Raw genomic sequence first — 262,820 nt, forward strand, 5'->3', positions numbered from 1 at the left:
CCAATTGCTGCCAGTTTAGAGGGCTAATCTCTTCCCACTTGGTCTCCTGGCAACCAACTCAGCCAAGGGACAGCCAGGGTTCAGTTAGGGGACAGTCAGATTTAGGCCTCACTTAGGCTTCTTCCACAGATTATCTAATCTGCACTGGATTATATGGCAGTGTAGACTCAAGGCCCTTCCACCATACTTCGCCACAGCAACGCGTGGCTGGGCACAGCTAGTTACCTACAAAATGCTAGGCTCCTTCAGACCTCAAAAGATAAATGTGAAGGAGAAGTTCTTTCAAAGCTGAAATCTGATATTGACAGTATGAGGGTTGCAATAACGTTTTTCCAAGTAATACTGCTACCCAATTCATTGGTGCCAGATAATATTGGTGGCATATTACTATCTAGGTACTTTATGTGGAAGAGAAAACAAACAAACAAACAGTGCCTAAAATATGTGCATAGGCTATTGGTGTTGAAACTGGAATGGAAAAGGAGGGTGCATAAGACATACTGTGTCTATTTTAGAGTGCAATATTGAGATTGTTTCCCACATGTACCTCAACTATTAAAATCCAGTTCCTACATAATGTAAAACCATGATATTTAATTTTGTGAGGAAACTACACTGAATTGCAGGCTTCAGAAACATCTACATACTTCCAAACCGAAGTTCAAGTTTGATCTTGGGAAACTAGGTTTAATGAGATGATCCTTGTTTGTTCTCAAGCCACAGTCTGGCCTGCATTGTGCATAGAATATACAGTATTGTAATGCAAAAGGAACTGTAGAAGGTGAGACACACAGCATTCTCGCTGGTAAGCGTCCTTAGAATTGCTTTTACACAGTCGCAATGATTTACTCAATATTTATTTGATAGAGGTGACCACTGGAAAGAGAAGCGTAGGGGCCTTGTAAGAATATGTATTAACCATTCTTTAAGATACGTATCAGATGTCTTCTTTGGGAGTGTCCTGACTATCAGAGGATTAGATGGATATTGGGGATTAACTAGATATTGACGAGAGATAAGACCTTATTGGTCATGGCTCCCCAGTCATGGCTCCCTAAGATTACATGTCTGGCATTTAATCTTTAGCCTTAGGCATCAGATAAGGGAATATATATTTGGAAATGTTAATGGATGCTTTCTGTATTTTAGTTATTTTGAAGTCACTGACTATTTTTGGTTGATTTCTTTCATTGCTGATTTTTACATTTTTATCTGTTAAAATATTATTAGTATGTATTTGAACTGAAAAGTAGAATAGCAATGTTAATTAAAAAATAATTAATAAAAATACAGAAACACAGAGGTGGAAGGTGCCTGTTACTTCCAAGCCCTACTCTCCTGCTCAGTGCAGAAATTCCAGCAAGAGCATCCCTAGCAGGCAGCAGACCAGCCTCTTTTCGTAGGCATCCAGAGGAAACCCACAAACTCCTCCTTATATAATTATATATTGCCAAACTTGTCTTACAATAAAAAAATTATTTCTAATATTAATTTGAAACCACCCTCCTGTAACGTAAAATCATTACATCTGGTCCTAGTCCTAGTCTTTGAGGGCAGTAAAAACAAATCTGTGACATCCCTGTAGATATTTAATGAATGTTATCATGTCATCCCTCTGGCATTTCTTCATGATGTTGTACATACAAACTCCCTCAACATTTCCTCATATATTTTGTTCTTCATACCTTTTTACCATCCATGTTGACATTATCTGTACATACATTACAGTGGCCTAAAGGTAAATTCATAGTGGAGGCATGGCACCTGCCCACTGGTCCAGAGGTTTTTAAAAAAATTTTGGAGCAAGTTTGAAGACTATACAAAATTGCCCCTTGTGTCTCTGTTGAGGTAAACAGTTTTCTCAGCTGACAGTTTTTTTGGATTCTGGAAAGCATTAAAAAGTAATCGTCTATTAAAATGTATTTTTAATTATTGCATGGAGCAGTTTGAAGAATCTTTAGATCAGTTCCATGTAGAAATCCTCAAACCACACACACACATATGCTATTGAGTCAGTACTATATTATTGGTACTGTATTGAGCCATTTGGAAATTACTTGAGCAGCTTCCTTGTGGAAGCATGTAAGGTCATTCCAGGATAACAGATAATTTACATTATATTTAGATCAATTACGTTGCATATGCACCCCAGAGGTTATTTTCAGATACTTCCTGTGGCTGAGTTCAACCACTTTTTTTAAAAGACTGATATCAAGATCATGGAAATATTTATTTGATTTATCACCAAATTCAGGAACACAGAAAAGTTAAATTTGCAACAAAAAAAGGGGGGGGGGATTAAAAGTCAAATGATTTTCTCCAGTGTGAACATTAGATGACTTAAATCTTGTGGTTTCACCTTTGGTCAATATTGTTTAGCTGTACAGCTATGCCCATCCCTTTTATGTTGTTAGTCAATACAGGAAACTCTTATCACTATGAGATTTTCTCTGACTTGGGAATGTAATTCTAAGAATTAAGATTACGATTAATTCCAAGATTAAGTCCAGCAGATACTTCTTCCTCTTCTCTCCCTGCAAGATCACAGCGGTGGCACCTAGAATGGAGGAAGGGCCTCTCATCAGCTACTAGGGTTTGCCTTGGAATAGACATACATAGGGCTGCACTATACCATCTTTTATTAATGGAAAGTGTTATATAGCTGAAGTAATGTTTGGAAGATGGCTTATACATCTGCATTTAAGTAACAAAAGCCATTGTGGTACAATGTGCCAGTGTTGGGAGAAACAGACACGTTGCTTGACCAATTTAGCCGTTTGCTCTTGTCATTTAGTCTATGTATACATAGTCAGGATCCTATATATTAAGGAAAGAATGAATACTCTCTTGCCTCCATTACCCGCATTGGACGTATGAGGGATTTTTCACCTTTAAATTAAATGGAAATGTCCGTTACGTTTCTGGAAGAAAAGGGGAAAGCATTGTGGCTCTTGTGCTTGACAGCTGACGCTAATGTTACATTGAGTGGAGATTTCCATACAATACAGATGTTATGTGTTGTTTTGTGCCTTTAAGCTGTTTCTTATTTATGACAACCCTAAGGTAAACCTATCACAAGGTTTGTCTCTTGTGTGTGATTTTCCCAAGGTCACCCAGTGGGCTTTCCATAACTGAGTGGGCATTCATTCGAACCCTGGTCTCCAGCTGTAATCCAATTCTTCATCAGATTGCCTCTCATGATCTCTTGATTCATTTTTAATGCCTTGTGAGTGACGAAATTGTGTAGAAACTTCCAGAAAAAGACGGGGGCAAACCAGCAGATATTAATTTGTTCTCCATAAATATTTATCTAGGTCAGTTTGGAAGTCAACAGGTTTCACTCTGATGGTTTATTGCCCTCACATTGGCTCTAATTTATGGTGACAATATGAATGAGAGACCTACAAGATGTCCTTCCATCACAAGCCTGCAGACTCAAGACCGTAGCTTGCTTGACTGAGACAATCCATCTGTAATGTGGTTTTACTTTTTTCCCATTGCCTTCTATTTTATCAAACATTATTGCGTTTTTTAGTGAGCCATGTCTTCTCGTGATTTGGCCTGTCTCAGTTTCATCATCATGGAAGAGTTCGGGCTTGCCTATAGCAGTAGGACCTATTTATTAGTCTTTTTCATAGTCCACCGCATCCGCATAACACTTCTCCAGCAACACATTTCAGATGACTTCATTTTCTATGAGCTTTCTTCACTTCACTGGCAAACCAAACCATCCCTGAAACTGTATGAAGCCACTGCATGAAAAGAAGAGGGCTTATATCCCCAAAACCTCATTCAAAAATAAAACTCAGTTAATCTTAAAGGTATTGCACCATCCCATCTCTGATGCCCTTTCACTCTTCTGCAATAGACTAACACACTGCCACTTTTTGGAAATTGCTTAATTTGTTGCTGCTGCTGATGTTAGGGCTGGGGCTTTTTAGGCAAGTTTATATGGTCTTCAACTGTTTTGTTCCGAAAACAAATTGCTGGTACATGTTATCCCTGATCTGGAATTCCAAAAAGTGAAATATTCCAAAATGGCATAGGTGGGTGTCTGATGGCGCATGTACATTGTAGAAAGAATGTGGTTTGAGCTGTCATGGCTCAATGCTATGGAATCCTGGGGAGCTATAGCCTTCTCTGCTAAAGGATGCTGAGGCCTCACCAAACTACAAATCCCCAAATTCTATATTATTGAGCCATGGCAGCTAAAGTGGACTGCATTAATTTTACAATGCAGAAGCACCCAAAGACAGTGTAATTTTCTGCTTTCCGGTGGTTCAATGGATGCAAACTGTCTCATGCACAATATGATCAGTAACTTTTCAATACTTAGCCCAAAGGAAGAGCACCCCTTGAGTGCATCTGCATTGTATAAACAATGCAGAGTGACATCACTTTAATTGTGTGGTCGAAGGCTTTCATGGCCGGAATCACTGGGTTGCTGTGGGTTTTACGGGCTATATGGCCATATTCCAGAAGCATTCTCTTCTAACGTTTCACCCACATTTATGGCAGGCATCCTCAAACATGAGGTTTGTTGGAAACTAGTCAAATTGGGTTTACCTGTCTGAACACTTCTCCCTCTATGAACCACCGCAGAGATTAAGATCTTCCAGGGAAGCTCTGCTCTTGATCCTGCCACTGTAACAGGTGCGATTGGCGGGGACGAAAGACAGGGCCTTCTCAGTGATTGTTCCCCCCCGGCTATGGAACTCCCTCCCTGGCGGGATTAGATCAGCCCCATCCCTCCTGTCCTTCAGACAGGTGGTAAAGACCTGGCTGTGGGACCAAGCCTTTGGGGCAGTGCAATAATGGCAGCAATAGGAAATTTCACCCTGCTGACGAGATCCGGTACGGCAGACTTGTGATGGTTTTAAATAATTGTTTTAATGTGAAGATAACTGGTTTTAGTGTTTATGTATATTTATAGTTTAGTTTATGTTCCAGTATTGAATGTTTGCCGTATATATGTTGTACTCTGCACTGAGGCCCCTCCGGGATGAGAAGGGCGAAATATAAATGTTTTAAATAAATATATATCTATGGAATGTTCAGGATTGGAGAAAGAACTCTTGTCTGCTTGAGGCAAGTGTGAATGTTGCAATTGGCTACCTTGATTAGCACTGAATAGCCTTGCAGCTTCAAAGCCTGGCTTCCAACAGATCTCACAACCTCTGAGGATGCCTGCCATAGATGTGTGGGTGAAACGTCAGGAGAGAATGCTTCTGGAACATGGCCATACAGCTCGGAAAACTCACAGCAATCCAATCAAAAATATGGTCTAAAATTTACCTTCCAGCTATGTGTGTACACGACGTTCGTGCTTAGACATGGGTCCCATCTCCAAGTTATCTAATTCTGTACGTATATGCAAGCACAGATATTACAAAAATCCCCCAAAACCCCGAAATGCCGAACAGCATTTGGGATAAGAGACGCTCAAGCTATCGCGATCACTGCGCAATGTCAAAGTAACCAGCCAATGGGGGCAGGTTCGGGAATATAGAGTGGAGGCCACGTGACCAGGGCCATTATAGAATGTTTGGGGAGGGGGAAGGGCGGGAAACACGAAGAAGCCTCGTAAGCCGCTCCATCAAGTCTAACGCTTGTCTGAAAGCCCCGCCTCTCCCATTGATTGACAAACAGCTCAGCGTATCAGTTTCGTCTTTGAAGCAGCCTCAGTGGTAAAGCGCGAGGAGGCGGGACGAGATTCAGCCAATGGCGACGGGCGAAAGAGTGGGGGGCGGGGCCTCCACTTGAATGACAGCTCAGGAGATAAACAAGCTCCAGCGCGAGGCTCTCCATCAATCCAGCTCGGCGGTTTTCCCCCCTTTCAAATTGTGGTGCCTCCCGCGGTTAAAATAATAATAATCATTAAAATTAAAACCCGACCGGGGTCTGGTTCCACGCTTCCCCTTCGACTCTTCTGTCGCTGCCCCGCAACGTGAAGAGTCAGCAACTTCCCAGCACCCGCTCAGGAATTACCGGAGAGCGCGCCGCAACACGCAGGCGCGGGGAAGCCACCGCGCTGCGGGCATCGCCGGGAATCGTAGTCCCCGCGTCCTCGACCTCCTTCGAGCGCCTGCCCGCTCTGTCCCCTTTCAGGACTACGAATCCCAGGACCCCTCGCGAACCTAACTCTTGGAAGCCCTGGTTGAAGCGGGCGGCGGAGCGAAGTATCCCCCTTCATAATACACGTACAAAAACAAAAAAATATCCAAAACAAGGAAATGGTGTCCTTAACGCTCGCCTAACCGCCTCCTTCCCTCCTCCTCCTCCTCCTCTTCATCCCCTCCCGCGCTTTCCTTCCATGGGTGAGAGACATGGACTACGAGTTCAAATCCAAGCTGGCGGCCGAGCGCGAGCGGGTGGAGGACCTCTTCGAGTACGAGGGGTGCAAAGTCGGGAGGGGCACCTACGGGCACGTCTACAAAGCCCGCCGCAAAGACGGGTAAGGAGCAAAGAGGGGGGAGAAGGGAAGGGGGAGGCGGGTGCATGTGTATATGTTTGTGTGTAGAAATGGGGGGGGGGGGGCGTCGAAAACGTCAGTTGAACTTTCAAATCCCCGTCAAGGTTCCTGTCACAGACAGAGACGGCGGGCTTTTATTTCCTGAGGAGGAGGAGGAGGAGGAGGAGGGCGGGAACAAACTCCTGGCTCAGCCTTCCTTCGCCTCCCGGCGAGTGTGGTCTTCTCTTTCTCCCCTCGGAGGGTGGCCCTTGCGCGGGGGTCGCCCTCCCCTTCCTTCTCTCCAGGTCTTCCCTCCTATTCCCTTCTACGGTAAGTTCCTGGGTTGCTGTAAGTTTTCCGGGCTATATGGCCATGTTCCAGAAGCATTCTCTCCTGATGTTTCGCCTGCATGCATGGCAGGCATCCTTAGAGATTGTGAGGTCTCTATGGCCATGTTCCAGAAGCATTCTCTCCTGACGTTTCACCGACATTTATGGCAGGCATCCTCAGAGGTTGTAAGGTTGGTTGGAAACTAGGCAAGTGGAGTTTATATATCTGTGGAAGGTCCAGGGTGGGTGAAAGAACTTTTGTCTGTTTGAGGCAGGTGTCGAAGTTGCAATTGGCCACCTTTCGGCTTCAAGATCATAGAATCATAGAATAGTAGAGTTGGAAGAGACCTCATGGGCCATCCAGTCCAATCCCCTGCCAAGAAGCAGGAAATCGCATTCAAAGCACCCCCGACAGATGGATGGCAAGATCTGACTGGCCCTACTGCAAGTCTAGCTGGCCTTATTGCAAGTCGCAAACACCTTAAATAAATAGTTTTCTAAGATCTACAGAGATACTCGCAGGAACACCTCAGCAAGTGAGAGTCCAAAAGTGGCAGGCAAAAACCTGGAACCTCTATCAGTGGCTGATACCAAATGAGAGACTCCCTCCTGGGCACACAGAAGACCGGGCGACTTGGAAGGTACTGAACAGACTGCGCTCTGGCACCACGAGATGCAGAGCCAACCTTAAGAAATGGGGCCACAAAGTGGAGTCCACAAGTGTGGAGAAGGGCAAACCACAGACCACCTATTACAAAGGAGTCTGAGACCTGCTATATGCACTATGGAGGATCTTTTTATAGCAACACCAGAGGCACTCCAAATGGCCAGCTACTGGTCAAAGGACATTTAGTATAATGCCAAGTTTTTAACTTTGTGTTTTTAAATGCATTACAACTGTACCCTCTGTTCACTTCTGATATGATAAATATAGCATTGAATGACCTTTCAGCTTCAAAGCCTGGCTGCTTCCTGCCTGGGGAAATCCTTTGTTGGAAGGTGTTAGCTGGCCCTGGTTGTTTCTGTCTGGATTTCCCCTGTTTTCTGAGTGTTGTTCTTTATGTACTGACCTGGTTTTAGAGCATCTTAATCCTGGTAGGCAGATTTTGTTCACTTTCATGGTTTCCTCCTTTCTGTTGAAATTGTCCGCATGCTTGTGTATTTCAGTGGCTTCTCTGTGTAGTCTGACATGGTGGTTGTTAGAGCAATTCTGTGTTCTCAAATAATATGCTGTGTCCAGGCTGGTTCCCCAAGTGCTCTGCTACGGCTGACTTCTCTGGTTGAGTGCGTCTGCAGTGCCTTTTATGTTCTTTGATTTGTGTTTGGGTGCTGCGTTTGGTGGCCCCTATTTAGACTTGTCCACAGCAGCATGGTATACGATAGACGCCTACAGAGGTGAGGGGATCCCTCTTGTCCTTAGCTGAACATAGCATTTATTGGATTTTCTTAGTGGGTCTGTAGATAGTTTGTAGGTTGTGTTTCTTCATCAGCTTCCCTGTGTAGTCAGTGGTTCCCTTGCTGTATGGTAAGAACACTTCTCCTCTGGGTGGACTACACAGAGAAGCCATTGAAACCCACGAGCATGTGGACAATTTCACCAGAAAGGAGGAAACAACGAAAATGAACAAAATCTGGCTACCAGTATTAAAAAGACCTCTAAAATCAAGATAGTGAATAAAGAACAATACTCTGAAAACAGGGGAATTCCAGACAGGAAACTATCAGGGCCAGCTAACACCTCCCAACAAAGAATGCCCCCAGGCAGGAAGCAGTCAGGCTTTGACCTGCTAGGCTTTTCAATGCTAGTGAAGCTTGCTAATTGCAACATTCACACTAGCCTCCAACAGACAAGAGTTCTTTCTCCCACCCTGGACCTTCCACAGATATAAAAACTCCACTTGCCTAGTTTCCAATAGACCTCACAATCTCTGAGGATGCCTGCTATAGATGTGGGCGAAATGTCAGGAGAGAATGCTTCTGGAACATGACCATAAAGCCCAGGGGACTCACAGTAACCAAGTGATTCCAGCCATGAAAGCCTTCAACAACACATTTTCTCACTATTCCTTGTTTTCACAACAAGCCATATTTTTCAAAATCCCATTCTCACAGCGACAGAAAGTGAGGCGAAATCTTCTGAACAGGGACAGAGACAGCAAAACAAACAGCACCAGGTTATTAACCCTTCCCTGTGCTATCCAATTTATTTGGCTGGAGTTAAACTTCAAAAATGTACCTGCTCCAACTGACATACAAAGTCAACTTAAAAACAGACTTACAGAACCTATCTTGTTTGTAACTTAGGGCCTGCCTGTCTATAGTTTGTATCTTTCCTTGCTACTAAAGACTTGTGAGTTAAAATGAAATTAGCTAAACTGGAATACAATGAATTAGAATTTCTAAATGGTTTTATTTAAACAAGAAATATGTTTAAGCTACTGGTTCCTGCCTGCAAAAGGTAAGCAGGATGGGGCCAGCCTTGTCTCTCTTGGGAGGGAGTTCCGCAGCCTAGGAGTAGCCACTGATAAGGCCCCATTCCTTGTTCCCACCAAACAGGTTTGAGCAGAAGGTGGGACAGAGAGAAGGCCCTCCGCTTGTGATTATAGATATCTGACACATTTGTAGAGAGAGAGAGAGAGAATTATCCTTCAGATAACCCGGACTTAACTAGCTTCCTCAAACTCATGCGAAAAAAAAAGCCCTTAATGTACATAAGTGCTCTGTGGTTGGTGTCATCATCTGGGCCTCCCAAGTGTTTCCAGAATTTCCTATGTAAGCAGTTAGCACACTTTCTTCAGTACTGATTTAAACTTGCATTCAGTGGTCAATGTAGATGAGGCCATAGTGGCTACAACAAGACCTCCATCCTGAGTTCTAACACCTCTCACAAACCATAATACTTCACATTTAAGGCTTTTGATATGGGAGCAGAAACCTGTCAGAAAGACATGTCTCCAGAGTTTAGGGAAAGCGAAAGGTTGCCCACTGCAAAGGGGACATTTACGTTATTTGATGATTAGGTCTAATTTGACACTTTCTAATGCAAGGCTTATTATGTTGAGAATTAGTCAAAGGCCCACATCTACATGGCAATTGAATGCAATTTGAAGCTAGCTTCCTCAAATTGCGGTGGGATAAAAATAAGTCAATAAATACACAGCTTCCTCACACACCTCTTCCTTGGTTACAACTTCTGCACTGTAGAATAACTGCAATTTGACACCACTTGAACTGCCATGTTTAAAACTGGCACGCCTACCCAGCCAGTTTTAAGCATGAATTTTAAACTTGTATCCTTTGTTCAATCTCTGTTTTGTGTTTTTAATATGTATTTTATACAAAATATAAATGTATTATATGTATCTTGTATAGAAATAATACATTTTAATATGTGTATTTGTGGTATTTTTACAATGTTTATATGTTTTAATTATTCTGTAACCCACCTTCAGCCACGAGGAGAGGCGGGTAAGAAAATTATTATTATTATTCATGCTGTGGAATTGTGGGAGTCATAGTTTTACAAGGTCTTTAGCCACCTCGGCCATAAAGTGGTATTGCCCCACCAAACTGTGGACCCATCTACTCTGACCATTTAATGGAGTTCAAAGCTAACTTCAAATTGTGGTAGCCAGACAACAAACTCCCACAAATGTACGTAAAAGAGAGCCCTTAATGTGCACCAATGCTCTGTGGTTTGTGTAGTGACCATCTGGGCCTCAAACTGGTTTCAGGATTTTCTATGTAAACACCTGCACAACAAAAATGCATTTTTCAATACCAGTTTGAAACTGCATTCAGTGGCCAGTGTAGATGAGATCTGAAGGCTGAAACAAGACCTTCATCCTGACCTCTTACACCATAAATGTTGGTCTCTTGATTTTAGAGCAGAAATCTATCTGTGGAGTTTAAGAATTTGAGGAAAAGCCTTGGGAAGAATGAAAGGTTGCCAACTGTGACAGAAACATTTATGTGATGGTCTTATTTGACATTTTCTAATGCAAGGTGTGTGTTGAGATTTAGTCAAATCTGCTGTTGATTTAGTTTTTTCAAAGTTTTGTCTGTTTCTCGAAGTCAGCTCAAAATACTTACTGGAGATTATTTACTTGTCTGACAGGTATTTCTGGTATGATACAGATATGATCAGTTTAGGTAATAACAGGCTTTTACTGTGTGGGTGAGAGTTTGGATAACACTATCCAAACCATGGGGAAGGTTTAACTCGATAGTGCTAATAATTGTACAGGATACAAAATGATTTGGCAATACTGTGCGTTTAAATGTTGAACCACAAGGTGCATCCACACTGCAGAATTAATGCAGCTTCGCACCACTTAAACTGCCATGGAACAGTGCTATGGAATCATGGGAGTTGTAATTTTATGATTTTAGCCTTTTGCTAAGGATTGCTGCTTCCTCATCTAATTACACATCCCATAGCAATGAGCTATGGCAAATAAAATGTCAAACTGTATTACTTCTACAGTGTAGACTAGAACCAGCTTAGGACTCCCTACTTGGTCATTAAATCCACCTGTTTTTATGAGAGAAATCTTGTATAGATTGGGTCACCGAAGGTTGGAATCAGCTTGAAGGCACACAACAATAACAACAATTCTGGATATATTTTTCAGATCGTTGTGTGTGCTATATCAATTAGTCTTTAAAATATGCTCTGAAATGAGACTCCTGATTGATATTTTTACAACTAGAAGCAATAGATGCACAGATTTACTTGCAAACTCATTGAATATTAAATATTATATTGACCTTGGAAATCTTGAAAGTTTCTTTTCACAATTGCATCCTCAGCTGTTCAACCATAAGAAATCATCAAAATTACTGCAATAGTATAAAATTAAAACAGTTGCTCTTGAGTGATTTTGTAGTTCTGTATATGCTTATTGGTGGTGCAGCGGATTAAACCGCTGAGCTGCTGAACTTGAGGACTGAAAAGTCAGCTGTTCAAATCCGGGGAACGGAGTGAGCGTCCAGTTTTAGCCCAGCTTCTGCCAACCTAGCAGTTCCAAAACATGCAAATGTGAATAGACCAATAGGTACCGCTCCAATGGGAAGGTAACTATGCTCCATGCAGTCATGCCGGCCACATGACCTAGGAGGTGTCTACGGACAACACCGGCTCTTCAGTTTAGAAATGGAGTCAGACACAACTAGACTTAATTTCAGGGGGAAACCTTTACCTTTACCTATATGCTTATTTATGTCTTCTGAACACAGTGGAATTGACTTCTTAGTAAATATACATAGAATTGGACCGCATATCTCACTGATTTTAGGAATAGTTTATTTCCAACACTTGGTAACTCCTATGTGGAGATATTTAATATAAATTCCAGGTTTACTATAATAAAAACACAGCAGATGACCTGTACTGTATGTATACTGTGGTAAAGTATCAAAACAGCTGTTGTAAAAGAAAACAACAGCTTTCTAGCCCAACTTTTTTTTTCAGCTATGTGGATAAATATAATCTTACAAATGATAATATTTTGATTTTGAATTATAGTACTGATTGTGCTAGTCAAGGATGTTCTGCAACTGAGTAGTGTGATGGGGGAAGCCTTTTTATTCAAGCAGCAGCCTATAGGGTTTACTGCCAACTTTTCCTACAGATAAAATACTGATGTCACAGACATCTGTTTATTCATTTGTAGTTTGGATCATTGACTCATCAAACTGTTGTTGCCACAGCATGCTCCGCTAAAATGAGTAAAAGTTGTGTTTCTTTTCAATATCATTGCATCAAAAATCAGAATAATGAAAATTATTCATTCATTGCTTTATTTTCTACACAGCCACACTTTATTTCAAAATAGGATTTTTTTAAATGAAGGAACTAGTAAGAAGGAAGTTGTGCAAGAACAATATAAAATAACCAAAGCTATCTAGGATGTGTGAGCATTTTTCAAAACTACTATACATATTAATATTGGCTAGAATGTATGGTAGGCCCACTTACTACACTAGTTTGTTGAATGTGGTTCCATTTATAGGTGAAGAGATTTGAATACCATATACGGTAATTGCTCTGGAGGAACAGATTCATCACAAAATAAATGTGTCTTCTGATCAAGATAAAAAAGGAATAATAAAGATATAATTAATAAGTAGCTTCAAGGGAGCAATTTTTCTATAGAAAATTGAACTTTTGCCGAAGGAGTACGAACATAAATAAGGGCTGGACCAAAAAAACAAAAACAAAAACAGCAAGCAAGAATGTTGCTCATAACATTAATATCAATTAAAATAACCTTAAAAGTAGAAAATAATGGTGTTGGAAAATTTTGTGCATCAATATGGCTCCTAGAGAGGTAAATCATATTTACATATGCTTGGAGCTCTTAGAAACAAGAACTTGGATAGAGATCATGCAATAGATGTAGTTTAATTGGGCTTGAAAGAGTCATTTGACAATGATTCTCACCAAAAACTTGGGAGCATAGTTAGCATTCATTGATTCAGAGGTTATGCCTTATTGATTGACAACAGTCTAAAACACAAGAAGCATAGGATAGGAACACATGGCCAATTCTTGCAATTGAAGGTTGGGATTCTACAAGGATTTATATCAGAAGGGACATTGGAGAGTTCCTTAAAAAACCTCTTTCAGTAATGGAATTTGCCATTCAAATGGAAGATATTGTTCGATGGAAAATTATGCACATTGAGGATAAGGAATCTTAACTATGCTCATGGAGTCTATGCTGTATTGGTTTTAATTTCTTGAAAAAATAATATCTAATACAATTTACAAAATAAGCAAGTTAATGTCTAATCTAACCAAATGCATTACTCTATATACAAACGTGTGATTGGAGATTGTCTTCTTGTGTCTCTTGATTGCTTAGTGTAACAAATGAAAGTGAACCAACAGGCCCGTAGCCAGGATTTTGATTCGGGGTGTGTGTGTGTATGTGTGCTCAGTCTGAGTAAGAGAGGATCTACCCTAGCAAACCTTTTGTATTGTTATCCCAATACCCCCATGCATATGGGATATATTGAGCATGGTGATCAGATCATGATATGAATAAACAGTTTAAATAATAAATGTAAGGCCTTCTCGCAGACCACCCTGAGAATTTCGGGGGGGGGGGGGGCTGAAGCCCCTCAAGCCCCCCCTCCCCATCTACATGGCTGTGAACCAAGTCTCGAGAAACTTTAGGGAATTTGAGAAAAGATGGTGGAGGCCAAAGTGATAGAAGTATATACATGTTTTCTTGTGAATAAAATGGATAGATTTCTCTCTCTCCCTATTTCATAATACTAGAACTCAGAACTGATTAAAGAACAGTTTGAGTTTCCCTTATTCAAAATGCTTGGGACCAGAAGTGTTTAGTTTTTGGATTTTGGAGTACCTGTATTTACATATAATTAGAATCATAAAGTTGGAAGAGACCACAAGGGAATATCCAGTCCAATCCCCTGTCATGCAGGAATACACAATCAAAGCACTCTTGATAGATGGCCATCCAACGTCTAGAGAAGGAGATTCCACCACACTCTGAGGCAGTGTATTCTACTGTCAAACATTACAGCTCACTGTAATTATTTCTTCTCGGGGGTTTAGGAAAAGTTTAGCAGAGAAACTAACAGTTAAGCCAAATTTCTTCTATTGGTTTTGTTTGTGCTTTTTGTTTGTTTTTTGAAGAGGAAAAATCAGCACTTTTCAAATTTCCAGAAAAATATTGAAATTTTAATCAGACTAAGAGTTTACTGAAAGCACTTTTTTACACCCTTGGCAATAATTACTACACAGGAAGTTGCAAAGGGATAGTCTTTTGTAAGTGCATTGTTTCATACAAAATAATTCAATTTTTTGTATCTCTATTTTAACAGCTTCTTGAATTATATTACCAGTCCTTTGGAGTTAAATGTAAATAGGAGCTTACCCTCATAGGGGAGCTACTGATCACATAGTAAGCACATGCCCCTTTACCACTGAAGTAGGGATGGAGTGCCACCTATGCACACTTAACACTTAAATGGGATTTAATCTCAAGTAAGTATACATTGGATTGAAGCTTAAAATTTTTCTGTAGGTAGTTGTATACTTTTGCAAAACGTAGTTGAGTAAGTATTGCTGTTAGACAGCAGTAGGTAAATTGCAGCCTGTAATCTGCATACTGATAACCAACTTATTTTGCAGCTTTCCCACCATACTCAAACTCTTGCACGCCTACCTTTTTTGTCCAGTGAAGCATCACCCAAAATCTGTCTAAACTCTCCCTGGCAGCCTTCAATAGTAGCAAATAACATTGGAATGTTTCCAGCCCACTAAAACCAGGGGAAATTAGTGGAGTATGGACTTACAGCTCATTTTTCAGCTGCTTGTCATTAATATTTAGAAATGCCAGAGAGGACATGGGGGAAAAATGGTCCTTTGACCTCCACAATGGTCTGTCCCTGATTTTGGTGGTTGTTAGTGAAATCTCAATTTAGATAGCATTGCTTTTGTGTTGAATATATAGGGACCTTTCATTGTACTTGAGATTATTATATGCCCTTTTTAGATGCTTTATTTAAATAATTTTAGAAAGAGAAATCTCTCCCCCTCCTCGACTCCATTTAAAGAATGTGGAAATGAGGGAAGAATATTATTTATACTAAATAGAAAAATCTGTGACAAAGTTTTTATTTTGGTGGGAATGTTTTCGTGAAAGGGGGGCTATAGCAGTATTGCCAGCTAAAACTCCATAGAAACCCAGCAGTGATGCATATTTATACTTTGCCAGTCACCATGGTATCAAGGCAGTGCTATAGCTAAAATCCCTGCTAACCATTCTGATAAAGTATTTCAATATCCTTCTTAATCTTCTGCAGACAAGACTTGCACTGAGTGGGAGGAGTGATTCTATCTGCTTTGTATCTTAAAAGGGTGAATGCACATAGTAAATTTTTGTAATTTAATACCTTTCATATTTTAAAGATAGAATACATAGTGAAACACAAATCATTTTGTATCAGGTTGTCACTTGTGAAACACTTTTTATGATTTAAACTGAAAAAGGGTTACTTTCTGAACAGTTGTATTTCTTTGGTAGTTAGACAACCAAACAGTTTTGATATAAATATAAGTAAAAAGTCATTTTCTCATTCCATTTAGTAGCTGGTCTTAGTGAAACTATACTCCAGTGAAACTGATCACACTGAAAGAATGTACAAGCTTTCCATGCTTATGGACTGCTTATGGCTTACATATTTATTTATTTATTTATTTCAGTATTTCTATCCCACCCTTCTCACCCAATAACAGTAACTCAGGGCAGCTTACAAATATAAAACACACATATAAACAATTACAGTAACATTCCAATTCAATTTAAAAATTACATTACATTAAAACTTCATAAAATACACATATAAATATAGATTTAGGCGCGTTTCAAGTCAGAACCGGGTCTGTCATTATATCCTGAAACGTATAGTTATAGTTGGTGCTGCTTCTATTGTTCAAAAGCCTGGTCCTACAGCCACATCTTAACTCTTTTACAGAAGGATAGGAGAGAGGGAGCCTGCCTGATTTCACTTGGGAGGGCGTTCCATAGGCAGGGGGCCACCACTGAAAAGGCCCTGTCCCGTCCCTGCCAGCTGCACTTGTGAGGCTTGCGGGACTGAAAGCAGGGCCTCCTCTGAAGATCTTAAATTACGTGGTGGGCCGTAGCGGGAGACATATTTGGACAAGTAAGCTGGGCCGGAACTGTTTATATATAACAAATAAACAGTATAATTCAAACAATTAAAACGGGAAAGTAAAAACATCATAAAAATACATCAATCAGCATCACAACCACTAACTGGAAAAGTGGGCATGTTCAGAGAGAAGGGCAAGGCTTGTGCAAAACGTAGATCACTTGGGCCGGGGCTGGAAATACAATGCTGGAAAAAACATTAAATTAGGGCTGGGCAGCCAGGATTGCGAACTAAATAGTTATTCAAATGCATGTTGGTGTTGTACACCAGGGCTAGCACACCTCTGACCTTAAATACCACACCAGCTTAGTAAAACCAGCAAGTAGTTTATTAAAGAATATATGTAGGCAAATCAGTAAAAATTCCAATACATAAAATACTCCATAAGCTTCAAGAGAAAACAAGATCCATACGTGCATAAAAATCCCTGAAACAAGGCAGCAGGAAAAATTCCATACATCAAACTGGAGCTTGACAACACTTGGTAAATGAAACTAAGAGAACTTGAAAGCAAGACCGTCATGAAATTCCAACGTTGACCCAACTGAGGCAACTCTCTTCCATGACTCAATATAAGGCCTTTCCAGATCCCAAAACTGAAAGGAAAGCATTTTTCTTAATCTTACAGTCAGGTAAAAGTTGTTTATTTCGCTTTTCCTATAAACGAACTGATCGTCTTTGTCTCTGAACACTCTCTCTCTGTTTACAAAAGTTTTGCTTTCTATCTATGCTCTTATTATCTTCCATACCTGACAAACCATCCTCAGACAGTTGTTCTGAGAAAAAAACCGTGAAAGGCCTCTCCCAAGACTGTGGCCTTGGGAATCTTCCTGAGCCAGCTCGGGCCTCTCATCTGAGCTTAACTCAGGCCCAGGCAAACCCTCATTCCCATTGCCAACAGACCCAGGCCTACCATCAGGAACATCATCCTCATTCCCATCATGAACATCAGACACAACCACAGGCTGACATACAACAGTTGGAATATCCAAGTTTTCAAGTCTTTACGGAAAGTGGACAGAGTGGGGGCTAATCTGATCTCCCCAGGGAGAGAGTTCCAGAGCCGGGGGGCCACCACTGAGAAGGCCCTCTTGTCCCCACCAACCGTGCTTGTGATGGGAATGGGAGCAAGTGAAGGGCCTCTCCGGCACATCTTAGAACTCATGCCAGTTCGTAGAGAGAGATAAGGTCACAAAGATAAGCAGAACCCAAAGCATTTAAGGCTTTATAGGTAATAACCTGCACTTTGAATTGGGACTGGAAACTTATCGGCAGTCAGTGGAGCTGCTTTAGTAGAGGCGTTATCCGCTCCCTGTAACTAGCTCCAGTTAACAGCCTGGCTGCCAACCTTTGTACCAGTTGCAGTTTCCAGGCCATCTTTAAAGGCAGCATCATGTAGAGTGCTTAGCAGTAATCCAATCTGGATGAAGCCATGACATGGACCACTATTAATTTCAGCCCCATTTTTTTAGTTTATCAAGGCCCTTCTAAATTGTCTTCCTACCTCCTAATATGTTGGTTACTGTTGGGCGAGTGGGCTTATTAACAAAATACCCTTCCCATAAATGTATAGCAGAGTAACTTATTAGCAGCAGCGTAACCCAGCACCAGTAGCCAAAAGTGTTAAAAAGAACAAAAACACACAAATCAAGGTGATCTCTTCCTTAGGAGACTTTTCTTTGTAACAAAATAATATGGTTGCACTATATACAAAAAACAAGGTTCTTTATACTTCCTTCTTTGCTTCAATGCTTGGCTTCTTTCTCATGCAGATAAACAGCTTCTAGCTTCGCTCTCACAGAGCTTCCTCTGACGCCGAACTTACACAGGAGCTTGCACACAGCAGCTTCTTACTGGATCTTCACACACGAAACCTTCAACCTGGGGCTTCTCTCAGCAAAGCTTCTCAGACCAGGCCTTCTCACACTAAGGCATTCTCGCACTTCTCAGGACGACACTAGCTTTGGCCCACTAACTCTTACAGGCTTTGGCTTACTCACTCTCTTCAGGGCAATACTAACTTATTTAACCTTTTCAGTGCTTGACTCATATTTTTTGTAATTTAAAATACCTAGTTAATTTTTAATATTTTTGACAGTTACCCCTTCCAGTTTTGTATCCTGTGCAAGTTTGATAAGGGGTTTCTCTACTCCATTATCTAAGCCATTGATAAAATGCTGAAGAGTTATGACTCCAGGACAGAACCCAGTAGAGCTTAAGACTTTGAAATGCACTCATTGATGACTGCTCTTTGAACATATTTCCAACCAATTATGAATCCAGCTGTTCCCAACTGTTCCACATGTAATTATTTTGCTAGTCAAAATATTATGCACAGACTTCCCACTGTATACTAAATTAGTGACCTGATTAAAAAAACATATAAGATTAGTTTGACAGGATTTGTTCTTCACAAACCCATGTTGGCTTCTACTAATCCCTTCATTTTCATCAAGATACTTGCGGTCATACTCCTGTATAATCCATTCTACTATTTTTCCTAATATTGAAGACAGGCTGGCTGTAGTTCTCCAGAACTTCTTTAATGCCCTTTTTAAAGATATATAATTAATGCTTTTTCTTTTCCCTGGTACTTCATCTCCATGGTCTCTCAGAAATGATGACCAATGGTTTAGATTTTAGAGAATACAGTGTTCCCTCACTTATTGTGGGGGTTACGTTCCAGGCCCGCTCACAAAAAGTAAAAAACCGCAGAGGCACTATTTTTTAAAATCTATTTTTACTTTATTTTAGCCGTACAGTGTTCCCTCACTACTTCGCAGTTCACTTTTCGCGGATTCGCTGTTTTTGCAGTTTTGAATAAACTCTAAAAGACTATTATAAATAATAAAAAATTACAATTTACAGCCTAAGGAAGGGAGGAAGGAGAAGTCAAAGGGAGAGAAAAGGAGCAGCAACGGGAGGAGAAGGAGGCGATTTGTCAACACACGATTGATTGATAAAGACTTAAAATAGTGTATAACTACTAAAATAATGTATAAATATTAAAATAAATATAGCGTCCCTACTTTGCAGATTTTCACTTATTGTGGGTGGTCCTGGAACCTAACCCCTGTGATAAGTGAGGGAACACTGTAACAATATACAGTATACCGGCAGAAAAGAAGAATGGAAGCAAAATAACCCATTTTTATTTCAAACTCTTCCCCCTCCCTTTCTTCCTCCCTCTCCCCCCTCCAAAACCAAAACTTGAAAAATCTTAATAAAAGATATTTCTAAAAAATTCAAAAAATATTTTTGAAAAAAATACAGTATACAGTACAGTACTATACACTATTTTAAGTCTTTGTAAACCCTCCCCAGGTTCTTCCGCTGAAGGCACTGGCGTCACAGACGTCTTTGTGCGAGTTATAAACATAGTTATGGGGAATTGCTGGCGCTGCTTTTTTGCCTGGGTTAGCAAAAACTCTTCCCTACCCTCCCCCCTCCCTTTCTTTCTCCCTCTCCCCCCTCTCCCCCTTCCACTTACTAAAAAAAATTTAAATAAATATTTAAACATTTTTTGAAAAAAAACCCAATACAGTACACAATACAGTACAGTAATGTACACTATTTTAAGTCTTTATACATTCTCCCCAGGTTCTTCCGATGAAAGCGTTGGCATCACAGACGTCTTCGTGCGAGTTATAAACATAGTTATGGGGAGTTGCTGGCGCTGCTTCTTTGCCTGTGTTAGCATGGTTTTGTACGCTGACATGCCATTGTCAACAGAATTCCTAAACTGCAACCAACGAACCATATTTGTATCCCATTCTTCAGCAAGTTGCTGAAGTTCTTGTGCCTTTTTCACCAAGGTTGCAAGACATTCAAGTGTTAAGCCAACCACTTTCTCATCCTTAGCCCGTTGTTCTTCCTCTTCCTCTTCTTTACTTGCTGACTTGACCAGCTCCTCCAGGTCTTCATCTGTCAATGGTTGACCGTGCACATCAAGCAGATCATTCACATCTTCAGCAGTCGTATCAATAAAACCCTCTCCACCTAGTATTTTTGCCAGCCTCACAGCTTTATTGACTTTAGAATGATGGATTTCATCTGGAGAGAGCCCCTTGTGATCGTGCACCACTTCCAGCCACAATTTTTTCCAGCACGCATTTCAAGTCTCAATTTTCATCTCAGTTATGTCCTTCTGAATATTTTTCAGGCACAATGTAGTCGTTTTTTAGTAAGAAGTCTTCCTCCACATCCATAACTTCAACGAGGCTTTGCAGGGAATTTCTTGTGTAAAGTGCCTTAAAAGCGCGAATAATGCCTTGATCCATTGGTTGAATGAGTGATGTGCTGTTTGGTGGCAAGAATTCTACCTGGACCCCATCATGTGTTATGTAGACAGCATGGCCTCCTGCATTGTCCATCAACAGAAGAACTTTGAACTCACAACTTTTCTGTGCCAAATAAACTTTAACCTTCGGGATAAAGCACTGATGAAACCAGTCCCTCGTAAGGATTTTCGTCACTCACGCTTTGGAGTTATGCATCCAATGCACAGGCAACACATTCTTATTTTTGTTCTTTAGGGCTCTTGGATTTTTGGACTTATAAATAAGCCCCGGCTTTATCATAAATCCTGCAGCATTTCCACGCATGATCAAAGTGACTTGATCTTTTTGAGCCTTAAAACCAGGGGCTTTGGATTCCTCCTTCATTATAAAAGTGCGAGATGGCATCCTCTTCCAAAATAACCCTGTTTCATCCATATTAAAAACTTGTTCTGGTAGATAGCCCCTTTATTTTATTATCTACTTGAATGTATTACTCACGTACTCCTCGGCAGCGGCTGTATCTGCAGAGGCAGCCTCTCCATGCAGAGAAACGCTCTTAAGTCCACAGTGCTTCTGAAATTTATGAAACCAGCCCTTGTTGGCAGAGAATCCTGATGTGGTGGGAAAACCAGTTGATGTGGATGGTCCTGCATCATCATCCCTGTCCTCCTCCTTTTCTTGGACCTCCGCGTGTCTGCCATGCAGTCGTAAAGTTGCTTTCCCTTAGTCCATATGGTGTTCATAGCCAAGGGAATATTTTTCTTACGACAGTCATTAATCCACAAGGCTAATGCAGATTCCATCTTTACAATCGACTTATTACAACGGGTAATCACCCTTTTCACCATCTTGTTGAAAGTCACTGTTGCCATAGACCAGATATTCTTCTCTTCCTTCTTAATATAACGAACTGTTGATTCATTAATCCCATAATGGCGGCCAACTGCAGCATACGATCTCTCTTTCTTGAGCATATTGAGAAGCTTGACTTTCTCTTTTATTGTAAGCATCCTTTGCCGGATGTTTGGGTGGCATCATAGGGCACACAATAGCACACACAACGCCGGAGACGGAAATGGAGGAGCGGAAATGGAAAAGTGGAGAGGGGTAGTTGCACACGCACACACCAACAAAATCCGCGAGATAGTGAAAATACCGCAATATTTGGTAACTGTATTTTTAATGAATATTTTTTGAAAAACCGCGAAACAGTGAATCTGCAATACACGAACTGCAATGTGGTAAGGGAACACTGTATATCAGCAAATTTCTTTATACTCTGAGATGTAGGTGATCAGGTTTTTCAGATTTGAACTCATTTAGGATAACTAAGTAACTCCTGACTGCCTCTGTATCATTCTTGTTTTGCAATGTGTAACTCACCAAGGTTTCTGCTGATGCATGGATGCCCACATCCTATTTTTTTATTGATGAAGATCTTGCTTGCACTCGATGCAAAGAACGTGTTCACATAGTCATGTATTATAATTTGCCTGTTAGATTTCTATCAGATTTTTCTGTTTTGTATAAGTCAATTCTGTGCTTTCCGTATCTATAACAACCTGAACCTGTTTCTTTAGCAAAAATGATAGAAAAGAAAATGGTAAAAATATCTTTCTTGCATTTTAACCATCTGTAAGTGATTATTCTTTAGTAAAGGCATTTTTACTGTCACGTATGAACATGTTTTAATATGTGTTCAGAAAAGTGAAATGTGCATATATTTTTAAAAATATTTGTAGAAACAATATTTGAAAAGAAATTAGTTGAATTATAAATTGATTGGGGATGGGGTAAGTAGCAGTGAAAATCGGAATGGATACAGCCTTTCCCATAGTAATGTAGATGCACAAAAAATATTCAAGATAAAAGTTTTATCGGGAGCAACTATTAATAATAGTTGTTTACTTAGTATTGAGAGGTATATTTTCTTTATTCATTTGTGTTTGAACCATGCCGTTGTATCATGCTTTTCTGCATGTAATTCAGGATACTAGTGCCTATAGATTATGGTTCAGTGGTGCTATTGCTTCTTCTCCAACAAGTACTATAGATTAAAGAAAACATATGTATGTAGCAGGGAATGAGTGCAAGTTCTTTCCATTTCTGAAAATTTTATTTTCTGGGACTTAGCTGACCACTTCCTCATAGCATTATTTTTCTTCTCCTTCAGAACCAGAATGCATACCTTTTATGTCTTTGTTTTCTCAGAAAGACAGCATCAATACAATGATGTAGTCACCTAATGGCAGGTAGCCAGAATAATGGTGAGCAGTTAAATATGTCTTATTTGATTTCGGGCATGTTGAAAGGCCAAGAAATTTTCATTTTCAATGGAATCATGGGCAATCTTGAACAAACAGAGTACTGCAAGTCTTTTCTGATTTTTTTAGAGGATAAAAGATGTAAAATTTGTTGTTAATTGGCTGATAACAGAAGACCAGTAAACGGTCATTTCTGACATAGAAGTGGACAGAGAGAAGGAGCTTGAGAACAGTAGAGAAACAGAGAGGAAAGGGTACAGTACTGTAAATAGCTTGCATCTGCTTCCCCTACTGCAGCTACATCTGTTTCTAACAGCTGCCTCCTGTGCTGTTCCTAAGATAAGTACTGAACCTGGCAGTATTAGTGACAGGCTATTAAGTATGTGCTTTTTTTGGCAAACTATAATGGATATTCCTGTTTAGAGATACTTGTAGAAACGTGAGTGGCAAAACGTATAGATCTATGGTTTCTCAACATGCCAGGGTAGCTAATGGGGCAGGTTAGTCTCCTTTCTCAAATTCTTCAATTTTCTTCTTCACATATGCTTACTAAATGATTATGGGGGCAGATGTTTACCTTGCCTGTTGTACATTCATACACACAGCTACTGTAGGTGATTACCTGCGGTAGAATCTCTATTCTTTCCCAACTCAAGCCTTACTGCATTGTTTATTGCAGGCATACTGCTGCAAATCAACATTGAACAGTTTTTCTCCAGCCCCCTTTAGAATTCTCTCAATGTAAAGATTGCAAAAGCAAACAAAAATAATTCCAGTTAGAGAGAGACTGAGAAAGGTGGAAGACTGGGTTCTACTGGGGTCCCATAAAAACATTGTCAAAAGGAATTTCTTCGTCAGATTCTGTCCTCAATAGTTGCCTCATTCTGTCGTCATAGTGTATAGGTTATGTATCAGGGCAATCAAATGTTTTAGCACACTTAATTATTTAAGAACTATCTATAGCTTTTCATGATAGGTCTATGCTTCATGAATCGCTTTTTAAAATTGTCCAGATTGGTATCCCTCATTGTATTTTGTGAAGCTATCCTATTCCACTCTTCAGTTATGCATTTTTATGTGCTGGAGAAATACGTTTAGATGTGCCAAATTGTCCACTTTTCAGAGTCACTCATAAAATATTAGTAATTTTATTTTTCAATCTGTTCCTAATGATTCACAATATTAGTTTTGCCTTTTGAACAGCATTACACTTTGGATCAATGTTTTCATTGGAGTTATACATGATCAGTCACCAGTAACACAATTGGGGGGGAGGGAGGACTTTGCACCAAAATAAAAAATTCTACAGATGTAGGTGTTTTGATCAGAAAATAAAATGCATGTTATGGAAATAACAGTACTATCTACCTATAAATAAATTATTTATATTTTTTCATTTGCTTATTATTAGATCCCCCAAATGATCCAAATGCATTGTACTGAATTTTGAAACTCACATGATTTTTGATCAGGCAAAGATGAGGTAGAACTTTCAGGTGAGAAAAAAAATGATTGGAGTCCACATTTGGTTTAGATTTGGTTGCTCTTGTTTCAAGGGTGTTCTCTTTCTCTCTTTCTCTTGCAGAGAAACTTGTGCCCCATTTAATGCTGCTTCTGGATGTTTATAGGATTGAGAAATCTTATTTTCATTTTATTTCTTAAAAAATTGCTATGGGAAGTCTGAAGAAAAACCATTGTAGTTGTGTTAATCCCTGGAGGCCAAACTTTAACCATCCTTGTTCAGAGATGCAAAGATTTACCACTTTTCCATCTTTGACAGGAAAGAGTGTCTCAACGTGTTGAGAAAACCTGTTGAAATGTGCAACACGTTGGCTCGTTCCATTACAAAACTTGTCAGTTAGCATGAGCTCTACATGTGCAAAAAGACCAGCACCTTTATTTTAGATATTTTCATGTTTTATGTCCAGAATGTAGCTTTTTGTAGACAAAGTCCAAAAATATGAAAATATATATGAAATTGTGGGAAAATCCATAACCTTATCCATCAAGGAGAAAAGTTGTAACTTTTAAAAATTGAGGCATGGAAGAACAAAATAAGCACAGGTTTAGATCCTATCCCTGACTTATAGTACAACTGAGATTGTACTAGAGAGTGCATCACTTCGATTTGTTTTCCCCAAAACCAATTTTTTATATTTATGTCCACCCCCCAGTTTGGTTCTCCCTTTAAAATTATATATTATTTGGCATTATGAACAAATATGTCCAGCTATCTGCTCATTCCTAACTCTCAATCATTTATGAGCAAGCTTAAAAATCGATTCCAGTGCAGATTCCTCAGAATGCCTCTATTTATCTCCTTCCATTGTCAGAACTGCTCATTGATTCCTAATCCCTGCTTCCTGTTCTTTCATCATCCATCAGTCCATATGATCACTTCCTTTTCCCTGTTAACATCCTAGTTTGCTGAATAGTCGTTGTTGAGAGGTTTTTATCAAAAGCTTTTTTAAAATGTAAGTATTGCATTAGATTACCTTATCCATATTCCTGGTGATGCTCTCAATGAATCCTGATTCAATAGTGAGACAGAACCTGCTTACTGGAACGGATGTTACACAAGCTATGTCCCGTTCCTCTGGCGTAAAAGCTGGGTTTATTAACGTGTTTCCTTTTTTGTTAAAACTAATCTATTTTACATTTGAATTATTTAGTGGGAAATGTAATTATTTCTTCCTTCCCTCAAATTTGCAAATATTGGTCGTCTCTTTTCACTGTCATTTGCTCAGCTGCTTAGATTCCATTCCTGAATACATGAGTTTCAGGAGTTCAGGCATTCTCAATAAAGTCAGATCCCAAAAAATTATTCAGCTACAACTTCTTTAAACAACACTCACTATGGTCAGTGATAAGAGATTATTGGCACTGTAATCCAGAAACATATTGCAGACACTAGTCCCCTCCCCCCCCCAGCTATAGTGAGCCAAAAAATCTTTGCTGCTTTTAATAAGCACATTATAGTCTATTCCCTGGCCTACTAGTCAAAAGGCTTCTTCCTCCCATGAAGGGTCTGGGTGTATTTTCAGTAGTCAACCAGCCCACATTGCTATGTGCTGGGTACTGGATCATCTGATTCTACTCCTCCCTCTTTGTGTATTATACTCTAAAAATCAAAGGTATTATAGAATAAATACCTTTAAATCCTTTTCTATGGGGTTCACCTGAAGATTTGAATAGGAGAGATATTGTTGACTGTATATTTAGAGTTTAAGAAGCTTGGCTGCTGTTTTTGTGTGTGTATGTATCCTTGCTAAAGAAAATACCATGAAATGCATGGAGTCAGCACAAGTCAGCTGATATGAAGGCATATAGCCAATATATATGCACACTCTGGAGGCATGTTCCATGTTTGACTCTTGCTGTGGGTGGGTAGCCTGTAAGATTTGTTGCTAGTCCAGTCCCAGATTGAGGAACCCAGATGTTATTTCCAACATGGTGGTATGTCTTTGCTGTTTTTATACCATTTTAGGAGCACCTGGTTGTGTGTTTTGCATCAGAGGCAGGCTGTTTTCCTTTCCTAGTGCTAAGATGTCCTTCCTTCTGTCTCCCATCATAAGTTGAGGAAGGGATTATGGAGTTCTTTAGCAATGTTCTGCTAAAGATGTGTTGGATACAGTTTCCATGATGGAATTTTAATGGAACATATGTGAGTGGTACAAACTGAGAAGGCAGAAGCAATATTAATACTTCCTAAGTTGGTAACTGCAGCCTGCTATATGAAACATCTTGTTCCTTTTAATAAATGTAAGCAGATTTCCTTTTTAATTACAGAAAAATATTTTAAAAATTACTTTGATTTTGTCAAAAGCTTGCCTTTGGGAATAATTATCATACTCTGTTTTGATGTAGTAGTTCAGAATTTTTAAAATGTAATTCCTCTCTAGGGAAGGGTTAGAAAAGTATTGTGAACTTTTTAATGATGGCATTGCATTGTAGTTAGGTGAGAGCTGAAGAAGTATTTTAGATTGCTAGATGGCAACCTCCCTTGTATTAACCACAAGGAATTTTGGCAGCATCTAGGGGATGCTGTTAAAGGTGGCATTCAAAAAGGGAGCAATTAAATTTTGTTATGTCTAGAAGGTTGTCTCATTGGATACTTATTCTTCATGACAATTTCTGAATTATTGATGTCCAAATGGCTTAATTTCTGCTTTTATTCTGAATCCCAATGAGATGGAGCAGACAGTGTCCACATAAATAATGGCTTTTATAGTATTCGTTAATCTTTAAGGTGTCACGGGACCCTACTTGTATTTGTTGTATAACAGCTGAACAAGACTAATATATAGAATGCCTGCAAATGTTAATATTGCTTCTTAGTTTTTACATTGATGCTTCATTCTTTGTTTCAAACCTCTAAATGTGTCTAAGAGGCAAATATTTTTCCATAATATTTTATTTTCTATCACTCTGTTGAGTGCCTTTGCTTAGATTGAGTGTATATGGTGTTCTCATAGGTGTTATGAAAGTCCATTAAGCAGTGCAAAGGAGTGTCTGAATTGCAACCCCTTTAGACAGATCTAGATCTGAAGGGCATTGATAATGTACATACATTCTTTGTGATAAGTCTTTTAAAAACAAAATTCAATTGAGGATGTATAGACTACTTTTCCTTTGTGAAGGGAATACTTTCTCATCTCAAGCAGGCAGGAAAGCAGTCATTTTACAAAGGAAAGTACTTTGCATGTTCTCTACAGTACTTTACATCTAGTCTGCTTCAAAAATCTTCCTTGGAAAGCCATTCACTTCAAGTCAAGGTGCCGAAGCCTGCTTGTTTTGTTTTACAAATGATAGACTGACCTATAATGGTTTGAAGTATTCAGGAGTTGGAACTATGGCACAGTCTGTTGCAATTATTATGAAAAGAGAGTCTTTTGTGTAATATAATAATTTTGTAGTCTAAAGATTCTGGGAAACCTGGACTCTAGAATAATTTTCAGTTAATTAACATAATTTGATCTGTACTTTTGTTCCTGTAAACTAAAACTGCTAGTTTTTTGCTGCTATTTTACAAGATTCAGTTGATGAATTGACAAAAGTTTTTATTGGCCGAATGTCAACTCTGTATGACAGCAAAGAGTGCTGTTGTAACTGGTCTATATGTAGTATCAGGATTAGAATTGCAGATGAGTCCATAATGTGTTTCAAGGTATTTCCTTGTAATTTGGTAGCTATTATGTCGTCGTCTTCATGTTCATTATGAAAGTACGTATAGGATTTGTGCACCAATCACAGTTGCACAAAGAACACAAAATAAAAAAAAACATGATGTCTAACAAACAAGGAAACACACATAATTTACAAGACAGTGCACTTACCCTGGAATTCTTCTCTTTTACCATGAGGATTAGAGAAGAAAAGCCACGCCCTGGATTCTGGAAGATCGGGGAGTAAGTAACCATGTATACAGTGAACATCTTCATTTCAACGTTTTCTATGGATATGTTGCTGCTTCTGTCATTTCCACCAAGCCCGTAAACAAACAGTAGTATAATAAAGAGTAATGGTTGTTGGCAGACTTGGCAGTGCTTGAATCAGGCTCTTTTAGACTTGTTTAAATAGAAAGCATTTATGTATTAGAAAAGCATTATGGAAGTCATTTCTATAAGCACATGGGTAGGTTTATGTCAATTCTTTGAATATAGACTAAATGGAATAAGCTTGTCTGGACTTTTCTGATTTTATTATTATCAGAATCAATAGGTTTATGCTTGATTTTTCATTATTCTCTTAGCTACATGTAGAAATCGTTTGAAAACGTATGTAAATTATTCTGCCTTATGAAATGTATCTCTTTGTCTGAATATCTAATTGGTTTGAAAATATCTTATAAACTTGTTGATTTGCCATTTGTTTTTGTTTTTTTTCCAGTTCTGCTCAGTGGCCTAAACCTTGCTGGTATCCCAATCTGGAATAGACTGAGTAAATTGATAGGATTTATGCAAGTGTTGATTCAGTGGGCATACTCTGGTTGAGACAAGCAGTTGGATTTAGGCTAGTCTTTTTTACCAAATGGGTTAACATTTTCCAAAACAAGACATATCTAGGAGGAAGGTGACGGCTTTAATTTTAGGAATTCTTTCTGCCAACTGGTTTCAGAGGTAACACTGTCAGTAGGAATCTATTTTAGGACTGTGATACGTAGCAGGTGGCTAAAAACTGTGTAAGCTGGGTATAAGTAGAGATACACCAATTCTTTGCCCCAAAGTAGGATCTTTCCCAATTAAGTCATTTTCCTATTCTGTCCTGCGTCATTTTAACTCACTTGATCCAGACTGCAATGTGCTTGTAGAGAATGTGAGGACAAGATAAGAAAAAAATAGTCTGCACTATGGAGTATATTCCTCCTAATTTCTAAAAAAGTAATCATTTGGACACTAGATAGTATCAAAATCTGGACTCCAATTAATTTGGGAATGTGACTGGAACTGCCATAATGTCAAGAGGGAGTGGAGACTCTGGCTGCAACAGCTGCAAAGTCTGAGTGCTCTATACTCATAATATTGCTCAAATGACACTGGACTGTAGCCACCTCCTATCCTTGGCCAAATGTTTGGAGTAGGAATGGGTTAACAAGCTTCATCTGCATTTCCTCATCACTGTACGACTGTTCTTCATATCTTAAACAGAGATACATCAAGTAAGATTGGGCTTTTTCATCAAGCATTAGATTTTACCAGCCAGCTGGATGAATTGTTCCACGATGACAACTGCTTTGTATACATTTATCAATATAAATGCTATCTGAGAAAGTTATTACCTCAGTTCTTGTGTAGATAGGTCTTTTAGGAATTGCAAGAAAAAAAGAGAGGCACATATTCAAGTGCTGCCAAGAGTGGATGGCTCTTTTTATTGTGGAAAAGGTCCAACGCTTTTTGGACTATATATATTTCAGTGGTCCTTTCAGAGGCTACATAAAAATGTAAATATACATTTTAATTTGTAATTAGTATTACAAAAGTAAAAAAAAAATGGAAAGAAAAAGTAGCGCCTCAACTACTATTTTTGCAACATAAATTTTAATAGGAAGGACTAGAACTTATATTTCAAGTATGCAGTAGTTTCTTCTAAATTAGATCACCGAAAATCCTAAATCTAATTGCTAATCCCACTAGAATAGATCCATTGAATCAATTGCTGAATAAGTGAATGCTTATTTAGATCCCAGTGGTTTAGTTGGCACATTTTGTGTAAAGCAAATGTTTCTATTAGATCAGCCCCCTCCTTCCTGTCAGGACCCAGGCTGCAGAGCACCAATAACCTTACACAGAGGCCAGTCTCTATCTAATATCTTTATTAAAGGAATATATAAAGTCAATAAAAACAAGTGAAGAATAAAGTTCAGAAATAGACCTTTCAGGAAAGGTCAAATATAGTCCAGGAAAATAATGTCCAATATGTGATATTAAGGTCCAAAGTTATAATCCAATAACCGAAACACACACTTTGCCGAGCAAAGTGTGGGGAAATGACAAGGTCTTTTAGTCCATTGGAGCTTGACAACAAGGCTGGAAAACAAACTAGATTCTTGGCAAACAAGACTGGATATGAGGCAACAAGAAGCAAGAACAAGGTCCGTGGCAAGGTCCGGGGAACAAGGCAGGCTTGGAACTTGGTCTTGGAAACAAGGAACTGGAGTTGCGTAGTCCACACACGATCTCACTCCTCAAGCTGACGAGTTGACTCCGCAAGGTTCCCCTTGCGGCAAAACACCTATATAGGATCTTGTTTTCCCGCCAAGGAACACTTTCCCTGGAGAACAAGAAGTGAAACCCAAACTGTGTCCAGATGCATGACTCCTTAGAATTTCCCAAGGGAAGCAGACCTAATCAGCTAATTGTTTGGCTGTGATTCTGGCGCTCCGGCGATTCGCCTCCCTAGTTCCTCTATCTCTATTATAATTGTCCCTTCGAGAAAACGGGGGAGAATTCTGCCCAAGGCTTGTTTGGCTGACTTCTTGAGGGCAAACATCCTCCAGGTGCAGGGGCTCCGATTCTGGCTGAACCGGTGGAAATCCCATGTTTTCCTTCTCATCTGCCACAATAGTACTAGGAACGGGACTACAAGGCCCATGAGACATCACACTTCCTGACCTTCAGAAAGGGAGTGGAAAACATGGCTTTGGGATCAAGCCTTCAGAGAATAATTACAGTGCAATATATGGATCTGGAATTATGTGCAATGATCTATGTCAGGGGTCCCAAAATTATGGCTCGGGGGCCACATGCAGCCCATCGAAGCCATTTATCCGGCCCCCGCAGCAGCGGCTCCCTCCTCTGTCGAGGAAGGTGCATGCTGTGCGAAGGCTTTCCTGCCTCCTCCCTTGCCTGGTGCATGCCTTCCAAAGCTTTGCTTGTTTATAATGGTATTTTAATTATTATTTAATTAATTATTAATTATTAAGGGGTGCTTTGCTAGTGCTTTTGGTGCACAAAGGCAGAAGGGGGTTGGACTAAATAGCACAAGGGGTCTTTTCCAACCCTCTTTGTTGTTGTTGTTATTATTATTATTATTATTATTATTGACACAAAGACACAGTATAACACAGCAAATATGCTGGATTTCGAATCGCAAATTCACAAGTTGAACACTTCCCAAGTGTTTAGGACTGTGTGATGTATTATTATTATTATTATTATTATTATTATTATTATTAGTATTATTATTATTAACAACATTGAGGCTGGGTGGCTATCTGTCAGGGTGCTTTGTTTGTGCTTTTGGTGTACAAATGCAGAAGGGGGTTGGACTAAATAGCACAAGGGGTCTCTTCTAACCCTTTTTATTTTTTTTATGATGATGATGACAATGATGATGATGGTGATTATTATTATTTTTAACATTGAGGCTGTATTTGTTCCCGTTTTGTTTTTTTACTTTAAAATAAGATACTTATTTATTTACAACATTTATACCCTGCCCTTCTCCCCCGAGGGGACTCAGGGTGAGAAGATATGTGAAGTGTGCATAGGAATTTGTTCATAGTTTTTTTAAAAATTATAGTCCAGCCCTCCAACAGTTTGAGGGACCGTGAACTGGCCCCCTGTTTAAAAAGTTTAGGGACCCCTGATCTATGTGGACATAATTGTGATACAATTTGATAAACCTTTTTTTTTAATTTGGTGGGTGTTTCTTTTTTACTTCTGTTGTCTTGCGTAGACACTTTAGGAAATTAAGAATATTGAGTTATGCAGAAAGCTTCATAGTAAAGAGTACTATTAGGAAATGCCGATGTATTTTGCTTCATTAGATTAAATTTTATTATATTATTTGCTCCATTTTTTCATATTTGTAATATGCACATTGTCATTTTCTACCATTTTATCAGTCTGGTTGTAGAGGAGTAAAATGGGATTGGCTGGAATTAAAAGAGTTTTTTGGAGGTATAGCCATTTTTAGTAGTGCAGGTTTACCTAAGAAAAAAAAATTAAATTGTGTCCAATCTTTAAACTTATTTTTAATCCATAAGAACAAATTGTTGTTGTTATGTCTTTATGATTTCATTGTAATGATCACCAATATATATTTAAAAGAAGAGGGATAAAGATGAGCTCTAGAATTGTTTGCCATTGCAATTAATTGTCTAGTGACAAGTTTAAACATAGCATTTTTTTAACCCAAATATGTGCCACAATATTGTAGAATTTTTTTTAAATTCTAAGAGTTCTATGTCAGGATGAGAGAGGAACAATAAATATCATCTGCATATAATATTATCATATTCCTACCAATATGCCAGAGATTAAGCTCTTATTTTAAATCAGATTAGGTAGATGTTTTAAAGACAGAGCAAACAGTAGAGAAGATAAGGGGAAGTCTTGTCACTTCCTTTTGATAAATTGGATTGAGATGAGAATCTATGGGATAATGTTGAGAAGTGCAGAGGGACTATAGTATTACTGGTTTAAAACAGATTAAACATATTCCAACATTAATTTTTTCTAAAAGTTAAAAGAGCATCAACTTTCATAGCATCAAGAGAGAGAAGAATTAATTTTGAGCTGGAATTGTTGGCATGATAAATTAAATTCAGAATCCATCTAATTTCATCAGCTAGGTATTGCTCATGCATAATTCCTATTTGATCAGTCGATTTCAGTGATGAAAAAGTTAACTTTCCTAGCAGATACAGGAGATGATATTTTGGATCTATATTTAGTAGAATGATTCAATAATTGGATGCAGTTGAAATTTTATTGGGTTCCGAACTAAATTTTCATTAAATGTAAGCATGATTGGAGAAAGATAATACTTTTTAGAATATTGCAGAATAACCATCTGTTTGGACTTTGTTTTTTATTTTAATACAAATTTGAGTTTATTTTTTGGAAATTAATTTTTAAGAGTTGATGATCCTATTTAATTGATTTGTTTATGATGTATGTTGTATGTTGTTTTTGTATTGTCTGTCTTTGATAAGGCCAACGGGCTAATCAATAAATTGTTGTTGTTGTTGTTGATTTGTTTATGAATTGATAATAGAATCAAGATATAAATGGGATGACAATTCTGACTTATACAATTGTGTATAAATAAGATGTAAATTCATGGTTAATACTGTATATAATCCACAAGTACTCATGGAACTGCCTTTTTTATGTGGAGGACTGAACTTTTTTCAGCTTTCCTCTTGATTGCATGAGCCAACATTTTTGAAGTTTTATTGCATGTTTCACAATATGCTTTTTAAAGCTATATTAAAGGTGGAGTGATTTTTTCATTTTCCAGTTACTCCAGTTGTTAATAATTCTTTACATGTTTTATTGCAAGCTGGTTTTTAAAAATATTTTTGCTCCTGGATCTTCAGTTTACTAAATAATGTATTCCTCAAATATATATATATTAAAATGTTAATATAACAAAAAGGGGAGGAGAGGAAGGGAAGAGAAAAGGAAAGGGAAGATGAAAGTAAATAATAAAAATGGTAATACGTAGTACTGAATGGAATGGAAAAGAAAAAAAGATCAAGAATTAGGATAAAAAGGGGTGGAATGAGGGAAAGGAAGTGGGAGACTTAGAAGATAGAGTAAGCTACTTCTATTATACAGCAACTGTAGGCTTCTTTTGGAGCCCAGTGGTACAACGGGTTAAACCTCTGACAAACAACAACAAAACTTTATTTATATACCGCTCTATCTCCCATAGGGACTCAGTTCAGTTTACACATGGTAAACATTCAATACCAATATACAGCATACAACAGTCCAATAATAAAACAACAGCTTAAGCATAATAAAAATTTTTAAACACTGTGTTCTTTATGTATAAAAACAGTTTCAGATTATCCATTGGGTGGCAGTTCAAATCCAGGGAGCGGGGTGAGCTCCCACTGTTAGTCCCAGCTTCTGCCAACCTAGCAGTTTGAAAACATGCAAATGTGAGTAGATCATTAGGTTCCTCTCCACATGACTATGGAGGTGTCCACGGATAATGCCGGCTCTTCAGCTTAAAAATTGAGATGAGCACCAACCCCCAGAGTCAGACACGACTAGACTTAATATCAGGTAAAAACTTTTACCTTTACCTAGGCTTCTTTTATTTTCTGAGCTCTAGCTTATCTGGCTCCTAATCATGGAAAGTAAGTCTAGAAAGTAAATCTGCTGCTGCTCTGCCAACCTCCACAGATTGTTTCATGCTATGCATGGAGATTTGTACTCCTGTTTGAGTAATGTTTCAGGCATTGTAGTTTCAGAACCATAAATATCTTCACTAATTATTTTTTATTCATTGCAACCATAGTTTTTCTATCTTTCTTGATGATCAGTATGAGAGGAAATCCCCATATATATCTAATTTCTTCTTGTTGTAAAACAGAAGATTTTTTTTTTTTATGGAGAGTAGACTGGGCTATGTAATGAATGATCATCAACTTCTGCCCATTATGTTCAAGCTAGGGGAGTTCACAAATTTTCTGAATTTTATTTCCGTCCCGCATTTCATCAGTTTTATGATACTTGGTGGAGAAAATATAGAAATGTGAAGTAAGTGAGGACCAAGAGTCAACTGATGTTGCTTTATGGAAAACTCTCGCTTTGTCCTTTTGAGAATAATAGGCTTGGCTGATTGCTGAAAAGCACTTTCATTTCTGGATTTTTTTTTTCAGCATTGTCCAAATAATGTCACTTATTTAGTAAGGCAGCGAAATCCTTGGAAAGTTGGCTTCTATCCAACCAGACTATTTGTCCCATGTAGTCTAATACTGTCTGCTTTGGCCGGCAGTGAGAAGCTAACACATGCTCCCACTGCCTACTCCTTCATTTACAGTTGTCTACATCTGGGTCTGGTTCTAATATTTTTGTAGTGGTGGAATTAACTTAAAATGGTTTTACTTTAGACACTAGTTCTAAATGATATTTTTCTTATTATTCTCTAAGAAATGTGAAGGTTTTGTTCAATTCTTCCCAGGTTTTAACTAATATATGAGAACGAAAAGAGGGAGGGAGTTATGATCTGATTTTTTTCTTTGTTTTATTTCCAGTGCCATTATATAATCCACCTGAGCATCTAAGAACCTATTTGTTCTTAAATTAGTAAGGTAGAGTTCTTCTGCTCCTGATAGATGTAAAAATGTAGGCCTCTTTTTCTGTGTTCTTCATTTTACCACTTGACTAAGCCTGTTGTTTGACCAAGACAGAGTGCTATAGCACAAAAATTGGGGAATACTTTTAGAAAACAAACACATTTAAAAATACCCCTTTTTTCTCTGTCTTAGTATTTCTGTCTGATTCCCAATAGATTTATCGTTTTCTTTTATTACCTTTTGAGATTGCCTGAGTCTTGGAGTCTGTCCTTATTTTAGAGCTTTGATTGGTTCAACCCTGTGTTTTTCTGAAGACAAAGCTTCACCACTACAATTTCCCAAACCTCTTTTCAGTCATATTGTGAAACCTTCCATTTCAAAATCACATATTCTCACTAGATTTCAGTTTGTCAGGTACTTTATTTTCTTGTAAAGTTAGAAAATTTATATCAAAAGTGAGAGTCACCGAAAGAGAAAGCATGGTGGACCATTATAAGTTCAAACATTGTTAATATCAGTGCTGTAACTTAGGGTGCATCAGCACTGTATAATTAATGCAGTTCGGCTTCACTTTAACTATCATTATTCAATGCTATGGAATACTGAGATCTGTAGTCTGGTGAGTCAGTAGCATTCATTAGCATAGAAGGCTAAAGACCATATAAAACTACAACCATGACAGTTAAAGTGATGTTAAAGTGGATTTATGTATTTATTTATTTATTTATTACATCATTTCTACCCCGCCCTTCTCACCCATCAGGGGACTCAGGGCGGCTTACAGTACAACCATATACATCAGAAAAACAGTTTACATCAAATTTAAAAATCTTTCAAATTTAAAAATTAAAATTAAAATATACATTAAAAAACAGCATAATTTTGCAGTGTAGATGAAAGTCACAGTTTCAGAGGGCAGAGATTGAATTAGTTATGCATTTCTGTATGTTGCAAATGTAAATAAGATGTGTAAAACTCATTGTTTTCTTCCTGCAGAAAAGATGAAAAGGAATATGCACTGAAGCAGATTGAAGGAACGGGGATATCTATGTCAGCATGTAGAGAAATAGCAGTAAGTGGACAATAGATACGAAAATGTTTTTTATAATTTATGGGCATGGCAAGAATCCAACTTGTTTCTTTCTGCTAACTGTATTTATTTACAGTATTTATATTCCGCCCTTCTCACCCCGAAGGGGACCCAGGGCGGATCACATTATATACATATAGGGCAAACATTCTTTGCCCATATATACATAGAACCGAGACAGAGACAGACGCAGAGGCAATTTAACCTTCTCCTGAGGGGATTTCGATTCTGGCCACAGGGGGGAGCAGCTGCTTCATCATCCACTGTGACAGCACTTCCTCATTCCAATGTCGTAAATTAGTTAAATTTGCCTCCCCACTTTATAAGTGGTACCTTATTTCCTGCTTGATAGATGCAACTATCTTTCGGGTTGCTAGGTCAGCAACGAGCAGGGGCTATTTTTTATTTTTTAATTGCCGGTGCTCACCCTGCCATGGGCTGGCCTCGAACTCATGACCTCATGGTCAGAGTGATTTATTGCAGCAGGCTGCTCACCAGCCTGCGCCACAGCCCGGCCTGTAGCTGTACATCAGTAGGAGAGATGTACTGTTTGTAGTGATACTCTCTCTCTTCTACCTGTTCTGGAGAGAGCTTCCGGTTGTGCAGTGGGTTAAACCCTTGTGCTGGCAGGTCTGCTGACTTGAATGCTGGGTTGCTGACCTAAAAGTTACCCGTTTAAACCCGAGGAAAGCACGGATGAACTCTCTCTGTCAGCTCCAGCTCCCAGCGTGGGGACATGAGAGAAGCCTCCCACAAGGATGGCAAAAATATCAAACTTCTGGGTGTCCCCTGGGCAACATCCTCACAGATGGCCAATTCTCTCACACCAGAAGCAACTTGCAATTTCTCAAGTTGCTCCTGACATGAAAAAAACCCTGTTCTACAATGATGAAAGAAAGGAGAGGTTCATGGAGGAAGGGGAGTCACTGGAAATTATAACTGTTTTCTCTCTTACTGTTAGAAGTCTTCTGTCAGCAAAGGGAAACTTGTTGGATTCCACCCTGTTAGTTGTTAATTTCTTTCCTATAGAAGTTCAAGTTTAATTATATCTTTCAGTTAAATCTTTGTTCAAATATGATATTGAATTATTTTTTAAAGTATTTGGTTAAATTTAACATTCTACAAATATACTTTCAAGTTTTCATCTCTTTTAATATATAAGTGTACAGTTTTTGATTACTAATGCAGTTTTGGATTACAGGTAGTCCCCAAGTTACAAACAAATGACTCATAGTTAAGGATGAGGGTGAGACAACAGGAAGTGAGAGAAATCTATCCCTAAGAAGGGGAATTCACTCCTAGAAGATCTATCATGGGAAAAGAGTGTCTCTACTGAAGCTTTCTCACCGATCCTTGTTTCAATAACAAGTCAAACTATTCAAAATCCAGTTCTCACAGGGACAGAAAGTGAGGTACAATCTTCTGAACAGGGGCACAAACAGCAAAACAAACACCTCAGCGGTGTTCACCCTTCCCTATCCAAAGAAAAAAATAAAAATAAAAAATTGGCTGGAGTTACATTTTAAAAATATAGCTGTTACGACTTACATGCAAAGTCAACTTAAGAACAAACCTACAAACAAACCTGTCTTATTTGTAACTTGGGGACTGCCTGTACTGGGAACTGAATATTTTAGCTGTTTCTGTTTGAATGCATTACATGTGAAGTGACATTTGATAATACTGTACTAGTTTTCCAATACCATTTTCCCTCCCTATTTTGCGGTTCACTTTTTGCTCCCTCACTGCTTTGCGTTTGCTTTGCTTTGCTTTGCGTTTTTTTGCGCATGTGCCCTCCTCTTGTTGGCATCCAGCTGGGCCACTCTGGATGCTGACGAGAGGGAGGCGCATGCACCAAAGGGAAACTGGCAGGTGCCGGAGAGGAAGAAGCTCAGGAAGTAGGCTTGCAAAGGGGAGAAAGGCCACCTAACTACTAATATAATGTGTAAATATTGAAATAAATATAGTGCCCCTACTTCGTGGAATTTCACTTATTGCGGGTGGTCCTGGAACGTAACCCCTGTGATAAGTGAGGGAACACTATATTATTCTTTCTAACAAAGTATCCTTATTACTATGTTGCAACATACACAAAAAGATTAATATAATCTTGGTTTTGAATGTATAGAATTGTGTAGTTTACTTTAGACAGAAATCATAATGCTGTATATTTTGTTCTGAATCCAACTGGTAATATCTAGAATAGTAGACCTCTTGGATCTGTTAGATTTATATAAGTATTAATTTAACATTTGGAGCTATTCTAGTTGGAGCAAACAATTGAATTTTAAGTTTTGATTGAAAAAATAGTTTTAAAACTAATTCCATGGAGAAAGTACTTTATAACTTTGAATTTTAAAGATAGTTTTCATTTGGGAATTTTTAAAATACTGTTTATATTTAATCCTGTTGTAATGTCTGTATATTTGTATATTTTAAATGGCTATGCTCATGCTTTTATGTTAAGCTGCTTTGAGTCCCCTTCGGGTGAGATAAAGCGGGGTATAAATAAACATAATAAACATAATAATAATAATAATAATAATAATAATAATAATAATAATTAAATAATAATAATTAAAGTTCAAGATTGAACTTCAAAGACTCTGGCAGAAACCAGTGCAGGTGGTCCCGGTGGTGATGGGCACATTGGGTGCTGTGCCAAAAGATCTCAGCCGGCATTTGGAAACAATAGACATTGACAAAATTACGATCTGCCAGCTGCAAAAGGCCACCCTGCTGGGATCTGCGCGCATCATCCGAAAATACATCACACAGTCCTAGACACTTAGGAAGTGTTCGACTTGTGATTTTGTGATATGAAATCCAGCATATCTATCTTGTTTGCTGTGTCATAAAATAATAATAATAATAATAATAATAATAATAATAATAATAATAATAATAATAATAATAATAATAAATATAAGAGGGTTCCTCGGTGCTCCCTCAAATGTCCTGTTCATTAGAAAACTTGCATGTTTTGATTAATAGACATGTTGAAATCTACCCTATTGGTTTTCAAAGTGGGACATACATATCTAATATTTCTTGCAAATGTTTTGTGGAAAATTCTTTGGATGTTTTGCTTTGTTGTGTATTCCAGAAAATGAATCCTATTTTCTAGATCCAGAAGTTTTTTCCATCTAGAGTAGGCCAATGTAATCAACTGGGACTTGGAAAGTCACCACTTATAATAAGCACAATTGATTCAGTGGATCCACTCTAGTTGGGCACTAAGCAGCTTTTATTTGAAACAAGTTCCAAATCAACTCTGTGGGGCCTTCTTTCGATGAATGTGCAGATGAACAGAGCTCAGTAAAGCATAATATAAAATTACTGTTGCAGAAGAGTTGGTAATATTCCAATGCGAATAGAAAACAATTTGTAGCTTGGAGCTTCTTGAGCATGTGCCATATTTGGAAGGAGTGTTTCTGAAATACATTCATGTAAAATTAGGAAATATTACACAATTTTGGATGCAGTCTACAAAGTGATGCCACTCCCTGGTTTGGTAGCTGGAGGTACTGAAATAAATATTTTTGAATTATTTAAGGTATTTTAGAAAAAGGTTTGGTGTTTGTTGGCTTTAGGGTGCATGTTAATTTTCTTCTTTCAAATAAAAGTAAACAACTAGGGAATTTAATGTATAAAGCAGAATAAATGACTACTTATGATGCATATGCAATTGAGAAAAAAAAAGAAATTCTACTTTATACTTGGGTATACCTTGCATATATTTTCTTAGGTATAGCTCCTTTGAACTTTTCAAAGAGGTATGTCCTTCTTCTACTCATCTTTGACTTTATACTTTATTGAATATACAATTGTTTTTTGGAAAATTTCTTAGGGTGACACAAGAAAAGATAGCTTCATAAATCTGAATCTTGTTTTTTGCATTTGAAAAAGGAGGTATGGCATTGGCTACTGTTTCTTGAACATGCACAAAGAGTCATTTCTAAAATGTGTATGTCTTAATATTTAAATCTTAAATAATATGAAATTATAAATTCATATTTCTATGTTTGAGGGATAAAGTACAATGAAATCCAAAATTGTGAAAATATTTATATAAGACATAGTATAGTACGAGGACTAGGGAGATTTGGATTGAAGTCCTGTTAACCAATGAGTTACATGTACTGTATCTGAACCTAATGTTCTGGGTTGTTGTAAGGAGAAAAATGTAGAGGAGAACCCAATAGGCGCCCTTAAGCTCTTTGTGAGAGGGACAAGATATAAATGTAACAAATAACTAAACTGGCATTTCACAGATTTTAGTTGAAGTGTGACTTCAGTTAAATTATGAGCACAGAATGTTCAGTTGTCTGTATTTTTAGTTGCCTATGCTAATTTAGCTGTGAGGGTCAGTAGTGTTTGCTAAGAAACTGCGATCCTTCTTAGAATTGGAGAATCTAAAGAAGGTAGTCCATGCACTGGTAACCTCAAGGTTGAACTTCTACAATGCTCTGTACATTGGGTTACCTTTGAAAACAACAATTAGTTCAAAATATGGCAGCCAGATTGTTTACAGGAACATCTAAGAGTGAGCATATTACACCCATATTACAGTCACTTTACTGACTACCATTTAATTTCCAGGCAAAGTACAAAGTGTTGGTTTTTACCTTTAAAGCCCTATATGGTTTGGGTCCAGGTTACCTACAGGATCTCCTTCTCCTGCACAATCTGCCCTTTAGGACAATGAGATCCTCTGGAGGGCAGCTACTCCAACTAGCCAGAACACGACTGGCGACTGTCACCTGGAAGACTTCTTCATTGGTTGCCCCACAACTGTGGAATGACCTGCTGGAAGAGATCTGAAAGCTAAATGAAGTGTCGGAATTTAAAATGCAGTTGAAGACCCATCTCTTCTAGCAGGCCTACCCAGTCAACTTCCAACCATGTGTTTTGATTTACATTCTATTGCCACTATATATCAATTTTGTATCTGTGTTTGATATAAGCTTTCTCATACACACACACACACACACACACACACACACATATATATATACACATATACATACATATACACACACACTGTATATATGTGTGTGTGTGTTTATGTAATTTATTGTATTTTTATGTTTATTATTGAATGTGTTGTACCCTGAGTTGAGCCATCAGAAGAGGTGGCTAATAAATAAAATGTATTATTATTATTATTATTATTATTATTAATTTTCATTTTTGAAACTGTATTTTCTATATAAAATTTCTAAAACAAAAAGTCACAGGTTGTAGCAGATCTTCACTGCCTAGATAATTTAGAACTACAGGGCTAACAGATTGTTAATATTTCAAACAAAGCTTGTGATAGCGGACTATATAGATTTAAATGCTAGAAAATTATCAGGTATGTTATTGAACAATTACTGTACTGAGATTTAGAGTTTCGCCTAACATGACCTGTACAAACAAACATTTTTGTGAATTTCTAAAATCTCAAGGAATTGAATTAAGGTGTTCATATATAAATGAATATAAAATTAACTTTATGAAGAAAAGAAAAGAAAAACTATATATTCCCAAACTAGTTGGATGTTGATGATACAGTAGAGTCTCACTTATCCAACACTCGCTTATCCAACATTCTGGATTATCCAACGCATTTTTGTAGTCAATGTTTTCAATACATCATGATATTTTGGTGCTAAATTCATAAATACAGTAATTACTACATAGCATTACTGTGTATTGAACTACTTTTTCTGTCAAATTTGTTGTATAACATGATGTTTTGGTGCTTAATTTGTAAAATCATAACCTAATCTGATGTTTAACAGGCTTTTCCTTAATCCCTCCTTATTATCCAACATATTCGCTTATCCAACATTCTGCCGGCCCTTTTATGTTGGATAGGTGAGACTCTACTGTACTTCAATTTTGAACCTTAAATTTGTTAGTGATTAAGGAACTGAGTTGAGAGATCTCTGTTCTCTTTCCTTTTGTATGTTACATGGTGCAATTGGAGATGAGCTTTAGATGTAACAAATCGATTTCTAAAATGTTAGAAAACTTTCATTATTTTATGATTTTCATTTTTCATAAACACTGTGAAGATAAATATTTGCAGAGAGACAGCCTTGTAGAATTGTGATATATGATATTACAGTATGTAATATGATATAGCATATAATGCATTGTTCATTATAATTGAAGTACAGTAAACTCTTATGCTAACTCTTTTCTTCAAACAATCTGAAATAATTCTCCATTTATTGTCTGAAAAACCTAGAATCATAGGAAGTTGCATTATTCTCTGTAAGATTATTTGCTCACTGAGTCTATTATTATCAGCTGTGACTCCCAGCAACAATGCAGGGTTTCAGGTAGAATTCTGTCCTGGCCATACTGGAAGATCCTTGACATTTCTACTTCTTGTCTTCCATCAAAGTGTTTACTAGACCTGACTTTCCTTGGTGTCTGAAATTGAACATGATCAATGTATTTAGGACAGTGGGGCAGTGTATGCTTCTGAAATTCCACTCTATACAAATGAGTTTATTAGGCTAGGAAAAATTAAATAAACACTGTAGCATTTGTAGTGTTTTTATGCTAGTTTCTACATGCACACAGCCTTCAGTCAAAAACAGACAGGATGTATATTATGCTAATAATAATTTCCTGTCAAACTACAGGAAAGGAGATTCCACCTGAACATCAGGAAGAACTTCCTCACTGTGAGGGCTGTTCGGCAGTGGAACTCTCTCCCCCGGACTGTGGTGGAGGCTCCTTCTTTGGAGGCTTTTAAACAGAGGCTGGATGGCCATCTGTCGGGGGTGCTTTGAATGCGATTTCCTGCTTCTTGGCAGGGGGTTGGACTAGATGGCCCATGAGGTCTCTTCCAACTCTACTATTCTATGATTCTATGATTCTATGATTCTATGGTCAGTTGTATATGGCTGTTACCACTTTCTTATCCTCTAGTCACATGATGCATATATCAATCTGAGCAAAGCAGTACCCTTTCCCAGCATTACTAACACTTTGATTTTTGCAGTAAAAGTGAAAATTATTGTTTAATTTGACTACTTTATTTTCTTGTTTATGTTTATGTATGTTACACCATGATGGGCCCGGGCTGTGCTGCAGGCTGGTTAGTAGCCAGCTGCAATAAATCACTATGACCAAGAGCTCATGAGTTCAAGGCCAGCCCGTGTCGGAGTGAGCACCCGACAATTAAAATAAGAAATAGCCCTGCTTGTTGTTGACCTAAGCAACCCGAAAGACAGTTGCATCTGTCAAATAGGAAAATTTAGCGACCGCTTATGCGGGGAGGCTAATTTAACTGATTTACAACACCATAAAAAACGTCCAGCAGCCTGCGTGCTGGATGAGGAAGTACACCATCAAAAGGACTCGTTGTCACAGTGGATGATGAAGCAGCAACTCCTCCTGTGACCGGAATTGAGCATACCCTCACAAAGCCAGAAGCTGGGAAGTTAAATAGCCTCTGTGTCTGTCTGTCTGTCTGTGTGTTGTTTGTTTAATGGCATTGAATGTTTGCCATATATATGTACATTGTGATCCGCCCTGAGTTCCCTTCAGGGTGAGAAGGGCGGAATATAAATACTGTAAATAAATAAATAAATAAATGTGAATATGTTCTGTTTTCCCCTCATACATGCTGTGATGACATGTTGGCAAGGAAATAAACTCGTGTAAATTCCTCTCTCCACCTTCAGTTGACTTCAGGCATTATAATTAGATGACTTCTGGTCCTTTTGCTGAAAGGGACTGCAGCTATCACTGCAGTGGATGTGTCTGTAGACTATAGTAAGTTATAGCAACAGCCTGTGTAAATGGCAGCACTGTGTGCAATACCAACTACTGCAGTAGATTCTTTGTCTTTGTAAAAGTGATGAGGTTCATTAATGCATTGTACAACTCTAAATAAATGAAGACCACATCCAATTTGTGCCACAAGTGCTAAATCTTCAAGGAGGCAGGATTGCACCTATTGTCCTCCCTGAAAATCATGTTCCATTATCTGCTTAGAAAGGAAAACTCATGTTCAGCCTTACCCCTGCAGAACAGCCAGCTGCCATTTGCAAGATGCAGTGAAAACATTATGGGATAAAAGAAATGCATAAAAAAAGAGTGGGATGTGGCAAGATAGGAGTATCCTACCCACTTTGATACCGTCTCCAGCTACTCCTGCAATGAAAGGAATCACAATCAGAGAGTAGGGAAAAAAACCAGACCAATTTGTTGTGCAAAAAGGGAATTCAGGTGTGGTTTATATGGATTTAAAAAGCATAAAGGAAAAATCTATGACAGGAGTATTTGGGAATATGCAAAGCATAGATCACTGCGTGAACTTGCCCTTCTTACAGATTTCTCTCTTATAAGCCTTTTAAAAGGGCTGTTTTTCTCTTGATTTGTTTGTTGTGTAGTGCGTGGAAAAGTATTTGCAGCCATGCAATCAACAGATGTCGAAGACTACTTATGGAATATCCAGTTAGGACACTTTTTTCATTTTATATTTTATTATCTGATGAAATATAAAACCAAATGTTTCTGTGTAAGTCATTATTATTGTGTATGGCATTTGTATCCAAATGCTTTAAAAAAAGATTAGGAGTCAGTATTTAGGATTTATGAGTCAGCAAGAGCTAGCTGTAGATGTCTGATGGGTGTGTATGTGTTTCTATAGTGTGGTCTTGACTGTTTGCATTGTTCGCATGAAAATATGTGAACTATTGATGTGATATTTAGCTGTGCTTCCCTTCTGTCTATCAGCAAAAGTGCCAGAGTTATTTGTATTCTTTCTGTGAAACTCATAGAATAAAAGCACAATGCTAATTGTCTCATTTCCTTTATTTGTATCCAAAGCATAATCCTTTTAAAGTCACTTGAAATGTTTTTGTTTAAGAAGAATACAGTTTAGTAATGCCAAACATTTGACATAAAATTATTTATAGAACAATTGCCTTTCAGTAGAGTGCTCGCAAATGAAGGGTGTTACAGGACTTCAGCAATTGTAGCAAAAAAAAAGAAAGGCAACAGCTAACAATAATGTATAGAAAAATAGTATCAAAATCCAAGCCTTAAAAGAGTATGTGGATATTTATTGTAAAAAAAAATCTAATAGCATGGAAGGGCAGTTTAGTTTCATGTCTCCAAGTCTTAAGAATAGTGAACAAATATTTTAATTGCTCTAGTGATTTGCCATTTAATTTTGCTATTCATTGAGATTCTGCATGCCAATAAGTTGGGTAAGCGCTAGGTAGCTCTCATCCAGTATATTAGAGAGAGGTGTATCATTTAGTGATGTTTTCACAATAATATTAAAATTCTTATAATCCTTGGAAATGTGTTCATTTTAATTTGGGGGGGGTGAGAGTGAGTAGTTGAATATAGTCAGTGTAGTGCAGTGGTTTGAATATTGAACTCTGGAAACCAGGATTCAAATTTCTCATTGGCCATGGCAACCCACCAGATGGACCTAGGCAAGTAATACTCTCTCAGCCTCAGAGAAAGGCAATGGCAAATTTCCGCTGAACGAATCTTCCCAATAAAACCCTTTGATAGGTTTTTCGCAGAATTTCCATAAGTCAGAAATGATTTTATGAATTGCAGCCACAGAACAAAAATGTTGTGCCATCAAAAATGAGTCTTGTAGCATCTTAGAATTAAAAATGGCCCCTTTCTCCTTTCTTTTAAAAAGCTTCCAAAAACACATCTATGCACTTTAGCCTATGGAGAGGAGGAATTATACTTTATATACACCCCTGCCTAGTTGTTGAACACTTAACATTCGTTAATCTGCAGTATACTATCTTAACTCCAATAATTTTAGTTGAATTTTAAGCATGTTAAAGAATGTAATATGTTGTAAATGTGTGGAATGTATTATGTCTTGTTTATTTAAGTTGTTTTTATATTTTTATTGAGTTTGTTTTTGACTTGTTATATGTTATCCTTGGCATTGAATGTTTGCCACTGTGTTTTATTTTGTTGTAAGCCACCCTGAGTCCCTTTGGGGAGATAAGGCAGGCAATAAATAATAATAATAATAATAATAATAATTATTATTATTATTATTATTATTACTACCTTACAGATTAACAACTTTTCTTTGATGTAAGCTATTGTAGACTTCTGCCTACTTCATCAGATACATGGAGTCTAGCCTTACTTGGATGTATTTTACTTATACTAAACTAAATATGTGGCAGTGTCAGAATCCTTGACCTCATATATTAAAAGAGCCTTAATCAATAGTCTGAGGTCAAGTCAATAGTCCAACAGGGGTGCAAAATCTTTCAGGATAACACAGATAGTGAAGCCAAATGTCCATTCCAGGGCTGTAGCTGATTACCAGAGTATCCAGAGCACAAGGCTGAATCAGAATCCATAAGCTGAGGATTGAGGTAAGTATAGGGTTCAGGAAACATGAGATCGTGAGAGTTCAAGGCCATAGCTTCTAGAACTGACATTGCAGTCAGCAACAAAGTGCCATCCCAAGCTCCTTAAGTCCTAAATTCAAGGTATTACCTGTTGCTGGCTCTCTTCTCAGCTAATCTCAAGGACCTGTGCAGCTGAGATCTCTCTTTTTGCAGTTCCACGAAAGCTGGAACAGTTAACCCTTCCTCAGTCTTGTCAGAGGAACTCACTTACACTTGATCTGCAGGCTCCTTCCATGGATGTTACTTCAGAGCTTGGCTGAGGAGCTGCTGAGCCTCCTGGTCTCCAGCTCAGCTGCTGAGTCTTTCACCAGCATCTCCTTATCTTTGCTTTCCAATCTATCCACGACAGGTAGGAATGGCCATGAAAAGTTACCAGAAAACTAATATCATTGCAGGAGTAATTAAAGTGATTAAGATAACTCCATATAGATGGGCAGATTAGCAGATGTATGGTGATCCAAGTCCTTTTCCAATCCAAGTGGAGATCAGCCTGTAGGTGAAGAGTGGATGATATAATTCATGGGGTGATATTGTGATTATGCTGTGTTATCAGAGGCACAGTTCACAAAGCAAACACCAGAAGATTGTGCAACAAAGCCATGGACAACGTTCTGAAGTCAAAGCATGAAATCCAAACAGTAACAGATAAGAATAGTCCAAAGCTGTAGTTTAAGTTCAATTATTGGAGTCAAAACTGGATAATTACAGGAATAAACAATAGGTAAAGTCTGAAAAGCTGAGTGTTCAAGAGTAGCAGAGTCTGGGTTCAGTCACAGAACAACGGCATTGACTGCCACAACAAGCCTTCAGACTGAGCCTCTTTATTTTAAGATCTCAGTTATTGCTTGTTGAGAGCTTGTTTCTCTGATAATCTTGTGGACCTGCAAGACTCTGCATTATCTCTCCTGCGTTCTACAGCTGAAAGTATGTTTAACTCCTTGCTGGCTGGTTCTGCTGTATTTGCCTCAGTTTGCTCTGACTACTAGGGAGTATCTGTCAATGCTGAAGGCTTATCCTCAGCAGTGACTGAACTAACCTGGGGAGACTGCCGGAAGCTGCTGACCTCCATCTCCCCTACTGGCCCTTTCAGCCACTCCTCATCCTTACTGTCAGAGTTGGCCATGATACCTAGAAGAAACGGAAATGCAAAAGCTGTACAGGCAGTGGCCATAAAACAAATTAAAAGTGGTGTTGATAGTACAGACCAACTTGGATATATAAGCTTTTTAACATGCAGTGAGATAAAGCTTCTTTTTGTGTACCTTGTTTGTTAGTACAAGTACTGAATCGTGGACTATTTCCACAATTGAAAGTCTCTCATTCATAAGGTAGCCATAAGCCGAAGCTGTTGTGATGGTAAATAACAACAACAAAAGTTCCTTACTTCTTCACTTCTCTCCCTACTTGCCCCCTTCTAATGGTAGTCCTCAGCATTAGAGGAGAGAGGAGTAGCAGTGCAGCATGTCTAGATACTTACGAGTTATCTCTGGCTGCTGTGGGAAACATGGCAGGGGCAGGGGGTGGCTTTTTACCTGACAACAGCTTGGCTGTTCTCCCTCTCCACTCTGCATCCCAACCTTTTCCAGGATATTTAGACTTTTGCTGGAGTAACAGGAGTGTTGCAGAAGAATGTCTTCTATGTGCAGGGAATACCTGTGTGTTCTGCTCTTCCTCTTTAAAATTGCTGTATGGGCAAACCTATGTGAATAGTAGATGCCTGCTCTCATTTGTATTTATTTGTGTGTGGCATTGCTTCCTGTAACTTAGGTATTACTAAATTGTATGATTGAAATTTTGGAAGGGAAGGGTAAATGTGTGTTTGCTAGTAGAAAAGGTAAGGGCTTAGTAAAAGATTAAATACATAAAGCACATGTCTTTATGGGGTGGTAGGAAAGAGAGATGGCAGTATTTTCTATTTGACAGCAATAGAGTTTTTCTTGCACTGTTGTAGAGCATGACAGCTTGGTTAGGGGCACATTGAGTTCACGTACTTGCAAAAAGATATTGTTGTATATGAGGTAGGTACTTACAAAAAGGTATTCTGCTAAAAAGAGGATGCTGGTTTTAATAAGCTAATTGACAAATGTCATGTTTTTTATCAACTGCTTACTTTTAATTTGACGAAAGTGTTTAAATATGTAGAAATTTTAATATTGCCCAAATATCGATATAGATGCCTTTGGAGAAAAGGGAAGAAGTTACAGGTGGATATGCCCTTGCTACATATGGATTGAAAGTTAAAATATTTTAAAGAACAAACCACGATGCTGCAAATGACACTACATTTCTTTTACTTGGAAGTATGAAATACTGAGCTTATCTCAAAATCAAGTGACCATATATGGAGTTTGCCTCCAAAAGGTACCAAATTCCCCAGAAAACTGAAAAATTATAGGTGGAAACACTATTGGCTTGAAGTAGAATATTATGTACAAAACTATCAAACTGTGGTGCAACGCTCACAAAATTGCATTTTATAGCAAAAGCATGCACTTTTGCTTCAACACTTTTTTGCAGTTCCTGTAAAATTTATTCAGATTGGTTTGGTACTCATTTGAAGCAAGCGATACAAATGTGTTCTACAACGCTGCCCTTTCTAAAGACCTTCATTTAAGAATATTGTTTCCACTTTATAAATGGTAGTTTAAGGAAAGGCATACATAATTTTACTTATCTCTCTTAATTTTAGTAAGTATGAAATAACTTTCCTGAACTTTGTTCTAAGTCCTATTTTGAGTTTGAAGTGCAAATGGATAGGCAATTTTGAATCTTCAATTCTTTACCAGATATTTTATAATGTTACTATAAAACATCACAATGAAGTTTTTGTTTAAATTAATAGTTTGGCATTCCATTTGTTGTTGTTTCATGACATACTTATTAATAGTGCAACCCCAAAGGTACTGGTATTTGTAATATACAGTAGAGTCTCACTTATCCAACATAAACAGGCCGGCAGAATGTTGGATAAACGAATATGTTGGATAATAAGGAGGGATTAAGGAAACGCCTATTAAACATCAAATTAGGTTATGATTTTACAAATTAAGCACCAAAACATCATGTTATACAACAAATTTGACAGAAAAAGTAGTTCAATATGCAGTAATGCTATGTAGTAATTACTGTATTTACGAATTTAGCACCAAAATATCACATGTATTGAAAACATTGACTACAAAAATGCGTTGGATAATCCAGAACGTTGGATAAGTGGGTGTTGGATAAGTGAGACTTTACTGTATTGCCACTGGCAAAATTTAGGTAAAGCAGTAACAACAAGAGAAAAAAGGGAGTGAAGTTTTAGTTTCAAGTACTTCATTCAAAACACGGTACACAGGTACCGTAGCAGATGTTTAAAAGCAGAGGAGGAATTGGTTAAAACATAAGATATGCACTCCCCACATGCCTTCAAAGTGAAAGTGCTGCAAAACACTGTACTGTCAAATTTGAGAGTAGGTCATGCAGAAAATAAGTACAGGTATGCATGTAGCCTGTGGCTTGTATGACATGTCTTATCACTGAATGTATTTTAACTATGCTTTTATTTTATCTTAACCTTTTGTTATTATGTTCAAGGCACTGTATCAGTTGCCATTTGTTAGCAGCCTTGAGTCCCCCTCAGGGCAGAGAAAGGTGGGATATAAATAAGATAAATAAATAAATACGATACCCATCCTTGATTTAAACTACTATTTTTTTCCGAATGTAGATGTAGTCATGTGATATTACCAGATGTACATGCAATGGGAGAGAATGAGTAAACTGAAAAGGACATTTTGTCTTGTTATTTAGATAATTTTCAAATGGACTCGATGATATAGGAGGCCATTGGGGTCCATTCTTAAAATCTTCCTCCCTACTGTTCTACAAACCATGTCCTTAATCCCTAAGGAATGTGGGAAGGATCTTGTCTCCATAATCTTTCATTGAAGAATGCTATTGGGATAATATGTCTACTGAGGAAATACGGCAGTAAAACATGTTGAAAGCACATGTGGACCTAGAGCAAATGCTGGTGAGCAGATGCTTATCTATGTGTATGTCCCATGGAGCCAAGTTGGCTGCTCCAGATTACATCAAGTCCCCTTGAACGTGCTCTCCGAGTTGCAAGCAGTGAGCATTCATTGCATTTTTTCTGATCTGGAACAATGACAATTTTTTTATTTCGTTATTTAACAAAAGCACGCGTGCTAAATGAGAGAGTTTTTTAAAAAAAAGATATTCTCTCCCACTATGAAAACAGGAAAGTGAGGCAATAGTTTCTGTCAATATAGTAGAGTCTCACTTATCCAACATAAACGGGCCGGCAGAATGTTGGATAAGCGAATATGTTGGATAATAAGGAGAGATTGAGGAAAAGCTTATTAAACATCAAATTAGGTTATGATTTTACAAATAAAGCACCAAAACATCATGTTATACAACTAATTTGACAGAAAAAGTAGTTCAAGACGCAGTAATGCTATGTAGTAATTACTGTATTTACGAATTTAGCACCAAAATATCACAATGTATTTTTCATATTGACTACAAAAATGCATTGGATAATCCAGAACGTTGGATAATCCAGTGTTGGATAAGTGAGACTCTACTGTATATAGATATATATATTCCTGAAGTTGTGTTGTCACCTGTGATACTGAGCTCAGCCATAATGACCTCTGTATTCTGCAAGTTGTATTTTTCTTGGAATCATCTTACTACCTTGTCTCATATATCTAGGGGATAATTTGTTCTGAAATGTGTTTGTTCTGAATGAGTCAGGGAACTATGACAAGTCATAATAAAAGGATCCTAATGGTAGTAATGCCAGCCTTTACATTTACTAGCCTTTGTTGTGGTGAAATCTGCAATTTCGTAATGCTGACTGTAGAATCCATTAAGGTTTGCTTTTGTTTCCGCATACTTATATATAAAACTGTTCAGAAACATGTAGAGTTTTTTGCTCCATCTCAGTCATCATTATACTGATTATAACTCCATTTTTCCTTATCATCTAATTCCAAGAAAGTTGGTTTAGTTCTCAAAAAGTGTTTAGTGTCAGCAACGGATTGGATGAAGATCAATGAACTGAAAGTTTATGCAGCTGTTACAGGTGTTTCTGGCCATTCACAAGGCAGATAAAGAAATAGTGGTTCAGCTTATACTGAATGGTTACATTCCCTCTTAAAACTCAGGTTCATGGTGGGTGTAATCTTGGATTCCTCTCCTGACCCTAGATGTCTAGATTTTGTTGGTGTGCCTAGATGTTATGTTTGGCAGTGGTAAAATATGCTTTAGAAACACAATTTTTGCATTACTGTAATGCAGGGGTCCCCAAACATTTTAAACAGGGGGCCAGTTCACAATCCTTCGGACCGTTGGAGGGCCGGACTATAGTTGGCCACCGAGCAATAAATAAATAAATAATAATAACAGCAATAATTTTAAAAAAAGGGTTGGAAGAGACCCTTTGGGCCATTGAGCCCAATCCTCTTCTGCCTCCCCTTGTGCACCAAAAGCACAAGCAAAGCACCCCTGACAGATGGCCATCCAGCCTCAATGTTAATAATAATAATAATAATAATAATAATAATAATAATAATAATAATAATACGGGTTGGAAAAGACCCCTTGGGCCATTGAGTCCAACCCCCTTATGTCCTTGTGCCATGGGAGCCAGATAAATGGCTTCGATGGGCCGCATCCGGCCCCCGGGCCTTAGTTTGGGGACCCCTGCTGTAATGCATTCTATGTGAAATTGCATTCACAGAGTGCTCAGTAATCTCAGCTGTTCCAGAATGCTCTATCCAGTTAGTGGTGCACGCAACTCCCTTTTTGGAACAGCTTGGGCACAGGTTAAGTAGTGGACCATATTTTCTTATCATAGCCTATTTGCTTTTTGAGATCCCTAAGAGGTCCTCCTCCAACCTCCATTCTCAAGGCATGTTTGGAAGGGGGTATGAAAATGGGTTTCCTCTATGATTGTTCCCAGACTGTGGAATTTTCTTCTAAGGGACGTTAAGGTGTCCTCTTTTCTTTGTCAGCAGACAGAGGCCCTTTTATTTAGCCAAGCTTTTTCAATTAACTATGTGCTTAGAACTGGGCACAGCATTCCAGGTGAGATCTGACCAAAGCAGAATAAAGCAGTACTGTTACTACCCTCAGCCTAGATACTATACTCTGGTTGATTCAGCCTATAGTTTCATTGCTTTTTTGTCTACTGCATCACACCATTGATGTTTGTTCCTCTTGTACTTGGGGGTGGGGTCTTTGATAAAGGCTTTGCTGGCAATCAGACTCTTAGCTGTCACCTGTACCAGCCACTTTGTAATGGGATCAAAGTCCACACATCAGGCTGGTCACACACTCAACTTAATCTTTGTTGCAGACAGTGGAGTGGTTGGAGTGGAAGCGGAAAGTATTCTTCCATTGTCATGGTCAGACCACCATCTGATCAGTTTAAGACTAACCATGACTTCTAACCTCCACAGGGGTGGTGGACCGATTAAGATGGTCCGCCCCAGGAGACTAATGGATCCGGATGGTTTCCTGAGGTCTCGTGGGGATCTTCCTGTCATGGAGGCTAACGATCCTGTCAACGTCCTGGTGGATCGCTATAATAGTGAGATAGCGGGGGCACTTCAGCTCGTTGGTTCTCTGAGGAGCTGGCAGTGATGAAGTGTACGAGAAGAGGATTGGAGTACCGCTGGAGGAAAACTCGTGACGTCTCTGACCAATTGCAATACAACTTGCAATTAAGGCCTATTCAGTGGCTTTGTGGGCAGCCAGGAAGGCTTTCAGGACTACCCGCATAGCTTCTGCAACTAATACATCATCAGAGTTGTTCCGGGTGGTCAGGTAGTTCCTTCACCCCCCTGGGGTGGAGGGGATCCCCGAGAACTCGGCAACTCAGTGCAGTGAGTTCATGCACCATTTTGCAGATAAAGTTGCTCAGATACACTCCGACTTGGACACCAGTTTAAGTGCAATGCCAGGTGCGGTAACTGAGGCACCTGTCTGTCAGAATTCGTGGGATTCATTCCAGCTTGTTCATCCTGAATGACGTGGATGGGATCCTTGGAGCTGTGAGGGCGACCACCTGCGCTCTGGAACTTTGCCCTTCCTGGCTAGTTAAATTGGCCAGTGGTGGGCTAGTTGATTGGTTTGCGACCACCATAAACACCTCGCTGGTCCAAGGGAAATTTTCAACATGCCTTAAGCAGGCCATAGTAAAACCTACATTGAAAAAGACCTCCCTTGATTCTTCTGTTTTAAACAACTACAGACCAATCTCTAACTTTCTGTTTATGGGCAAGGTGCTAGAACGGGTGGTCACCTCGCAGCTCCAGGGATTTGTCATGATCTCCAATCCTTGACATCTCTGGTTGGCTGACAAGGAACAGATGCCAGCCATAAAACAGGCTGGCCATAAAACATCAATTGCCCTCTGGTATGTGGGAGCCCCTATATATGTGGGGCAAAAGAAGGTTTTGGCATTCGGTACAATAAAAACCTGTTGGAATCTACCCGTGTGTGTCTTGGTGCTTTTCTTTGGAAGACGGACCCACAGCACAACTGGGAGAAGAGAACCCGACAATTTGTACCGAATCACCTACTCTCTCTAGCTCCTACCTACAGCAACATGGAAGGAGGAGAATATTCCTGGGGAGAAGAAGCAAGCGCTGACGGAGAAATGAGGGAGGAACCCCACAGCCTCTCGGAGGAAGCAAGCTCCGATAGAGGGGAGAGGGAAGAATCCCACACCCCCGTGGACGTAGCCACTTCCCCCCCAACCATGGCCACACAATGGAGGGTCACACCAGTGGGACGGAGGGGCCGCACAGAGCTGAGCCAGCCACTGCCTGGGAGCTTGGCAACCCCCACCCGACGGACAGTCAAGGAATGCAGGAGATGAGGCAAGAAATAGCACAACTGAGGGAGATGGTCCATTCCCTGATCCTGGCACAACAGGGCAGCCCCAGGGGGCAGAACGCCAGCTCCGGCCTCCCAGCGGCCACTCCTTCTCCTCAGGTAACCTCCCCGGGCCTTTCTGCAGCAGTGTTGTATCCCAGCCACAGGCTGGCCAGTTTCTGGATGAAGATGGAGGGGATTCTGGATTTGGGATTTAAGATCAGCAGTATGAGGCAGAGATTAGCTCAGACATGCAGTTGCAGGATGAGCTGCTGATTCCAGGAGAAACAGATAACGGTCAAGCTGACATGAGAAATATTGAGGGAGAGACTTCAGCCTTGGAAAATAATGAGGATGACGGTTTAGCTTCTGACCAGGTGCAAGATAACGAGGAGTTATCTAGAGAGGACCGTTTGTCTTGGATGGGTTCCCAGGTCCGTAGAAGTGAGCGTTTGGCGCGCAAACGTGAATCTAGCTGTGGGAAGAGGAATGCATTCCTAAGTTGTTATTAAAGCATGCTTTCACAGACTATTCTTTGTCAGTTCAATTTCATCGCTTCATCTGTGTGGAAGTTCTAACTAGCCAGCGTTCTAGGATCTTTGGGCCTTGTTCTTTGGACTCTTTGCCTTGTGGTTTATCGTGGATTCTTGGACCTTGTTCTTGGACTCTATGGACTAATTCTTTGCCTTATGGATTATTGTTCCTGCTATGCTCTTTGACTCTATGGACTTAGCCCTTTTGGATTAATAGACATTTATGAACTTTGTGAATCTCTTGGACCTATTGACTCTTTCACTACAATTTTGAATTACCTTTTGATTGCTTGCTTGATTTACATTCTGCTTTGCTTAATAAAAACTTCAAAAGACTATCTGTGTGTCTGATTGGGTATCTATAGCAAGGTGAACTTAGTCTGAGGTGCGACAGGCAGCCCCTTCCCCCTATAGACAAAGGACTGGTGGAGAGGTGGGCAGCGGGGCCGGCACTACAGAGAGGAGAGGAAGATGCAAGTCACCTTTGATGGGAACCCAGAGAAACTGTTTTTCTTTTTGACGAGAGTGGCTGCCTTCATGAGCAAGTGGGAAGGCTCTTTCCCAAACGAAATGGACAAGGTCCAACATGTGGCCGACCACCTCGAAGGAGCAGCCTCTGAATGGCTCCTGGCGCTTACGACGTGGGGGCACCGGAGCTCAACAACTTGGATGCCTTCATGGGGGCACTGAGATCCCGCTTTGAAGACTGCCTGCGCAAGCAAAAAGCCAGGGCAAAACTCAGGAGTCTGAAGCAAGGCGCCCGCTCCGTCCAGGACTTTGCTTTGGAATTCAGAAGGCTGGCCTTCCTGCTCCCTGAGTGGAACGAAGCCTATAGGATTGAAGTGTTCAAGGAGGGCTTGAGGCCAGACCTGGTGGAATGGGTGCTGGCCAGGGGAAACCCAGACACCCTGGACGGATGGGTGGACGCGGCTGGCAAGGGGGAGGTGCTGAAGGAGGAAATCAAAAGCTTCAGCCAAAAACAAACCCTCCAAGCCGGAAGCACAGCGGGTAGAAGCCATGCCCCTTCTAAGAACAGGGACAGGCTTGATCCGGCTGAAAAGGATCGGAGGTGGAAGCTGGGCCTGTGCCTACGATGTGGAGGTGAGGGCCATTTGGCCACCTCCTGCCCAGGAAGTGGGAAGAAACCTGCAGGACGCAGGACAGGAGAAGGCCAGCACGAGACCAACCTCAACCCAGGGAAGAAGACCAGCGCAACAGCACTGGCAGCGAAGATGACACCGATTTTCTAGACCAGTCGCAGTCTGGTTTCAGGCCTGGGCACAGTACCAAGACAGCTTTGGTCACCTTGGTGGATGACTTCCACAGGGAACTGGACAGGGGGAGTGTGATCCTACTGAGTCTCTTGGACATCTCAGTGGCTTTCGATACCATCGACCATGGTATCCTTCTGGGACGGCCCTCCGGGATGGGCCTTGGGGGCACTGCTTTGCAGTGGCTCCAGTCCTTCCTGGAGGGCCATTCCCAGTTGGTGAAGCTGGGGGACACCTGCTCGGACCCCTGGCCATTGACCTGTGAGGTCCCACAAGGTTCTATTCTGTCCCCCATGCTTTTTAATATCTACATGAAACCGCTGGGTAAGGCCATCCGGAGTTTTGGAGTTCGGTGCCATCTCTACGCAGATTACACTCTACTACTTTTTTCCAAGGAAGCCCCTCGAATTCTGGACCAGTGCTTGGCCACTGTGCTGTGCTGGATGAAGGCGAACAAGTTGAAGCTTAATCTTGATAAGACAGAGGTCCTCCAAGTCAGTCGCTTGGCTGATCGGGGCTTAGAGTGGCAACCTGTGCTCGATGGGGTCGCACTCCCCCTGAAGGCACAGGTCCGCAGTCTGGAGGTCCTCCTGGACTCAACGCTGACACTTGATGTTCAGGTGTCGGCAGTGGCCGGGAGGGCCTTTGCACAATTAAAACTTGTGCGCCAACTGCGACCATACCTCATGAAGTCTGACTTGGCCATGGTGGTCCACGCCTTAGTTACCTCCAGAATGGATTATTGCAATGCACTCTACGTGGGGCTGCCCTTGAAGACAGCCCGGAAATTACAACTAGTCCAACGATTGGAAGCCGGACTGCTAACTGGAGCAACCTACAGGGAGAGGTCTACCCCCTTGTTTAAGGAGCTCCATTGGCTGCCGATCATTTTCCGGTCCCAATTCAAGGTGCAGGTAATCATCTACAAAGCCCTGCATAGTTCGGGACCTGCCTACCTTTGTGAATGCCTTTCCCCCCATGAGTCCACACGATCTCTGCGATCTTCTGGGGAGGCTCTCCTCTCGTTCCCTCCAACATCACAGGATCAGTTGGTGGGGACGAGAGAGAGAGCCTTCTCTGTGGTGGCCCCTCGTCTCTGGAACTCCCTCCCCAGGGAGATTAGTCTGCCCCCAACCCTGTCTACTTTTATTAAACAACTTAAGACATGGTTCTTTCAATGCGCTTTTGATTAAACAAGACACTACAGACCCCTTGACAACCATGCTGCTATTCTGCACTTTATCTCTGGTCCCACCCCATCCTACCCCTAACATCATCTTAGGAAACTTTGGAACACTTGGCCAGGCACTTTATGGAATAACCTAGTTATTACACACTTTGCTTTGTCCCCATTTTTATCCTTTTGTCCTTTTGGCGGTGAAACTGATACTTTTTTAAAACTTTTATCTTGTTTTATGTATTTGTATAACAGTGCTTGAATTTGTATTTGATTTTATACTGCTTGTTATTTTATTGTTTTGTTTTATATTTTAACTTGTTTATACCTTGTTTTTTCTGGGCTTGACCCCATGTTAGCTGCCCCGAGTCCCTTCAGGGAGATGGTGGCGGGATACAAAAATAAAGTATTATTATTATTATTATTATTATTATTATTATTATTGACACAACAACATAGTATGACACAGCAAACAAGATAGATATGCTGGATTTCATATCACAAAATCACAAGTCGAACACTTCCCAAGCGTTTAGGACTGTGTGATGTATTTTCGGATGATGCCTGCAGATCCCAGTAAGGTGGCCTTTTGCAGTTGACAGATCGTAATTTTGTCAGTGTTTATTGTTTCCAAATGCCAGCTATTATTATTATTATTATTATTATTATTGTTGTTGTTGTTGTTGTTGTTGTTGTTATTATGTGTTGTGAATTCAAGTCTATTCAAGTGCCAAAATACTCTGCTTGATTTTAGTTTCAAAATGTATGTGATGTAATAAAAAGCAAAAAAGAAGAAAAAATACTTTGTTTTCCTTTTTGAAGTTAACTTATATATTATACTTTCTTCTTTTAGTTCTTCCCCTAGATCAGGGGTCCCCAAACTAAGGCCCGGGGGCCGAATGCGGCCCTCCAAGGTCATTTACCTGGCCCCCGCCCTCAGTTTTATAATATAATATTTTATATCATTTTAAATAATATAATATATTGTATATACATATAATATTAATAATCATATAATGTTATACAATATAATACTAATAATTCCATATAATGAGATTAATTATATGATATATATTACATATAATATTACAGTATAGTGGTATAGTTCAATATAGTAATATATAATGCTAATATTGTGCTATGCTAATAATATAATATATTGTATGTACATACAGCTGCTCTGAGTCCCCTTCAGGGTGAGAAGGGCAGGATATAAATGTAATAAATAAATGTAGTAAATGAATAAATAAATAATTTTAGACTTAGGCTCGCCCAAAGTCTGAAATAACTTGAAGGCACACAACAACAACAACAATCCTAATTAACTTGACTATCTCATTGGCCAGAAGCAGGCCCACACTTCCCATTGAAATCCTGATAGGTTAATGTTGGTTACAATTGTTTTCATTTTTAAATATTGTATTGTACTTTCATTGTTGTTGTTGTTTTGCACTACAAATAAGACATGTGCAGTGTGCATAGGAATTTGTTTGTATTTTTTTTCCAAATGATAATTCGGCCCCTCCACAGTCTGAAGGATTGTGGACCAGCCCTCTGCTTTAAAAGTTTGGGGACCCCTGCCCTAGATACTGTTGTAAAAAGGGGTGAATGACTGATGTTTCCCTAGATATTGGTGGACTGAAATTTCCATTAGCCCTAGGCAGCTTAGCCAAATTTATTTATTTATTTATTTACTAGCTGTGCCCGGCCACGTGTTGCTGTGGCGAAGAATGGTGGTATGGGAAATAAAGTATTGAGGAATTGGTGGTAGTTAAGGTAAAGGGTAAACGTTTTCCCCTGACGTTAAGTCCAGTCATGTCTGATTCTGGGGGTTGGCGCTCATCTCCATTTCTAAGCCGAAGAGCCGGCGTTGTTCGTAGACTCCTCCAAGTTCATGTGGGATGACTGCATGGAGCGGTGTTACCTTCCCGCCAGAGCAGTACCTATTGATGCACTCACATTTACATGTTTTCGAACTTCTGGGTTGGCAGAAGCTGGGGCTAACAGTGGGGGCTCTCTCCGCTCCCCCAATTCAAACCTGTGGCCTTTCGGTCCAGAAGTTCAGCAGCTCAGCGCTTTAACATGCTGTGCCATCAGGGGATATTATTTCCTAAAGGTTGTGAATATACAATATTTCTGATTGTTTTTTTTTTTTTTTGGTCTGTTGGAGGCAAGTATGAATGCTGCAATTAGGAAAAATGATTAGGATGTAATGGCCTTGCAGATTTAAAGCCTAGCTGTTTCCTCCCTGAGTGATTTTTTTGTTGGGAGGTGTTAGCTGGCCCTGATTCTTTCCTGTCTGGAATTGCCTTGTTTTCAGAGTGGTGTTGTTTGCGATATTTTATGTGCTTCTACTGTCTGTGGCCCTGAGAAAACAGAGGATTGGCCAGACTTTGATGATGGGAATACTTTGTTGGGAGGTGTTAGCTGGCCCTGATTCTTTCCTGTCTGGAATTCCCTTGTTTTCAGAGTGTTGTTCTTGATTTAGTGTTCTGATTTTAGAGTTTGTATTGTTCTGTTTTATTATACCACAGTAATTTTTATATATTCTGATTTTAGTGTTTTTGAATACTTGGAGCCAGATTGTATTCATTTTCACGGTTGACCACAACACAATAATAATAATAATAATAATAATAATAATAATAATAATAATAATAATAGTAATGATAGTAATGATAGTAATAATAATGACTTTGGTAATACATAGTGCTTCACTGCCTTCTCAGCTTCCTTTCTGGAAGAATCCTTTCTTGGGAGGTGTTAGTTGGCCCTGATTGTTTCCTTTGTGGAATTTCCAATTTCCTTGCTTTATTTACTTTCTTTATTTTTTTATTACTGTCCTGGTTTTAGAGATTATATTGTTCTGCATTATTCTATCCTAGAAATTATTTCATATCAAAGTAGAATCTCACTTATCCAACATTCGCTTATACAATGTTCTGGATTATCCAACGCAGTCTGCCTTTTCAGAATCAATGTTTTTGTAGTCAGTGTTTTAAATTCATTGTGATATTTTACTGGTAAATTTGTAAATACAGTACAGTAAAGTCTTACTTATCCAACATAAGTGGGCTGGCAAAATGTTGGATAAGCGAATATGTTGGATAATAAGGAGGCGTTAAGGAAAAGCCTATTAAATATCAAATTAGGTTATGATTTTACAAATGAAACACCAAAACATCATGTTAGACAACAAATTTGGCAGAAAAAGTAGTTCAATACGCAGTAATGCTATGTAGTAATTACTGTATTTATTAATTTAGCACCAAAATATCACGATATATTGAAAACATTGACTACAAAAATGCGTTGGATAATCCAGAACGTTGGATAAGCGAGTGTTGGATAAGTGAGACTCTACTGTAATTACTACATAGCATTACTGCGCATGGAACTACCTTTTCTGTCAAATTTGTTGTATAATATGATGTTTTGGTGCTTAATTTGTATAATGATTACCTAATTTGATGTTTAATCAGCTTTTCCTGAATCCCTTCTTATTATCCAATATATTTACTTATCCTGCTGGCCTGTTTATGTTGGATAAGTGAGAGTCTACTGTATATTGATAATCTTATATTATCTGCTTAGAACTGGATTATATGAGGCTCCTTCACAGCTGTATAAAATGCACACTGAAGTGGATTATATGGCAGTGTGGAGTCAAGATAATCCAGTGCAAAGCAGATAATATAAGATTATAAATGGGTTCTATAGCTGTGTGGAAGGGCCTTGAGTCTACACTGCCATATAATCCAGTGCAAATTAGATAATCTGTGGAAGAAGTCTAAGTGAGGCCTAAATTTGCCTGTCCCCTAACTGAAACCTGGCTGTCCCTTGGTTGCTAGGCAACGAAGTGGGCAGAGATTAGCCCTCTAAACTGGCAGCAATTGGATAAAAACAATTATTGCTCTCCCTCTAATTAGGACTTTATTTTTCTTTTCTTTTTGTTGTATCAACCCTGAGGCATGTGTGATGGGTTGTGTTGTCAAATTTCGAGGTTGGGGGGCCTGTAGTTTTGTTGCTTTGTCCGCTGCCCTGATGCCATCACTCTTTTATATATATAGATTTACAGCATTTATATTCCGCCCTTCTCACCCCGAAGGGGACTCAGGGCGGATCACATTACACATATAGGCAAACATTCAATGCCTTTTAACATAGAACAAAGACAGACAAACATAGGCTCCGAGTGGGCCTCGAACTCATGACCTCCTGGTCAGAGTGATTCATTGCAGTGATTCATTGTCCAATATCTGGAGAGCAGTAGCTGTCCACGCCTGTTATCAATCTATTCATGCTCCTCTTCACTGGCACCTGAACTTTTCCAGTTGTGCTTACTCTCCAGAAGACACCTGCCCTCTTCCCTACTTCCATTCCCATTTCTTATTTGCTGAACCATAATTCCAACATATTTTTTTTCTCTTTTTCTTTGCTTTTATTAGTGGGAAAATGCTACTGTTCCAGGATTAAAGATTGTTGTACTAAAATGTCATAGATTAAAACTTGCATTACTCATTCTTAATCCTTGTTTGTGAGTTCATTTATCAACTTTAGCACAGTACATAATCTGCCAAGTATGTGCCATGCCTCTGGAAAAAAATTCCAATATTTCCTAGTTTGTTGGATAGACATGAGAGTTTATATGCATGTCTGAGCAAGAGTACATAGCAACAATTAATATTTCTTATTTTTTTTTAACACTTCTGCTTCATGCTGTTCTCTCACACTTGTGCAGATAACCGTTTTCAGCTTTCTGCATTTGACTTATTGATACTGTTGTACAAACTAAGTGATTAGGGGCTGGTCCTAAGAATAATAACATAAAGGAAAATAGCTATCTGGACTGCTTATAGAGTTAAGCAGTGTTGCAATAGGGAACTTTTGTGGTAGTTATATTTTTTACTAATGTAAGAAATTGCACAAACAGAATATAATGTATAAATGTAGTCTTTTCTCATATAACACTCTGGTGCAAGGAGTGCAGTCATTCTGTGAGAACGGCAACTTTAGATGTAACTTATTGTTAAATGAATAGAGTTTATAATAAAAAGGTTTGTCTAACAGCAGCATTATTGTCTTCTTGACTGAACAATAGAGAAGCCAGTGATATGGAAAAGCATAGAGATTCCAAGAAAAAGTTTCCAGCTTTTGTGCAAAATGGGAAAATATTGCTGGTACAGATTTATAGCATTGAGTAGGTTTCAGAGAGATAAGCTAGATATTGTCTCATTGACTTACCAACACAAAAAATACTTAGTCGTATTAGAGAGGAATAAAGAACCTCCAACCTATGGGATAGATATAACCCACTGGGAGTCTGTAACCCTGCCCACAAGCCTCATTCCCTCTATTCAGACCAGGTTAGTATCATCCCCGTGACTGGAGATATTTCCCACTGCAAATTTTATTTGTGTGATTGAAAAAAAATAGATTTTATTCTTCTCCCCCCTCTGATCTGATTTTTAATAAGCCTCCGTTGGAGTGGGTTTTTTTGGGGTGGTGGTGGTGGTGTCTGTATCTCTATGTAAATGCTTCTGTGTGTGTTAGAAGGAGGAGGGGGGGAGAGAATATGAATGGCCCTTGTCCCATGTCTCCACCAGTTTTTGGATGTGCCCATGTTATTAGGATATGAACTATCAATGTGTGGTATCCAAAATGGTTTTGCCTGGAGAGAATATAGTCTTTTAAGTTGAGGAAATTTTTGCAAAAGCTAGGATTACTGTTTCCTTGAAGTTTCAAACTAAATAATTGAAACTCAGCTTTAATACCACCCTCTATTAAGCTTCCTAACTAAGGAACTGGAACCTAATTACAATTCTTTGTTGCTGCATGGATTCCTGTTTCCAGGCCAATTTGAGACAATATGTGTTTCATTCATCTGCTGCAATTCTCCTGACATGCATGGATAACATATATATGTTCTGGGAAATTAAATGAAAATGATCTATTTGTGAGGACAGAAATATTGATGATCTCTGTCTCTTCACTTGCAGCTTTTGCGAGAACTGAAGCATCCTAATGTGATTGCATTGCAGAAGGTTTTCCTTTCTCATAGTGACAGAAAGGTGTGGCTGCTGTTTGATTATGCTGAACATGATTTGTGGGTAAGTTTTTATTTTAGTAATAACAGTTTGGATTTCCTGGTTGTGGGGGGGGGCTCTAAAAGTGTGCATGGCTCTTGAAATCAGAATAAATTACAAAGTTTTGTCATTTTTATGTACTTTCTTCATTTTATAACTGGAAAATGGAGACTTACTTTCCTTCCCCATTTGTTCTTTTCCTCTTACCAAATAAGAATTGCATTTAAAATTAACTATTTCTTGGAAATTGAGACGTTCCTGTCCCTTCCCCAACTTAGTTTTTAATAGCCAATTTTGTGGTTGTTTATCGGACTCTTTCTTCTATATTCACAATACATTGGTTCAAAAAGAGGGAAGACTCGAGATATTTGGCTGTGTAACTGTCATCAGATTTTTAATTAATGGGTACAGATTATAGGTTTCGATTAGATTGAAAGTAGAAGAATCTGGGAAAGGGGGCCTCAGCAGCTGCTTTAAAGAAACAATGGAAACTTTGAAGATCGTATGACAGATTTTTGAAATGTATGTAGTTTGACGTTAAAAAGTGTTCTATACCTTCAGTTTGCAGTGCATTTTTCTGTGGCAGATGTATTTTTACGTCTTTTCAGATATTGTATTGAAGCTGGGATTTTATATGTACCATCATTGAATATTCCTGAATTCTTCTGTCAAAACATATGCTTTTAGCAGTTTTGTGATAAATTTCTGGCAGAAGTACTTTTAAAATCTCTGCCTGACAGATCATTTGAAATTATACTGAATTGGGATTATTCTAACATAAATGTTACATTTGCCTATGACAAATTTCTGTGTTGTTTACATGATAGCGGTGATCAAAATCCATTATGGAAATCATATGAAACAATTTACTGCCAGAGAAAATACATGCCCAACATGTTCAAAGTAAAAAATAAACTTGGATCAAAATGATGCAAAGTTGTGACATTTCATGCTACTGCATGTGCCTTATAATTTCATTTGGTAGACTTGTTCTTACAGATTTACTAATTTGCACCCACTTTTGAAGTTTTACTCATCACAATTAATGACATAAAGAATGAATGTATATCTCATAGCTAAAAAATGTCAGTTTCATTATGAATAACTTCTTTTTATATGTATATACCCTCTACATTGATTGAGTTTACTAGCTTTTTAAGCACAACCACAAAATAATGTTTTGCTGCTAATATCAACATGCTTAAAGAGCCAGTTTGCAGAGCTCACTCTTCTAATACTGCTGTAGTTATCCAACAACCAACCATTTTTTTGGTTTGCTTTCTGGCTGCCTATTATGTAGTCATAACACAAAGTGTGTTTCTTTCACTGTGTTTTGTCTAGCTTTTCGTGTCTCTTTCCATGCATCACACCATAACTGTATCACTCTTCTAGGCTGTCTCTTTACTAACAATTTTCATATAAACATTTTCAGTATTTGCATGCATTTGTCATTTGAACTGTTGTTGCTTCACTTCCAGATTTTCTCTCATTAGAGAGGTTAAAGTATTTTTACAGATGACACAGCCTACGGCCAACTTCATGCCAACTGCCATGATATAACCCCATGCTTTTTCACATAAGTTCATAACACATGGGACCAATGCAATGGTTTCTTCACATGAAAATATTTCCCCCATATAACAGGGTGAATTTGTTGTGAGGAAGCAACCACGTAATTGGACCTGTCTCCTTGGTCATTTATGTACACGGAGCTACTTTGGACTGCTCTGTGTAGAATAAACCTCATGAATTAATATAAATTGATCCAAAATTATATGCCGTATTTGTTGTTGACCATTGCCGTAAACCCTCAACTTTTATCAGGAAAATCATTTTTTAAAATATTATTTGTGTGATAACACTAAAGTTGAATGCCAGAATGTGGAAACTCCAAGGTCTTAAATCTAGTAACTTTGTTATCCCTCTAGTAGATTGCCTCTTTGTCTCCATCTCTATTCTTATTCTCACAGTCTCTATATACTACCCTGTTTCCCCGAAAATAAGACAGTGTCTTATATTAATTTTTGCTCCCAAAGATGCACTAGGTCTTATTTTCAGGGGATGTCTTAGTTTTCCACAAAGACAAATTCACATTTATGGTTGAATTTTTAAAAATGAAAATTTATTATCTACTGTACAGTAGTTGTCATCACAAAACAGCATAACCAAACTGTGAATCTTTTCAAGAATATATTTTATTGCTATACTGTTTTAAAATTACTGTTTTAAATTTCTTTTCGTATGTAAATTTATGTTGTTGTTGGGCTTGTCCCTGTGTAAGCTGCCCTGAGTCCCTTCTGGGAGATGCAGGTGGGATACAAGAATAAAGTTATTATTATTATTATTATTATTATTATTATTATTATTATTATTTCTTGTTACTACTTTTATTTCCATGTACAACAATCTATGGTATGTACATTTACTGATCCTGCATGCTTCCAAACAAAAACTTTGCTAGGTCTTACTTTCGGGGGAGGCCTTATATTTAGCAATTCAGCAAAACCTCTACTAGGTCTTATTTTCTGGGGATGTCTTATTTTCAGGGAAACAAGGTATATAAAATATTGAATGGTCTGTAGGGAAAAATGTATAATTGCACTTGTCCAGCCTTTAGGGATTAAGGCATTCTTGAAAGGAGAAGTTCCGAGTTATGGGGGGGAATTGGGACTAATGAAGATCTTTATCAATGAAATATTATGTGAGAAAATGTTGTTATAGACACAGCCATAAACTATTTTATACTATCTGTTTTTGAACCCAGAGAGATTTTTTGAGAAATATTTGTTTCATTTGGAGTGTCTGAAATTGGGTGATGGCCAAAATTTTGTCCCCTATCTTTTGAATAATGCCCCCTTTGTCATTTGTCCTAAAGTATCCATCCATATTTCCCCATTGTGTTTTTGCTCACTCCCAACTTTGTCTCTTTCCATGCTGCCTCTAATACTTGGAACAGCCTCCCAATTTACGTATGTAAAACTCCTTCACTCTCCTCCTTCAAAAATTAGCTTTAAAATCCACATGTTTAGAGACATATTTCATTCATGAAGATCATTTACATTCTTGGCATATTTCTATCTTGCATGAACTGTGCTAAAATTGATTTGTATCAGTTGATGCTTTTAGGATGGAGAATAGAATAGTCTGAACTGTATTTATAGTTCAAATTGAGAGCCAGCATGGTATAGTAATTTGGTGTGGGCCTAATGATATAGAAACCCAAGCATGAATTTTCAGTGGTTCATTTTGGGCTGGTCACTATTTCTCAACTAAACCTCAACCTCAGAGGATTGTTGTGAGGATAAAATGGGAGGAGGAGAACTATGTGTGCTGCCTTAAAGCGTGTTGGCAAAAAGGCAAGATGTAAGCGCAGTGTATATATTTGAAGAACCAATTGAAGCAGTCATGAATCAGGTGAGGTATAAAAAGTTCTTATCCAGTCTAAAGGTAAGATGATGTTGGGATCATATGTTTTACCAGAAGAAATTAAAAAATACATAAATATTTAAAGGTTGAATCCAGCAATAGAAAATTGGAATGTACCTTGTTTAATAGGTCTTTCCTGACGCCTTGCTTCACATAAACTCATTGTGTTTTCCTAAAAAACAGTTTTGAGGATCAGGAAACTTTCTGAAATGGCTTGATTGGGTGCAGTGGGATGGGGAAATCAGGAGAATGTTGCTAACTTAGACAGGCAGATAATCCCTTTTCACTACTGCAAAATATATCTAAGTGAATGGACCGCCTATGTTGAAGACGACGACGACGATGATACAGTTTGGAGAGATAATCCCTTCCTAGCATAGGCTCACATGGAAAGATGCGATCCTTTGGATAGTTTGGACCCAAGCATTACAAGTTATAAACCACACATTTAATTGTGCCCAGAAATTGACTGAGGGTGTTACAATAAAGGAGTCATACATTTCCTGTATAACTTGTGTTAGCAAACTGGCTGTATCTACACAGCTCCACATAAAGCACATTGCAGTAATTCATACAGGCTGTAAATAAGGCATATATCATTTGGCCAAATATCATAAGAAATGGATGCAGTTGGTGTACTAGTTTTAATTGTGTGAAAGCATTTCTGTCCACTTTTAAATTTGAACATCCAAGTTCAATTTAATTCAGGAGAACACTCAAAATGTGAATCTGGGTTTTCAGAGGGAATGTGTCAGTATTCAGCAGAAGCCTGCACATTTGATTTCTCAGTATACTACCTGTAATATTAATTCCCTCACATTTTCTTTCAGAAAATAATAATTTCTCCAGTTTCTAAATGGAAATACTTTTTCAAGAAACAAGTATAGGTAGTTTCTCACTGGGAGTTTTAAGGCATTATATACATTTATTGACTGTCTCTCTATCTTTATGATGATTGCATTCCAAAGGAAATGGAGAAAAACCTTAGGCATACTGCATTTTGAATTATCAGTACTGTGATCTCCATATTCTTAGTACTTAAAAGGTTTTTTTTAATCTGCTGAACAGTTATGTGAATATTAAGTTCTCAGGTCTTAATTTATATTCTAAACTAAGGCATTTTATGTGCTGGGCACTTACCAGGTTAAATCCTGAATTAATAAGTAATCCTATATCTGGAAGGCATCCATTGCATGAAAATTGTGACCAATTGTGTAGTTTCCCTCAGTTTGAGGTAGTAGTGCAGAATCATTGCATAATGCTGAGGCATTTCTTACCAAAATTCTTTTCCTTTGTAGATACGTTCCTATTATTGTTATTGTTATTATTATTATTATTAATTCATTTTTATCCCAATTTTCTCCCATGGGTGGGATTCAAAGCAGCATACAATGGTTTAAAAAGCACACAAATACATAAATACATATTCAACTAAAACATCATAAAACACTTTAAAGGAAAACCAAATTTGCCTGCACCATATACAACAAATTAATAACTTACAACAAATACAGTAGAGTCTCACTTATCCAACACTCGCTTATCCAACATTCTGGATTACCCAGCACATTTTTGTAGTCAATGTTTTCAATGCATCGTGATATTTTGGTGCTAAATTTGTAAATACAGTAATTGCTACATAGCATTACTGCATATTGCACTACTTTTTCTGTCAAATTTGTTGTATAACATGTTTTGGTGCTTAATTTGTAAAATCATAACCTAATTTGATGTTTAATAGGCTTTTCCTTAATCCCTCCTTATTATCCAACATATTCGCTTATCCAACGTTCTGCCGGCCCATTTATGTTGGATAAGTGAGACTCTACTGTACTATTAAAAATCCTATGAAAAGTGTATAATTCAGCTTCACTCTTTAATAGCTCTATCTGCTATTTAAATGTAAGGAATTCGTTAGGACCAGAGTTTGGAAAAATTACTGTATTGCATTACAATTCCCAGGTTCCCCCAGCTTTATGGTGCTCATACTGCTGCTGCTACAACAACAACAACAACAACAACAACAAAACTTTATTTATTTACCGCTCTATCTCCGATAAGGACTCAGAGCAGTTTACACATCATAAAAACATTCAATACATATACATAATACAAAACACAAGAACCGATATAATAGCAATTAACAAACATAAAATTCCAACATTTTAAAACAATATAACTCCTAGCAAGAGTAATTGCAGATCACTCCATTGAGTGGTTCTACAACGTATGGGTGTAATATATAAAATATATAAATCAGGCAAGATGGCAGTATGGCCGGAATAGGACTCATATGGTAAAAATGGCATAAAGCCAAGGCAAAATGTGACTGATAGCAAGGAACCTATGCCAAAATTCCACACTTCAGCCTACTGTATAGCTATCAGGTAGGACTAATAGAATAAACACCAAAACAAGATCAAAAGAGCGGGTAAAGTACAGAATAAATGTCATGTAATAATCAAGTGTGGTGTCTAGAATTGCAAAGTAAGCACTTCCAAAAAGCCAATTTCGATCCCAGTTTCCATTTAATGGCTAAAGTGGCGCCTAAGGCGTCAGGTTAATCATTTCCAAAAAACCTGTTGGAACCACCAAGTTTTCAAATCCCTACAAAAATATGTTAATGATGGGGCTAACCTTAGCTCTTTGGGTAGGACGTTCCAGAGGCGGGGGGCCACCACTGAAAATGCCCTCTCACTTGTCCCCACCAGCCGTACCTGAGATGGCAGCGGGATCGAGAGGAGCGCCTCACCAGAAGATCTAAGGGTCTGCGCTGGGGCATAGAGGGAAATGCGATCGCAAAGATAGGTGGGGCCTGAACCGTTTAGGGCTTTATAGGTCATGGCCTGCACCTTGAATTGGGCCCGGCAGCTGATTGGCAGCCAGTAGAGCTGTTTTAGTAAGGAAGTTGTTCGGTCCCTATAATTAGCTCCTGTCAGGAGTCTGGCTTTAAACTAGCTGAAGTTTCTGGAACGTCTTCAAGGGCAGCCCCACGTAGAGTGCATTACAGTAATCCAGTGTAGATATAACCAAGGCATGGACCACCATGGCCAAATCAGGCTTCTCGAGGCATGGTCGCAGCTGGCACACTAATTTTAACTGTGCAAAGGCCCTCCCGGCCATCTTCAACACCTGAGAGTCAAGCGACAGCGCTGAGTCCAGGAGGACCCCCAAGCTGCGGACCTGTGTTCTCAGGGGGAGCGTAACCCCATCGAGCACAGGTTGCCACCCAATACCCCGATCAACCCCCCCTTCTCACCCAAGGGGACTCAGGTTAGCTTCACCTTGCTATATACACCAAACTACACACAGGTTGAAGTCTTTTTGATTTATTAGAAAATAGAAGTTAAAAGGTTCTTTAAAAGCAAAAGTAAAGTTCCAAAAATGGTTACAAAATAAAGCCATAGAGCATAAATCCAGAAGTCACGAGGAATAAACAAGGTTCCAATAGAGCATGACAAAGTCCCAAGAACATGAACACAAAAGCTGCAAGGTAATCCAGGAAAACGAGAGCTTGCTTCTTGGTTGAACAAAAGTTGCTTTGACAAAGGTTTGTCTCCAAACACATTGCTTTAATACCCTTTGCAAAGCATGAAAGCATTTCTTTGGCCTCGAGCCTCCCTCTTGTTTGCAATTCTCACATTCCTCCGAACCCTGAATTCCAAACGGTCAGCTCGATCTAAGGAACCTGTTTTGTCAAGGTCAGCCTGCTCGTTAGTTTGCTGAGCCTCATTATCAGACTGAGAACTGTCCTCCTTTTCCAAGTCCATTTGCACTTGGCTAGTTTCAGTATCAACAACATCATTCCTTGCTGTGGGAAAATGAACTAGCACTCCCTGTTCCTCATCTTCTACAACAGGGACATTTTGAACCTGACTGTGAACCTGAATCCATCATCCTCATCAGAGTCAATCTGAGGTTCCAGCTGAGTCACAACATCAGGAAGGAGCGGAGCCATTGCAAAGCAATGCCCCCAATACCTATTCCAGAGAGCCGTCCCAGAAGGATACCATGGTCGATGGTAGCGAAAGCCGCTCAGATATCCAGGAGAACCAACAGGGACACACTCCTCCTGTCTAGTTCTCTTCGGAGGTCATCCACCAAGGCGACCAAGAGATTCTGAGTGACATAGACCAAAGAGTTTTGGTTTCTCTTCCCTTTGAGATCTTATTCTTAATCCTAATTGTACAGAAATCTGAGCAAGCTTGGTTAAGTAGTGTGAATATAATGCTGACTCCCTGCAAATAACTTTCTGCAAGTCAGACTTAAATCAACACTTTCTTTCCTGTTTCTCATCCTTTCTTTGCCATTAATTTTGCCCTGTCTTTTCTTGTTGGGCTTAATATGTCTTTTAAAACTGGTTATGGGTGGTCACCAGGGTAATAATTTAACCAAGTTAAATAGATCTGAAGAAAGTCTGCAAACCTTGGTTAAGAGGGAAGGCTGGACTTAGCATACATATAATTCTGACCATGAGTGAAAACTGACAAAGGAAGAGTGGATTTCTGTGGCAGATGGGGGAAAGTCTGGTTCCTGGTGTGAAGCTTCAGTTTACCCTGAGCTCCCCAGTGTATATGGACTTGAGCTAGTAGAGAAAGACCACTTTAGTATGACTAGTCCTTCTGCGCTTTAAAATTCCATATGTCACCAAATTGGAAAGTGGAGTTGAGGCTAATCCATGACAAGCTATGCTTCAGATTCAACCCTTTTTTTCTGTTGAAGTTGGTTGGTTTAACAAAGTATTTTCTGTCCTAGATCTTCAGAAATATCTGCTTTAGTATCTCTCATCCTAGGCTGTTCTTTCTTTTTTTGCCTGGTAGATATTCAAACCGAGAATTCCAAATCTTTTTTTTCTTACACTAAGTATATTCAGGGGTATTGACCTGTGTTGTGTTGACCATACAGTAAAATAAAACAAAGCCCCCAGAAGAAGGGTGCAATTGTTGGACAAATGCCCAAGACATTTCATATAAGCTTTCAATACTCTACCAGCTTTTCATCAGGAGACAGCTGTTAAAAATCATACAGGAAAAGGGACTTCCGGTTGGAGCTGAGGAGAGAAAGCCGCATGGAGCCTCAGCTCCGTGCATCGGAGATAGACGGTGAGGGGAAAGGTTATCTTCACCCCTCAAATTCCTCATCTTTGGGCGAGACAAAGAGAGGAGAGTGTCTGCCGGCAAAGAGCATCTCGAATGGAAAGCTCGAAGGCACAGAGAAATCCTCCCGTCTCCACGATCTCTCCGCATAAGGCTCCAACTCTTCTTCTCTTAAGTAAGCACATGATTTACGTTTATTTGATTTAGCACTGAGCACTGAAGCTATAAATAAGTTCCTTTGACAATTAAAAGCTTGGACTTTTCCTGCTGGAGATAAGATAATTTGCTAAGCTAACTCCTTGAGAGACAAGAGCCTAAAAGTATTGTATTCCAAAGTTTAAAAGCTGCACTGTAATACTGTGCTGAAAGAGGCAGGTCGTAACAAAAGACTATGAATATGCATGCTACTGACCATGCCTGATAGGAGGCTTGATCCAGATGTCTCCAATCCAGAAGATGTATAGTTGCAAGGACTTTAATTGAACTAAGATTCAGAAGAATAATAATTGGATTAAAAGACACTGTTTTCCTCTTATGTTTGAGGTTTAACTATACCTATCCCCACCACCACCCATCTTGGCAGATTCCTATAAGCAGCACTCTCCGGAATAGTTGTTTTGTCTACAGAACTGAACGGCCTTGAACGGCCTTGAGCAAGAAGGAGGAGAGAGAAGGAGAGGAAAAGGAAAAAAAAGTCAAGATCTAGATACAAAAAGGAGTGGGGAAAAAAATGGATAAACGCTCCCCCAAAGTGACGGGGCCGGGGATGAAAGGCCTGATATCATCTTATGCCACAGTCCCTGCAGCATCTGAAAAAATAAAAAAACAAGTCTCCACAGCAGCAGCAGCAGCAGCACCAGACCAAACCCTCCTGGAGATTAGATCAATGTTTGAAAATCTGACACAAGCAATAGGAGCAGTGCAGCAGGACTTACAAAAAATTGCTAATAGGCAAGACCAAATGGACAATAAACTTGCAAAACTGGACAAAGACCAAAAATCTGTTAAAAAAAGAGTGGAAAGACTGGAAGAGCAGAGTCAAACCTATGAAGACCACCATGAACAGGTCTTAGATGCCATAGCGATGCAAGAATTGAAAGCCTGTGAGTGCTCTTTGAGGATACGAGGTCTTAAGGAGGGCCTGGAAAGAGAAAGTCTCATCTCTTTCATTGCTAATATGTTGGCAGGGCTGCTGAAAGAGCAAGATCTGGACATTATTCATGCTTCAATTTCGTCTTGTTTCAGAATCAACTCAGCCTTCGCAAGACAAAAAAAGTACCTAGGGACTGTATAGTACAATTTGTTGCCAAAACATTTAAGGAGATAGTGCTGAAAAAACAATATGAAACCCCAATTGTGATTGAGGGAAAGAAAATATTAATGATGAAGGAGATCCCGGGAAGGCTTCTTAGAAAAAGGAAAGAATTCAATGCACTGGTGGTTAAACTGAAGAACAAAGGCACCCCCTTTCGTTGGCTCTTCCCAAAGGGTGTCTCCTTCTACCATAAGTCAAAGAGACACTATATTACAGATGCAGGGAAGGTTGAACAGTTCCTAAGGAAATATGCCCAGGACTTTCCGGGGGGAGAACAACAGCTTGCGGGCGATGAGAGCCAGGGGCACAGAAGGGGTAAAGGGGTGCCACAGGAAAGGAAAGAGCGAAAGCAGAAGGAGCAGGAGGAAAATGAGAAGGAGGGCACCCAGACAGATGAAGAAAAAGAAGAGGAAGATGAAGTTGAAGAAGTGGAAGAAGATGAAAAAAGTGGGGGAACAGACTAACAAATAAAGGGACATTAAGAGTAATGAACTGATTATTGGGAAATACAATATGTTTCTTTTGCTGACTGGGATGGGGAATAGGTGGGGGGATGGGATTGAGTAGATTCAAATGTCTGTACAAAATTTAAAAATCATGTCTTGTAACATTAACGGTTTGAATAATGGCTATAAACGTAAGAAAGTGGTTCATTTCTTGCAGAAAATCAAATCAGACATAGTGTGTTTGGTTGAGACACATCTGATATACAAGGATAGCCATCTGTTAAAAAGAGAAAGGCTGGGCCATTTATTCACAGCATGTAACAGTAAAAAGACCAATGGAGTACTCTTCTATATAAAAAAAGATCTGGCACCAGAGAAAATATTCTGTGATGAGGATGGCAGAATATTAATAATTAAAGTATATATACAAAAAGCCCCGGTACTATTAGTTGGAGTCTACGCACAAACAACAAACAAAAACTGTTCTATAAAAAATTGACACGTATATTAGCAGAATATGGGGAAAAGGAAATGTTATGGATGGGGGATTTTAATGGAGTCATGGTGCCCAAAGAGGACAGAGATAGTAAAGTTAAAAAGGACAGGAAGGAAGGCCGACTCCCAGGATCCTTCCTAAGGGAAATTCAGTATTGGGAACTTTATGATATCTGGAGAGTCCACAATCCAACAAGGAAAGAGTATTCATACTATTCACATAGACATGGCACATCCTCAAGAATTGATCTGATATTTGGCACTAAGGAACTAGTGGGTAAAACAGAGAAGATTGAATTATTACCAAGAGTATTAGCCGACCATAATCCGATATTAATGAAATTAAGAGTGGGATATAAAAGAAACAGAGCCTGGAGAATGAATGATTATATTTTGAAAATCAAGTCACATAGGGAAAAAATTAGAATGGGGATTAATAATTACTTTAAGGACAATGCTAAAGAAGAAATGAAGGAGGGAATAGTCTGGGACGCTGGTAAAGCAGTAATTAGAGGGTTATTGATACAACAAAACTCGATCTGGTACAAAGGAAAAAATAAGGCCCAACTGGAGTTGTTATCAAAAATCAGGACAAAGGAATTAGAAATAGAAAAAGAAAAAGGTACAAAGACAAGACTACAAGGTGAACTAAAAAAATTGCACCAACAATACGAACAGCTAATTGCTAGTGAAATAGAAAGGAAAGTTATGTATAATAGATACAACTTTTTTGAAAATGCAAACAAACCAGGGAAATTATTAGCTTGGCAAATAAAAGATGCAAAGAAAAAACCATTGATAATGAGGATAAAAAATAAAGGAGAAACTGTCACCGATTCACAACAGATACAAAAACTATTCGAAGAATATTATGCCAACTTATACAAAAAAACTCAGGGGGAGATTAAGACAATCTCCCAGTATGTGGAGGAGACAAACTTAGAACAAATTTCAGAAGCAATGAAAGCTGACTTAGACAAACAAATTACACCAGAGGAAGTAATCAGGACAATAAATATGGCCAAAGTAAATAAGTCCCCTGGGGCAGATGGACTTTCGACCCTATACTATAAAACGTTTAAGGAAGAGCTAGTACCACAGTTGGTGTCAGTGATGAATGTGGTCTTGAAAAAGGGGGAACTTCCAGAATCTTGGAAGGAATCCATAATTGTTTTAGTCCCTAAACAGGATAAAGATTTAGACTTAATTAAAAATTATAGACCAATATCATTGCTGAACTGCGATTACAAAATATTTGCCACTATATTGGCAAATAGAATTAAGCAAGCTCTAGCACAGATCATTCATAAAGACCAGGTGGGGTTTCTCCCAGGAAGACAAGTAAATCAAAACATCAGACTGATATTGAACACCCTGGAAGTAGCAGAAAAAGACCCAAATAGAGATTTGGCATTGTTCTTTATTGATGCAGAAAAAGCCTTTGACCATGTTAGATGGGATTATTTGGAAAAAGTGTTAGAAAAATTTGAAGTTGGCCACCAATTCAAAAGGGCAGTAGGGGCTATATACACTAATCAAAGAGCAAGGTTAAACATCAATGGTCAACTATCAGATTACATCGACATACAAAAAGGGACCAGACAAGGTTGCCCGCTGTCCCCACTATTATTTATTATGGGTCTGGAAATCTTAAATGTCAGAATAAGAGAAGAGAAGGAAATTACGGGTTTAAAGATCAGTGACCAAGAACTAAAAATTAGGGCTTATGCAGACGATATAGTCTGTATTCTAACTAACCCACTACAAAGTATTAAAAAAGTATTGGACATTATTCAAAGACATGGTGACATATCAGGATTTATTATAAACAAGGAAAAATCTAAGTTTTTAGTAAAAAATATAGATGCTAAAAGCTGTAAGAAACTGGAGGCCGCAGCAGACTGCGAGGTGATCCCAAAAGTAAAATATTTAGGTATATGGGTCACAAACAAAAATATCAATTTATTCCAGGATAATTACGTCAAAGTATGGGAAGACATTAAAAAAGATCTTACTAGATGGCAAACAATCCCACTAACATGGATGGGCAGAATTGCAGTAATAAAGATGATGGTACTCCCCAAAATGCTATTCCTGTTTCAAAATATACCCATTATCAAAGGAATAAATTTTTTTGAGAAATTGAAAAGAAAGATTACAGATTTTATTTGGGCTGGAAAAAGAGCGAGGATAGCATACCGGAATTTAATTGATGATAAAGGAAGAGGGGGGCTAAGCTTACCCGATCTAAGGACCTATTACGAGGCTGCAGCTCTGTCCTGGATGAAGGAATGGATAAAATTAGAAAATAAGACCCTATTAAATTTGGAAGGATATGAATTAAGATTCGGCTGGCATGCATATGTATGGTACGATGGAGACAAATTAAATAAAGACTTTAATAAACATATAATTAGAGGGGGACTATTAGACATTTGGAAAAAATATAGAAAAGGTATGGAACCGAAAACACCCCTTTGGTTGAGGCCATTAGAAGCAGTTATAAGACCAGCCTTAAGTGTAGAAACAAGAACATATAAAGAATACCTTATTAGAGAAAATGAAGAATGGAAATTAAAAGGGCGGGAAGAATTGGAGATTAATGATTGGTTTCGATATCACCAATTGCATGAAAGATATAAAAAAGATATGAGGGTTGGTTTCGCAACTAAAAAATCAGAACTGGAAAGAATATGGGAAAAGGGAAATAAAGGGTTAATATCCAGATTATACAAATACATATTAAGTTATAATATGGAGGATAATACAGTCAAGACAGTAATGATATCCTGGGCCAAGGACCTAGGTAGGCCAATAGAATTGGATAACTGGGAGTACCTATGGAACAAAGAATTCAAATTCACAATATCTGGATCAATTAGGGAGAATCAATATAAAATGTTTTATAGATGCTATATCACGCCAGCAACATTGGCAAAAATAGATAAATCACAACAAGGTATTTGCTGGAGGTGTAGGAAACAGAAAGGGACATTCATCCACATGTGGTGGACGTGTATGACCATACAGGCATTTTGGGACAAGGTAATTAAAGAGACTAATAAAATGCTACATAATAAGATTAAAAAAAGCCCAGGATTGTGTCTATTAGGTCTACATAGAGAAAACAATAACCAAAAGGACCAAGAAATATACCAATATAGCTTTGCGGCAGCAAGATTGACCATAGCCAAAGACTGGAAAGGGGAAAAAGGTTTAACTAAAAAGGATTGGAGAGAAAGAATGCGGGAATATATGCTAATGGCCAAACTTACCAACAATAGGAAGAACAAAAGTAATGAGGACTTTTTAGAAACATGGAAGCTGGCCATAGCATATCTGAATAAGGAGTCAGTAACATAGAGGAGTTCCATTAGGAATTTAGGGTTACTATTAACAAGGATATATAAATTGGCTTAAAGGCTTCATAGTGCTTCAGGGTTGGAAGTCATGGTGAAGGGTGCACGGGTGTGGGGAAGGGGTTTTATTTTATGTGGGATAGGGGTTTTGGGTGCGTGCAGGGTTTGTTGTGTGTAATACGTTGTATGTTTTTGTTTTGTTTGAATATTAGGGTAAACTCTTATATTTAATTTCTAAAAAAAAATGAATAGAAACCTGGATTGAGAGTGGTGGATGACATGTGGAAAGAGCAGTTCTATATGTTTTGAGTAACAGATAATAATATGTACTGTGTTAGAATTGGCAGGCTGGTTGACTAATGTAGATATGCATGTACATTTCAAAATGATTGTTATCTGACTATATTTGCGATAATTTGCTGTTTTGTTATGTAACGTTTCATTAATAAACTGTTTACCCACAAAAAAAAAAATCATTCAGGAAAAGAAAAGCAACAATGTTGGAGCCATAAGCCTACATACGGTATTGTATCAAATGTTATTTCTGTTGATATTCAGTTGGACTGGGAGAATCCCAATACATGTGAAGACTGAGGCAAAGGACAGTAAAATTTAAATTCTATTTACAGCAGTAAAGTCATTTCTCAATAAGTCTGCACTGTTACTTTTAGGTGTGATATCAGTAAAATTCAGCCAAGTATAGTCCTAAAGAATTATTTATTTATTTATTTACAGTATTTATATTCCACTCTTACGCCGAAGGGTACTCAACATATACATGGCAAACATTCAATGTAATTAGACATATGACATACAGACACAGACATAGACTGTGGCGCAGGCTGTTGAGCAACCAGCTGCAGCCAGCTGCAACAAATCACTCTGATCAAGAGGTCATGAGTTCGAGGCCAGCTTGGAGCCCCGCGTTTGTCTTGTCTTTGTTCTATGTTAAGGCATTGAATGTTTGCCTTATATGTGTAATGTGATCCGCCCTGCGTCCCCTTCGGGGTGAGAAGGGCGGAATATAAATACTGCAAATAAATAAATAAATAATAGACAAACACACAGAGGCAATTTTTAACGTTTTTCAGCTTCCGGCGTCATGAAGGTATGCTCGATTCCAGCCACAGGAGGAGCTGCTGCTTTATCATCCACTGTGACTGTCAGAACCCTGGCAGCAGGGCACCAATAACCTTACACAGAGGCCAGTCTCTATCTAATATCTTTATTAAAGAAATATATAACATCAATAAAAACAAGTGAAGAATATAGTTCAGAAGCAGACCTTTCAAATGAGGTCAAATATAGTCCAAAAATGTATTGTCCAATAAATGATATTAGAGTTCAAAGTTTTAATCCACTTGACCGAAACACACACTTTGCCAAGCAATAGTGTGGGGAAATAGCAGAGTCCTAGAGTCCAATGAAGCTTGACAACAAGGCTGGAAATAAACTTGATTCTTGACTAGATCCGTGACTGGAGACAAGGCAAAACATGAAGCATGAAGCAGGGTTCGTGGTAAAACTGCGAGGCAGGGCAAGGCTTGAAGCTTGATCCGGGAAGCAAGGAACTGGGATTACGAAGTCCACACACGATCTCTCTCCTGAAGCTGATCAATTGACTCCGCAAAGAATCCCTCGCGCCAAACACCTATATTGGGTCTTGTTTTCCCGCCAACAGAACTCTTTCCCTAGAGAACGAGAAGCGAAACCCAATTCTGTCCAGATGTGTGACTCCTTAGAATTTCCCAAGGGAAGCAGGCCTAATCAGCCATTTGTTTGGCAGCGATGCGTAAACTCCTCCGTTGAGCTTCTCTGACTCCCCTTTCTCTGGAATAAGATTCTTTTCTGGGAAACGGAGGGGAGTTCTGCCCAAGGCCTGTTTGGCTGAATTCTTGAGGGCAAACATCAACATCCTGCAGGTGAAGGGACTCCGGCTCTTGCTGAACCGGCGAAAACCCCATTTTTTCCTCTTCGTCTGCCACAATAGTACTAGGAACAGGACTACAAGGCCCATGAGTCCTCACAGTGACACCAAGTCCTTCCTCATTCTTCCGCACGCTGCTGGACCATTTTATGGTGTTGTAAATTAGTTAAATTAGCCTCTCCGCATAAAGTGGTACCTAAATTTCCTACTTGATAGATGCAACTATCTTTCAGGTTGCTTAGGTCAACAATGAGCTAGGCTATTTAATGGTTGGGTTTAATTCAACCTGGACTGGCTTGAACTCATGACCTCTCAGTCAGTAGTGATTTGTTGCAGTTGGCTACTAACCAGCTGCGCCACAGTCTGTCCCTCAGTATGTAATATAAGCAAAGCAAAATATTTGTCAAGTTTGCATATTAAGTTTTGGAATTCTTAAGCACATATCTAAAATCTCCATGAAGAAAGAAAGAGAGAGAGAGAGAGAGAGATCTAATGCCTAATCATTATGGAATTTATTTAAAGCTCTGAGGCAATTGCATTGAAATTGGAAAACAGTCAGTAAAAAGCAAATCCTAACATAAAATCCACTACAGTCGAAGCAACTTCACAGCCATGTTGTTTGAAAGCTCAGTCTCTTTTGTTTATTTTCAGAAAGATTACTTATAAAAGCATTTTTTAAAAAGATACTTGTCTGCCATTTTAGATTCCAAAGCTAAAATGCTTTTAATTTCTACAGTGCTATTGTACGAGAAATTTATTCTTACAAGCTACTTTCATTTTTGTCTTCTTTGTATTTCCAGCATATTATCAAGTTCCACCGTGCCTCTAAAGCAAACAAAAAACCCATGCAGTTGCCAAGATCCATGGTCAAATCACTACTTTATCAGATTCTTGATGGAATCCATTATCTCCATGCAAACTGGGTGCTTCACAGAGACTTAGTAAGTGCTTTGATTTTTAGTTGTTCAAGAATAATTTGGATTATGTTCTGTATTTGTAGAGAAGTTGAATAAAAGTACAAATATTTATCTTATGAATTGCATTCCTCTTCCCTGTTGTTAAATACTCTTATGAATTTAAAGGAGAAAGTCAATTATATGTTGCCATTTTTTCAACTTCAGCATAGAACAGAAATTAGTGATGCTCCAGCCTGTAAACAAATTGAGATATTTGTTACCACATGTATAATTGCAGGTTGTCTTGATCTCCCTACTCAAGTTTGTTCTCTAACACTATCACATGGCTCGTCATATTCTGGATTTTTAAGGAACAAAAATAATCCCTATTACTTTTGCATTTCAAGAATGTAGATAATTGTTCCTAACACATTGCAATTTAAATTCTTTTTGTGCTTTTGAACTACAACTGTCATTATTTACTTTAAAAGTAACACTTCAATGTCTGAAAAAGTTAGTAGAATTTCTTCTTCTTCGCATTAGTTGTAAAGAGATACATTCCCTGATTTTCTAATTTTGATTCTGCTTTTTTTCTTCTTTAATTTCATTCAAAAATTTTAATTTATTTTGCTGAAGCAGCTGCTGAGTCCCTAGGAATTTCATGCGGCACCCTTGGGGCTCCATGGAGCACAGGTTGGGAACCACTGCTCTAAAGGTAGCAGGTCTCATCTGATCTTGGGAGCTAAGACGGGTTACTATGATTACTCCTTAGTTGGTAGATTGCTGTGGAATACCAGGTACTGTAGGCTGTATTTCAGACCTGGTAAAACCACTTTTGGGTATTCCTTGCCTAAGAAAACCTAAGATGGGATTGCTGTCATAAATCAACTGATGACTTGAAGGCAGATACACATAGTCACATTCATATGGATCTAGTTCCTGTTTTCAATCAGTTAATTTTTTTTCATATTACAGAAGTCCTTCTAATATGATATAGTTTAGAAGGTGAACTACCGTGTTTCCCCGAAAATAAGACCTCCCCAAAGAATAAGACCTAGTAGGGGTTTGGGGGGATTGCCAAATATAAGGCCTCCCCTGAAAGTAAGACCTAGCAACTAAGGCTGCAGCAGAGTTCCATTGGGAAGCATGGCTGCAGGGCTAAAGCAGCACTCATACACACACCGGAGGGAGGGAGAGAAAGTGCTTGCTTTCTGTGCCTCCCTCCCTGCCTTGCCTTGCCTTGCCTTGCCTGTCCCCCAGCTGCGGCTTGAAAAACCTTCCATGGCTGCTGCTGTGCTGCCGTTTCTTCCTTCGGAGACAAGGCCATGCTGGCCATGCTGCCTTCTTCCCAGAGGCTTCTGATTGGCTCCTGGAGCCCGGGCAAGGGAGGGTGGGAGGGAAGGAAGAGGGCTTTTCACTCGTCCCCAAGGCTTCTGCTCCTTAAAGGTACAGGACGCATTGGGATTCTCCTCTCATCCTTATTCCTATCCTATGCCATGAAACTGATTATTTTATACTATTATTCTATTACCATATTATTATCATCATATTCTGTTACTATTATTATATCCCATTATTATATTATCCTATTAATATATTTTAAATCATTATATTATATTTTTCTATTATTATATCATTATATTATTATTCTATTATTCTATTATATTTTCATATTATTATATTATTATTCTGTTATTATTAAATTCCATTTTATATTACCCTATTAATATATTTTATATCATTATATTCTATACTGTTATTCTATTATATTATCATATTATTATTTTATTATTATTAGCATATTCTGTTATTATTATATTCCATTTTATATTATCCTATTAATATATTTTATATCATTCTATTCCATTCTATTATTCTATTATATTATCCTATTATTATTATATTATTATGCTATTCTGTTATTATATCCCATTATTATATTATCCTATTAATACCATATTATCACATTATGTTATTATTATATCCTATATTATATTATCTCATTAATATATTGTATATCATTATATTATTATTATATTATCATATTATTATTATAGTATATTATATTATTCATCATTCATGACTGCATTGAAACTAGAATAGAGAGAAATCAGCGTGGAAACCTTGTGAAACCTAAATTGCAAGAGGTACCATAGATTGTTGTACATGTAAATAATGGTAGTAACAAGAAATTCTTGATAGGATTCATAGTTTGTCTGGTTATGCTGGTTTGTGATGACAACTACTTTACAGTATATAATAAATGTTCATTTTGTTGTTCAACATTAAATGTGAGCTCTTCTTCATGGAAAAATAAGACATCCCCTGAAAATAAGACCTAGTGCATCTTTGGGAGCAAAAATTAATATAAGACCCTGTCTTATTTTCGGGGAAACAGGGTATGTGAGGACAGCCTGTAGGAACTTGGGATTTTGAGAGAAAAGAAGATTGATGCAGGAGAATATGCTGGCAGTTTTATGTTTTTAAAAGAGTAACAGCAATGAGAAGGGCTATTTATCTTGTCCCCTGAAAATAGGGCACCATGCAATGATTAAGTGTGCCTTTCTGGCTGTGAGTACTAAGACTTATATTAGAAAACCTATGAAGTGGCCTTGGCTATGAAGCAAAGTACTGTATCATTAAAGACTTTTATTGTAGGACAAAATTGAAAGGAGTAGCAAGTTGTAAGCCAAAGCTGTTGTATCCTGTTGTATGTGTTTCAAAACTGATGTAGTAGTTTTAAGCTACTGGCTTCACTTTACAGTGTGGTAAATGTTGGGGAGGAATTGTAGCTTAGTTATAGAATGTTTCTACTTAAAAAGAATTTGAGCATCCATAGTTAGAGAGACCTTTTTCAGAGGCCCTATCAACATGCTATTGATCGGATTCATGGAAATTGCCAGACTAGGAAAATGAATTTTTCCTTTTTTATTGCAACTCCTAGAATTTCAGCTGGAAACATTGTGGAGTTGTGGTCCAAAAAAGTAATCTTTCCAAGTTTTGGCATCTTCACATATGTTGTGGTATAGTTAGAGAGGACTAGTAGTTGTTATATTAGATCTATTTAACAATATATCCAACAAACATTTGAGAGAAACAGCCACAGCATATCCAATTTCAGATTGGGCTCTGGTCTATTTTCTTGATCTTGAAGAGAGGGAGAAGGCAGTCTGGTGATGCAGGAAGTTATTTGTTAGACTTAGGCTTTGTGTCAAGACTGAACAACCTCAGTTGCCATTTTATCGTTAGGCATTTTTCTTGATAAGCAATAAAGAAATACAGTTGTGTTATCATCTAATGCAGCTATCTCAAGAGGGAAGTATTCCGTAGCTGCACTGCCACCACTGAGAAGGGTTTCTCTTTTGATAACATATAGTTTATTTGAAATGATTGAACAAAAGCCTATCCTGATAACCTTACAGGCATAATGATGAAAGGAGAGACTCCTATAGATGTTTAAGAATAGAAACGTAAGTGAACACAAACATTCTGGTTTGGAATGGTTATTGAAGTATTAGACTAGGATTTGACTGCACTGGGCCATGGAATTATTGGGGTTATTTTCAGTTCATAACTTTCCTTTAGGTAAATCAATCACAGTCTTTCATAAAGTTTTGTGAAGATACAGAATGGAGGGGCAGAGTCACAAATTTTGACCTCATTGGAAGAATTGTGGGTTGTTGTTGTTGTTCTTCTTCTTCTTATTATTATTATTATTGGTTTGAGGCAGGGTACTACATGGTTAAAACAGAAAGATATGCTGTTTTCATAACACAATGGAAATAAAAAATGCCTTTTGGAAAGGGTGGTGAATAGTTCAAATGTACTCTAAACCTGCAGAGTGTCCATGGCCCACAAGTTAAGAACACCCATCTAAATGAAAGCTAATGCAGTAAAGTAACACTTTTATTTGGATTTGTATGTGCCATTAGGTCTTGGTCATGTTATTGTTTTAGCCTTCCCCAACCTGGAGTCTGTCATAATTTCATAGACAGCAAGGTAGGGAAGGCTATATAATCTATATAAACACCCCCCAACCTAGCAATTTAACCACACAATACAACATCCACGCCTTAAGGTTGAAACAACAAAAGATCACGTCACGCACCTCCACACGGACAGAAAATCACACAAACCCACAACGCACCATCTACGCTTGCGCAAAGATGCCCTCCTCGCGCTTCCCGCCATGGTACCCCATTCACTCACCCAACCCCTCTTGCGCACACACCTCCCTCTCATCTCCCCTCCCAGCCTCCCACCCTACAGGTCTCACCTACGGCAGAACCTCTGGCCTCCTCCATGACCAGCATGTCAACCGCACTCTCCCTGCTCCTCCTGTTCCTCCTGACCACGAGAGCAACAATGGCGGCACCCACTTTCCCTCACTAAAAGGAGAGAACCACGGACGAGGGGAGCCATGCCGGGGGGGGGGGGAGGAGAAGCCTCATGGCCAGACCAGAACAAACCAGCTCGCTGGCTAGAGGAAAGGCAGGCAATGGGGAAAGGTTTTCCCCTGGGTCCTAGCGCCCGCCCATCATCCGGATTATTCACTCTCACAACAGAAAGAAAGAGAAGCAAACCCGGCCACCAGTCATTCTACACTACTCCACAAAGACACACAGAAGCACTACTCCACAAAGACACACAGAAGCTCTACAAGATATACAATTATATACTATATATAATTATATATATACACACTTTATTTATTTATATTATTTTTCTCCACTACCCTCTCCCTTATCCAACCCATTTTAATACTCAATATTTTAAATATATGCTATGAACCATGACAATCAACACAATCTCACTCCTAATATTTTAACAAGCTTAAAATCACAACACCAAATGAAAAACAACACTCTTAAAATAGAGGAATTCCAGACACTAAACAATCAGGGCCAGGGACTTCCGGGTATGGCAGCATGGTGGCTGGAAGAGTGATCGAGGATCTCTCGGTCACCAACTCTTCCTGGACTGGGTTAGGGCAGATTTTTCGCCCCCCCTCTCAGCGGATTGAGTTCTGAGAGGCAGCGAACCCACCGAGACCCCATCAGTGGATCTTGAAACTCCTCTGGTGAGTAGAGAGACGGAAGAACGGAGACGGGCAGTGGCAGCGGGTCGGGAGAGATTGAGGGACAAGATTGTCCGAACAGACGCCTTGCTATGCTCCCAAGAATGACGAAAGAGTATTTCAAAATATAAAGTAGTAAGATTGAAGAAAGGATCGAGACAGTTATAGCAATCTGGTGCCGGCGACACACTGAATAAGAGAATAAAAGAAAAGAGGAGGAAGAAGGAACGAAGAGAGAATAGTGAACAAGGTAACCCCTCTTAAAATCCCGGTGGGATACAGACTGTAAGACGGAAAGACTGGGGAAAAAAAACCTAACCTTCATTTTATTCGGAATTGCTGGAACATACTCATGCTTTATTGCTTTATTGGTGGGGACTTGGATGGATGCCAAGCCTGGAAGGTTGAAAAGGGAACGTTGCCGAGGAATTGAGGGAGATAAGCATCGTCCTTGAAAAAACCCTGGTAAGCCCTTGTTTAGTCTACAGCCTGACGTCACAGGAGGCTCTGGAGACCCGGATGGGAGAAACGGAAGTGTGGAAACGGAAGGAGAAACAGAGAAACCAAGAAGGCATCCTGGCAGCTTTCCCGGCAGGGGAGTGGAAGACTAGAGGAGAAATAAATAAATAAAAGTGCCCCTCGAAAGCGAAAGGAGGAGCGAGGGAGCGGTCTGAGTGCTAGATGATCAGAGTGGGCTGGCTGGAGGAGACAAATCAACAGATAGAAGATAACAGTGAGAGCGGCGAGACGAGGACGAGAAGCAGACGGTAAGAGGGAGAAGAATCAGGAGGCGTGAGGCGTCGCGTGGGGGTGTAAGGACGAGGACGAGAAGCAGACGAGGAGAACAGGGTGACAACGGGCGTGACGAGGATTAAACGAGGACGAGAAGCAGACGGGTTGAGAGGTGACAGAAGGGTTAGAGGATAGACAGACAAATAAGAAGAAGAAAAAAGAGGAGAGTAGAGAAGGAAAGGGAAGAGGAAGAGGAAGAGGAGAGAGGAAGAAAGAGGAGATTAAGTCCATTTAATTCCATTTAATTCCATTTAATTAATTAAGTTGAGTTAACTATTAACGAGCGGGACCCCCCCCCCCCCACAAATAGGGGAGGAGGAAAAGAGTCTATAAAATTGGGGGGAAAAATTAAAAAAAAACTCCTTTATACATAAATCACAAAGAGGAAAATAAATATTGATAACAATCTACTTTAATCCTATAATAATTACATTAATTACTAGTTAGATAAAATTCATTTTTTTCTTTCTTATTACACCAACTGATATGTATAATAAATTGATTATATATAGATAACATTACCCTGAATAAGGTTGACCCTTTCAAATCAATTTAAGGTGATAACATTCAGCAAGTACATAAAAACCAAAAAGGACGGTGAATTGAGACTGTGCATAGACCGGGGGAAAGAACTGATAAGCCTTTGAATTATATTGAACTCTCATTGCAGCACAACTCAAAGAAGATGTCAACACAAAAACTTAAGATGGATGAAAAAAAAGCCATGGGAAGAAAAGGATCATTGTCGGACGATATAAATCTGAGACGTGATGAAGGAACTTCAAAAAATAACAGAGAACCAAAAGATGCTTCAGGAACAAATGTTAGATATGAGAAAAGAATTATCAGATGAATTCACAGAAGTGAAGAGAGAAATAAAAGATTTACAAAAAGAAGTGAAAGAAGTGAAAGAAGACAAGCAAAAAATGGAGAAAAAACAAGAAATATTCCAAACCAGATTGGAAAAGTTAGAAGTTAAGAACAAGAGATTGGAAGATAGACAAGAAAAACTGGAGAGGAAAGAATTAGAATGTCAGATAAGAATAAGAAACATTATAGAAGAATCCAAAGAAAATTTAAAACAAATTACGACCCAAATCCTGGCAGATCTCCTACAAGTACAGGACGAAGAGATGGATGATTACATAGAGAAAACTTACCAAGTAACCACTAACTTCTCCAAAAAAAATAAAGTTGCAAGAGATGTGGTGGTGCAGTTTGAAAAAAGGAAAATAAGAGAAGAGGTGTTGAGAACAAGCAACAAAAACAGCATACGTTATAAAGGACAGAAAGTGACAATACTAAAAGAGCACCCGGCAAGCACGATGCAAAAATGAAAAAAATACCTGTTTCTTACAGAAGAATTAAAAAGGAGGCATATTAGATTCCGATGGGAAAGGAGAGAAGGTATTATGGCTACATACAATCAAGAAAAAGTATGGATAACGTCGGAAGAAAAAGCAAAGAACTTTTGCAAGAACTTAATGAAGAAAGAAAATGGACCAACCCCGTCGGACTCGATATCGGAAAGAGAGAGAAAGAGAGCCAGAACTATATCCCCCGAAAAAAGCGACATAGCAGCTGCTTCACAAACCCCAAATTTGATAAACCTAGAAGAAGAAGAAGAAGAAGAAGAAGAAGAAATCACCCAACATTAAAATTATGCAAATAAAGTGCCACTCTAATAATGTTAACGGTTTGAATGCACCTAATAAAAGGAAAAATTTATTTAAACAATTGCAAAAACAGAATTTTGATTTAATAGCTCTTCAGGAAACCCATATATGCCATCGGCACATAACACACTTAATTCAGGACAAATTAGGGAAAGAATTTATATCTTCCGCTGCAGAAAAAAAGGGGGTAGTTTTATATGTAAATCCAAAATTTAAGCCAGAATTAGCATTTAAAGACGACGAAGGCAGGATGGTAGGAGCAAAAATAAAAGTGGATAATCAGGAAATATTAATCTGCAACATCTACGCCCCAAACGGGTCAAAAACATCCTTTTTACAAAAATTAAAAAGTAAAATTGAAGACCAAGATTTTGATGACCTGATGATAATGGGTGACTTCAACGGAGTTCTAGACCCGGAATGGGACAAGACAGGGATTAGACATGGGGGAAAAAAGACTCTAAACACAGGCAAATTACCAACAAATTTTATTAAAACCTTACATGACTGGGAACTCAGAGATGCCTGGAGAACACATCATGAAGGAGAAAAAGATTACACTTTCTTTTCAAACAGGCATAGTTCGTGGCCAAGGATTGACATGGCCTGGATGACCCCCCCATTAATTCTTAAAGTGACTAAAATAAAAATCACCCCAAGATACATATCGGATCATTGTCCGATAGAATTCATGATTAATAAAGTACAGAGAAATCCAATCTGGAGGCTAAACGGGAATTTAATAAAATCTGAAGAGGACATCCAAAAAAATAAAAAACTTTTGAAGGAATACTTTGAAATGAACGATGTGGAGGAAACCCCAATTCAAGTAATATGGGATGCTAGTAAGGCGGTTATGCGTGGTCATTTCATTCAGCAAAACGCCCAAAAAAATAAATTGAAAAATAGAATTATAAATAAAATAAAGGACGAAATTAAAATAAATGAAAAAAAATTAAAATTAGACCCAAACAATAAAAATGTGAAACAAGAATTGGAGAGTTTGAAAGAACAAAAAAAATCATGTGGAATTGGAAGAAACAGTGAAAAAATTAAAATTTATAAAGCAACAACAATTCCAAAATGCCAACAAACCAGGCAAATGGTTAGCCTGGAAAATAAGGAAGAAAAGACAAGCCCATACCATCATGGAAATCTCCTCAGAAGGAGTAAATTACATGACAGAACAAGGAATAATGACACAATTTATAAAATATTACAGTAAATTATACTCAAAAGATCAGATTGGAAATGACAAAGTGACCCAATTTATTAGCAATCAAAAACTAGCTAAAATATCAGAAAAACAGAGAGAGATGTTAAATAAGGACATAACAGAGAAGGAAATCAAAGCAGCTATAAATAAGATGGATGGGAACAAAGCCCCGGTGATGATCTGCTGATGATCTGATTTGTGTGATCGTTGACCCAATAAACACAATACATTACTGGCTTGCCAAAATAAGAGACTTTGGGGAAACTTCAGGATTGAGGCTAAACATGGATAAGACTATGTTATTACCTAAAAACATGACAAAAAAAGACAAGAAGAACTAACAAAAGTCTCAGGGATCCAGGTGAAGAAGAAAATAAAATACCTAGGTATATCAATAACAGCGAATAACACACAATTACTAGAAAATAACTATGACCCTATTTGGAAAGAAATAAAGAAACACTTAGAGAGATGGAAATACGCTAAACTATCACTACTAGGAAGAATCTCGGCAATAAAAATGACAGTCTTGCCCAAGTTTTTATTTTTATTTCAAAATATCCCGATTATTAGAAATGTACAAAAATTCAAAACTTGGAACAAAGAACTAAGTAAGTTTATCTGGATGGGAAAAAAGCCGAGAATCAAAAGAATCTATCTTATAGATGAGAAGAAAAGTGGAGGACTGGATCTTCCAGACCTCCAAACCTACCCTTGCTTGGGTGAAAGATTGGTCCACATTGGGGAATGCCAAAATCTTAGCACTGGAAGGAATAGATTTAAGGGCAGGATGGCATGCATACCTGTGGTATGACCAAAAATTAAAAGAAAAAAAAATTGGCAACCACTTTGTGCGATCTTCACTACTAAAAATTTGGGATAAGTATAAAAAGAAATTATATTTGAAAACCCCAGGATGGATTTCCCCTTTGGAAGCATGTCAGAGGAGAGAAACAGGAGGAGAAATTTGGCCGAGATATAAGGATATTTTAACTAAAGAAAATGGGACTTACATTATGAAAAGCCAGGAAGAGATTAATCACAAATTCCACAATGTGGGATGGTACCAATACATACAACTAAAAGAGTATTATAATAAAGACAAAAAATTGGGATTCGAGGAGAAATAAAAATTCTGGGATAAGGTGATGAAAGCAGAAAGAAAACATATATTCATAATATATAAAAAATTAATTGAATGGGAGACTGAAACTGTACCAATAAAGGATAGTATGATAAAATGGGCCAAAAACCTGGGTAAAAAAATCTACTTAGAGGAATGGGAAAGGGCCTGGAACTCCAGATTGAAAATCACATATGCAATAGAATTGAAAGAAAATTGGATTAAGATGTTCTATCGCTGGTATTTGCCCCCTCAAAAATTAGCAAATTATTATAAAAACATTTCAAATAAATGTTGGAAATGTGAGGATCAAGTTTTACCACTGCTGGTGGACTTGTAAAAAAGCTAAAAATTATTGGAAGGAGATCCACCAGGCAATACAAAAGATGTTGCAGATTAAAATAAAACTAGATCCAAAATATTTTCTCCTGGGGATGCTTAATATTCAAAACGATAAAAATAAAGAGATTCTTTTTAATTACCTCACTATGGCGGCAAGAATAATATATGCTAAATATTGGAAAAAGAAGGAAATCCCCGAATTAAGTTGTTGGCTAACAAAGATTTTGGATATAATGAATATGGACAAATTGACATACCTACTAAAAAATAACTATGGAATTCCAAGAAAGCAAACAAATTGGGATCCGGTAAAAAACTATTTGATAGAAATACAAACGAAGGTACTAATCTAATCTATATAGAAGGTTTGTAGATACAAAGTGAAGGTAAAGAAGACGCCGTCACCTAGTTGAGGGAAGAAGTAAAAATGACCAAGAAGAAGAATAACAAACTCTACTAAATAACTGTGTATGAGATGGAAGTCTTTATTATATATATATTTTCTTTTTTCTTTTTTAATATAATTTTTATTTTTATTTTTCACTTATTACTATTATTATTGTTGTTGTTGTTGTTGTTGTTATTATTATTATTATTATTATTATTATTTTGATTCCTGAAGTCTATTTTCTTTCTTTCACCTCTTTCCTTGGAAACTATTGTTCTCACACTTTCACTGTAAGCTCTTTAATTGAAAATCTAATAAAAATTTATTTAAAAAAAACAATCAGGGCCAGCTAACACCTCCCACAATCTGCCATGCAGGACACAATCCAAGCACTCCCAACAGATGGCCACCCAACTTCTCAATAATAATAATAATAATAACAACAACAACAACAACAACAACATACAATCCTAAGGTTTGCAGAGAGCCCTAAGGATCATCAAGTACAACTTCCTTCTACCATACAGGAGGACACAATCCAAACACTCCTGACAGATGGCCATCCAATATCTCCACAATCTCCACAATAAAAATAATAATAGAATCCTACAGTCACAGAGATAGGAGAGACCCCTAAAGGCCATCCAGTCCAACCCCTTCCTGCCATGGAGAACACAATCCAAACATTCCCAACAGATGGCCATACAGCCTCTTGATAATACTAATAATAATAATAACAACAACAACAACAACAACAACATCATCACGGAATCCTAAGGTTTGCAGAGACCCCTAAGGATCATCCAGTACAACCTCCTTCTACCATGCAAGACGACACAATCCAACCACTCCTGAAAGATCGCCATCCACCCACTATATAATAATAATGATGATAATGAAGATGATGATGATGATGATGATGATAATAATAATAATAATAATAATAGAAGTATAGAATCCAATAATTCGGAGACACCCCTAAGGGCCATCCACCCTAACCCTTTCTACTATGCACCAGGACACAATCTAAGCATTCACAATACTTGGACAACGTATAAATACTATACAATACTACACATGGACAAAGACCCCCTCGACTCTCACCACTTTCACAATACACAAACAACCAAATACATACTAAACATAAAGACAACCATACAACAGACATTCAATACCACCACTAACTCAAATTTCTCACCAAAACCACCAGACAACACCACAGCAATGCGTGGCCGGGCACAGCTAGTGTTTCATATAAGAACTTTGTAGCCGTGTTACTGCAAGTGGATAGGGAATTGCAACTGTACTGCAATTGTAGCTAAAATGTTAATAGAATACTATCATTTTATAAAAAATCATATCATCTAAGTTTTAGTTGGGTTGCTGTGAGTCTTTCGGGCTGTATGGCCATGTTCCAGAAGCATAACTAAGAAGAATAACTGTCTTAGTTATTGTACTCCATGGAAAATAGTAATAATTTCTCATCATGTTAATGTTTTATAAACAGGCAGTTGTTGGATCATGTGTAAGTAAATTCACATGTGTAACTAACATAGCAAGAGATAAATGAACCAGACCTTTAACCATTTATCTTTATCCATTTATCTGATCTTTCTGTTGATAGTTCAGGGGGATGCTTGATTTTTGCCTGTCAGCTTCAGAATTGGTAACTGAATGCTTTTCCTGTTTATAAAGTTTTTTCAAGCAGAAGTATAATTCATGTACAATTATAGTGTTTGCCGCTTCAAGAGAATTGCGATAATTTTAATAATTTGTATTCTTCACTAAGAAAGAAGATATTCATTCCCTGTAAGGCCAAAATAAAAGCATTTGTGTTTGCAATTAAAGTGTTCTTGGTGCTTGTGGTTTCTGCTGTTTAATTTCCTACAAGTTATTTTAACTTGGAAAGCTGTTTTTATTCCGTAAATGGAATGAGAAAAGGAATTCTCTGCCTTCCATACGACTGCCATAAACAGCTATATGAAAGAGCATAGTGATGGAATTATTATCACCCTCAGTTGAACAGAACCACAAATATGCATAAATGAAAGTGTTTTAGCACACTTCTTTTGACGTAAAAAAGAATAGACACACTTTCTATGAGCATACTTCAGAATATTTTCTTGTGGCTTTCTTAATGGCATCCATAACACTAACACAATTTTTGTTCCTGGGTTATAAATGTCATTTCCTTATTGGTTCTATCATAAAATCATGGACAAGGTTTATTAAACTGCAAAAACTTTGTTTTTGCGGGACATCATGCAACATATGTTGCTATAGTTTTTCAATGAATATCTCATCAGGTCTCAACCAATTCAAAATAGTTTGTGGCAGCCACAAAAATGAAGTTTCTGGGATATAACAACCATTTTCAAAGTAAGTAGTACACAATTAAACAGGAATAACACTTTCAAATCAGGAACAGATTTTTTTTCCAAATTTTGTTACCTTGTGTAATTTATATAGCACCAGTATTTGAATGGAACCTATCTTGGAATTAAAATTATATATTACAAATTATTTTGAAAGAAGACATATGCACTGTACTTCCAAGAATATTGACAACATTTGTGCCTGCATTGGCTTCAGTTTTTATTGTTCCTAAAGCCTATTGCCATGCATCTTTCCCCAGCCTGTATATACATGGAAACAGATGACAGTTCTCTGAATGCCTGTTGATTTATTTACCGTATTTATATCCTGCCCTTCTCACCCTGAAGGTATGAGAAAAAGGCAACAATTCGATACCAAATAAAACAGAACATATAATAAAACAAACATATACAATAAAACATTAAATTAAAAAGCATAAAAACATTAAAACCAATTATGAAAAACCACTTAATCAAGAATCACAGTTTAAGGCTGTTCCAGCCGTGATTGCACATATTCCATCTTCACTTAATTGCACTGCATTATTGTCCAAACATGGTTGGTCAACAACCATGTTTTGATTTCTTTCTGAGGGTCAGGAAGGAGAAAACTGATCTGATTTCGCTGGGGAGGGAGTTCTATAGTGAGGGGCCACCACTGAGAAGGCCCTGTCTCTTGTCCCCACCAACCGCATCTGCAAAGGAGGTGGGACTGAGAGCAGGGCCTCCCCAGATGATCTTAACCTCCAATGTGGTTCATAGAGGGAGATACGATTTGACAGGTAAGCTGGGTTCCCAAATTTTTTAGCAATGGTTCCCAACTTTTTTTGGCCATGCCCCCCTAAGTATCTCTAAAATCCTGATTCACCCGCCTCCCTTGACATATAATTCTTATTATTCAAAAAGTGAACTCCTGTTCATGTGGAGGAAACCAAAAAGGCTTCATTTTAATGAACATTAAATTTTAAATTTTAATGGACATTACTGTTGTATCCCAGCCACAGGCTGGCCAGATTCAGGATGAAGATGAAGGGGATTCTGGTTTTGGGATTCAAAAGCAGCAGTCTGAGGCTGAAGCCAGCTCAGAGATGCAGTTTCAGTTTGAGCAGGATGAACTGCTGATTCCAGGAGAAACAGATAACGGTCAGGCTGACATTCTTCCCTTGAGAAATGAAGAGGGAGAAACTTCAGCTTTGGAAAATAATGAGGGAGCCGGTTTAGCTCCAGGCCAGGTGCAAGATAACAGTAGCACAAGCAATGAGTTATCCAGAGAGGACCGTTTGTCTTGGATGGGTTCCCAGTTTCACAGAAGTGAGCGTTTAGCGCGCAAACGAGAGTCTAGCTGTGGGAAAAGGAACGCCTTCCTGAGTTGTTATTAAAGTGTGCTTTTGCAGATCACGCTTTGTCAGAGCAATTCATCGCTTCATCTATGTGGATGTGTTTCCTTGCCAATGTTCTTGGATTCTTGGGCCTTGTTCTTTGGACTCTATGGACTAATATCTTGCCTTGTGGATTATCTTGGATTCTTGGACCTTGTTCTTTGGACTCTATGGATTAATACCTTGCCTTATGGATTATTGCTCTTGTCATGCTCTTTGAACTGATGGACCTTGCATTTTGGATTATTGGACATTTATTTACCTTGTGATCTTATTGGACATATTGACTCTCTCACTACAACTTTGAATTACCTTTTGATTGCTTGCTTGATTTATATTCTGCTTTGCTTAATAAAAAAACCTCAAAAGACTACCTGTGTGTCTGACTGGGTATCTATAGCAAGGTGAACTTAGCCTGAGGTGCAACAATTACACATAAGAGTCTTCATATAATGACAGGCTCTTGGACTATGAGTCAATCTGTGTGCTGCACTCTTAAATAGTAGGCAGCTTCACAGGCTTCCCGGCTAGCTACCTTACCTGTTTTCTTTGGAAGATGCTCTTCTGCTTTTACTTAAGATTTAGAAGCAGAGGTTTATTAAACCATTTATCCTTACAAAAGACCTAACTCGGGCATCGCTGGGTACTTAAGCTAGTTTCTAATATTTTACAGTTTGTAGAACTTTATGAGAGCATCGATGTTTCCATTGTTAACTGCTGTTTATAGATTTGCAAGCATAACTGTTACAGTAGCATATATCCCACACAAGAAGCAAGTATTATTAGGATATTTGCCTTGCCTGAGGGAACCATAACATTAATTTTATTACCATGGCAAAAGGAACAGTATTTACAGGGCTGTTGATCACAGGAGATTAAAACTGGTTAATATCAAACCTGAAAATCTGATTTTGAATATTTCCAGTAGGCTGCATTATGTGATTTTTTTATAGTGAGAGCAAGAACTATGAATAACTAAAGTGCGTGTTTCTTAATTGCATTTGCATCTTTGTCCTTTAATAGCAACAATTTCTCCTACTTCCATTCCAAATCTGGCTTCTGTACATACTTCTTTCCTGGGGCAAATGATTTCCAGAGGCAGTAAGTAGAGATTTTTCTCAGGACCACAGAGGAGGGAAAGAGCTAAACCCCATTTTCTCCTGTGGTGCCATCTTAATCTGATATTTAAATAGTATGTACATTGAAATGTGATTGTGCATTTAAAATAGTATGTAGCTTTGGCCCTTATAGAGACTATTTCAGAGAATGAAAATCTTTGTGCAGGTGGATATTATACTAGAGAAATGGGAAATGATTGCTTCGAAGGGGCCCACATCAGTAGGTGCACATGTACCCTCTCATGCTAAGTAGATATTTATGCGAGTGTGTATGATTAGGAAAGATTCAATTATGAAAGATTTAGTCATTGGGAACATAAGAGAAATTAGTTATTGTAGGCAAGTTGATATTACAATGCTGGTATGAAGTCTGTAGATAGCACATGCTATAGTTCTTTTCTTTTCTTTACATTCCACCTTGCTCCCAAGATAAGACTGAGAGCAGTTCACAATATAGAATACAGTTAAAGCAAAGCATAATGCATTTTTAAAAGTAAATAAGCATATTAGAAACATTGATTTACGACAATGTAAAAGCTGTTCAAACATATTTGTAAGCTATCCCGGGAACATTTTTGACAAAGGGGCAAATTATAAATGCTCTAATAAATAAAAAACACAGTATCCCACTTAATGTTTGAGAGATATAAAAAAAGTCTTTTCCTGCCAGCAGAAAAAGAGCAGAAGAGCCAAACTATTTCACAGCTACCAAGAAGGCTCTGTCATTAGACATGTCTGTGATGGTGATAGGTCTAAGAGAAAGCCAATTCCCCAAGAATCTTAACACTGAGGCAGGTTCATAAAGGGAAAAACAGATCTTCAGATTGCTTGGTCCCAAGCCATACAGGGTTTTATATGTACCCAGGAATGAACTTGCAATTGTTTCAACAGAAGAGTTGTATGTTCCTGTAACTAGGCTTGCCATTTGTCTGGCCACAGTATTCAGGCTCTGCTGCAGTTTCTGAACAGTTTCCAAAGAAAGTGCTGCATACTGTGTTATAGTAATCTAGACAGGATGTAATTGTGACATGTGCCACTGGCACATGTTATATATAATTTATATAACTGGTGTACTAGCTTAAATTGTGGAAGTACAGCTAGGTGGATAGTGTGATGATATAGTCTGCAACTGTAGTATATGGTGATTCTAATAGTATTTTTAGGCCCTGGAATCATTCAAGTCATTGAGGTTTATGCTTAGGCCCTTCTGGGAGGGTCTTGAGGGTTTTGTGTTCTAGGTGAGCCTTGCCTAAGCCATATCATCTTATTGAACTCTGATGTGTTCTTTTTCATGTCTCTCTGTTCCTGACCTCTGGGTTTTGACTGTGTCCTCTGTTTTGCACACTTGCCTTAACTTGCTATTCAAGGCTCCCTTCTGCCTCATTTTTCATCTCCCATTCCTGGTAGAGTTGCTGATGCATAATATTGCAAAAAAAAAAAAAAAAAGGAAAAAAAACTGAGGCAAGTCAGAAACGAAAGGAGCCTGAAGTTATTGTATAAAGTCTTGACACCGTGTTTCCTTAAAAATGTGGCTGACAACTACAAAGCTATAACTCAAAAATTTTATTAGAGTTCAAAGATAGCCCATGATACTTTTTCTTAAAGCTCTGCAGAGTCACGTATTATACGAAATGTTCATTTAAAATAAATTCTTTATTGTTGAAACTTATTTGAACTTGGATTTGCTTGTTTGAATTTTCTGTCTTACGTTCACATCACCAAGCTGATACTGTTTTTGCCTTTTCTACGCAATCCTGTGAGACAATGAAAACTATGTTAATCTCTTGTCTTTGTCCTTGGTGCCATGTTGAGATTTAGTTTGTATTCATTTTATAGACATTGTTTATATCTTCAAGATACAGTAAGTCCTTACAGAAGTCTTCTAATATGCATATTTAGCATTCTGCTATTACATAGTGTCTCTGATTATGTCTTTTAACACTGTTCTTTTCAGGACAGCATGTGCAGATGGTGAATAAATATCACTGTTATTAGCAGAGCATAGTGGTACTATTGTGCACCTTTTAAATAAAAACCTTAAAATTTGCAATTAAAATTTGAAATGCTGAATTCCCAGTGAATTAAAAAAAAATGGCTTTTCATTTTTTAGTTAAACACTTAGTATATAGTATGGGTTAGAGAAACATACATTGCTTTTTTGTTGCTTTCTTTACTTTACAAAACACTTTTCCTTTGAGGCATTCCCATAATCCACCCAAGCAAAGACTAAAAAGAAAGATTTCTGCAAACCGAAAACTTCTTCTATAAGTAGCTGGGTCACATTCCTGGCCTTTCTTCTTCTCCTTCAACCCATTCTACTTCATTTGAAGTTTGAACATACTTCAGTGAGCCTAAAGCCACCAAGTTCAGTCAAATGTGCAATAAAATATTCTATTTTAACCATTGCCTTTCAGGTTATCTTATACTGGGAAATATTTCCATGCCTTCTCAAAATTTTAATGGCATGTTGCGTAGGGAAAATAACTTCCCTGTGTTACTAAGCCTCACCAACATTCCTAAATGCATTGTCACATATGAATGTATAGTTTTGGGTTTCTTCACATGTAAGGAATACACTTAAAATTTATGAGTAGTAGACCTACGTCTTTTTGCATTTCTTTTAAAAAGAACTCCACTGCCCTAACTTTAATATTTTCCCCATGTGGGTTTTTCTGATGTAAGAACTATTCCCATCCTGCTGCTAACAACTTAGGATTTATTGAATCGTCAATTCTCAAGTGAAGGACAAACTATACATATTCTAGAATCAGTTATCATATTTTTCCCCACTTTAAAAATGTAATTTAAAAACTCTCCAAGAAGCAGAAGAGCCCATAACTTCAAGAGCATCAAACTCTAAAAGTTTTCTTACAGGATTCAAGATGCTCATGCGCTATGCACTGTCAACATAACATAATTGTTGATGCTCATACTCACCATCAGAAGGGCACCAAAAGGACCTTACAGGACCCTGATTTTGATCATATTTTAAGTGATCAGCTATTGTTGGAACATTGCACTCCTGGATCTCTTTCCTGCTGATCCCTATATGTAAGTGTGTTAACTTTAAGAAAGGGTTCTAGGTGTCTTGTAAATCTTGTTCAGCAACGATGAGGGGAAAGAACAAATTACTTTCATTCTTTCCTTTCCTAAATAGCTGATTAATAGGATTTATGAATCTACACAGAAAACCTTCCTCAAATGAGAGATGGGAAAGCAACATTGTCTTCTGGTTATTCAGGTAGCTGCTGGAAGTCTTCATCTGAACATTCAGCGGCTTTATAGAGAATCCATGGGATTCATAGTAAGTTAACCAAATTCTGGCTATCTTGTATCAAGTACATCCTTCAAGATGCCTCTTCCATATGTAGTTTGCCATTTTTGAACCTGGATGTTGGTTCTGGTAACATTCATTATGCTTCCCTGTGAATTTCTGGAAGGTGCTGATATTAATTTTACATTTTCCCAGTAATAAAGGGAGATAAGTACCTTCCCTATGCAGTACAGTATCTTAAATTTCAAGATCAGTATTGCCTTTAATAAATTAAAAGAGCTTGTTTTGCTCTAAACACTCCCCCCCCCCCCCAAGAATACACTAGAACACAAGAGGATTTGAAAGGTCTATCTCAGAAGAATCAAAATGCTTAGAAATCCAAAATATTCATTGTATTGTCCTCTGTGGATATTTCAATAGCAGTAAATTGGGGTTATGTCTACCTTCATGAAATGTTACAAAATATATACCTTTGCCTTGATAGTTGACACATTTAGAAAGTATGTACAAGAAACTGGATATAAATTTGCAGAGTCTGGCCATTCCCTTATCACCCTGTATTGCAGTGGATCCCTTTCCTGTCACAAGTCCTACTATCGTATTAATCAAGAAAATGGATTCTTTTTACGTAGTGGCTGGGAAGTCAGGAAAGCCACACTGATGATGAATTTTGTAAGGTGAAATTTGCATAGTGCCACATTAATACTTTCTTTGTTCCTTATTTGTTTTTCATTACGTCGTGCTGCTTTATTTGTGATTGCTTCTTTTAAAGTTACTGCATTTTTTATTTAAAGCCTGAGGCATTATCTCAGTGTTGGAAAGGTTCTGAACTCTGTTGGCTTGTCTTCTGAAATGAAGGATGAATTAATCTTTTTCTGCTCACCAAAGAGAAAGAGAAGCATCTTATCTTTGCTGATTTCATTCTGTTGCTGCACTCCATGCTATATCCTATACTGTTGCAGAGGCTGAAGCAGCCTTTCAGGGGACTGCAATGGATTGGTCCAGTGAGAATCAGTTGCCCTCCTTTATAGCAGTTTTTTCCCAGTAGCACAAAGCCATAATTGGATACAACTACATATCAGAGTAGACCCTCAACATGATCTAAACATGTATTGTTCATGTTGTCATCATTCACTAGGTATTGCTGACCTTGTTCAGTCTACGTATGTTCACACCATCTATGCTAACCTCTGTGATCCTATACTTTGATAGGGTGGTAAGGGAATGTGAGCAATTTCCAGCATTTAAACACTTAGCATTTAATAATGACTTCTTGGGGGCAAATGATACATTGTGCTGTCTGCCTTCGATTAAAATCTGAGATCTGTGCCTATGGATCATGATGTGTTAGAAATTTACTTTTCTCAGTATTACCCACTGATCTCCATTTTCCAAGAAAGCAGCCATCTATTTTCATTTCTCTCTCTCACTGCTACAACAGTTTTAGCATATTGGCTTGGCATGCAATACCATTTATTAGCTTCCCAAACATATGCAGCTTAGCAGAGCAAAGTCAGCAGAAGTAATTTTCACTACTAAGTATTACTTTAACCAGATAGTTCCTGCATAGGCTACAATGGTAATTGTATAAATTTATTTGTTTATGGATCAGAAACAGAAGTTGTGCTCCAGCTGAAATTTTAGTTATGTGAAGTTAATAAATACTGTCAGTCATTGACAACAGGAAAGAGGAAAATGTTAATGCTGCAGATTTGAGTCTTGGCCTTTGACTGTGTGACTAACCTTCAGCGCTCAATTATTTTTCACTTGTTTAAAATCTTGTTTATTCCTATCTCAGTTTTCCTTTATTTGGACAAAAACCCATCAAAGTAGCTAAGTATCAATGAAAGTAAAATCATGGAACACGCATTAAAAAGCAACAATCCCAAAATAAATGCAATTTTAAATTTGCATTTGGTGGGAGTGGGTGAGTGTATTGTATTTCAGTGCAAAATAGTTGGCACTGTGTAATAAGTCGCACCTCCATTTTGTGGGTCCCAAAATCAATATTTTTCCTTTCATTGCATAATAGTTACAGCTCTGATTAACTGCCTCAATGTACTGCCCAATTTGCTTGATCTCCCACCCATCCACCCCCCCCCCTTTCAGGCGTGGTACTTCTTTCACTCACTTGCTTGCTCATGGGCCTGTTTGTTTGCCTGTCTGCCCGCTCGCTCATCTGCCTTTCAGGTAGATTGCTTCATGCAACTGAGTACAAAAGCTTGGAACCAGCTCTGGGAAACCCCCTTCCTGAAAGGCGGGCAAATGGGCTGGCATGTGAGTGGGTGGGTGAGTGATTGAGTGAGCGAGTGAAAGAAGCCCCATGCCTGAAAAGGACAGGCAGGCAAGCAAAGCTATTGTTTACTGTAGCCCCCCCTTTTTTGGGTAATAGTTGCACCCCCTTTCTTCTGTCAAAGGGGATAAAAGTGTGGTTATTACACGACCAAATATGATATCTACAATGACAATCTCACATTTCAGTTAAAAATATCAGTTTGTGCTGCAATTAAAAAAAGCAAACAAATTAAAACTAGCCAATACATTTTTATGCCTCTGTTTATATTTAAGTATAACTTTCATTTTGCTCAGTTCTTTTGATTTCAAAAGAGTAATGAATCTACTATAACTGGAGTTATATGATAACAGTCAGTAAATATTACCAGATCATTGTAATACTATTATAATATACATTTGTACACACAAACATAAATGTGTGTATATATGTAACTATTACTACATGTCCAATCCGTATAGTGATAATATGTTGACATTCTCTGTATCAAATTCATACATTCTCAAATATATTAAAGATGATGAAAGTAGGAAGATCCATTTGATATATTGTGAAAAGAAAAGTGAATTTGCATAAGTCAATATCACATTATTCGAGCCAAGACTTGGAAGGATTCCTTTTATGCTTAGTAATGACTTTCTTTCTTGTCAGATCCATCTACACTATAGAATCATGACTCAACACTATGGAATCTTGAATGTTATAGTCTGATGAGGCACCAGCATTCTTTTGCAAAGAAGACTAAAAGACGTTGTTTCCATAGCATTGAGCTATGACTGTGGCGTCAAACTCCATTAATTCTACAATGTAGATGCACCCCTAGAGTAGCTTTTAAAAGTATCATTGTTATGGCCTTGTCCTATGGCACTCTTATGGTTACTAACTCTCATCTAGTTCTGTGATAACAGAAAGAGGTAGCTCTGACCACTAGGTGCCTAAAATGTCTCATTTCACGTTTTCCCCATAGTAATTACAGTTAGAGTATTTAGGATTATTCGTGTCGCCCCCAAAAGAAGGTTTTTATCTGCACAGACTGAAAGCAGTAATATTATCTAGATTTAATGAGCTTATAACCCAAGTATTTTAAGTATCATAAAGTCATTTTCCCACTGATTGTTTTGATAGAGTAACAAATGGTTAAGTTGCTTTTGTTTGACAATGAATGACAGCCCACACACCCAAAAAGGTAAATACAAAGCAGCACTCCCCTGAGGAGATTGTTTTTTTCTCATGGGAATGTTGTATCTCTAAAGAACTACATCCTAGATAAGCAGGAACAACAAGGACTACTAAATACTAGCATTTTGTTGTCCATTGTTCCTCTTATCAGCTGTGTTCCTCTCATTCAAAACTGCAGACAGTTTTATATAAGTTTGTTTTTGCTGGCTCCTTTCTGACCACCTCTGGGCATAAAAGTTGATTCGAGCCACATTAACGCAAGCAAAAATGGTGTTTCTGCAGTTTGGTTTCTGATTGATGTCAAATGGGGTTTTTAGTCTTCAAGAACATGGTATAATTGCTCTATCAGTCTCTCTCCCTTACCTTCTCTTCTTATACCCTCAAGCCTGGGGAAAGAAAACTCAATCACTTGCATGTTTACTACTCTAAGGAATTGGTTTTAGCTTTCAACATATATATTCTTTTTCTGCACCAGATGGTTCCAGTTAATTATTGTTGACCTTGTTCATTCTACATTTACACCTTTACTGCACAATCGGGCTGCACAGTTCACTCTCAGCAGGGATCTGTTTGTTCAGTTTTTTATTGCTGATAATTTAAACATGAGATTCTAAATCTAACCTTTTTGTTTCTATAGCAACTAAAGATGTGCTGACCCAGGACTGTTATTTTCTTTAACAGCTGGTATATTCTGTTCATAATAATTTCAGTTTTAAAAGGAATCTTCCCAATCTGATATTCATGTTAGATTGCCCTACAATTTCCAAGATAACAGCCAGCATGGCTTTGTGATGGGAGTTGTTATCCACAATATAGGGAGGGCTCTAAGTTGTTTAAACTGAAGTTATTATTGAACAACTAAATGTTGTTTTAGGTACAGAATGTTTTTTGTTTGTTCCTACAAACAACAGCTATATCATTTCTAATTTCAGTTCTCATTTTGTCTGCACATGCTTTTAAGCCTCTTGTTTCCAGAAGAACACTTATTTATTTATTTGCCTTATTTTAATTTTTATCCTGCCTTTCTCCTGATATGGGGACTCAAGTAGCTGTTATTTATTTATTTATGAAATGTATAACTCACTTTTTTATTTAGCTGGCTCTCAAGGCATCTAACAACAAAAGAAAAGTTAATAAATATTGATTTTAAAAACATGAAGTAAAAACACAATTAAAATATAACAATAAAACACATGGCCAGTACCTCCCAATAAATCCCCAGGAACACAAACCAACCTATTTAATTAAATCTGAATAAAATATATTTTTCTGTTAGTGGAATGATAGAGCCAACAAAACCAACAGCAGTTTGGGGGCTTTGCCAAAGCAGTGTGCTTGATATATATCATGAGTTGACTTCATAATTAAGTCAAGGGCAGATTTTCCAGCCATGGTTATGGGTTTGACATTACCCGAGCATAACAGAGTGTTAGTCAATGGAAAGGGAAAGCAGAAGTGCTACCTTAAGGAGGCCAGCTTCTCCAGCCACTGCCACCACCAATTTCCTATCCAGGCAATCCAAATTGTTTATCAGTGGCTTCATGCTAGGGGAGTGCGGATAGCACTGGATAGCACCATTAGAGGAAGCACACCCAAATAACTGCCAGTGCTGCAACCTCCATGAGACACATAATGTTGCCCTAATAATAATAATAATAATAATAATAATAATAATAATAATAATAATAATAGTGTCCTAGACACTTGGGAAGTGTTCGACTTGTGATTTTGTGATACGAAATCCAGCCTATCTATCTTGTTTGCTGCGTCATATAATAATAATAATAATAATAATAATAATAATAATAATAATAATAATAATTGCTGTGTCATAATAAAATAATAATAATAATTTTATTTCTTACCTGTCTCTCCTTGCTGTTCGAGGCGGGTAAAATCATTGCTAAAACACACAATCAAAACACATAATCATTTAAAAACACTCTGTAAAATACACATATTAAAACATATTTCCATACAATGCATATTAAAATACACAAAACAAAAAATAGACATTGAATTGAAGTTTAAAATTTGTCATTAAAACTGCCTGGGTAGGCCTGTCAGAAAAGACAGGTCTTCACTTGTGTCTTAAATTTCGACCTCTGCCCTCATGTGGTAGAACCTTCTTCTTTGCCACAGTGCCTGCACTTCACCTTCCCTTCTGGGTCACTCAGAGTGGGGAGAAGCAGTTTAGTCATGAATAAGCAAATGGAATCTTACTGTCTTTCCTCATCTTTGCCAAAACTGTCTTATGTCCCAACAAATTCTTGCTACTGCTGAAACTTCCTCCACTGTCCTATCTTCAGCTAACAGTGTTCTGCGCTCATGCTTCTGTTTCAGATTTTTTCTTGACTGGTGGCAGCGGTGGTGCACACATTACCTCTGGCTCCTGGGCAGCAGCACAGCCATGGTGGGCCCAAGGGCAGGCAACTATGGTTGTGTCCCATTATGGTAATGGTGACTCTGGAGCAGCCTTTTAATGTCACTGGCAACCAGAGAGCCAAAGAAGAAAAGTGTGCTGTTGTTAGGGCGGGAGAAACAGCTGGAACAGGAGTGAGAGATTGAGTCTTTGCTGGCCGAAAGAGGGAGGAGCAGCTGCAGCAGCTGCAGTTGAGATGGGTGGCCCTGAACAATGGGCAAAGGGGTGATATTCTATTCTTACAAGTACACTGCCCTCCCCTCTCTTTGAGCAGTCGAAAAGGGAAGGTGCACCACAGGAATTGCGGTACCGGAGGAGTTACATAGGGTGACATTATCCCTAGTAACACAACTGCCTTTTGCCACACTACTCATGGAAGAAAGTGATTTATTTTTTAGTTAAGTACCTTAACATTTATCAAAAAAGAAAACATCCTGTTCCCTGAGTACAATGGTAAAAGGTGAAAGCTTAAGTGAGTCCCAATAGAGACATACCGTAGCCTGGGGGACCTAGCAAATTCCTAGAAAGGAATATTTTGTCAGATGCAGGTAGGTGAAATTGCAGCTATCAGTCCCATAGGTACAGGGTCCGCACTGTTACTTACGGTGATCCAGGGATATGTCAATCCAGACTTTTTAGATCTGTAAGCTCTAAACGGTTCCGGCCCAGCTTACTTGTCCGAACTTGTCTCCCGCTATGACCTACCACGTAATTTAAGATCTTCAGGGGAGGCCCTGCTCTCGGTCCCGCCCGCCTCACAGGTGCGCCTGGTGGGGATGAGAGACAGGGCCTTCTCAGTGGTGGCTCCTCGGCTGTGGAACTCCCTCCCTAATGACATCCGGCAGGCTCCATCCCTTTTGAGTTTTAGAAAGAAAGTGAAGACCTGGCTATGTGAATTTTGTTTTGTTGGCTTCGACTCGGTCTGGACTAAGGTTTATGTACAAGGTTTTTGTGGATGAATGGCTCAACAAGTATTTTGTATTGTTTTAAATCTGTATTTAACTGCTTATGTTTTTATTCTTTTGTTTTGTTGTGTATTGGCATCGAATTCTACCAGTTTTGTAAGCTGCCCTGAGTCCCTTCGGGTGAGAAGGGCGGGATAGAAAGGATGGAAATAAATAAATAAATAAATATTGTGTGTGTGTATCTTTTTACTAATACACAAATGTATATAGTATATACATAATAGGTAAAATCTGTGATTATCCTAGTTCTGGTCAACAAGCCTGCAGTTTCCAGTACACACAGAATTTCCAAGAAAGTAAAATAGTTGTAGCCAGTGGGCACAAATGTGATACTGGTTCTTGGCATATTAGGTGGAAAACTGCTAGCCCCACACATCAGATAGCACAAGATGCATTGTTGTAGCCGAAATGACAGTTGTGGCTAACAAAGTGAAATGGAAAACCATAAACTATTTTGCAAATGTAATGAAAAAGTCAGAAGAGTACCAGCTGGTACATTTTTTTGCTACTTTGCACCCTGTCCTACACTGCCCTGTTGACCTGAAGTACTAACTGGGTATGGAAGAAACTTCAATCTCATAAAAACCGAAGGTAAACATTAATGAACTAGAGTGAACACTTGCAATGGCCAGGTAGTAGCATCTGTACAGTGTACGTTGTTGTTCTTGTTGTTTGTTTATTCCGCTTTTCTCCCATGGGTGGGATTCTAAGTGGGGTATTATTCTTAATACCTTGCTTTATCTCTCCTAAAGGAGACTCATAGTAGCTTGACATAAAAGCATTAGCATGCAATTTAAATGCTTAAAGAAGCAGCGCTTACTGCTTTTTCATTATAAAGTTACGCTGCCAAATATATTTGTTGTGTGTCAGAACCCTGCTACTAGAGCCTGGATGTGGCTCTGAGTTTCAGGGTCACTGACATTGATAAGACACCTGCGTCCCAGGACTCGGAGGAGAAACGGCTGATGGACTTGGCGGGGAATTTGCGCGGGGTTTTACTGAGCGGGAAGAGACTGTTCAAATGAGGGGGAGGGTATATAAAGGAGGGTTGGCCGGAGCCTCCCATTCTTGGCTTTTCTGATGTTCATGTTTCCTACAGTAAAAGTTCCTGGTGATACCACAGAGAGTCTCGTGTGTTCATTCAGGAGCGGCTGTGGTGAGCTGACACTAAGCCAAGAATACGGACACCATCCCGCTGTAGCGGTGAGGTGTAACATGCAAGTGGAGGATGAAGAGCTCTTGGGCGCCGGAGGAGGAAGGTCGGAAAGGGCAACTCCCGAGACGGACGCTGAGTTCCACCAGCTGGCGGCCCTGGCGTCATCCACCGCTTATGCCCAGCCAAATGGGGTAACCCAGAGGCGCGGAGTGGTGCGGGGAGATAGCACCGGAGGAGAGGAAGGTTCACCTTCCCCAGGCCCGCAAAAGATGGTGTTTCTGGAGGAGAGGATGTCGGCGATGGAGACCACCCTGGCAGTGATGTCGAGGGCGATGGAGCGCCTGGCGGTTTTGGCGGAGCCGGAGCGAGGAAGGGAACTCCGGGCTAGCTCAATGTGGGACGTGAGCATGGGAAGCAGCCAGGGCTTTGCAGACCTCCCAGCACCGAAGGGAAGGGAAATGCGAAAGGAGCCCGGTGCCCGGCCCAAGATCCAAACGAGCCTGACGCGGGTGGAGGAGAGTGACGACGAAGGGGAAAAGCCTCCGAGAATCCCGGCTACGCTCCCAACTGAGACCCTGGTGCCCCTGGCGAATGCCGGGCGTGGCACAGGACAAAGGGAAGCAGCAGCGGGGCCCACTGGCCCGCAAGGGGGCTTGCGACGGGCGGAGAATTGGGGATTGCCACCACAGGGACCCCTACCGAGACGAGAGGAACTAAGGATCGAGTTTGGGGGAGAGTCCTCTGAACTGGATTTTTTCCTGACCACGGTGAGGGGCTATATGGAGGACAATGCCCACACTTTTAGAACGGAATCCAGCCGGGTACGGGCCATTGGTGCAGTGTTGAAGAGGGGAGCGGCCAGCTGGTACGTTCAACTACACGCGCGGCGCGACCCATGTCTGGGGTCACTCCGACGCTTTATGGGGGCCCTGGAGACCCGTTTCCGAGATCCACTGGAGCAGATCCGGGCGAGGGAGGAGTTGAAGACCGTCTCCCAGGGGCAGAGGTCGGTATCTGAGTATGCGGAGGAGTTCCAATGCCTCGCTGAAAAGGTGCCGGAATGGTCTGCAGTGACAAAGATAGAACTCTTCAAAGAGGGGCTCAGGCGGGAGATCCTCTCCTGGGCGGTGCATCGTGATGAGCCTGACACACTGCGCGGATGGATTCAGCTGGCGGGGCGCATCGAGACATCGCTGGCCCAGGCGAGGAGGCACCGAGGAGGGCTACAGCAGCGGCCGCAGATGAAAGAGGGGAGCCGGAAGGAGGGATCAACCCCAGCCGGGAGGAGAACGGAGCCGACAGGGAACGTGAGCACCAGCAGGAGGGGCTGCTTCGTGTGCGGCCGTTTGGGCCACAGGGCTGCCGAGTGCTGGCAGAGAAAAGGGGAAGGCGGAGGCCCGCCCAAACCAAGAGCCGTGGCAGGGAAACGCGCCGAGGAAGAACCACCGATGAGGCACCACTCGGGGGGGTTGGTAAGTCAGGACAAAGCCATGATAGTGGTCCCCATTCAGCTGGAAAGTGGCAGCAAACAAGCAACCTGCAAAGCATTTGTGGATTGTGGATGTTCCAGGAACATCATCTCCCCTGAATTAGCCGAGGGATTGGGATGCGAAAGAACGAACCTAGAATCCCCAATAGCTTTTTCGCAGTTGGACGGATCCACAGCATCGGGATCATTAGCTAAGTACAGTGCCGAAGATGTAAAGTGTAAGATAGGGAGTTGGGAAGGAAAGGTGTCATTTGTGATATCACAAATAGCCAGCTATAATGTTATACTAGGCATGCCATGGCTGGGGCAGGCCAACCCGCAAATCAACTGGGAGGATAAGAGCATGATCTTCAGGATGAAGTTGGAAGGAGGGAGCCAGGAAGTGGAGAGGGAGCCGGGGAAAAGGGGGGAGGAAGACTCTATCAGGATAGCAGAACTGGCAGATAAATTACCCCCAGAGTATCGGGATTTTGTGGACGTATTTGATGAGAAGGAAGCAGACAGTTTCCCACCGAAGCGGAGAGTTGAAGTGAAGATAGAGCTAGTCCCAGGAGCAGAGCTTCCTAAGGCAAAAATATACCCAATGTCGGCTAGGGAAAAGGAGGAACTGAGAAAATACATTGATAAAAACCTAGCGAGGGGTTTCATAGAGCCTTCAAATTCCCCTCTAGGGGCGCCTGTGTTGTTCAGGCGCAAAAAGGACCAAACGCTGAGGCTCTGCATTGACTACAGGGGCCTGAATGCAATCAGTTCTGTAAATAAATACCCCCTACCTTTAGTGAAGGACTTGATCGCCCAGTTATCGGAGGGACAGATATTCACTAAATTGGACTTAATTGAAGCGTACCATAAATTGCAGATTAAACCAGAGGACAGGTGGAAGACGGCCTTCTCCTGTGCATTCGGATTATTCAATTATCGTGTGCTCCCTTTCGGTTTGTGCGGCGGAGGCGCCGCGTTCATGCAATTAATCAACGAAGTGTTGCATCCATTGTTGTACAAGGGAGTCTTTGTTTTTTTAGATGACATATTGTTAGTATCTCGGACTAAGGAGCAACACATAGAACTAGTCAGGGAAGTCCTGCAAAAGTTGAGAGAAGCAAAACTGTATGCGAAGCTTGCCAAGTGCGAGTTCAATAAAGACCAGATAGACTTTCTGGGGTATAGGATTTCCTCCCAGGGAGTGGCGATGGACCCTGCGAAGGTAGAAGACGTGAGGGGGTGGGAAGCCCCCAAAACACGGAAGCAGCTGCAATCCTTCCTAGGGTTCGCAAACTTCTATAGAACATTTATCAAGGACTTTGCGCGCCTCACTTTGCCATTAACGGATTTGTTAAAGACTAAAGGTAGGGGAGAAACAGCCAAAGTGAAGGCCCCAGGGGCCAAACTGACCTGGACAATAGAATGCCAGGAAGCTTTCGAAGCCCTTAAAAAGCGTTTTACTGAGGAGCCTGTCCTACAGCACCCTGATATGTCTAAGGCCTTTGTACTACATTGCGATGCGTCAGACCGGGCATATGGGGCAGTTCTGCTACAGAAAGACGAGGGGGGGAACCTGAAGCCATGTGGCTATCTGTCAAAAAAGTTTAGCGATACAGAAAAAAACTGGCCGATTTGGGAGAGAGAAGCCTTAGCGATTCTAAAAGCACTAGAGTGCTGGAGACACTTTCTGGAAGGAAGTGGAACACCGTTTGAGGTGTGGACTGACCATAGAAATTTACAGTATCTAAGATCCCCTCGTAAACTATCAGCGAAGCAAATTAGATGGGCCCAATATTTCAGCCGTTTTGATTTCAGACTCAGATTCTTCCAGGGGAAACATAATATACTCGCTGACGCTCTCTCTCGGATGCCTCAGCACGGGGGAGGAATTCAGGAATCTGAAGGGAGTATTTTTCTTGATAAGCAATGGGGCCTGGCAGTACTAACTCGAGCACAAGCGGCCAAAGAAAACAAACGTACTGCCATTTCCACGGGGGGAGGAGAAATATGGGAGGAAGAGTTGAAGCGAGCGTATGGAATGGACAAATGGTTACAAACAAACAAAGAAAAGGGAGAATTGTGTGGGGATTTGGTGTTTGTAAATAAGAAATTGTATATTCCTGAATGTTTAAGACGAGAAATGTTAAGGAAGTACCATGATAACAAGGGTGCGGGTCATCTAGGCCCCACCAGGACTATTAAACTGTTGGCCAAACAATGCTGGTGGCCCGGAATGAGGAAAGACGCCAGGGGGTACGTCACGCAGTGTGAATTATGTGCAGAGGGAAAAACACCACCGGGGAAGCCCCAGGGGCTATTGCAGAAGGTGGTGGAGCCCATGAGGCCATGGGAATGCGTAGCCATGGATTTTGTAGGCGAACTACCCCCCAGCAGAGGCCACAGATACATTTGGACAATATTGGACCTATTCTCAAAACAGGCACACTTTGTGGCTCTGCCAAAACTCCCTTCAGCTGAAAAACTTGCTGATTTGTATGTGAAGCATGTATATCGCCTACATGGGTGTCCCGACAAGATAATTAGTGACCGGGGAGTCCAATTTACTGCAAAATTTTGGGGAAAATTCTTACAGCTGTTAGGAGCAGAAAGGAACCTGAGCTCGGCCTTTCATCCCGCGACCAACGGGGGGGTCGAACGTACCCAACAGACACTGTGCCAATTCTTAAGGATGTACACCAATTATAGACAGGATGATTGGGCGGACCTTCTTCCGTTTGCTGAGATGGCTTTTAACGGGGCCGTACATTCGGCCACAGGTCGTGCCCCATTCGAAATAGTATACGGACAGGAGGTGGCACCTTTCCCCAGGCTACCCGAGTGGAAGGAAGGGGAGGGCCAGACCGACGAGGAATGGCCGGCCAAAATCAAGCAAGGGTGGCAAACCGTGGTAGAGGCATTGCGGGAAACACAAAAGAAGTACAAGCTCTTTGCGGATCGTAGGCGCCGAGAGGGGGACAAATTGGGCGAAGGAGATCTGGTTTGGCTGAGCACAAAAAACCTGAAATTGGGGTTCCCATCCAAGAAATTGGCTCCACGCTATATAGGACCATTCAGGGTAGCAAAAAGAATAAACGAAGTGACCTATGAGCTGAGGCTACCAAAGGACCTAGGAAAGGTACACCCGGTATTCCATTGCAGCCTGTTAAAAAAGTATAAAGGAACTCTGGACAGCGGAGAACAATAGTTGTGTTTAATCTTTTCCTTCCAGGACGAAGGGGAGGAGGACGCCATGTCAGAACCCTGCTACTAGAGCCTGGATGTGGCTCTGAGTTTCAGGGTCACTGACATTGATAAGACACCTGCGTCCCAGGACTCGGAGGAGAAACGGCTGATGGACTTGGCGGGGAATTTGCGCGGGGTTTTACTGAGCGGGAAGAGACTGTTCAAATGAGGGGGAGGGTATATAAAGGAGGGTTGGCCGGAGCCTCCCATTCTTGGCTTTTCTGATGTTCATGTTTCCTACAGTAAAAGTTCCTGGTGATACCACAGAGAGTCTCGTGTGTTCATTCAGGAGCGGCTGTGGTGAGCTGACATTGTGCTCTTGTAAGTCATTTTCAAATCATGGTGACCCTAGTGTGCCCCTATCATGATTTTTTTTTTGGACAAGATTTATTCAGAGGGGGTTACCTTTGTCTTCCTCTGAGACTGAGGGAGTGTAATTTGCTGAAGGTCATCCAGTGGCAGGCCTGTAGGGGTGGGTGGGTTGGGGGTTCAACCCCCCCCCCCTAAATTTTTCAGATTTAAAAAAAAACCTGGTTTACTCATGAATTTTAACTGGTTAACTAAATCCCCATGCTAAGTCTATGAGATGCAAAAAATTAAGAGTCCCTCCAGGCACTATCTCAAGCAGATATTGACAGGCCTGTAGCGGGAGTGGGGTGGGGGTGGGGTGGGTGGGTTTAGGGGTTCAACCCCCCCCCCCCCCGAAATTTTCAAAACCCCTCCCGAATTTTTTTTCTGGCTACAGCCCTGCCCAGTGGATTTCATACTCTGGTCTCCAGGGATGTAGTACAACACTCAAACTGCTATAAGTACTGTTCCTGTTTTGGATGAGTTTCAGTTTTAATTGCATCAGTATAATACATAGTATATAGGGAATTTCCTTTGAACAAACAGGTTAGCTGTATACATATGGACATAAGTTTTCAATAAGGAAAGAAGGGCTAGATTTTCATCGTAGCTTCTTTTAAGGTCTGTTACTTAGCCTCCGGTGGCTCAGTGTGTTAAAGCACTAAGCTGCTGAACTTGCGGACCAAAAGGTCGTAGGTTCAAATCCAGGGAGCGGAATGAGTACCCGCTGTTAGCCCCAGCTCCTGCCAACCTAGCAGTTCAAAAACATGCAAATGTGAGTAAATCAATAGGTACCGCTCCAGCGGGATGGCGTTCCATGCAGTCATGCCGGCCACATGACCTTGGAGGTGTCTACGGACAACGCCGGCTCTTCGGCACCAACCCCCAGAGTCAGATATGACTGGACTTAACGTCAGGGGAAACCTTTACCTTTTTACTTATCCAAAGTGGAAATGTATGCTGCCATAGTTGTTCTAATCAAATTAAACAAACATATGATTAAGTTAAATTACATAAACTATGTATCTGTGTGTAATAAGATTGTAGATAGAGTTGTAAATATTTCCTTTAAGATTTGAATCTGTTAATGTATTAATAATGTAATTATTCTCATAAGCCATTTCTACTTTATTGGAATTACAGTAGAGTCTCACTTATCCAACACTCGCTTATCCAACCTTCTGGATTATCCAACGCATTTTTGTAGTCAATGTTTTCAATTCATTGTGATATTTTGGTGCTAAATTCGTAAATACAGTAATTACTACATAGCATTACTAGGTATTGAACTACGTTTTCTGTCAAATTTGTTGTGTAACATGATTTTTTTGTGCTTAATTTGTAAAATCATAACTTAATTTAATGTTTAATAGGTTTTTCCTTAATCCCTCATTATTATCCAACATATTCGCTTATCCAACATTCTGCCGGCCCGTTTATGTTGGATAAGTGAGACTCTACTGTACTGAGAGATTGTGTTTGCTTAAATCTTATTTTACAAATAATCTTATTTTGATAAGTAGGATAAAACCACAATAGATCTAATTCTGCAGATAATTAGTACAACTTAGAAACAGCTTTCTTTGGTAAAGAATGCAAGTAAAGATATTTGAATGCAATACACTGAGTGCTGCCAGTTTAGGATTTTCACAGGCCACGTGACAACCTGAAGCCTAAGGATGTCTCCTGGTGATATCATTGAATGTTATGCATTAAGTAGCAACTACAGTTGCTCCCTGCTTGTTATTGAAATACTCATACAGCATATTTTCCTGATTGGAAACCAAGATAAAAATTTGTGCTAAAGGGGCTGCTCCCAAATAAAGGTGAAGTGACGCGATCATTCCTTAGACAAAGGAGAAAAGGAATATTTCAACTAACTTAATGCAGACTAGAGAGAAAGGTAACTTCCTGGAGGGAAGGAGGAGGAGGCCCACTTAAGACCACAGGACACACACCTCTCCAGTTTTTACAATTCACATCAACAAATTAAATAATCCTTGCAAATTGTTGCAAGCTGCTTCTCTGTTAGCCAAGCTACAGATTTGCACACATCCCTTTCCTCTGGCCCGAAACAGAGCCCATTAAAACTGGAGAATTTGATACTTCCTCTCCCACCTGTAGACAGTACATAAAAACTGGAATTTTGGGGTCAAGTCTGAGTTCTGACAACACTAAAACATAGCAGCATATCAGAGTTGAAGAAATGGGAAAACAGTAGCATTACTAAATTAATTTACTTATGCATTAAGTATTAAAGTATAAGAATTAAAGCCTGAATCCAATGGCTAGTCCAACTAGAGCAGACTTGTTGAATTCACATTCAATTTATGTACTTAAGTTGTGATTTCTAATTTGATTTAGGCCCAAACATTGTAGTTTTGTGGTATTTTTAAGTTATAGTTTAATTGAAATTCCAAGGGCAGTATTAAAATGTTTTAAATAAGTAAATAAAATATTTGCTAGCTGCATTTCTATCGTACAAAGCATATAGTAACATTCAACAATCAAATATTTTTTCAGATTCTTCTTTAAAACATTGCTGATATTTTGAAAAATTGTATGTGTTGTGATGGAGCCTTCAAGTAGAGATACTACTAGTTATGTTAGAAGAGGCAGGAAGACTGCTCATGAGCAAGACTCCGATGAGGAGCAACAAAGAGAATCTGGGAAATACTTATGGAACCCACTGATGATGAATCTTTTGAGGGTTTTGAAGGGGATTATGGGGCTGGGAGTCAGGAGGATGGGATATCGGACTCTGGGAGTGAAGTGATGGATTGGACTAGGGTTTAAGAGATCCGGGATATTTTTGAGGAACCCACAAGCAGTGGTACATTTGAGGGATGGCACAGCGAAGATACAGCTGGATCTCAGGGAGTTATGGGTTTGGATAGAATTTGGACTGGCTGGAGAGATCGTAGAAGGGCAGCAGCTGGAGGAGGGATTGGTGAGGCGTTGGCCGACTCCAGCTCCGATGAGGATTTACAGCAACAAGGATCAGCTGTAGCTAGGGCGTTAGCTGGCTCAAGCTCAGAGGAGGACTTGTAAATAAAAGTAAGTTTGTTGCTAATGTAACCTTGCAATCAGGAAGGTGTTTGTTGGGCACTCTTGGGATCTCTGTTTCAGAAGACGTGTTTGGAAGACTGCTTTGGGATGTAAGTGTTAACCTGGGTTTTTTAGTGGCAAAGGGGGCTGGCATTGTGTGGGTTTGCGCTGGATTGTCTTGTGTTGGTTTTATGCATTAGCTGCCGGCTTGCCTCCGTCGCTTTGGCTCTTTGTGATTGACCTTGGACTGGAATTCGGTGATTGGGACTTCTCCTTAATGACGCGAACTGGAACTCGATGCCTGTGACTTCTCCCTAACAACGCGGACCGGATGTGGCGGCTGTGACTTATGGTGCGGATTGGCTTCAAGGACGTTTTGGGGCATGGTGTGGCCGCTGGTCGCTGCGGGTTGTTGCTGGTTGCTTTCCTGTGTTTGCTAAGCTCCAATGACTAGGTGGAGCGAGTTTCCAGCCGTTTCGACGTAGTTTGTTTTAATCCGGATTATTTTCTAGGATATATATAGGATTATATCTCAAGTTGAGGTTTTTTGAGTTCTTTTTGGACATTGTTATGACACTGAAGAGAAAGTGTTTTGAGCCCTTTTTTGTTACTTTCTAGGCTCTTTTGTGTTGTTTTTTATATTGGCTGGCATCTGACTCGTAACAGTATGTGTGTATCATATTTTGATACTACCACACATTCCAGTGATGATTCTAGCTTCAGGTTTTACCTCTATTCCCTTTCCAAAGTACTACTGTAGGAAAATTGTACTCCTTCAAGTAGAATACTAATTCTCCCAGTTATCTTGATTTGTAAAATGATTTGTTCTTCCTGTTAGTGGAACCCTGCAAATTGCCCAGACAGTTTATCCCTATTTTGCTTGGCCTTTTAATTGCTATTGCAAGCAAAAGTTCCTCACTGTCTGTGTCTGAGAGAAGCAGAAGTTGAGAGGGATATATTGTACTGATATGCCATCTAGAGATCATAGCAACCTTCGTAGGAGAGCTGTAATTTTAGGTAAAATGCCAGGATAATGCAGAGGTGTATAGCAGAGGTGAGGAAAGTGTAACCTTTGGGCAGAATGCAATTCCCCCAACCCCTTTGAGCCCACTTTTTCTCACATATTTTGCAGCCCAAAAGCCCAGGTGGAAAAAAACCTGTTAACATGATGGCTTCATGTCTTTAATTTCCAACTCTCTCAATACTTTTTGCAAACAGAAAACTGGCCCCAAATACTGCCTGTGGGGAGATACTGTAGATAAAAATTTGCCCCTGCTCTTGTACAGTTGCTCACCTCTGCTATCGGGAAAAAAGGAAATAGAACTAAATATAGCCAGAGTTTCAAGAGTTGTTTTTTTTAATAAAAGCATATCTGTTGTGGATAACTGCAGGAGAGAATCTCTAATCTGAATTCTCCCAGCAGAATCGACTCAATAGACCAACAAGGAGTGCTAATTCAGTCTAATACTAAACTCTGTTACTCTCAAAGTGCCTTTCGTATAGGGTATATGAGTGCATGCAAACACAATCAGGACTTCCAGAGGCAGATTGTGTACAGCAGTTGCCTGCGTCAGCAGTCATCTTGGCCAGGCTTTTCCCTGGAAAAAATGGGTAGAGCTACAACCATTATGGAGGTCATCAGGGATTTTCCCAAATGAGAAACAAACAAGCAAAGAACATATACTGTATACACAGATAAAGTGAAGCATATCAGGTTCAGGTTTTAACAATGACAAATAAAATCAGGATTGAACAAAACAGTAAAGATTGTGGTTTTCTAAACAGAAGGGGAACTTGATGCTGATGTATGTTTTATTGTTATTTGAAGACTATCTTAATAGGATTCTCAATGGTGAATCAATGAGTGTTAAGATAATGTCCTGCCCGCATCAGGATGAAGAGGAATCATAGAATAGTAGAGTTGGAAGAGACCACATGGGCCATCTAGTCCAACCCCTGTGAATCAAGGAACAAAAGGGGTTATGATTTAAAGACTGTAAACTTCCACTGTAAACAAGAAACTTGATATACGTAATATTACTTCACATGTTAGTGTGTTAAGTTTTTTACTTTGTTTTCCAGAAACCAGCAAATATTCTGGTCATGGGAGAAGGTCCAGAAAGAGGAAGAGTAAAAATAGGTGAGCATTTTGACATCTTATGTGTTTAGAAATGTAACTCTAATATGGTAATAAGAAAAGATTGGTTCATTGGTGAATCAAATTCCCTTCTTTTTAGCCCCCAGCATCCTAATATAGCTCATTCAGAAAGTTCCCACAAGCCTTGGGGTGACCTTGAGGGGCTGCCAAGTGGAGGAGGCTATGTAGATCTTCCTTCCTACATTTTTGGGATAAATCTCAGGTGTAAAAGACATAAAACTGCTTTGATGCTTGTAAAATTAATAGGTACATCCTAAACATTATTGCAAAATGGTATAAGTACAACACAGGGAAAAGGAAATCATGTGTCCAGAATTAGCATAAACGTGTATTCTGATTTCACTATCCCAAAATGGTGTTATTAAAATAATAATAATAAAAATAATATTGCATTACATCAGTGTAAAGGGTGCCTCTGGTGGCACAGTGTGTTAAAGCGCTGAGCTGCTGAACTTGCGGACCAAAAGGTGCCAGGTTCAAATCCCGGCAGCGGAATGAGCACCCGCTGTTAGCCCCAGCTCCTGCCAACCTAGCAGTTCGAAAACATGCAAATGTGAGTAGATCAATAGGTACAGCTCCGGCAGGAAGGTAATGGCGCTCCATGCAGTCATGCCAGCCACATGACCTTGGAGGTGTCTACGGACAACACCGGCTTTTCGGCTTAGAAATGGAGATGCGCACCAATCCCCAGAGTCGGTCACGACTGGACTTGACGTCAGGGGAAACCTTTACCTTTACCTTACTTTACATCAGTGTAACATTGTGCTCATAATGCAGACTGGAACGCTAACCAGTGCCAATAGAGCAGAAAGAATTAATACATTCTAAATAAATGAGCGAGGAATGATATTCCTTCGGACAATTATGATTTATAATAAAGACCTCTCCAATGCTCTGATTTCTATTTCTGGTCTTCATTATAAAATAATTAAGTTAAACCAGATACATTTATCTTCTCTTTCATGCCACACAATGACATCACTTTATCACTTTTATACACAAGAAAAAATTGAGCATGAAACCAAGTTTGTGTAGCTGTCAGTTTTTCGAGCTGTATGGCCATGTTCCAGTTGTATTCTCTCCTGATGTTTTGTCTGCATCTGTGGCTGGCATCTTCAGAGGTTCTGTTAGCAGTGAAGCATGTGGAGTATATAAGTATCTGTGGAATGTCCAAGGTGGAAGAACCCTTATATGTTTAAGGTGAGTGTGAATGGTGCAATTAGAAAGCTTGAATAGCATTAAGTAGCCATAAAGCTGCAAAATCCATCAGTGTGGTTATCTGCATAGAGGCAGCCTGGAGGCATTCTCTGTTTTGAAGGTGTTATCTGGCACTTGAGTGCTTGTTGTTCGGAGGTTTCATGTTTCTAATTGGCGTTCTTTGTTTACTGTCTTGATTCTAGTGTTTTTTTTAATATTGGTAACCAGATTTTGTTCATTTTCATAGTTTCCTTTTTACTGTGTGTTGTTGAAGGCTTTCATGGCCAGAATCACTGGGTTGTTGTGCATTTTCCAGGATGTATGCACAACATGTTTCAGAAGCATTCTCTCCTGACGTTTCTCCCACATCTATGGCAGGCATCCTCAGAGGTTGTGAGGTATATTGGAAACTAGGCTAGTGAGGTTTATATATCTGTGAAAGGTCCAGGGTGGGAGAAAGAAGCCCTGTCTGTTGGAGGCCAGTGTGAATCACCTTGATTAGCATTAATGATCTTGCAAGCTTCATTCCTGCCTGGGGGAATTTCTTGTTCTGAGGTGTTAGCTTCCCCTGATTGATTCATGTCTGTAATTCCTCTGTTTTCAGAGTGTTGTTCTTTATTTACTGTTCTGATGTTAGAGTTTTTTTTAATACTGGTAGCCAGATTTTGTTCGTTTTCATGGTTTCGTTGTTTCTGTTGAAATTGTCCATGTTTGTGGATTTCAGTGGCTTCTCTATATAAACTGACATGGTGGTTGTGAGAGTGGTCCAGCATTTCTGTGTTCTCAAATAATATTCTGTGTCTAGGTTGGTTTGTCAAGTGTTCTGCTATAGGTGACTTCTCTGGTTGCATTAATCTGCAGTGCCTTTCATGTTTTTTTTATTCATGTCTGGGCGCTGTGTTTGGGGGTCCCTATGTAGACTTGTCCACAGCTGTACAGTATACGGTAGACTAGTGCAGTGGTTAGATGATTCCTCTTATCCTTTGCTGAACATAGCATTTGTTGAATTTTCTTTAGCAGGAATGGTGATGCACAACTGCTAAACATATAAATTCAACATAGTCAGAATACCATAAAAGATTATACAGTCTTGCATGTTTTCCAGAACTCTGTGTAATAATCCATATTAAGTTCAGGAGATTAACTGTTTCAGTCTGTAACAAAAATGACTGAAAGCCCTCTGGGAGCAGTGGGAGTATGCCACACCTAAATCTGATTTTGATTTAATTGATTTGGCATATAGCCCTGATTGTGTTCTGCCTTCATTGTTCATGGAATTTCGATCCTACACTCCACTCCAATAAGAAGTGTTCAAAACAGAAAACTGTAATTGTTTGCATTTTCTTGTTTTATTTATGTCTGTACTCATGCTACATCATGTTTATGGTACAGGTTACTGCTTGTCTGTAAAATTATTGAGCTGCTCTAAATATCTTTGATTTTAAGATCAGATTCTTATAAGTATTAGAAATACAACTATCCATATCTAATACAGTGATCTCATTGGTGTCAGGAGGCCCTTTTCAGGTGCATCACTCTCTTTAAGGAACCCCTTTCCCTGACACTCCCTTTGTTTTATTTTGTTTTGTGCTGATGCCAAGTGCTGATTTGCCTAAATGTTCTGATGCCAAGCCTGTTTTAGAGTTCTTAAAACCTGCATATTGTAGATGCAGTGTTGATACTATAGTGATTATTTGCTTTCCTCTATTAACCTCTGTCTGCTTAAAGCAAAGTAGATTTATCTTTAATAATAATCAATTACATACCCTGTTTCTCCGAAAATAAGACATTCCCTGAAAATAAGACCTAGTAGCGGTTTTGCTGAATTGCTAAATATAAGGCCTCCCCCAAAAGTAAGACCTAGCAAGGTTTTTGTTTGGAACCATGCCCGCCAAACAACACCAGAGCATGCTTAAATGTACATACCATAGATTGTTGTGCGTGGAAATAAAGATAATAACAAGAAATTCTTGATAGGATTCACAGTTTGGTTATGATGGTTGTGATGACAACTATTGTACAGTATATAATAAATGATCTCTTTTTTTTTTGTTCAACAATAAATGTGATTTCTTCTTTGTGGAAAAATAAGACATCCCTTGAAAATAAGACCTAGCACATCTTTGGGAGCAAAAATTAATATAAGACACTGTCTTATTTTCGGGGAAACAGGGTATGTGTTCAGGTATCATATCAATTGGGTTTTGTAATAATAGTTTCCAGTGTTGAGTATATTTGGTGCCTTTCGTGGCTTTTCAAAATATGTCAGATGATGATATTATTCTAGCTGATCTATATTCAGAGTGTAAATAAAGACGCCAGATCTTGTCCAATCTTGGAAGCTAAGCAGAGTCAGTCCTGATTAGTACTTGGATGAAAGACTACCAATGAATATGAGTGCTGCAGGCTGTTTTTCAGAGGAAGAAACTGGCAAAATGACCCCTGGGTATTCCTTGCCTTAAAAACCCTATGAAATTCAAGTACAGACAGTCCCCAAGTTACAAATATTTGACTTACAAACAACTGAACAGGGGTGAGAAAATAGGAAGTGAGGGAAATCTACCCTCGGAAGGGAAATTCACTCATGAAATAGTTAACATGGGGAAAAGGTGTCTTAACTGAAGCCTTATCTCCAAACCTTGTTTCCACAACAAGTCATATTTTTTTCAAAATCCAGGTGTTACAGAAACAAAGTGAGGCTAAATCTTCTGAACAGGGGCACAGACAGCAAAATCAGCACCACAGGGGTATTAACCTTTCCTTATGCTATCCAAAGTGAATATATATGAGTGGCATACCTCTGAATAGCCATCAGTTTGTCCAGATTTTTTCTTTCTAACATCTACCGCAAGGGCATCAAACTCATTTTTATTGAAACCTGTATCAGCCCTATAGTTGTCTTCAAAGGGCCATTGAATTCATGAACAAATAATCTGTAGATACAGAGGGCCAACTATATGTTTTTTTGCAGACTGGTCAGTGCTCTTTCGTTTTCACCTACTTGGGTCCCCAGATATTACTGAAAGACAACCCCCATCATGTTGTCAATGGCTTTCATGGCCAGGATCACAGGGTTGTTGTATGTTTTCCGGGCTGTATGGCCATGTTCCAGAAGCATTCTCTCCTGACGTTTCACAACCTCACAACCTACCTCACAACCTCTGAGGATGCCTGCCATAGATGTGGATTAAACATCAGGAGAGAATGCTTCTGGAACATGGCCATACAGCCCGGAAAACATACAACAACCAAGCCCCCATCATTTTTATTATATCCACCATGAGTACTGGGGATAATGGGAATTGCAGCCCAACAGCACTTGATATTGGGGAAAGTTTAAAGGACATTTTAAAGCCTTGTATCTAAATTCAAATCCCACAATCCTGACTGAGCAGAACAAACTGTAGCCTTCCCGATGTTAATGTATCACACCTCCCATCAACTGTAATAATGCTGTGTAATTATGAGGAATACAGGAATTGTAGTCCAGCATCCGGAGGGCCACATAAAATGACATGGTGGGTCTGATCTAGGCTGCGGGCCTTGTGACACATGTGATCTAGTGAGAACAATTCAGAGGGGAGGTACCCACAGCGGCTTAGGATTCAAAAGCCATGGCAGTAAGACCACAAAAAGTTGCCTTGGACTAAAAAGTTTTTTTAATTAAAAAGAATGAGAAAATGAAAGCAGTAGACTTATCAGCATTGTTTCCCCAGAAGGAAAAAGGGAGATAGATCAATTTAAGCTCAGTTGTGCCTTCTGGTCACCGTATTGAATTTGATGATTCTAGGCAGAAGCGAGAGGCAGAAACTAAATCAGAATGCAGGCAGTGAAATGTCAGCAAATGGCAGAGCAAAAAAAATGTTATTTTTAAACTTGAGCCATGCAGCTGAGACTGAGGAAGAATTTTTGACTTGGCTGTGATGGTCTCTCAGACTTGGGCATAGGAATCCAATTCAGATAATGCCTTGTCAATCAATTTAATGATGCAGATCAGCAACAACTTTATTCCCTGTTTCCCCTACAATAAGACATCCCCAGAAAATAAGACCTAGTAGAGGTTTTGCTGAATTGCTAAATATAAGGCCTCTCCCAAAAGTAAGACCTAGCAAAGTTTTTGTTTGGAAGCATGCCCACTGAACAGAACACTAGAGCATGCAGGATTGGTAAATGTAGGTACCATAGAGTGTTGTACATGGAAATAATGGAAGTAACAAGAAATTCTTGATAGGATTCAGAGTTTGTCTGGTTATGTTGGTTTGTGATGACAACTACTGTATAGTATATAATAAATGTTCCTTTTTTGTTCAACAATAAATGTGAATTCTTCTTTGTGGAAAAATAAGACATCCCCTGAAAATAAGACCTAGCACATCTTTGGGAGCAAAAATTAATATAAGACACTGTCTTATTTTCGGGGAAACATGGTACTTCTACAGTAAAAGCACAATTGAGGAATCAATTAATGCAAAAATGGAAAAAAGAATTCAAAGTATCTTTGATGATTCAAATGTATCAATTGCAATGAATCTGAATAACATGTTTAATTTAATGAAATCGATTTCCCAATCTAATTTAACTACAATGAATTTTAGAAATTATGAGATTGCCTACATAATGAATTTAGAATGTCTGTGGTGAGCAGGTGATCGGCAGGAAATGTCTTGGGAGAAATAATTAATAAAACACACTCAGGAACCTATTCTAAGTGTGCATAGAAACTAAAAAAATACACACGTCTACCTTAAGGATATCTAAAATGCAAATAACATTTTAGACAAAGATATTGCCATGTTAGATTAAGCACTGGAAATGAAAGATTTGAGAATGCAGGAGGTAGAGTAAAGAAATGGAGACAGAGATTTGGATGAGATTTTTATAAGGGAAATATTTGGTGTATCAAAACAAAAGTATGCTATTTGATCGTGAAAACATGAAAGGATTGCTTAGAAAAGTATTCCTTTAGGCTTGGAAGATCCAGACCAAGATGAGATTTCAGGAAAGCAATGGAAATTTCTTCCACTTCCAATAATATAGACACTTCTCAAGAAAATCAGTGTAGAGAAACAAAAATTACAAGGAGGACATGAAATATATTTCCTTTCCCTCCTTCCCTCCCTTTTGACTGAAAAAGAAAACACACAAAGCAGAGGGAGCCTTTTTCAGCTCAAACCTTGTAGCTCCATAGACTTTGGTATCATCTGTCAATAAATATATTAGTGGAAAAACCGTATCTAGATGGCATTCAATGCAGAGGACATATTAAACCACATTAAGGACTTTCCAAAAGATGCAACATTCAGGCTTAATGGAAGATTACAGACAGGTGATATCTAGTCTTTTTAAAAAAGTGAAATAAGCAAGATGTTGCTGTTGTGTCTGTCTATGCTGATAACAAATGGCAAGCCTTTATTTACCCATTCTTTACAAGCCTAACCAGCTTTTCATAGATTCCCTACCAGGGATTTGAATTTGATATTGAGTATCTTGACAAAATCTCCTTTTGAACCACTTCATAGGGTATCCTTCTCATTCATTATTTCCAAGGTATAATTTCTTGTAGCAATTACATTTGCAAAAAAGGTATCAAAAATCACATTTCTGTTAGTAAACCCAATGTGTGCAGATTTGAAAAAGACAATTTATTTTTGACAATTGAACCCTCATTTCTAGCAAAGTCTTATGTTGCAAAAAAGATATGAGTCAGACATTAGAGCTATCAACATTTTGCTTGAATCAATAGATCATCTAGAGAGGTGATGGCATTCACTGGATGTTAGGAGTGCAGTAAATGTTTATATAAATGTGTGTATATGCATGTCTGACTGCAGTAATAACTCTTAGGGATAAAAATATGCAAGGCTGTATAATAAAACTGAAGTGGGGAGATAGAAGTAGACAGTGGTTTAAATGGATTTGTCATATTGGTCAGCTGGCACAAGGCAATATCTCAGTGGTTGTGGAATGCTCCTTCAGCCTTCTTAGAATAATCATTCATGGTAGGGATCGGCATCTCATTTTGTGTCACCAGCAATATTGATAACGCTAGTCTGACATATACATGCTGTCTTGTTAGGGATGGCTTTTAAATTCTCACACAAAATACAAGCCCCGGTTTAGACAAAGAGAAGTTCAAAGGAGGATATGTGAGGAGATTATAGAATAAGAAGTAAGGCTGTTTGCAGTGGTCTGTGGCAGACCTTTGAACCCACTGAAGTGACTAGGGCAATGGATATGGAGAATGGTAATATGCTATAGTTTGCTCTGGAAACATTTGCATTTGGTGTAATAAAATATTTTATTTTTCAGCTGATATGGGTTTTGCAAGGTTATTCAATTCTCCACTCAAGCCACTGGCAGATCTGGATCCAGTTGTGGTGACGTTTTGGTACAGAGCCCCAGAATTGTTACTTGGTGCGAGGCACTATACAAAGGCCATTGGTAAGTTTTTTGGTTATGAGAATTAAACATTCTGTGTCTGAGGTCATCTCTGTCATAATTAAGGTGATAATGATGGAATAGTCTCCTTCAATCATGGTTTGTGCTAATCATTTGAAATTTTAAGAATGGTACCTCCAGCAGTTTAACAGTTAAAGAACTTTGGATCAGCACTAATGCAAAATTAGAAAGTGGGGAACCTTTAATGGCCACTTCATAACATTCTTGTGTTGTTAATAAATCTTACCCCATTGACTAAGCTGCCAGACATTCCTCCAGAATCATTACCTGAATTAATTACATCACTGGCACACACCTTTCCCTTTTAGCCGTCATGTTTTTGCTCCATGCAGGGCAGCCTTTAATATGCTAGATGCTCAGTCTTCAAAGGTCATGTCCTTCTCTGATTTTACACTCAAATGCTGTTATCAACAAATGTGAAGATACAAGGGGAGAGAAAGAAAACATGTATGAGAGCACTGGAATTGTTTTCAAACACAGCCCAACAGATGTGAAAATATTTAAAATGTAGGGAAATAGGGAAATCCATTTTCAAATTTCATAAAGATGAGTAAAGCTGGTAGTGGTATTATAAATACATTCAGTCCTCATTTTTTCCTCTAGAAACAAAAACTTAGAAAGTGCCTCCTTTTGAAACTGACTTCCTGTTTTTGAAAAAAAAAAGGCCTCTGCTTACACTGAAATGACTTATGAACATCTAAAAGCATGGCAGAAATACTTCCATGCTCCCAAGAAAGCATTTAGAAGCATTTTTTGTAGTGGGTTTGCGTTTTCCAAAATATCCTGGAGGGCCAATATGTCCGCATTCTACCGGTTCCCATCCTTAATACGCAATCTTTTTTTTTAAAATGTGGCACCAAGAGCTATATGCAATGTTCAAATATTGGATTTGTAGTTATATTATGACATTGACATTTTAGCCTCTAATGTAAGGTTTACACCTTTCTAACAACAACCACACACTGGGTTAACTTTTCATTGAATTGTGTACCATGGTCCCAGGATCTCTTTCCTGGTCAATAGTGCCTACTCAGATCTCATGAATGGGATGAGGTTGTGTATAGATGATTAGGTTTCACAGAGCACTGCCATTAAAAAAAATCTAGACTTTCCTATATGCCAGCTTTCAGCTTCTTTATGTTATAACAGATTATTTCAAGGGAATATTAAAATGGTAACCTGGAAACTCATGATTGTTCAGTGTTCCATTGTTAATATTTTCCTCTAATGTAGGGGAAGCAAAATTAAATTTTATATGATACAAAAAAGGTAAATGGATCAAGAATGCAGTTACCCACTGAAACACTTTATTTTAGCTAATTTAATTTAGTTAAATGCCATAGTGTAGAGTGCCCAGTCTACTTTGCCATTTGCAAAAGACCCACAATTCTTTTTTGCCTGTGTTGTTTTAAATTGAAAAGATAACTTTGTAGTTCTAAATAAGCTTATTTTCTTGTTGTTTTATTATACATTTACTGATGGCTTGTGAGTGTGTTTAACTGAATGTATAGAACGTTGTTAATTCTACACATGTACATCTGTTGTTCTCTGTATGAAGTGATCATTGTTACAAAATAGTTTGTCTTCACCATTGTAATATGAAACACAATAAATTGGCTGTTTTGTTTGGGATTTAACAGATGTGGTAGTGTATGCCAATCTTTTTGTCTTTCAAATGTAATACCATGTGGTAGCTGCTGTATTGTATGTGAAAGATATATACTCTGTGTAATGCACTCTTGAGAAAGAACTAGAAAAATAATATTTGATGGTGAACACACACACACACACCGTCTCTGAAGTACATCCATATGATGGTACTGCTAAAGTGGTTGGTTACAGTATTACAAGTAGGATTGAATTTGTATGATGATGCTTGACCATAGGAATTATCAAATTGTAAAGCACTTGCAGATTTTTTAAAGTACTTCAGCATATAGAGAGAAATAGTTGGACAGGAAGAAAGACTGCATTGGTGTTCTCCACCATTGGCAGTAGCGGAATAAGAATCAAAGATGTAGTTATAAGGGTGCAGTATTTGGGAGATTTATCATAGGCCCCTGCGTGCTAATTAGTTCTTTACTGAATAGTATATTTATAAAAAAAATCATATTCAGGTGTGCATAATCAATGAAAAATGAAACAACAGTAAATTCTGTAAAATAAACTAAAAATGCAATATGGCCGTAGGCAGTAGGTGTTATCTTGGGTAAGCGTTTCTTGTGTATGTGAGGGAATAGAGAAGGTGTGGTAGAAGTGTTCAGAGGTGCCTCAAAAGCCATGACTAGATATGACCAGACAGATGCACATAATAATAATAAAATAATAAACTTTATTTTTATATCCTGCCCCATCTCCCCGAAGGGACTCGGGGCGGCTCACAACAGGGACAAGCCCGAACAACGACACAACATATTTGATAAAACTTAAAACATTTCAACTATACACAAAATAATATAATGGACAATACATTAAAATCCAAGCAGATAAAATCAAAGTAATTAAAAGTGAACCAACGGGGACAGGTTTCATAAAGTGCTATATCATGGAAATGAGTAACAGTGATAAAGTGCCGTATGGTTTTATAAACATAAAGAAGTATTCTGATGACAACTCTACTGGGCCTATTCATTCAAATGCGCTCCGGAACAACCATGTTAACGCAGTCACATCAAAATCCCTGTCAAGGCGGATGCAATATGTAGCCATAATAACTATAATGTTTATGTGCCTCCTGAGTCCAGACTTGTGTCTTACAAACAAAATAATTAATGAGTTAATCACAGAGCAAAGAATCATCTTTGTAGCTATAGAGTACCACATTCCTTCTATAGTATGATGTAACTCTCAAGCTACAGACTGAAATCTTATAATAAATACAGCATAACTTAAGTTGAAAGTGTTTAACACTTCTCACAATAAAAGATGAAAGAAACATTTAAAAGTTTGAATGAATAAAAATGACTGAGTCCGAACCCCCAAGAGCCAAAGTATCTAGAACAGGGGTCCCCAAACTAAGGCCCTCCAAGGTCATTTACCTGGCCCCAGCCCTCATTTATAATATAATATTTTTATATCAGTTTTAATAGTATAATATATTGTATATACATATGATATTGATAATAATATTATCATTTTATACAATACTAATTTTAATACCATATAATAATATGAATTACATGTTGTATATTACATATAATATCACAGTATAGTGGTATAGTTCAATATAGTAATATATAATGCTAATATTGTGCTATGCTAATAATATAATATATTGTATGTACATACAGCTGCTCTGAGTCCCCTTCGGGGTGAGAAGGGTGGGATATAAATGTAGTAAATAAATGCAGTAAATAAATAAATAATTTTGGACTTAGGCTCGCCCAAAGTCTGACATGACTTGAAGGCACACAACAACAACAATCCTAAATAACTTGGCCAGTAGCAGGCCCACACTTTCCATTGAAATCCTAATAGGTTTATGTTGGTTAAAATTGTTTTCATTTTTAGATATTGTATTGTTCTTTCATTGTTGTTGTTGTTGTTGCACTACAAATAAGACATGTGCGGTATGCATAGGAATTTGTTTGTATTTTTTTTATATATGATAATTTGGCCCCTCCACAGTCTGAAGGATTGTGGACCGGCCCTCTGCTTAAAAAGTTTGGGGACCCCTGATCTAGAAGGATCATATGAAAAGTTATGTGCTGCAGGCATTTAGAAAAGTCATGATTCCTGAGCTTTCTCTAGACATAGGTTATCCAACAGAGTGACTAAAGTGACTTTCCCCCCCAAATAAGGCCTGAAACCAGATTGCAGCATGTCCCAAGAGCACTAAGCTTTGCACAGTCTCCTCACTCCCCCAACACTTGCACAAGATACCTGCTCTTAAACTCCTTAATATCAACAACATGTAATTCAAAGAATCACAGCGCATTTTTGTATATTGGTAATACAATTTAACATAAGTTACTCACTGAGCTTAGAAATCAAACTGTAAGGTATCTCCAGTATCTTGTAGGCAACAAATTTTGTTTTCTTCAGAAATCAATCTCAGCACTTTGTTTAATTTAAAGCCACCTTATCTGGGGACCATCATCAGTTCTTATGGCAGCTGATAGTATAAATTCATTATATGTTGTGTACAGAAGTGCTTTTCTTTTTTCTGCCCTTAATCTTCCGTCAGTTTTGTTGGAAGAGCATTAGTATTATACAAGAGAGAGAGAAAATACTTTCTCCATCCAGTACCTAATTTTATAGTCTATCACTTCCGTACTTGAGTCACTTTTTTTTAGTTTAAATCTCCCAAGTCTTTCCTTATAAAATAGTAGATCTACCCATTAAATCTGCACTTACTTAGGACCTCTTCACATGGGGCAAAAATGCCCTATTTCACTGCTTTATTTAGCAGCTTTGACGGGCCTGCCGTGCGCCATCACATGACACATGGCAGGCCTCAACCATTTTCCTCCCATGGGGGACCTTGTCAAAGGCCTTACTGAAATCCAGATACGCTGCATCCATGGCATTCCCCGTATCTACCCAGCTTCTAACTCTATTGAAAAAAGAGATCAGATTAGTCTGGCATGATTTGTTTTTGATAAATGCGTGTTGACTATTAGCAATGACCGCATTTGTTTCTAAGTGTTTGCAGACCACTTCTTTAACAATCTTTTCCAGAATCTTGCCTGGTATCGACATGAGGCTGACCAGATGGTAATTGTTTGGGTCGTCCTGTTTTCCTTTCTTGAAGATAGGGACCACATTTGCCCTCCTCCAATCTGCTGGGACTTCTCCCTTTCTCCAAGAACTCTCAAAAATGATTGCCAGTGGTTCCGAAATAACTTCTGCTAGTTCCTTCAATACTCTTGGATGTAGTTGATCCAGCCCTGGAGACTTTAATTCGTTTAGAGCAGCCAGGTATTCTTGGACGACTTGTTTCCCTATTTAGGGTTGGATTTCCCCCAATCCTTTGTCCACTTCATGTTGCTGAGGTTGAGGATGGCTTTCTTTTTGTGAGAAGACTGAGGCAAAGAAGGCATTAAATTGTTCTGCCTTTTCCCTATCCCCTGTCAGAATTACCCCATCTTCTCCTTGCAGAGGCCCTATCGCTTCCTTGTTCTTACTTTTCCTACCGGCGTAAGAAAATAGCCCTTTTTATTGTTTTTAATGTCTCTGGCAAATCTGAGCACATTTTCCGCTTTGACCTTGCGAACCTTTTCCCTACAGGAGTTGGCTATTCATTTGAATTCTTCTTTGGTGATTTCTCCCTTTCCCCACTTCTTGTGCATGTCTCTTTTGAGTCTTAACCCAGTTAGACGTTCTTTAGACATCCATTCTGGCTTCTTTGCACTTGTCTTATTTTTATTCTTTGTTGGCACTGTTTGCATTTGCACCTTGAGTATTTCACTTTTGAAAAACTTCCATCCATCCTGAACTCCCTTGTCTTTTAGTATTAGTGTCCACTGAATGCCGCTCAGTATTTCCTTCATTTTTTTGAAGTTAGCTTTCCTAAAGTCCAGAATGTGGGTTTGACTTGTCTTAGTTTCAGTCTTCCTTTGTATCGCAAACTGCAGGAGCACATGGTCGCTTGCCCCTAAGGATCTGACCACTTCAACTGCATTGATCAGGTACTCTGCGTTTGTTAGGATGAGATTGAGAGTAGCCGATTCCCTTGTTGCCTCTTCTACCTTCTGGACCATAAAATTGTCTGCAAGGCAAGCAAGGAATTTGTTGGACTTTGTACTCTTGGCAGAGTTTGTTTTCCAGCAGATATCAGGATAGTTGAAATCTTCCATGACTACTATATATCTTCTTTGTGCCTGTTTGGTCAACTGCTGACAGAAGGCTTCATCGAGTTCTTCATCCTGACTCGGAGGTCTGTAGTAGACACCCACTACGAGATCTTTTTGAGACCTGTTTCCTTTGATTCTTATCCAGATGCTTTCAAGTTGATTCCCCGGATTGCACTCTTGCATCTCTTCTGCAAGGTAAATGTTTTTGACATATATGGCTACTCCCCCTCCTATCCTTTTGTTCTGTTTCTGTGAAAGAGGTTATAGCCCTCAATGGCTACATTCCAGTGATCGGAGTCATCCCACCAGGTTTCAGTGATGCTTATGACATCGTAAGTGTGGCATTGTGCTAAAAGTTGGAGTTTGTCTTGTTTATTTCCCATGCTTTGTGGATTAGTGTAAAGACATGTAAGCCCCTGGGACCTTCGCCTGGGTTGTTTGTACCCTGTATATGTAAAGTGAAGATTTTTGCTCTGTTGTATTTTATTTTACACTTACATAAAACTGTATTTCCATTTTATAAAGCCCCTTTGTAGTTCCTTGTAGTGTTTTTTCTATTCTAAATAATTTGATGTTTCAGAACATGTAGTCACCTCATTCTTCTTCCAGACTTCTACTTTCAGACCATTTATGAACCAATTAGAAAGAACTTGTCGCAATATACAACATTGGGAGACATTCCTGACTGTTTACATCTCTCCTTTGTAAGAAGTGTTCATTAATTCCCACTCTATCTTCTGTCTTTAAACCAATCACATATCCATAAAAGGACCTGGTGGCTTGTTCTATGACAGCTAAGTTTACTCAGAAGTGTTTGGTGAGTGATTTTATCAAAGCGTAAATAGATAATTCTGCCACATCATTCCTACGCACATGCTTCTTAACACTTTCAAAATCCTAACTGACTAGCCAAGCAGGATTTGACCTTTGCAGAAGCCATGTTGATTTTTGGTCAGCTGTTCTTTTATACCAGGTTGGGGAAGTACAGCCTGCAGACCACATATGGCTCATGGAATTACTCTGTGATTCTCAGGGGTCCCTTAGTCTTTTTCCTTTTGCCTTCTAGTGCCTTCAGACATTTTCTAAATAATGTAAGGAGAACTTTCTCCATATTTTCCCCCTTGGGACCATTTTACATTTTCTAGAGATCTTTTTGCCAAAAGGAAGTAATCCAAAAAATTGACTTCCAGGTCACTTCCTGTTGGAAAAATGCCTCTTTTGACCAACATGACCCAGAGAGGGCCAAAAACATAGAGACATTCCCCCCATGAATATTTGTGGAGAATGTTTTCAATAATAAAAATAGGAGGATATGGTCCTCCAAGATCCCATGGGGAGCTAATGAGGACCCCTGACCTTTTATTGTAGGCTAGATAATAACATTTTATTACCACTAGTTTATTCAGAACATAAGTTAAGCTAACTGGCCTGTTATTCTTTGTAATGCTTTTTTAAACAGTTAGAATTACTGCAATACATATAATGGTTATCATTTCTGAGAATATGACCTTGAAAGTCCTGAATTTCAAGATCCTACTTAGCAATCTAACTTTTGATTCTAGGAAACACTGTTGTGTTTCCTGTAATCACTGTTGCTCATGTGGAATATGAGTGTTGATGTGTCCCCTCACTTTTTGCCAGTTTATCTAGATGACTTGTGATGCTTTCAGTCTTCTCAGCAGTCAGATGTCCATGTAGTAAACAGTAAACACACCTATCATAATTTCATCTTTCTATTTTAAAATGATTAATCATTGCTGTATGACTCAATTCCTCTGACCTCATTGTTGACCAATTCAGTACCTAGAGAATGGCTCCCTTTTAATGGCAACACCTTTATAATGCTAGAAACCTGGCATCCTATGATCAGAATACCTCTGTCACATTCCTGGTGGCCTTATCTACATACCTTTCTGAGTCTTTCTCAGTGGCACTATGTTGGCTTTCATGTTCTCAGAATGGGGGAATGTTGTCATAAAACCTAGGAACTCCTTCTGCCAAGGACACAGCCACAACCTCTGTCCCATATGGAAATAGAGGAAGAATAAAAAGAAGTCTGAATACCCTGAGAAATGTTTGCTTTCAGGGAGCTCAGTGTTGGAGCTCCTTCCGACACCTGCTTTCAGACTGCTTCCCTCTTCATTTTCTCCCACACCCACAGATTCTGAGGACCACACTGATATCATGCAAACAGAAAGATCGGACATACATTAGATAAAGAAATAAACAGCAAATAGAAAAAAAAATGAAAATGCTTCATGATACAACACAAATTGATAGGGTTTGCTGTCAACCGATGACTGTTAAATCTGGCCACTGGCAAACAGTTTCATTATTTCCATGTTTATTCAGAGAAGAACCCCTGTGATCCACAGCACTGAAAAGTCTGCTTAGAATTACAGCATGAGTTAGGTTTAAAAGTGGAATGAGATAGTAGCCATTGCGCACAGCCATGAGCCATGATAGCTAAATTTTATCTCCATGTTCTAATACAGCATGTTGATAAATGACTGGCTTTGCCCGGCCACGCATTGCTGTGGCTTCTGGGAATCATTTGTTGGCCAGGTGGAATAGCAGTGAATAGCCTTGCAGCCTCAAAGCCTGGCCGTTTTCTTTTTATGGGAATGCTTGTTTGGTGTGCTGGAATGCAACGGAATAGGCTTGCTGCTAGGAAGCCTTGGTACTTGCGTTGTAGGGGAATACTTTTTTGGGCTGCTAGAATTGCAATGAATAGCCTCGCTGCTTCAAAGCCTGGCTGCTTGCTACCTAGGGGAATCTTTGGTTAGTCAGCTTCAGTAGTACAGAGTAGTATCGCTGCTTCAAAGACTGGCCTTGATTGTTTCCTGTCTGGAATTCTCCTGTTTTCAGAGTATTGTTCTTTATTTACTGTCCAGGTTGTAGAGTTTTGTAGTGGTGGGTTTTGTACATTTTCATGGTTCACAGCACCCTAATAATAATAATAATAATAATAATAATAATAATAATAATAATAATAATAATAATAATAATAATGCAGATAAAGAGAGCAATTAGCATTGAATGGCCTTGTAGTTTGAAAGCCTTGCTGATTCCTTCCTGGGGGAATTTTTTGTTGGGAGGTGTTAGCTGGCCTTGTTTTTTTCCTGTCTGGAATTCTCCTGTTTTCAGAGTATTCTTTATTTACTGTCCTGGTTGTAGAGTTTTGTAATGCTGGGTGTGAACTCATCTCCCACCTCCCTTCCAAATCCAGTGTGATCTAGACTGCTTGGGGGTGTAGTGGAGTTTCTCTCTCTGTAAGTTTTTAAGCAGAGGCCGGATAGCCATCTGTCGGGAAGGCTTGGATGGTAGAAAGAAAAGGGTTGGTCTAAATGGCCTTTGGGAACTTTTCCAACTCCATTTAAAAACTGGAGCACCTAGCAATTCCTAGAGAGGTGCTAGTCTTCCGAAAAAGCAAAACGCTAGTGCTTTTCCCACTTTTATGGGTGTCCTATGCCATTACTGTGTGGATTCACCACCCTTTGTGTTATGGGAGTCCCCAGCCACCACTTGAGTTTAATCCCATAATTTCACAATAACATTCTTACAAGGAAAGAGAGACTGGGCTGAGGAAGCTGACCCTTGCCAGCCACAAGCCCCGCCCATCATCTTTTGTTGCCAAATTTGGTGTTATTTGCTCTAGTACTTTTGTTGTTTAAGGGGGAAACGGTCAGAACATTTTTATATATATAGATAGTTGCAGTAGAACAATGAGAATGGTTTGTTCCTTTCCTGGACACTGGGCAATGACAGTAGCCTCCAGTTCTACACTTCTGCTGCCCTTTCAGATGACCGTCTAAGTCACATTGCAGACATAAGTTGTTTGATCTTCTCTCCTCTACCCCCTTCCTGTCATAAGCCATCTCTAAACTGTCCTACTAACCCAAAAACTCTATTCTATCTGCCTTCTGTATGTGACTATTGTGATTGAGAAAACCTTTGGATTCATGTAAATCCTTTTTGACTATACCATTATATGCATCCTTCATACTTTCTCCCCATCTTCCCACCCAGCTTATTTTTAGGTAGTCACTGGAATGGACAAAATAATTTATGCTGGCAGTCATAATTTTGTGAAGGAGTTTGAAAGATTCCCTGAAATTATCACAGGACCAATATGCTGCAGTGATTTCAGTGTGGGCTAGGTTTCTGGAAGAAGACCAACCTTGAATTCCCATTTTGCCATGGAAACCTTTTGGCTGACCTTGGACAAGCCACACAAGCCACACACTCTTAGTCTCTGGGATAGGCAATGGCAGGCGCCATCTGAGCAAATCTTGCTAAGAAAATCCTGTAAGCCAACACAGCCTTAGGGTAACCATAAATCAGAAAGGGCTTGAAGGCACACATATAGTATTATACTATAGTTGAATAAAATGGAATTACTGCTCCTTTTTAAAAGGAAGCTACATTATGTGCATAGTTATGATTTTGATTTAAGAAGTCCAAAATAGAAAAAAATCTGTCCTCTTCAGTTCAATAAACGTCTTTGTTAAACTGACAGGGAAGTAACTTTTGTCATTAAGAGTGTTTGCAACTTTAGCCTTTCTTTTAGTACATATAGTTCACAGTAAAGCGTTTAAAATTAAAATGTAACGTGAGTGAATCTAAAACTAAAATGTCTATATCTTTGAATATTTTCTGTAACTTAGAATATTTGTTTACTGAAAAACTAAAAATTATTTTTGTTTACTTATGTGCTAATCCTGCCAATAATGTTGAACACAGTATTTGTATGCTTCCTTCCATCCGTGCTTCTATTAATATTTAATATTTCTTCACACTACTAATCCAGATTTTTACCTTTTACTTTATTTTATCTCATGTGATGCTTCAAGGCTTTGATTTTTTCCCCATGGATTTCTGAGATCATGCATGGTTTCGAACCTGGTTCATGTTTTGAGAGAGATGAGGGTGGGATTTTTACATACCTAGCAGTGTGAAGGTACCTAGCTGTAAAATGTGTAAAAACTATCATAAATAGTTAATCCTTTGGGTAATAATACATCTCTGTGAGCCAGAGATGGCCCTTTTTAATATCAATGATTTTTAATTCTGTTTTTAATCTCAGGAGATTTAAAATTGTATTGAAATGCTTTTAATGTAAGCTGCTTTGAGTCTCATTGTGAAGATAGCGTCTAGATCCAGGGAAGTTATGCTACCCCTCTATTCTGCTTTGGTCAGACCACACCTGGAATACTGTGTCCGATTCTGGGCACCGCAGTTGAAGGGAGATGTTGACAAATTGGAATGTGTCCAGAGGAGGGAAACTAAAATGATCAAGGGTCTGGAGAATAAGCCCTATGAGGAGCGGCTTAAAGAGCTGGGCGTGTTTAGCCTGCAGAAGAGAAGACTGGGATGAGACATGATACCCATGTATAAATATGTGAGGGGAAGTCATAGGGAGGAGGGAGCAGGCTTGTTTTCTGCTGCCCTGGAGACTAAGACGCGGAACAATGGCTTCAAACTACAGGAAAGGAGATTCCACCTGAACATCAGGAAGAACTTCCTCACTGTGAGAGCTGTTCAGCAGTGGAACTCTCTCTCTGCCCCGGACTGTGGTGGAAGCTCCTTTGGAGGCTTTTAAGCAGAGGCTGGATGGCCATCTGTTGGGGGTGCCTTGAATGCGATTTCCTGCTTCTTGGCAGGGGGTTGGACTGGATGGCCCATGAGGTCTCTTCCAACTCTATTATTCTATGATTCTATGATTCTTTGATCAGTTAAACTTTATATCGTCAACAGTGATTGAGGATGTTCTGCTTTTAAACAATTCTATAAAATATCTAACTACAAAATAGTGCCTTCAAGTAAAATTTACAAGCCAGTTTGTTTTTATAGCATAGCAGAACTATCCAATTTTTACAATATTCTGTATATTTTACTGTATTGTTTTATGGTAACCATTAAATGTCATACTTTATTGGTGACAAAATGAAGGCATTTAACATTTCTTCTGATCATATTTCCTAGATATATGGGCCATTGGCTGTATATTTGCTGAACTATTGACTTCAGAACCGATCTTTCACTGTCGTCAGGAAGACATTAAAACAAGCAATCCTTTTCATCATGATCAACTTGATCGCATATTCAGTGTAATGGGATTTCCTGCAGGTAATGTAATGTCACTAAAAAAGATACATAATGTATCTTCCTGCAAAAATCTTTGATTTGGACTTTCTCAATTAGTTACTAATATGCACATGGCACTGGAGGGCAAGCAAGTATTTTTTTTTTAAATACAGCATCTTATCCTATATTTTTAAAAATTGCCAATAATTTCTTTTCCACAAAGATAAAGACTGGGAAGACATTAGGAAGATGCCAGAATATCCTACTCTTCAAAAAGACTTTAGGAGAACAACGTAAGTGATATGTACCCTACAGTACTTTCAAAAACATGGTTACTGGGATCCGGTTTTTAGCAACCTCTTTCAGGAATAATGCCTGTTTTGTTGGTGTGAAAAGCTACCATGCACATTCTTCCCCCTTTTCCTATTTTCTCACGCAAGGATGGAAGTGTAAAGATTGTGGTCATGATGTGTAACAAAGACCTCTTGCCTGTTTTGCCAGGATGTAGGGAACTGATTTGTACTAATCATAGACAGTTAAGATTAGGAATCATAGGAAATCAGAAAGGAGGCGATTTCTAACCGCAGAAGGCACTTTCAGAATTCTTCTTTTCACATGCCTTAGGCTCAGTGCAGGGAGTCTTTAGTGCAGAACTTTGGCTTAACCTTACATCTGAATGTAGCTGTCTTCTTGTTTTTTCTTCCTATTTTAAAATACAAAGGCTTTCTGTATCCAAATTTAGTTAACTTTAATGTGTAAAATGTTTTGTTGCCCTTGAAAATTATCTGAATGATTCATCTGGTTCAGAACATGGCAGCCAAGCTATTCATAAAGACAATCTGCTATGAGTGTATTGTGCTAGTTTTAAAAGCACTGTTAAACCTCTGGTCATTTTAAATAGCTCTCATAATCCGTGACCTCTGACCATGCTATCTGGACTGATGAGATCCACAAATTCCCAATTCCTGGACTAAGGAATGTTTAGAACTACTGTTATCTGCCTTTATCGGGCTAGCAATTAAAATCTTAACCTTAATTTTAAAAATCCTGGCATTATAAGTAACCAAGAATAACTATCTTTTCATATTTTAAAAATATATCTCATAGTAGAACGTATTTCAGAATTAATTTCTTATTAATTTTAAGTAAAGATGACTAATAGTCACATGTTCTACAAAAAGCCTCAGCCTCTACAGATATATAGAGAGCATCCTTTTAATCAGTAAAACAATTGCACAATGTTACCAGAAAGAAAAATATTGTGTTTATTTTATTTGTATTTGTGATAATACTATTTTGAAACATACCTTCTTTCTATTTGATTTTCCAGTTATGCCAATAGTAGCCTCATAAAATATATGGAAAAACACAAAGTCAAGCCTGACAGTAAAGTATTCCTTTTGGTGAGTTATGTTTTTGTTTATTTGGCCAGTCCCATAGCACTGTTGACAATAAGGATAGTATTGTAGTACTATTGACACATTTTATTATGTGGCATCAACAGTTTAGTCCTCGTATGTCTATTAAGAGGCAGTCCTTATTAAATTCAGCTGAATTTACTCCTAGGAATATTTGTTAAGCATATCAGCTTCACCTTACCTTGGTAAAAACAAGACTAAACATGCACCAATTTAAAATGGTCATGCATTGAAAACTCTCCAATCATTCGCTGTTCTATACTATTTTGTGTGTCTTTAATCTTTAATTATTTCACTGAGGCTGATTAATGAATTGTCGATTAACCCAAGCCTTCTGGGACTTATTAATGATTGACAGGTCACTAGGTGGCATACACCCAAGAGTTTATACAGAACTCAAATCTAACATTGCTAATTCTTGCATCAAATACTATTTGCAGATGGGTGGGGATGGATAACTATGGGAGAATGTTGTTGTTGTCTTCTTCATTCCCTTGTGAGATTCCTGATTGGAAACTAATATGATATTATATGTCCAGAGAGTTTTATTTCTTCCTAAAATGCCCTTTTAAATCTAAACAAGTTCACATTTTGTTATATAGTATTGTATTCTCTTGGTATACTTCTCACATGATAATCGTTGCAAATGGTTACATCTTCTCTGTGTAGTAAATCCTATGTAGAAAATGTTGAATCTATTCAGATTTCATATTGCCATGTGTGCCAATAAGTTCTAAATATTCATATATTTCACTACATAGCTACAAAAACTTCTCACGATGGATCCTACAAAAAGAATTACCTCAGAGCAAGCTTTGCAGGATGCTTACTTCCAGGAAGACCCACTGCCTACATCAGAGTATGTGTATTTCCTGTTCTTTACAGCTATCCTTCCCTCCAGATTATAAATGTGTGTTCTCTGAGGCTTAAATATACTAATGGACTCTATTGATGGAGTGAGACCTTATTTTCCTCAGTGGTCTGCCTTACAGTGCTGCCTGGAAGTGTAAGTAAGTGAAAAGTGCTGCCTGGATGCCAGCACTTGATGGTGTCTCAACCTTCTAGATACGATTTTGAGAGTGTTCTGTGAACTGTAATAGGAATCACCTCTATCACTTCCACTCATTGAAGCTATTCCATGAACCGGAGTGTTAACCCTTCCCTGTGCTATCCAGAGGTTGTATGTGTGTATACATATATATGTACTAGCTGTTCCCAGCCACTTATTGCTGTGGCAAAGTGTGGTGGTATGGGAAATAAAGTATTGAGGAATTGGTAGTAGTTAGTATATGTTATTTCCTAAAGCTTGTGGATATACAATATTTCTGGTGGTTCCTTTTTTTGTCTATTGGAGGCAAGTATGAATGCTGCAGTTAACCAGAATGATTAGCATGTAATGGCCTTTCAGCTTCAAAGCCTGGCTGCTTCCTCCCTGGGGGAATCTTTTGTTGGGAGTTGTTAGATGGCCCTGATTGTTTCAATCTTTCCTGACGAATCACCCACATCTATGGCAGACATCCTCAGAGATGCAAGGCCTGTTGGAAACGAGGCATGGGAAATGGGAAAAACACACATTACATTTATATATATATATAGATGTGTGTGTGTGTAGTTACACTTAAAATGTATCTGTTCCGGCAAACAAATTCAACTTAAGAACAAACCTACAGAACCTGTTTTGTTCGTAATTTAGGGACTGTCTGTATATCTAAATCCAGTTCTATGCAATCTTTCAAATATGCAAAAATAATTCCCTTAGCATTTTTTTAAATTTTTATTTATAGTTTTTAAAATACAGTGCACACTTTTAAAAACGGGGATACAAGTGAGAGACATAAGGATCACAATATAAGGAAAGAAAATAAGAACCTAAGAACCAAGGGCGGGGGAAGTGAAGGAGGAAAGCTAAAAAAGGAACCCACCCACCCCCCCCCCCCCAAAAAAAAAGGAGGGGTGGTGAGGTTGTTACATCAAGGATAGTAACAAATTTCAGGGAACGTTAACAACAAGGGAAGTAATCTTCCATATTTTTTTTTTGCCTTCTAGTCATTTTGACACTGTCAATGTTAATGTTTTTCTCTTCTGTTCCAGTGTTTTTGCTGGCTGCCAGATTCCTTACCCAAAACGAGAATTTCTCAATGAGGATGAGCCTGAAGAAAAAGGGGATAAGGTAGAGTCCAAATATCACTTTATCAGTAAAAAGGAATCATGATTCTTCAGAAAGAAAGCTGTCAGGACACGGCTTGCATTGAATACACAGGCATTACTGGTGAAGACCATCACAGAAGAAGGTCATGGGACACTGTTGAGAAGTATATAATTTTCATGCATGAAAACTTTTAAGCAATTGGATTACTTTGTATTCAGTTTTGTTTGGTATATTTAGACACTGTTAATAACACGTGGCTGAAGGAGGAAAGAGAAAAGGCCTTAAGCTGTAATCATCTGTTAACTGATGATGTCTTAAAAGAGCCTGCAGTTGATGAGAAATGTCCCTCCAGCTTTTTGTGCCCTATATTCTTTGTAGCACTGGAGCTTGATTTGTTTTTGGAAGTAGCTAAGCCTTCTTTTCTGTAGTTGCCTCACATATATATATAGATCTGACTTCAGGATATTGATTTTGAAATAATGTGCGTCTTATAGCTCTGTTTTATGTTTTGGAATGCAGATTCTCAGTCTTCCTGACAAGGGTGTCTCAGTTGCTGAAACCTCGTCCCTTAGAGGAAAACCAGATATGAACATGTGTTTATAATTTAAACTGTTTTCCTTAGCAATCTGCTGTTTTTATGAATTGGTTTGAGCTCCACTTTTATCTGTTCTTGTTTGGTTTGCATCCTGCTATCTTCCCAATGTGATTGATGTCTTATTAATATTAGCTTCATTGGGGCACCATGAGCAATTTTTAAATAGGCTGTACTAGGGCAATTGTTTTCCTTTTTTTCAGAAATAGAGGATAGTAATGGGTCCTCTCCTTCTTTCTCCCTTGCTTGTGCAACCTTTCAGTATTTTGTCTTGTTTTTCTCTCACTCCTCTTTGGTGTATATGAGCATCACTATATAAGATCCTCTGGGATGTAGGTGTTCATTTGAATTCGGCATTTTCAACATTTTGACCCCCAGCCTTTCACTTCAATTTAGCCTAGGATTTCCTACAGTGATTGGTACTTAGCTAGGGACAGACAAGGAGTGGCACTATCAGGAGTAAAATCTGAAGTAAGTATGCTCTGTTTCAGATTGCCTTGAAGATCTAAAGTGTTGTCATGTGGTAACATCTAATGATCTCTTTGATGTGGCAATATCCATGTTTCGCAGAAAGCATACAGCTTGATCTTATGTGTTAGGGTGTTTTATATTCATTGCTTGCCTGATTTCAAAGATCAGTGTTGGTAGCAATGAAATAAGTCCAAAGAAATGCTCTGTAATGAAATAATACAGTAATATGACGAGTTTGGCAATAGTGTGTGGAGGTAAATATCCAGTTGTGGCAGTAAATGAAGAGATAGCAAGCGTCCATACCTGCACCACATAAGGATGGATTTTGAAGCACCATTTCAGAGAAGGAGAAGTACAGTTGATCATCCTTTAACTGGATTTCCGAGATAAATTTACTCCAAAATCCAAATTCGTCCATGTGAAGAATTAAATAGCAACACCTTTGCTTTCTGATGGCTCAATGTACATAAACTTTGTTTCATGCACAAAAATATGTAAAAATAATGTGTATTAAATTATCTTCAGGTTATGTGTATATGAAACATAAATAGATTACATACATATATAAAATACAGGTGTTCTAAAATCTGGGTTAAAAATCCCAAACTCTTCTGGTCCCAAGCATTTTGGATAAGGGATATTCAGTCTGCAGTGTATTGCCAGTGATACAGATCTTGAAAATGTGGGTGAAGATGGCAGAAAGGATGAGAATAATGAGGGAGAATATGTCAAAGGGATCATGCTCTGTTCAGGTGTTTCCCATTTTCACTGTGACTGTCAATGGCTTGGTCTGTGTCTGATCTGCTATAAAATAGTCTTTAAAGAAGCTTGAGGCAATGGTGTTCAGTGAGATGAATATGGAGTGAATTTGTATAGTTAGCACATTCCATCTCCCTACATATATATATATATATACACATACACACACACACACACACACACAATCCTAAATCATTTCAGATGAATTTGTCAATTCCCAGACTTATCAAACCTATTATTTGTTGCAAATATATATTTTTCTGAAATAGACTTTTCAGGTTTTAACAAGGTACCTGAACAAAAGTTTTCCTCTATTTCATTTGGCTACACTTCAATCAGTTGCATTTCAGTCAGCTACTTTGCACTATGATCTGTGACAGCAGCACATTGCTTTGAGACAGAAAGCTAATGCACAATTGCATATTATAGCCCTGGCTGGCTTGTTACATTGAACTGTGTCATTCCTGAATGTCATGTCATCTTTTGCAATAAAAGTGAAAGCGTGGCTTTAATTGAAGCTCTTGGCAATGGTACCAGAATTTTCATCATTAGTGGTGGAAATCCTTTTGCTTTGCATTGCTGGTATGCCGTTTACAATGAAGCCCTTTTGTTGCATTCAGAGACATAGAAAAGGAATGCTGACACCTAATCCATCAATTTAAAAGTTTATTTTAGTTTTTACCTGACTTCATTGTTAAACACATATTATGACAAGTAATGCTTCCTGTGAATCAGGTGTTACAAAATACAAGGAAGAGTTAAATAGCTGGTTATTATGCTGCTCCCCCCTACCCCCAGCAGTACGACATATGGGTCAGACTCTTCTGTGTAGCATTTCCTCTTCACAGCTCCTTCCAAGGGGATTTTTAAAATTATTCTTTGGAAAGTTTTGGAAAATGTATGTCGTAAATAGGCTTCATTTTCTGTGCCATGCTTTTTTTTGTAAGATGCATTCATTTGGTATTGAACCATGGATTTGGATAGATATTAATGGCACTGATGATGATTCACCAATAGCTAGATGGTGCAGAAGATGAAGAACTTGACCACTTTGCCCACAGCTGGAGATGGGAGCCTTTCTTAATGCCTGCAACTGAATGTGGGGCATTTGCACAGCAAGCATGAACTCTACAATTGAGCATCAGCACTTTCCTCTGTAAAATAGTCAACACACCGAGAGAAAGTAATTTTCTTGAGAAGGGAGGCACATTGGATACATAAGACCAAAAATGGCAGAGGAACAAGCCTCCAGGAAAATTATGGAAATGTATCTTCAGATTGAATTATAGTTCTGAAAGAGTACTCAGAGGATTACAGTATTATTGCCCATTGTTGGAATGTGTTGAACTTTTTAAGATATGTTTAATTCATATATAAATATTTAATTGGAGGTGAATGTAGAACATAGGGATTTCAAGAAGGTATGTGTATAAACTGCATAATCTCCAGAACTCTCACTCATATTTGATTACAGAAAAAATAGGATGGATTTCAGTCCACAGATATTATTTGCACTTTGACTTCTCTAAAAAGAGCAGAAAACAGTTTTAACTCATTTCTTTTGACAATGAAAAATTGCAACTACAATATAATATGGCCAGATTTTGACGTTTGTGTGCAAACGTCATCCATGCCACGGTCACGTCTAGGCTGGACTATTGCAATGCCCTGTATGTTGGCCTTCCGATGTCCACGACCCGAAAGCTCCGTATTGTTCAGAATGCGGCAGCCAGGCTACTCACAAGAACACCCATGAAATGCCACATAACACCAGTGCTGCAGCATCTGCATTGGCTTCCAACTGATTACCATGGTCTATATAAGATGCTAGTTCTGACCTTTAAAATTCTTTACGGCCAGGGCCCATCGTACCTTAGGGACCGTCTCTCCTTCTCCCATCATCGGAGGTCACAACAACCATCCCAACGAGACTTACTTTATGTACCGGGTCCTAGAGAAGTGCACTTGGAAAGGACCAGACGCAGAGCTTTTTCTATTTCTGCCTCTGCCTTATGGAATGCCTTGCTGCCCTATATGAGAGCCATGCGTGAGTTAGGGCCTTTTACCCTAGCACTCAAGACCTGGCTCTTTACTAGAGCTTTTAATCTATGTTAATTTTATCAATATTTGTATGTATGTATTTTTATCTTTTACAATTTTATCTTGTAAATCGCCTAGAGCATCGTGGATGGAGGGCGATTAATAAGTAATTAAATGATGATGATGATGATGATGGTTTACCACAGAGTAGAATTTCAGAAGCATCATAGGGCTGAAAGAGATAAATAAGGCAAGTAAACTGATCCAAAATCTGGGGAAAATATTTTAGAAGAGATTCAAGAGAATATTACAAAACCTTATTAGTTGTAGTTAGAAAATACTATCTGAATTTGTTTTTTTCCATCTTCTCGATTTCTAGAACTCACGGAAAATACAAAGAGTTGTTTGGCTGTAGGTTCAGGATGTATTTATATTGTGCACTGTTATTTTCCACAAGACATGGTAACAGCTTTTAGCTTAGATGGCTTTTTAAAAAATGAGTTAGACAAATTCATGGACGAAAGCTCTACCAATGACCAACACCCAGGCTAGTTAACTGAAACCTCCCCATTCAGTGGCAAGACATCTCTGAGTCCCAGATTCTGGGAACAAGCAAGGGAAGACTGTCATATCTTTACTCTGCTTGTAAACTTCCAAGAAGCCAGGTGCTTCTGGAAAAGCAATATTTCACTTATTAAATTTTGTCTAAATCAGCAAAGCAGTTTTATTTTATAGTTGCACTTCCACTAAGATGAGACTAATAAATGAATAACACAATCTAGGGGCCTTTCCAGACAGGCTTGAGATCCCAGGATCTGATCCCAGGTTTTCTGCTTTAAAATGGATTATATGAGTCCTCATAGATAATTTGGGACAAACAGAAAACCTGGGATCAGATCCTGGGATATAGGGCCTGTCTGGAAGGGCCCTAGGTTGAACCAATTAGCTTTGTAAAACATGATTTTGGCCAGTATTATGTCTCTTCATAATAATCTCACACTTTGCCTCAAAATCTAGCCATTTCTTATTTAAAAACTAGGCATACCAGTTATTTTAAAACTCTGGCATTTCCAATGCAGCCTACAGATTAACTTGGATATACAGAGAGTACTGTATATCAGTACATATACCTTCTCCGCTGTGGCCCCCCGCCTCTGGAACTCACTCCCGAGGGAGATTAGACAGGCCCCCACCCTCCTTGCCTTTCGAAAAAGCCTTAAAACCTGGCTTTTCCAGAGGGCCTTCGACGACTAATTTTTGGGGGTTGATTTGTCTGCCCATTTAATTTAATTAGAGAGTGTTCTGCCATGATTATTGATACCTTGCTGAATACTTCTGCCACGAAGCTACATAAGCCCTCTATTTCGGCCTAGAACTGTTTTATCTCCTTGTTTTTAACATGTGATGTATGTATTGATTGTATGACTGCTTTTCATGTTTGATTTTACAATGTGTAATTTGTCACTGTTTTTATTATTGTTGTGAGCCGCACCGAGTCCCCTCGGGGAGATGGGGCGGGATATAAGAATAAATTTATTATTATTATTATTATTATTATTACTATTATTATTATTATTATTATTATCATCAAGGACAGACGACATGCTTCATACACAAAGATATCAGACCCAGTCTCAGACATCTACTCATAGGAGAAAAAAAAACCTGTGTAAATGTTGGAGACATCAGCAGCAATATAATCTCAAGTCTTGTATCTTTTGAAGACAGGGAGGATTTCTTTGTTTTGATTTATTAAAAGAACATTTCTCTGAATTGGAATGCAATTTAGATTAAGGTTCAGATTCCCTGAGCAAATACCCTCTGACCGCAGATCATTCTATCTGTAAAATGTCATGACCTCTTAAAGCTAGAATGCAAGTAAACCTATGTAAACCTATCCTGAAATATCACTCAATATTTCAAAAAAGCCTGAACTCTGGAATCTTATCCACAGTTTTATTATTGATTTTCTATCTCTGTGTGTGTATTTTGGTGAAACTTTCAACAGAAGCTCCAGATTTGTAGAACTCTGACTATAGACTTCATCACATTTAAGCAGGGAAGTGTTTGGTAGTGTATGGTTATAGTAGTGCTCAGTCATACTCCTTTTAGAAATGAAATGGATGAGTTTCCCACCTTCATCACACTGTTAAATCTATCTGTGTGACTCAGTTGTATTCAGGATTCTTCAGCTGATTTTCCATCACACTGTAATCTCTAGGTACCGCCCACCATCCCTCCTGTTCTTTGTGTGGGGAAAAACCTCCTCCCTAAAATGTCTGCTGTTACGTATCTTCAGTTCCCTGAGCTTTCAGTCTAACCTCTCTCTCTCTCGGTGGCCATCTTTCTCTCTCTCTCTCTCAGCAAGAAGGGAGGGAGGGAAAGTGGAGATGCAGCCATCCCCCCCTCTCCCACTCGGCTGCCCCCCCCCCCCAATAGGAAGGAAGGAAGGCAGGAGGGAAAGCCTCGGTCGGCATCCTTCTTTCCCCCTCTCTCTCAGCTTTCCCATGCAACACAAAGCACAGACATACACCGGAGGGGAGGGAAGAGGGGGGAAGGGAAGGATCCAGAAAGGCTATTTTTAAAAAGGGTTTTTTTTTTTGGTAAAGTAAAAGCTTGGTGAACAAAAGGTAATGGCGGAACTTTCCCTAACAAAGGTACGTTTGGCTCCTCCCACAATTTTCCCTCCCACAAATTGGGAAACGTTTCATTCTAAAGCTGAGAACAATGAGCGCCATCACATTACGGAATGGCCATTTTGCCCATCTATATCTGGATCAAGCAGCTCCTGAAATGTATGAATAGAAAGCTGTTCCCAACGCTTTAGTCATGTTAAAGAATGCTCTACCCTACACTTGAACTCAGTCTAATGTGATGAACACAGTGGGTTCCCACATCTGAAGTGCTTGACGCAATGGATTTTAATCAATGTGATGAAGTGGTATATAGTCTCTGGAGTTCCTTTAGTGCTAGCTGATATTTTTACTGCTCAAGTCATTTTGAAAACCTCCTGTATTATACTGCCTATTTTCCAAATGAAGCACAAGTATCATATGGCCTTCTATTGAAATTGTGAAGGCTTCTTGCATGAATAGTCATGAAACTGCTTTGAATTTCAGTGACTCTTTCTGAATACTACTATGTTTACTGCTGCTCTTCATTGAAACTGCCAGTTTTGTTCTCTGGTGTGTGCAGAGGAGCAATCTATGGGTTACATCTCCACCCGCCAAATTCTGATGTTTTTTGTTGCAATCCAATATTTTCCCCAAGTTCTTCCTACCTCTAAAAACCCTAGTGCAGGTTGAGTGTTTGGCCCAAGCTCACCCAAGGAGCACCATGAGTGAATAGGAATTTGAACCTGGCCTTCCCAGTCATAGTCTGACTCTTCTAACAAGCATGCCTATTGACTCTCTAAACAGTATTTAATAGCCAATACAGTCTTCAATATATTTCTAAGGATTGTTTAAAAAAAACAACTGTAGAAATGGGTTTCCAAACTCTGGGTATCCAAACTCCCTCTTTCAATCTTCTAGAATCAACAGCAGCAGAACCAACATCAGCAACAAACAGCACCTCAGCAGCAAGCAGCACCTCAGCAGCAACAGCAACAGCAGCAACAAAATAGTACCCAGACAAATGGAACTGCAGGGGGTGGTGGAGCAGGAGGCGGTGGCACTGGGGCAGGTCTCCAGCATAGCCAGGACTCCAGCCTCAACCAAGTACCTCCGAATAAGAAGCCACGCATTGGGCCTTCAGGCGCAAATTCAGGTGGGCCTGTCATGCCTTCGGATTATCAGGTACGATGATTGTTGTTTTTATACCAATATTCTTTGCTTCTTTCCAAGGGGTCAAGGGAATGTCAGTTAAATATTCCCTTACTGGTGTAAAATTAATTGTCAGTCCCAACTAAAGTAGACCTACTGACTTAATGGAACCTACATAACTATTCCAAGTGTTCTTTGAATCACTGGATCTAGTCGGGACTAACAGGTGAATGTAGGTCACTTTATTATGATGTAAAATTTCTTCCAAATGTATCAGTTTGCATTTCGTAAATACAGCAACACTGACATGGACTGGTGGTAGTTTTATTTTATTTTTATAAATGCTCATAATTCCAAAGCCAAATAGGTCAGCCATATGTTTCTCTCCGTATGCTTCTAAACCCCATATCCACATTCTCAGACTTCACATTGATCAGCAAAACCTCTGATACTAGTGAACCCTATTAAAACGCAGGATTTCTGGTCAAAAATGTCATAGTGTCATGCTAGTGGGTTTAGCAAATGACTAGAGAGGGCATATTTTGTAAGATGTTGATACATGAAGCTGTTAATAGGAGAACATGCTTATAAAACATGTATAGAGTTAAAACTGGAACCTTTGTGCCATTCCAAAAAAAAAAAATCCAATGTTTATCCCATTTAATATGGACATACACAAATTAAAAGAAGTAAAGCTTATTGCATGCTTGGCAATTTTTAGTGTGTATCTGTTAGGGCATAAAAGAGGTACTAGCAACCCACAAATTAGACTGTAAAGCTGAGTGCAAGGTTTGATTCAGTTCAACCCAGGCAGAGAGTGGTGATCACTAGTTTGGGTACATGCCATAACCTTCTCATATGACCCAATGTGTGGCATATTCACATAGGGTTATGTGAATCATTTCTGGAAACAGCAGATCCACATGACTTTATTTGGTCCTACTAATTGCAGCAGCAATCATATGATGGCTTCATTTTATAAAACTGGTAGGATATATTATCTAGCACAGATAATAGCCTTTTCATTAAAAGAACGCAATACCTTTTGAAGTCTTTGAACTTGCTAAGCACAGCAAGCCTTGGAATCAGGCTGCAAGGCATTAAAACTATGTTTGCTTACAATGTTGTTCTTGTGTGCCTTCAGTGATTTCCAACCTATGGCAACCCTAAGACAAACATATCACGAGGTTTTCTTGGCAAAATTTGTTCAGAAAAGATTTCTCTTCGCCTTCTTCTGAGTCTGAGAAAGTGACTTGCCCCAGGTCTCCTGGGGAGGGGGCGTGTTCATGGCTGAGCAGAGATTTGAAGTCTAGTCTCTAGTCACAATCCAGTGCTCAAACCACTACACCACATTAGCAATACTGCCTGAAATAATGTTTTAGTACCCAACACAAATCTTCATTCTCCTTTTTAAAATTATGTAGATTAATATTAAACTGGAAGCTTGTACCAATGTATATTATAGGCACGAATCCTTCTAGAGCCTCGGCAATAATTTTTAAAACACAATATTTCATCTGAAAGTTGTATAAAACTTGTATAAAAGCTTGTGTTTATCCTGTCATAGCTAATATTTATAATGTTTATGCTAAGTAAATGGGGGGGGGGGGATTTGTTAAAATACAGATCTACTTTCTTCAAGCTCAGAATAACATGTTACCAATGCAACTTTGCCTTTGATAAATTAGAATATAAATTCAATATGGGAAAATGTATTATATTTATTATAATGTTACTGTAGTATCTCATCTTACTGAGTTTTGTTAAAGTTATGCCCTGCCATATCAGTTGGAGCTCACTGTTTTTATAGAGCCATGGAAAATTGTTTTTTTCCATGGAAAATTGGAAAATATTTCTAACAATCTCAGTGGTACAATATTTTTTGTGATACAGTAGAGTTTCACTTATCCCTACATAAACGAGCCAGCAGGACGTTGGATAAGCGAAAATGTTGGATAAGCATCTGCTTGTCCGATTTTGTGGGATTCTTTTAGGCTTGTTCTTCCTGAGACCGTGGTGGAGGTCCTTGGGGCTGTGAGGGCAACCACGTCGGCTCTGGACCCTTGCCCGTCTTGGTTAATTAAATCGGCCAGGGAGGGGCTGGTTGATTGGTTTGTGTTGATCATTAATGCATCGTTAGAGCAGGGGTTTTTTCCATCTTACCTGAAACAAGCTGTGGTTCATCCACTCCTTAAAAAGGTTTCCCTTGACTCCACGGTGTTGAACAATTTCAGACCAATCTCCAACCTCCCTTTCTTGGGTAAGGTGCTGGAGCGGGTGGTTGCCTCCCAGCTCCAGGGCTTTCTAGATGACATCAACTACCTAGATCAGTCACAGTCTGGTTTCAGGCCTGGTCATGGCACCGAGACAGCCTTGGTCGCCTTGGTGGATGACCTCCGTAGAGAGCTGGACAGGGGGAGTGTGACCCTGCTGGTTCTCTTGGACATCTCAGCGGCTTTCGATACCATCGATCATGGTATCCTTCTGGGACGACTCTCTGAGATGGGTCTCGGGGGCACGGTTTTGTCGTGGCTCCGATCCTTCCTGGAGGGTCGATCCCAGATGGTGAAGCTGGGGGACACCTGCTCGGACCCCTGGCCTTTGAGCTGTGGGGTCCCGCAACGCTCTATTCTGTCTCCCATGCTCTTTAACATCTACATGAAACCGCTGGGAGAGGTCATCCTGAAAGGGGTGATTTGGGAGTACCCCAATCACATGAAACAAACCCCAGGCTTGCCGAGCCGCTATGAGCACCACTCGGAGTCCAAATGGTTGAGGACAAACACCTTTATTAGGTAGCTACCGACAGACAATAGCAACACGGCAGTGAAGCTGGCAAAAATTGTCTGCCCTGAGCAAATCTGCCCAGGGCAATATATACCCTTCTTGTTTATCACATTTCAGTTTCTTAGAAAAACCACCAGCACCGTTTGTGGTGAGCAGGCACATCCTGACTTGTAAACAACTCCAGGATGTAGCCCACCACAAACCGTCACAGTTGAAGCAAAAGTACATGTGTTGCATACATTTCTCAGAATCGGCTGACCACTAGCTTAACCACAACTGATTCTTGCTTAACATACAGGACACATGCTATCTTGTCACAAGATAGCAAGTTGCAAATTTTATCTTTATTTCTAGAAGAGAGACTGATCTCTGGTTTCAAGCAGACAGGCATTCCAAAATGGAGTCACTCTGGTTCAGTGACCCCTTCATTCCCTCCTTTTTTCATGTGACCAAGAAAATCAGTTCTTGGTTACACAACCCACTCCATGTATCCAATTACAGTGGGGTGGTTTCTTTTTCCAGGGTGTTCAGTTGCATGTACATGACATGTTGAACTTCCCTGTGCTGAGTGAAAGTGGCAGTGATCAGTCTCGCAACCATAGTTCTCAAGCAAGACATAATACATGTCAAGAGAAGCAAAGCAAGAATTACGATTAGCAAGATTACAAACAATACTTTGATGAGGTCCCTCAGCCACCCAAGATTTGGCAACCAATCCACAAGCCAATCATACCAACCGGTTCCCTTTGGGGTGTAGGTAGCCCCTATGGCAGAGACAACATTGTTAATTTTGGCTATATTGGACTCAATGACTCCAGACTTATTGACATAATGGCAGCAGGTTACATTTAACCATACGCACAAGCCGCCTTCTGCAGACAAGAGGTAATCAAGAGCCATCTTATGTTGTATTAGAACTCCTGCCAACGAGTCAATTTCGGACTGGAGTGCTTTGATACCAATGACGGTCTGATTAGCCAATGTTTCCAACTGTGCGGAAAGCCTCCGTATCTGTCTCACATTAAGGCCAACCCCCGCCCAAGGGAACAGGATTGCTCCAAATCTTTCTCCCTCGGTAAGATATGTATTATCAGGATCATAGCCACGTTTTTCATCATAAGCTCTTTTAGGCCTGTTCCACCGGTCTGTTGCTTCCATTGCCTGCAGGGGCTGCTCTCGCGGGTGTATTTCAATGCTAGTGGGGGCTAAGGTACCAATGGTGCAAGTACCTATCCACAAGGGGGCAAGACTTTACCTCCCCACTTCCCACATATCCAGAAATACCCCGGAGGCAATCCTCCCATGGCATGGTTGTCAAGCAAAATACCGGGCCTGGGCCTTCCTGGAATTTGATATTCCATTGGGAAGTTTCCTCGTGTCCGGACCAGATCTTGTCGTGGTGGAAACGCAGCTCCCGCCGCAGGTGGTTGAGTTGCTGCTCGAGGCAGTTCCGACCCGGGCTTAACCACATCTTAGGGGGCGTATTTGCTTTCCCATTACGTGCCGGACGAGGGGGTGGTTTCTTAAAATCACCCTCTGGCGAGGAAACTTGTCTTCTCAATCTATCAGAGTGATCATCCCTTTGTTGTGGCTGTTCAACTGACATGCGTATATTATCATAGTATACAGGGAGGGAGAGATTACAATGTGGGTAATCTCCTACCTCTATGAGGGTGGCTTGGGGAAAATTCTTATGATCTATTTCTGAAATTCCATCTCTGGATCGTGTCAGACAAGCTGATGCGGTTGGTGCAGAATCATCATGGGCCAACATAAATTGAGCCGAATCAGTCAACCCCTCTTGGTCAGCATATGTCCAAGGGGTGAACAGTTTCCATCCACTCAGGTCCAGCAGTGGTCCTGCTTTCATGACCCAGCCCTCATATTGAGAACGAGGGCCATGGGCACAAACCCAGCAGTCATTTACTCCTGCTCCCTTCACTATATCTTTAATTAGTTGGTGGAACGTGTTCCTGTCCCAACCCATCTGGGCCTGCACCAACGGCATCATGATCAATATTAAAAAGTATAATTGTGTCTTCATTTTCACACCTGTGTTTGTCCTCAATAGCACAATATTTTAGCCAACACAGAAACTAAATACAACCCACACAGAAACACACAATTCCCCACGCCCAAAACCCAGTGTCCATTCGGTCTTTTGGGTCACTCTAGGTAGTGTACCCTCCTTCCTTCTTCAAGGCGGTTCTGGGTAACCTGACCTCTGGGGCTAGCTCTTGGTAGCTTCGGACCCCTCCTCTTCAGGGCAGCTCTCGGTAGCTTGACCCTTAGGGCGTGTGAGTGTGAACTTGAGTGGATTGTCCTTATGTAGGTTTACCTTCCAGAAGTCAGGGTCTTTGGTGGTGTAGTCCCTTTTGATGCAAGTGTAATGTACCCCCGGCTTTACATCTCTTAACTTCACAGCAGTAGGAGTCATTAGGAACACCTCCAGTGGTCGAACACCTCCAGTGGTCCCTTCCACCTTGGGCCAAGGGGATCACACTTCCAATCTTTCAGCCAACCCTGGTCTCCTGGTGAGAAAAACATGTAGCGCAGTAACGGGGAAAGGAATAACGCAGCATTCCAGTATATTTATACAGTTTGTTTAACACCGTACCCAAAGCTTGGACCTCTTTTATCAATTCTTGTTTTCCCAATTCATGTATGTCTCCTTGCAGAGGTCTAATTTTCAGAGGGGGTCTTCCATACTACAATTCATAAGGTGACAAACCCAAATTCATAAGGTGATTTCCAGCAATGCCACTAGTGGCACCTGAACCCATTCCGGTCTCCCGGCACATCTTTGACATAGTTTCAAAGTCCTGTAGGCACAATACAACTTCCAAGCGGTTCCTAACGACTGAGCTAGGCACCCAAGGACCTGGTGAACAAAGGCCGGGCCTTTGCCACCTGGTGAACGAATGGCCGGGCCATTCTCACCCCAATGTGTAGAGCATCCCGTACCTAGGGATTACATCCCTTAACAAGGCACGCCTGACCTCTACAGCCCTTTCAGAGGTGGTAGGATATGCTTCCACCCACCCTGAATATGTGCATACCATCACCGACATGTAGCCTCGGCATCCCGGGGACCCTTGGCATTTCAGCAAAATCAACTACTAAGGACTCAAAGGGTGTCGTCCCTAAGTACTGAACTCCAGGCGGGGGCACGGTCCCATCCTGGGATTATTCTTAGCACAATTTTCACACCTTGAGGCAGCAGCTCTGGCCAAGGCATGCAAGCCATCCACCCAGAGCTGCCTCTCCATGAGTGAAGCTATTCCAGTTGCACCTAAATGGGTTTGTCTATGAACTTCTCTCACCAATTCCCATCCCAAAGCTTTTGGGACGTATCTTCTCCATTTCGCCCCTTCTGCTGTGGCCCACTCCTTCTCTGGTGCAGAGTAGGTCATGAATTCTAGTACGGGTGTAACATCCAACTGCAACACAACCTGAGTTCCTTTCAATCATTCTCCTCTACTATCTGTCAGCAGCAAAGCTTCCAATAAGCTATAGTGTCATGTAGACAATGCACTTAAAGCATTGTACTTTATGCTATTCTCACACACAGAAATAAAAGCTGTACATATTTTCATACAATCATGCATTCCCATTCTTAGCACAAAGAAGCCAGCCTGCACACATCCAGGGCCGAATCAGCCAATCCAGCTGCCACCGGACCCCAACTGGGCTGGTCTCCCTGAAACACAGTAGCCAGAACCTTGGCTCTACGAGACACCCTCGCCTCTTCCTTTTTCACTTGCATAGCCTCCCGAGACAAATATACTTGATTTGCTATTTCCATTCTTATAGGGCACAATGCCTCAGCTCCCTTTCTGTTCTTAAAACCTCCTGTTCCTTTTTCTTGATAACTCCAAGGTCCTCCCTCGGGGGTGGGTTTGGTCCAAAACTGGAGTCCAACCTGGGCTCCTGCAAAGGCAGGGACATAGTGGCGGCTCCAACCACACCCAAACCCAGTGGAGGTGACAATGGGGGATAAAATGAAAGAACAAACAAAATGACATACAAAATAACACACAACCGTACCAGCTGGAGCTTATTCTTTTAATTCTTTCCCACCTAATATTTTCTCCGTCCTCCCACTGCCCTCAGCACTGCGAAGGACTAATTCTTAAATTGCTCAAAATTATTCAACATACATCGGAGGGGGGTCCCTGACCCTCCCGCTCCTTTTGATTCTTTCCCACCCATTGTGGTATGTGAAAGACCAATTTTCTAGTGGAGTATGTCCCCGGACCGTGGTCGGATCACTCTTGCACGTCCTGTTACTAGGGCCTGCCTCCAGACCTGGTCGGATCACCCTTGCAGGTCTTCCCAGAGCTCTCTTCCCTTTGGGTTTCTCTCGTTTTCCCAAGGGATTCCTACGGGACCCAGAACTACTTCTACAATTTAGAACTTCCCTCCCCGCAAGGCCTATTCTTTCCCACCCCTTGTGGTATGTGGATTCGACCCTGGCCTGTACAGCCGGACTCTCAACGGTCTGTAACAGGGAACGCAAGGCTTCCTCCGCCCTCCCACTGGATGTGAAAGATCAATTTAACAGCAAGCGGTTTGAGAGGTATACTTGCCTAAATTTCGTCCCGTCCCGCGGCGGCCGCCTTTCCACGAGCGATGGTTGTCTCACAACTTCTGTTTTGGAGGAGAGCACGCCTTCCCTTGCCTCGGGTGATGCGAAGGGAACCACCGGTCTTTACCTCTATTTAGAGGCCGTGCGCACTTCTCGGCGTGGACCGTACGCAGCACCCCGGAAGGGGAAGCGAACACACCTTGCTCCCAAGAGCAGCTCCGAGTGGGCTACAACGGAACCTTGGCAATACTTACTACAAATCCCAAAATTCCGGAAAATCCCGGACGAGCCCCCAGAAATGAAAGGGGTGATTTGGGAGTACCGCAATCACATGAAACAAACCCCAGGCTTGCCGAGCCGCTATGAGCACCACTCGGAGTCCAAATGGTTGAGGACAAACACCTTTATTAGGTAGCTACCGACAGACAATAGCAACACGGCAGTGAAGCTGGCAAAAATTGTCTGCCCCGAGCAAATCTGCCCAGGGCAATATATACCCTTCTTGTTTATCACATTTCAGTTTCTTAGAAAAACCACCAGCACCATTTGTGGTGAGCAGGCACATCCTGACTTGTAAACAACTCCAGGATGTAGCCCACCACAAACCGTCACAGTTGAAGCAAAAGTACATGTGTTGCATACATTTCTCAGAATCGGCTGACCACTAGCTTAACCACAACTGATTCTTGCTTAACATACAGGACACATGCTATCTTGTCACAAGACAGCAAGTTGCAAATTTTATCTTTATTTCTAGAAGAGAGACTGATCTCTGGTTTTAAGCAGACAGGCATTCCAAAATGGAGTCACTCTGGTTCAGTGACCCCTTCATCCGGAGTTTTGGAGTTGGGTGTCACCTCTATGCAGATGACGCACAACTCTACTACTCTTTTCCACCTAATTCCAAGGAGGCCTCTCGGGTGCTGGACGAGTGCCTGGCCGCTGTGTCCATCTGGATGAGGAGGAACAAGCTGAAGATCAATCCCGACAAGACAGAGGTCCTCCTGGTCGATCGTAATCCTGACCGGGGTTATAGTGTGGCAACCTGTGCTGGACGCGGTTACACTCCCCCTGAAGCCACAGGTCCGCAGTCTGGGAGTCCTCTTGGATTCATCGCTCACGCTCGAGGCTCAGGCGTCGGCGGTGTCTGGGAGGGCCTTCGCACAATTGAGACTCGTGCGCCAACTGCGACCGTACCTCGCGAAGGCTGATCTGGCCGGGGTGGTCCATGCGTTGGTCACCTCCAGACTGGACTACTGTAATGCGCTCTACGTGGGGCTGCCCTTGAAAACGGCTCGGAAGTTCCAACTGGTCCAACGAGCGGCAGCCAGGATGTTAACTGGGGCCCCTTACAGAGAGAGGTCAACCCTCCTGTTCAAGGAGCTCCACTGGCTGCCATTTACTTTCCGAGCCCAATTTAAGGTGCAGGTGCTTACCTACAAAGCCCTGAACGGTTTGGGACCATCCTACCTCCGTGACCGCATCTCCGTCTATGAACCCACGCGTTCACTTCGGTCATCTGGAGAGGCCCTGCTCGTGATCCCACCTGCGTCGCAAGCACAGTTGGTGGGGACACGAGACAGGGCCTTCTCCGTGGTGGCCCCCCGACTCTGGAACACCCTCCCCAAGGATCTCAGACAGGCCCCTACATTGGCAGTCTTCAGAAAGAACTTGAAGACCTGGCTGTTCCAATGTGCCTTCCCAGATTAATAGGAAATCTCCAACTCCAAGTCCCATAAGCACTTTATTAGAACTAGATCGTATATCGCACTCTGCACTTGCCCTAGAAGCCTTATATATCACCTGTCACATCAGCACTTTTAATCTTGTACCCATTACTCTGGCCCGACCCAGTTTTATTGTGTTTTAGCGTATTGTTTATTGCTTGTTGTTTATACTGTTTTAATTGTTTTAATTTGCCTTTTGTTTTGTATTGTTATATTGTGTGTTGAGGCCTTGGCCTTTGTAAGCCGCATCGAGTCCTTCGGGAGATGCTAGCGGGGTACAAATAAAGTTTAATAATAATAATAATAATAATAATAATAATAATAAGGAGGGATTAAGAAAAAGCCTATTAAACGTCAAATTACGCTATGATTTTACCAATTAATCACCAAAACATCTTTTTTTTTACAACAAATCGACAGAAAATGCAGTTCAATACATGGTAACGTGATGTAGTAATTACTGTATTTATGAATTTAGCACCGGAACATCACAATGTATTGACAACATTGACTACAAAAAGACTGACTACTAAAAGGCAGACTGCATTGGATAATACAGAACACTGGATAAGCGAAGGTTGGATAAGCGAGACTCTACTGTACATGGAGGCATATAACACTAAATCATGGTTGTATACCATTTATCCCTTAGTGTTCCCAATTCCCAAGTATTTAAACCATACCCAAATTTATCTTTTTTCAGGGATGTAATATTATTTTATGTCCATCAATATAAGATGACAAAAATAATTGTTCTATCTATATATAAAATGTTTTGTGCATAATTAGGACTGGGTTAACAACAAAACCACTGGACCAAATGCTACCAAATTTGGCCACAATACACCAACACATCCAAGGTATGTCCTTCACTCTACCCCCTCCCCCCAAAACTGGATTGGCCTATACAGTAGAGTCTCACTTATCCAACACTCGCTTATCCAACGTTCTGGATTATCCAACGCATTTTTGTAGTAAATGTTTTCAATATATCGTGATATTTTGGTGCTAAATTTGTAAATACAGTAATTACTACATAGCATTACTGTGTATTGAACTACTTTTTCTGACAAATTTGTTGTATAACATGATGTTTTGGTGCTTAATTTGTAAAATCATAACCTAATTTGATGTTTAATAGGCTTTTCCTTAATCTCTCCTTATTATCCAACATATTTGCTTATCCAACATTCTACCGGCCCGCTTATGTTGGATAAGTGAGACTCTACTGTATCTATTTTTCACTTTCCCCCTTCCCTTTTCAGCCGGAATGATACGCTCCCCTCTTCCCTTCACTCTCTGCACTTGGCCTGAGGGGGGGCAACTGTGTTTACAGCTGACAAGAGAGCCCAGCACATAGAGAAGAGCAGGTAGAGAGAGAGCCAGCTGCCAGGGCTGTTTTTCTTGGAGAGGCTTCCCTCCCTCCTTGCACACACTTCCAGTTAGAAATAGGGGTGGGGGGAGGAGGGAGGACGAGAAAGAGCCGTTCTCCCCCAGCTGCCAGTCAGAAGGGTAGGCCCCGCCACCTTTAGGCCCCGCCCACTTTGTGTCATAGCAACCCCCTCAGCCACAATGGCGCCCGGGGGATTGGCAGGGTACACTTAGGCCTCTTCCACACAGCCTATAAAATACAGATTATTTTATTTGAACTAGATTATATGGCAGTGTACATTCAACGCCCTTCCACACAGCTATGTAACCCAGAATGCCAAGGCAGATAATCCACAGTATCTGCTTTAAACTGGAGTATCTTGAGTCCACACTGCCATATAATCCAGTTCAGTGTGGATTTTATACAGCTGTGTAGGAGGGCCTCATTATAATCCAGTTCTAAGCAGGTAATATAAGATTACCCAAAAACCCACTTAGGATGACACCTATCTTAAATCCTATTAAAAATATAAGCTTTTCTCAATTTGAACCCAAGTTGACCATATTTTACAGTTAAGCAAGTAACTTTGAATTGGTTCCAACAAAAGGAAAAATGTAAGATACTACGCTTAGGCAGAAAAAATAGAATGAAAAAATACAGAATGTATGATGCCTGGCTCGACAACAGTCCATGTGAAAAAGATCTTGGAGTCTTCGTGGACAACAAGTTGGATATGAGTCAACAGTGTGATGCAGCAGCTAAAAAACCAATGGAATATAGTGTCCAGATCGAGGGAAGGCATGGTGCCTTTGTATTCTGGTTTGGTTAGATCTCACCTGGAATATTGTGTCCAATTCTGGACACCACCGTTCAAAAGAGATATTGACAAGCTGGAAGGTGTCCACGGGAGGGAACCTAAAATGATCATATGTCTGGAGACCATGCCCTATAAGGAATGCCTTAAAGAATTGCGTATGTTTAGCCTGCAGAAGAGAAGGTTGAGAGAAGACATGATTGCCATGTATAAATATGCAAAAAAAGTGGCATAAGGAAGAGGGAGCAGGCTTGTTTTCTGCTGCCCTTGAAACTAGGATTCAGAGCAATGTGTTCAGATTACAGGAAAGGAAATTCCACCTGAACATTGGGAAGAACTTCCTGACCATACGAGCTGTTCAACAGTGGAACACTTTGTTTTGGAGTGTGGTGGAAGGGCCTTCCTTGGAAACCTTTAAACAGAGGCTAGATGGCCATCTGTCGTGGATACTTTGATTGTGTTTTTCCTGCATGGCAAGGGGTTGGACTAGATGGCCCATGTGGTATCTTCCAACTCTGTGATTCTATGAAAAGAAAGAAAAAATGTTTTTTGAGGAAATGTTTTTTTTTACTTCCGATTCAAGGGGGAAGAAACGATCTTTCTCTATTTTCTCACTCATCTGGCAGCCCCGTGCTCAACCTGGGGTCCCCAGATGTTTTTGACCTTCAACTCCCAGAAATTCTAACAGCTGGTAAACTTCCTGGGATTTCCAGGAGTTGTGGACCAAAAACATCTGGGGACCCCACGTTGAGAACCACTGATGTAGATAGTAGGAATTGGCAGACATTATAACACACATAGGCTTCTTTCTGACATCTTTCTGTGAAACCATGGATTTCTACCAAATTTGTGTATAAATTGGAAGCACAGATAAAAAGTACTTGCATTTTGTCCATCTCTTCCAGATGAGACATAACCATATTTATAATTTCTGAATCATGAATCATATAATTTTCCCAAACCAAATAATGTGGATCTGAAATTTCATTACTGTGAAATATTAATGGATGTATTTGCTGTTTGTAGCTAATATTGGTTGTCAAACTAGCTTCAAGTTTTGATGCATCTACTGGTGTTTATTTTGAATCTATATTCCTTCCTAGGATTCTATAATAAAATGAATCATTGAATTTTAAAATGTATTTACTGACAGGAAGTATAATGAAAGAAAATTAAGTTATAAATTGGAACCACAACATTATTATTATTTTGCATGAGTACAGTTCTGATCAAGTGTCCCTGGATTCAATTCTGTTTTGTGAGTGTGTGATGGCGGAAGTTAATGACCATCCTTCCCAGTATTTCACTGCTAGTTTTTCATTTTTCAGAATGTAAGGAGAGAGAAATTGCAGCACTGACATTTTAAAAGACTTTTCAGAGTATTTCCTGCCATATTAAAATGTTGATTCTGTGGTGGTTTTGTTTTTTTCATTAGCACTCCAGTTCACGCCTGAGTTACCAAAGCAACATTCAGGGATCTTCTCAGTCCCAGAGTACCATGGGTTATTCTACATCATCTCAGCAGAGCTCTCAGTACCATCAGTCCCATCAATCTCACCGGTACTGAAGAACCCTTGTAGATGGTCTTAGAAAGGAACAGTCAACGGACTCCAGCAATATGAAGTTCATAACCATGAGAAGAACCAAAAATGCAAACTGTGATGAGGATCTTGAAATTACAATTATCAAAGCAAAACTTTGATTTAGTCATTGTTTTCAGACAAGAAACAATCTCCTCCCTTGCTTTTTTGCCATAAAGAAGAATCTTGTGAAGTTTTCCATGCGCTTGCTTTTGCATGCATTCCATTGTGGTTACTAGAATGAAACCGTCTGATCTGAACCCAGCACTTAAACTTCTTTACCTATGGAATTTTTGAAGGATTCCTGGTGCACCTTCCTTGTGTTGTAGTAATTGCCATAAATCTACCCTTTTTCCAAATCCCTTTACCAGGATTTTAAAGTTTTGGAATTTTGAACTCCCAGGCTTTTCAAGCTTGTATATAATTAATTTTTTACTAGGCAAATCCGTTTAGCTATACAGGTATAATGCACCTTTTAAAAGCACTATGTTATTTTCACAGGATATTACTGTTTTGCTCACAGATGTCAAGAACAGCAGATTTTACTGTTCCAGAGTATTTTATTATTCTCTTTTTATTAGTCTAGTTTTCAGATGAGGTCTTTAAAAAAAAAGAAGAAGAAAAGAAAAGAAAAATATACAACCCAAGTCTCTGCAGCAGCTATTCCATGTTATTTGTTTGGCCTGAATACCAAACAGAAGATTATGAATGTTTGTTTTTCATTCAAATGAGAGAATACCATAGATAATTTGTCATCATCTTCCAAGTGGGCTGATTTAAGCTTTGCTTTAAATTAAGGCATGACATCAAAAGTGGAAGACAAAAAATTATGTGGCTCAAATAGAACAAGAGTTTTTTTGTAGTGTATTCTCCAGTGGTTATCTGTACATGCAGTGTGTCTTTGTGAGTGATAATCTGCGTTTTGGAACTCTACTCTAGGAGTTCAACATCACTGGGAGAAAGGGCAAAGGAGACTGCTACTGCTTTTGGAAATTGTGGGGAGGGACCAGGTGTACTCTCTTTAGTAGATTTCTAGTATGCTTTTATATTAGTTTTGTTTGTTTCCCATGCAACCTTTTGTTAAATTTTGGTTCTGAATCTTGCAGCAAATAAGAGGAGTCAAAAGTTTTCTGGCACCTTAACTGTTAAGAGTCTTAACAGTTTTGTCGCATGAGCGTCTACCTACTTACAGAACACTTACAATCATGAACCTTGACAAGCCATTATAGTTATTATAATGATTATTATATTAATAGTATTATTTTATTTTATTATTATTGTTATTATTAAATTTTCATGATCCAGGCAAATCAGATCAAATACTGAAAAAGAAGTTGCTGAACAATGCCTGGAAGATATTTAATCTTTTCATGTTTAAAATGCATATTATGTTGTCTTACCACTGCTTTGATTAATGCAGATTGATTACACTAGGTAAGCCATGCTATTCTGAAATGTCTCTTTTCTGAAGGTTACACACATGTGCACACACATACACACACGTGCACACACAAAACAATTGTACTTAGGCCTAAATCTAACCGTGAATTTCACTGTATCAATTGCTGAACGGTAAGTCAGTGCTTATGCAAATTCCATGGGTGTAATTAAATAGGAACTAACAACTGGATTTAAGGCTTATTGGACCACCACTTTGCAAAGGAAATGTCAGAGCTCATGAACAATGTACATGTGATTAGAGACAACAATACTTGGAGGCAGCTCATTTTTTGAAAGAGCTCTAGAAATATAGCTGATATGCTTCATTCAGGGCACTATATATATTCTCAAGGTTGTGTATAATTCAACATCTTGTAAATCTAAGCTCCTCTGTTTTGTTTTAAAACAGATTTTTTTGCTTTAGGAAGATAGGCTTTTAAACTTAGCGAAATTTTAGGATCTGGGAGAAAGGAATAGAGTGGGATTCTGGGGACTGGGCTTTAGTACTGAGTACTTGTATCCCTTCCCTTTAACTAGTAAAAGCATAATGAATTATCCACCATCTATGATAATTTGCATTATTTATACAGATTGCAGGATCCAGCTTTTCTTTGTGTAGAATTTGGGTGACCATGGTGCTGATTTTTTTTGAGCACACCCAGCCCTAACCTTATTGCACTAAAATTGAAAAGGCATATACTTTAGAATATATATGCAGTATCCAGTATTTTAAAAAAGAAACATGTGCTTTAAAAAATATATAGAAGAAGGAGCCAGCTATTTATATATGCATTAATGGGCATTTACACTATATATATATATATATATGTATGTATGTATGTATGTATGTATCATGAGCTCATGCCTCATTGTGTTTTTTGAATTGATCCCTGATACACAGAAAGCTGTCACCCAACATTTTGCACTAAGATTACAACAGAAACCGACAGAGTGATAGATCAGTTTTCTTAGAGGGCAAACTTGCTTTAGAGTAATGAAAAGTATCCTACTCATAATACCAGGTAAATGTTCATTTAACTTAAAACAATCCAAAGTGTTGTTACAGGCATCGTTCCATTTGCAGTTGATATCAAGTGGCTTTTTTGAGAGCCAAAAGTTAAATAAGTGAGTACATAATAGGTGGAGAAGACAAAAGGTCTTCACTGAGACAATTCCCACTCTCCAACTTCACTCTTTGAAATGTTTTGTGTATCATGTGTCTGAGCTGGTTTTGTTGGCTGGGGCTAATGTTTCTTTTCTGCTTGGGTTCCGTGCTCCACATTTTCATTTTCTGTATTTGAACTAATATCTGGTCAACAACGTAGAATGTTACTGAACATTATTCTAACCAGCTCATTTCTCTCTTCTCCCTCGATTGCTCTGTCTCTCAGTCTACTATTGGTTGTAATCTTCTAGTGCACCTGTGACAAGCTTAGTCCAAGTGTAGCTTCCTCTGTGCATGCAGTGTGGCAACGTGTGTTGAATGTGCTTTATCTCTATGAGCTTCCAATCCCCTAGAACAACGGCCATGATTATTGTCTATACTGGCAAGTTTGTATTTGCATATTTGCTGGAAAATAATTGCTTGCTATATTCAATTTTCCTGCAGTGTCTGAAGACACAAATGTAGCTGTGCCGAATACTTCATGGCCTACCCAAAAAGCATTGACAGGGGAGATAGATGAAAGTTTAGGTTTACACCTTTTGAAATGTTTACTGCACTCATTCTCTATTTGTATCTCGGCTTCTGGGCATACTTGGCCTATTATTGTGAAAGTGTTTGTGTATAATAAGATGAGTGTCTCATTTATTGCAGGGCTAAAGAGAGCCAAGGTAAGGTAGCTTTGTTTCAGGGGAAATTTCATGAATCAAAATGTAATGTAAAGATGAATCATATATTGTATCTTATGAAAACACAGGACACAGAGATTTTCATAACTCTGTGGTTCAGTTAATTAATTCTTACTAGAATGTGCAGCTTTGACATCTATAGGTTCTTTTTTCTATCATGTTGGTTTTTAGATCACAATTTTGGCTACTTTGGGAGATATAGCAGCTTCAAAATCATGCACTATTTCTCACCAGGTTTTCAAATAAAAGGAGCAAGGAAACAGCATTAGCAAAGAATTATGACATGAACTGTAGCATAGACTACATAATGAAGGAAGAGTTTAGTGAAAGCTGCACATCCTGCACTGTATCTGTAACACTGTATCTTTTGGGGCGGGAGGCCATCCTGAGGTTGGTTGGGGAGGAGGAAGCTTGAAATATTTGGTTATGTATAATATTTTATAGCAACATACCAGGCTTAGTTTCCTTCATAATCTTCAGTGATGGTACTTAAGCAAAATTAAACAAAGATAACTGTTTTAAGATTTTTAAAAAACGGCATATTGTACATAAGGCCATGTGTAATCTATACATTTTGCCACACCAGAACAATGTGTATTGCTTTATGGGGGGAAAGTCCTTAATGCACTGATATCTCCAAAATATTTAGTAGTAAATTAATACTATTTAATTTTTTAAAAAATATCTGTCTTGTGTAGACACTAAAAAGTATTACACAATGTGGACTGAAGATGTCCATTTTTAACAGCAGTTTAAATAATGTTTTATATCTGTCAGGTAGTATACTTATCAAATTGTTGTAATTTCTTCATTTTAACTATTTGGAGGAAAGGTTGCCTTTCTTTAGTTTTCTTTTATAAATAATTTCACATATTTATCTTTTATCTTTGTAGTCTTGTCATTATATAGTTAAGTTTTCTGTCCACTTTTATGCCTCTTTAGTACACTAATGAGGGCCCATGTGTTAGTGGTGCCTGTTGAAGTTTGCAAATAAAACACTTTCAAATCCACATTATGTTCTCACTTGGTAGATATGGGATATTTTAAGCGAGAATGTTACATTTAAGTCAACTATGTATGTGGTGCAGTGAAGTACTTTGAAAAGGCCCCAACACAACCCAAGACACAAACCCATACACACATGTGCAGCAATCTGCACCTCGCTCTGAACCTTGAGAATTCAGTCATTCCTTATCATAATTATCAGGCATTGATCTTAACTGACTATCTTGATGAAGTGAAAGAGGAAGAATCTAGCAATTAAGGAGCAATATTGTAACTGTCCAATATGCTTCCCAACCTTAAATCAGTTTAAGTGGTGCAAATACAAGGTGGGTGAACATATCTTATCGGGAAGTCCAGTTCTTGCGGCCACCCAGATTCCCTCTCCTCCTAGCCCCTTGAAGGGAACAGGAGGGCTCAACAGCTGGCTAAAAAAGTCCCACTCACTGTGCTGGATAATTATATTAAGCTGAACCAGACAGGCTTTGCCCTCATAAAGCATTTACTGTTTGTTTTTCTGTCCTTATGTTGCTCTTGAAAGACTGTTAAAAAACTATGCTTCTGTTCATTGCATCTATTTTTTATTTTTGTTGTAATTAAATTGAATTGCTTCCGTGTGAATTTTTAAATAAAAATAATATACGTTTGTAATAATAATAATAAAAAGTTGAAGTCAAGAAGCTGTGTGATGGAAAATCTGTAAACTTTGTGCTGCAAAGACTATATGATGAATTATCACAAACTAAAGTATATAGTTTTATCATTGAAGAACCTTTAATTATCTTTACAATCCTCAGTTAATGGCGTCATGGTTTTATTTTTGTTTTGATTGAGGCATTGTGCCCATTACCTGGGCTAGGACTACTCCTAAACTCCCTTGATTTCAGAGCACAATGCTATAAAAACAGACATTCCCTTTGGAGTCAATGAAAACTTTCTCCCCCTCACCTTCCCAATCTTTTCCCTCACTGCCCTTAGCCATAGCACTGCATAGAAATGAGCTGATACACAGATTTTGTGTATCAAAATCCATAGCATGGAGTTGTATTGCTCCAACGCTGGGTTTAGAAAATTCTAGACATAACCATGTAGAGCAATGTTTCTCAACCTTGAGACTTTTAGACTTTTTTGGACCTTAGTTTGGAGTCAAGTAATTGCATTGGCTGAGGCTTCTAGAAACTGAGGTCCATATTGCCTGAAGGATCAAAACCTAGGAACCAGAGAACATAGGAACCAGAAATGCAAAGTGTGTGACTGTGTTGCTAACCAGACACTTTGCTAAAAGGGAACTAGCTCAGCTGATGTTGAGGCTGAGACAGAAATGAAAAACTGATGAATAATATTATATTTTTAGAATCCAGGGGATCACACAGAGAAGGAGGTGCTGATCAAAGAGACAACCATAAATATGATAGAGCTTGGAAAATAATTTGGAGGCAGGTTATTTATGAAAGCTTGGAGCTGAATTTGGAAGAATGTATTTATCAGATCTGCTGCCCTTCCCTATCACTTGCTAGCTGATTATGGGGGGATTGTGCTGGTCCTTGAACCCATGATACAATATTTCTTGCACCACTGAGTCTGGGAAACTACCTGTACATGTGTTTACTAAAATTATGCAAAGTAGAGGAGGTCTACCCAAAGATAACAAGATCAGAACATACACATTTCCATCAGATATGAGTAAATTTGACTGTTAATAAACTCATATCAGGTGCAATGTCTAATATAACCCAATAGAAGGCAGCCAGAAGCCAAGATCAAACTCTACACGGTTTATTTTCTGCAACAAGTCCTGTAGTATTCTCATGTTTAAGATTGATTGTATTAACATAAAGAAGGCATTGTCAGTACCTTTGTTTTGATGGGACAGCTGATAGCTGTACAGAGCTGAGAATAAAAGAAGCCAAGAGGAGATAGTAATTACATTGTTTTAGTAGTCTTCCTTGTATGAAGAGAATCTATGCAGCCTCCAAGCCTTACTGTTTCTGATATACTGTCCAGACATGCTGATGCTAGTAAGAAACAATTAGGCCATGATAAAATAAGGATGTTTATTGCTATGCCATGAACGTTTATAGATATAACAATGCTGAAGGACATGAATCTCTTGGATACGTGCTTTCAGATGTGTCATGCCACAATAGATGAGACAGTATTCTTTGATGCCTATAGATATGATACAAGGAGCAGAATTCCATATGCTTAAAGCCTTTATGAAATGTCTGTATGATGCCTTAGTAGACACTTCAGAGGAGCCTGCTAGAGAGGATCTGTCCAGAATCATAGAATCATAGAGTTGGAAGAGACCTCATGGGCCATCCAATCCAACCTCCTGCCAAGAAGCAGGAAAATGACATTAAAAATACCCCTGACAGATTACACTGATGAAGTATAACATTTTACTTTTCGATCTCCTATAATATAATGAATGTGTGATGCTTACATGCAATGTAATGTAATGTGATGAATGCAGAGTACCACAACAGAAATATGTCTATGTTTCTCCCAAAGGATAATGTATATATTTTCATATCTATGACTGCATACAATAGAAAAGTTTACAATAACTAGCCCAAAAGAATCTGCTCATTTTCCTATACAAATATCCTGAGATTCAAAAATTTAAGAATGCTTAAGTAGAGTGTTAATCTTAACTGCCTGTCTGACTTTGGGCCACCATCGTGAGTTGGATGCCTAGGTGGCCAGAAGGTGATACTGGGACCCTAGACATAATTGAGATTAGGAGAGAGAGAAAGGGGGAGCAGGGCACAGCTTTTTCAGTGAAATACAAAAACTGATATTTCTAGGCTCTGAATTTTCATGCCTTTATGTAGAACATTCTCTATGTTTTAAATGATCCTCAGAGATGAACTGATTGTATTGTAATAATAGATTCTGCTCCCCCCCCCCCCCCCCGCTGCATGGTTGAAATGAAATTATTTATTACAAAATATAATTATGGTTATAGTTCCAGGCTCCAATCCTATGTGAATATTCCATCAGCCTCTTGTTTGGGAATCAGTCATAATTTATTTCATTAGAATTTATCTGCAAGTATAAATGTGCCTAAATACAATCTATATATGTATATTATGTGTCTTCAAATTGCCTGCTGGCTCATGGTGATCCCATAAATTTCATATGGTTTTCTTAGGCAGGGAGTACTCAGAGGTAGTTTTCATATCTCTAATTAATGAAGAAAAATTGATTTACATGACTCAATTAACACTGAAAAACAAACCCTGCCATTTCCTAGGAGCCTAGATAAACATTATGTGATGGATGCAGACACGTATCTGGATGTGCTTCTGCATTCATATTGGGTATACATCCAAACTGGCTTCACATGAAGATACCTAATTTCCTTTGGATCCCTTGTACATGGACAAATGCCTTATGCTCATAGTAAACAATTGACAAACAGCGTGAAATGTAGCATCATAATTTTTCATCACTTGCCATACAGGGCCTGCTATAGCGGTGCTGATATACACATCTCTGGGTAAGAGCTGCTAACACGACAGCTTGAGCTTCCTTCAGGATCAGGAGTTTTCCAATCATCTTTGAAATGCTGCAATGCTCAAAAAGCTAAATGTGATAGATGGGAGTCTGCTTTGTACAGTCTGTCCTACATTCTGAGGTAGAACAAGCTGTTAGAAATCCTGTGTTGTATCCTTCAGATATATGGCTGCAATCACTCACATGAGGCATAGCTCTTTTACTTTTTTATTTCAGCCATCCCATCCTGTCAGAGTCCAGGCTTTTACACTTATCAATTGGCTTTTTTTTTTCCAGAGTTTCCATTTAACTCACTGAAATCTGTTCAGTGTGTTTGCCAAGTACATCTGGGAATAAGTAAGGGCAGCTTTCGTGGAGTTAATTTAGAAGAAATCAGACATGAAAGCTGACTTAAACTGTCCTCGATTGTAATCTGGTTAATGTAATCTTGAGTCACAAACCCATAACAGAGATAAATATGTCTAGATAGTTATGCTGCTTTGGAACATGTCAGTTTTAAATGGTTCAGCCCTCGAGTACAACACAAAACAGTCTTCAGGATGTAGAATCCCTAATGCATGTTGCACGCATTCATATTACTGAATGGAACTTTTCTCCAGGTAGTGTTATGCTGAATTTAGAAAAGTTCAATTTTACACTATAGTTCTCAGAATCCTCCAACCAGCATGAGATTGTACCTTCAGTATTTTTTCTTCTGTTAATTGTGATTGTACCTTACTAAAAGATGAGGATCCCTTTTCTGAAATTACAAAATCCAAAATACAATGAAATTCAAAATTGTCCACATAAGTGACTGAGATAGTTTCCAGCTGTTCAGTGTACACAAACCTTGTTTTTTGCACAAAAATATTTAAAACATTGTGTATGAAATCACCTTCAGGTTACACGTATAAAGTATATATTAAACAAGGGAATTTTGTGTTTAGACTTGAGTCCCATCTCCCAAGATATCTCAGCATGTGTTGTAGTAAGCATTCATGGCTGGAATCACAGGGTTGTTGTGTGTTTTCTGGGCTGTATGGCCATGTTCCAGAAGTATTCTCGCCTGATGTTTCACCCATGAAGACAACACATCAGGAGAGAATGCTTCTGGAACATGGCCATACAGCCCAGAAAAAACACAACAACCCTATCTCAATATATATACAAATATTCCCAAATTTGGGGGGGAAACCTCAAAATCCCAAACATTTCAGATAAGGGACAGTTAGCCTGTATTTGTCCTGCAGCTCCAATCAGCATTTGTCATTAACTCATGGCAAGGCAAAAGAGACTCAAATATACTTCTAGCATCCTGTATAAGAGACAGCATAAGACTACAGCAGACATTTACTGTGAACATATTTTACGTTTCTGTGTGCTGGAGAGCTGGTAACTTTGACGATAAAGCAGGCTTTGTCCTCTGCTAGGTTAATTGGATTACTATTTTGTTGTATTTGCTCAGGGAGGAGATGGGCTTGGTTCCAAACATTTTAGCAGATACTCTGAAAAGGAAATGGCATGTAGGAGTTAGGCTCATTGCTCTCACTGACCTTTGAATCTACTGCAAATGTTCAGCTTCCTAGTGTGTAGTTGAAAAAGCTTGGATCTACAGTAATTGGGAGACTGCCAATGAATATCAGGTGCTATAAGCTACATTTGAGAGGAAGGAAGTGGCAAAACCATCTCTGAGTATTCTTCAACTAAGAAAATCCTATGAAATTCATGGAGTCACCATAACTCTACAGGCAACCTGAAGGCACATACTCAGAATGTTGTTAACTGCTGTCAAGTTGATTTATGTCATATCCTATGAATGGAAGATCTCTAAGTCATCTCATCATCAATGGCTCTCCTCGAGTCTTGCAGACTCAGGGCTGGGACTCTTTTCATTGAGTCTATCTGTAATGCAGTCTTCCTCTTTTCCTATGGCTTGTTACCTTGCCAGGCATGATTTCTTTTCCAGTGAGTCATGCCAACTCATAATATGTCCAAGGTATGACAGTCTCAAATTAGTTGTCTTTGGGTCTTGGGAGAGTTCGTGTTTGATTTGGTCTTGGATCCACTTACAGTACTTGTCTTCTTGGCAGTTCCCGATATCCACAGAACTCTCCTCCAGCACCACCTTTCAAATGAATTGATTTTTATCCTGTCAGCTTTCTTCACTGCTTTCCTAGCCGTGCATACCAATCACAAATAGAATGACCTGGACTTCCAAATTGTAGTATTTAATTATATAGCCTGAGACTTCAGGATCTTGTCTAGTTCCTTCATAGCTGCCCTTCCAAGTTCTAGTCTTCTGATTTTTTTGACTAGGAGCCCCCAGTGGCACAGTGGGTTAAACCCTTGTGCTGTCAGGACTGATGACTTGAAGGTTGGGTTGCTGACCTAAACGTTGCCAGTTTGAATCCAACCCGGGGAGAGCGCAGATAAGCTCCCTCTATCAGCTCCAGCTCCATGTGGATGGTAAAAACATCAAAACATCTGGGTTTCTCCTGGCCAACATCCTTGCAGACAGCCAATTCTCTCACACCAGAAGCTACTTGCAGTTTCTCAAGTTGCTCCTGACACGAAAAAAAAATTGACTGGTCATTGTGAACAGCAAAACTAATCTAATTGACATGAAGACTGTTTTGTTGAGTTCCTTCAAGTTATTTCTGATTTATACTTACAGCTAAGGCAAATGTATCACTTGGGGGGGGGAGATTTGTTGGAGGGCTCGCTTTTGTCTTTCTTGGTGCTTCTTTTTCCACGGTACTTCCTCCACAAAGTGAAGGGTTGTTTTTTTATTATTATTAAAATCAAGCATTTTTATTTTGTGTGGTTGAAAGAGTTGTGTGTTGCAGTGAAATCCCAGTGTGCAACCAGAATGCAGTTCAGGCAATCAATCTTTCCTTCTTCGCTCTGCCCCTAGCCACCTATACACTACAATAAGCCAGGAGGAGGGCATATTTTCCAAATGTTTTGGGCTGTATCACATGGGACTATAGTGGATGAGGGAAGTATTACATTTCACATTTTGGACAATGGGTAGAATAATGTACATTTTGGAGTTAATGCTACAAAGAGACTCCTGAACATTTTCTTGTTTGGAGCTGATATCTTCATGCAAGGTGCTTCACTGTAATTATTCCCCATATGAGACACAGCCCCACTGAACCACTACACTAGAAGAGAAGGATGAAATAGGAGAAGAGAAGGGGGTTGGATGAAAGAAGAGAAATATCTGTTCCATAAGCTTGCTTTCCACTCATAAAAGTATTGTATGCCACCCTTGGTTTGACAGTATTTTATATTTTAGTGCTTTAATTAAGGATTTTTATTATGCTATCATTTTATGAGATTTGTATAATAACAACCTTGCAGAACCTTGAGTTTACAAAAGCAGAGTAATATTGCAAAATAAATAAAACACCTACACAACAAATTTACTACGATCGAGTGAAGAGCTGAATGTGATTTTGCCACGAGCTTACCTGCAGTTCTCAGAACTGAAGACATCCGGACATCTGCTAACCCATCAACTATTTTGTATTTATGTGGTTCAACACTGCCTCACTTTATAGACAAAGGTTTTTGCTGTGTGACACAAGTACATGCGGGGGAGTGAAGTTGCAACACAGGTCACAGCCATTCCAATCTGCCGTGTGGGTGTTTGCATGTGTTCTCTTATGCGAAGGAGAAGGTGAGTTTTCATTGCTTCCTCGCTCGATGTGGTAAGGAAGCAACGCAACTGGCCTTGCCTGTTAAGTCTGTTAAGAAGATCATAAATATGAAATTGATTGAATTATAGCATTCTGATAACACTTTAATTGCCATGGCTCCATACTCTGGAATCCTTGGATTTAGTGTGAAAGAGACCTCAGATTTCTTACCAGCTGATATTAGTTTTATATAACTTCAAGCACTATGGCTTTTCACAAAGAATCCCCAAGACACTTTGGAGAGATACTGAAAATTCTTTGTTAGATATCTTTCACTTTTTTGTTCCCACCCCATGTATCCTGAACTATAAACCACAGAGTTCCATGAGAAAAAAAAACTCCATTAAGTTTTATGGCCCACATATGCCCTTGGTCTAACCTCTGATTGTGGTGGCTGGAATATTCCAGTTAAGCCTGCCCATGGCCATTTGCACAATCTTGACCACCACTGGTCAGATATACCCTCTAAAAAGAGAAGTTATGCTGTAGAAAGATAATTTGACATGGTTTACGTTTGGAAATCTATGGGCCCTCCCACACAGCCATATAACCCAGAATATCAAGGCAGAAAAAAACCAAAATATATGCGTTGAACTGGGTTGTCTGAGTCCACACTTCCAGTTCAAAGCAGATAATATGGGATTTTATTCAGTTGTATGGAAGGGGGTCTATGAATAGATTCCACTTGATTATTTTTAACTATTCATTTCTTTTTATTTCCTGTAACCAGAGCCGTAACTCTGCTTGTATGCAATGTATATCCAAAGGAAAAGATAAACAAAGACCTTTCTTGGTCTCCACTGGTGTCTCTTATGTCACCCAACCAAAATTCTTCTTCATTATTTCCCAGTAAGTCTAAGCAGCTCCTTTTTCCTCTTTGAGAGCCTTCTGCCTTTGGTTTGGATTTCAGCAGCTCAGTTTCAAGGTCCCAGGCTGTTCTTTTCCATTGTATCAATAATTTATTGGCCACGTATGTCTTTGGTTGGCAGCCAGCAAGAGCATGGCATATGCAGAATGTGGAAGTAGCCAAAGACTACCTAACTTATGAAATTTGCAAGAAAAACTTGTTTGCTTGTTTATGTTAAATTCAGAATACATGGACTAAAGTACAAATGCTCAGTGGGCAGCTGAGAAAAGAGAAAAACAGCAAATTCAACTAGTGACAAGTTTCCCAGACTAGAACGACTCTATAAAGGCGGAAATTATTCAATTATCTGTGTCAGAAGCAGCAGAAAGTGTCATGTGAAGAAGAAGAATACAGGAGGAACAAGTCACGCCCTCTCAGCCTCAGATGAAGACAAAGGCAAATGCTTCCAGAACAAATTGTATCAAGAAAACCTTTGTAATATATTTGCAGAAGATCACTAAGTCCCCTTCCAAACAGCTGAATAAAATCCCATATTATCTGTTTTGAACTGGAATATATGGCAACAGGGACTCAGATAACCCAGTTAAAAGCAGATATTGTGGGTTATTCAGCCTTGATATTCTGGGTTATATGGCTGCGTGGAAGGGTTCTAGGTCAGAAATGACTTGAAGACCCACAACAAGAACAACATGAGTTACAATGGAGAGTGTGTTTTAACCCTAGATATTTGGCCCTATTTTAAGACCATGGAGGGCAAGAATGGGTAACGTGGTCCTTGTTGTGCTGGCAATTATTATATAGCCCAAAGAGTTTGCTGGAGTAGGGATTATTGTTGCCTAGAAAAAAAGAATCATTTTCCTGGAAACCTCCAGGAGGGATAATTCCTCTTTAAAACAAGGTTGGGCATATACATGGAAATACTACACAGAACCATAGAACAATAAAACCCTCGCCCTTTAAGCATCTGATGAGTTTGTATTATTTGGTTGAAGAATTCCATCCCTATAAACTTTGGTTTCTTTGGGAATTGGACTTATCAAAGTTGTCTATAATTTGGATAAAGTGAGTCTTTGCAGCAAATTAGATTTTGTGATATTGGGAATTTTTTTCTTGTAAATCTCAGACTCAAAGGAAGGCAATTGCAAACTCAGCTGAACAAATCTAGCCAAGAACCCCTTGAGAGGGCCTCCTTAGGGTCGCTATAGACTAGAACTGACAGCAGTAGCAACAAAACAGATACTGTTAAAAACATACAAATGTTCAAGCACAAAGGTATGCCCCCCCCCCCATTTTAACAATTTTTGGCTTTAAAGATGATTCGTTTATAAATGAAATGTTTGTAACACCTTGAAAACTAGTACATTTTACTCACAGAGGAGCAGCAATGTCGCTCAATGCATTGAGCCTAGTAACCATTAAAGATTAACAGGTTAATTGTCAAATAAATGGTTTAGTGTCTAATTCATCATGCATAGAACAGCGGTTAATTCATCATGAATTACAGCATCCAGTGCAACCCAGTCCACTAAGAGCTTGTATAATATTAAGCCCATTGGTTCGTAGTGCATTGCCGCATCCCACATTGTAGCTTTTATTTTAAGAGTAGAAAGTTTTGAAAAGAAGGGCCTATTTAGTGAACTGTCATTTACAGTCTGTAGAAACTGGTCATTCAAAAGTAAATACGTTATGAATGTTTTGGGTTTTCCCCCTTTTTTTTGCTCCTGCATAGTATTAAATAAGCCCGTCTGTGTTGAAAATGCTAGAAATCTTTTTTTAAAAAATGTATAGCAGGGAAGTGTGACTAGAATCCCAGAGGATAGCAATAATGTCCCTCATTGCTACAGTTCATTTTAAGTGCAGAATGCAGGTTTCCTTAACCTAATTAATGATAAGTGATAAGAAGAGCGAAGTGAATCCTCTCAGACTTAGGACAAAACATACTTGGCCTTCTAGCAGCACCAGATTCTGAATTTCTCTTCTCCCTTCTTCCCTGAGAAAGCATTTGACAGTGAAGAGCTCTCTCAACTGTGCGTGCATTGTCAACCACCATCAAGAGAAATGACGAACTTAACATTTATCTCATACGCAGTATGAATTGCAAATATGAAGGGGAGAGTTCACCTCTGATAAACATGTTCTAACCATTCATATCTTTATGAACTGGTTTTTGTAAAGCCTGCAAAGATTTGGTGGATAAGGTGTGGCTAATTTACCAACTCTCTCAAACTTTGGTTGCCATCTGCTGGTTAATCCAGGAAGGGATGGAAACAAATAATTGAGTGTGTATATGTGTTTGTGTGTGTGTATACACATACACATACACACACTGGTTGGTTCTCTGTTTCCATGAAATCTTCATCCATGGATTACATCACTAATAGTTTGAAAATACTTTTTAACAAATCCAAAAAATATACCTTGATTTTGCCATTATGCTATATCAATTTATGTAATGGGACTGGAGAATCTGTGGATTTTGGTACCCAGGGTGTTGTGTTGTATTTTATTTTATTTTATATTTTAAAATAGTATTTAAATATCGCAATACCCCCTCCCGCCTGGCCAGAGCCCTCGAACCAACCCCGATGGATATCCAGGGCCCACTGTACCTGAAAATTACTTTCTGCAGAAATCATACATAATAATTAACAGAACAGTACTTTTGTTTGTTGACCCTAGGCTTGCTTTGAGGATTAATCCATACATAGTGATTGAAACAAGAAATGTGGTGAATAGCTTCATCTTGAACAGGGAACACAAGGTATTTAAAATATTATGAAAAAGCATATTTGTGTATCTCCATTAGTTGAAATACTAGATTAGAGTGTCTAGGGTTTTCTGGTGCAGTTGGATTTCAGCTCCCAGAGGCATCATCCTTCATGACTAATGTGTTCAGAGATACTCGGTTTTATAGTCCAACAAAATTTGGGGACCCAAGGTTGGGAGGTACTGCAGTAAGGAATACCATAACTGAACATTGTACCATTTCGCTCTGTCAGTGATGTAGTTTTTTGCAGGGTGCTGGGTTCTAATTTTTCTTTTCTAACTAAAGTAGTTAAGACTACTCTGCCCTGAATGGTTTTGTAATAGGCAGTGACGCTTGCTTATGATATCAGATGCTTAACTCCCTGTCAGCTTAATCTGTTTTTAATTCTGTTTAATGTTTCTGGAATGTGACAGTAACGCAAGTCATCTCACAGGAACCAATATCATAAATCACCATGGAGCATTGCTGAAGGATAGTTTAGAAGTCATTTTTTATGAATGAAAATAAATTTGATTACAGAGTTTGGCCTTCTTAACACCAATGAATCTGTGTCAAGTAAAATTCATTTCGGAATACCTTAATCTCTTGACAGGTGGGATCTATGTGTTCCTGTTACATTTGCAAATCTTTGTGATACATTTGAATCAAGGGCTTCCTTTAGTCGGCATATGCACACTGACTCTTGAGACATAGATCCACACACAGGGAAGATGTGTGAATATTTCAAATCTTGTATCACTCAGATCTATGTCCTAAACTCACCTTTTATTTGAAACTGACATTTAAAGCACAGTCACAACTCCAGACACCTGTCTTTAAAATGAATACAGAAGCAGACCTAAATTTTCCAATCATTAAACTAGTTTTATGGATGTATGGAGAAATAGCTTTAGTTATTCTTTGCCTCATGGAAAAAAACAATAGCCTCTGAGATACATGGTTCTAATTATCCAAGTGTCAGGACTAGTTGAAACATGGAAGTTTACTGCTGAATGCAACAACCTCTTGTAGAAATATTGCAAGTATAAATGAATCATTAGGGAGGGGGTTGGGTTGTGTCACATTTCAGCATCTCAAAAGCAGTGCTTTCCACAGGTTCATACTTCTTCATGCTGTCTAGACCAGTGGTTCTCAACCTGTGGGTCCCCAGGTGTTTTGGCCTACAATTCCCAAAAATCCAAGCCAGTTTACCAACTGTTAGGATTTCTGGGAGTTGAAGGCCAAAACATCTGGGGACCCATAAGTTGAGAACCACTGCTCTAGACAATCCCATGTGTAGGTCCACGCATTTTGGATATTAAGAGAGCTGACTTCCAAAAAATGAAGGAATTACTGAGCAGCATTCCATGGACGCCAATATTAAAAAACAAGGGAGTTAAGGATGGATGGGAGTTTTTCAAAAGTGAAATACTCAAGGCGCAAATGCAAACAGTGCCAACAAAGAAGAAAAATAAGACAAGTGCAAAGAAGCCAGAATGGATGTCCAAAGAACTTCTAACTGAGCTAAAGCTCAAAAGTGACATGCACAAGAAGTGGAAAAGGGGAGAAATCACCAAAGAAGAATTCAAACGTATAGCCAACACCTGTAGGGAAAAGGTTCGCAAGGCTAAAGCGCAAAATGAGCTCAGGCTTGCCAGGGACATAAAGAACAACAAAAAAAGGCTTTTTTACTTTCGTTGGTAGAAAAAGGAAGAACAAGGAGGCGATAGGGCCTCTGCAAGGAGAAGATGGGGTGATGGGACAGGTGTCACGACCCAGGCTGCAGAGCACCAATAACCATACACAGAGGCCAGAATCTATCTAATACCTTTATTTTCTGTTGTTGATAATAATCACGGCGAGAAAAAGGGGGAGATTTCGGCTCAGGGCTTGTTTGGGAAACTTCTGGGAGGCAAATCTCCTGCAGGTGCAGGGGCTCTATCTCTGGTGGGAAACCTAAGTTTTCCTCTTCATCTGTCATAACAGCGCTAGGAACGGGACTACATGGCCCATGAGTCATCACACTATCCCCCTCCTCAAGCCCCCTCTCAAAAATGGGCTCTCTCCCCGAGGTGCGGGGCCGCGGCTTGGCGGGGTAGATCTGATGGAAGCGGCGGGTTAAATCGGGGGCATGGACTGAGGAAGCGTCTTCCCAAGAGCGTTCTTCGGGGCCAAAACCCACCCAGTCAATGAGATACTGAAGGCGGCGGCGATGAAAGCGAGAATCCAAAATGTCCTGAACCTCGAACTCCTCCTCCCCATCCACCAAAACAGGAGTGGGGGCCGGCCGGTCTGCATCAGGGCGCACACCATCCGCCGGAAGAAGCAGGGAGCGATGAAACACTGGATGAATGCGCATAGAGCGTGGAAGTTGGAGTTTGAAAGTCACGGGGTTAAGTTGCGCCACCACTGGATAGGGACCAATGAAACGGGCATCTAGCTTCCGGCAGGGACGGTGGGAGGGCAAGAAGCGAGTGGATAGAAAAACCTGGTCTCCTACCTTGATTTCGGGCCCCGGCTGGCGATGATTGTCAGCGTGGCGTTTATAGTCCTCCTTGGCTTGATCTAGTTGCTGGAGCAAAAGTTGTTGCACCGCTGTGAGTTCTTGCAGCCAGTCCTCTGCTGCGGGAACTTCTGAGGTTTCAATGACAGAAGGAAAGAAACGTGGATGGAAGCCGTAGTTTGCAAAGAACGGGGTTTCTTTAGTTGAAGCCTGGACACCATTGTTGTAGGCAAACTCTGACAGAGGTAACAGGGAAGCCCAATTGTCCTGCTGATAGTTTACATAACAGCGAAGGTATTGTTCCAAAGTGGCATTGGTGCGTTCAGTTTGCCCATCCGTTTGAGGATGGTGAGCCGAAGATAAACGAGAGTCTATGCCCAATAGTTTTTGTAGTGCTTTCCAGAAACGAGAGGTGAATTGGGACCCACGGTCAGTGACCAAACTCTTGGGCAATCCATGTAATCTGAAAACATGCTGAAGGAATAAATCTGCAGTCTCCTTGGCCGTGGGGAGGCCATTGCAGGGAATGAAATGGGCTAATTTGGTAAAAAGGTCCACCACCACTAGGATCGTGGTGAATCCAAAGGAAGGTGGTAGGTCAGTGATAAAATCCGCAGAAATTATTTCCCATGGACGAGATGGAGTAGGAAGGGGATGCAGTAGCCCTGAGGGCTTTTCCCTTCTTGTCTTGGAACGCTGGCATACCGGGCAGGTATTGACATATTTTTCCACATCCTTGCGGATCTTGGGCCACCAGAAATCTCTTAGGATCAAATGCATGGTTTTAAATAGTCCGAAATGCCCTGCTGGCTTGCAGTCATGACACAGACGAAGTGCCTTTTCCCTGCCCGGTCCGGGAGGGATGTAGACGTGATTTCTATAGCAAAGTAACCCATCCTTAAGCGAGAAGGGAAATTGTAGTCCTTGACGAAGTTGATCTTGAGCCCAGGAATCCACCTGTTGACTGGCCCTGATTTCCTGAGCACAAAGGGGCCCTGGAGAAGAGGGAGTTGATTCAATTGGAGTGGATTTGGTGTTCCCCACTGTGAGCGTGGCAAAGTTCTCGGGCTGCAGCAATTGGGATTCAAAGGTCTCTCTGCGCCCTGCAGCATATTCTGGTTTCCGTGATAGAGCATCTGCTTGCTTGGTCTGAGCTGGGGTTACATAATGAATCTGGAAGTCAAAACGTTCAAAGAATAAAGCCCAGCGCTGTTGCCTCTGATTTAACTTGCGGGCAGTTCTTAGATGCTCTAGATTCCGATGATCAGTATGGACCTCAATGGGAAATTTGGCCCCTTCTAACCAATGTCTCCAAGTTTCAAAGGCTGCCTTTATGGCCAAAAGTTCTTTTTCCCAAATAGTGTAATTTCTCTCTGGGGCTGTTAGTTGACGGGAGTAAAAGGCACAAGGGTGAAGATGACCTCCCACTGGTTGCAAGAGTACAGCCCCAATTGCCACATTGGAGGCGTCAGCCTGCACAACAAAAGGGGTTTTAGGATCAGGGTGCTGAAGGATTGGCTGGGACGTGAATAATTTCTTTAGTTGCTGGAACCCTTTCTCTGCTTGTTCCGTCCAGCGGAAGGGCTGTTTCCCACGGATGCAGCTGGTGATTGGATCAGACCAGCGGGCAAAGTCTGGAATGAACTTGCGGTAATAGTTCGCGAACCCCAAGAAACGTTGCACCTCTTTCTTGTTGGTTGGCGCCCGCCATTCCAATACTGCTGAAACCTTTGCCGGGTCCATGGAGAGCCCTAGTGGTGAGACACGGTATCCCAGAAAATCTACCTCTTGTAGATCAAAAGCGCATTTTTCCAGCTTGGCATAAAGTCCATGATCCCGCAATCGTTGTAACACCATTCTGACGTGGTTCTCATGTTCCGATTGTGATCTAGAAAACACCAAAAAATCGTCCAGGTAGATGATCAAGAACCGATCTAGATAATCCTGAAAGATATCATTGACAAAATGCTGGAACGTTGCGGGAGCTCCACATAAACCATAATTCATGACCAGGGACTCGAATAATCCGAATTTAGTCTGGAAGGCGGTTTTCCACTCGTCCCCCTCCCTGATGCGAACTAGATTATAAGCCCCCCGAAGATCCAGCTTGGTGTAAACCTTGGCCCCTCGTAGCCGATCTAATAGGTCCGAGATCAAAGGCAGGGGATAACAGTTCCGCTTAGTGATATTGTTCAATGCTCTATAGTCCACCACCAAGCGTAGATCCCCTGACTTCTTTTTCACAAACATCACTGGGGAAGCGGCTGGGGATTGAGAGGGTCTGATGAATCCCTTGCGGAGGTTTGACTCTATAAACTCCCTGAGAGCTTCTTGCTCTGGTTCAGTCAAGGAGTAGAGGTGTCCTCGCGGGATCGGGGCCCCCTCCACCAAGTCAATGGCACAGTCATAAGGCCTATGCGGGGGTAGTCTCTCGGCTTCTTTTTCATTGAAAACATCCCAAAAGTCTGAGTATTTCTTGGGCAAGGTGATGATGGGTTCAGCGTCTGGCGTGGCAGACCTTGGCTACAAGACAATGGTTTTGGCAATATTTAGAAGCAAACTGCAGTTCTCTGTTGGTCCAAGAGATGCTAGGGTCATGGAGGGTCAGCCATGGGATTCCCAAAATCACAGGGAAGTGAGGAACCTCAGTAACAAAGAAGGAGATCTCTTCCATGTGTTCCCTTATCCACATTCTGGTGGGTTCAGACCATTACTGGACCTGTCTTGAGGGGGCGGCCATCTATGGCTTGCACCACCCGGGCGTTCTTGAAATCGTGATATTGTAATCCCAGAGAGTCGGCATACTCTCTATCAATGAAATTGTTTGTCGCTCCTGAGTCTATCATGGCATGGATCATGACGGGTCCTTTTTTCGCTGACCACAAGGTGACCACTAGGAGAAATAGGACCCCGGTTGGCGGCTCTTGAATGGGGTTTTTGACCGGGTTGGCGAGCCTCTCTACGCCCGGTCGCTGGCTTCCCCCGCCGGCTTTGCGCCAGCCGCCTCAGACGCCTTCGTCTCCACGGAGGACGCCGCCACCAGTCGAGCGGCGGGCTTTCCTTTGGCTGGACACTCTCTGGCAAAGTGGCCCCCGTTTCCGCAGTACCAACAGAGGTTTAAACGTTGGCGGCGGGCCTTTTCGGCAACATCTAGTCTGGGACGCACATTGCCCAACTGCATCGGCACCTCCTCGCTTCCTCTGGGGTATGGGGCTGGTGGCGGGGGTCTCCACACTGGACGCGGCTGGATGCCGGCGGGAGCGGGAGGTTTTGCTCCAGCTCTTCCACTCTGGCCTCGGATCCACTGTTTTCTGTTGGCAAGCATGACTTCAGCTCGTAAACATTGATCAATGAGTCCTTCAAGAGAGTTTGGAGGGTCCACCTTGGAGATTTCTTCCAACATCTCGATGTTGAGACCCTCCCGAAACTGTCCTCTGAGGGCTATGTCATTCCAACCGGTGTTGTGAGCCAGCACTCGGAACTCGGCTATGTACTGGGACAAGGGTCTGTCCCCTTGGGAAAGGCGCCGGAGTTTGTGGCCGGCCGCCTCTAAATTGTCCTCGATGCCCCAAGTTGCCTTAAGGTGATCCAAGAAGTTTTGCGCGGAACTTAGGTGTGGGGAGGCTTGATCGAACAGCGCCGTCGCCCAGTTGGCCGCTGGCCCGTCTAGGAGACTGTAAATCCACGCCACCTTGATGTCTTCTTGGGGAAACTCGGCATTACGGGCTTCTAGGTATGCCTGGCATTGGCGACGGAAAACATGAACCTTGGAAGCTTCTCCAGAAAACTTGGTTGGCAACGCCAGGGCAGGGAGACGGGTTCCGTGTTCCTTCAAGCCCCGTATTTCCCCCTCCTGCGTATGGAGCATATCACGGATTCTGTCCACTTCATCCTTGGCGATGGTGTAGCTGAGTGGTTGGTCACCCGGTCCGGCTCCGGTAGACATTCTGGCCTAGGTTAATTGGTGCTTAAGGTGGCGGAGTCAAACTGTCACGACCCAGGCTGCAGAGCACCAATAACCATACACAGAGGCCAGAATCTATCTAATACCTTTATTAAGGAAATATGTAAAGTCAATAAAAATAAGTGTAGAATATAGTTCAGAAGGAGACCTTTCAGGAAAGGTCAATTATAGTCCAGGAAAACAATGTCCAATATAAAATATTAAGGTCCAAAGTTGTAATCCAGTAACCGAAACACTCACTTTGCCAAGCAAAGTGAGGGGAGATGACAAGGTCCTTTAGTCCATGAAACTTTAAGCAAGGCTAGGAAGTAACTTGATTCTTGGAACACAAGGCTTGATTCAAGGCAACAAGAAACGAGGAGCAAAACAAGATCCGTGGTGAATTCGTGGCGAGATCCAGGAAGCAAAACAAGGTCCTGGAAGGCAAAAGCAAGGCTGGAAACGGGAACAAGAACTTGAACGCGGGAGCAGCGTAGTCCACACACAACCTACTCCCGGAGCTGACGAATGGACTCCGCAAGATTCCTACGTGGGCAAAACGCCTAAGTAGGGTCTCGTTTTCCTGCCAGAGAACAATTCATTGGGGAACCAGAACTGAAAGCCATTCTCTGAGTCCAGATGCATGACTCCCTAAAGATTCCCATGGGAAGCAGGCTTAATCAACCATTTGTTTGGCAGCGATTCTCAGGCTTCTGCGATTAGACTGTTGAGCTCCTTTCTGTTGTTGATAATAATCACGGCGAGAAAAAGGGGGAGATTTCGGCCCAGGGCTTGTTTGGGAAACTTCTGGGAGGCAAATCTCCTGCAGGTGCAGGGGCTCTATCTCTGGCTGTGAAAGCTCCAATTCTGGCTGAAACGGTGGGAAACCTAAGTTTTCCTCTTCATCTGTCATAACAGCGCTAGGAACGGGACTACATGGCCCATGAGTCATCACAACAGGGGACAGGGAAAAGGCAGAACTGCTCAATGCCTTCTTTGCCTCGGTCTTCTCACAAAAAGAAAGCCATCTTCAACCTCAGCAACATGGAATGGATGAAGGATTGGGGGAAATCCAACCCCAAATAGCGAGACAAGTTGTCCAGGAACACCTGGCCGCTCTAAACGAATTCAAGTCCCCAGGGCCAGATCAGCTACATCCAAGAGTATTGAAGGAACTAGCGGAAGTTATTTCAGAACCACTGGCAATTATCTTCGAGAGTTCTTGGAGAACGGGAGAAGTCCCAGCAGATTGGAGGAGAGTGAATGTGGTCCCTATCTTCAAGAAGGGAAAAAAGAACGACCCAAACAATTACCGTCTGGTCAGCCTCACGTCGATACCAGGCAAGATTCTGGAAAAGATCATTAAGGAAGTGGTCTGCGAACACTTAGAAACAAATGCGGTCATTGCTAATAGTCAACACGGATTTACCAAAAACAAGTCATGCCAGACTAATCTGATCTCTTTTTTCGATAGAGTTACGAGTTGGGTTGATACAGGGAATGCTGTGGATGTAGCGTACCTGGATTTCAGTAAGGCCTTCGACAAAGTCCCCCACAACCTTCTGGCAAACAAACTAGTAAAATGTGGGCTAGACAAAACTACGATTAGGTGGATCTGTAATTGGCTAAGCGAACGAATCCAAAGGGTGCTCACCAATGCGTCATCTTCATCATGGAAAGAAGTCACGAGTGGAGTGCCGCAGGGTTCCGTCCTGGGCCCGCTTCTGTTCAACATCTTTATTAACGACTTAGACGAAGGGTTAGAAGGCACAATCATCAAGTTTGCAGACGACACAAAACTGGGAGGGATAGCTAACACTCCAGAAGACGAGCAGAATTCAAAACGATCTTAACAGACTAGAGAGATGGGCCGAAACTAACAAAATGAAGTTCAACAGGGACAAATGCAAGATACTTCACTTTGGCAGAAAAAAATGGAAATCAGAGATACAGAATGGGGGACGCCTGGCTTGATAGCAGTGTGTGCGAAAAAGACCTTGGAGTCGTCATGGACAGCAAGTTAAACATGAGCCAACAATGTGATGCGGCTGCTAAGAAAGCCAATGGGATTTTGGCCTGCATCAATAGGGGAATAGCGTCTAGATCCAGGGAAGTCATGCTCCCCCTCTATTCTGCCTTGGTCAGATCACACCTGGAATACTGTGTCCAATTTTGGGCACCGCAGTTGAAGGGAGATATTGACAAGCTGGAAAGCGTCCAGAGGAGGGCGACTAAAATGATTAAGGGTCTAGAGAACAAGCCCTATGAGGAGCGGCTTAAAGAGCTGGGCATGTTTAGCCTGCAAAAGAGAAGGCTGAGAGGAGACATGATAGCCATGTACAAATACATGAAGGGAAGTCATAGGGAGGAGGGAGCAAGCTTGTTTTCTGCTGCCTTGCAGACTAGGACACGGAACAATGGCTTCAAACTACAGGAAAGGAGATTCCACCTGAACATCAGGAAGAACTTCCTCACTGTGAGAGCTGTTCGACAGTGGAACTCTCTCCCCTGGGCCATGGTGGAGGCGCCTTCTTTGGAGGCTTTTAAGCAGAGGCTGGATGGCCATCTGTCGGGGGTGCTTTGAATGCGATTTCCTGCTTCTTAGCAGGGGGTTGGACTGGATGGCCCATGAGGTCTCTTCCAACTCTTCTATTCTATGATTCTATGATTCTATGAGGTACAAGACATACGCACAGACCCTTGTGCCTGCTCCCAATTCCTCTGTAGACAGAGGAATTTCTTTTAAATATAAGGAGATTCAGTTGCAGCATTCACACTGTTGCAGTTTGTTCATTTGTGTGTGTGTTTTGTTTATTTTATATCTCACCTTTCTTCCAGCATGGGAACCAAAACAGATTATGATACAAGTTAAAAGAAAATAGCAAAAACTATGTGTGGTACAAAAATCTGGAAAACATTAAAAGAAAACTACAGTGGGCCCTTTTCATTAGCTGGGGTTAGGAAAGCAAGACTCCCACAAAAATGCAAAAAAAAATGCAAAGAAAACAATAATTTTTTTAACCTGAGATAACACCATTCTAGGGATCTATGTCCTGCTGGAAGTGTACCATAGAGGCACACTAGAAGACCTACCAGTGTCTAGAGAAGCGTTCTCTCTAGGAATCTTGAGGTGCTCCATCACAATTTTGTGGTCAATTTCCACTAGAAGTTGACCATGGAGTCACACTAGAGGACCTAGAGATTCTTGAGAGAAAATATCAATGAAATGAGCAATAATCAAATCTGCAAAAATCAAACCAGCACATGTGCAGTGCTGTCTGTAGTTCACTTCCTGCCGGAAGGAAGCACATGCTCATATCAGCGCATGTGATTGGCGGAAATACAAGACAATTGATTTCCTGGCCCAGGGTGTAACACAATGTGAGACATTATATCTAATTACGGGACTGTCCCTTAAAATCTGGGACACCTGGCAACACTGGCTCTAAGACCCATTTCTTTTTTGTTGTTTTCATATGCCCACAGTATCCATAAAGGTCTTCTCCATCACCACATTCCAAATGACTTGATTTTCTTCTTATCGGCTTTCTTCACTGCCCAACTTTTGCTAAAATACACAGAAATTGAGGTGTAATCTTAATAGTTGCCCTCCCAGATCCCAATACATCACATTAGAGTTCTAAAATGCAGGTCTGCATTTCCCAATTGCCTGGTTTGCTCCTTCCGAATCTTAAGAAAGGTAGTTTAGGGAAGCCAGGACCTCTCTGGCTGAGAATTCGAAAGGCTCCACTATAAGCTACATTTCCCAAATTTCTGCAGGAACAAACCAGAAGATTGGAAAATGGGGACCTGCAATTTCAAACTTTAATGTGATGACATTGTCAGTCTACTTCTTTTTTGCAATCTCTATTTCAATTAATGATTGACATTAATTGAAGGAAGCAAAACCATGAAGTATTTCAATATCTTCATTGTCTGCTTTAAAGTTATATAAACCATGTGTCATTATTTTTGTTTCCTTAATGTTCAACTGTTCAAAATGTTTCACTATCAAACTTTCTTCCTTGACTTTCTTCAGTAATCATTTCAAGTGTTTACTATTTTCTGCTAGTAGTATTGTGTAATCTGCATATTATTAATTGTTGATGTTCTTTCCTTCAGTTTTCACATCTCCTTCCTTTGAGTCTAATCAAGATATATGTATGATATATTCACCCTATCAGAAACAGATAAGGTAATTTAGCCTTCCCTGACTACCTTGCCAAGAAACCATTTCAATTCTCCATATTCTATCCTGATGGTAGTATCTTGTCCTAAGGACAAGTACTTTATGAGGACAATCAAATGTTGCAGTAAGAGCGATCTATAGTTTTTCATGATCTACACAACCAAAGGCTTTGCTATAATCTATAAAGCAGAGGTATAGAATAGGTTTCATTATGCAACATTTGTTTGTAATATGATCCATATTTGTTGGCGGATTTTAGTCAGAACTAGAATAGTTCCTTTGCACCGTCATAGAATAACTTGAAGCAGCTATATTGGCATGCCATATCTTCCCTGTGATTTATTTCTCCCAGATACTCAGAGTAAGGTTTCCAAATCACTTTCTAAAATTGTACATCCATATTCAACAGTGATACCTTGAACAAATCTGTCATCACTGGACTCTTTTATTTAGTTCTTCAGTGTATTATTTTCTGCAGGTCATAGAGCAACTTCACACTCTTGGTTTAAATTTCCCATTGATGTCCCAGATTTCTTGAAAGTGGTATCTTGTTCTTTTTGCTATCATTTAGTATTTCTCTGTATTGATTGGTATGGGTTAAGTCTTCTTTATTCCAAAATCAGAAACTCTTCAAAAACTGTAAGTTTTTATAGCCAGATGTTTGCCTCTTCATTGTTCCTTCTCATTTGGCTTTCAGTCAGTTTTCCCTTTTGGTTTTCCAATCCAGATGGAAGTTCAGTAGTCTAGGGCCCCTTCCACACAGCTGAATAAAATCCCATATTATCTGCTTTGAACTGGAATATATGGCAGTGTAGACTCAGATAACCCAGGGCCCTTCTGATGACCGTGACCCCGGCTTTCAAATTGATTTGAACCCGCAGCGGAGAGTTCCGCAGATCCATCACCAAAAGGAACGGAGCGGGACCGCAGCAGACTATTATTAAAAGATCTTTTTTTCTTCACTTTCCCCTTCCCTGAACTATGTAACAAATCCCCCCAATAAAAGTAGCATTCATTCTTAACAGTAACACTCTCTATCTGGTTATTTTGTGTCTTTCCCTGACTCCTTCTTTTGCACGTAATCTCTCTCTCTCTATCTAACCCGTCCGTCCCTTTAACTCTGGCTGAGGCTCCTCCGCCATAGATTAATACGGCGGGCGATACAAATTGGCTCATATCTTTATCAAAATTACCCCTAGCACACTCCTCTTTTAGTACTAACCCTTCCTAAGGCTCCTGACTCAAGGACCACCAGCGGAACCAAAATCGGTCCAGTTCTCGGCACCTCATCAGCTGACTGTCAAAACGGAACCGACTGCTCCTTTCAAGCCAGACTGCTCTCTTCCAGCCTTATCCCGGACTTTCCTCTCCCCGCGACCCGCGGGATGGTTTTAGGAGATCCCTGGTCCCTTTCTGTGAACTGGGGATGGGGGATCGCTCTCCCGCTGGGGAGACATAGTTCTCCAAGGACCTTCACCCTCTCTACAGCTGCCAGGAGGATGCCAGGACGGGCGCCCTCCACGTTTCATTCATACCTTCATAATTTTATGAATGAGAGGGGCACTCTTCCCAGACCTCCCCCTGAACTTATGAAATCCTATATTTCCAAAGACTGCAACCCACATGTGCCTCTTCCCCATGCCATCTCTATGAATTTCTTCCACCACAGATGAACTCTTTTCCTAATGTATCCGTGAATTTTCATATTCTATGTACCTGGACACCCTCATGAATCACTGTTGTATGAATTTCTAATCGTTGGGCTAACTTCATGAATTGTGAGATCATGCTGCTAGAACTCCACTTTTATGAATTTCCATATTGGGTTCCCCAGATGTTGTGAACTTCGTTCTTATCAAATGTTTTCAATTGTTTATATCATTCATGATTCCCCTTTATGCAATGTAACCCACCTCTATGGATTCTCCCTTATTTCCTTGAAATCTATCTATCTGCCTATATGTATTTGTACTCTTTGGGATCCCCGGAAAATATGTATTTTTCCCAGCAGGGTTTATATTCCAACTTTATTTTATTTTTCATTTTATTTCATATAATTGTCAAATCATGAAATCAAATAGGAAATATTTTGACCCCAACATGAACCCCAGATCCTATGACCCAGGCTTCCCTTCCCAAAAACAAAAGGATAATCTGCCACAGCTTAATCCAATCTAATTCAGATTGCATGGACAATATAAGGCTTGAGTCACCGAATTCGGAGTGTTGTCCTAAAGGTGATTCGCCCCCAAGGCAAACATTGTCATATCTCATCCTAAGGAAATTCCAGGACACCTCAGGAAGGCGCCCTGTGGAGCCTGTCAATTATGGCTCATCACCACCCATCACCACTTCCCCCCTGACACCCCAAGGCATATCTAAAATCTGTATACGTGACAGGAACCCTTGATTGCTGTCATTAATCCCTTTAGAAATCGGCCGGGCAGGAATTAATCCGATCTTTCCTGCCCTGTCACTTCATTGTTTCAATAACTCCCGCCTTCTCCTTCCTGATTGGCTCGAGTGGGGACAAAAAGCAGCTCCCTATTGGGCCAACAGAGCAAGGCGGGAAACGAAAGCCCGCCTCGTTCAACCCTCTAGCCTATCCGCGATCAGATGGGCTGGGGAGCGGGGCGGGAAATTCAAGGGGCTGTCAGACTGAAACATTGTATAAATATGGCTTTATTTTGGTTATGTGGTACCCTAGTAGACTGAATGATCACTACTAGAGTCCTTTTCAGCTGAATCGCTCAATAAAGACTCCTTGGCGGATTTTCCTTCAACTTTGGCGGACCTTCTTCATTTCGGCTTCAGGTTGTATTGCGGCTCATATTTTCCTATTGGCTCCGCCAAGGTCCGTTCTCTCAGGACCGGATCGGCTCTCTCCTTAAGGGGCCCGATCCCCTAAAACGCGGTCGACAACACTTCCACACAGCCATATAACCCAGAACATCAAGGCAGATAATCCACAATATCTGCTTTGAACTGGGTTAACTGCCATATATTCCAGTTCAAAGCAGATAATGTGGGATTTTATTCAGCTGTGTGAAAGGGGTCCCAGTTCAAAGGAGATATTGTGGGATTTTCTGCCTTGATATTCTGTGTTATATGACTGTCTGGAAGGGCCCCAGGATACTACATAGGGGATAGGGATTCTGAGTGAAACTGGAGGGGTGGGGAGAGATAGAAAAGGAAGTTGCGGTGATACTTTATAGCAGAATTCCCAGGCACTTTCTAAAATTTTTATGAATTTCATCTGGGGTTGCTGTGCTCCTGGGAAACAGAGAAAACAAAAGCTGGAAAAGGAGAAAAGGAGGAAAAGAGGACATGGGTGGAAACTTGCCTTTGATTAAAGCCCTAGATTCCATAGACTTTGTTAAGAGAGAGAGCATGCACATGGGAGCTAACTGGGAATGGGAAAAGATATGACAGGAGAGAACCAACCACCTGTGTTTGGCTTTCAGATCCATTTTTTTTAGATCTGTTTGAGAGATATGCCATTTAGTAGCTGAGACATTTTGATAGCTGCATTTGTCCTGTAGTCTCACACAAGTAGTGACATTTTGGCACTGCTGACAGTTTGTTCCACCTGTGAATATCCATCAGCATTAATGAGAACAACTACCTTTCAAGAGGACTGTGTGTGTTCTTATGTGTGTGTATATATGTGTGGGTGGCTGTAGCCCAATCTCTGTGTATGTCATTTCTGTCTACAAAAAATGTATATATAATATATAAGTGTCAATGTCCAAAAAACTAACTGTATTTCTTTATCATTATCAAGCTATATACAAATTTGTTCCAGTTTTTAATTTAAGCAGGCTTTCTGGTATCTGGGAGCAGAATAAATACTGCTAAGCATTCAGTATAATTAGCTACAATGCTATTTCGATTGACAACCGCCTGTGTTAAATACAGAGGTACTGATCCAGAAATACGCAAGCTTTTCATTCCACTGCTATTCCTTTCTCATCATATATCCCACAGCACATTTATCAGGTTGCAAAGCAAGCACCAGTCAGAAATTAAGGCTGGATCTACACTGCCCTATATCCCAGGATCTGACCCCAGATTACCTGCTTTGAATAAGATGATATGAGTTTACATTGCCAGATAATCTGGGATAAGCAGAAAATCTGAGATTAGATCCCAGGATATAGGGCAGTGTAGATCCAGCCTAAGGCCCCTTCCACACAGTTGAATAAAATCCCAGATTATCTACTTTGAACTGGAATATATGGCAGTGTGGACTCAGATATCCCAGTTCAAAGCAGATATTGTGGGATTTTCTGTCTTGATATTCTGGGTTATATGACCGAAGTGTCCTTTTTTCGTTATAGTTTGGAAGTAAAGAGTTCTTTGTAAGAATTATTGGGGGTGGGGGACAAAGGCATTAAAAAGTTTCAGTTGAAGAGCTAATGTAGCAAATGGGAACAGATGGAAAAAAATATTAGAGTTTATGGGTTGTTAAGGCAGCAACATCCCAGGCCCTTTCCACACAGCTGTATAAAATCCCACATTATCTGCTTTGAACTGGGTTATATGGCAGTGTAGACTCAGATAACTCACTTCAAGGCAGATATTGTGGATTTTCTGCCTTAATATTCTAGGTTATATGGCTGTGTGGAAGGGCTCCCAGTCTTCTGTAAGGCTGGGCAAAATCTAGCGATGTCATTCAGCTTCAAACAAGGTGTTTCAGAAATTATAATTCAAAGATAAAATCTAGAAAATTAGAAAATATTTTTTCTGGTTGGAACAACATATGGGAGTTGTATTTTGACCATTTTTTTTCAAGTCAGGGATGTCGACAAAGAAGACAGAGCAATCTTATCCACACATTCCTAATCATAAACAAGCTCTATTGGGTTTGAGAAGAGTTATAACTTAAACTTGCTGAGTACCCAATATATCCCAGTCATTGTTTCAAGGTTTTCTGGTGGAGGGAGAAAGATAAAAAGTCAGAAAGATAAAGAGGAAGAGAAGGGAAGGGAAGAAATATGAGAGTTGCTAGAAGTGGGGAGAGGAAGAGAATGAGGATGCTTGTATTTCTCTGTGAAAGAGAGGGAGGAAGGGAGGGAGAGAAGATGGGGATAGGGAAAGAGAGAGAAGCCAATGTAGTTCCCCCAAAATGGGGAGGGATGAGAAGGAGAAAGAGGATGGGCTGGAAGTAAGGAGATGAAGTCAGGAGAAGAAGGATGAGTTTAAGTATATGTGGAGAAGCAAAGAAGTCGAGAAAGAGAAGAAATAGAGACATTGGCTCCTTCCACACACAGCTGAATAAAATCCCACATTATCTGCTTTGAACTGGGATATATTTCAGTGTGGACTCGATTAACCTAAGGTCAAAGCAGATATTGTGGGATTTTCTGTCTTGATATTCTGGGATATAAGGCTGTATGGAAGGGTCCATTATTTAACCAATGTTTGTGGGCTGGGGTGGAGTAGAAGGAAGAGGGCAAAAAGGATGTTTTTTAAATTAGGAATTTGGGGTGAAAATATGCATCAAATGGAAAGAGGGAAATTACTGAAGGTAGAACAAGGGAGCTGTTAGATTTCTTAGGGAGGGTGAGGAGAAAAGAAGGAAATGATAAAACGTTTCCCTCTGTGTTGTTTGCTTTTGCTCTGAGATCTTTTTCTTTTGTTGAAGGAGAAGATCCAGGCCCTGAGATCTTGGGAAGCTTAAGGTAAAGGTAAAGGTTTCCCCCTGATGTCTGACTCTGGGGGTTGGTGCTCATTAAGCCGAAGAGTTGGCGTTGTCCGTAGACACCTCCAAAGTCATGTGGCCAGCATGACTGCATGGAGCGCTATTGCCTTCCCGCCGGAGTGGTACCTATTGATCTACTTACATTTGCATGTTTTCAAACTGCTAGATTAGCAGAAGCTGGGGCTAACAGTGGGAGCTCACCCAGATTTGAACCACCAACCTTTCGTTCAACAAGTTCAGCAGCTTAGCGGTTTAACCCACTGAGTCACCGGGAAACCTAGTCTATATTTTTTAAATGGAATTTTAGATCAAAAGTGTTGGTGCCAACTGGAGTGCAATATATCTATTGAATTGGGGTGGGCTGAAGTGCAGTCCTTCAGATTTTGATGGACTGCAACTCCCAGAATTCCTCAACAATAGCTATACTGGACTGGGCCACTGGAGTTGCAGTCCAGTCATCATCATCATCATCATCATCATCATCATCATCATCATCTTTATTTATATCTCACCACTATCTACCCCAGGAGCCTCCGGTGGCTCAGTGTGTTAAAGCGCTGAGCTGCTGAACTTGCAGACCGAAAGGTCTCAGGTTCAAATCTGGGGAGCGGAGTGAGCGCCTGCTGTTAGCTCCAGCTTCTACCAACCTAGCAGTTTGGAAACATGCAAATGTGAGTAGATCAATAGGTACCCCTCTGGCGGGAAGTTAACGGTGTTCCATGCAGTCATGCCATCCACATGACCTTGGAGGTGTCTACGGACAACGCCAGATCTTCAGCTTAGAAATGGAGATGAGCACCAACCCCCAGAGTCAGACATGACTGGACTTAACGTCAGGGGAAACCTTTATCTTTACCTTTACCTATTTCCCCCAAAAGGTCTTGGGGTGGCTTACAAAGGCACTCCAGGGTGCAGCATCTATCTATATCTCTATATCTATCTATCTATCTATCTATCTATCTATCTATCTATCTATCTATCTATCTATCTATCTATATATGTGTGTTCTGATAGAAAGCGGCCAGGCTTGCAAGCAGCAAGGCTATTCAGTGCTATTCAACCTGGCCAACCAAGATTTCCCCTAGATAGAAAACTCCCAAGCTCTGAAGCCACAAGGCTACTCTGTCCCATACAACCAGGCCTAGAAAGGATGCCCTATGTAGAAAGCGGCCAGGCTTTTAAGCTGCAAGACTATTCAGTGCAGTTCAAGCTGGCCAAAAAAGGATTCCCCTACTAAGGAATTCAAAGTGGCTCTTTGATTGAGGGTGCTACTCCAGCTACTCCAGAAAACAGCCAGGCTTTGAGACTGCAAGGCTATTCACTGCTATTCCACCTGGCCAACAAATGATTCCCAAAAGCCACAGCAACGCATGGCCGGGCAAAGCTAGTATAACATAAAATGGCAGATAAGCATAAAACAATATCGCATAAAATTATAGCAACACTACTATCAACACATATAGCATACAATAAAAATAGCTCAATTTTTAAAAGGCAGGACATCTGTAGATAAAACGAGCTGCACAGTGGCTTGATTATTATCCCTGCATTGAATGCAGAAATGTACATTACATATTGGTTTATAACTCAGCATTTGATTAATTGAGCATATTCTTGGAACTAACAGTTCGATGTAAGCCTTAGAGGTATTGTGCATATTTATATTTTAAAAGATTTATGTCATTGTCTTATCAAATCTTCCTTCCTCCCAGTAATAATTTTTTTTTAAAAAAACAGTAAAATATATTCTTATTAATCAGTAATTTCCAATCTGTTTGGAGGATGAGTTTTTTTTCTTCACCCTGAAGGTAAACTAGCTTCTCTCCCCCTCCCCCCCCCCCTTTGATGGAGATCTATACACACACGCCCAGTTCACCTTCACTGGATCAGAAAGCAATATAAATTCACCTTCGACAACAAAAGTTCACCTTTACTTTGGTTATGACCACTTTTAAAATGTTGACCAAGATGGATTATTTTTAGCTTTGTTGCTTTATTGACAAAATGTCTGGCCACCCTGAAAAGATCTTAACAGATTCTATACCTGTTTTCTTATTTAGTCATCAGTCTGGCACCTGCATTTCTGAACCTTCTTTGGACAATAGAATTCCTTTGTTAAGCAGATTATAGGTTAATAGTCAAGAATGGTCTGTTGTTGATACTTCCGTAGTAATAGATAGCTGGAGATTACACTGTTTTGAAGGCAATAGTCATCCAGGTTTGGGGCAAGCAACACTATCACCCAAGGAGAAGGGAAATATGGATGGATGGATGCACACATCATTTATATGTCTGTGTTTGATGAACAGGACTGGCCCTAACAGATCACCCAACCAATGGATTCAAATTTCAAGCAACAACAATAACAAAAACGGCAAATTCATTACTCGCCTCTCCTTGCGACTCAAGGTGGGGTACAACAAGGTTAGAACAGAGAGATAAAACACAAGACTATTAAAATACATATCGGGGATACACACAGTTAAAGTGCAGATTAAAATTCACTGATATAATGCAAGTTAAAAATCACAAGTTAAAACTGATTGGATAGGCTTGCCAGAAGTGAGAGGTCTTCTGTTGTGTCTTAAATCTCTTCCAGCAGGCAGGTCATTCCACAGTCGTGTGTGGCGGCCAGTGAAAAGGTCCAGTTGAGTTCTGGCTGGTTGGGGTAGATGTCCACAGAGGACTTCAGTGTCCTAAGGGGCTGATTGCAAGGCAGAAGGCAATCTTATAAGTAGCCTGGATCAAAACCATGTAGTGCTCTAAAGTTGAAAACCAACCCAGAAACTATTTGGCAAGCAATGGAGTGACTTTAGTATGGCAGTGATATGCTCACTCTTAGATGTACTCTTGAGGTCTCTTCCAATTCTGTGGGATAGTACGTAAGGCTATTTCATATAAAAGATGCTTGGGAAAATGAATGGCTTTTTCTGTAAGTGTCTATACTGTCTTGAGATGATGTATCCAGCATCCATTACTATTCTTCAGAACTGGTGGCTTATGAATGGAGCCATCATCTTGATTTTGGCTTTATGCAGCAAAATACCTCGGACCATTCCAATTAAGATGCTGTAGTTTCAAAGGGCAGCTGGTGAGTGAACTGAAAGCATTGAGAGGTGTCCAGAAGCTTGCTCAGGGGATCTGGTTAGACCTAGTGGATTTCCCTTCATATAGCAGGACCTGCTATTTACTTCCATTCAAGCTCATCAAAAACATCTGAAAATAAAGCAAATGCTATACCACCTGAAACCTCCTCTGCATTCTCATCCCAAGGAAGCCAAACTATGGAAGTGCTGCACTTAGAACCATTAGCAGCTTGTGGGAAATGGAGTGTATACTACAATCATTTCCATTTCATGGGGGCGGGGAAAGCAATTGCATTTTTCTCACTGGAAAAGAATGTTATATATCACACTTGATGGTCATGTGTAACATTCCAGAAAATGAACCAATCCCTATAGAGGATGAAGAGAGAAATGCAAACCCGGTAATTGGATGCAGACATTCCATGAATGTGCTGTTACAGAATCAAAATGCCTTGCAAAGACAGCAAATTTACAATTTCACTGCATGACTGTGCAAGCCCATTTTCAAAAGGGATAGGAAGCCATAAAAACTAGCTTCATCTCTTTAGCTGATCTGCAAAGGATTTTGCCAGGAATTTTGCTGACATTGTAATTCCATTTTGGGAGAACAATATTTTACTCTGATGCAGGAAGACTGATACAGATGGTTGGCTTTCTGTGGCCTTTGAATTTGGCTCCAGTGTCAAGGCTAATTTGACAGATGCTGTTCACTCGCTTGAGCAACTGAAGGCCAATTGCATGAAAATAATGTTTCTTAAAGGTTCTCACAGTCTTCTTATAGGCAAAATCACTCTGTCAAAAAGTAAAAGCTTGAATTATTTTTAAAAGCCATGAAAAGGGAGAATAAACAGATATACTCTGACTTTCCTCTAACATCTGTTCCAAAGTTTGGACCATTTAGCAACCTTGATAGTCTGACCTATGGCCTTGACGTCTCTAAATTCTGTTTTGGGGTTCCTGTAGAGTTTGGCATGTTATTTTTTGAACAGCAACTCTCAGGGTTACCTTACAATATGCCCAATGACTACATTGACTGGGCTATTCTGGGAGCTGTGGTCCAAAAAAAAAAAAAAAAGCAACATGTCCAAACTTTGGTAGCAGTGTTCAAACGAGCTATGTTCAAATAAGTTCCTGTGAACATTAAAGGGATGGATGGAAGGATGAGAACAGGATTGTGACTCATCTCCCTTTCCCCAACCGTTTGTCTCAGTAGTTATGTACCTGATGTTGATGAGAAAGGAACTTATCATGTATATTCCCACTGTCTGGTTGGAAACCAAGATATTCCTTGGTCCAGAGTTTGACAGAGGGCCTGTATGCAAATATAATTCCTTTATCTTTTATACTAAAAACACCATCAGCAATATGGATGATTAATATGGGGCATGCCTGTGTGGAATGTGTGATTGGCACTTATTCCACTTCTCTCATCTTATTTGCCATCAAGTTAATTTTTGATGAGAGGCCTTAAGATACTCAGTTAACAGCCCTGATTAGGTCATATAGACTCATCAACACTCAATAGCATGCTTGATTGAATCAATCCATTTGCAATGCAGTCCTACGCCTTTCCCATTGTCTCTAACTTGCTTGAGCATTTTTGTTGAGTGATTTGAGCTACCACAAGAACTGTAGGTTCGGGGCCTGGAGTGTCAAAGGCCCAAGAATCGAATGAGACACAGACAAAATAAGAGGCATTTATTTCATCATAGCCAAAGTAGCTTTCAGCGGAATCTGCAGTCCGAAGACTGACATAAGCGCAATTGTGAACATACAGATTTATGTATAGCATTTTGACAGCTATTCAAAACAAAAGCATTCTCCTGTGCTGGTACCTGATTGGTCCAAAATTGTGCTGACTAGAATCTGCTATCTGATAGGTCCAGGAACACCGCCAGTCATTGGACTATTCAAAGGCTTGTGTCTGTTTATGGTCCACTCTGGATGCTTGTAGAAAGGAATGTGGATGGGCAAGGGATAGTGGATTTCAATGGGTTTTGATGTCTCTGTTTTGGTCAATATAATGGGTGCTAGCCAGGTCAGGGTGAAGGCAAATTCAATGGAGACCCCAAAAAGGTGGTCCGGTTTTGCAATAGAGGCGAGGAAACGTTCCCAGAAATAAAACCAAATTATATCAGGAAAACCCAATGGCTCTTCCTAAAGTCCATTTATGAGGGCAATTCCCAAGAGTTTAGAAAGCCCACAAGCTTGGTTCTATGCATTTATCTGTAAATATATGATGATCAGTGGATACTGCAAATGGGAAGTGACAATGCCAGCTATATTCTGACATTAACATACTAATAAGAATGTTATTTAGCGGCTACTACAGGGCAAGAATTGTGGTGCCTCAGAAAGGGGATGCTGTTTGATCATCTGGATTGTTTATAGCACACATTTGCAAAAGGTCTTAGGAGAAATGAAGATGCCTACCATGGTTATGATGTGATAAATGTCAGTCTCAGTGAGCAGGGAGTGTTGGCTACATTGTACAGAGCAAATATTTAGGGGCCAGGCTGTGGCGCAGGCTGGTGAGCAGCCGGCTGCAATAAATCACTCTGACCATGAGGTCATGAGTTCGAGGCCAGCCCGTGGCGGGGTGAGCACCCGTCAATTAAAAAATAAAAAATAGCCCCTGCTCATTGCTGACCTAGCAACCCAAAAGATAGTTGCATCTATCAAGTAGGAAATAAGGTACCACTTATAAAGTGGGGAGGCAAATTTAACTAATTTACGACGTTGGAATGAGGAAGTGCCATCACAGTGGATGATGAAGCAGCTGCTCCCCCCTGTGGCCAGAATCAAACATCCCCTCTTTAAATTGTTAAATTTAGAAAGTTAAATTGCCTCTGCGTCTGTCTCTGTTGGTTCTATGTGTATATGGGCATTGAATGTTTGCCCTATATGTATATAATGTGATCCACCCTGAGTCCCTTTCAGGGTGAGAAGGGCAGAATATAAATACTGTAAATAAAATCACAGAAAAAAGGGGGGAATCCTCTGTGACTCAAAGGCCCAAAACACTGGTGGATTCCATTCTTGATTTTACCATTTTTTCCTCTTGAAGTTGTTTTGAGTTGTACGGGAGAGTCTTATCCTTGCAGAACTTCAGCACTAGACCAACTCCTGATCAGTTTGGAGCTGCTGCTGGAGGAGCAATGGTAAAATCAAAAGTCTGTTTGCCACCCACATGGCAGCAGATCCACTGGCCATTCTTGACAAGTCCTCAAGTCACCAAAGCATTTTTGGACTTGGACTAGAGCACTTGTGAAAGTTTAATGAGAAATGGAAACTAGCAAGCCTATGGTGATGTACTTGATGAAAGAGGGGGAATTGGTGGGCATCTCCGGTGTCATCACCAGAGGTAGACACGTTGGCCATGCAGCAAAATACAACAAAATCCACAATAGAGTGATGCCTTTTTTGGCCAATCAAAATGCAGAAAAAGCATCATACTTCTTGAGAAAGGCAATATTCTCTGCCCAAAAGGATGCAGTTAGCATAGGCTACAGTTAGCCTGGATCTCAAGGGAAAGTACCCCTCTGTTGCTAGTGGAATTGCAATTTGATTCCCTGTCTTTTATTGCTCTTTCTACCTGGACCCTTTGCTTGCATTGGGGTTTGTTCCTCAAGAACAATTGAACTACTAAGTAGATAACACCTGATACAAAATGTAGGCCTATGACTTGAACATCTTCACTTTCCTTTTGTATGGTTGTTTGTTTAAATTGCCTAATGAAGAAGCCAGGGAAGTTTCAAAAGCTTGTGCAATGTAACATCTATACTTTGGTAAACCAATAAAGCTATTACTGTACTTTTGTGTTGTAGTCATCAATACTTTCAGATAAAGAAGTAGCAAGTGCCATCTGCTGGCAACTGATAGAATAAAATTATAAAGAATACAGGAATGAAAAGGTGCACAAAAATGTGTGAATTTGAAGAAGTGATCTGTAGCCCATAAAAGTTTATATTGAAGTAAATTGGTTAGTCTAAAACGTGCCATACATGTTCCTTCTTATATATAACAATATCACTTTCAAGAAAGGACAATTAGTAAATTTTCCTGATAATAAAATATACTATAGTTGCACAGTTGGTTGTTATTCCGTTGGTGTGGGATTCAGGGTAACGGTAAAGGTAGAGTTTTTCCCTGACATTAGGTCTAGTTGTGCCCAATTCTGGGGGTTAGTGCTCATCTCCATTTATAAGCTGAAGAGCTGGCATTGTCCGTAGACACCTCCAAGGTTATGTGGCCAACATGACTACATGGTGGGCTGTTACCTTCCCACCAGAGCGGTACCTATTGATCTACTCACATTTGCATGTTTTTGAACTGCTAGATTGGGAGAAGCTTGGGCTAATAGTGGGAGCTCATCCTGCTCCTCAGATTCGAACTGCCAACTTTTTGGACAGCATGTTCAGGAGCGTAGCGATTTAACCCGTTGCACTACTGGAGGATTCGAATGTGATTTAAATCTGTTCCCATAGCCAATTTTTTATCAAGCACACCAAAGATGTCTGAGAGTATGATGTTTATGTAGATATCTTAACTTAGAAATAAGCTTATTTTAGAAACAGAAAGTGATAAGTTATGAAGTAACGATTGGGGTTGCCCAATATGGGTACATGTGGCCTGCAGGCTCTACTTTGCTCATGGCTATGTACACACACCGAGATACATGATCCCAAAATATCCTGTTAGCACTCATATCAACATGCATATGGGTCACAGGACTCATAAATTTTGATATTTTTATTCCAAACATTTGTGGGAAATAATATTTGGATTTGCCTCCCCGTTCATATAACTCTGTAATATCTCCCTCTACTCAAGGTCCATGTTTTCCCCCATCTTTTCTTCTTCTCTTCCTGTCCCATCTTCTCCTTTTCATGAGCGGATGGCTGAACATGTGCTAGAGGCTTAGCAACCAGGAAAAATGTCTCACCTAGCTATTAATGAAAGCAGCAGTGGCCCATCTTGCCAGTTTTCAAGGTCTTCTTGTCCTAAAAGTCTTTGCAAAGCCCATAGTGGCAATGCTAACACTAAATCACAGTAAGAACATATTAAAAATGTACGTTACAGTTAATAACATATTGGACTTAGTGAGTTCTTTGGCATGTTAAATAAAGCTACATGCAAAGCATTTTTTCATTTTGTATTCATACATAATATATACAGAACATTTGTACTAACATTTTTAAAGAGAGTGCCTAACAGAAACTGCATGAAGTATGCCCATTCTCTGTCATAGGGTTGCAATTTTTTTCTTCCAAGTCTCCGTGCATTTTGACAGCTATAGGAAACCTGCTTGAGGCAAAACAAGCCAACAGACACATCTTTCTTTGTCTGCCAGCTTGTTCTTCAAAACCCTTAGACTCCTCACATTGTCTCTTTTCTACACACTCATACGCACACATAGACAAATGATCTATCCTGAGAACTTCCAGAAGTAAAATTTAATTTTTTTAAAATAGGTCATACACCTTATTCGTGCACAGCTTAACATAAAAGAAATCTCGCTTGAAACCAGAAGTGGATTTCTTGCATTTTTGGCATTTCTTGCAGATCATGTGGCCCCCTCGCAAGGGGGGAAGGGGGGAGACAGAAGCTCTCTGCCCAGCTCGCTGGTAAAGAAATTCAGATGGTTAATCCTAAACATAATTTTGTGTGCTTCTCTAAAAATGCCATCCAGTTCAACCCACTGCCATGTTGTTGGGTTGCAATTCCCATGTTCACATATCATTGACTGTGCTGTCCACAGTGCCTAGGGGTTGGGGGTGGTTTACAGTTCAACAGTATCAGGAGGACTACATGCTCCTCAACTCTGCCTTATGTCAACCAGGAATTGGGAGAAGAGGCCTTTGAGCTCCTATAGCTATGTAAGGGTAGCAGGATACATGAAAGATGAATTTAATCATGTTTTTGATATACTGCTGTAAATGTTAATTATATTGAATCAAAAGCCATTGTCTGAAATCTTGGGTTCTCATGCTATGTGGCAGTTCTGAATCAGCCCAAACAGATCACACAGCAAGACAGGGTTTGGGAGCAGTTTTCCAAATCCAGAGTGTCTCTCTTGCAGCAAAGTATCTTAGGCCAACTCTGTTGTCCATGAAGAACCGAATATGTTTTGGCCAAGAAGAGTAAGATGTTGTGGGCAGATTATGGAATTGTACAAGCAAGTGTAGTGCATTGAGTTGCTGTGAGTTTTCTGGGCTGTATGGCCAAGTTCCAGAAGCATTTTCTTCTAATGTTTTGCCCACATCTATGGCAGGCATCCTCAGAGGTTGTGAGGTATATTGGAAACTTGGCTAGTTAAGGTAAAGGTTTTCCCCTGACGTTAAGTCCAGTTGTGACCGACTCTGGGGTTGGTGCTCATCTCCATTTCTAAGCTGAAGAGTCGGTGTTGTCCGTAGACACCTCCAAGGTCATGTGGCCGGCATGACTGCCACATTCTCTTGTTTACCCTGGACCTTCCACAAATATATAAACTCCACTTGCCTAGTTTCCAATATACCTCACAACCTCTGAGGATGCCTGCCATAAATGTGGATGAAATGTCAGCAGAGAATGTTTCTGGGACATGGTCATACAGCCCAGAAAACTCACAGCAACCCAGTGATTCTGGCCATGAAAGCCTTCGACAACACGAGTGTAGTTCATGTTTGCAGCATGTTTGGAAACTATGGCACAGATAGAGCCATACTGTGTATTTTTCCTCAGCATCTGACATGCAGTTCCCTTTTTTCTTCTTTGAAGAATACACATGTCTTTTATTATTATGAAAGAAGAACTGTTCATACAACACCCTCTTTGCACCTAGTATTCTTGAATATTTAAGGAGCAGGCCTTTCAATAATGGGCTAAATCTCCTTGCCTCCTCCCCACCAGCCCCTCTAACCTGAAATGGTTCCCCATAATAGATTCCATGCTTCAGCACTTGAGGGCATTTGGGAATTATTTCTGCGCTCTTCCTTTTGGAGCGAAGTATCTGCCTCTTCTCTGATCCTATTTTAAGCCTCCGGTTTTTCATCTTGTGTGCCAGCTGCATTACCTCATTCACCTATGCTCCAGCAGTGGATGACTGAGCCTTCCTTACAATCGTTCCTTTCTTCCATAAAAAGAAATAATGTTTTGCCTCTCTCATAGATAAAATAAAGGACCAAGAACCTGCAGGGACAAATGGCGCCTTCTTAAGCACATAAAAAACAAGAGAAAGCAAAGGAACAATTTCTTTCTCTTTTGGTAACATGAGAAGAAAGTGGAGCCCCCTCTCACAGTACAACGTTGGCTTCCTACAGATGGAGGGTAGACTGGCATAGATGCAACCAATCTTAAAATCTTCAGTAAATCAAGTCAGGAGAAATTAATGGTTTTCTTTTTTCCCCTTTCAAAAAGACCAAGCTTTTTAGGAAATCCAAAAAGCACGGAAATTCAAAAAAGGAAAGAAATGAGTCTTTTACTACTGTAAGTTTTTTTAATTTTCTGCAGAGAGTTGGATATGATACAAAAATCTTGGCTAACAGCTGCCATGCAGAACCTTAAAAATTGTTAGGACAATTTAAGTTTCTTCTTGACAGACTGAAACAGGCGGAGGAACCTTAACTGCGGTATCCATGCGCCACTGCCAAAAACCTTCTGCTCTCTGCTCTACTTGTATAACAGTCTCTTCCAGCGTAACATTATATTCTCAACACTCCCAGTGATTCAGGGCCAAATAAGATATGATGAGTCGAGTCCTCATCCCATTTCACACATGTGCATGCTTTATGCACATGCAAGGCACAAGGGTGGGAGGTTGTGGTTGTCCATCCTTTTTTTTGCACAAGGAAAAGGGATCCAAAGTAATTCAATTGATTGGACTGGGTAAAGGAGTTTTTCCACTTCCTCTTCCAGTTGCAACTCCTGAAGATCAAGTTGAAGAGGACCATCTGTGGTGGCATTTGTTGTGGAGGAAGCATTTAATTCTCGAAGGAAATATTTCCCCTTCCCAAATCTGGAAAAGTTAGAAAGATATAGTGACCATGCTGGTTTGCAGATTCTGGGAATTATAGTCCCCTCAAATTATCTTTCTTGTGTAATTTCTCCATTTTTCTTGTCTTCATGAACATGTGTTTTATGTTTACATGGTGGAGACAGTGGCATCACCAGGTGACACCATCAAAGGTGGTAGTACCAAACTGACTGTCCAAAAGGTTTTTCTGTAATATTACAACAAAATATATTATTACAAAAAATTTAAATCCTCATAGTTAGACATAATGAATTATTTTACCATAAGCCCAGCTTGTGTGTAGAGTATCAATACACCTACAAGGTTAAAGCTCTATGCTGATTTATCCTTTGAACCTCCTACTTTGCATACAGTCTGGTCAGAGCGTTCACTATTACCAAATTGCAGTGATGATTCAAATCATTGTGTTGTTGAACGCTTTCATGGCCAGAATCATTGAGTTGCTGTGTGTTTAGAAAACAGGAATTCCAGACAGGAAACAGTCAGGGCCAGCTAACACCTCCCAACAAAGGATTCCCCCAGGCAGGAAGCAGCCAGGCTTTGAAGCTGCAAGGCCATTCCATGCTGATCAAAGTGGCCAATTGCAACATTTACACTTGCCTCATACAGACAAGAGTTCTTTCTCCCATCCTGGATAGTCCAAAGATATATAAACCCCACTTGCCTAGTTTCCAACAGACCTCACAACCTCTGAGGATGCCTGCCATAGATGTGGGCAAAATGTCAGAAGAGAATGCTTCTGGAACAAGGCCATACAGCCTGGAAAACTCACAGCAACCCAGATTCAAATCATGTCTTTTGTCTGCATATGCTGTTGTTTTAATTGTTGATTTTTTAATAGTCACTGATTATGTCATTTTTTCTGGTATTTTAGCAATATAATTGTGGCATGGTCTAGTATGGGGGGAGGTCCATGGGGGTGACAACGTGAGTTATATGCACTGGGTTATGCCAAACCTAGTGACACCCCTATGTAGGGTGAACAAAACCGTTGTTTTGTGTGATACTCTCTACATAATGGTTAAAGACTAAGCAGAAGAAGTAACCAAAGAGATCCAGCGTTTTCTTACATCACACCCTCCAATGCTAAAACAATGCTGTCTCTTAACAACCCATAATAAACCAAGTGGGTCACACTAGTTTCATATGACCTTTCTGCCAAATATGCGTGTTTAAGTCCCAAACTGCAACCTCATGTCAAACCCATGTTTTACCAGCATTGGAAAGAATCTGAGTTAGTTATTCACCATGAAATGCTAACACCGTAGGGCTCATGGTAGACTATAGAAAAAAAGTTAAATTCTAGGTTTCAAATTTTGCACATGAAAAGCAGGAAGAAATAGGACAGTGAAAAGTTTGGGGAAATTGCCTTTTGTAGTAGTTATCAGCTTCTATCTGGCAGTATTCCCAAGCCAGGAAGACTTCAGTTCTCATTTACTGAGGAATCTGACTTATTGGAAGTCCTTGGCCTGTTGCTATAATCAGTTACACCTATCTCATGGAAGTGTTATGAGAGCTATAATCAGAAAACTTTGTGTAAATCTCCCATGAAGAATGATGCAATAAGTACACAATAAATACAAAAATGTCTAGTCTAATATCCCTTACCCTTCCCTTTTCTCTGTTCAGGAGGCACTGGCAGACTTTACAAAATGACCAAGAGAGGAGAAATGTGCTTATAATGTATCTACAGACCATAAAAAGATTAGTATAATGGACACTAGTAGACACCATAGCTGAAAAATTGGGCCAAATGACATCAAACTCCCCTTCCTTCAAAACGCTGTGGTTAAGCAAGGTGGAGATTCCAAGCACAGAAGTTGTATAAGTTCTTTGTACAGGCTAAACCTTGTTTTCTATGCAACCATATCAGGGAGCAAAGAAAGACCTACAGGTGCTGCTTCTTCAAAGCTCAGAATCATAGAATCATGGAGTTGGAAGAGACCTCATGAGCCATCCAGTCCAATTCCCTGCCAAGGAGCAGGAAAATCACATTCAAAGCACCCCCGACAGATGGCCATCCAGCCTCTGCTTAAAAGCCTCCAAAGAAGGAGCCTCCACCACACTCCGGGGCAGAGAGTTGCACTGCTGAACAGCTCTCAGAGTTAGGAAGTTCTTCCTAGTGTTCAGGTGGAAATGTTCAGAAGGAGACACCTTGATAGCTAATTGTTTTTTAAAATGTAAAGTGGGCATAAATTAGATATGAAATCACTGATAAATCTGGGAGGTCTGCAATAGATAAGCAGAAATTTCTGATTCTCTCTTTTTTTAACAAGACCAACAAAGTCCATTATTTTCTAAATTAGGTTATCAGAATCATTGGAATCCAGGGTGCATCTACATCAGGCATGGGCAAACTTCAGCCTTCCAGGTGTTTTGGACTTAATCTCCCACAGTTTCTAACAGCTGGTAGGGCTGAAGTTTGCCCATGCCTGATCTACACTGTAGAATGAATGCATTATGATACCACCTTAATTGCCATGACTCAATGCTACGGAATTATGAGAGTTGCATTTTGGTGAGACACTAGCACTCTTTGGCAGAGAAGGTTAAAGATCTTGCAAAACTGCAACTCCCAGAATCACATAGCACTGAGCTATGGCAGTAAAAGCAGTGTCAAATGGCATTCATTCTATAGTGTACATGCACCATTAATAACTCAAATGTATATGCCATCCAAGTACTGGACTCATTAAATGCAGCAGAAACTTACCCCATTTATACTTTGCATCTGGGCCCTTTTGGTGGAACTCTATTTACAAGGTATTAGATTAAGAACATTATAAGAAGAGGAAAGCCACATCATGCTAATGGTTGGGCTCTGTGAGACCTAGGTTCAGATTCCAACTCAGCGACAGAGGCCCACTGAGTAATCCTGGTATATTTTATCCTCTAGTCTAGTGGTTCTCAATCTGTGGGTCCCCAGGTGATTTGGCCTACAACTCCCAGAAATCCCAGCCAGTTTATCAGCTGTTAGGATTTCTGGGAGTTGAAGGCCAAAAACATCTGGGGACCCCAGGTTGAAAACCACTGCTCTAGTTTGTATAGGTACCTATGAGATGAAATTCATCATTTTACTCTTCCTTGGTAATGTGTTACTAAAATGAACCAGTATTAAGCTGGTTCGTGAAAAAACCCCTTAATGATAAGAGTTGCTCAATAGTGGAATATGGTGCCTGGGACTGTGGTAGAGTCTCCTTCTCTGGAGGTTTTAAAGCAGAGGCTGGATGGTCATCTGTCATGAGAGATTTAATGGTTAATTCCTATATGGCAGGGGACTGGACTGGATGTCCCTTGTGGTTTCTTCCAACTCTACGATTCTATGATTCATTAAAAGCCATAAGACTTTAGTCACCCCTAGTTTTAATGGGTCTCTCTCTCTTTTTTAATTTTATACTTCCCTCCTGTTGAATTCTAGGGGACATTTAACCCATGTAATCTTTACCAATCAAATATTTGATTTCTTCTGAATTGACAATGATAGCACTAATTTATCCTTACCTGTTCAACAATAACATTAAATGGGCCAAAATTTGTCCCAGCTTCAGAACAAGTCATCAAGGCAATTTGAACATAGCTTAGTTCTCCCCAGGGTTTACCTGTGTGTTAGGAAAGCTCATTGGATTGTTCTGGGAAATATCAGCAATGTTCCTGTCACTCTCAGTGATTAAATTCTGTTGCATATCTTTTAAATTCCATTCCTGCCTTGCCCACAAAGATTCCTAGAGATAACACCAGTAGGGCAATAGCGAATTTAATTGAGCTGAACCATAGATCCCAAATAAATTTCACACTGTAACTCCTTTAAATTTTGGACTAAACTCAGCACAAAATTGTCACCCCACTGATTTGGGAACTGGTCACTTGTCAATACAGATCCCTCGTCTGGTTTGGATAATCCATTTCTTCACTATACAGTAGAGTCTCACTTATCCAACACTCGCTTATCCAACGTTCTGGATTATCCAACGCATTTTTGTAGTCAATGTTTTCAATATATCATGATATTTTGGTGCGAAATTCATAAATACAGTAATTACTACATAGCATTACTGCATATTGAACTACTTTTTCTGCCAGATTTGTTGTATAACATGTTTTGGTGCTTACTTTGTAAAATCATAACTTAATTTGATGTTTAATAGGCTTCTCTTTAATCTCTCCTTATTATCCAACATATTTGTAGACTCTACTGTATTTTCAAGTTCTGGTCTGTTTCCTTCACCACTTTGTTTTTTGAGAGCCCAGCCTCTCAAAAAAGAACATTTTAGATACACAGTTCCTACACACAGGTTCACTGACTAGTCCCGCATCCCTAAACTGTAGGAAAATCATAGTTGGTCGGCCAGTAACCCAAATAAAAACTTGGGAAAAATCTCTTTTGAAGGTTATACTTTCTCACCATGCTGGGAAGTCATGGCATCAGTGACCACCCACACATAAAGAAATAAGAAGTTGTTGTCCACCCACCCCATCTTTGACCAAAATCTAAATAAACTGAGTTAAAAGTTGAGCTAATCATTAGAGAAAGCCTGTGTGTTATGATGTTTGAGTGATGGACTATGACTGGAGACCAAGGTCCACACCCCCACTCGCTCATGACTACCCCCCTGGGTGATCTTGGTCAAGTCATACTCTTTCTGCTTCAAAGGAGGGCAAAGGCAAGCCCCTTCTGAACAAATCTTGCCAAGAGAACCCAGTGACAGGGTTATTATAAGTTGAAAATAGTTCAAAGACAACCAATAATAACAAAATAAATTGAGAACTAAGGTCCCTTCCACACAACTGAATAAAATCCCACATTTTCTGCTTTGAAGCAGAATATATGGCATTGTGTACTCAGATAATCCAGTTCAAAGCAGATCTTGTGGGATTTTCTGCCTTCATATTCTGGGTTATATGGCTGTGTGGAAGGGCGCTCAGTCAATAATCAGATAATTTAGCTTTAAAAACAAATACAAATAAACTTCTGGAGCTCTCCATGGTGTAAAAAGGCATAAAACACGCTGTAAGTAGAAGACGTATGAGTGGCCTGTCAATTTATGGTGATCCATGGGTTTCATAGGAGTGTGAGGGCTCTTCCACACAGCCATATCACCCAGAATATCAATGCAGACAATCTACAATATCTGCTTTGAACTGGGTTATCTGAGCCCACACTGCCATATATGCCAGTTTAATGTGGATTTTCTACCGTTGTGTGGAAGGGGCCTGAAATACTCCAAAGTCCCTTTTTCAGTTCTTTCCTCTGAAATGTAGCTCACAGCACTGTTTCTTAAACTATGTGTCCTAACCCCAAATGGGATCCCCCAAGCTCAGTGTTGGGGTCACAAAAATTTGGCCAGAGTAAAGGGTTTCTGAGCAACATCCCAAACCCAGTGAGTTGCTACATTTTACAGTGTTTATAGTAGGCATGGGCAAACTTGGGTCCTCTAGGTATTTTGAAGTTGGAGTCCAAAATACCTGGAGGACCCATGTTTGCCCATGCCTGATTCACAATTTCTGCAGAAATGGACTCAGCTGCGCCCCACAAAAAGGAAAGTCAGGCTGTTTAGCAAAGGCTTGCAAATGCTGAGTCATTATCAGTAAATATTTGACTTGTATGCCTATTTTATATACCTGGGGCCACGTAAAAATGTCTTGGGTTGAACAGTGTGGCAAGAAAAAATGAAATGCACAGATATAGAATGGGGGATGCCTGGCTCGACAGCAGTACGCATGAAAAGGAGCTTGGACTCCTCGTGAACAACAAGTTAAACGTGAACCAATAATATCATGCAGTGGCAAAAAAAAAGCCAATGGGATTTTGGCCTGCATAAATAGGAGTCTAGTGTCTAGATCCAGGGAAGTCATGCGACCCCTCTATTCTGCCTTGGTCAGACCACACCTGGAATTACACTGTGTTTAGTTTTGGGCACCTCAAGGGAGGTGGAGATGTTTACATGCTGGAATGTGTCCAGAGGAGGGCGACTAAAATGATCAAGGGTCTGGAGAACGGGCCCTATGAGGAGCCATTTAAAGAGCTGGTCATGTTTCACCTGCAGAAGAGAAGGCCAAGAGGAGACATGATGAGGGCCATATATCAAGATGTGAAGGGAAGTCATAGGGAGGAGGGAGCAAGCTTGTTTTCTGCTGCCCTGGAGACTAGGATGGGGAGCAAGAGCTTCAGACAACAGGAAAGATTCCACCTGAACATTAGGAAGGATTTCCTCACTGTGAGAGCTGTTCAGCAGTGGAACTCTCTGCTCCGGTGTGAACTCTCATAATTCCGTAGCATTGAGTCATGGCAATTAACGTGGTATCATAATGCATTTATTCTACAGTGTAGATCAGGCATGGGCAAACTTCAGCCCTACCAGCTGTTAGAAACTGTGGGAGATTAAGTCCAAAACACCTGGAAGGCCGAAGTTTGCCCATGCCTGATGTAGATGCACCCTGGATTCCATTGATTCTAATAACCTAATTTAGAAAATAATGGACTTTGTCTTGTTAAAAAAAGAGAGAGAATCAGAAATTTCAGCTTAACTATTGCAGACCTCCCAGATTTAACGGTGATTTCATTTCTAATTTATGCCCACCTTACATTTTAAAAAACAATTAGCTATCAAGGTGTCTCCTTCTGAACATTTCCACCTGAACACTAGGAAGAACTTCCTAACTCTGAGAGCTGTTCAGCAGTGCAACTCTCTGCCCCGGAGTGTGGTGGAGGCTCCTTCTTTGGAGGCTTTTAAGCAGAGGCTGGATGGCCATCTGTCGGGGGTGCTTTGAGTGTGGTTTTCCTGCTTCTTGGAAGGGGTTGGACTGGATAGCTCATAGGATTCTATGATTCTAAGTGGGAAATACTGAAGAAGCCTTGGCCTGCAGCACCAGGTATTCCTTGGCTGCCTCCCATCCAAGCATTAACCAGGGTTGCCTAGCTTAGCAGCCAAGCTCAAATGGGAAATGGTGGAAAGAGGCTCAGTCTGGGCAGGCATGGGCAAACTGGGGTCCTCTCTCCAGGGGTTTTGGACTTCAACTCCCACCATTCCTCACAGCCTCAGGCCCTTTCCTTTCCCCCCTCAGCCGCTTAAGCGGCTGAGGGGGGAAAGGAAGGGGCCTGAGGCTATGAGGAATGGTGGGAATTGAAGTCCAAACACCTGGAGGAAGAGCCCCAGTTTGCCCTTGCCTGCCTGGTCTAGTCAGAGTGGTGGGGAGCCAGGGCAGCCCAAGCGGTGTCAGGCTCCCTTCCTTCCAGGGCGGAGAAGAGAGGGTCGGGGGCGGGGTGAAGGGCGGCCTGCGGGGTCCCCCAGGGGAGGGAGGGAGGGGGGTGGGAGGGGCGGAGGGCGGCGGGGCGGGCTCGGTGTCCCTCCCAAAGCAGGGCAAGAGGGACTCTCTTCCCGCGCAGCCTCCCCCGCCATGGCGCGCAACCTGGAGCTCCTCTTCGACTCGCTGGGCCACTTCGGAAGGTGAGAGAGCCCCCTTCCCCCCTTCAAGGGCACCAGGGGAGTGGAGGGGGTCCGGCGCGGAAAGTTGGCCTCTTGCTCTGGCAGGGAGGGAAAGGGCTGCTTTGGGGACCCCATAACGAAAGCAGATTGGCGCCCCTTGAGTGGCCCAAGGCTATGGGATCCTAGGAGCTGTAGTTTGACTCCTGGCAGAGAAGGCTGCATGTCATAGAACCCTAGAGTTGGAAGAGACCTCGTGAGCCATCCAGTCCAACCCCCTGCCAAGAAGCAGGAAAGTCTCATTCAAAGCACCCCCGACAGATGGCCATCCAGCCTCTGCTTAAAAGCCTCCACCACACTCCGGGGCAGAGAGTTCCACTGCTGAACAGCTCTCTCACACAGTGAGGAAGTTCTTCCTCATGTTCAGGTGGAGTCTCCTTTCCTGTAGTTTAAAGCTATTGGGTTGCCTTCAGTTTTTTTTAAATACTGGTAGCCAGATTTTATAGGAGCCCCGATGGCGAAGTGTGTTAAAGCACTGAGCTGCTGAACTTGCAGACCGAAAGGTCCCAGGTTCAAACCCCGGGAGCAGCGTGAGCGCCTGCTATTAGCTCCAGCTTCTGCCAACTTAGCAGTTCCAAAACATGCCAATGTGGGTAGATCAATAGGTACCGCTCCAGTGGGAAGGTAATGGTGCTCCATGCAATCATGCCGGCCACATGACCTTGGAGGTGTCTACGGACAACGGCGGCTCTTCAGTTTAGAAATGGAGATGAGCACCAACCTCCAGAGTCAGACATGACTGGACTTAAGTCAGGGGAAACCTTTACCTTTACTTAGCCAGATTTAGTTCATTTTCATGGTATCCTCCTTTCTGTTGAAATTGTCCATATGCTTGTGGATTTCAGTGGCTTCTCTGTGTAGTCTGGCATGGTGGTTGTTAGAGTGGTCCAGCATTTCTGTGTTCTCCAATAATATTCTGTGTCCAGGTTTGTTCCTCAAGTGCTCTGCTATGGCTGACTTCTCTGGCTGAGCTAGTCTGCAGTGCCTTTCGTGTTAATTGATTCATCTTTGGCCATTGCTGCGTCTGGTGGACTTGTCCGCAGGTGCATACTATACGGTAGATTCCTGCAGAGGTGAGAGGATCCCTCTTGTCCTCTGCTGAATGTAGCATTTGTTGGAGTTTCTTATTGGGTCTGTAGATTGGGCCTGTAGATAAAAAAACCCTCTTAAATCAGGACAGTAAATAAAGAACAACACTCTGAAAATGGGAATTCCAGACATGAAACACTCAGGGCCAGCTAACATCTCCCAACAAAGGATGCCCTCAGGTAGGAAACAGCCAGACTTTGAGTCTGCAAGGCCATTCAATGCTAATCAAGAAGATCAATTGCAACATTCACACTTGCCTCAAACAGACAAGAGTTCTTTCTCCCACCCTGGACCTTCCACAGATATATATACCACTTGCTTAGTTTCCAACAGGCCTCACACCTCTGAGGATGCCTGCCATATATGTGAGTGATGTGTCAGGAGAGAATGCTTCTGGAACATGGCCATACAGCCTGGAAAACTCTCAGCAACCCATTGATTCTGGTCATAAAAGCCTTCAACAACACTTTGAAACCGTTGTTCCCCATCCTAGTCTCCAGGGTAGCAGAAAACAAGCGTGCTTTCTCCTTGCTATGGCTTCCCCTCACATATTTCTACATGCCCATCATGTCTCCTCTCAGCTGCACTATTTCTAGAGGCACCCAAAGATGCAGCCAGGGAGAGATGATGAAAGAAATCTATCCATCAACCCAGAAATGTGACGCTCTGTTTGTGAGGAAAGAGGTGTCAATGGGGCTATGCTCTGTAGATCTGAGATCGAATCCCTTCTTGGTCATGGAAGCCCACTCTGTGGCCTTTGGCAAGCCACACTCTCTCAGCCTTAGAGGGAAAGCAAAGGCAAATCCTCTCTGAACAGGTCTTTACAAGAAAACCCCATCATCTGGAGTCTCTGTAAGTTGTAAACCCCTTGAACACATACAAAAACTGGAAGAAATGGTCATTGTGATTCTGACATGACAGAAGACACTATTTTATCATGTTGGGTCCGACAGATTTATTAGAAGGATTCTTGGTGCACATTAATCCCTGGTAAAAAGCCATGTTTGAATAGGGTTCTGGGGGTCTTGGTTATGAATGTGCAAAAGCCACCTGTATGTCTTTGGAGCATGCCCTCCCCTGGAAGCCCTAACCCTTCTTTCTCTATGGTGTTTATTTTGGTAAGTTTTTCCCCACAGTTTATGTTATAATAATTCATTGGATGGGCAACATTTGGGTAGCCGCCCCAAGTCCCTTTGGGGAGATGGTGGCAGGGTACAAATATAGTTTTTTATTATTATTATTAGTTTATTTATTAATCCTTCTTCATCACAGCTTCACTTACTTTTGACCTTTGAGAATGAGTAACTGTCTGGTTGGTAAAATAATGACAATATTGAATGAATGATTTAGGGCCTGATTTTGAGAGGAAGAGAAAGGGCGAACTGAAGAAAAGACTGTTGCTCACCAGAGATCTGGTGCCTTTTGTGTCAAATGGACACTGTTGGGAAAATAGAGCAGTTTGTAACTGAGCAACTAATCCGGCAAGTATTACAAATATAAATCTCTGCCTCTCTTCCAAACCCACGTGAAACAAAATCCTAAAACCTCACTGTTCCATGTTAAAATAGGTAAATTATCTTAAAACTATTTTTGATTTGTATATGGTGAAGTGTAGAAATTCTTGTGGCACCTTAAAGAGTGATCTATTAGTATAAAGTGGAATGGGCAGTATCCCATTTTGAGAGAATCCACAGCTAACAAAACATGCAGTTTTAGAGAGGCATTTCTTCTCTAACTTGAGCAGTCAGGAATCCATTCTGTTGCAAATTACTTCCATTAGATTGTAATGTATCTTCATCCCATCACTAATACAGACTCTGAGAATACAGTGCACAAGGGAAAGCCTTTCCCATTCAATGCCTTCTTCATCCTTGGGGAGAAAGGGAGGTTCTTTCTTTCCTAAATGGATGCATGAGGAAGTGATGTCATATAATGTGAAGGAGAGTGCCACGAAACACATTTGCCTGAACAGAGAAAACTCACTCAGGGAACAGTCTTCATTTGGGACATTCTGGAGCTATAGTGCAACAAGTAACTTTGTCAAGTTCTGATGCTGAAATATCATATTCTGAATTGAATGGTCCATAACTCCGTCTAAGTAAATACTGTCTATTTTGACTAGCTGTGGCATGCTGTGATCTCGCACGTATCCTTTCACCCCAGCCTAGGACCATTTAACTAGACCCATACGTGCCAGAGGCGTCCCATAGAGAGGCCACAGAGCACAGTATGTCCTTTCTCCCTTCCTGTGGCACATGTGCTCTCATTCAAATGTTGTCTCAGACACTGTGTTATACACAACACTCAAGCAACCAATCAATATGCAGTATTGCGCATTACATGCTGTTCAAACTGTAACTACAAGGATAGTTGAGGCTGGTCTGATTTTAATGATCCAGGTCTAAAGAATTACATTTCCAAGTCTTAGCTAAGAGCTGAAATGGCGCAATAGAAAAACTCAGAGACTCCTTGGTAGCTCTCTTATGTTTCTTCAGTGTTTGCTTTTTCAGGTGATTTAATGTCTTTGACCTTTCCTCGGCTAACAGATGTTTGCCTACACAGTACTTTGTACTCCTCTTCAAATTGCTCTGGAGTTGTGTCTGTGTTCTTTGCTTCTTAAAAACTATGACCCCAAGTGTATCTCCCTCCCCATCTTTCCCCGACACTCATTATTCTGGCATTGGGTGAAAAATCACATCAAGTTGACATAATTTTCATTGAAATCAGTTGCTTACTCAAATTGCTTGGGACCAGAAGTGTTTTGAAATTATTCCTTTGGATTTTGGAATACCTGCATTCACATGTATGTATATAATGAGATATCTTTGTGATGAGACCCAAATCTAAAAATGAAATTATGTTTCACATATGCATTAGATGGATAGCCTGGAGGCAATTTTATAAAGTCTTTTAAAAACAGTTTTGTGTACATTGATCCATGTGGAAAATGTTGGTATATTTCAGATTTTTGAATTCTGGACAAGGGATGCTTAACCAGTACCGGAATTCATTTCAATTACCCCACTATCTGTAATGGCATCTATATTTACATTGTAAACAGTGTTCTCCTGTTCCATTGGAGTGGGACACCTTCCAGATGATGTTGAAATGCAACTCAAAGCAACCCCAGACAGCAATCGTTAGCAATAAGGCATGCTGGGAACTGTAGTTCATTGACAGCTGGAGGACTGCACTATCCCTACTATTTATTTATTTATTTAAAACATTTATATTCCGCCCTTCTCACCCCAAAGGGGATTCAGGACGGAGCACAACATATATGCGGTAAACATTCAATGCCGGAACATAAAATAAACTATAAATATACATTCTAAGTTACTACAGTTAACTTAGAAATAAGGGGAGGTTTTTTTGGATTTCTGAACCCTCTGAGCACTGAATTGGTGTGGGGATACATGAGCGAAGACCTGCTCACATTCTGTGAATTGTCAAAATAATTAACTTTTCTGGCATTACTAGCCCACTTTCTCTGATGGTTGCCCTTACTTGTCATAATGATTAACACCTATCTACTAATCGAACGTTGCTTTACGGTAGTTATTGTTATTGTATATTAGTCCCATTTAGAACAGCAAAACAGTATTATTTTACTAGGGATTTCCAGATGGGAATCATGTGGTCCTTAAGATATGTAATTGCTTTTTTCTGCATTCCTTAACATTGGCTATGCGGGCTGTTTCTGCTCTGGTTTGTACAAACTGCTTTGTCCAATGCGTCTCTTTCTCATGTTCCTGTCGCTAGAAATTGGTCAACAGGTTTCATTTAATTAAACAATAAGTTAAAGGTAAAGGTTTTCCCCTGACATTAACTCTAGTTGTGTCCAACTCTGGGGTTGGTGCACATCTCCATTTCTAAGCCGAAGAGCCAGCGTTGTCCGTAGACACCTCCAAGTTCATGTGGCCAGCATGACTGCATGGAGCGCTGCTACCTTACTGCCAGAGCAGTAGCTATTGATCTACATACATGTGCATGTTTTTCTGAACTGCTAGGTTGGCAGAAGCTGGGGCTAACAGCAGCAGCTCATCCCGCTACCCGGATTCAAACTGCCGACCTTTCAGTCAGCAAGTTCAGCAGCTCAGTGGTTTAATCTGCTGCGCCACCGGGGGCTCCAAATAAACAATATATCTGCACATTTTCATAAATGTCTAAAGTTAGGAGACTTTGATGCACAATATGGTACACAAATGATGAAGCTTCACATCTATCTACTTAAGGAGCCACTCAACAGATAATTGACCAGTTATGCAGGCATAAGTACTGTTTCTTGGAGCAATGTCTCGGTGTTGCAATCCAGTAATGAATAATAAGAGTTATTGAAATGCTTGCTTGACAGGACAATTAAATGCTCCTGCTGAAATCTAACACCACTATAACAGAAAAACATTTGTATAGCCTTGGCTACATAACCTCAATCCCAGCCATGGCAGTTCAAGTGCTGTCAAACTGCATTACGTCTATATTGTAGATGCACCCCAAGTCCCATTGGGTTCAAGGGTGTGAGTCTAGAATTGCAACCCAAGGCTAGAACGTTAAAAACACCTGTAATTGCTGTACATGAAGCATGGAAATAATTGTTGACTTTCTGCAGGTGAACATCTCACAATGAGAATGTGTCGTTTTCATAGCTACCGTTGTAAAAAAAACCTTTTCCCGTGGATATTTCCCCATTGCAGCATTTATCCCATCCCTAGTTCCTCCAATGGCACTGAAGTATATTGGGACATTGCCAAATGACATTAGGATGGGTAGTGGAATTTTTCCATTGGAAAAGAGTAAGAAGAAGATAAGACATTAACTGTTTGCACCATGATCCCATTTCTAATCCTACTACCACAGTTAGGCATGTGTGTAGGTTTTTAAAGGAGTATCCCAAGCAAAAGATTAAAAAATGTTCCCAATAATCACTTCAGTTGTTCCCAGTGCTTTGGTTCAAAATTGGCAGAACTCGGGAATGCAACTTTTTTGGCTTACACTTGGTGAGGTTGATTGGGAATTTTGGACGTTGTAACCCAAACATACTCAGAGAGACAGACTGAGAGAAAGAGTGAGACATAGACACTGAGAGATTACATAGTAGTTTTCAAATAAATAACCATGTAATTAACTGTCAGAATGAAATGTAAGACTGGACTGCCTTGAAAGGTATTGGGTTTTCTATGGCTGTGTATTCCTGCAGGGCAGCAAGCTGGGCTAGATTGATGATCTCTTTTAGTTCTGCTAAACTTTATGTTCCCATCTATACTGTTTGAAACTGTATTGTATGCTCAGTGTAAACCAGACATGGGCAAACTTCGGCCCTCCAAGTGTTTTGGATTTCAACTCCCACAATTCCTAACAGCCTCAGGCCCCTTCCTTTTCCCCCTCAGCCGCTTAAGCGGCTGAGGGGGAAAAGCAAAGGGCCTGAGGCTGTTAGGAATTGTTGGAGTTGAAGTCCAAAACACCTGGAGGGCCGAAGTTTGCTCATGCCTGGCATAGAATCATATAGTGCAGGTTCAAACTGTAGCCATGTGAGACCTATGATGTGTTTGGGGAGGATGAAAAAAATAAAACATTACTTTTGGACTTGTACAGTATCTGAATAAGTAGTTCTGGAAATAATTTTTTTCTGTGTCCTTCTTTGACATTTGGGAGCAATCTGTGGAAGAACACTCCTTGATTTTAAATGATACAAAGGGGAAAAAAAACCTCAGGGTTCATGTAATTGTTGATGAATACATTCATAAGCAGCTTCCTGAATTTTGGAAATATTCTGTGTGATGCACAAGTGAAGTCCTGTCTTGGTATGTTACCCAGTGTACCTGTATTGTACACAAAGCCTTGGGCAAAACCGTAATTCATACAGTTTTGTTTTAGCTCTCTCAACATGATCTATGACTGAATGGTGAATAAATAATGTCAGACAGTTGCAGGAAACTTTGAGGAACAAATGCCTTCCATCTGCCAATAAACAGTAGCTTTCTCCTACCCTCGCCCACTTTAGCCAGAATATCTGAGGACTAGCTCCATGCTGTAAATTTTATTATTTTCCTTAGCAGTTAAAAGATGTGTATTCCAAGCACTGCTGGTATTACTAATTGTTGACAATGCAACCATGTGTGTGTATCTTCAAATCGCCTGTCGACTTATGGTGTCCCCATTAATTCATAGGGTTTTTGTAGGCAATGAATACCCAAAGGTGGTTTTGCTATTTCCTTCATCTGAAATATAATCTACAACAGTGGTTCCCAACCTTTTTTTTTGACCAGGGACCACTTTGACCAGGAAGCACTTGACCAGGAAAACTGCATTGGATAGGCCACATCAGCTCTAGTTTCTGATACAGAATATATCAGAAACCATCTGCTTGCCCACAGAAGTCGCCATCTGCTTGCCCACAGAAAATCATATTTAATTATCTAGAGCTGATGTGGTCTATCCAATGCAATTTTATGAATCAGCACCCCAAATAACCCCAGGAACAGGCCAAAAAACAAAGACACCAAGAAAAAACTTTTTTTGGTTGGGCTGTGTTATCCGTAGTAGTAACGGTGAGGCCGCAGACCATATTTTAGTTCATGCGGACCACTGGTAGTCCACGGAACACAGGTTGGGACCACTGATCTACAATATTTAATATGTATTGATGGTTTCCCATCCAGGTACTAACCAGGCCTGATCAGTCTTAGTGAATGCCGGGGTATATTTCAGAGGTAGAAACTGGCAAAGCCACTTCTGGGTATTCATTGCCTAAGAAAACCCTACGACTTTCATGGGGTTGCTGTAAGTTGACATGCAGCTTGAAGGCACATACCATAAATGGAGAAAAAGATGAAATGCGATCTAGCTAATTTTTGCTGTATATTCAAATGAAATACATCTGTATCAAGGACAAAACACAGTTATTCAGTAAATATGATTGTTATTTTAGAAGTCATAGTTTCCACAGTATTTGTTTTAAATGCCATTTCACCAAGATAGACAGGCGTCTGATCCAAAAATTGTCCTTAAATGCTTTACAAGAATGCTGATTTTAGAGACAGCATGGCACATAATGGATAGTTGGGTTGCTGAGTTTTTCGGGCCATGTTCCAGTAACATTCTCTTCTGATGTTTTGCCTGCATCTATGGCAAGCATCCTCAGAGGATGCTTGATGCAGGAGAAATGTCAGGAGAGAATGCTACAGGAACATGGCCATACAACCTGAAAAACTCACAGCAACCCAATGATTCCAGCTATGAAAGCCTTCGACAACACATAATGGATAGTGTTTAAACATGGTCTGAGGTGACCTGGGTTCAGTTTTTCCTCAGCAACTCAGTTCACTGACCACACCAGCTTGACTCTGCCTCATAGGGATATAGAGACATTTTTTTCCCTGTCAGGAGTGACTTGAGAAACTGCAAGTCGCTTCTGGTGTGAGATAATTGGCCATCCACAAGGACATTGCCCAAGGGATGCCTGGATGTTTTGATATTTTTTACCATTCTTGTGGGAATGTGCCGTCCGCCGGACAATAAAAAACTATAAAACTGAAACGTGCTGTCCTTTATCCGGGCGAACTGCAAATCCCTATAAGCTGTCCTATAGATATTGAACGACTGAGTCTGGATAACTTCAAAAAAGGATGTTTATTCATACAAGGTTGTAAACCTGGCACAGATCTTAAAGTTGCAGAAAATGAAACAAATTTCTATAGGTTTTAGTCACAGAATTATCCCTGGTTCCAGAAGGCAAAAGTGATTATAAAACCACTATACCCTAATCACGCTGCCTATATTAGAAGGAGAAACTCTTTCCTTCCCTATCTTTACAGCAAAGATTAGTTCTAGAAGCGATGGAATAACTCTGCTCCTCTAACTAGATTTCCTATTCCAGATCAATATAATTCAATACTTATCTAATTTGGATAGGCTTAGATTGGCCTGGTTTTGAGGATGATTTGTCCCAGTTAGCTTTGCACAGCTCCAGCACGTTGGAAGACTATAGCCAGAATGAAGCTCTAAAATGGAGACTAGACCCTGGTAAAAAGGGCGGTCCTAAGATGTTGCACTCTTTGACCAATCACTGCAAAGAAAACTGCAGCCAGCTCTTGCAGATTCCAAGCCACCTTTCCTAGGCCTTTGCAGCCAGAGGCTCAAACAAAATGTAAAGGAGGGAAAATAAACAAACGACCAATAGGTAAGGCAAACCATCGTCCTGGGGGACGGAACACTCCCCGCTAAATTCCCAGGATGTGGGAATTTACCAATCAAAAACATACAAACACCTTTGTATACACAACAATACAACAGTATAAAACTTTAAACATCTCCAATAAGCAACACGAGGTCACTAATTGGTCTGTCCAGGACAGACATTTTGTCCTTACTATGAGTCTTTACTTGAACTTTTCTAACCTTACCGTCAGGGCAAGGAAAGGTCTTTAGTATAATGCCCATAGGCCAGGCATAGCGGGGCAAGTCTTTGTCCTTTGGCAACACAAGGTTTCCCACCTTGGCATTGTCCTCTGGGGTTTGCCAGAGTCTTCTGGTTGGAAGCTGGCTTAAGTATTCGGCCTTCCACCTCTTCCTGAAGTGGTTGGCTAAGGTCTGCACATGCAAAATTGGTGCCACAGTCCGATCGAATTGACTTAATTGGCCCTCTGAGGGCTATGAACCTTTTCAATGCATTTAAAAATGATGAAGTGTCCATTCCCTCTACATCCTCAATATAGACAGTTCGTTTTGACAAACAAGTAAACAAAACCGCCCATCTTTTATTATTTACAACACCACCCCTGGTTTTTCTGGTAACAATTTCCCAAGGACCAAACACATCGATTCCCACATGGGAAAAGGGTGGGTCTGTCAAAGTCCTATCCTGAGGTAGTTCTGCCATCAACTGACTTTGACAGTTTCGTCTGAGTCGCCGACATTTGACACATTTGAAAATACAACTGTTGACCAACCTTTTGGCATTAACTACCCACAGACCTTCATTTCTAAGGGCTGCCTCAGTTAGAGTTCTACCCTGATGATGGATTTTCTCATGGTAGTGACGAACCAACAACAAAGCAATATGGCTATTGGGGGGTACAATGATGGGGTTCTTTGTACACACTTTGAGTTTAGCCTTAGCTAACCTCCCTCCCACTCTTAAAATGCCCTCCTTGTCTAGAAATGGGTTTAACTCACGCAAGAAACTCCGGCTGGGGGTGTCAAGCCCTTGTTCTAACCTGGCTATTTCTAGACTAAACTCATGCCTCTGAACTGACCTGAATATTACTCCCTTAGCCTTCAACATGTCCTGAACTTGCAAAGGCTGACTATCTTTGCAGACTAAGCGATGTATAAGCCTAGCAACTGCTCTAAGAAGACTGTGCCATTCCGAAAAACGTTCAAAATGGTGTCGTTCCAGACAAGATCTTTGGCCCATCTTGATTTCTGTGGTTGTCTTGCAAACTTTCACCTCTGCACTTCGTGAGACTTGAGCATTCATAATATCCGAAAACCTTTGCTCATCTTTCGAGAGCGCTATGGCTTCGTCTCTCTCAGAGACTTTGAAGATGGAGGAATACTCTGGAGTTATTGCTTGGCAGTAGACTGAGATGTGACTTAGGCAACTGCGCACAAGTGTAGGACGTCCACCTTTAAGCACCTGTGCTTGATTGGAGTCCAACGACAATGGTGGGTGCATCTTGTTTATGCACACTGGGCCTATGACTGTCCAGCCTAATGGCAATTGTTGTGCGATAGGTGCACCTGGAGGTCCTTTAACTTGGTCGTTCACACAGAACAAGCTCGGGCAGTCCGAGCCAAGCAAAAGGGCAATGTCCACATCTGGCTGAAATGCTGGTATAGCATTCTTTAACCGTCGCAAATGTGGATGAGCCTCCACAACTTCTCTGGTGACAATCTGCCTTTTGTTCCGGGGAATAGAGGAACACTCAATCAGGTCTGGCAACTTGAACTGTCTCTTCTGGTCGCAAGAGGAGACAACGAAGCCAGATGCTATGCGACCCTGCAACTTCTTTTTTCCTGCACACGTAGTCATAGTGTAGTCGACCATCTTGGTTTTAAGGTCAAACATGCGGAAGAACTCTGGAGTAGCCAGGGAGGCGTCGCTCTGTGAATCCAGGGCCACATAGAGTCTCTTTCTAAGCCAAGGGCTCTTGGCTGGATATACATCCGCTAGGCAGATAGGATGACAAACTCTGTACTGGTGCGAGTCAGAACACAGCTCTGTACAGGCGACTGCTGAAACTTCCACCTGCATCTCTGGTGCGGCTGGCTTGTCGGTGTCTTCGACTGCTGACTTTTCTTTTGGTGAAGCGTTCTCTTTGGGGTGGGAGATGATATTGGAGTTGTGCATTGCGGTGCAATGCTTGAGGCTGTTGCATTTCTCACACTTGATGTTTTCTTTGCAGTTGGATGCAAAGTGTGGAGTTGCTCCACAGCATCTAAAGCAGATTCCCTGCTTTTGAACTAGCTGTTGTCTTTCTTTGTATGTCTTTCTACTAAACTCCCTGCAGTTGGCCAAGCTGTGAGGCTTTTGGTGAATGGGGCAGAGCAACTCTTTTACCTCCGACCTGGGTTCATCAGTCTTGTGTTGAGTTTCGACTGCCTTTACGCTGACAGGTCTATTGGCCTCTCTAGGTGGTTTCTTGTCCACTTCAGGTGCCTTCTCTGGCTGGGTCCCTTGGTATAAGGTGGGGAGGCCCGTCTGCGGATCATTCCTTTCTCTGGCCGCCCTGGTGATGAACTGGACCAAATGAGAAAATGGAGGGTATGCCTGGGAGTGGGCCTCCTTGTAGTTGAAGACCTCCTGTCCCCAGCGTTCTTGCAAAGTGAAGGGCAGCTTGGTCAAGATCTGCCTCTGGGACAGGTGCTGATCGAGGCACTTCAAACCGGGCAGTTCTGGATTCTCCTTGGCCGACTCTAATTTCGCAAGGAGATCGCTGAGGTCCCACAAGAGTTTGAAGTCTTTGAGTTTTAAAGCTGGGAACCTTTGGAGCTTGTCCATAAGAGATGCTTCAATCTCTGTGCTGGCCCCATACCTCTGCTGCAACCTGGCCCAGGCCTTTTCCAGGGCTTTGTCGGGATCGGCTACGTGGGCTGCGTAGATCTTCTTAACTTGTGAGGATGAGGCTGGGCCCAACCATGCAGCCAGAAGAGTCAGTTCTTCCTCAGGCAATAACTTTAAGTCTCTGATTGCTCTCTGGAAGGTGGCCTTCCAGAGAAGAAATTCCTCAGGCTTGTCCGAAAACTTTTCGACACCCTTGTCCTTAAGATCTCTTCTGGGGCTTCTGATGATGGAGACAAGCTGGGACTCTGGCGTCGAAGGGAACAATTGAGGAGTTTGCTGTTGTGGAGTGGACTCCCACCGTGTACCTTGCGTCAACCTTTGGCCTCTTGGAGGGATGACATCGACCACTGACGAATCGATGGTTCCCTGTGCAGCTGTCTGTAGGGGCCAACTAGCGCTCGGCCTTGAGGCCCTGATTGACTGACCTAGGGTTTTAGCAGGAGGCACAGGTAGCTCGAGCAAGGGTGAGCTCCCCGCTATGACGCTCTGCTCTGCAGGAAACTCAAAAGTGACTTTGGGGCCCTGCTCTGGGTAAGGAGAGAAGTCTCCCTGTTCCTCATCCGAAAACTGGCTGTACATGCTGCCAAGGTGCGCAAACACTTTGGCAGAAGGGTCCTGTATTGGTAACTGGCTTACATTTTCTTCTGTGAGTGGCTCAATTAGGGCCTTGGCCAAAGTCTCAGCCCTTACCCTTTTGGCTGCGGCATCCATCTTTATTCTAAGCATCTCTATACGAGCCTGTTCTATTTGCATTTCGCTTTGTCTTTGGGCCTGTTCCATTTGCATTTCGCTTTGTCTACGGGCCTGTTCTATTTGCATTTCGCTTTGTCTACGGGCCTGTTCTATTTGCAGTCGTTGCTCTTCTTCTTTAAAGGGAAGGGTGAGATCAGCTGCCTTAGCATCAGCCTCCGCCCCCGCTACCTTGCTCTTTAGCTCTAGACGTGCAGCCTCCTTAATGTGCAAGGCAGCTAGGGAAGAGATGGCACTCCCAGCAGCAGAAGACTTGCTAGAGTGGCTATGTTTAGATGATGCACACTCCCTTAGTTTAGATACCTGGCTAGAGCGGTTAGACTTAAGACTAAGTGCCACAGCAGGTGATTTTAAAAGATTGGTCTCATGGCTGCATAAGGAAGACTGATTTCCTTTTGGCTCAGACCTTAGATTAACAGGTGGAGAACTAAATTCCAAGGCATCTAGAATTGCCCTCACCTTATTTTCTTTCTCATTAGTGTCAGCTAAGACACTCACTATTTCTAACTCTGAATCCTTGGCGTTAATGCGCTCGAGGACCTGGACTATCTTAGACACCAAACCCCTCCAGAGACCGAAGGTCTCTTCAAGGTCTGTCTGTAATATGGATGGCACCCTTGTAATACCCAAGCTCTCAATTCTGACCATCAATGTTACAATTCGCTCCCATGCCGAACCTAACCTCACATGGAGGAGCTCCTTTTCGTCTATTAGATGGGCTAGCATTTTGGCTGAAGGGTGCTTTATCCTTTGGGGCCTTTCATTCCTACTTTCAGCCTCAGAAGGAGGTACGCCATCTGTATCATCTTGAAATTGCATAGACATTATGTATTCTTAATAGCAAGTAAATTTACAACAAAGGCAAATGCAATATACCTGCAAGTAAATTTACAATAAAAGCAAATTCAATATATAATACAATTCACAGCACTTAACCATAGCAATATATATCACTAAGTAACTATACTTTACAAAGATTGTGACCTTTGGCGCCAGATTTTGGTGGGCAAGTTGCAAAATGCCAACTGACAGCAACTTGCCACTTGTTACCTCCCTTGCCCGAGTGACGTAAACTGCCAAAATGGCGACTTCGCCAAATTTTCAAGCACCTCGTGCTCTGCGGCTCGAGGCCTGCCGCCGAAGGAGCACCGAGGCTGGCTTTGGAAAGGAGGAGAGAAGAGACGCCTCCTCCCCGCTGTGAAGGGAGGTCACCACCGCAGGTCGATGAAACAGGTCACCACCGCAGGACGATGAAGCAGGTCACCACCGCAGGACGATGAGGCAGGTCACCACCGCAGGACGATGAGGCAGGTCACCACCGCAGGACGATGAGGCAGGTCACCACCGCAGGACGATGAGGCAGGTCACCACCGCAGGACGATGAGGCAGGTCACCACCGCAGGACGATGAGGCAGGTCACCACCGCAGGACGATGAGGCAAGTCACCACCGCCAGGCGACTGTCCCGGCCGAGTGCTTCTGGACTCACCACCTCCAGGACCTACTGCTGGGTTTTGCACAGCCGTGCAATTGCCGAAACAGCCGCAGGGCTACGCGCACACACGCGAGCTGAAGAGCAGGATACTGCAGAGGCTGAAGGAATGGAGCCCCACTCTCTCACTTGCCTTTCGGCCTGGCAGCAAGCTTTCACTGCAACAGACCAACAAAATCAAAGTCTCTATGGCCGTGCAAGCTAGCTGAAGCGGAAAAACCGCTGATCTACCTCAAAACTGTGCCGTCCGCCGGACAATAAAAAACTATAAAACTGAAACGTGCTGTCCTTTATCCGGGCGAACTGCAAATCCCTATAAGCTGTCCTATAGATATTGAACGACTGAGTCTGGATAACTTCAAAAAAGGATGTTTATTCATACAAGGTTGTAAACCTGGCACAGATCTTAAAGTTGCAGAAAATGAAACAAATTTCTATAGGTTTTAGTCACAGAATTATCCCTGGTTCCAGAAGGCAAAAGTGATTATAAAACCACTATACCCTAATCACGCTGCCTATATTAGAAGGAGAAACTCTTTCCTTCCCTATCTTTACAGCAAAGATTAGTTCTAGAAGCGATGGAATAACTCTGCTCCTCTAACTAGATTTCCTATTCCAGATCAATATAATTCAATACTTATCTAATTTGGATAGGCTTAGATTGGCCTGGTTTTGAGGATGATTTGTCCCAGTTAGCTTTGCACAGCTCCAGCACGTTGGAAGACTATAGCCAGAATGAAGCTCTAAAATGGAGACTAGACCCTGGTAAAAAGGGCGGTCCTAAGATGTTGCACTCTTTGACCAATCACTGCAAAGAAAACTGCAGCCAGCTCTTGCAGATTCCAAGCCACCTTTCCTAGGCCTTTGCAGCCAGAGGCTCAAACAAAATGTAAAGGAGGGAAAATAAACAAACGACCAATAGGTAAGGCAAACCATCGTCCTGGGGGACGGAACAGGGAAGCTTATCTCATATCCCTGCATGGAGCTGGAGCTGATAGAGGGAGCTCATTTGCACTCTCCCCAGGTTGGATTCGAACCGGCAACCTTCAGGTCAGCAACCGAACCTTCAAGTCATCGGTTCCTGCCGGCACAAGGGTTTAACCTACTGTGCCACCAGGGGCTCTATGGAGACAATAAAATGGGATACACAAACACACATTTATGGTTTGGAGCTTAGAATGCTGATATACTGAATATATTACAATCTGACTATATTATCTATAATTTATGTGAGTCTATTCTTTAGCTGTCCATACAGGTTACAGAAAGGGACCATTAAATCTTGTCTGAATGTTCATTGCCTCGGTTATGACATGTTGCCAGGATGCGTGGTGTGTTTTCTTCATCCTTACTATTCATTCTACCCTGGCAAAATTTTATTGTCAGTGTTTGCTCACATAAATCAGGCCATATAATCCACTGAAAGACTGTGCGAACATTGTTTACACATGTTTAGAAAGCACCTGAGGGCATGACAGGTTGTCCTTCACTGATACACAGAGTAGCATTTATTATGACTGTTAACCTTCAAAACATGAATTTATGTATGTGTTCTGGCACTTTTTTCAGTTCAGATGAAGAGGCATACAGATATTTATAGAGATAGATCATCTTTGGTTTAGACAGAGAGCAGTATTTTTGTCCTGGTTTTTGATTGTATGTGTGTTTGAGGTTTGGGCGCCAAATGATCATTGGTGACCTGTGAGGAGGAGAACATTCCTCCCCTAAAAACACCCCACAGCTGTGTACTTCCCAACAGGAGCCTTTCTGTCTGCATATAAACAGTCTCATAGTTTTGCTGTTTGGAAAAGCAAAATGAAATCCTGTGGGATGGTCTGTGTTTTCCCTTGGGTGGTACATGCATATTTCTCTTTCTTTAGCCTGCATGTTTTAGCCACCTCAGCATTGAGAACATTTTAATGGGAACACTATTATTTTTTCAAATGTGTCTTTTGGGGGAAGCAATAATTATATTTGTTTATTTCAATAATTAATATGTATAGATTTACTGCATAAAGGTAAAGGTTTTCCCCTGACATTAAGTCTAATGTCCGACTCAGGGGATTGGTGCGCATCTCCAATTCTCAGCCGAAGAGCTGTTGTTTGTAGACACCTCCAAGGTCATGTGGCCAGCATGACTGCATGAAGCTCCATTACCATCCCACCTGAGCAGTAACTATTTATCTACTCACATTTGCTTGTTTTTGAACTGCTGGGTTGGCAGAAGCTGGGGCTAACAGTGGGAGCTCACTCCGCTCCCTGGATTTGAACCGCTGACCTTTCGGTCAGCAAGTTCAGCAGCTCAGCGGTTTACTGCATAAGGTTATACAAATAGAAAAAATAACAACCAAAGAACATAATAAATATGACAATTATCAAAACTACATAAACACACATAAATTACAAAAAGCATACTACAGCTACAATAATTAGATTAAACAAAAAAAAAGGTTAAACATAATTTCCAGCTTGATAGGTTGCAAAAAATATATAAAGTCATGCTGGAGGGACCTATATATAAGTGCTCTTACAGGTTAAGAAAAGAGAGTTTTAATTTATGTTTTACCCTCTTTGGCAAGGATTCTGCTCCCCTAAATCCTGGTGAAAGTGGAGAGTTTACTGTATTTTAAGTGTGATATAGGGATAACAGGAAATTGCTAGGTGTAATGTCAGGAAATTCTTCACTCATGTTGTTTCTCCACTTATAACTGACAATACTTACATTCAGGGTTGCCAGGCATCCCGTATTTTAAAGGACACCCCCAAATCTAAATAAAATGTCCTGTGTTCAGTTACATCCCGATTCGTCCTGTATATGATAGTCATATTTAATAAATTAGAGTTGATGTTGTCTATTCAATGCAATTTTCTGAACCAGTGCCCCAAATAACCTCAGGAGCAAGCCTAAAATCAAGATTTTTTGGGGTTGGGCTGTGTTATCAATGAGAGACTCTTGCTAGGCCAGGGAGGCAAAGTGACTCTTCCAAAATTGAGGATAGATTAGGAGGTTGACTTCCTGCTTCACTTGCATTTTAAACTACAACCGTTTAAGGATTAATAGCACCAGTAGTATATCATTAGAACTTGTAAATGTTACTTTCTAAAGACTAATTCCCAGAACACTCCAGCTGTCAGGGCCCCTGGCCATTCATTGGGAGCTCTTATTTATTTAGGAACTATATGGAAGATGGATGTGTCTAGAGGAGTTAAAATATTGGCTGCAGTCTTAAGGGTGTTGCTTGCGAAGGAAACCCACTCAAGTTGAAGTTTGTATTTAAGTGGATTGTGATGAGAGCATCAGTTAGAAAGTGGCTGATAGATGAAGTAACAGAAAAGGCAGTTAATATCATTGCACACTTAGCAACAAGACCTGCAGTGCTGTTTCTGGAAGTGGCTGGAAAAAAAGACATTGTGGTGAAAGAATGTCTAAGGCAAAGGTGAGGTGCTTTTCCTCAGAATGTATTGAAGCTTTTAAGAAAGCTTGTGGCCTGAATGCGAAGGATTATCCAACTCGAGGCAAATCAGTTCTTGTATAGTACATGTACCGGTAGATTAATTTTATTGCTTTATTCTTGCTGGGGACTAAAGGAGATTCATGCTTGTGTGTCTAGGTTGAATTCCTTTTCTTCCTTGGGACAAGGAACCTTTTTCTAAAAGAGGGAAACTAGTCTGAAGAGACATATTTTTGTTTGGTTCCTGTAGTTGTCTGAGGCCCATTCTACACTGCCATACTGGATTATATGGTATTGTAGACTCATAGAATCCAGTTCAAAGCAGATAATCTGGATTATATGGCAGTGTAGAAGGGGCCTCTATTTCATCCTTTCCCCATATTGCCACTCCAAACAGAAAATTGATCCCAGACCTTGGTAGTGTTCCCCAACAAGTTAATTTCTGTAATTGGGTCAAAAGTAATGCAACAATGGGAATACAGCCAGCCCTCCATATTCATTGGGATTAAGGGCACAGAACTCACAGCAAAAGTGAAAAACCACAAATAAAAAAGCCTACATTTTAAACCTAAGAGAACAAGACCCCTTCTACACTGCCATATAAAATCCAGATTATCTGCTTCGAACTGGATTATATGGGAGTGTAGACTCATATAATGCAATTCAAAGCAGATAATGTGGATTATATTCTTTGATAATCTGGATAATATGATAGTGTAGAAAGAGCCCAACTCTCTAGGAATCTATAGGTCCTCTACCACAACTCTATGTTCAACTTTCACCAGTGAAAACAGTATTAATTTAAATAAAAATCCTGTTGTGTTTTTTTGGGGGTGTCTCTGGAAATTGGTGATTAAATGAAAAATGGATAGCACTGCACTGTTAAGAGAAAACACAGGGGCTTTCTCATAACATTATGTTTCTGTTGTAAATTGCATGAAAGTGCTGCAGCCTGCCTACAGTAAGCAGACCAGAGGCAGATCCTTAGAAACTAGACTTTTCATGTCTGCTGTGAGTCATGGGGAACATCTGTTATGGGCTGGCAACACGAAGAAGGAGGAGGAAAGGGAAGAGAGGGAAAAAAGGGAAAAAGGAAAGGAAAAGAGATAAATAAAATGATTAATAGCAGGTAGATTATCTTTCACTTCCTTTTCTGGTATAGTTTCAACATTTAAATAGCTGTGTGTGTAGCATCCAGAAGCTTAACAGGTGAAGCATTTTCTGTTATGGGGATGCAATGAAAAAGAAACTGCTAATTAAAAAGCACTGAAAGGTTAGAGTTTGCTGCAGAAAGTCATGGGGCTTGAGCAATATCTCATTAATACTAATCTATCTTTATTAACATTAGTATAAGCTAAAACAAAACAAAATGTAGTATTTGCACCTGTTAAGACCTGTAACTGCAATTCTAGCTGTACAGGGAATCCAGTCCCAATCTACCAGTATCACTTACCGAGCGCCAGCCATTACCATTGATAGGGGTTTGTTTTCCTGGCAATCAGGAAGTAACTCAGCGATAGTCCCATTCTCTCCCAGAGATCTCTGATGACAGGCAAAAGCAAGACCCCTGTTGTAATTTCCCTTGTGCTAGAGATCATTCATATAAGGCAGTGTGGAAATGTCAGTCAGAATGGGGGCACAGATTTTTTTTGACTGCATGGCTGTTTCTTGGTAAATGGGGATTGTGGGTTTGCACCGTCTCTCCATAGCCCCTAAACTAAGGGCTACATTGTTTTTGTGTGTCTTCAAGCCATTTCAGACCTATGGCAACTGTATCATAGGGTTTTCTTGGCAAGATGATGTGCTCAAAGTCATCCAGTTAGTTTCATGGCTGAGCAGAGATTCAAATGCTGGCCTCCAGTCTTGCCAGTACACCCAGGGCCCATCCAGACAGGGCCAAAAATGTGAGAGCTCGTGTGCTTTTACTGGAGGCGTCCAAACGATGCCTCCAGTAAAACTGAATTAATTCGAGACAAAGCAGGAAAAGCCTGCTTTGTCCCGAATTAATTTGATACCTGGTAAGATCTGGGTCTTTCCAGGTATGGGCCCAGTGTGGATTGGACCAGGGGACCACATCATGCGATTCCTGGGTCCAATCCACACAGCCCTCTTGGGTTTTTCGAGCTCAATGAACCCAGAAAACCTAGAGGGCACCAACCTCTCCCTAAAACCCCCAAAAGAAGCCCATAAAATTAAAAGAATGTACCCAGCCGCCATTAAAGTACTTCTGGAATCCTCCTGGCACATAAAAATGATGCACCAGGAGACTGGGGTGAGGGGGGGGGGATTTCTACATGCCAGGAGGACTCCAGAAGTTCTTTAATTACAGCCGGGTAAGTTTGTCTAATTTTTATGGACTTCTTTTGGGGGGGGGGTGTCTGGATGCCTTCCTGAAAGGTACTAGGAGGGCATCTAGATACCCCTCTGGGAAAGTGGGGGTTTTGGGGGGAGGTGTGGGGACTTAAATGTGCACCCTAAGCAGGTTTCTTAAACCCACTTCAGTATGCATTTAAGTACTATTTGGAAGCGGCCTCAGAAACTATATGGGAATCACAAATACAAAATACTAGGAGTACATAACAAAATTCTGACTGGTTTTCAGTTAAGGGAAATGTGGCATTTCATAATAAGAATACTGGCTACGTTAGTGAAAATGTTGCTATTTGTGTCAGGTAGATGCAAATTTTATCTTTCAATTACAGCCTGCATAATGTTTTATAACTTTTTATCTTGAACGTACTGGATCTAAATTTAGATTATTTACTTTTGTAAGACTTTGTTCATTCGCCATCTCCTTACAATAAAATTGCTCTTTCTACTTTCCATTGGACTCGCTAACTACCCAAAATTGGGCAAGGAAAGGAGCTGGAGTAATCACATTATTTTGACTCCAAGCTCTGTGTGCTGCCAGTAACGTTTCCCACAGGCATAGAAATGCTTCTTTTGAAAATATTCTTCTACTGGGTTCATAATTGTTAGCTCTAGTGTGGATAAAAGTTTTGATTGTGTGTAAGTAAGGAACCAGATTTGAGATCTCACTTAACAATGAGCATTTTGAGGGGCTGTAGGTGGATTAGCATCTTCTCACTTTAGTTCTTAATTTGTAAAATGGAAATAATGGCAATATAGCATACAGTTTTGATGCAAGCACTGGTGAAGTAAAGGTCATATTGCCCAATTTCTACCCCAGTGTATATAAAACTAAGACACTGAAAGTTTTGATAAACAGGTTTTCACCACTGAAATAATTTCAGGTATACCTCATTTAATATTTTTGTCAGAAGTAGAAATAATGTGGAATTAATAGAGATAGATTCTAGTGGTGTGAATTTGCATGGAACCGCTGTTCGAAAATTGTCAGACCATTGGTGGCAATGTTAGGGCTTCTGAGGCTTATCCTCCCACTGGCTCGGTTTTTTGGCTAGAGGGGTGAAAATCACCACACAAGGAAGGCATTTCGACCCCTTTTATCCTACCAACTTTTAAAATGTTTGGGTCTTCCCCAGAGTACTATTGTTATTTTTTCAAAACTAACAATATTCATGAGTGAAATGAAACAGCCAGATCAGATAACCTTGCATATTTAAACAAAAACATTTTGATCCTTCTTGAAGCCAATTGAAGGCTTTTTGCAAAATTCATCTAAGGATAATTGTTTCTTTCACCAGTGTCTGCTTTTTAATTTCCATTTTGTTGGCCAAATTTATAGTGGCTCGTTTTTAATATGTTGGAGGTAATTGGTGAGACATACTTACTTGCATCCCCTTGTTTTCTCGGTTTTACTGTCCATGTATCAACACCAATGGACTCTGGAGGCAGCTGCTGTTTACCTTGTCTATTGTACTTAAACTCACACAGCTACAGTAGGAATGGCTAGGACACAATCCCATTCTTTTCCAGCACATGTTTTATTACATTGTTTACAGTAGACACACTGCTGCAACCCAGCACATAATAATAATAATAATAATAATAATAATAATAATAATAATAATAATAATAATAATAATAATAACTTTATTTATACCCCGCCACCATCTCCCCAACGGGGACTCGGGGCGGCTAACATGGGGCCATGCCCAGAGCAATGCAATATAATAAAATATAAAAACAACGTATCATAGCACCATTCAAAATACAATAGATAATAATAAACAGAACATCAAGAAATCAAAAAACAATAAAACAAGGGCAGGCCGCATGAACACAAAGATAAAACCCGGAGTGAGAGGGACAGAGGGGTACTCCACTATGGGCAGGGACATTTGGAAGTGGGGTAATCTAGAGGATAGATGTTCGGAGGGGAGTAACACGGAGATATATAACAGAAATTACTCACCGAAAGCACAGCGGAAGAGCCATGTTTTCAATTCTTTCCTAAAAGCTAACAGAGTGGGAGCTTGCCTAATTTCAGTAGGTAGTGAGTTCCACAGTCGGGGGGCCACAGCAGAAAAGTACTTACAAGGCGGGCCTGGGAGATTAAGGTCTGTGTTTCTCCATCCTTCCTTCGCTCTCCCAATACCTCCCAGTGTCAATGCAGATATGAAAAAAAAACATCCAGTTAGACTGGACAAGTAATAAAAAGGGGAAACTGGGCTGATGTAAAAAAGATTTTGTAGAAATGAGGACTTGTCAAGGGCTTTGTTTACTGGGCTATGCCAATGTGTAAGTCTATATAAAGACAGAGTGTCAAAATATAATTACAGTAGTAAATAAAATAACAATGAAATAATCTGTCTTCTCTTTCAGATATCAGGCATGGGTTTATTTTGCATCTGTGTTTCAAGCTATTTCTTGTGGCATCCACTACTTGGCCTCTGTATTCTTGGCTGTAACGCCAAAGTTTGTCTGCAGTGCCCCTGGGAATGTGACAAGTGTCCTGGTTGGCAACTCATCTACTTCAAGGATAGAGGATGCTTGGACACTCTGGACATCAACACAAAGCTACATCTTAGTTCAACTAGGAAATGGAGACATTTGGGAACTTAATCAGTGCCACAGGTCCAAACGGGAAGACATTTTGGAGTTTACTTATGCATATAGTGGCAATAAAACAGATTTCCCATGTACAGGTGGATTCATCTATGACCACAGCAAATGGCAGAGCACCATTGTGACAGAGTGGGACTTGGTCTGTCAGCGTGAGTGGCTTGCCAAATTAACGCAGCCCACATTTATGCTGGGAGTCCTTCTTGGAGCCGTGATCTTCGGAGATATTGCTGACAGGTACTGAACTGGGTTTTTCTGAACTAACTTAGGCTCTTCTACACTGTCCCGTATCCCAGGATCTGATCCCAGATTATCTTCTTATCCCAGATTATTTAGTAGCGGAGACTCATATATTCCAGTTCAAAGCAGATAACCTGGGATCAGATCCTGGGATATAAGCACAGCGTAGAAGGGGCCTTGGAGTCCCAGGTTAATAGCTGACTTGCTATCCTTGGGAAGCCCTCGTGTGTGCTTCTTAGAGCTCCTTGGAGCAAGGAACAGATTAACATGATGCCATGTTAATCTGTTCCTTGCTCCAACATGTTCCTGTTCCCACTGATCCCAGATAAGCAAGGGACAACACTTCCTGTTGCTGGAGAAGAATTGTAGCCATAATGGTCCACCTATAAGAAAGTTGTAAGTCTGCATTAGGAAAGTTTTTCCTATTTTAATACTTATGATATTTTTTTATGATGTGTGTCTTTCTTTCCTGTACAGAATGGGGAGGCGGAACATCATGTGGTTCACAAGTATGGGGCAGTTTATATTTGGCATTGCTGTGGCATTCACATTTGATTATGTCAGCTTTGTGATTGTCCGTTTCCTTCTTGCAATGGTAAGTACACAGATATAGCCTGTTTTCAAACAAAATAATTGTCTTCCACTAATTCACTAAGTGTCTTTGTCACTAACCTTTCAACTACATTTTCTAGTTAAACCAGACTGATTATAAACTAAATTGGTTTTCCTGGGATTTTAATTACTCTAAAAGGCATTGAAATAAATATTACATATTAAGGCCACAAACTAAAAGCTTATTTTGAGATCCTAGGAATGTTGCCTACCATTTTTTTAATATCAACGGATCATAAATCTATGCAAGTACAATCCAATACTACACTTCTTAGCTGGATTGTATCCAATACAGTGGGTCCTTGGTATCCTCTGGGATTCCCTTTTCCCATTGAGACAAATCTCAAGTAATGGCATAGTAAAATAGTGTCTTCTTTATAAAATGACTAGCTGTGCCCGGCCACGCGTTGCTGTGGCGAAGTATGGTGGTATGGCAAATAAAGTATTGAGGATTTGGTGGTAGTTAAGTTAAAGGGTAAAGGTTTCCCCCTGACATTAAGTCCATTATAAATGGGTAATATAGCTGTGTGGAAAGGCCTTGAGTCTACACTGCCATATAATCCAGTTCAAATCAGATAATCTGTATTTTATAGGCAGTGTGGAAGAGGCCTAAGTGAGGCCTAACTCTGCCAGTCCCCTGGGCTGAGTGGGTTGCTAGGAGACCAAGTGGATGGAGCTTAGCTTTCTAACTGGCAGCAATTGGATAAAAACAATTATTCCCCTCCCTCTAATTAGGACTTAATTTTTCTTTTCTTTTTGTTGTATGAACATAGAGGCATGGATGAGGGGTTGTGCTGCCAAGTTTAGTGTTTCTGGGATGTGTAGTTTTGTTGTTTTGTCCTAGGCCGAAATTTCATTACCCTTTTATATATATAGATATGGTGAAGGTTTTCTTTCTGGATTAAAAAAAACATTTTCAAGCTGTGGATGGTTGAATCTGTGGATATGGAAGACTGACTGTATTCTTGCTTCTTGCGTCTCCACTTTCCTCTTTGTTGCAGACTAGGACTTACTGAAATGTCAAGCCTTTAATAACTGACAAGCCATTTCCCCCTAATTTGTAGGAGGCTAGATTGAAACCTTTTTTGTTTTGTTTTGTTTCTGCTTCTTTCCCCTTCCCAGGTTTCGAGTGGCTACCTGGTTGTAGTGTTTGTTTATGTGACTGAATATACCGGCCTAAAGGCCCGCACGTGGGCATCCATGCACGTCCATGCATTTTTTGCCGTGGGAGTGATGGTGGTGGCCCTGGTAGGCTACTTGGCACCCACTTGGTGGGTCTACCAAATCGGCCTTTCCGTAACAACGCTCCCCTTTGTCTTGTGCTGCTGGATGCTCCCTGAGACACCCTTCTGGCTGCTCACAGAGGGAAAGTTTAAAGAGGCACAAAAATTAATTAACACAATGGCAAGATGGAACAAAGTAAGCACTCCTTGTAAAATTTCTCAGCTGTGTTCGGCCCAAGACGGTCTTGTCAGTAGCAGAACGGGTGACAATGACCATTCTCCCGTGAAGAAGCACAACATCTTAGATCTGTTCAGTAACTGGCACATTGCAAGAAGGACGATTACAGTCTGGCTGGTTTGGTTCACTGGGAGTTTAGGATATTATGTATTCTCCCTCAGTTCCGTGAACCTTGGAGGCAATGAATATTTAAATCTATTCCTCATAGGTAAATATTGCTTGATGTAACTTACTATACTTGCAATGGAAATGCAGCTATATCTTTTCTTTTCAAATGTCTAGTAATAGTCACTATCAGAAGATGCTTTCAAACCCTTTCAACTTGCAGTCCGATTAATAGGGTGCGGCAACACAGGCTCACCTCTGCTTCGACCTAGGTTTGCTGTTACAGTAGAGTCTCACTTATCCAAGCCTCGCTTATCCAAGTTTCTGGATCATCCAAGCCATTTTTGTAGTCAATGTTTTCAATATATCGTGATATTTTGGTGCTAAATTCGTAAATACAGTAATTACAACATAACATTACTGCGTATTGAACTGCTTTTTCTGTCAAATTTGTTGTAAAACACAGTGTTTTGGTGCTTAATTTGTAAAATCTTAACCTAATTTGATGTTTAATAGGCTTTTCCTTAATCCCTCCTTATTATCCACGATATTCGCTTATCCAAGCTTCTGCTGGCCCGTTTAGCTTGGATAAGTGAGACTCTACTGTATTTTCAAGCTCATTCATGCCCTCATATACTCTTTCAGTGTAGTATCCCTTTTGTAGGCAGTGCTTCACATATATTCTCTGCCAAATAACTCCATGAAATTGTGTTTCAAGCAGGGACATGGCTACAGATACGGTGGATAGACAGTGTGGGCCAGCTAGGCACACTTTAGGTACCAGCCCTAAATGTTCATATTTCATTAAATCTCTGGCCCTTTGTCTTGAAGTTATATGAGAGGTCTGCAGCTGGCATTCTTGTCAGTAATAGGCAATAAAGTCAAATAATGGTAAACATGATAGGCTCCATCACTTTGTGTACCAAACATCTGGCTGCAGGCCTGGTTTTAGCTGGTGGCTAGCTAGGTCTGATTGGCATCGGTTGTTGTTAGCTTAAACAACTCCAGTATAGAAATGGGCAAACAATAAGCAGTAAGTCTATAGGCCCCTGGTGGCACAGTGTGTTAAAGCGCTGAGCTGCTGAACTTGCGGACCGAAAGGTGACAGGTTCAAATCCCGGAGCTGAATGAGCGCCTGCTGTTAGCTCCAGCTCCTGCCAACCTAGCAGTTCGAAAACATGCAAATGTGAGTAGATCAATAGGTACCGCTCCGGTGGGAAGGTAACGGCGCTCCATGCAGTCATGCCGGCCACATGACCTTGGAGGTGTCTATGGACAACGCCGGCTCTTCGGCTTAGAAATGGAGATGAGCACCAACCCCCAGAGTCGGTCACAACTGGACTTAACATCAGGAGAAACCATTACCTTTACCTATATGCTTCTCCTTCACATGTAATCTAGGATGTGCACATGTATGTCTGTATATGGATACTCAGTTTCACACATCTTTCTTCTCATTAGGAATGGCAGATGGCAAGAATGTACATACATGATCGCTGTGTCCCATGTTGGGTCATACATAGGATGGATATATGTGCATGGAACTCACATAAACATGTACAGGGCTAAATCCTTGGTAGTCTTAACTAAAGTGAAGCCATTGAATCAGCGGGGTTTACTTACATGTTCATTTCATTCAGCAATTGATTGAATGGGTGTACTGGAGTTGGGACTAACCAATCGGATGGATGCCAGCTATTGAATTTCCCTGCTGGTAACTGGGTAAATGGGCCCCTGAGAGACTGATTTTGTGTTGCACAGAGCAATATGGCATGTAATGGAGGGAATATCTTCTTGGCAGATGGTCCAAATTTTGTATTGCAGAGCCAGGAGCCTTTGGTGCAGCAGTACCAGTAGTGTTAAATAGTTGCTGTGTCTCGGCTGGAGAACTGGATGTTTTCAGTTGCTGTCAATCACTTGACACACATGAGGGAGGTTGTCATTCAGTAACCTCTGGGAAGACACATCATCACCATCTGTTCAGAACAGAACTATTGTTTGAGAGAGGTATCTTCACCAAGGCAACCAAAATTGCTTTTGTCCATAGCAAAGCCTGAAACCAGATTTAAATTCATTAGATCAGTGTTTCTCAAACTGTGCTCTTCCAGGTGTTTGGGACTTCAGCTCCCAGAAATTTCAGCTGCTGGGAATTGTGGGAGCTGAAGTTCAAAACATCTGGAGGAACAGTTTGAGAAACTCTGTATTAGATAATCTGTTTCATCCAAAAACCCCTTTAGAGTTTCCATGAATATTTAATGATCAATAGATGATGATTTTGGTGGTATGTATTTTTATAATGAAAAGTGCTATTTTGGTTTTTTAAAGGGATGTATTAGATCTATTGGAAGTATGAAGCTAATCATTTGAAGCATGAATCAGTCGAAAGGTTCTTCAACTGAAACAAATGGGAGTTCAAATAATTCAATTTGATTGGGTTGTATTCACCATTAAGATGTATTTAGAATCATGGTGGGTAGTCATAAATGCTCTAATGAACTGGCAATCCAAAGATACCCTTCACACACACACAGACACTAAAAGAATATGGCAGGTTGGACTGTGGCATACGAAAGTTTCCAATTCTCATAGTACATTGAATAGGGAGAGAGAACACTAGAAAATATGACCAATAGCAGATTAATTCTATGTAAATAACTTTTCCTAAATGGGATTTGTATTTTCATATTCATTATGTTTGGTCTTATTATACCCATATTGTGAATGAGCAGAACTGAGGGATGAAAGTTTGACTAAGGCCACACAGAATGTAGAACTGAGCTGGACCTTGGACCAGGGAACTTCTTGACTGAAGGTCTCTCATTCATAGTGTTGCCACAAATCAAAGCCAACTCAATTGCAAATACCAACATGCTTTGCCTGTTCCTTGTAAACAGAATTGTGCATCCAGAGACAAAATCAAGATTATGCAGTGAACACATTGTAATGTGAATTCTCTAATTACAGGTGCAGTGGAGCTTCCTGCATATGTGATCGCTTGCATAGGAATGGAAAAACTGGGACGAAGGAACACATTGATTCCATTCCTCATTTTAAGTGCAGTGATCTGTGGCATCGTGATGCTGATACCTCAGGTGAGTGGCTCATATCTGGATCCAGCTGAGTTATATCTAGCACTGAATGTGCCTCCAAAAGCAAGAGTTTTGGAAAGGCATGACCTTTTAGAGACATAACCTTCTGGAAAAAAGAATCTCCATAGCCAATTGGAAGCATGACTCTTTTTGGAGATCAATTGGAATTCACACCATTTGGAATAATCATAACCCTTCTCTATTTATTTTTACAACATTTATATCCCACCCTTCTCACCTCTGAGGGGGGACTCAGGGTGGTTTACAACCAATATAAAACAGGGTATATAAAAACAATTACACTTCAACAATAATAATAATTAAGATTAATTAAATTTAAATATCCATATAAAATACATTCAAGGGCGCGTTCCGGATCATAATTCAGGTCTGTCAGTTCTTTATCATGAATTCATTATAGTTAATGCTGCATCTATCGCTCAAAAGTCTGGTCCCATAACCAAGTTTTCAGTTTTTTATGAAAAGACAAGAGAGAGGGAGCCTGCCTGATCTCATTAAGGAGGGCATTCCACAGACAAGGAACCACCACCGAAAAGGCCCTGTTTCTCATTCCCACCAATCGCACTTGCGAGGGTGGTGGGATCGAGAGCAGGACCTCTCCCGAAGATCTTAAACTGCGAGGTGGGTCATAGCGGGAGATATGTTTGGACAAGTAAGCTGGGTCAGAACCATTTAGCGCTTCATAGGCTAAAGCCAGCACTTTGATTTGTGCTTGGTAGCAAATCGGCAGCCAGTGGAGCTGATGTGACAGAGGAGTGGTGTGCTCCCTGTACGCCGCTCTGGTTAGCAACCAGTTTTTCTAAAGTATGATCTTCCTGAGAGGACTTAAAAACTTGCCTGAGTCAATCTTCTCCTTAGTGGTAAATATCCACTAGCATTCATGCAAGGCAATTTAGATTTCTCAGTTATTAGACTGATATCCCTGGTTTTCTCTTTGAACTGTTAGAAACAAAGATATGCTAATGCATAAAATATATAGCAGATCTTCCGAAGTGTTATTTCAGTTGCCCAAAGGAAAGGGGGATTTGTTGCATTGTAATTATGGTACAAATGAATATTATGAGTTAATATTATCTCCCCCACCCCTCTATTTCAAAAAGTAACTTATTGCATTGCTCATTGCATTACAGGACAGGTGGGGTTGTGTTCCATTCTGTGTTCTATAAAACAAGGGCTCCCACCGCACAGAGTTGTGCAGGACTTTGTCTACTACTTCTCTGACAATGGCAGAAAGGTGTATTCAACAACATTTTGTCTGACCTGCTGTGGTAGTTAGAGTCACTCCAGGAAGTGGCTCAAATGGTCGCTTCCTGTTTGGAAAAAAGGGTCGGTCAAGCTTTTACAAAGTGATCATTTTCTAACACTGGAGAAATAAGCACAATGATCTATATTCCCCTTTTCAACTGGGGTGGGGGGCAGTGGGATGTTTTGGGACACAAAAGTGCCTTAGAGACCACATATGGCCTATGAGCTGTGCTTTGCACATCCCTGGTATATTAAGTACTTTATCAAGGAAACCTAAAGAGGCAGGAAGCAGCCAGGCTTTGAAGCTGCAAAGCTATTAAATGCTAATCAAGGTGATTAATTGCAACATTCACACTTGCCTCAACAGACAAGAGTTCTTTCTCCCACCCTGGATAGTCCAAAAATATATAAACCCCACTTGCCTAGCTTCTAACAGACCTCACAACCTCTGAGGATGCCTGCCATAGATTTGGGCAAAATGTCAGAAGAGAATGCTTCTGGAATATGGCCATACAGCCCGGAAAACTCACAGCAACCCAGAAACCTAAACTATTACAATATGTAACAGTGTATTCCTTAATAGGTAATTATGATCAAAGTGCTGACTTAAAAATGAAAGTTAGATATGATTATTTCTTTCATGCTTTCTTCCTAACAGGATTTCAATATTCTAATTATTGTAGCAAATATGGCTGGGAAGTTTGCAATAGGCGTTGCATTTGGCCTTATTTACCTGTATACAGCTGAGCTGTATCCAACAGTAGCACGGTAAGTGAAAACTTATTTTAACTTCCAATTAGAATTGGGCCCCATGGTTCTGCTATGTGAAAACACTTTCTGATCCATCAGTCTCTTTTAATGTGGAATGTGTCTCTGCTGTTCAGGTCTCTTGCTGTCGGAAGTGGGAGCATGATGTGCCGAGTAGGGAGTGTGGTGGCACCGTTCTGTGTCTATCTGTCAAGTGTCTGGATCTTCATGCCACAAGTAAGTGACCCTTGCAATAGTATACCCGGACACTACTAGACATTTAGGTATGTTAACCATCAGGTATTGATCTTTGCCTATATCTCGCTTGAGGCCTCTTCTTGTATATCTCGTCATCCGTGTGTCAATATTTGTGAACATATTTTAACTTAATCAGTGCAGGTTCAGTTACTTATCCAAATATCATTAGGGCACAGTACATTGCCTTCACTGACTTGAACAAGTGTTTGGGGAATTCACTTCTTTTATTTAATTTTATTTTCTTTAAAAAAATTTAATGAAAGGTTCTTTCTGGTCCTCAGTGCAAGATGTATGAAAGTATTTAGCAGTAACGTCTGTTATCTAAACCAAAAGTGTATGCATGCTGTACAATAAAAAATCAAGTTAAAATATGTAACAAGACTGTAACCAAATGGGAAAGCATAAAGGAGTAGATAAAAACTGGCAGCAATAACAATCCCGCTTAAGTAAGGTATGGCCCCTGTATCCTTGGGACCAGTACCTATGACTTCCTTTACCTTCATTTAACAAAATATGTTCTCTATAGACATTTCCTAGGTCCTCCAGTGTGACTATGGTGTGCTTCTGTTGAAGGTTGACCATAAAGTTGTGCTGGAGGACCTAGTGATGCCTAGAAAAGTGCCATCTCCAGGTTATCCTAAATCCTCCTGCATAACTTATTATCCATGATTTTTACTGATTTGAAAGGGATTAAGCTGTGTCAACAGTGTGATGCGGCAGATAAAAAAGCCAATGCAGTTCTGGGCTACATCAATAATGTTAAGACTACGGGACGACATAAGGCCCCTTCTACACTGCCATGTAATCCAGATTATCAAAGCAGATAATCCACATTATCAGGTGATAGCTGCTGTGGTGTAGTGAAAAATGGGTGGAAAATATTTCTAAAATTCCCCTTAAAAGAAACAGAAACTAAGCAAAAACATTTATATCAACCTATCTACATTTGATATAATTGCCACTCATCATGGTACTTCTGATATGTAAATTCAAACACCTTTGCTTCAAAAATCTTCCTAGATTACTTGCAGCTCATTATTTCCAAGCTCTCTGTTTTGAATAAACATTGCTCCATTTTCTCTCAAAGACATAGTTAAAACTGTCTGTGAAAGACATTATTTTCTGTAGGTGAAAGACCTTTCAAGAAACTTCATTCCTGTTTCTGCTCAGTCTTGATCACGTAGTTCACTTGTGTCATTTGAGCAAGTTGTCCCACTTTTCATTGCTGTTAACATTTTCTCTTTGCATGAAATTTGTTTTCTTCTAGTTGATTGTGGGCATTATGGCTTTCCTGAGTGGAGTTTTAACGCTGATGCTTCCAGAAACCCTTGGAAAACCACTGACAAATACATGGGCAGAAGCTGTAGAACTAGATGGCCCTGTCAACAAAAAGAGCGATTCAGAAAAACCTGTCCCAGTACAAGATGGTGCAACGATGGACAAAATTGAAATGCAGGGTCAAGAAACACACATGATATAAACAATGTGGTCCTTTTTGTTGCAGCTGTTTCAAGCTCTTTTATTTGCAATACGCAGCAGTCCAGTTACAGTATTTACCCTTTCAGTCTGTATATCCTCTTCTCTTTTTAGCAAGGGAAGCATGAGAACTACAAACTTGCTGGAAATACTTTATGAACTCTTCACAGAATCTTGCTAATAGCTGGAGTAAACAATGTTGATTTTAAGAAGCATTCTCTATCATTTGTTAAGAAAACCTTCAGAGTTCTTTGTTGGATTCCCTGCTGTGTTCTCTATTGCATCTCTAAAATGTCTTAAACTTTGTGCCAACTCTTGTATTGCAAACAAGCAAACATAGGAAACCATGAATCCAGGCAAGGCTCCTAGGGATTTAGATGCTGTGGGACAAAAACATTCTCATATTATTGCAGGTGTTTTTCAGTAAATGGAAGAGGCAAGATTATATTTAATTCTGCTTCGTTCAAAGAAGAAAGCAGCTCAGAACTTCAAATGGAGAGAATATAAATTGAATTATGGACAGATAATATAGTAGTCATACTGTTTGATTGAGAAAGGAATTATATGTAAATGAAAAATATGTTGTCAGCTGACTGTAGGCTTAGTAATGTCTGTGAAGCACAAATAAAAAGCAGATTATTTTAAATGTCACACTCCAGAAAACCTGTAGATAATTTATTTTATGAATAAAATGAGATGAATAAATGAATATTTCAATCAATGTCTTTGACTGTTAATACAAATTTGAACATATTGCTTTATAGGTTTAGGAGAAAGGGACGTGAAAACGCGTAATGTGCAAGCATGACTCACTAAAGACCAAGAATGATCCAAAATGCATATTTTTGCAACCGATAGAAACCTTGTATTTCATGTGGTTTAGGAATAAAATCATAGACGATGGGGTTTGAAGACCAGAAAACAACCAATAAGTAAAAAATTCCAAGGGTGTTATATAAACAGAATTATATTTGCTGCAGCAAATTACATTGGTTGTTTCTTTCTGCAATTATTTTCATATATTCTGGTAACAACTTGGTTACTGCATGGAAATGCCTTCTTTTTTGTTCTTTCCCCCCAAAAAGGAAGGTGTACGGGGAAAGTTGTGTTGTGACCACAAAAGCATGGCTTAGACATAGATGATTAATTTGCTACTAATATATGATATGGAGCCCTCGGTGGTGTAGTGGGTTAAACCGCTGAGCTGCTGAACTTGTTGACCAAAAGGTCAGTGGTTCGAATCCGAGGAGCAGAGTCGGCTCCCACTGTTAGCCCGAGCTTCTGCCAACCTAGCAGTTCGAAAACATGCAAATACAAATAGATCAATAGGTACTGCTTCGGCAGGAAGGTAACGGCGCTTCATGCGGTCATGCCAGCCATATGATCTTGGAGGTGTCTATGGACAAAGCCAGCTCTTTAGCTTAGAAATGGAGATGAGCATCAACCCCAAAGACAAACACAACTAGACTTTATGTCAAGGGGAAACCTTTACCTTTTTATTTGATATATCTTTTGTATTTCGAAAACTAGAGCTGATAGGGTACCATTTTTAGAAGCAGCAAGTCAAATATACCCAGAAACATTTAAGGAACCAAAATGTGTATTGAACTGTATCAGACTGTTAAATGATATCATTTATACAAAGAAAATGTGACAAAGTAGTTATTTTTTCAAGCTGAATTTGTCACTCTTGTTAAGTTGTTTGAAGTGAGTCCAATTCTGTTTCTAATTATTTTCTCATGTGATTGTCTCAGAGACAGTAAAATTGTGATTTGGATGAAGGTACAGTGAAAGGAGTAATATTGCATGCTTCCTTGGATTTTAGTACACCTACATCTCCTCTGAGGAGAATGTGTAAAGGACTGCACCATCAATTATTTAAGGGTTAACATTTCTCCAGCACAGTGGCCATAATAGTTTGTTCAATGGGAAAACAGTCTTATGAGATTTTGAGAAGAGTAACAAATTTATTACAGTGTAGACCAGGGGTCCTCAAACTTTTAAAGCAGAGGGCCGGTCCACAATGCTTCAGACTGTGGAGGGGCCAAATTATCATTTGAAAAAAAAATGAACAAATTCCTATGCACACTGCACATGTTTTATTTGTAGTGCAAAACAAGAACAACAATGAAAGAACAATACAATATTTTAAAATGAAAACAATTTTAACCAACATAAACCTATCTTGATTTCAATGGGAAATGTGGGCCTGCTTCTGGCCAATGAGATAGTCAAGTTAATTAGAATTGTTGTTGTTGTGTGCCTTCAAGTCATTTCAGACTTTGGATGAGCCTAAGTCTAAAATTAATTATTTATTTACTGCATTTATTTACTACATTTATATCCCGCCCTTCTCACCCTGAAGGGGACTCAGAGCAGCTGTATGTACATACAATATATTATATTATTAGCATAGCACAATATTACCATTATATATTACTATTTTGAACTATACCACTATACTGTAATATTATATGTCACATATAACATATAATTAAAATTATTATATGGTATTATTATTAGTATCATTATAATATTAGTATTAATATTATATGTATATACAATATATATTATTAAAACGGATATAAAAATATCATATTATAAAACAGAGGGCGGGGGCCAGGTAAATGACCTTGGAGGGCCGCATCCGGCCCCCGGGCCTTAGTTTGGGGACCCCTGGTGTAGACTTTTGAAGACTGAAACAGTCCATTTGATGGTGACATGTATGTTTCTTCATCTGATCTGCCTTGAGACAGCCATAGCCTCATTTGTGCATGTCATTTCTAGTCACCTGATGATTTATGCTGACCACATGAATTTCATAGGGCTTTCTTAGACAAGGGATGCTCAGAGGTGTTTTGGCCAGTGCCTCCCTCTGAAATATAGCCTACAGAACTTGATATATATTGGCCTTCTGTCCTAGTACGACTCAGGGCTAACCCCGCTTAACTTCCAAGATCAGACAGGATTAGGTGCCTTCCTATCTTAGATGTCACCAATATCCACCACAGAAAGATCTGTGACTTCCTTTTCAGCTCCATGGTACATACATATACACTGTAGAATTAATGCAGTTTTGACATCACCTGAACTGCCAGGGCTCAATGGTATGGAATGGTGGTTTGGACAGCTTTACGGCAGTACCAATAGATGTACCTGAGGCACCTGTCTGTCCTGTTTTGATGGAGTCGTTTCAGCTTGTTCAGCCTGATGACGTGGACAAGATTCTTGGAGCTGTCAGAGGGACCACATGTACTCTAGACCCTTGCCCTTCCTGGCTTGCCAGTGGGGGATTAGCCGAGTGGCTCACGAGGATTATAAATGCCTCATTGAAACAGGGACACATACCAACAAGCCTTAAAAAGTCAACAGTACAGCCAATTTTGAAGAAGTCGTTCCTGGACTCCTCAGTACTAAAGAACTACCGGTCTATTTCTAATCTTTTTTTTTTGGGCAAGGTTCTAGAGCGAGTGGTGGCTTCTCAACTCCAGGATTCTTGGATGAAACCCATTATCTTGTTCCATCACAGCCTGCTTTTAGGCCTAGTCATGGAACGGAGACAGTTTTGGTCACCTTGTTGAATGATCTTGCAGAGAGCTAGACGTGGGAATGTGTCCCTGTTGGTTCTCTTGGATCTCTCAGCGGTTTTCGATACCATCGAACATGGTATCCTTCATAGGCCGGCTCTCCAGAGTGGGTCTTGGGGGCACTGCTTTGCAGTGGCTCTGCTCCTGCCTGGAGGATCATACACAGATGATGATGCTGGGGACACCTGCTCAGACACCTGGTCATTGACCTGTGGGGTCCCACAAGGTTCTGTTATTTCCCCCATGCTTTTTAACACCTATGCTGGGTGAAGTCATTGGGAGTTTTGGAGTTCGGTGTCATCTGTATGCAGGTGATACACAACTCTATTACTCTTTTCCACCCCATTCCAAGGAAGCTCCCTGGACCTTGGACTAGTGCTTGGCAGCTGTGATGGACTGGATGAGGGCTGATAAGCTGAAGCTAAATTCAGGCAAGACAGAGGCCCTCCTGGTCAGCTGTGAGGCCGATCAGGGTATAGAGTGGCTGCTTGTGCTTGATGGGGTTACACTCCCCCTTAGGATAAAGGTCCGCAGTTTGGGGGTCCTCCTGAATTCAGCGTTTCACTGGAGACCCAGGTGTTGGCGGTGGCTGGGAGGGCTTTTGAACAATTAAAACTTGTGTGTCAAACTGCACCCTACTTCGAAAAGCCAGATCTGGCCACGGGGATCCATGCCTTAGTGACATCTAGAATGTATTACTGTAATCCACTCTACGTGGGGTTGCCTTTGAAAATGGCCTGGAAACTACAACTAGTATAAAGATCGGCAGCCAGGTTACTGACGGGCTAGCTATAGGGAGCATACCTATTAAAGCAGCTACACTGGCTGCTTATAAGTTTCTGGTCCCAATTCAAAGTGCAGGTTATCACCTCCAAAGCCCTACATGGTTCAGATCCTTCTGTCTACGTGACCATATCTCGCCCTATGAACTAGAGCAGGCTCTAAGATCTTCCAAGGAGGCTCTCCTCTCGGTCCCACCTCTGTCTCAAGTGCGGTTGGTGGGGACGAGGGAGAGGGCCTTCTCGGTTGTGGCTCCCTGGCTCCGAAACGCCTTTCCCAGGGAGATCAGGCAAGCCCCACAATTTAATCCTTTTGGATGGAGCTGAAGACATGGTGATTCAAGACGGCCTTTGACAACGTATCATCTAAAATGGATGATCTAAATAGAATGAAGTTTTACCCTGACATTTTAACACTGATATTTTCATCTGTTTTGTGGCTGGGACACTAAACATGTACGGCCATGTTCCAGAAGCATTATCTCCTGACGTTTTGCTCACATCTGTGGTTGTGAGGTATATTGGAAAAACTAAGCAAGGAAAATTTATATATCTGTGGAAAGTCCAGGGTGGGAGAAAGAACTCTTGTCTGTTAGAGGCCAGTGTGAAAGATGTAATTAATCACCTTGATTAGCATTAATGGCCTTGCCAGCTTCATGTCCTGGCTTCTTCCTGTCTGGGGGAATCCTTTGTTCAGAGGTGTTAGCTGCCCCTGATTGATTAATGTCTGGAATTCCTCTATTTTCAGAGTGTTCTTCCTTATTTACTGTTCTGATTATAGAGTTTCTTAATCCTGGGAGGCAGATTGTGTTTCTTTTCATGGTTTCCTCCTTTCTGTTGAAATTGTCCACATGCTTGTGGATTTCAATGGCTTCCCACTGCCCTCCAACAGGCAAGAGTTCTTTCACCCACCCTGGACCTTCCACAGATATATAAACTTTCCTTACTTTATTTTTTCCAATATACCTCGCAACCTCTGAGGATGCCTGCCACCGCTGTGGGCGAAACGTCAGGAGAGAATGCTTCTGGAACATGGCCATACAGCCCGGAAAACTCACAACAACGCGGTGATGCCCATGAAAGCCTTCGGCCACCCTTGTCTTCCCTCTTCTGTTCACTCCGGAGGTGTGTTTCCTTTAGAGACAGGCCACCCTGGCTAGGCAGGAGGGAGGCGAGTGGCGCTCACGGCAGCCCTTTTGGCACAGTTGACGGCCCAGATGTTTTGTCTCCCGAGGCCGGCAATTGCAGCGCCCTGGCCTGGCGAGAGAGGCGGACGGCGACATGCAGACTCCCGAGGAACAGAAGAAGAGGTCAAAGCGGGACTCCACTCTCCTCCTCCTCCTCTTCGTCCAATGGGGCGATTCGGCTTTAAAGGGATAGGTCCCGCCCAGCGAGTCCATGTTGGCCTGCGACGCGTCCTCCTCCTTCCCGGGAAGAAGGGCAGAAAGGAGCCCGGTCGGTCTCGCTCCGGAGGAAGGTACATCGTTGCGTTCTGCTCTACAACCCCGTGACTTGTAAAGGCGCGTCGGATCCGCAGGCAACGCAACCTACAGTCCACGTAGAGTTGAGGGGCCTGAGGCTGTTAGCAATTGTGGGAGTTGAAGTCCAAAACACCTGGAGGGCCCACGTTTGCCCGTACCTGCTGTAGATGCAACCCAATGTTTCCCAAACGGTGGTCTTCCAGGTGTTTTGGATTCCAGCTCCCAGGATCCTTGATCATTGACCGAGGGACCTGGGGCTTCAGGGAGATGAAGCCCAAAACACCTGCAGAAATACAGTTTGGGAAGCAATGGAACTGGACAGGTGCCCATCTTGGGAGAAATACTTCTCTCTTGTCTTAATGTTTCACCTTTCCCCCCAATATTGGAGTGAGTCACCTTCCAGGAGAATAGCTGTACAGTAAAAATGTCTTCTGCCACATTTATATAACAGTATAAGCTTTGTGGAGTCGTAGGGACACACTTTATAATTTAATAGACCTTTTACAGCACAGTTCCTGGTGTGTCAACTTGGAAGTCCCAATGAAGTAAATAGGAGTTCTTTTAGAGGCTCTAATCCAGTAGTTCTCACCCTGTGGGTCCCCAGGTGTTTTGGCCTACAACTCCCAGAAATCCCAGTCAGTTTACCAGCCATTAGGATTTCTGGGAATTGAAGGCCAAAACATCTGGGGACCCATGGGTTTTTATTTTTGTGTCAGGAGCAACTTGAGAAACTGTAAGTCGCTTCTGGTGTGAGAGAATTAGCCATCTGCAAGGATGTTGCCCGGGGATGTCCGAAAGTTTTGATGTTTTTACCATCCTTGTGGGAGGCTTCTCTCATGTCCCCCCACATGTAGCTGGAGCTGATAGAGGGAGCTCATCCACACTATCCCCAGGTTGGATTTGAACCGGCAACCTTCAGGTCAGCAACCCCAACCATCAAGTCATCAGTCCTGCCGGCACTGCACCACCAGGGGCTCCCACAGGTTGAGAAACACTCCTCTAAGCATATGGATTTTTATTGTGTCAGAAGCGAATTGAGACAAGTCGCTTCTGGTGTGAGAGGATTGCCCAGGAGACGGCCTGGTGTGTTACCATCCTGCTGGGACGCTTCTCTCATGGGAAGCTAGTGCTGACAGACAGGAGCTCATCCCATCTCACAGATTCAAACCTTCAATCTTCAGGTCAACAATTCAGCTGGTACAAGAGTTTAACCCATTGCACCACCGTGACACCAGCATATTGATTAATTACATACATGTGTTCTTTACATATACTGTCCATTCTTCCTTGTCTTCAGTGAGCTGAAGGAGGCATCCCTGGCTCTTCCTTGCCCCACTTTCCTCACAACCACCTTGTAAGGGTTGGCCCAGCTAAGCAAGAATGACTGGTATAGGGTTAGGATTTTCTAGCACTGAGCCATGGCAGTTAACGCGGTATCAAACTTCATTAATTCTACAGTGCAGGGGGACCCTTGGTGAGTTTCATCACAGTCCAGCATTCCCAAATTCACAGCGATGGCTGCATTCACATTGGACATCCTGGTTTGGACAGCATGTTAAACTGTAATCTAATGCGGAAGGCTGGGTAGCTTGAAACTTCCAAGGGGATCTTTTCGGACTCCCATTGACCCTCCTCTGGACCTCCACAATCTCCCATTGTTTTCAACCCCAAAACTGTTTTTTTTGGGTGGAGAATCTCTGCCCACATTCATAAACCTTGAAATTATTTTCCAAGGCTATTCCATGCTGCCCTGCACCCAAAAACAAAACAAAAAGAAGGAGAGAGAGAAAGAGGAGAAAATTTCCAAGAACATTCAGAGAGATGACTGGCAGTGACCTGTTGACAACAACAGAATAATATAATATCAACAACAACACTGGCCAACACAAATGTCGGTATCTCAAATGTAAGACATGCTTCTGGATATATTTTTTCTGCCGATTCCAAAAATGGCACCTGTTTTCCCCTATCACCTTTAGTTTTTGTCATACAAAATATATGCCACATACCAGTCTTCATCTGCTCATCCATAAAATATGAGAGGATAACCATATCTAAGAAACTAGAGCTGATACAGTCTATCCAATGCAATTTTCAAAATCAATACCCCAACTAATCCCAGGAACAGTCCCGAAAAACCAAGACATCAAGCATTTATTTTGGTTGGGCTATGCAATATAATTTTATGTGTTTCCCACTTTTATCTCTGATTGAGAATCAAGGCAATGCCATTTTAAACCTCTAGCATATACTTTTAAAAATAAGTATCTCTGTGACTGAGATTCAAAACATGACTGTAAAATATCTCTGTGACTGAGATGCAAAAAATGAATGTAAAATAATATCATTTATACAAAGAGATTGTGACAAAGTAGTTATTTTTTCAAGCTGAATTTGTCACTCTTGTTAAGTTGTTTGAAGTAAGTCCAACAGTAAAAAATCTCCAGCATATAAATATGAAAATTGAATTAAATAGACAAATTGGTTAAAATCACTTAATGCTGCCAGAGATTGAAGAGGAGCCAAGAATCTGGCAGCGCAACCCTCTTGGCTTATGCCCATTCACACCTGACAGTTATAGCGCTATGATTCCACTTTAACTGCCATAGCCGTAAAATTATGGAATTTGCAGTTTGGGGAAGGGCATTTAGAGTTTTCCGGTTGAGAGCTCCAGTGTTTCACCAAACTATCATCCCCAGGATTTTATTGGGTGCAGCCATGGTAGTTAAAGCGCTATTATTGTGTGTTTTGAAAGTGTTCCAGCTGATTTCATATTAGGAAAATCCCTCCTGGGTTGTCCAAGATAGCCGTAAGGAGTGATGGGAAGTTTTTGTTCTCTTTTTGATGTAGTGCAGCTTGCTGTGTCACTCGGACCTGTACAAACTGTCCCTAAATAGAACAATGGTTAGTGGAAATAAACCAGCTCCAAAGGTTTATGAATCTGTCTTGATTTCTGTTAATATCTTCACGGATTGTTGCATAAAGCTTTAGAACTGATAGTGTTAGGAATCTGGAATCCTGCCAGACATACTGGGATTTTAATAATATGTTTGAGATCTGAGCCACCCCTTAGAGACTGGAATGATGCCCTAACCCAGATCTTAATCAAAGTTTGGGACTTTTTCTGATTAGCTCCCCAAACCTCCTAGTCAGAATAGCTTGGGGGTTTGAGGCAGTGCAGTCCAAAAAGTAACTTTCCCAGGCTTTGATCTTAAGTATGCTTTAACCCTTTCATGCAGGGGACAAGGAACAAATGCTTTAGGTTGTTTTTTTCCCCAGCTAATATTTGGGAAATGATCAACCAAATTCTACTTGCCAAGTGCAAAGTACTATCTTTTTTTTTTTTTTAAACTAGCTTTGTCTAAAAATAAGACAGCTAGTTAAAATCTAGGATTTTAAACAGATGACAAAGGACACACTGAACTCATTGCAAAGAACCTTTTGATCCCTGGAATGCTTCAACTATGAATGATGAGGGGCATATTGGTGACTTTCAGTGATGTTAATTTGAATTTGCCACCATCACAACTCACTGTTTTGGTGGTTGTCAAGGTTGGACAAGGTTGTTCTAAGCTCTTGCTGATTAAAATCTTCTCAAACCCATTTATAAGCAGAACATACACATAACACATCATATTGTTAGCAGTAGGAACTGTGAAGATGCATCCAACTAGTTTGCTGTAGCTGGATCTACTGCTATGGTTTTATCTTCAGAGATCTCTCAACAAGCCCCTGAAGGTCTCTAAAGATGCTTGTCGAAGCATGGGTAGTATATTTTGCAGAATATTACCCCCACCCCTCAATTTATTAAATTTAAGAAATCAAATAGCAGGTTGTATGTTTGGTTTGAGAAAATAGTATTAATGTGTTTGCATGCTCTAACAATTTTTCCTTTTGGTATTTAATTAGTTAGAATTGTAAAATTGGGTCTATGCTTGAGGGGGGTTTTTGCATGGCGCCTCCCCTTCAGTAGGTCACCTTTTGCTTTGGCAGGACTTTGGCAGCAGGCTTTCCCCATAGTGACAATAACAAACAACAGTTGTTTTTCCATAAGCTTCCAACATACAATTGGTCAAGGAGAATGAGAGAAAGGAACAAGGCTACTGGTTGGTGCCTCCTATGGTTGTAGTTGATGACAGGGCACATGCCACCATCAGTGAGCCCTGACAGTCCTGAGGACCTATAACAGCTCCCAAGACTACTGGATGCTTTCCCCAGGACTCAGCAATTACAGCTTCAGCTTTCTGTCTGGAAGGGCCCATTCTATGAAGCACATGGGTGCAATTTCCTGATGTGAATCGCCTCAACTTCACCAGGATAGGCCATGGCACCGTTGCCCATGTTGCCACCATCCAGAAGGGCTGGATTTCACATCCCTTCATCCACAGACCAGCATTGCCAATGATTATGCTGTCTGGGGATGGAATGGATTATTGTCTAAAATATTAAAAAGGAGTCAAATTGGGCAAGTCAGATTTGTTGATTAAGAAGTACGCCATGCTCTTTCCTGGTAGTTTTTTTCTTTCTTTTTAAAAGTAGATTTTTAAAAGTAGATTAAATAGTATACAGAGTTTTACACTTGTCTCTGGATGTTTCTTTTACCCATTATCGCACTCTGACCTCTTCCCCAGTGTAAAACATGGTCAAGGCAAAGGTTGCCATCATTGGCGCTGGGCTGATTGGTCTCTCCACTGCTGTGTGCATTTCGGACTCTATTCCAGACTGCACTGTGACTGTCATTGCTGACAGATTTACTCCCAACACCACAAGTGATGTAGCTGCTGGGGTGCTTATTCCACATTTTTACCCAGGTGAGTGAAATGATTGTTCCAAAACGCAAAATGTGAAGATGTATAGGTTTTCCAGCTGCATAATGGTTTCAAAGAGATATAATGTCGTTCTCAAGACTGATCCCATGACATGCAAGAACAAGAATGCATCCTGAGTAATCAGAAAATCATAATGTTTAATTGGAAAACTGTGGTCTTCAAAACTAGATGCCTAAGAGTCACAGGGCAGCTGTAAATGAGAACTGCAGTGACTGGGTGTGCATTGGTGTAACTTCAATACATTTGTTCTTGATACACAGTGTGGCATCTTATTAGTTGCATATGCAGGCATAAATCAATTTTAGTCCTGTGTATGCCTTTCAAAATAATAATTGCAGAAGGTGATGTTTCCTTTATTTGCAATGACCAAAGTCCCCAACACCACTTACTGTAGTGTCACTGATGTCCTCTTCTTCCCCATGGCCCTTCCATACTTAATAGAGGAGTGGGTTAGAGACTGAAGTACCTGGCTGTGTCCCTGCAGACAGGCACAAAATTATTATATTTTCCAGTGAGATCTCCAGGGGATCTCCGCAGACTTCAGCAGATAAAGTCAATAGTCAGGCACTTCTGTGATCCTCTCCATCAGGCATGGAATTGCCACAGGAGGGACTTCAATAGCTCTATAGTAAATCCAGTAAAGTATAGTAAAGTGAATGGCCAGTTGTAGCATAGTTCCACATGCAGAACTACTGTGCCATGCCAGGGTATACAGGATTCCGGTTTCCGAGTCCAGATTTTGCAACCCTTTTGCGTATTGATAATTGCAGGTGGTAAGTAATCTGTTTCTGCACATGTTCAACATGAGTGGTAACAACACAGGGAATTGCAGGGGAAAGGGGGAAATGGTCGGCTTGGATTCCTCATTTCCGTCCTACAACGGCATATCTCTGTTGTTTTCATGAGTATAAGAAACTTTTCTATTCAAGAAATTACCAATCTCACAATTTTGAGACAACTGGAATACAGCTCACTATAGAATTGTAACTACCTGTTAAGATAGGAATTATTTCTATTTGGGGTTTCTATGCTTTGATGCTGCTTTTGGATTTTCCCAGTCTTCTCCCACCATTTGAAATGTATGCTGTTTCTTCTATGCAGGGACATCAGTTCATCAACAGAAACAGTGGTATAGGGAGACTTTTGACTTCTTGTCCATAATCTGTAATTCCCCTAATGCTTCAGAGGCTGGAATTCATTTAATATCTGGGTAAGAAGGAATTTTCTGAAGGCAAGTCTGGATTATAATGTCTGGGGCTCTAAAAAAGTTCCAAAAATGGGGGCTGTGTTTACATATGTGTGAGCTACAGTACAGTCTCACTTATCCAACATAAACGGGCTGGCAGAATGTTGGATAAGCGAATATGTTGGATAATAAGGAGGCATTAAGGAAACGCCTATTAAACACCAAATTAGGTTATGATTTTACAAATGAAGCACCAAAACATCATGTTAGACAACAAATTTGGCAGAAAAAGTAGCTCAATACGCAGTAATGCTATGTAGTAATTACTGTATTTATGAATTTAGCACCAAAATATCACGATATATTGAAAAAATTGACTACAAAAATGCGTTGGATAATCCAGAACGTTGGATAAGCGAGTGTTGGATAAGTGAGACTCTACTGTATTTCAAGGGTAGTTAGTGGCTTAGGCTAAACAAACAAGTAGTACATTGCAAAGGTCAATAGACAACAAACAGCACAAAATCTTCATGTCCAAATCCATTCTGATCCCTCAACATGATCCTATGCTTTTTAAAAATACAGTTAAGTAGCTAGAAATGTGATGCAGGATTTCTGCTAATTCCAATAGACATAATTGCACAAATCATATCTATACAAAGTATCCAAAAGTCATATGACATGTTTGTGATTCATGTCTCCCATCTGTGCATATGTCTTCTTGTCAGGCTTGTGCATGTTTTGCTGGCATATTACTACATTGATTCTAAAATATGCTAAGAAATGGAATAAAGTAGTACACAGACCCATCACGTAGGAGGCATAGGCCACTTTTGGAAGATCTAGAAGCACACTCAGAACTATAAGTAAATACAAGCTGCCCAATTCTCTTCATTGTCAGAAGATGTTTCATCCATTTAATATGGACTCATTTGGAGAATGTTCTATGGGTTTATTTTTCAGCTCCTGAATTGGAAATGGTTATCAGCTTGTTTTTCTATGCTTGACCCTAATACTTGTCATCGTATGCATATTTGAGGAAATAGAATGCACTTCATATTATATTTTAAGAAGTGTCCATACAATATTTCATAAAGATACCTTTCAAATAGCTGTGGATGAATAGCTCTCTCTCTCTCTCTTTCTCTCTCTCTCTCTCTCTCTCTCTCTCTCTCTCTCTCTCTCTATATATATATATATATATATATATGTGTGTGTGTGTGTGTGTGTGTGTGTGTGTGTATCTCACATCGTTTAGGGATCCAAAATAGCGATAAAAAGAGACATTTAATTCTCTATAAAGTTTGAATTAGTTCTGATGTTCTAAATAGGTTTATTTTCATTCACTTAGTTTTCTTGGTAATACACAACAAAATGGTAGCACAACAAAATCAGTAATTTACATGACTCTTTTTTTCCATGTCTCTGAGGTGGCAGATTTTTAAAACTGTTCCTGATGAGAAGGTACCATTTTGGTCTGATGTGGTTCTGGGATTTCGCTCCATGACTGAAAGAGAGTTGAAGAAATTTCCACAGCACAAATTTGGCCAGGTCTTTACTACACTAAAATGTGAATCCCCCCTCTATCTGATTTGGCTAGAGAAAAGGTAAGATTAAAAAAATAATCAAAAATTGAAATGGAACAACAGAATTCAAGGATTTATAATAAAAAGATTAAGTGCTTATTGAATGTAATCCTTCTCACCCACAACTGATTGTGTTCCAACTTCATGAAGTTGTAAGTCCCCTGAAATGCTCTTCCAGCTCCCTGTATCCTAATCTTAGGATACTCAAACCCCATAAAATGTTCCTTTATTAAAATACTTGCAAATTGTAACTGTCATAATCCTAGTATGATCAGACAGATAAACAATTTGGATGATGGCTTGGAAAAATTGGAGCAAATTTGGTGTAGTGGTTTGAGTATTGGACATTTCCAAAATTATCCTGCAAAATTGTTGGGTGGGTGTGGGTGCTACTGTTTGGGAAACCAAAATCTAATGTTCATTGAAATTCTAGCTTCATCGTTTTAACAAACAGTAGGTGGAATGAGATGCCCTAGTTTGGAGGAACATTTTGCCTACTGAGTGAGTTGGGAGTGGCTCCTGAAAGCTGAAGGCAATAGGGTATCTCCAGCATTGTGCCCCATATTCACATGCTTCCTTTTTGGAAGTGTCTTAGAGGCACAAGGATCTGTTTTCTATCCTTGTTATAGCTTTCCTTGGCATTATTTGAACAAAGTGCCATTTCCTTTTTGTCTCCATTTATTAATTTTTCTTATGTAAAAATCACATTGAAGTTAAAATGAGAAGCAAATGAATTTAAAAGAATAAACAAAGAGTTAACAAACCAAAAAATACACCAAGAAAGAACTATCTATACATAAACATCTAACAAAGATGACCAAGTATCCCCAAAAGCATCCACACAAAGTTGATCTCCATAAGCCATATCTTCAAATATTGAAAGAGTTGTGAAATTTTGAGTTCAGGTCCAGCACTATATCCCTAAAACACATGCTTCTTCTGTCTGGGGGGCACATGAGGTCTAGTTTTATTTATTTATTTTATTTACATCATTTTTACCCCGCCCTTCTCACCCGGAGGGACTTAGGGCGGCTTACAACAGTCGGCAAATTACATTGCCCAAAATACATTCAACACATTCAGTTTTATCTTCTCTCTCCAGCTTTCCTTGTAGCTACACAGTTTCAGTACACTTCATGCTCTGTGATGCTTTTGTCCCTACTTAATAATTGTTCAAGTAGAGAATTCATGTGAACTGTCGTACTTTTCACCTCTGGCATTTTGTTCACAGACTGAAAGAAAATGGAGGCCAGGTGCAAGTTAGAAAACTAGAAGACCTTTGGGAATTGTATGGCAGCTACGACATTGTAGTGAACTGCTCAGGCATCGGCTCCAGGAAGCTTATAGGAGACCTGGAGATATATCCCATCAGAGGTCAAGTTCTCAAGGTTCACGCCCCGTGGGTTACACACTTCATTCGCGATGGGGATGGACTAACGTACATCTTTCCAGGGATACACAGTGTCACATTAGGCGGGACGAGGGAAAAGGATAACTGGAACTTGGCCCCAGATTCCAGTAACAGCAAAAACATACTCAACCGGTGTTGTGCTCTTGAGCCCTCTCTTCAAGCAGCTAAGGATATCCAGGTGAAGGTGGGCCTGAGGCCAACGAGGTCTGCTGTGAAAGTACAGAAAGAGACACTGGTCCGAGGCAATGAGAAACTGGTAGTGGTCCACAACTATGGACATGGTGCTGGTGGCTTTTCAGTGCACTGGGGTACAGCCAAAGAGGCAACTCAACTAGTGAAAGAGTGCATTGCAGCATTACAACAGCCCAGGTGCAAGGCAAAGCTGTAAAGCGTAGGATGAAAATGTTCCCTTTGTCTTAGTAATTAGTAATACTGTTGTACTAGAACAGTTTTTCCCAACATGGTGCCCTCCAAATACATTGTGCTGTAACTTTTGCCTGCCCAAGTTTGCATAGCCAGTAGTCAGGGATGGAAGGTCTGTAGCCCAAAACATTTGGAAAACACTAGATTGAGGAAGGCTAATCTGGATGGTTTGTACTGAAATTCTTTTAGCTTAATTGTTTCCCAGGAAATATTATAGTTCCTACTATTAATGGCTCCTTAATTTACATTATAATCCTCTAATCCAGAATTTTTCATTTCTCTCTGTGTTATATAAAGATGACATTTCAGTCTAGTTTCTGTCTGTATCCAAGTTTTATTATATGGGAAGAATCATCACAATGTTTTGAATACTATTAGTCAAAGCCATATCAATGCATTCTGTACTGTTTGACAAGTTAGACCTATTTTAAAAATCCTAATTATATAGTGCTCTGTGCAACAAATGATGTTGCTTTAAAATTAGCTAATTTAATTTTCTTAGGCAATATTTTTAGCTTTAGATTGGAATAAGAAAAACAGTCAAGGAGATTGGATGTCCCTCTTCCTTATTTTTGAAGGGATTTTTTTTTTGCCCACAAATGGACTCTTGAAAGCTGATCTATCACATAGATCAGAAATATTAAATAAAGCAAATTTGAATAACAGATGAAAGATGTTTTGGTCAATCCGTTTCCAATTATTTGTTTACATGCATATATCCTCAAGCAATTTTTGACAGATTTGTTCCCAAATGTTCCCATGGCCAATAGTTGTGAAGAAGACCAGCACATCTTTGTTGTGCTTCTGTCAGGGGAAATAGTTTACTTTTCTTTGATTTCTGGGTCATTGTGTGCTATGGCAAGGAAGCAAGATCCCTGAACTGAGGGAGAACATGAAGACATCCATGGCTTTCCTGTTGTAGAGGGATCACCTGTCCCTGTTATGTTGACATTTGGACTCCAGGTCGGCAGAAGGTTCTCCAGTGGTGAACATTGGCCATACCTCCATCCTCACAATGGCCCCCTTCTAAACCATCCCTGGAACATTAATTACATTCAGAGGAGTGGGGAGTTGGACAATTTTGGGCCAAGGATGGCCCAAAATACTTCATTTCTATTTAAAAAAATATATAATGTTGTCATTAGTGGGTACTACAATGTCACTACCTTTGTCTCAGATTGTGTGAAGAGGTATTCAATATCTCCTTATGCTGTTATCATACCAGGCTATGAGGAGGTGCCTGGGCTTAGCTCTACCTTACCTTCAATCTGGGTGCATCTACATTGTAGAATTAATGCAGTACATCACTTTAACATGGCTCAGTGCAATGGAATCCCAGGAATCAAGGTTTTACAAAGACTTTTGGCTTTTCTGCCAAAGAGTTCTCGTGCTTCAACAGCATTGAGCCGTAGCAGTTAAAGTGGTGTTGAACTACGTTTATTCTACAGTGTAAATGCAACCTAAGTTATACCATTGCCTGGTTGCTGTCCCTTCAAGACCTTTGCTTAAGCACTTGGCAGAACTTTACACTGTCAGATTCAAATAAGATCTCAGCTAACAGGCACACTAGGTTTTTAAAAGTTGTACTTTGTACAATTCTGAACTTTTTGAATACTGTGCAAATTGAATTATACTTACCTATACTTTCAAATATATGGGTTCTTTTTATTAATGTGGCAATAAGAATTCTGACACTTAATGACTTTTGAATTTGATGTTATTTTATTTGCAAAGAATTGGATGAGGTAATTAGCTACAGCATCCCCTCAGGAGAACACAGTGATTTGTTGCAGGGCTTTGTATTGATCATATTTTTGCAAAATAAAATTGAGTTCTTTTTCTGCAGTACTGTATTTCTTTTATGTGCTTTCCTTGTTCATTTTACCACTAGAGAGCAGCATTGGATCAGTCTCTGGTTTTAATCCAATGCGGAGAAGTGTATGCTTGGTTTGGGAATAGGGGTTTCTTTTGCAGGGCTTCTCTGTTCTTCAAAGCCAAGGCTGACTTGAACTGTTCAAAAGAAGGAAGGAGAAGAAAGGTGTGTAAAAAATATTCATGGGAAAATTATTTCCAGTCGCTCATGTATATGGATGGAGGCCCTCCTTCCATTCCAAGAAGAGTTGTGAAAAGAAGAAGGCAAAAATGCAATATTAGTGTCAAATCCAATGTGATGAATTAACTGGTTGATCTTTCCCTATCTGGAAATATGCCTGTGCATCTTTCTCCAATTAGGGCTGCTAGACCAAAAAGTCAGCCCTTCTCTACCTTCAATGGTTGTGTAGAAGTGGGAATTTCATCAGGTGACAACCTCACCTGCTGAAATGCCCTCATCTATACAATTCTTAAATGCACCATTTTTCACTCTAAGTAACAAAAGAGTGTTTCAGTCCAGATGCTGTTCTGCATTACCAGAAAAAATGGCCACACGTGTATGCTATATATACAGGTAGCCACTGTTAGTGATACACAACTGTAGTGTGTGACCACAGAATCAAAATATCTTCCAGATGCAGTAGTTGTAGTTTTTAAATTGTTGACCATGGTTGCATCTACACTGTAGATGTAATGCAGTTTGATACCAATTTAGCTGCCATAACTCCATGCTGCAGAATTCTGAGATTTGTGGTTTGATGAAGCATCAACTCTGGTAGAGAAGACTAAAACTACAGCTTCCATAACATTGAGCCACAACATGTAATGTGTCAAACTGAATTAATTCTACAATGCAGATACACCCAAGATGGATATAGGCAAGCATTGTATATAGGCAAGGTGGATATAGGCAAATGGAATCCTCCCACCTCTGCAGGAGTCTACCCTATATCATGCAGCTGTGGACTAGTCTACATAGGGACCACCAAACGCAGCATTAGGTCCAGGTTCCTGTTGTGAACTTAAGGGATGGTGGTCTCATGGGAAGGTGGACAAAATCTGGCACTTCTCAGTGGTCAATTCTCCATGGTCTTCCTTCCTTTATGGTTGCTGAGCCTGGCACCTTTTTTCCTTCTGCTGCCACCATCTATGCAGGCATACTTAGGGCACTGAAAACCACCAACAGGACTCCAGCCTTTAACATGATATAAATTTGTTTCTAGGCCCGTGCTTTGTATGAGAAGCACAGATAACAGTTCCACACTGGCCACATTCACAGGAGGTGAATGGCTCTGTGAAGGCGGCCAATCATTTCAATACAGCAATAGTAATTTGTATTATTGTTTTGCCAAGTTATCAGGCTGCAACCCAGGATTTGTCATGGTAACTTTGAAATAATAATGGGAGAGAGAGTGCCCATTGTTACAGCATGGCAGCAAAATTACGAGAGAAATAACAAGTAGAGAAGTGCCTCCTTGACCTTGTTTGCTTCTGTTTTCCCTCTGCTGTATTCATTTGCCTTGTTGTTGCCTCTCCTAGTATAAACATGGTTGTTGAAATGTAGGGCCTTTGCTCCAAAATAAAGCAAGTATTTCCTTCTATTGTGTGGGAGGGAGTTCTGGTGCTGCAGATGCTATAAATTCCCAAAGGAACTACAATAAGTAGCAACCTTGATTCCTGCCTATTTTCATTGGTAGAAGGGTGGCTTGTGGTATCTGGGTGGGGGTCCACATTGTGGGTTTGCCCATCTCTATTTTCCGGTACTTGCCCAACTTTTGGCATTTCTACTGTACACCTGCTACATTACATAGAGGAAATTATTTGTTGCCAATCAACTTCAAAGTTTGAGCAAGGTAGCAAAAAGCATGAATGCGGGATTTCCGCTGCACAAATCTTGT

At 40.2% G+C, this 262,820-nt stretch overlaps 3 protein-coding genes across 6 annotated transcripts; all 3 read left to right on the forward strand.

Moving 5' to 3' along the window:
• The first annotated feature begins 5,779 nt into the window (after positions 1-5,779).
• Positions 5,780-166,619, forward strand: cdk19 (cyclin dependent kinase 19). Of its 4 annotated transcripts, XM_003215619.4 has the most exons (13): positions 5,784-6,454; positions 36,570-36,645; positions 63,958-64,068; positions 80,909-81,049; positions 117,972-118,029; positions 125,554-125,685; positions 137,484-137,627; positions 137,809-137,878; positions 138,916-138,988; positions 139,765-139,862; positions 141,095-141,173; positions 148,548-148,811; positions 161,502-166,619. In XM_003215619.4, exons 1-13 carry the CDS (start codon positions 6,327-6,329, stop codon positions 161,631-161,633), a joined length of 1,506 nt encoding a protein of 501 aa, XP_003215667.1. In that variant the 5' UTR covers positions 5,784-6,326; the 3' UTR covers positions 161,634-166,619. The 4 variants fall into 4 exon arrangements, with proteins under 4 accessions (XP_062825065.1, XP_062825064.1, XP_062825063.1 ...); XM_062968994.1 differs by lacking the exon at positions 80,909-81,049 and having other exon boundaries at positions 5,782-6,454; XM_062968993.1 differs by lacking the exon at positions 36,570-36,645 and having other exon boundaries at positions 5,783-6,454.
• A 44,915-nt stretch (positions 166,620-211,534) lies between these two features.
• On the forward strand, positions 211,535-244,489 carry slc22a16 (solute carrier family 22 member 16). Its single transcript, XM_003215647.3, has 8 exons — positions 211,535-211,642; positions 234,275-234,751; positions 235,232-235,349; positions 236,489-237,035; positions 239,897-240,024; positions 241,946-242,055; positions 242,172-242,271; positions 243,560-244,489. Exons 1-8 carry the CDS (start codon positions 211,593-211,595, stop codon positions 243,770-243,772), a joined length of 1,743 nt encoding a protein of 580 aa, XP_003215695.2. The 5' UTR covers positions 211,535-211,592; the 3' UTR covers positions 243,773-244,489.
• Positions 244,490-249,313: 4,824 nt separating this feature from the next.
• On the forward strand, positions 249,314-260,895 carry ddo (D-aspartate oxidase). Its single transcript, XM_003215618.4, has 5 exons — positions 249,314-249,611; positions 254,247-254,426; positions 255,546-255,654; positions 257,061-257,237; positions 258,448-260,895. The coding sequence occupies exons 2-5, from the start codon at positions 254,255-254,257 to the stop codon at positions 259,013-259,015; spliced, it is 1,026 nt and encodes a 341-aa protein (XP_003215666.2). The 5' UTR covers positions 249,314-249,611; positions 254,247-254,254; the 3' UTR covers positions 259,016-260,895.
• The last annotated feature ends 1,925 nt before the right edge of the window (positions 260,896-262,820 follow it).

The sequence above is a fragment of the Anolis carolinensis genome, chromosome 1, assembly GCF_035594765.1.
Source record: "Anolis carolinensis isolate JA03-04 chromosome 1, rAnoCar3.1.pri, whole genome shotgun sequence".
Taxonomy (NCBI): Eukaryota; Metazoa; Chordata; class Lepidosauria; order Squamata; family Dactyloidae; genus Anolis; species Anolis carolinensis.

Bases quoted from the DNA above. Each gene is read 5' to 3' on its own strand.
- ddo (XM_003215618.4), top strand. From the start codon at position 254,255: ATGGTCAAGGCAAAGGTTGCCATCATTGGCGCTGGGCTGATTGGTCTC. The intron at 254,427-255,545 runs GTGAGTGAAATG...TCTTCTATGCAG, and splicing joins TATTCCACATTTTTACCCAG to GGACATCAGTTCATCAACAG. The intron at 255,655-257,060 runs GTAAGAAGGAAT...CATGTCTCTGAG, and splicing joins GGAATTCATTTAATATCTGG to GTGGCAGATTTTTAAAACTG.
- slc22a16 (XM_003215647.3), top strand. From the start codon at position 211,593: ATGGCGCGCAACCTGGAGCTCCTCTTCGACTCGCTGGGCCACTTCGGA. The intron at 240,025-241,945 runs GTGAGTGGCTCA...TCTTCCTAACAG, and splicing joins TCGTGATGCTGATACCTCAG to GATTTCAATATTCTAATTAT. The intron at 242,056-242,171 runs GTAAGTGAAAAC...TCTGCTGTTCAG, and splicing joins CTGTATCCAACAGTAGCACG to GTCTCTTGCTGTCGGAAGTG.
- cdk19 (XM_003215619.4), top strand. From the start codon at position 6,327: ATGGACTACGAGTTCAAATCCAAGCTGGCGGCCGAGCGCGAGCGGGTG. The intron at 64,069-80,908 runs GTAAGTTTTTAT...TTGTATTTCCAG, and splicing joins ATGCTGAACATGATTTGTGG to CATATTATCAAGTTCCACCG. The intron at 141,174-148,547 runs GTAGAGTCCAAA...TCAATCTTCTAG, and splicing joins CTGAAGAAAAAGGGGATAAG to AATCAACAGCAGCAGAACCA.